This window comes from Anopheles arabiensis, chromosome 3 (genome assembly GCF_016920715.1).
Source record: "Anopheles arabiensis isolate DONGOLA chromosome 3, AaraD3, whole genome shotgun sequence".
NCBI lineage: Eukaryota > Metazoa > Arthropoda > Insecta > Diptera > Culicidae > Anopheles > Anopheles arabiensis.
The window spans coordinates 89,928,984-90,157,664 of NC_053518.1; the positions used below are offsets into that span (position 1 = coordinate 89,928,984).

Genomic DNA, 228,681 nt, shown 5'->3' on the forward strand with positions numbered 1-228,681 from the left:
GGAAATGATGAGTGGCGGGTGAGTTGCCACTCGCGTGAGTGGCAATCATAGAAAAATTATAAATAGGGCAACATAATGAATACACTTTCTCTTGCACTTTGGAAATTCAACACACAGCGGTAAATATTCAGCCCACGCAAAATCATCCGAAACGTTCGCGATTGTTCAAAAGGTGATAGTTTAGATTTGGTTCATAGCGGTCACATGAGGCCTTTCTGAAGTGTCGATCTGAAAATTGTACTAGGGAATTTAACCCAACAAATGATTGGGACGCTCTGGCAGCAATTGAACGCGACATCAAACATGAAAAATGTATGGGATTTTACATGTTCGATGTGATAACCCACAAATCGAACATGTGAAGTCCTATACATTTTTCATGTTCGATGTCGTGTTCTATTGCTGCTAGAGCGCCGGGTTATATTATCTGTCAAATTGCATATAAAATTTTATCAGCGCGTTCTACTTCATGAAGTGCAGACACGGACCTTAGTTGTCTCTGTTGAACTTCTGGTTCTGGTTGCCAGTGATTTCCATATAGAGTTTTATACATTAAGTGATTTGGGAAATGGTTATATGACTTTTTGGTTAGTATTACGAAAAAATCTGTAATTTTCGGTAGGATAAATGGAAAATCGGTAGTTTTAGAGCGGTCATCTGTGAATCGATAGGCATATAAAAAATCGGTAGGAATACAGATAAATCGGTATTTCTGGTCACTCTGCTGACATGACAGTTTTGGACGCGTTGACAGCGTCGCACTGTCTCGCTCTCTTGGCCAGCCTTTCTCGCTCTTGGCTTTTATTTGGATTTAATTGCGTAGTTTTCGCAGAAATTCTACTATCGTGCTCAGTGATGTTACAAAATGCAAGGAATCACACGATATTTCCATTTTTTCTTAAATTTTGATTCTCTTTTTCCGTTATTTTGCTTCCTTTCAAATCATTCCGCCCAACGGACCAAAGGGGATATTTTTGAGCTGTCAAAACCCATCAACAAAAAATATCCCAAATAGCTCCAGCTCGGATGGAGGTGCGGCGAAACACGCACGATTAATGGAAAAGTTTACGAGTTTTCGTGCATAAATTATTGTGTGCGAATGTTTTACATACTGGTGGAAGTGTGTGCATTGTAGTTCAAGCCCTATTTGCTGTAATAAATTCGATTGAACCTCATCGGAACAGAAGACATGAGGTTTATGTAACGTCGGTAGCGGCAAAACAACGAGGTGAGTTATCGTTTGTTGAAGCTGTCTAATTAGCTTGTTTGACCAATTTTGTGTTAAATTACATTAACTGCTCTCATTTTAAATAGTTTCATCATATTTCTTATGCCACACTTGCTTTTAACAGCGTAAGGAAGGCTCTTCCTCCTTCCAAAAATAACCCAAAACAAACCATCCACAGGGTGTCTCGGAACGCATCCCAAGAACCGTCCCATTTTGCTCTGTTTGCTGCAATGTGCATTAAAATTTCATTTCCATAAATTCCAATTCCAGCTCCCTGCACCAGTACGATGACGTCTATGACATTTGGCCAGAAAAAGTTTATCCCGACCGCACCGGAAAAGGGTAGCTTCCCGCTAGACCACGGCGGCCAGTGCCGGAAGCTGATGCTGTTCTATATGCGCTGCCTGCGAGAGAACGCCGACGATAATTCTGCCTGCCGGGAGGAATCGAAAGCCTACCTGCAGTGCCGCATGGATCACGATCTGATGGCACGGGAAGACTTCTCCAAGCTAGGCTACAGCAGTGAGAAAAGCAGTGAAAACAAACCGGAACAATCTTAACATCCCCAAACACCAAATACCAGAAATAGAGTTTAAGCACCGGGTCTCGTGTAGTGCATTTTGTCATTGAAAGTTGTTAGAAGAAGCTCTGTGAATAATACCCTCGATAATAGTAAACCAATAGCATTGAATTCGAAATGAAGGTGAAGAAAAACATCCTCGTCGGCTGTACCGGAAGTGTGGCCACGATCAAGCTTCCCCTGCTGGTGGAAAAACTGCTCCAGCTGACCGAGTTTGAGGTGGAAGTACACGTCATCGTAACCGAGCATGCCCGGCATTTCTTCTCGCCGCAGGATCTGCCGGCCGCGGTCACACTCCACACAGACGCGGAAGAGTGGACGAGCTGGCAGAAGCGGGGCGACCCGGTCCTGCACATCGAGCTGGGCAAGTGGGCCGACCTGCTCGTGATTGCACCACTAGACGCTAACAGCCTCGCCAAGATGGCCAACGGGCTGTGCGATAATTTGCTGCTCTGTACGACACGCGCCTGGGATCCGACGAAACCGTTGCTCTTCTGTCCCGCGATGAACACGCGCATGTGGGAACATCCGATTACGGCGGCACAGATCGGTACGCTCAAGTCCTGGGGCCACCGGGAGGTGCCGTGCATTGCGAAAACGCTCATGTGTGGCGATACGGGGCTGGGTGCGATGGCCGAAGTGGATACGATCGTCAGCACGATCAGGGACACGCTGTCGATGGAGCAGAGTTGAGATTTAATGGAATAAATGGTTATGTTTCTTTTTTTTCTGAATTATGTCTCGTTCTTTCTTTTTGAATTAACAACAACGATCAACGGGGTTTCTTTTTTACATAATTTCTTTGTCAATCTCGTTCTTTATTGCTACCACAAATGTAGCATCACACTCGTTTTCTCTGTGTTTTTTTTTTGCTCTTTTTTTCTCTTTCTTTTTGCTTGTGTTAGAGGTTCACTGAGTCACAATTCATCCTCCTCTTTTCTGTACCAGTTACCAGCAGGAGTGTTTTCTTCCTACGCAAACACCCTTTTTTATTGTGTCGGTTGGTTTGCTGTTTTGCTTGTGTTTGTTTGCTTCTGTTTTGTTGCGTTGAACCGTTTAGTGTTTAGTGATAATAAATTACATTACTTGTTTACTTAACCCATTTGCATTCAAGCACTTCCTTCCTTCCTTCCTTTCGCTTTGTGTCTTTAATGCCATTTCTAGTTCTTTGTGCACAGTGCGAGCTCAATTCTTTTTTGTTTTTTTTTTCTGTTCATACACAACTTCTCTTTTTGTCAACTACTGTGTAACACAGCTGTTCTTTTTTTTTTGTTACCTTTTCTTTATTTTCTCCCCGGCCTTTGCTTCTTCATGTTGCTTCTGTCTTTCTGTGGATCTTCGCACCACAATAATCGTAGCCTTAATTTTATGCTAAACAAACGCTTTATCGCCCGCAAACGTACCTCGACCCTTTTCTCACCAACTCGAAAGATTCATGATGTGAGAGTGTAGTTTGTTTGTTTGTTTGTGTGTGTTGCTCAATCGAGATATAAATGTACATGGAAACACAATTTTCCTACTATCATACAAGTGTGGGGGGTGATGGATGGGAGTGGTGGTAGGTTGGTTGTTTGTGGGAGAAGGGGGACAAGTTTGGTGGTGGAGGGTGCATTAACTTTGCAAAAAACAGTAACTGAGAGATTTATCAACGACTATCATAGTGTATCATCTTCCCCTTCCCCCACCCCTTCACGTGCGGGGCGCGTTTCCCTGTTAGATCACATTATCAGCCAGTCAAAAAGTGCCAGTTTTCTGTAGAAAAGTTACGCTACACATTACGATAAAATGCGTTTTTCCCTACGCGAACAAACGACCATAACTAAATGTACACAATACAAGGTAGAACAATAAATACATTACGAAAGAATTAAACACAACGCAAGTCCCTCTTTGAATTAGCTTCGTATAATCTTTGAAATTCATACATGCATCCGTTGCGCCCGTACGCGTACAGCACACGTACGTACTCGCGCCGAAAACTAAACCCTCTAGTGAGAAGAAATGTACAAGAACCGCGCGCATTGCAGCGAAATCTTTGCTTGCTTTCGTGACTGGGAATGTTAATTATCATCTGACGGACACGACGTTAGCCTAAATATGTGTATTCCATAAATGTTTTCTAGTCCAATTTCCGAACCGTCGGCAGTCCAATTTCTCTGCACTCTTCACACCCTGGTACGATCTATTAACCGTGTACAAAAAAAAAAAGATTCATAGTTCATTCCAAATCAAATGTTGGAAAACGACAAATTTCATTCAATTCATTGCATAATTTGTAAAAAAAAAAGTACGAGCTGTTTCGACCACACAAAATTTGTTTTGGTGCCGTCACGACCCCGTTTGTACGGAAGCAGTAAAATTAAATAAAACTTATGGTAAGAAAACTTGCACCAAATTTCAATTGTCTGTACCAAAAACAAAACTCTGCCTATACACAGATTCAAATTAGAAACGCACGTTAAAGTGAAAAAAGTCCAAACGGAGAACGAAAAAATCGAACCATAATAATACGTCTTTCCTGCCTCGGAAGACGGCATCCAATCCAACCATGCCACGAAGACAAAATGGTGCAAAAAAGAAAGAAGAGGAAATGGTTCCCTAGCGTACTACACACGATACACATAGCTTCGTTGCACTGACGCAGTCATCGTGGCAGAAGGCACCACACTGCTGACAGATCACCATCGCATTGAGAGAACAGGAACAGTCCTCCCCGGCCCCGTCGTTCCGTTCCCCCATACCGTCCCGATCTTCACCGCCGCCATTGTCAGCTGCGTTGCCACCGCCACCATCCGCGAGCGCTGTCGGCGGGGAACAGCAGTTCAGTGTGTCGATATCGTGTTCCGTGCTGGAAATCGACTCTTGTTGCTGCTGCTGCTGTTGCTGCGGTTCGATTGCTTCGACATGATTACCTGCATCGTTGTTGATGTATCCACTGTCCAGCAGCTCCATATGACCGGCGACGATCATTTGATTGTTGAAGTGAGGCGAAATGTCCGACGGAGACACTAGCATACCTGCCGCCGCCCCATCGCTGGCTGATGAGTGGGAAGCATCCATCATTTCATTTACACCAGCCGGTGGCTCCATTGTATCTCCACCGTTCATGACGACAATGCTATTTGCCCCTCCGGGACCATTGCCGCAACCGTCCAGAAACGCTTGTTCCTGCTGCTGCTGCTGCTGATGTTGCAATCCACCGATCAATGCGTTCGGGCTATCCATGTAGACGATCGCATTATTCGTGCCCGTTGCGTCTTCGGCTTCGATGCCGCCGCTGTCATCCTGACCGTAGGTGATCACTGTACAGGAGGGGGGATATTAGAGGAAGGACCACAGCCTGATATGCTTGATCAAATAAGACCGACAAAACGACCAGCGAACGATCGGTATGCAGAGTAGGATCGATTTGCGCAGACTTGTTTTTTTTTTTTCGTTCACCCCCTCGCGCATGCACACACGGCCCACCCACACACGCATCGTTCACGCTCACCGAAGTACACCACCTCCCGGCGGATAATACTCACCGTGGGTGGACGGTATTCGGCGGGTGATCGCCGCCTGTAGGCTGGCGGGTGTCACGGCATTCGCGCCGGCCGCTATCTGTTGCAGTTGCCCCTGCTGCTGCTGGAACTGGTGTTGCTGCTGTTGCTGCAGTTGATGTTGCACCACTTGCTGTGATAGCTGTTGCTGCTGCACAGCGGACATTTGCTGGTGCAATTGCTGCTGCTGCTGCTGCTGCTGTTGATGTGCATGTGGTGATACAGGAACATGGTGAATTTGTATCTGTAAAAGAATAAGAAGAGACATACATGAAATGTTTTGTATGTATTATTATCAGTGCTGCTAAATGTCACTGTCTATGTCATAAAACATTGTGACTGAAACAAAATCCATGTCAGAGTCATGTACTCTATAGTGATACTCAGATGTGATGCTCAGATAGTTGGTGTGAACAATACATGCATGGTGACATGTTAGCAACCAACGCTAGGTCAATCACTTTGTCATGACTTTTTTATGACTGACATGACAAACTCCAACAAAAACAAAATAATGTCATCGTCACGAGCTCCACCGTGATGATCAGGGATGACACTCAAACAATTGATACGACCATCACATGCTTGGTGACATTTCGTGTAGTTGGTTGGTCACTTGGTCGCAACATTTTCTGTCGGTGATCATCACGATAGTCATGGCAGATGTGGGAGTAGTCTCAAGCATCAAAATGAGCATGTTTACTCACTCTGTTTGACCCGAAATATCATCAAAGCAAACATAGCGAGAGAGAGCATGCTCATTTTGTTCCTTGGGACCATACGCCAAGTATATTCCAGGAATGTTGTGATTATCACCGACAGAGAATGTCATGACCAAGTGAGTGACCAAGATTTGGGTGCTATAAAAAATGCCACCAAGCATGTGATTGGTCCACCAAATTGCTTGATTTACAAATTGACAAATTACAATCCTGAATTAGCCTTACCTGATTGTGTGTCGGTGGTGCGCTAGCCGCCCGCGGCGTTACGATGTCCCCGATGTGTGCCGCACGCTGTACTAGCACATACTTGCCACCAAAGGTTCCCGCAGCTGCTGCTGCACCGGTAGGGGTCGCGCCAGCTGCTGCAGTTACACCAACATTTACGTTGCCACCAACCGTTCCATTATTGTTGCTCGCAGCAGCAGTTGCGTGCACGATCGTCGGTGCAGCGCTCACGCTAATGATCTGTTGACCGTGCGGCTCACCGATCGTATGGAGTTGCTGTTGCTGCTGCTGCGATTGTGGGGTTGCGATAATACTGATTGGATTTGACTGATTTGCGGGGCCGGCTGCGGCAGAAGCATTCACCACTGACGGTGGTGTGGCAGCACCGGCGGCTCCACCCGCATACGCCTGACGCACTACGATGGGCGACGGCTGCCGGGCTCCTGCCGATACGGTACGCTTTGAGTTGACCAGACGCGAGACCTGCGGAAAACGAAACACAAATTATTGACTCCATTCGATCCCGCGACGCTCATCCGCTATTACAAAACACACCTTTACCTTGTTTCCTCCAAAGCCCAGCACACCACCAAAGGCACTGTTACTGCCGCCACCGCTGCTGTTGCTGCCGCTGTTAGCATCCTCTTTGGTATTGTTGCCGATAATACTGCTCGCAGACACGCCACTGCTGCTGCTGCTGCTACTGCTGCTGCTGCTGCTGCCCGTACTACCGATGCTGCTGATGCTGCTGTTCGAGTTGGAGTTCGACGCGGCCAGGAACGCCTGCGGTGACTTGAGCTGTGCCTTCAGCTGATGCCTGTTCGGGCTGTTCTGTATCACCGCCTGGCAGATCTGGTAGCTTCGTTCGAGATTTACCGCACCGGGCGGCAACCGGGAGCTGCTCGACCGTCCACCACGCTTGCTGCCGCCAGACGATGATCCGCCAGAACTACCGCTGCTACCACTGCTTGCGCTCCCATTGCCCGTGGCAGTGCCATTGCCGGCAGCAGCAGCTCCACTGACGGAGCCGGCTTCAGTCGTCCGCTTGCTTCGACTGCTGTTGCCCGTTGCACCAACGATCACATTCGCGCCGACAGTGGCTGCTGCTGCTACTGCCACCTGTTGCTGCTGCTGCTGTTGTTGTAGGTGATGCACATTGTTCATGAGAAACGCGTTCTGGCCACGGATCAGTTGGTTGGTGACGTACTTTTGCTGAAAGCGCTGCTGCGACTGTGTTGGTGCGATTTGTTGCGGTGCTTTCGGTGCTGCTTGTTGCTGCTGCTGTTGGAACTGCTGTGAGGGCGGCTGTTGTTGCTGCTGCTGCTGCTGCTGTTGCGGTTGAATTGCTTGCACACCAAACTGTGTACGCTGCAGGGGCAATCGAGGCCTCGGTTGCGCTTGTTGCTGCTGGCCAATCGCCGGCGTGGCCATGATGATTTTCTGCAGCTGGATCGGTTTCTGTAGCGTCGGCACGGTGGGCTGACTGGTCGCCAGCTGCAGCTGCTGGTCCTGGGTTTGGATGAACTGAGGATTCTGCATGTGCGGTATCACGTTGGCCGCTTGTACGGTTAAGGGCAGCTTTGCACCAGCGGCTGTCGTGCCCAGTGGCCGCGAAGTTATGATGAACTTTGGCTGCTGCTGCTGCTGCTGTGCTATCAGGTGCTGCTGTTGGGGCGGTGTCGTGGCTTGCTGCTGCTGGATGACCGTCGGATCCATCTCGTACCGTATCTGGTGTCCGGAGGCGGTTTGAACATGCTGAATCAATTGCTGTGGCTGCTGTTGCTGGTGCTGCACGAGCTGCTGTTGCTGCTGCTGACCACCCACAGCGACGGTAGTGGAGTAGTTGCCGGCAACACTTTCTATCACGCGTGCCAGATTGTCTGGACCGTCGGGACCAAGGGAAATGAGCGGCGACGATGTTACCACGTTCACTTTGGGCAGCTGCTGCTGCTGCTGCGTTTGAAACGTCGGCTGTGGAGACTGCTGCTGTTGGAGCTGCTGTTGCTGAAGCTGTCCATCGTCGTTTTCCAGCTTGATGCGCGTCAGAAGCTGATTGCCTTGCCGGATCGTGGTGTAGCTTACGCCCGGTTCTGCCTTTATCATACTGTTGCGTATACCGTCCTTAATCTGTAATTGAAGACAATGCAATACATTCATTAGTACAAAATTTACAACACGTGCACTACAAGGCTCAAAATGAAACGGTAGTCTCAAAATGTTGACGCAAAGTTTACACTTAAAAATAAATAAAGTCTTATGACCGGACTCGCCTCTGACGTAAGCTGGATCGTACTGTTGCCGCATCCTAGCACCGACTGCGGGCTGTGGTGTTGCTGCTGCTGCTGCTGAGGATTTAGCTGAAATATGCTCAACCCTTGCGGTGTTGTCGCTGCTGCTGGATGTTGCGGTGAGCTTAGCACGGCCGCTGTCGACACCGGTGTCATGGTTTGTACGGCGGGCTGCTGCGGGGCATGATGAGCTAAAAAACTGATACCGGTCGGGTTGGTACTGCTGACGGGAGAGTGCAACTGTTGCTGCTGACGTTGTTGATGCTGCTGCTGCTGCTGCTGTGCGTGCTGAAGAGCATTATGGCTGGCAAGCTGTTGCACGATCGTTGCAGTCGTTGCCATCGAGATCGGTGTAGGGGATTGTTGAGATATGATGTGTTGCTGTGATGCTGCTAGCTGCTGCTGCTGATGCTGATGAATGGCCTGGGTGGTATGGAGCTGCTGTTGCTGCTGCTGTAATGCTGCTGCACCGGGCGAGGACACCATCGTGGTCGTTCCGGGCGTACCCATCGGCGAAATGATAATACTGTTATTGCCATCGACGAGCTGGTGATGATCTACCACCATCATTTTCGTTGAATCCATCATCTTCATTTTGAACTGCGGCCAATCTAAAAGTAAAATACAGATAAACAGAAAGGATAAAGTTTGGTATCACAAAAAAAGGAACTCAAACTATAATGAACATTTTTGAACGAATGAACTAAAAAAGCGGCATTGTATTCCCACAAAAAAGCATGTCTTTGATGCATTCATTTGGACGCATAAATTTTCGCAACATTTTCGCACAGCATGCACCACCCTACCCTGGAGATTGAACAATCGAAAAAGCGAAACTGATCACAAAATAATACAACCACAAATGGCGCAAATCAGGCACAAATACACAGACCATCATCCTCTTGCAGAGCTGACCGAACGTAAAGAGAAAAGGAAATTAAACGAGACACTTGGACGACCTCAAATATCATTCCGAAAACTGGCAAACGGCCTGCCAACATTTAGATAAAAACTAATAAAAAAAAAAAACAAATAAAACAACGATAAACATCCGGACATGGCACGAACAACAGTGAAGAGATAATGCTCAGAGAATAAGGAGAGAAGATACCGTTTGAAGCGATTGCTCGCTTGCTGGCAACTTCCCAACCAAACTTACCACCACCGGCGGCGGATGAGGGTGCTACTGTAAGCACTTCCTCGACGCGATCAGTGTGACTGCCACCACCAGCCTTCTGTTCATTGCCAGCGTGCTGATCCTTTACTGCTGGTATGTAAGAGCTTCCACCGAGAAACAGTTCGTTGCCACACCGTTTCCCTAACGAGGGTGACAGCACACTCTCTACACCGTTCAGTGAGCGTCTCCGGGAGAATCGTGCCGGCTCGTACGACGCATGCAGCCCATTCGTTGCGATACAGTCTTCCACCACCAGAATGGTGGTCCGTTTCGCCGCCAGCACGGGCATGTTGGTGATCGAGGGTGAAAATGAGCTAACGATCGGCGCCGGTGTCGTTACATTCAAAGCGCCAGATACCGTTGCCACCAACGCACCCATATCGTGCTGATAAACGTTGGTTCGTTGTTTGGAGACACCCTCGTGGTCGCCGCCCTCGCCGCCTTCATCGTCGTTCTCGTCTAAGCTCTCGTTCGCCAGATCCATTGTTTGCCGTTCTCGTTCATCGCTACTCACTGCTTTGCCATCGTCATCAGATTCGTCCACTCGTTGCTGAGCAGCATCCTCCCCGACTTCGACGATCGGACCGAGCTCGTGGACACACTGGTTTTCGTCGTCTTCAACTAACATGGATGACGTTTCGCCACCCTCGAATAAGCCATCCTGTTGTTCATCTCGCATTTGTTCCAACGTCATCGCTGCTTGATCGTGATTGTGTTCCACAACTACGCATGTTTTACGACCAAAAAAGGGGGAGGAGGTTGATGGACGTGTGTAGTCGGTGGCCAAATTTCACACAAGGCCGGGGATACACAAATTACATTGTGCCGAGGGGTTGGATGAGTAAAAGCAAGTGTGCAGTGAATAAATGAGGAGGGGGTGTTGAATTAGTACAGGAAATAGCGTTGTTTTGGAAGAAAAGATTCGTCACCATCATATCATTATTATTTTGACTTTTCATCTCGAGCATTTACTCTAAAAATTCTAGATGATGGAGAGAATGAGGAAAGGAGACCTAACATGGCAATACTAATCTCTTAAAATCCATTTTTGGCCTAAAATCAACCACGGTTCAATACTAGATTTGAACCCCAAATGGACAAACATATCTAGGACCGTGCATTTGACGTCTTTACCACGAGGCCATTATCCAATGGAGCCGTTACGATCCCTATAAAAGTGGCCTAGTTCTCAACAAATTTAGGCATTTCTAGCAAAAGGCATATGCTATCCATTAGAAACTCAAAAAAAATGGAATCTAGAGCTTAGATAAACAATAATGTTTACCGTTATTATGTCTACTCCACCATATTCCTGATAGATATTGTTTTGAGCTCTTTTTCCATGTCCATGCTCCGTAACCCGGTGGAACACACCTTACTCTACACTACTACTTAACCGGATTTATACTCACTTTCTGTTCTGATCACTTCGCCACTGCTCGGATCGAGAACGTATGCACCAGCAGAACCGGCAGCGTCATTCGCACCACCGTCCATCTCGTCGATATACTTGTCCATCAGCTGATTATGTTGACTGTTCGTATACTGCTGCTGATGCTGAATGTGGTGCTGCCCATCGGATGATACTTGCTGGTGATGCAGATGCTGCTGTTGCTGCAACTGCTGATCATCTTCCATCTTCTCCTCCTTCAACAACAGTTGCTGCTGCTGGTAGTGATGTGGCTGATCTTCTTCCACACCTTCACAGCTAGCGCCGCCATCCAGTCCATCACCGTCCAGCAGCATGCCTCCCGCACCGGGATACAGATGCACCTGCGTTCCATCGGAAGACGTCACCAACTGCTGGTGGTTCTGCAGTAGTCCCTGGTGGTGATGGTGCTGTTGCTGCGGATGTTGGTTCTGAAACTGTTGCTGCAGCTGCTGCATCTGATCGAGAACGAAGCTGGCTTCCTCTACATCCTCCTCCTCCTCCTCCTCCCCTTCCGACCCTTGCTGAAGGTGATGGTGCATAACGCCGTCGTCATGGTGATTCAGATGGTTCATGCCCGACGGATGCAATTGATTGCCGTACTGATCTACGATCGTATCGATTGCTTGCTCCTCCAATCCAGCGTCATCGCCCACAGCCAGCAACATACGATCATGGCCATCCCGCTGCTGCCCGTACTGTTCCTCCTCTTCTTCCTCCTCATCCTCGCCGTCAGCTTCATCGGCGGCAGACAGATTATCACAGTAGTTGTTCGCCATCACCATTACATCGCCGCTGTTTGAGGATGGACCACCGTCGCCAGCTTCATCGCCGGCACTCGTCGTCACCATCATCATCAGCCCCTGGTCCGACGAAGCTGAAGGTGAGCTGGTGATGGTGCCGGCCGTCGCATTTCGCAACTGCTGCAACTGCTGCTGTTGCTGCTGATGCAGCAGCTCGTGATCGTGATGAAAGCCCGTCAGATTCATGTTCATGTTCATGACACCAGCAGCCATCGCTGCCTGCCGATGGTGCGACGCATGAAGATGATTATTGGGATGGTGCTGCTGCTGCTGCTGCTGCTGTTGCTGCAGGTGCAGATGTTGAAGATTCGGTTGACCGTAACTACTTAACTTATTGCCGGAAGTGGCGGTGCTGGTGCTGGTCCTAATCAGTTCACCATTGAAACACCCGGTGGGAGCGTTGTTTTCTTCATCCTCGTAACTCTCCTCCAAGCCTCCGTGCATTTGCTGCAACCCTTGCCGGAGCATCATCGCATCCGGGTCCTCCTCCTCGTCCTGCTCCTCCACCTCAGCCTCTACTTCCTCCACTTCGTCCACATCCTCTTCCTCCTCCTCCTCGTCCTCTTCCTCCTCTTCGTCGGCAGTGTTCGTGGTTGTGGTGGTGGTGTGAACCAGCTCCCCATCACCTTCATCGTCCTCTTCTTCCTCATCTTCCTCCTCGTCGTCCCCTTCAGTCCGTCCGATGTCTCCCCTTGCAGCCATCACTGCACCAACGTCATCCAGCTCTTCTGACACTTTCAACTCGACATTGGACATCATATTGCTCGGATTAACGATCAGCAGGTCAGAGTCGACATTTCCACCCTGCCCCACGTGGTGGCGCAGTACGTTCTCGAACGTACTGATGCCCGTAACGGAGGTGGCCGTCGTTCCCGGCCCTCCTGCACCTCCGCCGCCATCCAGATGATTGTCACTCGCTGCCATCATGGCGGTGGTCGAGACGCTGCTACTATTACTGCTATCGTTCGAAATGGACAGTTGCGGTTGCTGAGATGGATGGTGTGGCTGCTGCTGCTGTTGTTGCTGCTGCGGTAAAGCCGTTACAGTCAACGAGGAGGGCAGGGAGCGAAGATTTAGTGCACTACCTCCGAGGGCAGAATTTGTCGGCTGCGGTAAGCACATCACACTGTACACCTGGCCCGTGTTTTGATCGTAAATCATCTGTGTCGTGCCGCCGCCACCGCTAGCGTTGAGCGAGGCGAGATGATTCATATCCATCAACCGCTCGCGATTCGCCTGCTCGATCGTTTCCTGCAAGATCGGTGAGGTGGTGTTCGTCTCCACTAGCTCTTCGCCGCCATGATCCGATCTTTTCAACCGTCCCCCACCAATATGCCGGGTACTGCCCGGCATTCCGCCACCATCGCCAACATCTCCACAGTCGATCGCTTCCTCGAGAATGATGTCCGAAGAGGGAACGAGCGGCGGTGAGGAAGCAGCGCCAGCGCGTCCTATTCGAGCTCCCTCACCGAAGTCGCCATTTACCATCGGTCCTACGATGCGTCTTCGTAGCACCTCGCGATTCTCGTCACTCTCGTCCACCTCGTGGCTTTCCTCTCCTTCCGGCTCTGAGCGACCGACCAGCAGCGAAGGGGAACCAACGCTGCCGCCATCCGCCTCCTCATCGTCCACTATCGTGATCGTTGTGGTCGGTGGAGCCGTTGTCCCCCGGGCAGCTAGCAACCCCTCGCTGTGCCGGCCTCTGTTCGCACGGTTGCCTTGCCGCGGTGCTCTTCGCTTGGCCGAGCCGATGACGGTCGCCACCGGCGGTTCGGTTAGCAGCCCTCGGCGGCGCTTCTCGCTCGCGCCGCCCTCAATCAGCACCATTCGCCGTTGATCGATCGGTGCGGTCGCCATCGAGGCCACCGTTCGCGTATCACATTCTACTTGTCTTCGAGCCTTCGCACCGGCCTGTAGCAAGATCCCGGGCCCGGCCGTGGTTGTGGTGGCAATGGAGGTCGGGTTGATCATTACTAATCCCTCCGAGTTAATGGTGCTACTACAGCTAACATTTATCCTACTACTATTGCTATTGCTATTGCCACCGACAATGCTACTGCTGGTGCTTCTCTTGCCGCTGCTGCTGCTGCTGCTGCTGCTGCTGCTACTCCTTACGCCGTCAGTGGAAGTGGCCGGCATAGTTGTGCTGCTGGTGGCGGTGATAAGGCGATTCATACTACTATTATTACTGCTTATATACATTGCAGCATTGCTGCTGCTGTTGCTACTGCTACTGCTGCTACTGCTGATGTTGCTACCGTCCGCCATGGCGCTACTCGCCGTCACGACAGCCACCATTCGACGCGGATTGCCGTGCTGCAACAAGCTGCCGGCGGTAAAGCTTCCGGTGCTACTGTTGATCTGCTGCTGCAAACCACCACCCTCATCGTCTGTTTTCCGCTTCGTCATCTTACTGCTGCTTAGCTCGGGCGTCAACGCGCGATTGCTGCTACTGCTGCTGCTGTGGGTTCGCTTTAGGTTGGAGCTTGCTCCTCCGCTAGCGATCACCGGTTCAACCGGCACCGCACGCACCATCGCAGACGGACGGTACGGTTCAACCACCTTCACGACGACCGGCCGAGAACCGAGCGTAATGGTCGACCCGGCAGCCGCCATACCCGTGGTGGTTGTTGGGAGTGGATTGTGCTGCGCTGGCGGCAGCTGCTGTGTGCCCGTTCCGGCCAAAGCCGACCGTGTCACGGCACCGACCGTTCGCAGCCGCTTCGGAGACATCGGCAAGGATGAGCCGGCGGGACTGCTGCTTTGTGGCTTCATGGCGGCTGACGCACCGGCCAAATTCACGGCATTGGTGCTACTACTGATTGTGGTACTGCCGCTGCTACTGCTCACGCTCATAGCCGTGGGCAGCAGGCGCTTAGTGCCGCCTGCCCCTCCGACCATGACCGACGCGGCGTTCGGCGCTGAACCGACGACGGAGTACGGTGGATGGTTGTGTTTGCTTTCCTTGCCAGCTGTTGGTACCGCGGCCGCCGCCGCCGTTGTGCTCGTGGCGATGGCTGTCGTGGGACGCAACTTTATCGTTGTCTTTAGTGCGGGTCGGGCTGTATTTACAGTGTTACTGCTACTACTACTACTGCTACTACTACTGCACGTAAGGACATTGATCGGAACCACCGAGAGCCCGCTCGCTCCGGCGGCTGAACCTCCACCGCCGGTGCTTCCACCTCTTGGAATGCTGCCGCCACTGCCGCTGCCTTTAGACGCGCTGCCGGAAGTGACTGTTATTGTCGTCCGCGAGGGTAGAATGATGGTGCCGGTGGAGGATGTGATGATTGTGTTACTGCTAATGCTGCTGCACGTACCGCTGGCCGCGTTCGTCGGCCTAACAACGCTCGCTGCCGTGGAGAATGTGATCGGCTGCATCTTGGACAGCGATCGCGCGCTCGGATCGATCTTGGCCGTGACGGGATGCACCCGGGGCGTTAGTTGCGGTGCAATCGCTACCGTTGGTGGTTGGACCGTTTGCCTTGCCGCGACGTTCACGATCGTAGCATGCCCACTGACCACTCCCTTCGACACCGGGAGGATAGAAACGGACGGTGGTAGGGTGCTGCTACTACTACTATTCGCACCGATCAACGGAGTATGTGCCGTCGCCGGAATGGATTGTGTCGCGGGTGCAACCACCTGCACTGCCGGTGGTGATTGTAGCGCGGGCGACAGGACGACCGGTGCGACGGAGACAGCCATCGCTGTTGTGACGGCTATCGCCGGCTCCGGTGGTGGTGGTGGAGTCGGTGGCGTTGGATTAGCCACCGTGCCTGCCGCCCCAAAGAACGACCCGGCGTACTTCCGGTCGCCCCACATCGGCTCGAAGTGTTTCAGCTTCCACGGATCGAGCTTGCTCTTCTCGCGCTCCGCCTCCGAGCGCATCTTCAGCTGTGCCTCGGGCGTAAACTCGCCCTCCGCCAGCCGGTCGCGCCACTCGTGGCAGGCGCGCGCAAAGAACTCGTTGTTCAGCCCGGACGGGTTCAGCCGGATGCCGTTCTGCTCGCACTGCGTCGCCTCCGGCAGTGGTGGCCGGTCGACCGGCGGTAGCAGCTGCACCAGCTTGTACTGGTACAGCGGCGGAAGGAGCTGAAACGTGTCCCGGTTTAGCAGGGCGCGCAGGTTCGTGTGCACCAGTATCGAGTCGGGCGTCTCCAGATCCACGCAGCCCTCGCGCGTCTGCTCGAGCTGGGCAGCGGTCGACAGCTTTTTGTTCGTGCGCCTTCGCGGCTTGATGCTGAACCCCGGTATCGAGGCGAGCACCTCGCGCATCGTCGATGCCGCACCGCCACTGTTACGGCCTGCGTCCTGCGCTGCCGCCTGCCGTAGCTGTCGCTTTTCCGTCGCCACACCGCCCCGACTGCCCGGGCCGGATTGGGGCAGCTGCTTGACGGCGTTCGCCTGCTGCTGCTGCTGCCGGCTCGTCGCCAGCCTCGGAAGATTCCGCCGCAGATGATGATTGTGCTTCGGGGTGCTGGTGGTACTGGCGGTGCCTGTAGTGCTGGTACTGACACTCGCATTGCCTACCGGCGTCCCTATCCTCCCCTGCCGGGGGGAACTCAACTCCGCCCCAGCAAACACTGGCGTACTGCAATGCGGCGAAGAGGGTAACATCATGTCGATCGAACCGACGGACACGTTCAGCGGATCGTCTTCGCGCAGCGGAAGCGACGAGTCGTACTCGTCCGACAGCACCACGCAGGCCGTTTCCGTGTCGACGCACGACACCAGCTCCGGGTAGCTGATGTCGTCCGCCATACTCTGGTCGCTGATTTCGATCACTGCCACCGGATCCGGGGGAAGTAGTAGCGGCCTGCCGCCCGCCGTCTCACTGCCGGCAATGTTGAGGCTTTTGTTGCTGCTATTATTGTTACTGTTATTGCTGCTGATACTTTGCTTGACGCTCGAGTCGCCACCTTCCGGCGCCCCGACACCCGCCGCCATCGATGAGGAAGGTGTCGCGTCATCGTCGTCTTCCACCGTCGTCGCCGGCGCCGTCGCCATCGTCGTCGTCGGTTCCATGGCGGAGGGCTCTTCTGCCATCGCTTCATCGACGGTGGAGGCGACTGTGTCACTGCTCCCCGCCGCTGTACCCGTACTGGTAGTGGTGGTGCTGGGGGTGATGAGAGTAGCTGACGATGCGGTACTACTGCTGCTGCTGCTGTTACTACTGCTGCCATTGTTAGTGGCGCTGCTTTTTGCTGCTACCGGTCCAGCCGTTACTAGCACCGTCGCCGTGGCAATGTGTTGGGGCTGCTGCTTCGCCGTACGGTTCGCCTGTACCGATGGAACGGGCGACACATCGCATTCCATTGTGGGATGCACTTTTCTACAATGAGAAAGAGATCAGGAGAATGGTATTAGAAAGGAGAAAATACAATTCTAAACGTCTTGAAAACAGTACACAAAATTCAGCTTTTTCGCTTACACTTTTTGCTAATGTTCTTTCTAGCAATTGACATGGTCCGCCGCCAGCAAACACAACCGAACGAACGAACCCGTCATTTGCCGGCTTTTCTCGACAGCAAACACACACGGACAGCGCCAACTGTCAAACCTGCGTGTAACACCAGCAAGATTGGCCACACGCATACCAATGCAAACACGTTTATTTTGCACGCCGAGTGCGCACAACGACCCTGTTCTTCTCGCACACCCTTTTCGTGTTCGCTCTCTCGCTCTCTGCTTGGTGTGTGTATGTGTGTGTGGCGAGAAGTTGAGGAGCAAATCCTTTTGCAATACGCGCAGCAGCAGCAGTAGCAGCATGCGGAAATGCCCGCTGGGATTGTGTGCGAAAGAAGCGAAACGCACACCAATCAAGTAAAATGACGTTGATTGCTGATAAAGGATAAACGACTGCTTGCTTGATGCTTATTAGAAATGGGACAATTGATGAGGCAAATCATCTCTTTTACCTAATTTGAAGAACCAACACAAATGTCCTAATGTGCTGCACAAAACTGTGAACTACGTTTTTCGGTCGCACTGCTGCTTTCGATCGCGCCTATTCCCTACCAAAAGAAGAACGAGACCAGAGCGTAGAAGCACTTTTGCCCGAGATTCATCGCAGTTGCCCATGCACAAACACTGTTCTAAATTCCCCGACAATTTGCGGGAAAGAACCAACGGCAGCAACTGCTCTGTACAGTGCTTTTGCTCCCACAAATACCACATTTCTTTGACTTTTGTCTCTTTCTCGCTTGTACGCCCTTCTGCGTAATGTGCCCTTTAATTGCAGATTGCAGCACACAAACGCGGATGCAACTTTTTCGCAAACCCAACACAGTGAGTATGTGTGTATGTGTGGAACGCAAGGGAATTGCATTTGCACACATCTAATATTTGGCTCTCTCATTCTTCCTTTCTCTCGCACGATAGGAAGGGATGAGGAATCTTACAGGGTTTGCTTATCGAATTGTTGACAGTTTGGTATTGATGTTTATCGCTTGCGAACAAATTTTACAAGCGATTTATTTAATTATTCATGATACTGTCCTGCGTTTTTCTGCTACGACATCTCATTAAACTATCTTATAATTAACGTTCGAACTAATCCCTAAATAAACGACCATTATCCCCGAAATTGAAAAGTAATAATAGGTTCGTGTAATGCGAAGCAGTCAAGAGATTAAAATAAAAAATATCAATCCAGTCGTTATATTGCCATGCCATTTCTTAACCACACTTGAAATTGAAATCTAAATTAACATGTAATGATTACGTTTTGTTTTGTCTGATATTTCTTCTCCCAAACCCCCAACATGCCACGTTCTTTTTACTATAACTGTACTCCAGGCTGTAGATTGGGGTTAAGTGCTGATTTACACATTGTACACAAAACAAAACTGCCAGCAAATTGTAACAAACTCTGTTTTCCACTACTTTAAGTGAGATTAAAAAGTATTCAACCACTTTCTTTAGCAGTCATTAGACAAACCGTGAAGCAAAAGCTCGCCCTGAGCGCCTTACATCCTGTTACAATCGTGTAAGTTTGCCTTTTTTGTAGACAGAACGCACACACACACATGCAATTCGGTAGCAGAAAATCAAATATGCACACCTGCATAATGTGCACCAAACCAACCAAACATACACACACACACACACACTACTCCAAAATCGGCACATTTTTCATGAGGTTTCCCATTTCCCACCATCATCCCCCACCATTACCCAATTCGTTTGTATGTGCTCCATTTCATTCTCTGTTTTTATTCCCGCCTCCCTTTTCCACACTCACTCGCACATACACATTGCTATCGTGATGGTGATGGTGGTAGTGTAGTATGGCCCTTTTTGTCCTCCCTTGCAATTTGCTTTCATTCCCTCTCTTTCTCTCGCTCGCTCTCTCTCTTTCTATCACTCTCAGTGTTGTAGTTCATTTTTCAATGCATACTTCTTTATTGGAGCATCGTGCACAAACCAGCAGCAGCAGCAGGCCACCCGTCGATGCCTTTTCTTCTGGGGTCGTCTTTGAGCGAAAAGGTAGCAAATAGTAATGATGATGGGTGGAAGAAAAAAAAATCCTTATTTGCAACAGAGGTTCTTGAATCTCTCTCCTTCTCTCTCTCTTACGTGCGAGCACACGGGTGGGGAGGAGTACACATCTTTGCACATGCACGTTCAATGCACTTTCTGTCCCACCAATCCCCTCCTCCCCCAGACGGCAATCAGCGCCCAGACGGAAAGAAGATGATGTTTTACCATCCAATATCCAATTCGTTCTAATTGGATCAGCAATAAAAAGAGAGATTAATATGATTAGGGAACAATTTCACACAAAAAAGGAACTCGAATCTGAGAAATTGCTCTGGCGAAGGCAAAATGCAACGTTCTGCCAAATCACGTGTTTTTTTTCTTTTCAGACAGATGGTGGTGGAGAAGGTAGAACGAAAAGCGGCTACTCCATTCACAGACAATAAATGCAACGAACGAACTGAATTTGTGCTAGCGATTCGATCCAATTCTCGGTACATAGAACACTACAGAGAAGGACAAGCAAGGAGGTTGTGGGAAGGATAAATAAATTTAAACATCAGAAGAAAGGGAAAAAACGGCCAAGGTATGAGTGCGCGCGCGCGCGCACACACATTTTATTACCGTCTTAAGATCCATCGGTGTATGCAGTTTTTTGCAGGAGAAAAGGAAAGCGTACGCCATTAATTTAATGGAACGAAACAAAAAGAAGTGCTTGTGGTGCATGTGTATCCAGTTCCGAGGAATACAAAATCAATAATTCAGATTAGATTTTACGAAATGATAAATACGAGAGTACCAGTAACAGCATGAATAACTTTGAATTTTAAAATGGCACGATCGTGTACAACCAATGGACACAGTGAGCGAATAAATTACATGCATGTTGTAATGTGCATGCCGTAAAATAAGGGAAAAAAGAAAGATGGATAAATTCTATGTTAAAAAAATACAGAAAAAAGATAAAAGAAAGAGCATCAGAGAAAAACGTATCCCTTTGGCCTTCTTTAAGGTCATTGCTTGTCCTTTCCACACACAGAGCGCACACAGAGAGTGCTTCTGGTCTAACTGTGGCTGATAATTTTTTTTTTCTCCCTTTTATCAAACCCAAAAAGAAATGGTAAAGTGCCCCAGAACACCTGCCAGCATGGGATGCAAACTGCAAACGCACACGTGTGTACACACGCATCCCTTCGTTTTGTTGCTTGGTGCGTGGCCTCGAGAAGGACCCATGCCATAAACAAGTCGATTTCTCACGTAATGCCAAGCGCACCAGGCAAAGGACTACAAGGCCGCACACCGCACACGTGGATATTGTACACGGATGGACTGTGACCGATGTTTCCTTGAAACGCTCCCTCTTTTAGGAATGATTTTCCTCTTAAGTAAAGGGGTTTAAACAGCAGAATCAACCTTTGCACAGCACACAAAATGGAGAATTTCTTTGTTAAATATTGAAATGTACAGTCCATTGAAATTATCTTGCTCATCATGATGAGCGTAGCCTAAAATGTACCCCCCTTAACTAACCCTCTCTATTTGTCGCGGGGAGAAAAACTAATACGCAAATTAGCGAATAAAAAAACACGCAATAACGCTATTAGAAAATGTGCGCGCCACATGTGTGAGTATGCGTGTAGTTTTGATTATTTTTTACGCGTTACATTTTTTTCCCTTTTACAGGCAAACTTAGAAGATTCATGTCAGATATACAAATTCAAATGAGAAAATGGTCGTCAGGAAAATAAATTCCTTAATTTTTATTCGTTGCAGAAGGTCAGGTTTTATAGATTCTATCAATTTACATATATGTAAAAATTATGTTTAAAATCTTAATGGTTAACTAAAATAAATATTAATTTACATCAATGCCTTTAATTGCAAATTGCCTGATTAGTTATCTACTTGCCACGACTAAACCCAGTGGAAAAGCATGTCAAACTAGTCAGACTCTTGCCGACCGAAGTAAAAGCAATTAAGTACAAATATAGAAAACTGTCACAATAAAACAAAAGAATCTCAACTTGAAACGAACTAAAATAGCAATCCCCCTAAACACTAGAGGCAGTTCCTCTCTTCGCTGTTCAAAATTAAATGCAACGCCCCATGAAAGAGCTTCAGAAAAGCACTCCCTCTTCCACCCTACTACTCCAGCATACTTTGTCGAAGAAATTTGTAACACAAAGTAATTCCAAAAAACAGCGAAGGAATCAAAGAAACCATCGTCCCTCCTTCTATGATGTTCGCCGTGGCAACACGCCAATGGTTCTCCCGTTTGAACCCCCCCCCCCTCCAACACAACATAGCGCATAGAGTGTGGGGAGGCGAGTAGTGGTGGGGGGGGGGGGAGTGGGAAACATATGCACAAGAAATGACGCGGCAACAAAGTGACAACAACACAACAGCAGCAACACACTTACCAGCGAAGTAGCTATCTTGGTGGTGGTGGTGGTAGTGGTGATGATGGTGTTGGTGGTAGTAGTGAGACACCGTCGACGGCGACCGCAGAACATTTGCCCAGTGCTGTTTCGCGTTGGAGACGGGACCGACAGAAAAGAAAGAAAATTGTGCAGCAGGCGGGTGGAGGGGAAGGTGTCCTCCTGCTCCAGGCCACACAGCACAGCACACACACAGGCAAACGATCACTCCGCTCCGCTCCCTTCCAGGTGGGCGTCTGCTCCAAAAGGGTATGTGCTTCGGCGGTGCTGCCTTTGGGTTGGGCTTTCCCGTGACTTTGTTTTTCACCAGTGGGTGGCGCGGACGGATGGGGGGAAGAAAACCCCCAAACTAGAACGCGGAAATGAGCCGCGGAATCGCCGCCATCGACACACACACACACAGGCGCGAGTGCGCTCTCACTGTTTATTTCTTTTTCTATTGCCGCCGCTACCGAACAATTGAAAGCGCTTGTGCTTGGGGGGGGGACCCCACGCTCCTCTTCCCTTTGTTTCACACACACACACTCACTCTCGCTCTACCGTTTCATGACGGTGCACACAGAGAGGACACACATTGCTAAACACTGGTTTTGGGTGAATTCGTTTCCGGCAAATCTTGAGCCAATCTTCACTACCGCAGCGACCGCTCTCTTCCCACAACTTGGAGCGCTTTTCACAAATTTTAGTTCAATTTCCTTATCGAGCAGAGAAGAATTCTGCCACTTTCCTTCCACTGCCACTCACACACACACACATGCTCAAATCATTCACTTTCATCTATTCTCTTCTCGCATTAGTTGCTGCTGCTTCTGCTGGCTTTTGCTAGCGCTTGTACACGACGCTTTCTTTTCTTTTGTTTCAAACAATTTATTCCACCACTTCGCTTGCTTCCGCTGCTCTCCGCTTTCCTCCCCCTGCGTTCACACTATACGAGACCTGTGCATGACACCAGCAAGAACAAGAGAACAACAACAAACGAATGAAACTTTTCAATTATTTCTTCTTTCCACCGTCCGGAGAGAGCGCGCACGAGAATGAAAACACGCGCACACACTTCGAAACGGTGGGAAACAAATTGCACACACTGACGCACTGGCTAACGGGCGACGCGTTCCCTCACACACACGCACACACACAACCTTAGCGACTGTCTGTGATGATGGCATAACGTTGCGCGACGAGCGTGAACACGTCGTCATCGTAGCACACCACTACACAAAACGCTAAATAACGCTAGCTCGCTCTTCTTTTCGCTCTATCTCTCTCTAATAATCCCTTTTTGTTTTACAATGCTACAAACATTTTAAGCATTTCGCACAATAACGTTATAATATGTCAATTATTTTAAAATACAAAAACTACCTCTTTTTAAAGGTGTAGTACTAAAAATAATAATAAACAATAAGCACTAAAGCCAACACACATAACTCCCAAAAACGCCTTTAGCATAGAGAGAGAGCGAGCGAACGAGAGCACAAGCAGGAAAACCTATTGTTCCAAATCGAACGCATACACACACATCGCAACATCGCGTACCCTATCCCCATGCAGGGAACAGAGAGAGAGACGAATGTTCTATCTCAACTGCCACATTTTCCGCTAACAAAACACGCGTACCTACACGCACACTACAATACAATGGCCCTTACTTTTTTTCTCACCACGACTGCCTTCACATACCAATACACTCTCAGAAAAAAAAACACACGCACACACACTATTATGCTCTCTTTCGCGCGCGCGCACGCTCCCGCTCGTTCTCCACGATTCCTTTCTCGCTCTCTCTCTCTCGTTCTCATTCTTCTGCTGTCTTGCTTGCGTGTTTCTTTTTCTTTTCCTTCCCATTACTAGCAGTGCCTCTAAAAACATTACCAGCCGCCAATTGATTTTCCAAAAGCAACATGGAATGTCCTTAACTTCGAGCGAACAGATTTACGACGCTTTATTGCTTTACGACCATAATTAGAGGACGGGGCGCGGGCTTTGCTAATTTGAAGATTGCCCTCCTCCAGGATCCTACGCACCCTGCCTACTTCCTAGGCCCTTTTCTCTACCCTCTGCTGCTGGCACGCGCATCGATCCGTTTTGCACCCGTTTCCTCCATCCCCCCCTACACACACACACAAGGCGCTGGATGCCCCTTTCGACCGATTTCTTCCTTTTCTTTACTCTCTTCTACATTGAAGCAATTTTTTCCTTCTTTGGGCAATCTTTTCACACCATCTTCAAGGGGCGTTTAATTTCGGGAAGACGCAAAAAAATCGTAAATCTTTCACAAATTATTCCATCCCTCCACCGAGCATTCTAACATACGTCGTCAGAAAAGTCGCCCTACAAAAAAAAAAACTTTGCTCCCGCCCTGTGTGTGCGCTCGCCAAAGCCACCATAATGTGCAAGCGCTACCGACGCGCTCCCGCTTCCCTTTGTCACACAGCCAGCAACACGAATTCACAATTGATCGTAAAACGCACGCACTTCTCCATCATTCTGCACGACCAACACACAAAACACATTCGCACTTTACGCACCGTTCCGATGAAACTTACTGGCAACAAAACCGAACCGCAGCACGCAGTAGAAAATGCAAATTTTTACCCAGCGATATGTGCACACACACTCGCTTCGCTGCAGAACACCTTCACTTTTCTGCGTGTTTTTTGTTCCCCCTACTCTCACTTCGGATTCTTTTTCTCGCACGAATTTTCGTTTGACAGCATCGCGGTGTCAAAATTGTGACGGGCGAGGGTTTTGACAGCTGCGCAGCAGAAAATGCACGAGAATCCGAGAACGAGAAAACGGAGAGCAATTTTGGGGTGGAAATTGGCTTCTAAATTTAGGGATGGTGATTCTGAAGCAGCTTGCGGTGAAAAGAAAATTATGATATTACGCAGATAACGTATCGGAAGCGAATTTCCTTGCGCTTGAACACGACGAAACATTACGAGCTGAAGCACTGTTTACACGTTTTCAACACTCAAAGAGAACATTAACGAGTGCATTGTGCATATTGTACACTTTATAAGATTTCTCCCTCACTTAACATAAAATACTTTATCCATCAGAGGTACTAAAACATCATTTTACACAGAAATTGCATAGAAATACACAACCAAAATACAACCGTACTCTGTGAGCGTGCTCCCACATCGATGACAACACCCCAATAAACACAATTTTCTCCACTGCCTGTACACCGTGTACCTTTGCCCACCGTTCTTCGCATACTACACACTAGTGATGGGCGTTTCGGAGCGCACCAACGGCTCCGGACTAACAGCTCTGCACTCACGGCTCCGGAGCCGACTTCGGGCCCACTGTTCCGGAGCCGGCGACGAATCAACGGCTCCGGACCAACGGCTCCGGACTAAAGGTGCGATAGAGACAGTACCGTATGATATCGTTATAAAAAACGAATATATCTTCTCGCACGTGTGGAAGCTAACACACGATGTGATTGCAGTATTGATATGCATGACGTTGTGTAGCATTCGTTGGTCTCGCCTTTCTTAACAATATTCAAAACTCATCGATTTTTTTTGATAAATTCCTTTAAACATGACCTACTCCACTATTTACGGATTTCCTTGATTGCAGCTTCATTGTAAAAGTTTGTTTGGTTAATGCCTTGTGTTAAAACCGGCTCCGGAGCCGTTGGTGCAGATCCGGAGCCGGCTCCGGAGCCGTCGGAGCGGAGCCGGCTCCGAAATTGTCTGGCTTCGAAGCCGTTTTGCCCATCACTACTACACACACCTTTCCCGTTCGCAATCTTCTCAGCACAGACATACGTTCTTTCGCAAACAGACCGTTTTGACAACTGGTGGCCGTACGCGAGAGGGCTCCGGCAGGATTGACGTGGTTGTGACGGTCATCACTTTTTCGTCATTCCAAGAACAAATCGCCAAAATACCGTGCATTTCGCCAAAATATTTCACCCACGCGCCCCGAATCACACCAGCAATCTCGCCGCGGGTGGTGAAAATAGCAACAACCCCGGTGTATCCGTGACCCGTGACACCGGTTGCAGCAGAGGGATCATCCCGTCGGGCTTCGGGGCTGGAAAGGCAAAACAAGTGCTGGTGCTGCTGAACTGTGTGTGTGTGTGTGCTCCACACCACAGTACGCTATGTAACAGCTCCGGCCGTGATTGATACGAGCAGGAAGGCACCTGGGGGTATGGGCGAATATTAATGCGTGTGCTTCCCCACCCACCCGCACTTGGCTAATCAGTTTTGGGTACGCTTTAACGTTTTCCAATTTGCTTGTGTTTCGAGTTAAACTTTGTGCCACCGTACTCCGATAGAGACAGGTTCATACGGTTCTCTGTTGGATGCTCTCGCCCTTACAGACTTGTTATTGATCGTGCCGTGTGTGTTTTCATTTTCGATTAAAGTTTTAGGTTTCTCCACTATCTCACGTCTGGCCTAAGGATTGTTGAGTTTCAAAGCAAAGTAAGTTTAGATCGGAATTTGGACAGCGTTTCATTCTCACTCACGGCCCCCTTCCTGCTATTTTCAGGTTACTTCTGCGTGATACAGGGCACCCTTCTCGAAACGTCACCAGCCAGCCAACACGCACATAATTGGATTACATTGTCGCAGCTAGGGGGGGGGAGCGAGCAAACTGCCTGCAAATTGAGCAAGCAGTGGCCACACTGCACCTCTAGCAACTCCGTTCGGAGCGACTTTGATTGTCGGGGAGAGGAGCGGAACGTCACGGATAGCAACGGAAGCGCAACATTGGCTTCAACACTAACGGCAACGCGACGGTGCATCATTCAAGATGATGAACGAGGAAACTTCATCGCCGGCTAGCAGTAATGTGGTGGCACTATTCTTTAAGCGACTAGGACAGGTAAAGCGACAGCCCCCGGCCGACGGTCGTTAATTGTATTTTAATCGCCCTTTAAGGGCAGTCCAACGGTGGCAAGCAACGGCTGTTGTATCACCACAATCGGCAGACGCATTTAAAACAGCCGTTTTTCTTCCGCGCTCTCTTTTTCTCGTTGTGTAGCTTTATCAACTGCAGCTGGACAAATGGACACCGCACACGAAGGTGCGGTGGGCGGCTGCGCTGGGGTTGGTAGGTTTATTTCTCCTGCGAGTATTCACCAAACAGGGCTGGTACATCGTCACGTACGCGCTCGGCATTTATCATCTAAATCTGTTCATCGCGTTCCTGACGCCGAAAATCGATCCGGCACTCGATCTGGACGGTAAGGCACTGCTGCTTGTTTGTTTAAATTGGCATTACTGCTGTTGCTACAACATACTGCTTACTCTTATCTTGTTGCAGATGACCAAGGTCCAGAGCTGCCCACGAAGTCGAACGAAGAGTTCCGACCCTTCATACGGCGGTTACCGGAGTTCAAGTTCTGGTACGCCATCAGCAAAAGCACGGTGATCGGTATCGTGTGCACCTTTTTCGATATGTTTAACGTGCCGGTCTTTTGGCCAATTTTGGTGCTATACTTTATCACCCTGTTCTGCATTACGATGAAGCGGCAAATTAGGGTAATTACGCTCCGTGCGCGTGTGTATACCAACAAACCTATCTCTCTAATCGCTATCTTTGCTTTCTTTCCCCTCCCCTCGCTTGCAGCATATGATCAAGTACCGATACCTGCCGTTCACCCACAGTAAGCCGCGCTATCAGCCGGTGGCGCAGGAAAAGTGACAATTAAAAGCACAAACTCTACCAGCATCATCTTCGTCGTTGTCCTCGTCCTCCTCGTCGTCGATCGGCGGTAGTGTCGGGCCGGTGGCTGCAGCATCAGGCGCTGCTGCTCCATTCCCGGCCACCGCCGCCACGTCCCCGGTCCTTGCCGGTGTCCACCCGTCCGCGGTCGGAGGAATGCCTTCTTCATCGGTGACAACCGTCTAAAAAAGAGAAGGACACAGATAACCAGTGCAGGGGGAATGAAAAACAGCTGAAAAGTACTCCGATCCGTAACCGCCCGATCCCTTCAATCATTGAGAAGCAAACAAGAAACACACCCGGGAAGCCCTGTCTCCATATCTGGCAAAGGCCGATCATCATGCGCCGTTGTGGGAATGATTTTTGAGAGAAAGGTTCCTTTTTCCTTCCCTCCCCAACAAAAATTGTGGCCTATTTTTCATCTCTCTCTGTTTTTTTACCACTGATTCGTGTAGCTTTCTTTCAATCATCAGGGATATGTCCTCTCTGCTTTCTTTTTACAACTTTCGTCCCTATTTTCTCGCTCCTTAATGTCCCGTTTTAATGCGTAGTGCAACATTTTATCTGTTTCCCCTTCCCACCCGTCAGTAGAGCGATGGTAGCACGATGGCGGCAAGCCGTTTCTTGGTTCGGTTCGGTTTAGTTCTTTTCCCCCCCAACAAACACATTTTTTCCCACGTGTGCGCGAGTGTGAGCACAGGTATAGGTGTATTTGTACCACGCCTGTAGCCAACCCGCACCGAGCAGATCCTGCTGGTATTGATTTTGTGCTTACGTCGTAGCAAAAGAAAACATAATAATTTGAATTGAAGTTTTGTTTCCTTTTTTAAACAAAAAATCGTAAACAATCCTCCGTTTTCCGTTTCTCGTTTGAACTTTCCCGCTTTTTTTAAAAAATTGCCAGTTGTGTAAAATAACTAATAGGAATAACTAGGCTCTTCGGAATGAGTCTGCTAAATGAACCAATTCCCCCCTTTGGCTCTTTTTACACACCACACGGAAGAGCAAGCAACACAGTGTGTGAATTTGTAAATTTAGAAGAACATTTAGAAGTTTCGGTCCCCCCGAAAAGCGAAGGGGTAACATCAGCTTTTGTGAAGAAGCAAAGAACCAAAAAAAAAGAAGAGGAACATCATTTATAAAATGGCAAGCGAAGCGAATAAGATCACGCTATTAAGTTAGTTGAATTCTACCACATATTACTAGCGATGGGTTTAGAAATGTTATCTGTAATTATATTGCGTTTCATATACTAGGTTCATTATTATTATCGGTACCGTATTTGCGTGTAAGTAGCGTTGTGAAGTATTTTCCCCTCTCCTTTATTGTTTCTCTATATCCAACACACCACCACACCACCTTTTCGCTTGGTTATTGTATTTTTATTTTACCGTTTTTTTTCTTTCAAGAAATAGTTCTAATTATATCCCGCCAATGGTATTTTGTGTTCTTCCGTTTTCAATGCTATTTACCCCCCAAAAACGAGGACATATTTCAAGAAATCTAGCTATTTTTTTCCATAATTTTAAGTTTCTATCCAACACACAGTGCGCGCCCCCACGATATTTAGTTGATCCGGGTCGAATGAATGGGGATCCCAACTCCCAAAACCAAGCCGAAATAGATCAGAAATATAGGATCTTTTTACTGATGTCACGCCAGTGGGGTAGAGGACAGATTAACGCAGCGTGTGTGTGTGTGTGTGTACACACTATCCTAACACAACATGATCCAAATAATACAGTGAATCATTTAAACGTAGCCAACAGCACGAAGCCATTTCACTGATTAGATGAATGAGAAATTGATGCGGTTTTTTGGTTTTTTTTTCTTATGTTTTTTTATGTCGCTAGTTCTTTCTTCGGTTCAAGTTCCTGAGAAAAGGGCCTTTGTGTGAGTTATCTTCTTATCGTGAAAGGGCTCCTATACAAGGTCTGATAAATGCATGTCTCAGCTGAAAGATAGCAGACCGCAATTCGCACTTGATGCATCTGACAAATGAATTACATTTTCAACATAATCGTCATCTAGTAGCCCGTTTTTTGTAATGATGGCAATAGAAGATCATCTAGCGGTCACGCACCGCGATAAGAAGAGATAGTAGGGCGCGTGCTTTGTACAACAAACACTGGTTTGCGGTTAGGGGACAGGAAAGAGTTGTATTTCCCCTCAATTATTCATCTTGCTTCTTCTGTTCCCAAAATGGAAACGTTTTCAATCAACGGTCGGTCACTAGCGGGTGGAATATTTTGGAACGGAAGAAAAAGGCCACAGGTGTGTATAATCAAACAATAAACGTAAATTCAACCGGAATGCAGTTTTATTGCCGTTCGCCCTTTCCGTCGCCAAAAAACTGTCTCACTTTCGTGACGATCTCCTCCAGCGCCACCACCGCCGGGCTGGTCGGGAACTCGGTGATGAAATCTTTCCCCTCATCGCAGCACTTCGTGAGGCGCGGATCGAGCGGCAGCTGGCCCAGGTACGGTACCTCCATCTCGATGCACATCTGTTCGGCGCCGCCGCCATCAGTCCGGGCCGGGAAGATGCGCGTCTCGGTCGTGCACTTGGGGCACACGAACGCGCTCATGTTCTCGATCACGCCCACCACCGGGATGGCAAGCTTCTTGCAGAACGATATCTCCTTGCGCACGTCGAGCAGCGCGACCTCCTGCGGCGTCGTCACCAGCACTGCGCCCCACGAACCGTCCGTCCCCTTGAGGAAGGTCGTCGCGGACAGATGCTCGTCGGACGTGCCGGGCGGCGTATCCAGCACCAGATAGTCCAGCTGTCCCCAGTCGACCTCGGTCAGGAACTGGCGAATCATGCCGTTCTTCTTCGGCCCCCGCCAGATGATTGCATCGTCCGGGCTGCCGAGCAGGAAGCCGATCGACATCAGGCTGAGATTGTCCTCGATGTACACCGGCGACCAGCCCGAACCGCTCTGGTGCACCTGCTCACCGAGCACACCGAGCACGCGTGGCTGCGACGGACCGCAGATGTCGATATCGAGCACGCCAAAGTTCTCGTCCGGGTTGCGGTGGGCCATGGCACGGGAGAGGAGCGCCGTCACTGTGCTCTTACCCACGCCACCCTTGCCGGACAGCACCAGCAGCTTGTTGCGCACGTCGGCCAGCTTCTGCCGGACCAGTGCGATTGCCGGATCGGGCCCTTTCGGACCGGTCGCACACAGCTGCTGATTGGGGCAGCCGGCACACGCGGACGCTTTGCCCGCATCGTCGCTCTGTGTGCCGGGGCAGTGGGCTGGAGCATCGCTTGGAACGTCGGCACCACTGCTCATTGTGTGAAGAAAGTAAAAGCGCGGAAAACAACACAAAACAGGGAAAATTCGGTTTTCGCAGCTCGCTGCGTATCGCTGCGTACGGCACGGCAGGATGTAAACAAACTGTGCCTGAAGATGAAACAGCTGACGGCAGCTGTCAAATGCAGGCGTGTCAAAGCATAGTCTTTTTCAGGCGGAAAGCTGATTTTGGTCAGCCGGAAAGCTTGATGGCGAAAGGACGAAAGCTTTGCTAAAGTTTATCGACGAAACAGGGACATGCAGCTGGGGAGGATGTTTGGAAACAACAATACATACGCACACTCAAATTGGGGTGATTAATTTTATTTAGAATGAAATCTCCTTCTTTTTTGTCATTCGAGTTTGAATTATTCGTGCTGATAAGATGCTGAGTAGGTGTTGATGATAGATCAGATCTTTGAAACGGTATTTTACTCCAAATCATTCTAACAACCACTGTTTTTGGATAATCTTGAACATTGCAATGAGTTTGCAATTATTGATTTATAACAAACTGATTATGACATCTCCATCTAATCATCTCCCATATGGTCTAGTGGCTAGGATATCTGGCTTTCACCCAGAAGGCCCGGGTTCGATTCCCGGTATGGGAACATACCCTTTTTTATTTAGGTATGGTATAGTAGATATGAAGAAGGAGTAAAGGGTATAATTAGCGTCATTTTGAGGCTTCATTGAGCTTCCCCTATGGCAGGGGTTTCCAAACTACGGCCCGCGGCCCTCGAGAGCCTATTATGCGGCCCGTGGCATCTTTGTGAAGGTTAAAATAAATAGTTAATTATTGTGACTATTTAAAAGAAAATGTAAGTGCTGCTTTTCAGAGGCGTAGTTCAAGCCTAAATAATAGAAAGCCATAGAAGTTTTGTATATTATGTTAGTATTTTCTTATAAAGACAAAACTTTAACTTTTGCATTAGATACAGGCAACTGAAAAATGGCCCTCAACACCATTATATGTAAAGCAATGCGGCCCGCGAACAGAAAAGTTTGGAGACCCCTGCCATATGGTAGCATTAGATTGTGGTGAGATACCCTTAAATATGGATCAAATGGAATGAAAATGCTTCATATATAAGGACTCTCTTTGATACGAAAGAATTACAGATGGAGTACTTCGGAACAAAAAAGAAATAAATATTTTAGTATTATATGTCGTTTTTTCGCGTGATTCAGTTTAATGACAATTGCTTCTCCTCAATGCGAACTATCCTATTATTGGCCACGCACTATTTTGTTACGCATCGATCAACTAGCATTTCCCACGCCCTGCTACCAAACAAAGTGCCATCCAAATCGATTTCCATTATAGTTTTTGATTGTCTTTCCCTAAAGAACAACCCAGACTACCACCATACCACCGTAGAATGGTGAACAATTTGTAGCTCGTAAAACAAGTCAATATTTACCATCCCACGGCTCACGGATAAAGCATAAAATCACCTACCAAACAAGCCATCAAACAGGCCCATTCTTTTCATCCCTAGTTGCCGCTTTCTATCGCAATTTGATCGTGATCAAACAAGGACGCGCTACGACGCGCGACCACGATGTATGCGATGCTGTTAAAACAAACCAATATTCCTAATGCAGGCAAGCAAAACACACGACAACAAAAAAGTTGTTTATTTTTTCCCATTGCCATCATATTGAGAGGTCAATGGAAGACGACTTTTGACCATTTTTTTGGGAAAGTCATAAGTTGTTGGGTATGAGAACAGTGAGTGAAACCTCCGAAAGGTCGGGTCAAACAAGTGTGGGAGGTTGATTGTGTCACAAAACAAACACCCGACCACGTGCTAACCCCCGCTTAAAATGGTAGATAAAAAGAGCGAAAACATGAGTGTGCAATCTGCATGACGCCACGCCACCGCGAAGGAACACCGTTTATATGAACATGTTATTACGGATGACCGGATGATGTGACCGAATGAATTGAGTGGGGGAGGGGGGGGGGTAACAGGAGTGGTCAGGGAAGGACAAGGCTATGACAACCGGAAAAGTGTGTCGAACGAGCACAGATCGGGAGCAACTGTTTGTACAGAACCTTCCCCGTGAGGCTTTATGGGTGGCACGCGTCACTTTCTTTACTTTTCACCTCGTTTTTTTATACAAAAAGATTCGTGGGACGGATTTAGACAGTCAGAAAATTACAACAGAAAAGATATTTGCTTCATTTGTTGTGCATATTGTTTCAATAATTTGCTTCTATCATTTCATTTTCATTTCATTTTCATTTCATTTATCATTTTTTTTTTTTATAGAAAATCATAAAAATATATAGTTTTCCAGATTTTAGGAATTTTCTTTGAATCCTTAAACATGTTTGTTACAAATGTAGGTTGTGATTCTTGAATTTTTGAATATTTATTAAGTCGTATAATTTTAATTCTTGCTTTGCACTAATTGCGTAGGTTTGTTACTAGTTTTGTTCCACTTTATATGTATCGATTTTACTATACTCTCTATCTTTTTTTTTTCAATTTTCTGATCCTTTTGTCTATTTTTGTACTACAACTAAGTATTTTCATCTTTACTTCAGCCTTCTCTAGTTTCAAATCTATTTATATGATAGAGTACAATGATGGTCCGGTTTTTTCCCAGTAACATCTTCATTTGGATATCTTTTAGCATTCTTCGTTTATTTCCTTCAATTGTTTCTTTTAACTCCCATCTGCCATCTGTATCGTTCCTTCTACAAAGGCATACACGATACGAATCCAACCATTGCGCAATAATCGTTTTCAGCAGTAGACAAGCACATCCCAAACAATGCTTATACCGCGTAATATTGTGATAGCAACAACAAAAAAATGCATCACCACCCATCTCTCACAGCCTTTACAACGCTAAAAAAAACAAGACAGCACACGAACGACAATCAAACGACCGGCCGAGCAGAACCGCTGGCCAAGCAGCGCCGGTACACGCCGGTAGAATCGCTCACATGATTAGACCGTCAATGAAAGGGATCGTAATTTATGTGCCATCACCGCCGAGGACAGATACCGACACCGACCAACACATCTCGCCTAAAGTGCCTTTGTCAGCGGCAGCGGCCAAGGGAGGACCGAAATTGTTGTCGTTCTGGTGGACCGGAATTTATTGTTGCTCGGCACTACTGACTTGTTCTGTTCACGTGCCCAGAACGATTGAAGCACTGCACGGGGGACACACAGTGGTCCCGGGGTGGGGGGGGGGAGGGTGAAGGCCCATATAGACATGGGATATAAAAACGCACGCCTGAAGACGCTGATCACACGCGTATGGGGCGTAACAGTAACGGTAACGATGAAGCAGAAATCACTTTTTCCGGTCTATTTGGTCAGAGCCGTCAGAGACATTTTGGGTGCACAGTCTGGACAGCTCTGTTCCGGTGTATGTGTGTTTTTTTCTTTCTTTTTTTATACCACTGTATCTTCTAGGGACATTTCGGAAGTTAAGGCTGCCCACAGGGCGACTCATCGAAACGACGATGTACAGTAATGATAGCCGGGGATGATGAATACCTCCATATCTCTCGTAACGATGTGGTCGTATTAAGCAGATAAGAAACAAGCATACATGAAGAGCATTAATGATAAAAGGAGCAATGAGTAATATGTGAGAAATTTGTTGAATTTCCAGAGCACCAGCAAAATAAAAAAAAATGATGTACACTTCTCGCCTAAAGGTATGCAATTGCACATTTAGTTTCGGAAGATATGCAATGCGCATTTCTTAAAACTCTACTTCCAACAACACTTTGCATAGTTTCAGGCGCATTCGTTTTGCTTTTTCCGAGAAACAACACAAACACACTGTCTCCTTTGACCCACTTCAGCTATTTATCTTCTCTCAACCCCTGCCTGCAAATACTTGACCCTTAGTAGTTGGTCACCCTCAGTCAGTCAAAAAAAAACAGTGCTGCAGGGAACAGAGGAGAAAAAAAAATCAATTGAGTGAATTGATTTTGGGTAAGTTTTTTTATTTTACCCAAGCGCCCTAAATTTTACCCAACCCTTTATTTTACCCAACCCTAAATCGCAAAAAATGGTCCAAACCACTCCGGTTTTCGCAATGGAACGGGGACATTTTTCCCAAACAAATAGTGTGTCCCTTTTTTATTCATTATTCTGCTTCGCAACCAACTCTGCAGTGTTGTGACAAGACGTGTGCGCAATGCTCATTAGCCATTTATTTCATTCAGTGTTGACAGTGGGCATATTTCACTGATTTGCTTGATTTGCTGCTGGTTAATCTCTTTAGGCTTTCTGGTATTTGAGGATGTTTTTTTCTGTGGGTGGATGAGAGGGAGTGAGAATGTCGTTTTATTCATTTGCCGTGAGTTTTTCTTCGTCTGCTTACTGGCAAGTTGTCTGAGCACTGAAACGGACTAGTGCCAGGGAACAGGGATGAATACATAATTTATGGTACATTTAGTTTTCGGTGATACGCATGAATGATAATAAAATTGTAGCCGTTAGTGTAGCGGTGCAGAAAGTCGGTGCACTTGGGGGCTTTCCTTTCTGTCCCTTGCTGTAGTGCGCTTTGGGTGGACATTCTTGTCAATTGTTAGTTGCTCCGAAGAACGGCTTGTATTGTACTGCAAAAGGACAATACGGTTTTATGGTGTGTGGGCTATTTTGATGTTTTTGTGATACCATTTATATGATAAGATAAGTTGGTGACGGTTTATTGATAGTTGTAATACTTTTTGTTAAGCATATGACCATGTAGTATATGATATGAAAGATAATATAAACATTATTGAATTAAATATTTTATAAGACTTCAAATCAGTAAGAATGCAATTAGTCCTTACATTGAAGATGTCAAGTTACAATAATAGTTGAAAATGAAAGTAAAGTTAAATAAAAGTCAAATAAGTATCTTTCAATATTAAAGTCCTTCTTCCATAGCTTTTCCACTTTTACACACAAAACAATTCCCCCCAAATTTGCTCTCCTTTTTTGCCGGAACGTACCCAACCGAAAACGAAAGCGAAACCTCCAAAATGGCTGACTTCCTTCCGGGGTGCTTGTGCGTCGTCGTGAAGGCTGGTTCACCTTCCCTCCGAGTGGTTTTGTGGAGCTCATTCTCGCTCTCTCTCACTCTCGATCTCTCTCTCTACTGCTCTTTACCCGGGGAAAAAGGGCATACACCAGACGCCATTTTCTTCGCCTGTTCGGTGCTCTAAGCAGGCCTTGCCCGTTTTGCTCCATATTCCCTCCCGGCTACCCACAACGCTACTTGGAGTGCTCACCTTTCAAATGCTCAAGCATCCTTTCACTCACTTATCGAGCTGGCCATAGCTCCGTTGCCGTTGCTCCCTCACTCGCCATCCCACTTATACCGTTCTGCCGTTTCTGCCACAAAAGTTTCCACTTCGAAAGCGGAGCGAAAAGTGAAGGAAACAACCCACGCCGGCCATCCCGGCCACGGGACTTTGTCGGTGGTACGCGTGTCTCTATATCGTCCCCGTTCCGGCGGGGGATTATTTATATATTCATTTTGTGGTTTGATGAAAATACACCTCGCTGCCCTGTATCCGCCTTCGCCTTCGCCTTATGGGTGTGTATTCCCCTTGGCTGGGCTAGGGAAAAGGAGCGATGGTGCCGGTACGAAGGGATTTGGTACAAATTTAATAAAGTTGTTTCACTTCCAAGGTGCGAGGGGGGGGGGAAGGGAACGGGCGTCAGAAGGCTAATGGTAAGGACGGGAAAACCCGTCGGCCTACGCACACCCCTCGCCACCAGACCTTTTGCGCACAATCTGAGGGGAGGGTGAACAAGCAAGACATTCTGTAATGCTGAGATTGGAGTAAAAGGAAGAGGATTGGAGGGTTCGGAAATGGTCGGGAACGGTGTACAGTAAGTGCTTTATAGTTTGGTTTGATGCAAAGAAAAGAATAATGCAATAAGGGCCTTAATAAACCATTCAAGCTACTGATCAAATCATATCGTGTCAATATGTTGCATACCTTTAGGCGACATTCATAGAGCTTTTAGTGAACAAGACTTGCTACTAAAATACTTTGTCGTACATTTACACTCACCACTGTAAGTACATTCTTCTAGCTTTAGATACACTGCTCCCCCTCCCGTTAACCAGAGGCCATTTGTATTCCTTCCAGTGACGAAGAACCCTGCCAGAAAGTGAAACGGAGGTTTCTCTTGCGCGCACGATATTTGGCCAGTGTGTAGCAGCAACGGCAGCGGTGGTTGGTGTCAATTAATTATCAACAAGCAGATCATTTACACGTGTTAACGTGTTAATTAAGTGATAAACTGGTGCAAGATAAATCTTGTGCACCAAACTCGTGCGAGAACCACGGGGGAAGGGCACAAAGCTATTCATTTGCCCGCCGAGCGAACGCTTTTGCATGGCAAAATGGGGGAAAATCTGGACTGGCGGGTTTTTGTAGGGATTTATTTAGTTTGTTCTGTATTTTTTTGTGTATTGTGGTCTCGCTGCGCATTTATATCATTACATTCTGCGTAAAAAGAACCTTATTGTGGGTGAGATTGCATCGTAGCTCGCTTGCCAGCGGTTCGATGAGAACGGTAAGCGCTATTACTGCAAATGGAAGGAAAGAGACTCATAAGCATTATGATTCAGGTCATCTTTGACATGATGTTGATCAATGAAGCAACTACTCGTTCCCACACACACACACCGACGAACGAAGGAGAGCAGGTAGAACGACAGAGGGCAATGGGAATGAGGGAAATCCAATTGTAGATCCTTCCAAGGTGAAAGCTGCTGAGGTGAGAAAATCCCATTCTTTGGTGCAGCTAAGCCATCACTTTCATTGAATTGCAGCCTTGCGAGACCTGTCGGGTTGTGTGTTATAATACTTTGGATTATAAGCAGTTTGATGCTATGATGAGTTTCGGTGTTATGGAGTTTATTCAGTAAAAAGAGCCGAATTAAATAGAAACAAAAATTAATAGATCGATGCTAAAAATATGGAAGATTAAAAAGAAGTTTAAAAAAGTTTTTGTTTGCAAAAAACCTCTATCGATCAACTCTCCTTCGAACCGGATTTGAACCAGTGACCTATGGATTACTTCTACCGATGATGCGCGCACGCTATCGCTGTCTACAGTCCACCGCTCTACCAACTGAGCTATCGAAGGCACGTGATGGAAGGTCATACGCTTGCAAAGTGTAGACAAGCACGAGCATCAACAGTGTCTATTATCTTAAGACCTTTTTAATGCCTTAATTTAATTGCTCTTTTTTACGTTATTATTGTGTTTACCCAAAAAAAAACATGTAAAATTGAAGCTTATTGTTTAATGATTTTGCCCATTACACAACTGTTTCCTTTGATTGTTTTCTGTACCCCTCCCAGACATGCCAATCCAGCAAGAACAAGCAAGTGTCCGAAACAATCTGATTGAAAACCCCAATCTTTGAATAGGATCAATCTTCGGCTTATCTTCCTATTTGTTTGCGGTAGTTTGTTCAAACTTCATGTTCCATTGACGGCCATGTTTCTCTCTTTTTCTTGTTTGAACAGAGATCAATGGCGTGTAAAAAAACACTGGAACAGAACAGAGCATAAACGGGCGAAGAAAGGTAAACGGAGTAGAAGGAAAAACCAATCAACTGTGTCTATAGTTTCTGTGTGAAACGCAAGGAGAAGAGAACAAAACGGTTTCCTCGTGGCCAAAACAAAGGCAATAGATATGCCCCATCAAACGCTGGTACTGGTTGCTTCTGTTTCTGCCATACTTCGGATATTCTTGCGCTCTTTTCCCCCTCTTTTTACCTGCCCATATCCGTTAAGACACCGGGCTGCGGTCAGCGGCGTTGTTTGCGTTACGGAAATTCAATCCGATAATTGCAAGGCCTGCTCGGTTTTTCCTTTCTAGGGCGTAAACCGCACACGCACGCACAATTCAAACTAATCGTTGCGAGACGAGCAGTCGAAGGTGTTTGCTGCCCTCACCCAAGGGTCATGTGTAATAAAGGATCAGCGGCTTCTTAGCAGCCGGATTTGCAGCCGACGGCGGCTTTGGATGGACGAAATCAATCTCCCCCAATGGCAGAAATCGGTGGCATTTGCAGACTTGGCCGAGCATGTGAGCTTTTTGTTTTATTGTGTTGTCCTGTGTTGTTTGCCCGAAATAAGTCGCCGTGAGAAACCGCACCCGAGGTCTCAGCCAAAAATGGAAGCAATCGGACCCTGGAGTTTTTGTTTTGTTGTTTGCCATAATTTCAGTACTACACAAATCTATTACCGTAAGCTGCTATAATCGTTGATAATGCGTGGTATGGTGGGGGTTTTTAAAACTATTTTTCAGTTAATTATTTTACGATTTGCTTTGCCGGAGGTCCGCCTTGAGGTGAGATAATTTGCTTATCGTTGGTGCGTGGCCTAGGGAGCCGTTAGTCAGAAAGTCCCTCGGAAGGTTGGGTATTGGATAAGGCTCAGTGAATTTGTATAGTTTGTTGGTGCTGACGGTAATTTGCTTTCGGAGAAGCTTAAACTTTTAAATAATAACTTCCGTTTCATGTAAAATAAACTTTAACATTGAATCGATTGAATCGTGCTACCAACAACTTTTTCAACACATTTTTGTTTATGGACTCAAATTACGATCGAATTCAGCTCAATTGCTCACTCCCTGATCTCCTCCCTCAAGCACATTTTTATATGACATTTCCGTTACAATCTCGACTAAAACCCAATCTCATCTCAACCTAATACTTCCGTCCACCAACGTCAAGTGCAGCTTCAGTCAACAGACATAGAGACGAACGAAAAGCTCCTCCATTGCCAGCTTATATATACTATACGCCTTCGCCCTGTCAACGCTCTGTTCATTTGATGAAGGAAACAAATCTAATAAAAATCATCTTCCTAAACCCCCGGTTTCCAACACAGCGCTTAAACCTCGTTTGGTTTCGTCCGCTTTATTGAATCGTTTCCGTTGACTTCTCCAAACACCAATGAAAAGGAGGAAACAATTTTTGTTGAAGAACGTCAGGGAAAAGTTTTTTGTTTTCCTCACTTACTCGCTTCCCTCCTCCGGTTTGTTTGTGACGAGTTTTCGTGTGATGATATTGGATTTCCATCTTTTTCTTGTCGTTTCTATGCTTTTCTTCTGTTCAATATTAATTTAAAACATTCAATTGATAAAGTTTTATGATAGGATTATCTTAGATGATGATTTGTGGAATAAATATTACATTTCATCAGCTTTTTTCTCAAAAGGACTTGTTTTTTAGCTATTTTTAGTATTATGAGCTTAAACGATCTATTATCCTTTCTGCATTGCTCGTCTCTCTCTCGTAAACCGCCTATTTTTTGCTTATTATTCTCCCCTTTATCAAAAAGACACAAACAGCACAAGCCATCGCAATTGATTGTGGGCTGTGATAAATTGTTTTGAAATTAAAATAAATTTCATTACAACACACCCTTCTTTTCCTTCCCCCAATTCCTTCAGTGGGCGTTAACTGGTGGTTCCTGGTGGCAACCGCAATCACCGTACACGATCGTGTTGATTGTTGCTTCCTTTAGCAATAATCGCCCACCCTTGCACAAACTAGCGTTCGCTAACGTGGTGTGTGTGTGTGAAATCTGTCCCGACCAAACCCACCACCCACCCACAACCAACCACCCCGGCCCAGCCCATCCACACGCGACAAGAAACATATTGTTTGTGCGGGGTTTTCCCCCATTTTCTCCCGTGTTTGTGTGTGAAACGCATTGTGTAAATACCGAAAATCTCCTAGTGAAGGGGAAGGTTTAGTTCACACTGTTTACGCGTGTGCCCGTGCCGACGACTTTTCACGACCATTAAGGTGCGTGGTTGGGGAGAAAGGAACAAAAAAAACGCGTATGCGCGTCCCAAAAGAACAATTCACACCGCACACAAATATCCCGTCCATCCTCCCTAGGGGTGGGAGTGGGTTTTGTGCTGTTGTTCTAGTGTAAAGGGAAACCGTTTAATAGCATCATTAAACGATGTTATGAATTTTTGATCGACTTTCCCTCTTTCCAGGTTAGGTGGGTTCGATAGAGAGAGAGGGAATTAGATCAACACGATCAAATGCGGTGATATAGTGTGCTACAAATTTCTATTTACAATGTCACGCTGTTGTTTGTACAATGAAGCGATACATTTGCAAGCAAAAGAAGATAAATCCCTAATCAATCCTTGATTATTTCGTCCATAAAAAATTACTATTACAATTACTAGACTTATTTAAATCCAAACAGAAGTAGATAGGATTTGCAACATTGGTGAACATTATTGAATCGAATGTTCGTTGAATAGAAGAGATGTTTGAACAAATAAATAACATTTAAAATATGAAAATGTATGCTCGAATATGTAAAAATATATATTACATGCAGTTAATATAAATTGAAGACAAACAATAGAAAAAAAAACAAAACCTGTAAAGAGAAATGAACAAAAAAGTTATAAATGGTACAGCTTTTTGTTACTACTGTTGTTTTATAATAAAAAAACACATGCAAAAACATTTCACAACGTATTACCACACTTCGAAATAGATCACACACATACGGATGATCGTAACTAATCTCCGTTTGGGAAAACAACGCAAAAATGAAATGAAAAAACAAAACAGACACAAAAGGTACGAAAGTTTTGACACAAATGTACGACACAAACACACCAAACAGACAATCAATGTGAAAGAAAATTCAATTAACCCAACACAATACCGATACGGAAGGATGTTGGAAATCTTGTGTTTGTTTTTTCTTGTTCCCACCCCATCCAAGTCGGTCGCAGCAAAGCGAAATGGGAAAGGAAAGTTTTCCAAACTCATCCAAGAAAGTTGTTTCATCCAGCGCGCTGGACAAGGGATAAACGTGATGTGACACAACATACCATACGTGGATGGTTGGATGGACACCAACGGCATCGGTTGTGTCGCCCGCAAACTCTAATCTAATAGCAAATTTACCAAACTGTTATAAGCTATTAGTGAGGCGGGAAAAAGGTTGTCAATTGCATAGGTGTTTTTTGGGTGATGATTGCTTTTCTCTCCCAAACCATTGCTTCACTGGCACTTCTGGGGAGTTTCTTTCAGCATGAAGGATTGTTTGTTTGCTGCTTCATGCTTTTTTTGTTCAAAGTATGGAACGATTGGTTTGGGTTCAATGAAGAAACTGTCTGCAATCCGATTAACCACCAACAAACAATGTGGTTGTGGTGCAATTTCTTTCTGTGCCTGAAAAATGAACCTTTTTCTGGGGATTTTTATTCCACGTATTAAAGATGATGTAATTCTTTCTAATACTAACATACAGAGGCAATCAACCCAAAATATACGAATCGGAATACTGTCTTGGCATATCGATGATGTTACACACAAGCACTACTGATAGAGTTTAGTTGTACACAAAGTGATGACTAATAACTATGAAATTCTTCTCTTCTTCTTGGCCTGCTCATATATGAGCACGTCTCGTAGACATGGCTAGGTCGCCAATCCGTTTTCAGGAAATTCGGTCCTGGGCTGCAGTCCTCCAACCACAGCTGCATCTGATCTCTGACAGATTCCACCTGATCCAGCCAACGAGCTCGCTGTGCTCCTCTACGCCTCGTGCCGAACGGGTCGCTGACGAGCACCTTCCTGGTGGGGCATGAGTCCGGCATCTTCATCACGTGCCCCAGCCATCGTATCCTTCCGGCTTTGATGACCGTCAGGATATCTGCACCGCCAAACAGCTCAGCTAGCTCGTGGTTCATCCTCCTTCTCCACACGCCCTGCTCGCACACACCGCCAAAGATAGTCCTTAGCACCCGCGAGTTCGTTCGAAAATGGCAAGTGCAATGGCGTCCTCCGTTAGCATAGCCCAATACTCGTACCCCTAGAGGACTACCGGACGAATCAGTGTGCGATATATAGTATGGCGCTTTTCGTGTGGTGCTGGAGTCTTCTGGATTGCAGGAGTTTGTGGAGCCCATAGTAGGCACGACTTCCCTGAACAATGCGCCTTCGGATTTCGCTGCTTACGTTGTTGTCCGAAGCTACGATCGTATCAAGGTACCAGAACTCAAGGTAGTTGAACAGACAACATTAGAGTTCGTCTCCTTGCCTCAGACCCCGGTGAGATTCGAACGATTCCGAAAGCATGTTCGTCACTCTCATCTTGCACTGCAACCCGTCCATAGTGGCCCTCAACAGCTGTATCAGCTTCCCAGGGAATCCGTACTGCTGCATGGTGTTCCATAGCTCATTCCGATCTATGGTATCGTAGGCCGCCTTGAAGTCGATGAATAGGTGGTGCGTAGGTATATGGTGCTCTCGGCATTTCTGGAGGATCTGCCGTAGAGTAAATATTTGGTTGGGGGTCGATTTGCGTCCAAAACATCCAGCTTAGTAGCTGCCGAACTATGAAATTATCCAATTTAATCTAATTAACCACATTGGCCATTATTGGCTACATGACCGGTTTGTTGAGACTAATAGTGACGGTTCGACGTCCAGTGGACTTCAATAATGTTTGTAACACATAGGATACCAAGATTGTTTTAAAATATTGGACTTAGCAGGAGCTTAGCTAAAGTGTATCCTTAACGATCTCTGAAAACAGTATTCTAAAACATGGCTAAAACAAATGTCCAGAAAGTCCCAAAGTCACGCCCAAAAAATGATACACATCTTTGATAATGATATCCATCTTCATCTATCAAGAATACCTTGTTAAATATCCACATTACATATAAGCATTCTTTCCGTAAACAGAAACATTTCGATATACTTCCTATAATTATTACCATCAGATGTGATTTTATCTTGACGATCAACATAACTCACCCTCAACTGATATCATCTTTGCTTGCTCTCCATTACAATTATAGAGAATTTGTTGATTGCCTTATCATGATATCAAACACGCAATTACAAACCCATTATACCCACCCAAACCGCAAACACTCTGTCAACTCCAAGAAAAACCGAGCAGTTAGTGATCCGTTACGCTATCACATCCTGAAAGCGAATCGTTCCCGTTCGTATCTAGATTGAAACCGTGTTTACAAGGGCCGGGCTGTTGTACGTGGACTTGCTTGGAGTTTCTGCAAGACATGTTCCTGTTACTACCCTTAATCCTAGCTGTCGGGCTATGTCGGGCGTTCTTGTGAAGGTGAAACATAATAGGACATCAAGCAGTAACGTATTCAAATGATGTCGCTTCTGTTACGCTGCCATTTCCCCCCTACACAGCTTGTTTTGTGCCCTTATTCAATCACTTGGCATTCTGGCAGCTTCCGGCTTGTTTGGTATGTCCTTTCCTTAGTGCTGTCCTTCTGTCAATCGTTATCGTTGCCGGAGTTTATTTCCCCTTGCAGGGGACACTTAATTTAAATATATTGGCTTACGCAATGGAGCCTCTTTCTCCAAGTCTCGAGTTTAGTTCGATAAGATCGTTCTACCGTCCTTCAACTGAAAAGCAATGATTTGAATACTCAAAGAAAGAACTCAACTTCCCTTTTACAGACGAAAACAGGAACCCTTCGCATAGGGCAACAATCAAAAGTCAAAGTGAAAGTGTTTGTATCACAATTTCTTCCGATTTCGGGCGAGGTCTTTCCCCCTTCGGTTTGGTGATTGGTCGGCAGACCAGGAGGTTGTTGGAAGGTTGATTGAATCTTTTTTGTGAAAGAAAGACAGCTTGAAATAGAGCAATCGAGCAAAAAAGGATCGGCTACTAAGAGGCAAACGAGTGAGATGGAAAAACGAGGACGAGAAACATAACATTGGAAAGTGTGCGTCGTCACACACGCGAGTGCGCTGTGTCCGCGCTGTGTCCATTGGCGCGATGGATCCGACCCATTTCGGATATGACAGGCTGGAGAATGGAGCCGGAGAACCGGAACCGGATATGAGCCAATCCTAGACCGGGAAGCGAAAATAAAGTTATCATCATCATTATCCCCGCACCACAGCGGCGGCGTTCGTTCGTGTGCGCAAAAAGGACAACCCTGGGCTAGGACGTGCCTAAGCGTTCAGGGGTTTTTTTTTGCTTCCATGAATTTAAGCAGCAGCAGCAGCATGGGGGAAAAGGCATTAAGCACCCACGTACGCCAGGCAGATGGTGATGTTTGGCTTTGTCTTTTTTGTTCCCTGTGTGTTATTCATTCATTCATTTGGAAACCCTCCAGCTGAAGAAGGGAGAGAGCGAGAGCGAGGCGATGGAACGTAGCGGTGTTAACGAACGTGATTAGTGAAATAACTAATGATGAACAATAGATATCGATAGCAAAAAAGGAAGTGGGCTTTTTGGAGTCGGGCGGTATCGGGGAGGGCGAAGGGCGAGAACATGACAAAGCGATTGCCGATTGTAAACGTATCTATTGACGGGATTGATGGGCGATAAAAAGGTGAGCCTGAGTGTGTCATAAAAGGTTTGGTGAGAGTTTCATTATGCAGAATTGGGAGGTGGAGACGGGTTTGGCCTCTAAACAGGCGATGTAGATGTTAATTTACATTTGCGTTTACTTTATTATTCAATTTTTAATATCATACAATATATTTGTATGCTTTTTAACGCTGTTGACCAGTCTTGAAGTAAATTAATAATATATGAATTACTGAAAATAAGTGAAAAAATAAATATAAATTATAAAACAGGGAACAGACTAAAACTTATATAAAAAATAAAGAAGCAAAAATGAAATGAAAAACCAAATCAATAAAATAAGAAACAAACAAGAGAAGTAAAACGGAAATAAGTAAAAAAATAAATATAAAACGTAAAACTTGGAACAGATTAAAACTTACATAAACAATAAAGAAGCAGAATTGAAATGAAAGACCAAAACAACAAAATAAAAAGCAAACAAGAAGAGATATGAAAACTTCATTTATAAAACATCTAATAAGATGGAAAAAGCGTCAAAAACTCAGAAAAAAGCTACGCAATGTGTAAACTACAAGTAAACAGTAGAAAAGCAAACAAACAGTCCGATTTAATAGTTTTCCACTAGACTTCATTTCGTTTCTTCTTTCCGCATTTTTCCGCTCCCAAACGGTAGCTCTAATCATTTACGCTTTAATTACTTTCTTTACCAACTACACTAGCCAAAAGAAAGCAAATCGTATTACAAAAAGCCACTTCCGATCCGACAGCTACAATTGAATACAATGACCATTCGTGCCCCTTTTATAATGTGCAAATTGATATTTGCTTTAAGCCGTAAGGCCAATTGTCGCTTGAGGCCACCGCCAAACGAGCATAATTGCTTTGAGCGTACGCTTTACTCGGGGAAAAGCTATGCAAATTTTTGGTCCTTTCCAAAACCGCTTCCAGCTTCCAAAGCGGATGTCCGGAAAGGAGCACCAAACGGTGCATTATTTGCTCGTATAGGTGAAAGCTCAATGTGTGATCAACACCAGAAGCTAGCGGATTAGGATAATTTGGTTTTGGCATTGTGTACCCGTACGCTTGGGTTGATATTTGGCAGGCAGGTGGGCAGAAGTGGGAATGGAATGGCGTGCTGCTTGGGGAACTTGTTGGCAAATGGTACGAAATTTAGCTGCCGAATCGTAACGAATGTGGAATGTTGAGATTATGAACGTGATCGAGTGTCCTAATGAGTGCATAAAGACCTCCTGCGTGTATTGGAGTGATGGTAAGTGGTTCGATCGATCGATCCTCACCATAGCTTCCAACGATTTAGTCCTTCGAACCGGATTTTTTATGTTGGAAACTCTTTTTAATGCTACCGTAGCACGCAATCTCAAATGCATCGTGAGAACCTCACTTTACAAAACTGACCTATTGAACCTGAGATTTTTTGTTATTGTCCTACCTTAGTTCCCTTTTTGCTAAGTTGGCATCACACAACACTCACCACTTACATAATTATTCATCGCTAGAAATACATTTTAATGACGAACTAAATAGCCCCGAAACATGCAAATGTACATCGAAATGATGCCTTTTTTCTCTCTCTCTCTCTCTACGGCCCTCCCCTGTTTTAGCGCATCGTCGTGGGATCGTGTGCACTGGGAAACACTGGACAACCCATCCCTTGAAGGGCACGTGCCATACCGAGGGTGTTGAAGCACTTCCTGTGTGCGCGTCTTGCGCGATAATGCACCGTTCTTTTGATATCAACGTGTAATGATGACGTTACGGAATTGAGGTTTTTGGGTTCGCATTCAGAGCTCTACTTAGCGGGTGGCGGCATCGCTGTCAGGACGCGACGACACGTCAAACAGCATATATGCATATACACAGACAATAAGGGCACACGGTGGTTTACGGGGCTGATGTCAATTAGGCGTACCGGCGAAGGGACTGCACCCATCGCATTGCTGGACTTCCGGGAAGGGAATGATTCAACGATCGATGAGTTGAGTTTTTTCTTTATCGCAAGACACAAGGGAAGTTGAGGGGCTTATGATAATGGATACTTTGTGAAGGGGGTTTGAGGATCGAACCTTTTTCCCCTTTTGAGGACTTCATTTGTGCTGTTTCGAAAGCAGCTGAAAAGCCAACAAAACTAACACCTACTTGTTAAATTCAAGGTCGTTCCTACAACACCTGAACGTATCCTTCGGACGGCTAAACGCATTTGGATGAGTCCAGGTGTGGCACGAACCTTAATTTATTGTGCTCTTAGTAGTTTTTCTGCTCCTCTTGTTCTAAATACGAGTCGTATTGGTGGATTTGGCCCAAAAATTACTTCTTTTGATACATCGAAATTAAAATCCACTTCCTTTCTCATGCCCTTTCCAGGTTCTAATTAACTTCCAACCATAGAATTCCCACCCACATTAACCGCACGCTTCGGTTGGCTGTATTTCAATTAAACCCACCAGCACAAATCACGTTCGACGTTAGGTTTGAAACTTCACCAAGCGGCATCTTCTCTTTCACAGGAATATCAACACACCCGGACGTGCTCATATTAGTCAGCAATCGGGTCACGTGCCGCACACGGGTACAATCAATTCAAAAATCAACTTTAAAACTCAATTACGCATAGTTTATGGGCCTCCCCGCTGGTTGGACATGGAGGGTGCTGTTGCTTCCGGTGAGCATGCTGGACAGTAGGGGAGAATGCGTGCATGGAGCAGTGATTTCTGAGCAGAAACAGAAGTCATCCCTTTTTTTGTTTTGGTGCGTGATACAGATAGGGTGACGTCACGAGGGAAAGGACGGCTGTTTTATGACCCTACTTCCGGTAGCATGTCGGGGATGAACAGTGTGTGATGTCCAGTGAGAGAGAGAGAAAGGCAAATTAAAAAGAATAAAATTTCTCAGAACCTAAATAAAAAGAAAAATTGCCTTTATTTATACAATTTTTCAGGACACTTTTACTTCGAAATGGTTAGGCAACGGGACGCACCATCATTTTGGTGCTTTTGAGCGAGTAGTACGATCCTCGGAAGCGAAGCCACATAATGCCCTCCTGTTTGTCGATCTTTCCTCTCAAATATTCACCATTTAAATGACTGTAAAATATAAAAAAGAATATTATCTATTAAAGTGATTCAATAATCAATAAATTTTGCTTCGATTATACTACCTCTGATGACACTTGTAAAACCACCACGCACCACGAACCCACTCGGCACAGTTGGTCTTATGCTTGTCGTTATCTTGATCGTGCGTGGAAAACGCTTCGTCCTTGTGCGGCGAGAACGAATCACCCGCCGTACCGGAGTACTGGCCAACCGATTTAATCACATACTTTTCACTCTCATTGCCAATCTTAAAATCATCGTAGTGAGCGTACGCAACCACCCCATCAAAGTCCTCCAGCACGATCAGCAGCTCGTGCTGGCGGGTGCTTACGATCGCGTGCAGCTTATCCAAACCCAGCCAGTGTTCACCGTGTAGCTCACCAAAGCCTTGCCTGTACTCGGTCCAATTGCGGTAGAAATTGACCGATCCATTAAAACGACGCTGGAATACGATCCAATTACCACCGAAGCCGTGATTGTTCGTCCAGTCTCGCAACACCTCGAAGGATGCGTTTTTAGCCGGGTCTGGTTGCATGAAGTACACACCGGACTGTTCAGGCAGTTGGTCTAGTAGCCGATGCTCCAGATCGGTCAGCCGTTGCTCGGTGGATTTTGATGCAGTTTGTAGCTGTTGCGATAGCTTTTCCATCAGCTGTTGTGTTGTGTTGAACATGATGTTAGTTTCTTGTATTGATTGGGTATCGCGCTTTAACTGATCAATTTTTTCATTAATTGTTTTCGCTTCCTCGCCGAAAGTTCTTGACAGTTTTTCTAGTTGCTCTAAAATCCTTGACTCCACTAAAGTCATGGTTAGCTCGAAAGGTATGTCTAAATTGTTCTCAATGCTATCGTTTGCTATCAATCCTCCCATCACCATGGGAAGAATGACTACGCACCAGAATATCATTTTACGCACAACACACTACTTATCGTAAAAGCAACAAAACCATACTGAAGTGTGTATTAGATGAGATGAAGCTACTTATAATCTCGTTTCTGGGGCTTCATAGATGTGTTCCTTTGTTATCGCTGGAACGTCCTAACCGCAATTGATAAAACAAATAAAAACAATCGTAAGCTAGAACGCTATTCAAATGATGCGAATGTGACCCCATAATGACTGTTGATAAGTGCTGTGGAGAAAGATCGTTCTGAGTCTCCGTGAAGTAAACAAATTAAACAATGAAACTTAAACCATGCTTTGCCGATATGCTGCCGGCGCCAACATTGCATACGCAGCAAGACGCAGCACGCGACCGCAGCTGTTCGCGCACTGTTTGCTGCGCTGCATTGCGTCAGTGTTTTGCGGCTTCGCGCTGGGGAAAAAATGCTGACCAGATAAATCTGAGCCGTATGGATTATGACGTTGGAGCATTACGTAAATTAAGTTAGTCCACATTCGAATCTCTGGTGTGATGGTTTTGATTTGTATTGTCGTATGTCGGTGTGATTTGTGTCTGTGGCAATGTTGTGTACATAAAATTATAAATAAATACTCCTAGAAATATACTTTTTAGATTTTACGCTCTAAATGTATTACGTTATAACCGTTTATTTTAAATTTGATTGATCGTTTCCCCAATTAACAAAAAAAGGGGAGCCAAAGCAATTTGACAGTTAGACTCGACCACTGTGATTGTTCGGTTCACAGTGTTGTTTACCTTCCTTGGCAAAGGATCATTGCACGGGAGAGGTTACGTAACGAAAAGCGCGTGGCTGTAATCGCGACGATCGACTTTTTTTTACAAGTGTTGTGGTCACGAAGTGGAAGGCTCCCTTTATTCGGCGTTAAGAACGTATGCAGCCACTGAGTGACTGATGAGCGGTTAGCAGACGAGAGAGCGCCAGACGCTCGTGGGACACCGTCGGGAACACAAGGGCTGATCGTGTAATAAAGTATTGTGTATTGTTTATTACGTGTTCGGTGTAAATATAAACTGTGTATACTCTCGGCCATCCGAACACAACAGTGGCGACGAGGAAAACAAAATAGACTTTTGGGAGTTTTTTCGAGTAAAGTTTACGTGTTATGCGTGTGTCAGTCATTGCTATAACTCTCGTGCTAGCGTCGCGCGTGTGTATGTGCGTCGCGTGATCGTACCGCGTCTCGGGTCGTATTTAATTTGTTTTATCGGGTGTTCTGTGCGTACTGCAACAATTCCTTCGTTACGGAAGCGGAGAAGAATGAACAGCCCAGGAGATCAGCCCCCATCGGAAGAGCAGCGTCGAGCATCGCAAAATTGGTACAGCGTTCCCGGTGCAGCAAGTATGCCGCAGCAGCCGCAGCAGCCATCATTAGTAGCAGTGCCACCAAATCTACAAAGTGCAATGCCCTCAGCATACCAGAATCCAGCGCCATCGCAGAATTTTGTTGAAGGGTCATCGCACCAAGCAGCGTCATCGCACCAAGCAACGTCATCGCACCAAGCAGCGTCATCGGAGCAAATGATGCAACTGATCATTTTAATGCAGAAACAGATAAGCCAACTCACATTAATGCAAAACAATTCGGCAACTGCCAAGCCCCCAGAAAATGTATTAACTTCCGCACCTTTTGCAGAGCAAGTACTCGATTCTTTATCGCACCACATAAAGGAGTTCCACTACGAGGAGGAAGCAAAAATGACCTTTGCTTCGTGGTTTGCTCGATATGAGGATTTGTTTGAACGAGATGCTTCAAGGCTGGATGATAGCGCAAAAGTGCGGCTCCTCATAAGAAAACTGGGCGCAGCAGAATATGAAAGATATGCCAATTTCATATTGCCAAAGAGTTGTCGTGATTTTTCGTTCAGCGAAACGATAAAAAAGCTGTCATCGTTATTCGGAGTGAAAGAGTCATTGTTGCATAGGCGTTATAAATGCTTGAACCTAATGAAACGACGTAGCGAAGATTATCTGGCATATTCTTGTCGTGTGAATCGAGCCTGTGTAGATTTTGAAATTGGAAAATTAACTGAAGAACAGTTCAAGTGTCTGATATACGTATGCGGACTGCGGGACGAAGAAGACGTCGAGATTCGAACACGTCTACTTGGAAAGATCGACGACCGAAACGACACAACACTGGAAAGTTTAACAGCAGACTGCCAGCGTATTTTGAACTTAAAAAAAGACAGTGCTATGATCGAGAAAGCAGCAACCGAGCAAGTTTTCGCCGTGCAAAAGAAAACTGACGAACCAAAGTTTTCTGAGCGCCAAAATTTCCAGAGCAGAAAGCACGAATATAAGCGTCCTCAAACCCTACCTGGAAGAAATTGCTGGCTTTGTGGAAAAAATCATTGGGCGCGTGATTGTCCTTTTAAGTCGAATGTGTGTCGTGTCTGTAAGAAAAAGGGTCATAGAGACGGTTACTGTCCAAAACCGAAACGTTATTCAGATAGCCCAACATACAGAAACAAGTTTTCATCACGAGTGGTTTCGGTGAATACAACTAATGTTCAGCAAAGGCGAAAATATATCAATATTTTTATAAATAATGTAAGCACTCGATTGCAGTTCGACACAGGATCTGATATAACGATCATTAATCGAAACGTATGGCAACGTCTTGGAAAGCCTGAACTAAAACGAACAGTTAGCGCAAGAACAGCATCAGGAAGCGGACTCTTTCTGTTAGGAGAGTTTGAAGCGAATGTTACCATCGGAAGCGTAACTCATGTGGCTACTTTAAGAGTAGCACAGGCAGACATACTATTGCTCGGAACAGACTTAATAGACCTGTTCGCACTTGGTTCTACCCCCATGGATGCTTTTTGTAGGCATATTTCATCTGAGGATTACTCTAAGACGGTTGAGCGGAGATTTCAAGAGGTCTTCAACGGCATGGGTCTGTGCACAAAGGCTAGTGTAAAACTGCAGCTGAAGGAAAACGTTCGTCCAGTATTTTGCCCAAAGCGACCGGTAGCTTATGCAGTACAGGAGTTAGTCGACAAGGAACTCGATCGACTAGAGCAGATGAGCATAATATCTCCAACGGATTACTCTGAATGGGCAGCACCTATCGTCGTCGTCCGCAAGGCAAACGGCAGCATTCGGCTTTGCGGGGACTACTCAACTGGACTAAACGACGCGTTGCAGCAACATGAGTATCCTTTACCATTACCTGAAGATATCTTCGCTAGACTATCGCAATGCAAAATATTTAGCAAAATTGATCTATCCGATGCTTTCTTACAGGTAGAAATCGACCCTGCCTACCGATCTTTACTCACCATCAATACGCATCGAGGTTTATTCACCTACAATAGATTGCCGCCTGGTATTAAGATTGCTCCAGCAGCGTTCCAGCAGCTTATCGACACAATGCTGGCTGGTGTAAAAGGAGTGTCATGTTACATGGACGACATCATTGTCGGAGGAGCCACTGAACAAGAGCATGAAGCGAATTTAATGGCAGTTTTGAAAAGAATTCAAGAGTATGGATTCAGCATTCGATCGGAAAAATGCGCTTTTAAGGTTCAGCAACTAAGATATTTGGGTTACATCATCGACACCCACGGATTGCGCCCCGATCCAGCGAAGATCGATGTCATAAAAAGGCTTCCTGAACCAACAGATGTGAGCGGCGTCCGATCCTTTCTAGGAGCCATAAATTATTATGCCAGATTTGTCCCAAACATGAGAGAGTTGCGATATCCACTGGATAACTTATTGAAAACAAATGCACAGTTTCGATGGACCGCCGATTGTAAAAGAGCGTTTGAAAGATTTAAATCCCTGCTATCATCGAACTTGTTGTTAACGCATTATGATCCAAGGCATAAAATAATAGTATCGGCAGATGCATCATCAATAGGTATTGGTGCCACTATTAGCCACATGTTTCCCAATGGTACCATACGTGTGGTTCAACATGCCTCTAGAGCACTTACAAAAACAGAAGAAGGATATAGTCAAATAGATCGTGAAGGACTGGCAATCATCTTCGCGGTAACGAAATTCCACAAGATGATATTTGGAAGGCGTTTCCAGCTTCAGACAGATCATCGTCCACTACTGCGGATCTTTGGGTCGAAAAAAGGGATCCCAGTCTACACTGCCAACCGCTTGCAGCGTTTTGCGCTCACGCTATTGTCATACGATTTCGGCATTGAATATGTACGCACCGAATCATTCGGAAATGCCGATGTACTCTCCAGGCTAATTAACAAGCATGATAAACCGGATGAGGATTGTGTAATCGCTTCTGTTGCACTAGAGATGGATGTAAAGTCTATTGCAACAAGCGCTTTAGTTACGTTTCCCTTGAGTTTTAGAGAGGTCGCTCGAGAAACGAATCGTGATCCTATAGCAAGGAAGTTGCATTACTACATAAAAAACGGTTGGCCACGTAACATTGCCCTTGGCGCAGATTCATCTCGTTATCACAGCAGGAAGGAAGACTATTCAACGGTGGAAGGATGTATTTTGGTCGGAGAGAGAGTGTTAATACCAGAGAAACTACGCAAGCAATGTCTGTCCCAGCTTCATCGAGGACATCCTGGTATCCAGCGCATGAAGGCGATTGCGCGTAGCTATGTGTTTTGGCCGTCGTTAAATGAAGACATCATTGATCTCGTCAGTAATTGCCATTCATGTGCTCTGGCAGCAAAATCTCCTGCTCATGCTGATCCTTTGCCGTGGCCGAAGACAACAACGCCATGGGAGCGTGTCCATGTGGACTACGCGGGCCCAATAGATGGAGACTATTTTTTGGTAGTAGTCGATGCGCATACTAAGTGGCCAGAGATCATCCGGACGGCTAGTATCACAGCCCGTATAACCGTTAGCATCTTGAGAGGGTTGTTCGCGCGTTTCGGTATGCCAACGACACTGGTGAGCGACAATGGCACACAATTCACCAGCGGTGAGTTTTCAGAGTTCTGTTTGAGTAATGGTGTGCATCACATTACGTCTGCCCCGTTTCATCCGCAATCGAACGGGCAGGCAGAAAGATTCGTAGATACGTTTAAGCGCTCGTTAACCAAGATAAGAGTAGGAGGAGCACCGCTGCAGGAAGCACTGGACCTATTCCTACAGACATATCGAACCACGCCAAACCCTCAGTTAGAGCAAAACAAAACACCTGCTGAAGTTATGTTTGGACGACCTATACGAACGTGTTTTGATTTACTCCGTCCCCCAAGGAAAATTCAACATGACTTTAGAGAAGGGAATGAAAGATCGTTCGAGCGTGATGACCTTGTCTATGCTAAGGCGTATAGTAGGAACAATTGGCATTGGGTTCCAGGAAGAGTGATTCGGAAACGTGGAAATGTTACCTACGAGGTACTGACTGGTCATCGCAGCGTCATTAGACACATTAATCAACTGAAAAGGCGTGGACCATTCAGCAGCCCGGGTCCCATGACGGAACGTTTCAATCCATTACCGTTGGATGTATTATTGGATTCCTGGAGCATACCCGTTACACCATCAGTGCTCCCAGATGTGTATCCAACACAACTTGCACCGCCAGTGGCGACTCCAACTGAGCCGCCATCTCTTCCCCCACATCGATCCATTCCTCAGCATCAACGTTCACCACGTCGCTCTTCTCGGTCTAGAAGAGCTCCACGTCGGTTCGATCCGTACTTACGCTATTAAAAAGGGGGAGATGTTGTGGTCACGAAGTGGAAGGCTCCCTTTATTCGGCGTTAAGAACGTATGCAGCCACTGAGTGACTGATGAGCGGTTAGCAGACGAGAGAGCGCCAGACGCTCGTGGGACACCGTCGGGAACACAAGGGCTGATCGTGTAATAAAGTATTGTGTATTGTTTATTACGTGTTCGGTGTAAATATAAACTGTGTATACTCTCGGCCATCCGAACACAACAACAAGTTTAAGTAGCTCAAGTGAAAGCAAATAAAAGGATTATTGGTTGAAAAGTTGTCGCCTTCAAGCATTTGCCTTCTGGACAAGAAATTACATTGCAGTAAGAGTAAACTGTTCAGGTAAATCAGCCACAGCCTAAGTGAAGCGACACACGGCAAGAAAGTGCTTACCCACAGGCGTCTCTTTTCCTTGCAGTAACCAGTAACAACACCGTCACAATGGCAAGCAGAATACCCTCCCCTGCCGATGAAACGCCAAAGCTCACCGAGTACAACCTATCCGCCCGACAGGCCGGCATGGGCAAGCTGCCCAAGTTTTCCGGCACACCCGAAGATTGGCCCCTGTTCTACGGACTGTTCCGCTACTCGACCAAAGCGTGTGGCTTTACCGACTGCGAGAATATGCTGCGCCTGCACGAACACCTTACCGGCGAGGCGAAACAGTCGGTGCGAGAACTGCTCATCTTTCCGGCCACCCTGGAGGAGGCGATCAAAGCGCTGAAGCAACGGTTCGGCCGACCGGAGCTGCTCGTGGGCAGTTTGCTGGAGCGACTACGCCAGCTGCCCGCCCCGAAGGAAGACCAGCCGCGGACGGTTATGAACTTTGGCTTTGCCGTGTCGGACACTTGTCGTGCGATAAAGTCGCTCGGGCGCCGTGAATATCTGAACGACTATCAGCTGAAGCAGGATCTGGTCCGGAAGCTGCCGCCCACGAACCAGCTGCAGTGGTTCCGGTTTGTGGGAGCGAGAACGCTGTTTCACGCGACGCTGGATCATCTGAGCGAGTTTCTGCGGCTGATCGCGTTAGATATTAGTGAGCTGGAGCCGTACCGACCGAAACCTAGCAAGCGCAATGGAGGAGGGAAAAAGAAGTCTAATCGAAATGGTAATGGCGATTAGAAGGAAAAGCGGGACATTTGATTGAAATCACGCCGTAAGGTAACATGTTATGAGGTTTTGAGGTGGTTTTAAGCCGCATTTTTACGATCACGAGAAGGAATTGAAACGAACGGTTTGTTATCGTTTGCCAGCTAGTTGAACTTAATTTTATATGCATTCCCACATACTGTGAATTGAGTTTACGCGGATGTGTGTAAACCCCGTATGAGAATAAAACGAAGTATACGAACTCATACACATCTTTTTTGCTACTTTTCTCAAGCATCATTGTTACAATGTATTTAATATCGTTTCACTATTTTTTACAGCACTCACACAAACAACGCCTTACAGTGCGTCACAGCAAGTGTGAAGCTATGCCCGTGGAATGACCATGAACCGTGTCTGCCACCCGGCCACTGCTGCTACCGCACCACCGCGTCACGCACAACTGGCAAGATAAGAGCAGACCGTCGGTCGGTCGTGTCGGTCGCCAGCCGAGCCGGGCCGGGAAAAAAGAAATTATCTCCTTTAGGAGTGCGAAAAAACAGGACATCCCCTTGGCACACACCACCACTAACACGGACAGTGTGTGTTGTGATGTTTCGACCAACTGGAAACAAATCGCAAAACCATCCGCACGTACGTGTCGGTGCGCAATGATACCCCCGCGCGCGGACACGCGCGGAAGGTGGATGAGTAAACCCACGAGTGGGACAACAGGGGGACGGAAAAGCATATTTTTCCGATCATTTTTCATTGTTAGAAAAACGGTGAGCACACACACACACCGACCCGGGGAAATGGATAAGAAGGAGCCGTGGAGAAGACGAATAACGGCAGCGGCTGAGGATGATAGTAAAAATAATAGTCCTAATGGAATGGAAGGTCATAAGTCATAAAAACCAACCGAAGCGTAGAGTGTGAGAGATAGCGTGCTGGTGGTGTGTGGACAGACGGGGAAGGTTGATGGTCTTTTGTTGTCCACCCGAAAACAACGCAGCCCTTGCTCCGAGCGAGCGAGCGAGCTTCCTTTCCGGCTTCCGGCTGTGACCGGTGGAACCGCTGGAAGGAATAAAGGGGAGGACGCACTGTAAAAGGACCGACGGCGCGTATCATAAACATAATGTGAATTTATGCGACCAGCTACACCAGAGCGAAGAACCTGAACACCGAAAAAATGAGGCTAGATTAACCGTTTTATCCTCCGTCCCTGTTTGACGATGTCCGGGAGTTGTTTGCATAACTGTTTGGGAGTTTCATATTTACACCAAAAGTGTTGGTGCTGAATGTTGCTAAATTGTTTAACCCGGTTTTGTTTTCGTCCTTTTTTCAGGTCCTTTTCATGTAATTTTCAGTAATGGTCAATTCGATCGATGTACATGATATGGAAGGTCTTCGGTGAAAGTGAATGTCATGGATTAGGGGCAAAGTGTTCTTATCTGAAGTGTCCAGTAGGATGGACATTGCTGAAGCGTTGATAAGAACTCTTCTCAAGGATGACCAACATTTTGACGTACCGTACCGAATGATGGAGCCATTCCCTCTGATTTTCAAAACTATTCTCTCTATTTCAGGGCCAATTTTCACACGATTCATGCGATTCACTCGCATAAAGCTCAACCGAAAATCATTCCATTTCGACGCATTTTCCCACAATCTCTACACCGAATGCCGAATGACTGATCGATTTTCGGGCTACTTCCGGTCGGCCGGTTTGAACGGTGGTGAACCTGTTTTGCTGTGTGCGGGAATGTGCAGCAGCCCAATTTCAAGTGTCGAGATACAGCACACGTACTCGTGCAACCCCCGATTGACCCGGTTTTATGACACACCTTTTGAAGCGTGTTTTTGACAGCACAAAAAGCGCAAGTGGATGGGACAGTTTTTGGCCGGAACCGAACCGAAAAGCGGAGATCCCTGCAAGCATCGTGCATCGTGTGAGAGAGGTTTCGGGTCACGCTGTGCCATTGTTCTCGCACGGGAACATTATGTCCTTCAAGACGCTTTAGTGTTGTACCTTTTGAAGGATTTGTTCTTTTCTATTTAAAGAATTTAAAGGAGTTTCAATCACTTTTGGAGTAAAAGTTAATGCTTATAATTTGGAACGAAAACACACACACACACTCGACTCGTTTGCGTAAAGTGCGCTTCACTTGCAGCTTCTTTTCTGCAGTTTCCCTTTCTTTTTATTGATCGACAATGTGATATCCGGTTTATCGTGACTTTTTGACTTTCGGACACTGTTTCAATTCATCCCAATACCCAATACTCCGCAGGGCACACAATAGTGAGATCCTTTTTTTCAAGAGAGAAAGAGCAAGAGCCAAGCCTAGGATCGTTGTTCCGTTTCCGGCCATTTGTCCAGCCAGGTCCAGGCCATTGTTTGTCGTCCGTGCTCGTCTTTGCTTCTCGCTTTTTTTCCGCCATCCCTCTTTTTATGGCTGATTTTGCCCGTGACACGAACGGAAGGACTTTGTGTCCAACGCTTTCCGATCACAAAATCCCATTGATTTCCGGCTCAAACTTGAAGCGGTTCTCCAGGCCGAAGCGAATTGGTGGAAGAAGAGAAAAAAAGGGGAAGTTTATATGTGGGACGATAAATCAAGCAATTGTTGCAGCAAACCTGCAAGGATCTTGAGATGGAGTTTTGGTGCGTCGTCCCAGGAGAGAAGGGCAGACAAGTGGACTTTGTGTTTGAATGTTGCACTTGAAAAAAGCGATCCTTTGCGGAGATTGCAGAAAGAGTGCAGAAAACACCGGAAATATTTTGATTAATTATTTTATTTTTCTTTACCTTTCCTTTCTTTGCCAGTGTTTGTGAGGAGTGGCTGGGAAAACTAGGATTTACATAAATTAGCTATAACCGTATTTAAATACAATAGACTTTTCCTTCCTCCTTCATTACCTAAGACGCTACTAGACTTCAGGAACCATACAACGCCACTAAATCCCTGTCCTTCTTTGCCTTCTTTTTACACACTCAAACACACACACACACGCATACATATTGCCTCGAAGCTAAACATCATCCCATGGTCACTAATTCCCCCCGAAATTCCCTGCTATGTACAATTTGTGCAACAATCGCCCCAATCTACGACCACCAGCGGCCAGCTGCGGCCGCGGCATGATGCAGCAGACTGGCGTGCTGGAAGCCGGGCGGCAGCTGAAGATGGGCCGCCGCCGGGACCGCCGTCAGCAGGTCGTGCGGTTGCTTACTACCACCCAGGCACGGTTTCCCATCCCGCACCAGTACCGGCACGGCAACGCGCCTAGGCGAAGGTAACCCTCCCGTCCCATTGCCACCGCCATGCCCACCGTGATGATGGTCCAGAGCACCCTTCTCATGGGCCGCTCGCTTCGTCTTGTAGCGATGGTTCTGGAACCAAATCTTCACCTGCGTTGGGGTGAGCCGTATCAACGATGCCAGATGCTCCCGCTCCGGTGCGGACAGGTAGCGCTGCTGGCGAAACCGACGCTCCAGCTCGTACGTTTGCGCCTTGGAGAAGAGGACGCGCCGCTTGCGCTTCTTGTGGCCGCCGAGCCCGTTCGGGTGGCTGCCGCGCTCCGTCGTCGGCAGACTGCCATCGTCCGTGTCGTCGATCATGTCGATCTCATCATCGCAGCCCTCCTCGATGTCGACGTCGTCCGAGTTTTCCGTGTGTGTGTCGCCGCCGCCGCCGCCGTGCAGCAGATGGTGATGGTGTGAATCGCCCCGCTCCGAGTCGGATGGGCTGGGCGTACGCATACCGGAACCGATCCGTCCACCGCCCAGCTGGTGGTCACCGGCCGGGCCTGCCAGTGTTGCGAGGCCACCGCCGCCGGCACTTCCGAGGTACGATCGTTCCGAGTGCACCGGCGAGGTACTGTCCGCCGGGCTGACCTGCTGCGCGAACAGCCGCTGGTGGGCTTGCTGGGCCGCTTGCTGATGGCATGCTGCAAATGGGACAAAACAAAGCAAATTGTCAATTAGAGACCGTGTGTGTGTGTGTTACTTCCTAGTTCCCCTCCAACCATTTGCATCCCTTGTTTTCCTTTTTTTTCGATTGTTGGTGTCCTGCTGAGCGCCTGCAAGGTGTGCAACACCGCACTGCACGACCTCCGGCCGGAGTAGGCGAGAAAGCAAGCCACAGGCAGCGGCGGCGGAACACAATAGGAAATAGATACCGGAAATGGAAACTCTTCGCTTCGTGTGCCCGGTCGTGGAGTGTGGTCGAGGCCACAGCCAGCCCCGGGCTGGAGGATAATTTATGACAGCACTTCCCCATTCTTCGTGCGGAGGTTTGCCCTTGCCTGTCACCTTGACACTGTTCTCTCTCTCCCACTCTCGCTCTCCGATTAATCCGCCATTGCCTGTTCTGCTGGCTTCTAATCATCAAACAAAAGCCCGAAAGAAGCGGGAAGGAAGTAAGCAAAAGGATGGGGAAAATCCTCTTTGTTGATAAATGACATTCGAGTTTATTATTAATGTACTCTCTGGCGGAAGCGGAATTACTTCGATCGGCTTGCTTTCACCGCATTGTACCCTCCCCCCTCTGCTCCTCGTCGTTTTCGGCTTAACTCTTTGTCGAGGATTTGTGACACTAAACGGGAGGAGTAGAGGGAACAAAACGACTCGAAAAACAACAATCCTGGCAGAGCAAATAAATTGATCGCGCGCATCGCATCCGGAAACACTTTTTCATCGAGCATTTCTACTTTCCACTTCGCCGTGGAAAACGGGAAAAAGGAATCCTCTAATGATGATGACGACGACACAACACATACACGCGCACAAAAAGTGTACCCCCGGACCTGGCAAAGATCACGCCCTTTTTTCTGCTCCGCCTTATCTACTCTCGTTGTGTGCTTTCTGTGTGTGTCTCTCTCACCCTCTCTCGCTCGCTCGCTTGCTCGCTGTTTCAATGAGCACTCAGCTGAGTGGCTATCCTTTTGAGTGGATAACTCCATAGCAGGGATGAGTGTCTGCTGCATGAAACAGTAGGAAGGACACTCTTGAAAGGGTGGGATTAAACCATGCTTGCAGTTCGAGAGCTCTCGGTAGAGTGATTCGAGCAGTTTTTTCAATGGAGTATTTAGAGTGCGTCTGGTACTGATATAACTACTGACAATGATATATGTGTCATTTTGTAGTTAAAATATTAAAAAAAAAGTTGTATTTAATCAGGTCAACATTTGCTTCATTTTTCAAGTATTTTACAGTTTTCCTTTCACGGATACGGACTTTAATTTCAGTTAACCGTTTCTGCTAACAAGATCCTCACTTAGTGCCCCTCTTTGAATAACTAATTCAATTGCATGAAATATCCTTTCTTGCTAACATTTTATAGCCATAACAAATGCTCAAAATAGATAAAACGTCATCAACTGAGGTCGTTGAGACCTCTCTTTCATTACCTCCTTCCCTCCCCGGACAGCACCAAACATGTTAATCTACGGTTACAAAAACGAACCTCTGATAGCAACTGATTTGCCAAGTAACGATTGTACCCCATCCCCTACATCCATCGTGCCATCATAAATTTTCAAACTTGAAAGAGGCATTAAAAAGAACGCTTGAACTGATGCCAACGCGAAACAGCGATCGCTCGTCACGGTAGCACAGACAGGGAGATGCCCGGGAGGGCATTCTCATTCTAGCTAGCTAGAGCTAGAAGTAGCATAATCACAGCAACAAAACTGTCCTCTTCAGCCGAGAAGGGTTGCCGCATCTGCGCCCCGAAAGATTGCAACAAACATTTGCATTCAAAATGGCCGACAATGCACTCTGGCACGACTCTCCCCCCAGGACTTGTGTGCTTGAGTCTAGAGTCTCACTAGATCCCGATCCCCTAAACAAACAAGCACTTCGGAGTGTAGTACGACGGTAGGTAATGCTTTGCCCATCGAAAACAGAGTGCCGACTGCCACTTACCCTATGCCAGAGAGCTGTTTTTCCAACGCTTTTTTTCTGTGTCCCGACAAACAATACCACTCATGCCCTGCATTTTGTAGAACAAAAATATATCCCTTTTTTCGAAATAGGGAAAAAAGCGTATGTGTGATGGTTGTACGTTGTTTCCTGGTGAAATAAAAACGTTATGTTAACACCATTGGCTTTAGCTGGATGTAGATTTGTTGTTTTCAAGCCTTTTTTTTTGTTCGAATCCCTACAACCAAGCAGAGGGAAACAACAGAGAGAGAGTCGTCCTTCTGGTGCAGCTGCTGCGTTCAGATGTGGCTAAATTACGTTTATGTTTCGCTCACCGTCCCCGTCCTCTTTCCCTCAGGCTCTCTTTCTAGGGTTGTCACACTAACCCAAAACTAGCGAATAATGGGCCACAAAGCGGCAACGATCACACCTCAATTTAACTGTCATTTTCCCTTTTTTTCGTTCCATTCCGTTTTGGAAAACAAGGGAACACAAGCAGAGAAAGGCGAAAATCAGGACCTTCAACTGCCTACCATACACACGCACACAAAATGGATGTTTGTCACGGGGCAAAGGGAAAACAGGGACCCTTCTGAGCGTAGCAGCATTTCGTTTCGCTTGGCAGAGTTCCGGTTCCGGATTGGATGGGCACGCAGCAATCGATATTCGGCAAAGGTAATGGTAAACCCTGGGACACCTTTGTGTGTGTGTGTCTCTCTCTCTCTAACGGAGGTTATATCATGTCGAAGTGCCCATCTTCTTCATTGTCATTTGTGCGGTGATTGATATCTAATTGATATTGTTCTTGGCCTGGGCCCTGCTCGTCCTCTTCCGGAAGTTGTAAATCAAACCCACACCCAGTTGGTTTCTCGTCCTTTCCGTGTTCTGCTTTTTATTGGAACGATCGTCGATGTAACGTTGAACGGCGTTGCGAGAACGATTACGAATCGATTTTGCGCGTGTGAGTAATATTGTTCGGTGGCGTGCCTGGCGGCTAATTGTGCCTAACACCGATCGGCATGTGGCCGTTTGTCGTTTTGTCAGTTAGAGAGGCGGCGATAGAGAGCCACAGCTGGTCAAGCCAGCTGCTGCTGGTTGTGGTCAAACCATTTATTGATCTCCAATCAAGGCGTGAGGGAAGTCACTCGGTACCGTGTGTGTAAACAGGGACTACATTAATAATTACTTTGAGACTCATCAAGCGCTTGTTAGGAAAGGTTAATCCCACAAGGCTTTTCGGGTAATCTTGGTTTAATGTAGTTCATAATATTCATGTTTTGAAATCGAGCTGGAATGGAAGATTAGCTGGAAAACAAACGATCTTTCCTAAACTGTTTATAAATCCCAGAAGATCCTGGGAAATAAAATTCTTGACTATTACGGGCTTATTGCATGTACTAACTCGATTCGAGTAGATGCATAGAGTTCGATGGTTCTTTGAATTTCGTTGTTTGGGTTTTAAGCGAGATTCAGTAGCGAATAACAATCGAATTTACCCGCAAAACATCAGACACAGATTTTCATTCATCTCATTTCACTCTGGTCTTGCGACTCCCACTTTCTGGTATCATAATTTCCTCTCCAAAATGCTCCCACGTCTCTCCAAAAATCCACTTACCATTGAGTGTATTGCAGCTTTCGTACGGCCAGGTTCGTCCACCAAACAGCGCGTGACTCGCCGGCGGTGGCGTATGATGCGCATGATGCAGATGCGTCCCGTGATGCAGATGATGCGCATGATGGTGCGCAGGATGGTGGGCAGGTAGGTGCGATAGATGAGCGCCCGGATGAAGCGCCGGATAGCCGAACCGGGCGTGCAAATCTTCCGCCAGACTTTGTGTCGCTCGTAACCCGAACGTTGGCGGTTTACCCTCATCACTACTCGCCGCCGAGGGACTGGTTCGATCGGTACCACCACCTCCGATCGTCCGTCTACCTTCTGGTCGTCCGGGTTCGAGTGTGCTGTCATCGTCACTGTTTACCACACTACAGCCACCGTGCAGATCCGGATTGCTGCTAGTGTCCTCCTGCGAGAGCGTGGTCCCACTGCGTCGCGAACCATCCCCAGGGCAGGGGCCAGAATCGGCCGCTCGCGAATCGTCCTCATCGTCCGCCTCGTCCGCATCGTGATCGCGCGATCGATGATCATCGATCGAGCTGGAGCTTTTCCGTTTTTTGCCGTGCTGTTGTTGTTGTTGCTGCTGCTTTTTGTCGCTGTCCAGTTCGAGCAGATTGCAGATACGAAAGCCAGCTCCGGCACTGGCCGTGGTGCGCTGGGACTGGGGCAGCTTCATGCTGTCAAGGAACCTGTGTGCGGGTTCATCAGATCAGAAAAGAAAACATCAGTACAAAAGGGCAGCAATAAAGGAGGTGAGTTTGTGTAATAACGAAACCCCAACACGACCCACGTCAGGGCTTATACGACAGAGACTCTGCGTGAATGGATTTAATGCGCCAGCGAAAGTAAGACTGCTTGCCATACAATTCAATTTTTTCCTTCCTTACCCTTTTCCCAAATATCCGTCAAAATGTCAATCAATAAACTTCGAACTCCTCCAATAATAATAACAGCAAAGAGAGAGAGAGAGAGAGAGAGAGAGAGAGAAAGAAACCAATTTCATCACTTTCGATTAATCAGCTCAAAAACGATCGAATGGCACTCGTCGGATGGGGTTTGTTACTTTTTAATCAAAATCTCATCCCGCTTCCAGTGTCCTCCGGATGCCACGATTAATACCTTATGCCCCCTTTTAACACGAAGGGCTGATCTAAAACCCTGAACGCTTGCCCAATCATAAAATCGCTCCAATAGGGAATAAAAGAAACCCCGGAATTATGATTTATTAACCGTTGTCAAACCGTTCCTCGTTAGAGATGGTGCATGTTAGTTCTTTGCGTTGCGATAGTTTTAATTCCATCCTCCAACATAACCTCTCCCCCCTGCGGCAATCCGGCGGCTTTGTGTGGCTTTGTTGGGAACCAGCGAGGACAACATAATCTCTGACCCAATCTCGCCTTTGGATGATTCTTTTATTGTAACCTCCAAAGCGCGATTACGGCGGCGATGAAAGATGGCGGATGGAAAAAAAAGCCAGCGAGAGAGAGAGAGAGAAAGAGAAAGTAACTTCCTATGATGAAAGACGAACGGGTGGAACGCTGGATTGAACGAACAGAAAAGAATCCCTTTTTTCCACCTTTTGGTGGGCGTAATTCTTCTTCCGGGGCCGGGGCGACCGGTAGCTTGATTGGATTTTAATTTAAGCTTTTATCCCCCGACAACACGACACAATGGTTGTCATGACAGCGTTCAGTGTGGAGGTTGATGCTTTGAACGGCAGAGTCGGCAGAGCTTCTGGGGGAGGGGTACGAGATGAGTTTGATTTAGAATTATTCAGGCGATTTATAGCTGATAGGTCGTAAATTGATATCAAACGATGAGATGTAATGAATTTCCAACAAGATGGTGGGATTTGATAACTGATCAGCCTCGTTAATATCATCCTTTTGTAGGATTTTACGATTTAAACTAATTTTTTTTTTATATGGAGTTTGACATTTGAGTCCCTGTAATGTAAGAAATAAAGGTTCAAATGGGTTTAACACAATTTAAGTCTATTTGACGCCATATTGGATTAAGACAACTGTATCAATCAATCCGAAATAAACTAAAAATGTAAGTTTTCCAATATAATACATCTAACACCCGTCGTGTTGGTTTTAATCAACGGCTGTAGATCGCACCAACTATCATCGGTATAGATATACAAACACAAACAATTTTGTCCCTCTTTGGTCATCAGAAGCTAATATAAAATTAAAACAATCCTAAGGCTTCAAAGTGTTGGCCAATAGAACTGCTTCATGTACGTACCCCTGACGCTTGCTGAAGAGTGCTTGAGTACCTTCAGAAGATATCTTTGTGTGTTGGAATTTCCCAAAACACACCGACACAGAGGAGTTAGACGTCATAAAAGGTCGGATGGCCGTGCAAGAAGGTGGAGAAAAACCGCCTCAAAACCCATTCCCACTGCTCTGGAGTACTTCTTGAACATTCCTTCCAGGAAAGCGATCAGGTTCTTTTTATCAGCGGTCGTCCTCCCTGTACGCGCCAGTAAAACACTGTTGGTTTTTCTGTGCATTAAAGAGTGACCGCGCTGTACATTTTCTCGATTAGAATGCTGTACCTACAGGAACATCAACTTTACTACCTCCGCGTATGTCCTTACCGACTCGAGTGTTTCGCGTTCATTCAATTTATCTAGGCCGGTATACAAATGCGATTGTTACCGAAGACTACGCACTCCTCACTTTTACAACCCAAAATCCTAGACACACACACACACGCACACACACGATGTACTTTTTGGGAAATTCCGGCATTTCCGGAGTTCCCCCGGAGAGAGGTGAGCTAGCTAGCCGCTTCTTCCCCGGGGGTAGGAGACTGGAGGACGTGTTTTCCAAGCGTCCCAAAACGGCACAGGCAGGCACAGAGGCATCTCTTTCCAGCGCCATCTGACGACACACACCTACACGAAACAACACTACAATTTTTGAGCTACACAGAAGAGAATTTATGTTAATTTTTTGTCTTCCCACCTTCTACTACTTCATGTTGTGTACTTTGGCCGAGGTCCTTTCCAGCAAGGCAACCTGCACCAAACACCAGCACCAGTACCGGGCACACCATGGGATCAAAACGTGATCCGCAACAAAAGGGCGTAATAACGATGGCGGCGTAAAGTGTCGGAATTTCCGATAGTAAACTCCCAAACAACAGTTGCTGGTTACTGTGAGGGATGCTTCTGCTTCTTCGACACCGCTGCTGCTTTCCACTGCCTTGAGCATGTCCTTCCCATTATGCGGGAGGCATCTTCTCTAGCAATCTGAAGCTCCGCTCCGTAAAACATGCTCCGATCACTGACGGCTAATTTGCATTTATAATGATCATGGCGGGCTGGCTTCGCATAAATTATCGTCCGTTCGTTGTATGATCAAGTACGGTTCAGGTCAGGTGATGTTGGTGCAGCTTCAAACAGGTGATATGGTGTGTATCTTGCAGCATTCCCACTACCGCACATTGATTGGAATATTTGATCTTTCGGCAAAGGACAAACAACACAAGTGTGTAGGACAAGTTGCATGGTAGGATTTTTGGGAAATTCCCTCCAATCGCATAGCGATCCTTTACCGGAGGGAGCGAAAGAGATACATTTATCCTAACGCTCTCATCATTCAAAGATTGAGCACACATGTAAAGTAACACTAAAACAACACTTTAAGACGGCTAAGGAGCCAAATATTATTATTTCAAGCGTCACTGATCTCTTAACCTTATGTGAGGATCATCACACCACACCGTCCGTGGCCGTGTCCGAGGATCGTTCTCTGTTGCGATTGCGATCGATCCGGTGTATGATCCGGATATTGACGGACTGGTACGGGTGCGAAGGGGCACCGTTGAAGAGCTTTACAGAATATTATCTGTTCCTTCGGGGCGAAGCGGCGAAACAAAATCCCCGAAGAAGGAAGTGTCAAAAATCATCGATTAAGGGACACAAATGCAAAAGCGTGAAAATCACTCCGAAAGCTGATTATGCTAATTTTGATTTTGAGGGAAAAAGGTAAAAGTCGTTCCCGAGTATTTAGTTTGCTTGCGTCCGAGCAAGGAAGTGATCGTGATCGTTCGAGGTGAATGCATTAAAGTTGCAATGTTTCTATTAAATTCAAACAGCGTTAAAAGCGATCAGATTCTTCTTAAGATTTGACATTGTTTGCCACCAAAAAGTAAATTCAATTCTTTGAGCCAGTTTGACAATTCCCTTGCTACATTTAAGAAGAAAATTAATCCCAATTTATGGTGGCAATTTGTCCAGATTTCGTTTCAAGATGTTTCCGACCAAATGCCATCTCGGAAGTGTCCTATCAAAAAGTCAAACCAATAGCATCTGCTTCGACTAAACGCATCTCCCAGCTGGGAAATAAAAAACATAAAAAGTAGAATCGAATTTTGCAGAACGAATAAAACAGCCATCCCTTCCGATAGTCAAACTCCGGAGGACCTCCTACTGTGTGAAAATAACCCCCGAATTAAGGACACGAGGGGGACGGACATGGCACTCACGTGAGGCCGTTCAAATAAAAAAAGGCGACGTGCATCAAAACCGGATGCACGGACACGAGGACAATTTCTCGCATCATCCGTTCTTCGATCGGCGTTCTTTCAATAATCGGCGGATGCAGTAAATAATGAGATTATACAGCGTCACGGGGTAACTTTCTGTGTGTGTGTGTGTGTGTGTTGAAACAGTTTTATAGAAATCGAAAATAACCGAAATGGACCCGGAAGGATGCCTTCGGATAATGCCCATTAACGATGTTTATGATACTTCCGGTCAGTTTGTCACCCGCCAGCTAGTTGCCGTTGAACCGTTTAGCCAGTTAGTGCGTTGGATGATGCGCGCGGTATGATTTATGGCGTTTTAATTGTGTATCACGTTTGATTGAGAAAATGAATCAAAAGCCAGTGCGAGCACAATGAGAGCGGATGGCCTCAATAGAAGAAGGCATTTTCTTTGTTGTAATGAAATTGAATTAGATTTTTAGAAATGATGAATAAGATTTGCATAAAGAAACGAATTTGTTAGCTTTTAATTGAGTGCTTAATTTTGTTTTACAACTGAACTATTAGTAAGTTGCCTCAATTTTACAGTTTAAGTAACCTTTTTTTAACTATTTTGTAGAATATCGTACCTTATCTTATTGTAAAAGAAAATAAATTATTCAAGATTTCTGCTACAAGTCAAGTTGGAAATTGAAATAACTTCACCAAGGATATTGTTTTGTAATTATATATATTTTGAATAATTATATCCTTGTCCAATTTTGTCCAATAGAATAAACAATATTTGTTTTACAAGAAACACAAACCCACAATTGTTGTACAGTGTAATAATATATTACCTAACTGACTTATTGACTGTATCTCTACTGTAACTACTAAACAAATTCACTTTTACATGAGTTTTGATACAATAAAGTCCCCAAAAACGACAAACTAAAACCTACCCTGGCAGTGATCGTAGTGCCGCGACGGGATAGAACGCGGCCGGCAGCAGGGCCGTATTCCACGGCGGAAACAGCAGCGGCGACCAGGTCAGCACCGGTGCGGTAGCCGTCGGACCCGCCATCACTGTTGGACGATCGTCGGGCACCACCGTCTGGCTGGGACTAGAGGCCGTCTCACTGGGGCTGGCCGGCGGTACACCACCGTTTGCAGCGACCGATCGTACCGGCGGTGACTGTGGCGGCGCTGGCTCTACGGTCCCCGTCGACGATGGAGAACGACTGGCCGCTCGTCCACCGGTGGCGTTTGCCACGGGTTCGTTCTTTTCGGTGGCCACTTTGGCAGATGATTGCTTACACGTCAAAACAAGTTTCTTTGCGATCGCGTTGCAACACACTTGAGTGAACACACACACACACGGGAAAGTGTAAATTTATAACTTTATACAACACTTGTAGCACTTGTGAAAAATCCTTTTATTGAAATGGATTCATCAGAATATGTGCACAACACACTTGTACAGCATTCGAGCAGTATGGATCGTTCCACTGTAAGTTTTATTTCAACATAAATTCAACATTATTCATAAAATGCACAAAACTCTTCACAAGTGTTTTTCTATTTTCCCCAACATTTGATCCTCAGTTTCCCCACGCAAGTACACACAAGCACACACACACAATTAGCCACTGGTGTCCACTACCAAAAATCAACAACAACGTCCGAACGCGTTCGCCCGCAGTACGCTCTTCTTCAACAGCAATGACGTCCGTCTCGGGCTGAAGCTGTGCTTGACTGTAACTAAATTATGTTTTCACTTGAGAAGGTAAGTGCCCACTCGTTGCACGGCACTCGAAAACCTCCGAAAGCCTGGGACAGCCAAGGAAGAGAAGCAGAGCAACACAACTAGGAACGGTCGTTCTCACTCTCTCTTTCTTACTCCGATCTCGCGCTCCGTTTCTCTCACACACTCACTTTATTGCTCGATTTTTCCAACACCCTACACGTTTTCCCTTCCTCCTACCCCCCACCCCCTTGCCCGAGAAGGGCATTAAGTCCATCCGCCGCACACTATACGCACACGCACACTTCACCACCGATGCAGGCCGAGAGCGCGCATCCGCTTTTCAAGCACGGTGAGAGCCGCTCGACCGCTCATCGAGCACGAGGGTACTGAAACAACAACAAAAAAACTACACGAAAATCTCTAAACAAACGTAGGCAGAGAGGTCCTTTTGAGCTTGCTGTTATCCCTCTGTGTGTGTGTGTGCACACCAAAGCCGTCGTTTTCATGCGCTCTCGAGTGGCTCGAGAACGGACGAGGGCGTGGCCTAAAGCTTAGCTAAGGCGAAGCCATTTTGTATCATTCGCTCACGCTCTCGCGTTTGCGTTTTCCCCGTTCGCGCTCTCTCTCTCTCTCGCACACATGCAACGCCGCGTTGCGCCACTCGCATGCGTCATATCAAGAGGATCCACAGCGAGAAGAGGTTTTTACAAGGATCATCATCCGTGTAAAAAGTCCTTCTCGCTTTTGGAGCTCTCGAGCGTGGTGAGAAGCGTGCGACCACTCGACCGGGACAGAGGGGGGAGTAATGCCAAAAGGGAGGACCTCTTTTTCCGTCGTTTTTTTTGTGTGCTGTATATTGAAAGCATGCGTGTCTGTGTGTTGGGTTTGAGATCCTTTGCACGAAAGCTCCCAGCACGCATGACCTACTCGAGATTGGAAACTTCTGCCAGAAGAGTGGTTTGGTTCGTTTTTCTTCTTTTTATTATTAGGGTTGGAAATCGAAATGACTCCCCACACTTTGTACGGAGGGTTTGGAGCGTTACGGTACAACAATGTACACTTTTAAGCATGTAGAGTAGTAGTCCTGCCCTCCCCTTGGGCTCCCTTCCCTTCGCTCGAGAAGGTATTTTTGTAGCAAAGTACTTTAGATTAAGCACGCCACATTGCATGCGACTGCGTGGAACACCCGGCAAGAGTGGAAGAGTACAGTGGGATCACGCTGAAAATCACTATACTGAAACTCAATTAAGCGTGGTACCCCACATTCCCCCAAAGCAGGATCCTTTGTGTGTAACAAAAAGACCAATTCCCCCGAACCCGTATCAGCAAGTGGAGTGTAGTGGACTGACTGGGGGTTTTGCTCTCTCTCTTCTACGCCATGAAGCGACGGCTGTGGCGTGTTTTGGCGTGTCATTTCGATCGATTTTTCTATCGCTGCAAACCGAAAGGCTCCAATCTCGCAGAAACAGCAAACGAACACACAAATAAGTATATTGCGTTTACTTTACTCAACCCACCCAGAATAGGTCCCGGGGCGCACGATCGATAATGGCGCTCGCTGGAGACAGTATAATGGTGGTTATTTACGTGTCTCTCGTGCCTAACTGAACTCACTGATTTCAACCCCTACTACCCTCCGTTAGATTGCTCGCCTAGTGGAAGAGATATATTGGAAAATGAGAGGTGGGTAGTAACGAGGACGGGAAGCAAAATTGACAAACGCGCAAGTTAATGAGAAATGAACCGGAAAAAGGAGGGAGTAGGGCCCAACTACAACCACATGCCCGGGTCCTGTCACTAACGACACGGAACACTATCCAGCGCACAATACAGGCCTGTGGACAGGCGGGTTTTGGTTGTTAACAGCCTAATGAAGAATTCCATTTTGCTCGATCGATGCGGGGCGGACACACCTCTAGCCGTCCTTGGGGCATGGAGGACAACTCCAGCTCCAATCAGCTCCACTCTATCTAGCCATAAAGGACATCAATTTAAGGGGGGAGGAACGATAGTGGCACGATAGTAGAGATTATCGTCGTCCCATGTTGGGTCACTCTTGATGAAGAGGACGGCTTTTGTTACTTGTGCGCTTGGTTGTTGATTAATGTACGCAGATAGTGATGACCTTTTAGTGAGGCAAATGTTTGCACAGCGATATATTGTAGAGCTAGAATTACGGTTATTGATTAACAGCAGGCACTAGAATCCAGTTTGGTTGACGTGTAATCAATACAGCTGTGTTGGTAGATAGCGTGGACTATTTCTTCTTATAATAACATACAAAACCATCAAGATGGCAAGGAGGGAACATTTTAAGCAATATTTATTACCTTCTTCTACGCCCATTTACATTCCCAGCCACCCTTTATTTGACAAAGATTCGGTGTGTTGATTTAAGAAGCTAATTTTTTTTGCATGCCACATTACAACCCCAAAGAAGCTTTGCAACAAGACCATCCCTTTTGAAAGCGTCAAGACAACCGATCGGTTTGATTCTTGTGCCTTGTTCCGACACCCATCGGAACCAGAAGTCTATTTGTCACACACAGACACACAGCCACCTCCTTACCATATAATCCCTCGGGGGTTTCTGTCCGAAACAAGCATCTGCCCGTGTGTGTGTAAGGAAACGACACCGTGCCCGTTGTTGTGTAATTGATTGCACCCGGTGATCAGCAATTTTACGCCCAAAAAGCGGAGGACTTTGTGATGGTGGCCGCAGACACGGTATCTCCGGAGGACGGTATGCCCATGACCCGCAAAGGTAACGCCTCAAAAGGTCAATCCGAGTGTCTTTACCTTGTCATTCGTTTGCCGGTATCTTCCCTCGGTACGACCACAAAGATCCCCTCTCGTTCAGCCGGTTTCGTTAAGGTACCTACGCCCTCCCCAATGTCTGCCGAATGACACTGAATGATCTTCAAAGTCTGTCGTACCGAAACGTGTAATGGTTGCATGCATACGTTTTCCACAGTCGGAAGTATCTTCTGGACTGTACATTCTCTATGTCCGGTTCGGTGCCCATCAATTACATCACCTTTAGAGGGCTCGGATCGTACAAGGTACAACCCATGTAAAATCCAACAATACGATCGCTACACGAACAAAAACCCACAACCAGGGAAAAAGGAAAAGCTGTCCAAAAGACAGTTTTTGGAGCAGCCTCCTGAAGCAACTAGAAGGAACTTGAGAAAGAGTTCCGAAGTTCCTGCCTCGGACGACAGGAAGTTGAAAGTCTTGCCTCATCTCGGCTTCGTCCTCTCGGCCCATTCAACACTATCTCCCGTTGTCTGGTGGTAACAATCGAACAAAACAGCAGGAATCTTTACGACTTTACACTGCATTCGGTGTTGCAGCATGGCTAGAGACAGTTTTTTTTTCGGTGTTAAATTTATTACATCGCCATCCAGATCCAGAGCGATTTGTTCCGTTCCTTTCGGAGTTCTTCTACTCAGTCTGATTGTTAAAAAAAAAATCCACTGGATTTGATGACAATGGACAACACCGGTCGGTAGTAATTGGAAAGCCATCCACCACCACCACCACCCGGTCGGGCGTTTGAAGCCGAACCGGAAGGAAGCACATTAGAAATGGTAGAGCTTTTGAAGCGGTGTAAGAAATGGAAAAAATGTAAAGGAAGAGTAAGAGTCAAGCCCGAGAAGTTATCCAATCGACCGTGGTTCCGTTGCTATGGGAAAGGGTCGCACAAAAGCGGGTGTTGAAGCGTGGTCCAAGCAAGCAGCCAGAGCTAGAGAGCTCGAATCGATCGATCGAGTATTATTAGAAGGAAATGATCATTTATCGTTACGGTTCGGTGAGTTTTTATTGAAAACGGAGGTGACAAAATCGGATACATGAAAGGTGGTGTGCCGCGCGTGATCTATCGGTAGGTTTTTTTTCATAAATAGGACTCTTTGTATTAGAGAAATTCCATTTCATTCGCTTCCGAAACAGGATGTTTTGTGTTGAATTTTCCTTTTTCAATAATGTGCCGATTTTTAAGCTTTGTTCAGAAAAAAGGCGAAACAATTAGTACAAAGTCATGTTGGCAAACAAGCGGTAGAGATATTGCAAGGAATTTTGGAGATTTTGAAAGACATTGTATATGTCGAAGAACGTATAATATCAAGAAAAACATCCTCTGGGCTCGTGTAGTTCTATTTCCCGACAGAATCTTCTAACACATATAATCGTTACGCCGTTTCCAGCTCACCCCACATTCCTCAGCCGGAATTTCCATGGTTGATCTTTTTCGATCTGCCGAGCTCCTGATCGAGGACGATCGATCCCGCCGCCGGCACCGACGGGAACTTCCCCACTAATCTGTGCCGTTCGGTTCGGATCGCACGGGACGCCACTTACGCACGTCCTCCTACCCTGAAGCTTTCGCCAGTTCGGAGCGGACCGTTTGAAAGAAATCTGCATCAACTGAACCGGCCTTAACGTCGCACCTCGCCAAACTCGCCCAGAAAAGGGGTACAGAGCCTGGGAAAGTACCAAACCAAAGGTGGGAAGGCAAGCGTTAGACAGCGTTAGAAACACGCCCGAAAGCCCGTAGCCCGTTAATGAGCGAAAGTAAACAAAGCATAAACTTCTTAAGTTTTCGCTTTCAGGTGCTTGTGTGTGCGTGTGTGTGTGTGTGTGTGACCTCGGACTCCTGGAAGAGGCTGCGTTTGCGATCCCTTTTTTTCCTCTCTTCGTCCAGGTGCTTAGCCGAACCTGGGCTGGATCCGGGGTCCCTAAAGGCGAAGGCGGATTTTTACACCTTTTTACTGCATAATGAGTGGTCGGTGTCGTCCCATGGGCCGAAAGGTAGATTGCGAAAGGTGCAATGGTGCGGCGACAGGATGTCTGGCCCGGCCAGACAGCTTGTCGTCAGTCTGATCGGACGCAGAAGGATCACTTCTAACGGAAACCCCAAAAAGCAACGGAAAAAGACAAACAAATACTGATCGTAGAATTGTCTTTGGCGAAACAATTGGAAGAAATAGCACAGCAAGACAGCGGGGAAAACGGAATGGAGATCATGTCCATCTGCAGGAACTACCCGAGTTCAATGGCTCGGAAGACCTGTACAAACATGCAAGGGGCGCTGCAACCTTTTTGAAGGAGTTGCACGTTGGTTGTTTTCATAAATTCCACACACACACGTGACAAATTTGCCACCAAAGCCGACGGGATTTTTGCGTAGCGCGGCGAGAGATGTTGGACTAGCCACCCAAATATCCCTTTATACGAAGTTTTGTTAATGCTTTCTGAAGAGTGGAATTTCCCCCGAATATCCCTCGGACACTCGTTCGGGGAACACTGGGAGAGATCAGTGAATTAGAACACGAATAAATTAACCAAATGGACAGATTTCTTCCACGGCACGGAACTTCCCGTGTGGCAGCTCATCCAGAAAGCAGTTTGTCGGACATTCTGGACTGAAGAAACGGTTGTGGTTGTGGGGAAAACCGCTTCAATCCCTTGGCCTGTTCTTCCTCCACCAGCATCGAATGACGGATGATAACCCTTTCGTTAGCGTTTGGTGCCTTGCGGGCGGTTTTTGTTTGGCCGTCGGACCGATTCAATTTCGTTGAGTGCCTGCACGTGACCACGGTTCGTTGGAGTTTTATTTGTCGTATCGTGTCCACCGTGGCTACCACGTTACAGTACATTAAACATTCTGCAACGGAGTGTGTTTTGTGTGTGTGTGTGTGTGTTGTTTTTGTTTTGCCAAAATATGTCAATTTTCGACTCTTCTGTTTTTTCTTGCTTCTTTGATTTGTGGAAGTAATTTATTTCTGGACTTACTTGATATCAACATTTTTGTTATTTTATACTTACTTTTAATGCATATTCTAGCATTTATCATTCAAGCTGAACCGTTTCGGGTATGTCGAAGTAATTTACAGAATATGTGTTACCTTTTCAGTACTTATGCCATGTAACAACTACCCACAAACAAAATTGAAAGGCGTTGCCACAACTTCCCTCTGTCCCTACCATGGTCAGGGTTTACTTCCGCAAAAACATACAAAAACACCGAAATCATGTTTTCTTTTTCCGCATCATTCGAACCGCTCGAATGACAAATTGGTTTGCTTCTGTTGACCATTGTTGCAGTGTGGCTGTTTGCAAGGGGATTGATCCACTGGGAAACATACGAACGCAGCGGCATGACAAGCTGGACAAACAACAGAAGTCTTGCCAAAAAGGTGTCGACCGTTCTGGGGACCGTTGCCCGCTTACATGACGTAACCGAAACGCGCCAAAACACGGTGTCCTTAGGTGTTGGGAAAGGGGCTTTCTTCCACAATGCCTTTCGCTTGGTCTTTATTGTTAGCTATTGTGGCAATTACACCGGAGAAAACAAGATTCCTCAGTTCCAGGGGACATTTAAAGTCCCCATGCGAGAGCCGTCAAGCTGAAAGAGCAGCTAAGAGCTCTGTTAAAGAACTCCGCAGGCTTTCTAAAGCCAAACAGTTTTGTCAGCCCAAAATTAGGCGTGTAATGCGAATAATGACCGAAGGCTTACAATTTTTCGTTCCGACAGTAGTAATGACATTCGTGTGGACTTCTTCAACCGTCTTACAGGCCTTAATATACCTTTTTATGGTACAAAAAAGGTACAAAACGTCTCTACGGTCTTATCGAACTTCATTTGTAACCAAGTTGATCAAATTGATAGAGTGTAAATTTAAACAGCTAATTGTTTCATTTATTGGATTTATCTCCCAATCTCCCAACACACAAAGACACAGACACATACATACTAAGCCAATCCTCATCTCGATTGATGATGTGTGTCGAATCGCCGTCAATGGTCGTAAAAACAAACAAACTTCTTTCCAAACACCCAGCACCCTCCCAACGACACATGTCACAGCTCACGGGCAGCAGCAACAGCAGCAGCAGCAACACGATGATGCTAATAGCAGCACGCGCGCCCACCGTCGCCTTGACAACCGGAAGCATACCCCGCACACCACGTGGGCAGTTTGCTTTATTAGCTTGTCACCACGTTCGATGTGCCGTCGCAATGCTTACAGGATTACAAGCTCCCTGCAACCTTCCCCTTTACGCTTATCTTATTGCTTGTTCCTGCAAGATTGTTGCCTCCCCCCTCCCCGTGTGTGTGTTTATTGTATTTCGATATCAATTTTGATACTGCTGCACCCGCTGAGTGTGTCGCCCATTAACTCCTACAAGTGTGCTGTGTAGGTTTTGTAGGCTGAAAAGTCCCTCCTTTCGCTTGCTGTTTTGTGTAATCCCATGAAAATTGAAATCGGGATACATACACATCGTTGACGGCTTCACACCCACCCTGGCTTAAAGGCTGGGAGTTTTGGTGTTAGGGCCAAACCAAGGATTCCTTTCCCTTGCAAGCTAAATCTTTTTATCGTCTCAATCTATTTTAGGGATGGCCTCTCTCTCTCTCCTGCAAGCGTTAGCGCGCGCATAAACCGCACGGCCGCTCAATCACTCGACTCGTTATTTAAACCCACATTCCAGATTGAAAAACCGTACATTACTACCCCTTTTTGCCTCCTCTCTTTCTCTCTCTCTTGGAAGTGATGACTTTAGGGTTTTTGATTTGAACTCCTGCCCCCGCACCCCGCTGCCCTAGTGCAATGTGTCCGGGCATGAGCCGTTTTATGAGCCTTACTACCACCACCATCGACCCCACCCGTGTTCCGGTTTCCGACTCGCGAAGACATAATGAAGATTAATTGCGTTCAAAATTAAACCACCTCCAGTGGGAGGGATGGGGGGAAAAAAGGGAACGAAAAATGAAGGCCTCCTTTCTGCCACGCGATCCTGCCCGGTGGAGGAGGGAAAAGCCAGTGACGGTGGTAACAGAAAAAAGTGAAAGTGCAGTTTTATGAAGTTGTTGGTGTTGTTGTTTTTGGGCAGTTTCCCCCTTAAGGACGATTTTTATATAAATTCAGCAAAAAACAAAACCGTTTCTTGGCTTCTTTTTATGTGGCAATTTTAAAACGCCCACCATAAAACCCATTTTCCGCTGGGTCCCCTTACCCCTTATCGCACGCTGTTAACTGTGATTTAGCATAACCAACCAAGATGCGTTGGGTTGGGCGGGGTTAATGCTATTCTGTTGGATTATCCGCTTTTGATTGATTCCCAAGCCCGCGAGACGCAGGGACATGGACGAGAAATGCTGCTCGTTCCAGCCAACGAGCTGGTAACGAACGATTCATCATCTTTAATTTGTTATTACCCCATTTTATATTTTGCTTTTCCAGTGTCACACGGCGTTTGCTAGATATGGTTATTGTCTCGGTTTGTGTCGTTCTTCTGTGGTTGAACTAAGAAGATGACAACTAGTTTAGATTGATTGCTCTCTCTCTCTCTCTCTGTGTAATTGTAATTAATATATTTATTTCCTAACCTGTTCATGATGTTGTCGCACCTTTTCTCTTATAGGACTTTGAAAGTTTGAAGTAATCGCTGACCATGTCCTAAATTTGAGTCCAATTTCTGTCAAAATCCTTGCTAAAGGTTCGTCGCTATCCTTCTTTTATTGGTATTAGTGTTTATTTATGACCCTTGGTCCTACTTCCAATAAATTGGTTGTTTGAACATGGCATCAAACACACATCCGCCAAACAAACACGTGAAAACGCTCACCTATTGCGCAAAGTTCATTACCATTGGCAACGCGCGTTCCCTTGCGCGGTAGTCAAGGGCGACGCTGAAGGTTGTTTGATAGCAAACAGTCGTTTCGATTCAGTCATCTCGAAACAGTTTAATTCTACCTACACTGTTAGCAGTTTCTCCGCACTAAAGTAACCGGAACTTCCACTAACCTTTCCCCTTTTCCAGCTATGAACATCACCACCAAGACGGGGCTGATCGCTTCCCCCCGGAAGCGGATCGTGCGCCCGAAGAAGGAGTTCGATCCGGCGGTGCTGGCACCGTGCGCCATCACGCGCCAGGTACCGCTGGCGCTGCGACCCTTCGGCGGCCTGTACAACCCCTACTCGAAGGGTTGCTCGGTGCTGTGCAATCATCCGGCGGCGCAGGAGGTGAAAAATGTGGTCCGGCTGGCAAAGGACGCCTGGATCACCGAGGCCAAGGTGGCCAATTTGCACGGGCACGGAGCGGGTGGCGGCGGCGGCGGCCCAACCACCATGGCGGCAGTGGATGGTGGTGGTACCCGGGCCGAGGCGGACGGCAGGACGCGGCCGCCGGGCGCGGACGGTACCGAGCTGCCGGACCACGTGCCGGAGGAGTTCTTTCGGCGCTACACGGACACGGATTCGCGACCGCTGACGCCGACACCGACGGTGGCCAGCGGCCGAACGCGTGCCAGTGTGGGCGGGTCGCATCTGGCGCGCCGGTGCGTCACGCCGGAACCGCAGACGGCCAACGGGCAGGAGCGGAAGCAGCTGATACTGGACCTGCGCCGCAGCCACAGCCAGGAGACGCTCTACTGGAACGCGTCTTCCGAGCTGAGCCCGAGCCAGCTGCATGATGGTGGTGGTGGCGTTGGAGGCAGCTTGGCACTCGGGTACGGTGGCGAGCGGGGCGAGCGAGGACCGGCCGGCAGCAGCAGTGCGGGGGGAGCAGGTGGTGGGCCCAATGCCCAGTCGGCCGTCGCGGACGATACCGGACGCAGTGCGGGCGTCGGCGGCCCGGACGAGATGAGGCTGCGGGGCGAGTCGGACACCGAGCGGGGGCCGCCACAACCGATGACCTGTATCAACGCGATGGACGATGGGGAGGAGGACCCACCGAGGCGGCGCGGCAAGCGGCGCAAAAAGTCCAAGCAGCTCACGCAAACGATCAGCTTCGTGCCGAACCAGGACCCGGAGACGCAGATCGCCAAAATGGATCCGGACTCGCCGAACTACTCGGCCCGGCCGTCGCTGGTGCCGACCGGCAAGTGTCTGCTCAGCCTCGCGCAGGACCTCACACCTCCGGCCGGCTTCGGTGCGGGTGGCACTCATCAGGGCGGGGTGGGGCAGCCGGCCGAGGAGGACTGCTTTCTGGACGACGAGTCGCTCGGGTTGCTGCGCCGCGGTCTCAACATCGACATCGTCGAGATGATCTTCGAGCGTTATGTTAGTGCAGGATTTACCCGTAATGCTTTCCCAGATAATGCCTGGACGTCTTGGTTTCTTGCAGAAAGGACGCGCCATCAGAGAAGCCTTCCGCACGGCAACGATGGACAAGCTGAACTTTCAAACGGATGCCGTCCGAACGCTGCAACGTTCGGCGAAGCAGCTCAGTGACGTCGACTACGAGAAGTGGATCGATCTGCCCCGGAAGTACTCGAGATCTTCGGCCCGGTTCGAGCTGCCCATCGATACCCGCAAGCTAACCCGTATTGTATCTTGCACTCTGTCTAGATTCTTCATGATCCCCACGATTCTTCATGCCCTATAATGCAAAATCCTAGCGCGCAATACAACACCCTTTTACTTGCAGGTATGACCCCGATCGAGTATCTGCACGATCACGTCGTACTGAGCAACGACCGCAAGCAGCTGTACCATCGCATCTTCGCGCGCAATCTACCCCGGGAGGAACCGAAGGCGTCCGGCGCACTGGAGAGCGTCGACAGTGACTCCCTGCCCGAGACGGAGACGGGCCCGCTCGAGGTAGATAGTACGCGGAACCTGCTGGCGGACGTGACCCGGTACATCCCGATGAACTGCTTCGACAAGGCGTTGCACGAGGCGCTCGGGTTTCACGGGACGCCCGAGCGGATCGCTGCCATCCGGGAGCTGCTGGAACTGAACTACGATCCGTTCAATGAGCTGCAGATCGATTTTCGGACGTGGTGTGGGATAGTGGCGTTCTCGGAGCGCTTCATTAACTCGCTCGACCGGGAGCAGGACCCTTGTGATGAGGTATTGGACACATTCTGTTTGTTAAGATGTTGCCTACAGTTCCGTTTTTTCCCTCATTTCAGCTGGAAATGGTTGACTTTGAATCGCTCGAGCGACGTGTCCGGTGGGCTCGACCGTCAGAAAACCTGTGTCAAGTCCTGCAAATCATCAAATACCATTAAAACAGGCACCAGAGGGTTGGAAGACGTGTTGATTTCAACGCCAGTTGTGTTTGCACAATCGATTAAAGGATGGGCAGAGGCGACCCGAACAAGTGTATGTGCCGTAGGGAGTAGTCATGCATTGACTGAAGGGATTAGCATACCTTCTCACCCTCATCGCTCGAAGCGGATAGCGATCCCGTGTGGTTTAATGATTGATAAGGTTGCGATTTTCCACTGCTGGGCCTGTGGTGTACGGCCCAGAGCGGATCAACGGCGTTCAACCCGTTCAATGGGACTCTTAATTAACCGGAAGCCAAGAGAGTAAGGAAGGTTAAAGCCTGCCCCGTAGGTGTGTTTGTGCATATGGAGATATTTCACAATCCCTTTTCCTTATTAAGCACGTGGTTTTTGGGGTGTGTGACAAGTTGAGTGTATTCATTATAATGTAATAGGTGTGGTTTTAACAGTTTATCGTATAAAATAGTCAAAATCACTAAGCAACAGGACATATTAAGGAATACATGTTCATAATTAAGGTCGGATACGACTACATTGTGTTAGGAACATTTGAATATCGAATAGAATTAACGATAAGTTCATCAAAGATCTTATCAATCTTTTAACAGTAAGCTATTGTGTGGATTTATGTACATTATAAGGAAATATTTCACATCAGTTTAAAGATGCTTATTGAATTAAACTATAAAAAGACGAATAACTATAAAAATTCATTGAAAATTGTGTCATTTCGTTCATAATCATAAGGTCCATGCCATATTTTATTCATTTATTTAATATTGTCCACCAAAGTGGCTTAACAAAGTGTGTACTTAATGCTGGTTGTCGAGAGAAAATAAGGTTGATGGGTACAGATTACATGGACTGGAGAGAGGAAAGATCACGAAGACGTGAACGGAAACAGGACACTGGGACATTGAAGTCAAACAAGTGGTAGAAGTTGTTGAAAGCCGATAGAGCTCGGAGAAAAGGATCGTTCGAACCGTAGCGGGTCTGGCGGGATGGGATAGATAGGGGAGGTCTATCACGAATACGACGCGATGGGGACATATAGAGGAATGGCGGATAGGAGGAATAGGACATCAAGTTCATTTAACAGGAGAGCTGAGATGATACTGATGAAATGAGTCCCAATGACTTGTTGGCGTTGTGGATGACATGGTCAACATGTGTATTAAAGGACAGCTTCTCGTCCAACCACACACCTAGATCCTTTACCGACGATACTCGACGTATGACAGTATCACATAGGGAGTAGCTGAACGGTATCAACGCGAACCTGATAAACGATTAATCTTATAATTCTTATACTAAAATACAATACAATTTCTTTCAAATTTCAAAACATAAATGAAATAACCATAAAAATGTACTTACATGTCCTTTCTTACATGTCTATACTCATTTGCTTTTCATTAGATCACCATCTTCACCGTCTGAGTTTCTTCGGCCAATCCAGATCGATTGCCATCACATCCAGCGCATGGATGTCAATCTCGGCCCCGATTATGCTGCGAAAGCTCGGCCCCGTCCGACCAAAGTCACTGTGCACCAGCTCCTTGATGTACGTGCCGGCCTGCGAAACGATATCGACCACCATCGCGTGCGCATTCTCGCGGCAAGCGAACGCCTTCACACTGTACACCGTGCGGGGCCGGGCCAGTAGCGTTCTCCGATGCAGCACCCTCAGCGGTGTCACCTGTTGCATCACGAACGGTTCATCGATGCGCAGCTTCCGCACCATCTCCTCCGTAACTGGTTCGGCGGTAACGCAAAGTGCCCGGTAAAACTTTCGCTTGTCCTCTTCACCGTGCCGTATGTGTACGAGATCTTCCCGCTTCACCAGCTGAATGTCCCGTATGGCAACCGTTTGCGATGTGCCGACCTCTTGCTCCATCCGGATTGCCACATCCTCCGGCAGTTGGTCCGTCTTGGCATCGACAATCTCCAGCACGAAGGGCCGCCCTTCGCCGAGACAGCGCACATCGACATCCTCCCGGCCGCTGGAGGAAAAGATCAGCTGTTCGTCGGAGACGCCAAAATGTGGCGCAACGCTCGCACCGATCGTTTCCTGCACACTCCCCGCCATCTTTCGCTTGCCATCAATCATCCAGGGCGTTTGGCTAAGCTCGCGGGAAAACTTGTTGTATCGGCCGGCGAGGAAAATGGTTGGCCCGGTAAATGAAAGCTCGCCCCTTATCAATCCTACCTCTTCCGATGACACCGGTGGTACCGCGTAGTGTTTCCTGAACCGATCGCTATTGATCATGCTCGGTGTAAAGTGTTTTTCAAAAGCGTTTCTGGAGATAAATTCCTTCTTCGTGTGTTTGTTAGCTTTCCTATTGGCAAACACACCCGGGCTTACTTGTTCCAGTGTGCGCAGCTCTTCCTCTTCGTTTGCGTAGGTGTACGGTACATTCACCATTACACCGTCCACAGAAAAAGGTTTCTCGAGGGTTCGTTCGAGCTGGTGGATGATAATCATTTTGAGCGCATCCTTCACCGCAATGTCGGGTGGCGTTCCGGGGAAGAATGATTGCGGAAACCGGTCCACCACATCGAACCACAGGGCAAGCTGTCGAAGGTGTAGCACGATCGGTAACGAGATGGAGGTAAGAAATCCGGCCTCACACCGGTACTGTTTGTAGGCCGCGTGTTCCTTCACCTCACAGGCAAGCGTCGCAATGCGGTCGAGATCGAACAGGCCCAGACAGGCGATGCATACATTTTCCTTAAGCTTTTTCGCTTTGTGCTCCCCATTTTCTTGATCCGCCGGTTCTAGATCTCGCTAGCAGGAGGAAAAACAGTTTAGAAGAGTGAACAATTCGTTCCGCCGGAAAACTCTTTCCGCTACCAACCTTCTTCAATGCGGCATCAATGTCGACAAACTCTTCCTTGGTACCTTTAAGGAATCGCAAGCAGCACACTCTGCAGCAGTCCACGGAACGAAGATAATCGTAAATTCCCTTTTGTTGAGCCATTGCTTTGGGAAAACTCGCTAGCCGGCTTTCTAGCACACGCACACGTTGTTTTTTTGGCATCAAATTTCAATGAAACGTCATCGCGCGCGAGTTGTAAACAATATCAAGGTGAGCATAAAAAGGTACGCATCATGTAAAAATTTATGAAAAATGCGATGAAAATAAGCAAATCATAAAATTTGAGTGTTTTTCAATGCGTTAAGCAATAAATTTGAAAATGTATGCTTAAAAACGTTTTAAACTTATAAAAATAGAAATTTTATCCGTATGTCGACTCGATTTGTCGACTCGGTTTGACAGCCAGCTGTCATGCAACAAACGTACACAAACATTAGTCGGTTGTTTACGTTCCTAGCGCTTGGTTGCGCGCTTTCGAGTTTCTTTTGTGAAAAATTATAGATATAGTAAAATATCACGAATACCATGTCATCTAAACATGATGTATGTGAAGCTACATATATCCGTTATAATAAATAATGTAACTATGCAACCATATTAACTCCTCCTTTACAGTTAAACATCGAAGACCTGCTGTCCGGCTTTGACTCGATGAAGCTTTCCGCCCTGAGGAATGCTGCCAAACTGTCGCCACTAATCAAGGAACGCACAATCGGGCCGGACTGTGCCGATCTTTCGAGGAGGGAAGTTTCCATTACGATCCTTCCGGCGGCCGTGGATAGCAATGATACAACCAAAGAGAACGACCCGAACGCCTCGAACGAAGGTCCAAGCTCGATCCATGGTACACCCAAATCGGAGGAGAAAAAGAAGAATGCCCCCGTCACACCACAGTTCACCGCCATAAAGCATTCCGATCCGACGGATTGTACCGCGGTTCAGTCCAAGCTGCACCAGCAGGAGCTCGAGCGGCAACGGTTGGCCAGCGTCCAGAAGGCGCTCGCCGAGCGGCACAACAAAATCCGCCTTGCCGACGAGCAGCGGGAAGCACAGCTTGCCAAAAGCCTGCACGAGGCCAGCCTCAATGTCGCCCGCAAGGTGCAAGACTCGGAGCAGCGGCTGTTGCACGCGGTCCGGGAGCAGGAAAAGTTGGCGCAGGCAGCGGCTGCCCAACGGCAGGCCCAGATGGAGGAGGAAAACAAAAGACTGAACGACATCCAGGCACAGCTGAAGCGGCGACAGGAGGAGATGCGAAGAAAGGCGCAGCTCATCGAGACGGTACGCCAGTCGATCGGGCAGTTCCGCGTGGGCACGGAAACGTTCACCAAAGCGCTGACGGTTATCGGTGTGCAGCATGCGACCAAGTTTACGAACCAGAAAAAGGCGATCCGTACACTGCAGAAGGATTTCGAGCAGCTGCTGCAGGGCATCAATGCCAACCAGGAGGTCAGTCAGGTGGAGGTCGATCAGGCGGCCGATTACTGCAGGCAGCTCGATCAGGTGAACGTAGAGGTGACGGAAATACTGGCCCAAATCGAAGCAAGCCAAAAGCAGCAGCAAGAGCAACTGCAGCAGCAACAACTACAGCAGCAACAGCAGCAGCAACAGCAGCAGCAACAAGAGCAGGAACAGGCAAAGGTGGCAGAAGCACCTGCTCCAGCCGCTCAGCAGGCAGACTCAAAACCAACCGACAGCACGGACGGGTCCAGTGCGGCAGCACCAGCAGATCCAACCGCACAGGCAGTAGACAACGAACCTTTCTTCCAGCCGGTCTCGCCCGAATGTTTACAGTTCTACAACGAAATCAAGAGTTTCTACGAGCAGCACCAGACGGCAGTGAAGCAGCTGATGGACGATCCGTCCATGAAAACGTACCGGTTCAACTGCCAGAAAGCGATCAACGTGCCGGTCAATGCGATATCGGCCGTCAACCGGGAACACTTTATCGACAAGTACAGCAAGCTGGCGGCTCTGCTGAGTGGACAAAACGTAAAGGCGGGCGACGGAATGGTGTCGATAAATGGGCACCCGCTCGGGCGGACGTACTGTACGATGCTACTGGCCAAGAAGTTTGTGGTAAGATGCTTTTAAAGGTGTTTGATTACCAAAAGACCCTTTTAAATATCTTTCTCCTTTCCCCTTTCAGAGCCAAGCGGACACGAGCATCTCGAGCAACGCGAGTGCCGCCTTCCCGGTGGCAGCCATTGCCGTCGCGCTCTGGCAACGGTTCCCCGACTTTGGTCGGTTCTTCCTCGCCTACCTGCACCGCGAATGTCCGTACCTGGTGCCGTACTATCTGCCCCAGCATGAGGGCCAAAGTCAGGAAGAGTTCCTGAAAACGCTTGGCTACCGGTTCGCCGACGGTGGCGTGCTGGAAAAGCAAGACCAGTACCTGAAGCGCATGTCCGGTCTGGCCCGGCTGTATGCCGCCGTCATCGTGACCGTACCGCGCAAGGACGATCCGACGCCCCATCCGCACGGGCTCGAGTACGGGTGGCGCTGGCTGACCAACATACTGAACCGCTTCCCCCAGCCCGACATCTGCGCCACGCTGATAGCGGAATTCCTGCAGACGGCCGGTTCGGAGCTGCATGCCGCGTACGGGAAGCAGTTCCTCAAGGTGCTGCGCGTGCTGCAGGGTGATTACATGAGTGCGCTGAACCGTATCGATACCGGAGGGCCGAAGGCACGGTTGGAGGGACTGATAGCGAAAATTTTAACCGAAGGCCGCATTGAACGGCCGGAGGGTATAATGAGCGTAAATTTTTGGTAAAACCTGAATCGCAAAATGGTCGGCTGGTTTCTTTCGGCCTTTTTTATGATTTTAGGTAGAAAAGATCGTTTTAATTTCTTCTGTTATTATAAACCATTTTGTATTACGCTTTTCGATTCCGCTTTTTTTGATCTAGTATATGCATTAGCGTTTCCCTTGCCCCATTTTGTAGCACTTTATGTGTTTTCTCCCCGCTTGCTCCCCGCTTGCACGATACCAAGGGTAGGCCGATCGGGTAGTAAACTAGGTGGTAGGGAATTTACTAAACAAAACGAAACAAGAAAAAACCTTCTGTCTGCTAACCCGTGACCCTTTCGCTATGCAAATCGGAAATCACGGGTCATGCTTTCATCTGATTTTGCTTTAGTACGAACAGAAACATAGCGAGACTTATTATTGCGACGTAGGTAGGTTGGGAGATGGTAGGTCCAGTTTGAGGGGGTTTTAGTCGTATTAGCAGGAGAACATTACGCAGCCAACGCTTCCAGCTCGCGCTCCACAATCTTCCGGTACTCGTCGAATCCGCCCTCGATACTCTTGACCGTACCGCCGCCACAAACCCACAGCTCCTTGCAAATCATGCGAATCAGCCGTTCGTCGTGAGACACGAGTATAACTCCACCCTGCGAAAAAGAAAACCGAAACCGCGTGCGTGAATGTGTGTGTGTGTTGTAAAAAAGAACATTGTAATTATTCTTAAAGCGCAAAGCGAAATAAAAATAGCACATTAATATGCAAACAGGGCCATCCCCCCCCCACTTACGGTGTACTTGTTGATTGCTTTGCCGAGCGCCTCGATCGTTTCGATGTCGAGATGGTTGGTCGGTTCGTCCAGCACGAGGAAGTTCGGCCGGCCCATGCACATCTTGGCGAACGCGACGCGCGACTTTTGCCCTCCGGACAGGCTGGCGACGACTTGCAGCGCAAGATCGCCCGACACGCCGAAGCTGCCGAGCACGCGCCGATACTCTTCGATCGGTTTGCCCGGGTACGCGTTCTGCAGCAGCTCCACGCTGTTCACCGTCATGTCGAGCTGGTCGACGTGGTGCTGGGAGAAGTAGCCGAGCCGAAGGCCACGATGCATTTGCACCAGCCCGCCGGTCGGTTGCAGCAGGCCGACCACGATTTTCAGCAGCGTCGTCTTACCGGCACCGTTTTCACCGACCTAAGAAATTACGGAATTATTGGCTTTTTGTTACCTTTCCCTGGATGATCCGTTCTACTCACGATACATATCCTCGAGTCGAGATTAGCACCCAAATTGACGCTGGTAAATATCACCTTGTCTGCGCTGTACTTAAACTGCACCTCGTTCAGCGTCATCACCGGCGGATTGAGCGGTTCCACCTCGGGGAACTTCAGCGTCACCTCGATCTCCTTCTCGACCGGTTTCAGCTCGGGCCTAAAACGCAAAAGAACAGTGTCCGTAAAATAAACAATGTCAACACGCCTTACAAACTCCAACTTACAGCTTTTCCAGCATCTTAATCTTCGATTGTACGCTCGCCGCTCGGTTCGCATTGTAGCGGAACCGGTCGATAAACTCCTGCACGTGGTTCCGGTGGGCTAGCTGTGCCTCGTACTCGCGCCGCTGCGCCTTGTGCCGCTCGGTGCGCGTCTTGTCGAACTGCTCGTAGTTACCCTTGAACGTTTCGATGCGCATCGAGTGCAGGTACAGGATGTCGGTCGGCACGGTGTCGAGGAAGTTCCGGTCGTGCGACACGACCAGCAGCGTCGTGGGCCAGTTCTGCAGATAGTTCTCCAGCCAGATGATTGCCTTGATGTCCAACATGTTCGTCGGTTCGTCGAGCAGCAGCAGCTCGGGCTTGGAGAAGAGGGCCCGGGCGAGCGCGAGTCGCATACGCCAGCCGCCCGAGAAGGTACGGGTCGCACGGGCCTGCATCTCCTTCGTGAAGCCCAACCCGTTCAGGATGATGGAGGCACGGGCCGGCGCTTTGTCCGCCTCGATCGTCTGCAGTTGATTGTACACCTCGGACAGCTCGTTGCCAAGGTTGGCATCGGTCGAGCCGGCCGCTATCTGCGCGTTCAGGTCCCGCTCGCGCTGCAACAGCTCCGTCCGCACCGTGTCGACCTCGAGCACGCTGTCCAGGGCAGTCGTATCGTCGCCCACCACCTCCTGCTCGACGTGCAGCACCGAGATGTGGCTGGGGATTTGCAGCTGCTTGCCGGAAATCATCTTCAGCAGCGTCGTCTTGCCCAGCCCGTTCCGCCCGACGAACCCGTACCGCCGGCCGGAAGCCAGCAGCAAATCAGCGTTCTGCAGCAGCGTCTTGTCGCCGAACGACACGTCGAAGTTGTCGATCCGTATGTCCATCGACCGGTTCGTGCCCTTCGATTCCATTTTGTTGTCCTTCTTGCTGATCACCTGCGAGGCGGTGGCCGTCTGCAGGACCGGCGCAGTCGCTGCGGTGGCCGCCGCCGCCGCCTTCACTTCCTGCCGCTTCTCCAGCTTTTGCTGGCGCTTCGCTTCCGCCTTTTCCAGCTTTTTGCTGTCCACCTTCAGGCTGTCGTCCCGCTGCACCACCCAGATGCTCTGTATGTCGTCGTTCGCGATCTCCTGCGTGGCCGCCATCTCGCCCAGATTGATCGGGGCGGACAGAATCTTCTTGTGCTTGGGACCACCGCCGCCACCGCCACCGCCTCCTCCACCGCCACCATCGCCCTCCCCGTCCCCATTCTCACCGAGCGAGCCGTTCGAGGGCTTTAGCAGCCGCAGAAATTTGTCGCAAATCTCGCGCACATCGTCCTCGGACTTGTCCTGTGCCACCTCGTGCAGTATCTCGCCGACCGCTTCGTACACTTCCTCGCCGTTCTCGAACTCGTCCGCGCTGCTCTGCAGGACGGTTTCCACGTACGACAGCAGCTCGCCATCGATCGACGGGAACTCTCGCTTCAGCACGGCCGTACACGCTGCTGCCGACATCGCGCTTGGCTGGTGATGGCGTGTGCTTCGTTGGCAGGCACTGACCACCAGGAGAAAGTGTGCCGGAGGGTGTCGTGGGACGTCGGACGGATCACACGGGGGCAACCAGCGGACAGCTCTCTCTGTCCGAGGACGATGGCGGAGAGCTGGGAGACGCTTCTGTTCGCCGGCTAGATGCGGTATCGCGATGGAATGCACCACTCGTGGAAGGATTTGGTGAAAAGTGCTTTGTTTTTCCCTGTCGGGTGATTCCTCCTGCGCCGATGACAGCCGCACCAATCACGGTCCCGTAACAATTGTTTTCCGGACTACGTGCGCGCTGAGCAGTGTGGCCAGATTATTTTGGCGGTTTTCGGTAGGCGCATCAAAATTTTATCGGTAGTTTTCGGTAGGTTAAAACTCGAAACTTAACTCGAATTAAAATAAAGTGAAAGCGAAAGAAGTGTTAAGCGGGATGGGGGGGGGGGGGGGTTCTAATGTGCAAAATGAAAGTTCCATATCACGAGAATATGCATCCTTTATCTAGGATATGGATTAGATTTGGTTCAGCGGTTACACAAATGAAGGTCTATCTGAAATGTCGATCTGAAAATTGTACTAGGAATTCTAAGCCAAAGAAGGACTAAGATGCACATTTTCTTCTCAATGGTGGCTAGTTCTTTTTCTCGGGGCTCCACGCGACCGGTTAGAGCCGCAGCAATTCTCCATTGGATACGATTTTATCGTACGTGCAGTCATTTGATTTTCGCTGGATTATTTAGACTGATTTGATTGTTTGGCTGAGTTTTATAGTTCAATGATTAAAAAATTGATATTTTTGCCTTCAAACCCTAGATATATATACAGTCTGTTCCCGAGTTACACGGTTCTCGACCAGTGGCGGATTTAGGGTGTTGGGGGCCCTAAGCGTTAAAAGCAGTGGAGGCCCCACGGTTGGTGTCGAGCGGGGGGGGGGGGGGGGAGTGCATATTGCTGCATTAAGTTTTGAATCAAACACACGTTAATGGTTTGCTGGCGGGGGGGGAGGGAGGGTGCTCAGAATCCCTGTACTGGGTCCCTATAGTTTATGAGTCCCTTCATCCATGGGGCCCCAATCTAGCACAGAAGTGCTCTCAGTGAGATTACTGTACACACTCTTCTATATGCTGGAATTACCATACACGGGGCCCCTACATTGACGGGGCCCCCGGCGGCCGCTCAGTCCGCGCACCGTTAAATCCGCCACTGTTCTCGACTTACGCGGATTCGGAGATACGCAGTTTTCTAAATTTAACAGATTAAATGTCAAATCAGTACAATTTGCTTCAAGTTCGGTATAAATTGCATTTTTGCTAACAAATTGAAACCGCTTAAAAGCCAGAAATATTAGAATTTTCTGCACAAATCATATCAAATAAATGATAAAGTGTATAGAAGTATTAATTTTAATCAAAAACTGCAAGTAATAAATAGTATTTTAGTCGAAAAAACGTGAAATTCGACTTACGCGTATATTCGAGTTACGTGGATTCGTCGGGTACGCAGAAACCGCGTGACTGAGGAACAAACTGTAGCGTTTTTCAAGTGCCAGACAAACAAACGTGCATCAGCGCGATAAGTAACAAAGGATAGCGATCCTTGAAACAGCATCCCAAGCGCCACAGATTAAGCTTAAACGACTGAAAAATCAAATACCTGTGATTTTCGGTAGGATAAATGGAAAATCGGTAGTTTTAGGTCATCTGTGAATCGGTAGGCATATAAAATATCGGTAGGAATTCAGATAAATCGGTATTTCTGGTCACTCTGGCGCTGAGCGTGTGTGTGCGTGTTTTGCAATTTTTGACGTTGACGGTTTGGCAGCCGGAGGCCACGGTTGATAGATATATTTCAAAATCGTGCGATGGTGGCGGTTTCACGGAGGAAATCAGATAGATATTTAGAAGAAATGAATGAAATAGTGGCCAAAAAAGTGTCATAAATTATAAAGGATTTTTTTGCAATATTTCACCCCAAACACAGCAATATAACGTACTTTGAGCAACGCCAAACCGATCAAATGTCGATCAACCCTGCCGAAGCAATGCGAAACCGTCTCCCTCCACCAAATCCGCTTTATCCGTGTATGATCGAGAGGGGCTCAGATTGTTCCGTGTTGTTGTGCTCGCTGGTTGTGGCTGGCGTCGAAGAAACTAACAAGTGTTTTCAGTCAAAAAAAAAAGCAACAGTAAAGCTGACCATCCCCCTGGCCCCGTTATCAGCGTTAGTACGAGTGATCAATCAATTGCGGGTGCGAAAATAGTACGTGACGGTACCGATATCGCACAGATTCGTTTCCCACCTCGCTCTCTATCTCTCATTCAACCCACGTAAATAGCCAAAACGATAAGATAAAACCGGAGTGCTTTTCGGTGCACAAAACGGGAAGAGCTCCAGCACGAGTCACCGGTAGGAAATGTCAGCAAGGGTCTGTTGTTTCGTGATGTTTAGTTTACGCGTTTAGGAAGTTTTGCAGTTCTGGCAAGGGGAGGGCTTAAAAGTGAAGTGCGCTGCGCGAAGAAACGACCGAGAAGAATAAAACCTCACGAGAGAGACGGTGAGACAGTGTCGGGCTGTGCGCCGCTGGCTTGGCTGCAGCACCACCGAGTAAAGTGAAAGGTCAATGCAAGTAAAGGGAGCCTTTCTGTGCCTTCTGTGGGCCCGTGGGCCTTAGCTACTTTACGACCACCACCATCACCGATCACATTCATGCTACCCTTACATTAAACCTTTTCAGTTCTAACTCTAAGTCGGCACAAAAGCCTTTACGGGATCGTAAAAGCGTCAAGCGTCTCCCTGTGCGTGCGCGGAATTTGGCCCACGGTATGGCGCAGCGTTGTTTGCGGGCTGTGGCTTTGTTTTTGTGCGGAATTTCCCCGTGGTTACTTGTTTATGTGTTTATGTCTTTTACCCCCCAGTCGCGGTTCGTTTTGTGTTTAACCCTTTAAGTCTTTTGGGACCAGAAGCGCAAAACAACCAGCGCCCCTTTCCCAAATGCTTCCCTCCCCCTTGTTGCTATTGCTTGTCGTCGTCGGTTACCAGGGCAACGGAAAAAGCGCGTGAAGAATGTGTGAAGAAAGCAGCCCGGTTGCGACACAGCAACACCACAGCCGTATTGCGTTGAGTTTGCTGCATTCCGCCCGTTAGTGTAAAGGTTCGGTTCTCGGTTTCGGACGGAAAAGGTGTGGAATTTGTTACTTACCACGGAGAGCAGTGTGTGGCCGTGTCCCGCTTGTTTGTGTGTGTGTGTGTTTTTGTGTGATGAGTATGCTAGAGTAAAACCCCCGGTGTGTGAGACCTCCCGAGCCCAAACGATTTGAAGGGCGTGAATAATAAATTACAGAAGAATTCAGCCGCAAGGAAAGACTCCTCGGTTGCAATGTGTGTGTGTGTGTGTCTTAACAGTTAAATCGCGATAAAAATTCAGCCCTACTTTAAAATGATTCCCATGTGTGTGTCTTGTGTGTTCGGCTATGTAATTAAATTATCGAGCGAGATTGATGATCTTTCCCCACCAGCAGCAGCACCACCTGGTGGAAGCTGCAAAAGGGGAAAGGGAAGGGTGCGGTGAGACAGTTTTCTGTTCAAATCTGGTTGAAGGTGGGTACCGTTAGCAACCATAATCCGAACATGGCAGGCATGGCTGATTGTGTGTGTGTGTGTGTGTGTGGTTTTGTTTGGAGAAACCCCTGAAGCAAAGGTCGCACCGATCTCGATAAAGAAGTCATCCGAAGATCGAGCTCGACACTCTCTAATAAGGTATGTAAAAAAATGCTCTGTTATAGTTAAATCATTTTTCATGTCTTGTCGAGTTCATCTGTGCTTCATTACTCTACCGAATGTCAGCAAATAAACAAAAAAAGGTCAAAAATCACTGATCGTCATTTAACAACAAAAGACACATTTCTAGCCATCTTAAGGGTCAATCTTTCTTTCCTTCCTCCCGCGTCGTAAACTTTCCGCGCTGGAGAAGAAGAAGTGGCGGAATTTGTTATGTTTATTCCCCTTCTCCATCCTGTGGGGCACGAGATGATGCTGGTTTCCGTTTTCCGTTGTCAGCTCGCCTGTTTTCTCACCCGCGCCTCTCCCATGTGGGAAAACATTAATTCGTCAACTTGTGGCGGTCTGTTGAAAGCATTGCCCCGCCCTCCCCTAAAACATGACAATAACCCCAAGGGGAAGGGGGAGTGCCAAGCTTTTTGTTGTTGTTGTTGGAGTGTCGTTTGATGAAATATAAAACAAAAATTAAGACACCAAATTAAGCCAAACGCGGGTGAAAGGTATTTTATGAATCATTAATTTTGAAGCAGCCAGGAAAAGAGCTGTAGAATGGCCGAAAGGTAACACACAAACACACACACACACACCCAAGATTTGTGCAAAACAATTCCAGCTCATCCCTCGGGTGACCCACTTAGCATTAATCTGGATCTTGATTTTGTATGTCTAGAGCGCGCGTTTTTTTTGCGCACGTTTTCTGTGTGACCGTTGCAATGTTGAGCTTTCGGCGCTAAGCTGCTGATAGTATCATCATATTTGTCATCAGCAAAGTCATCGAGCTATGGATATACGGAAAGAGATAAGCGCATTCTTAGAACGATAGTTATCTATTAGCTATCTATTAATCCGAACCAATGTTATCTATTTCTTTGATGAGCAACAAATTGTAACAGCAATCACTGCAAATTCAAGCTCAAATATCGGAGTTCAAAGAAATGTCCTCATTAGTTAATGGAACAATTTGTTTTGGTATAAAAAAGTGCTTCACACACACACACACACACACACGCTGGAGGAGTAATCAATTTGCCATCAAATTTAGATTAAAATATTTTCCTTCGCCTTTCTCTGTTCGCTTTTCAATTCGATATTTCACATCGTGCTCGGTTAAATGTAATATCCATTTCCGCTTGGCGCAGAAGTAGTAGCTCATTTGCTTTACCTTGCTTACCTTCCAGCCATTAAGCTGCGTGATTACACATGTTTATGCAGAATTCATTTGCCTACCGGCACGATGGGCAATATGAGCAAAGGGGGGGTAAACAGAGTAAAGAAAATCGAGCAAAATAGAGCAATCACATGAAAGTAGATTAATCAAAATTGGTTCCAGTGTGTGCCCTCGGTACCAAGATGATGGGTGTATGCTGCACGGACTCATAGGCACCATAATGAGGGAGAGAAGGAATTTCATTTGAATGTTCATAAAAGAATTTGGAAGGTTTTACTTTCTACCGGTACACAGGGGGGGGCGGGGGGGGTGCCCTTAACGTAGTTTCTGTAACGAGTGTGGCAGTCATTTTCAAATTTAATTTTAATTACACCCCTTCAGTTCAATGTTAGCTAGCGTAGTAGAGGATGCCCACTGCTGCTTTGGTTACGGCTGGCTTGCAAGCGAGAGAGGGTCCAGTTACAGGTTCCGAACAGCCATGCGTGTGTGTGTGTGTGTTCTTGCGCAAAAAGGTGAAGCGGCGGGGTCGCACATGGGAAGATGCATCCGTCGGATGGGCAAGCAGGTGGTGGGCGATGGTTTCATGCTTCGCAAAGCGCATCGCCGTTGCCCGCTGCTGCATCATACATTGAGAGAGGGTGGACAGGTGAGGTGGGCCGATGTTTCGAGTGCTCCCTCAAAACGAGAAGAGGAATTGTTTTCGTTCGTCCGGTCGCTCCCGGTGGTGTTTCCCTTTTGGGTAAGTCTCGGTTGGTCAAGTCCCGAGGGACTACTCTCGTGATGGTCAAATCAGCTTCATTTACTGTCCCCTCGTTGGAATGTGACTCGGGGAGCCATTATGTGTGAAGATGTGCGTGTTTGTTTTTTTATTTTTATTCTGTTTTTCTTCACACCCGTGAATAGGGGGCAATGGAACGGACTCTGTTTCCTTTGGGGAAACATGCTTCGCAATGAAAGGGTCTTAATTTAAATGTATGTGTTGTGTGTTGTAAATGTTGCATAATGACTCTAGAGTTTTTACATCGTTGATTTAAATGGTGTGAGTTTATGTACATATCAACGTACATCTTAAATTATTAAGAGCTGTATGTTACTAATTCGAGTTGGAATGAGATTTGAACTGTGATCAAGTGTGATGTGTAGCCTCGCGTTGACAATTAAACTATGGAGTCGTATGGTCACTATTGGGAAAAATCCGGCTTTTATTCTCTTGTCTTATTACGTTTTGCTGAGACCTGAATGAGATGGTTTATTCCACATTAGCACTTTAAGGGTTAATCAATAATGCATTCCTGCTCTCTCTCTCCCTATCAAAACAAGACCATTCAATGCTACACTAAAAAAAAGCTTTCCTTTTGCTCGATTCCTTTCCCGGTTTTGACTACTGCCGCTAAGTGACTGCGTACTGGGCCGTTCCCGCTGCACACATGCAGAAAGGAAAAAGGGAACCAGAAAGTGGAAATAAGAGCACATTCAGCAAAAACAGTCTGCTGGCGAGACGCCGACCGCCTTGCCCTAGTGCAGTGAAAAGAAAGCAAATCGAGTCTGGCTGAATGTCTGAACCGATGGTAAGCGGCGTTTCATATGCTCTCCTGGGCTGCCGTGTGTTTTTCCTAGATGTTGAGAGAAACAACCTTTTCCGGAGACATGTGGAGGGGGAATCGTGCTAGGAATTTTAAACCAGCACACTAATGTTATCGTTACAGCCTGCGAATCTGTCTGCGAACGGAACAGTAATAAACGAATTAACTCTTCGTGATCAGGAGCTCAGACAACCTCAGACAAGGCTTAGATCCAATGGAACTAAGCTTGAAAGTTTGACGTGAATCGGCCACATTCAGTTTAGTTTCTAACTCGATAATTCAAACATGCTCTCAAGCCGGTGGTGGTTGGATTCCCCAACCGGTAACATACACTAACACACCTTGAACCGCGGTCACTTCAAACCAGCCGTGTGTGGTGGTGTTGCGTGTGTGATGATGTTATTCGTACAATGATCCGGATTCGTTTGTGCAAGCCGCACTGCGCGCACGTTGGCTTCAATGTAGCGTCCCGAAGGGTTGCTGTTGTTGCAGAACACAAAAAAACCACAAAAACATGTTTCAAACACACACACACACACACTTACGCATACCAGCATAAAACAAGACTGACCAGACGGTGGCCCCAGAGCATGCATACATTGGCCGTGCTCATTCGCCCCGACAAGACAAGGTACAGTGGGGGTAACAGGCAAAACATGTGGAACGGGAGGGGTGGCATTAAAAATGGTAAAAAATTCGCGAATTTGCGCAACAACGCTCGGGTCTTGTCTCCGGGCGGGTCTCTTCCCTCCGTTCGGTTGGGTTCAAAACAGCTCCGAACAAAAACACGTTTTGCCACCTCGTGCTTTTGAATCTCTCGCGCTGTGTTCACAAACAGCCATCATCGTCATCATCATCGTCGTGCTATCGTGATCCTTCTGCTCTTGATCACATCTAGGTTTTATGACCTTGTGTCTGTGTCTATCGCCGTGGAGTTGGGTGTATTGCAATGAGCGAAAAAAAAACCGCTCCACCACCGTCGAGCCACACCAACCGTAACGGAACTGGCTTGTTGGCGAAATTCAAAACTAGCCTACCACGCCCCGTCCCAGACCCCGTCCGACCTCGTGGCAGAGCGGAGGGGGTGGTGGTCATGGCCTCTCATCATGCATGCATGTTCCCGCTTTTGCAAACAAGCCTCCCGAGATGCGCGCACATAAAAATCGTCATCAGCCCAGTCTCTGCGCTCGCTGATCCGGCTTGCCTGCTTTTCCCTTCGGTTGCAGAGCGTTCTGCTTCTTCTTCTTGGTTTCGGATGTTTCGCAGCGCTTGTTTTACCGGTTCGTTCCGGAGATGCGATCGTGGTGTCCCAGTTTTTTTCATGCCCTTACTCTCTGCTCCTCTATCCGCTTCTCTGTCCGGTGAAAAGATATACCAGTTACAGTGCGTTTCCCTTTTTCAAGGGTTTTTGTTCTTTGCCAAGTTTGGTTAGTGTTTTATCTGTTATGCAAAGCTTATATACTTTTTATGATTTATATAGAGATTGATTGGTTGTTATCTTGATTGATAAATTTGGTAATTTTTACATAGATTTGTTTTTTATAACGCACTGTACATTCCACAGTTACATACACATGTTGGTCAGCCAGGGGCTTGGTTCTTTATTTCCCGAAACGACCACAATACTCTCGATCATGATGATGATACTTCTCTGCTACGGCAGCTCGCTCACGAGACTTGCTTGCGGTCAAGTATTCTTTTCTGCCCTTTTTACACTTTGAACCTCTCATTCCCATGGTTTAATTTTTGGGAAATTTCACTCAATTTATCATTCTGCTTTACTTCTCCCATTTTCACGTCCGCATTGTCCACTTTTTTTGCTTTGAAATGTGTTCTTAACGCTCTTTTGGAATATATGATGTACGAGGATTTTAGGATTTTTAGTTTAGCATACTTTTGATGTTATTCTTCGTTTCTTCTACTTTTTTATTGATTGATGCTGTTTAACAAATCTCGTTGCAATCGCCATGTTATTTAACAATAACTGTAGGACCAAAACGTAACGATTTGTTTGTTAAACCTTTGATCCAAATCAGCATTTGTTCCAAGCGAGAATCCAATCCCATCCGGCTGTGCAGCAGTTTGTGCATCTAAACATACCACCATCGAGCTGCCACGACGGTATCACATTAATCCTCCTATGGTATATCCATCTTTCCAATTAAAAGCAAACCGCATGGTAGAGAAATTTAAACAAACCTCTAGCGATTGTTTCAATTAACATTCTCGCACAAATAATCCACACTCCCACCTCTTACCACTAACGAAGAAAGTTTTCTATCCGTTATATCCATCGCATCTCCCTACTCTCTCCCCCACAGCACATCCGATCACACGCTGTATTTACACTGTGCACGAGGTGCCATAATTCATTCCATTCATTAAATCGCTGTTCGAATTGGTTTCGTGTTGGGATGGGGGTGTGTTTGGTGCTTTGGGCAGTTACTTTGTTGGTGTGTACCTGCCGCACCTTCTCGATTTGCCAAGGTTGCCCGGGAATAGATCACGCGCGCGAGCGCCACCAGCGAGTCAGCAAATCATTTCGCGATTGGTATGGGATTCTTTCGTGCCGTTATGGTTCTATGGGCAGAAAGCAGCGCAAAGTTTAGACGATAACGAAATTCGTGTTTTATAGGAATTTGAAACACTTTCTATGAGTAGCTCGGTTTGGGATAATATTTTTTTTCTGCAACACACAAATTGCACCCCACCGGCTATAGCGTCGTACACTGATTGAAGCTGGTAATGGAAAACGGATCGTTTGTTTTAATTAACGAGTGTGCTTTATTGCTTTGGTGCGTTATTGTACATGCTTTTCGCATACGATATTCGGTATGAATTTTCAAAACGCAGTATTTCCATCGCTTTTCCCTTGCATGATGCTTCGAAGACGCTCAATCAATAAATTAAGCACTAGAGTGCTAAGCGAAACATGAAAGGGTTTTCTCAAAAAAACATTAACGAATTAGTTTTCTATCTTGATACTCCATTCCACGTCAATTGTATTAATGTGGCATAATAACTGAACAAATCTACGCCATCCGATCCATCAGGCTCGTTAAAATTGTTTTTGCTACTTGATAGAATCTAACCATTCGAGTGGTGATTGCTATCTATTCTCTTTTAACACTTTGCACACTAAGCTTGGTTGAATTGCCCAAGAGGGCTAGACAAAGTGAAAAACACTTAGAACAGATCATAACCACCGATCTGATGCGTAGAGAAGGTGTGTAAGCGGTACCACTTCAGCACTAAACGGGAAACTCTTGAAAGTCCCGAAAAGGAGGAGCATCACTTACAGAGCAAGATCTCTCTTAGCGTGAAGTAGATCAACACTAAACTACGCATTCATCATTCAGCCCGCGCCTATCAGGTGCGGTTCACAATTTGTGCGCTTGCTTTGCTTCTATTTTCACCAAAAACCACAGTTGATCGTACCGTTGTTTTGCCTCTTTGTTATTGCGTTCTGTTATCGTACCCCCGGGGGACCCCCATCAACACCAGCTGGGTGGGAAAAGGGGTTAGTGCTTTTTAATGATGAACGGCAAGTAGTTTACCTGCGTTTTGGGCTGGATTCATACCACCGACCCGGAATGAGCTGCCAAATTAGGCTGCCATTCCCTGTCCGCCCCTTGGGGAGGGGAAAACTATTCGCTAACGGACGCTTTTCAACCTTCGCATTTGTTGTTCATTAGCCCCGAAAAAAAGAAGAAGGAAGGCATCCCGCGGTAATACGCTTGGCGCTTAGGAAGTCAAACCCCGAATATGGGAGCCTGGGGCTGTGCCGGGAGATGAGTTTGTGCGGAGCTCTAAAGCAAATTAAAACGGTGTTTGCTTTCTTTGTTAATCGTTCTGTTTTTTTTGTTGTGTGGTTTGCTGTTCATTTTGGGATAAAGTTGGCGCATCTGCTCTTTTTTTTTGGGAACGCAATTTTGATGCTTTATGCACGCTCATTACGCAATTGAACCGTTTTCTCTTCTTCTTTTGGGAGTTTACGCATTTTTGGCGTCGGTTAAAGTTTAAGGTCAAATGGCAGTGTAGCTAGGTTAGTAAGGTGAGCTCAATTGCGGATCTATTAAGCCCATCTAGGTGTGGTTCCGCGTGCGCATTTCATTTGTTTGTAATTTTGTTTAAATTTAGCGTGGATGGAATGTTTAACCCCATTTTCTGCAATTTCCAGGAAAGCTAGAGCATTTGTTTGAAGTTAGGAAAAGGCTACACGACCTACAAGATAGATCAAATAAATAGAATTGCGTTTGTTTGGCATCAAGAGATGACTAATTTAAAATCCTCAGAATTCGATAGTATTTTTGAAATAATATTAAAGTACTAATGTAATAAAAAAATCATTTCGCGCATCTACACGATCATCCAAATATTGGTTTTACATCGTTTATGTCTTCTTTATTTAGCTAAATATCTGCCTACACTATTCTGGGGTATGCGTAGAATATAAATAAACCTTTAGGGGCGCCACAAAAGTGGTCCCTAATTTTTTATGTCGCGAACGCGTTGGGTTTCGTGAGTAGGTAATAAGGAACTTTATTTTACACTATATTATGAACGGTTGCGCACGTTCGTCCGAGAGGGTTTCACGTTGAGGAATTTTCGGGCGCGGAGCGAAGGAAGAGGTCTGTTCGCTTTCGAGGTTGGGTCGCAAGAGAGAGAATGTGCTCGCTGACAGCAGGAAGTGTAGCGCTGGACACGCGGCGCACGTCACTTTGACACATTCGTGTGCCTGGTGAGTGCGCTCCATGGAGATCCGTGTCTTTGTCCCTGGATGTCACGATCGCTCACGATTCTCACGCCAGATGGCGGTCTGGTCGCTACAGTACTCCCCTCCTAGAGCGGTGTCACCGGTAACGTAGAGGTATGATGACCTTCCGCTGAGACCTGGTGACGCCGGTCGATACTGTCTGGTCGTTGCGGCGTAGGATGGAGGGTGGTGGGGCGTCGACGGCGGCTCGGTCGGTTTGTCTCGATGTCGTCGGGTGCGATGGTGGTGCGGGTGTCGTCTGATTACGCACTGGTTGTTCGCGCGACGTCGGTTTGGAGGCTGCGGTGGCGTCTCTGCGGTCCGAATTTGCCTGGACGTCCGGTAACGGCAGAGTTTCCGAGTGGTCGGTTGTTGGCGGCAGCAGGTTTGTCGTTAGCCCTTCCCACGAGCACTGCGGGGCCGGGGTGGCTTCCTCTTCTGCGCCATACGCTGGTTTTAAGCGGTCGATCGAAACCAGCGTTGGCTGTCCACGTAGGAGTATCTGAAAAGACTTAGGATTGCGTGTAAGAACCTTATATGGACCGTGGTAAGGTGTAGTTAGTGCAGGTCGGACGGTGTCGTCGCGTATGAACACGTGAGTACACTTGTTCAGATCGGAATGCACGAACGGTGTGCGGTTGGTATGCCAAGCGGTGCTCTGTGGTCGAATGCTGCTCATCGTCTCCTCTAACGTTTTGGCGAAGTCGGATTGGTCGGCGAGGGCATTTTGCGGTTTCGCGATGAAGAATTCTGCCGGGATGGTCAACGTCGTTCCATACACAAGTTCGGCTGGCGAGGCGTTGATGTCATTTTTGAACGTGGTTCGTAGCCCAAGCAGTATTAGCGGTAGGTGTTCGCTCCATCTTGCGGTGTCTTTGCAGGTGATTGCTGCTTTAAGAGTGCGGTGCCACCTCTCGATTATTCCATTTGCCTGCGGGTGATAGGCTGTCGTACGGATGTGTTTCGTTCCTAGGGCTTTCGTCAACTCTTTGAACAAGGAGGATTCGAATTGTCTCCCTTGGTCCGTTGTTACGTGCGCCGGAACTCCGAATCGGGCGATCCAGTGGAATAGTAGTGCTGATACGACGGTAGATGCGGTGATATCTGAGATCGGTATTGCTTCTGGCCAGCGAGTAAATCGGTCGATTATCGTAAGGCAGTATCGGTTACCGTTACTGATGGGAAATGGTCCAATGATGTCTACGTTGATATGACTGAACCTCGCTGTTGTTGCAGGGTACGGTATCAAGGGGCTTTTGACGTGCCTTCCTACCTTAGCGCGCTGGCAGGCTAAGCAGTTCCGAGCGAAGTCCTGGGATTCCTTCCTTGCATTGAGCCACACGAAACGCTCTGTTATTAGTCTAGCTGTGGCGCGGGCTCCGGGATGACTGAGATCATGTACGGCGTGGAGAAGTTGTGTTCGAAACGATCGGGTGATGTACGGTCTGATGATACCTCCAGGGCAGTCGGCGTAGAGTGACTTGGGGCTTCCCGGTATTGGTGTCTTCTGCAGGAACAAGTCCGTCTGAATTTTCCCACTGAGAATGTCGGAAAGTTCAGGGTCGCGCTCTTGTTCTTCTGCTAATCGCTCATAATCGATGGTCGGTGTCGCGTGCACTGTCTCTATGCGGGAGAGCAGATCGGCTGTAACGTTGTCTTTTCCGGCGATGTGACGGATGTCGGTGGAAAACTGGCCAATGAAGTCTAACTGCCGGGCTCGTCGAGGTGAGGCATTGTCGTGCGTTTGTCGGAAGGCGAAGGTTAGAGGCTTGTGGTCTGTATAAATACAGAATTCCCGACCCTCTAGCTGGTATCGGAAGTGTCGTATGGCGAGATAGATGGCGGTAAGTTCTCGGTCATAGGTCGAGTACTTTTGCTGTGCCTTTTCGAGACGTTTCGAGAAGAAGCCTAGTGGTTGCAGGTCTTCGTTGGTGCGTTGGTGAAGTACGGCTCCGGCTGCGAAATCTGAAGCGTCGGTCCATAGAGAAAGTTCGGCGTTCTTCACGGGATGTGCCAATAACGTTGCACGTTTCAGTTGCTCTTTGCATTGGGCGAATGCTTCGGAAGCTTCTAGCGACCAGGTTAATGGCGTTCTGTCCTTCTTTTTGTTACCTGGAGTCATCTCGAGAAGTATACCTTGCGTTTCCAGGGCGTGCGGCAGAAAACGTCGGTAGTAATTTATCATGGCGAGGAACTTCTTCAACTCCATAATCGTCGTTGGCTGTGGCAGCTCGCTGATGGCTTGGACTCGATCGGGGAGAGGACGAATACCAGAAGCGTTGACCAGATGGCCCAGAAAGGAAATCTCGTTCCGGTAGAACTCGCACTTGGCTGGATTGATGGCTAGTTGGTGCTTCTCCAATCGTTCGAAAAGTTGGCGTAAGTGTTCGTGGTGTTCTGCCTCGGACGTTGATGCTACGATCATATCGTCGATATACGGGAAAACAAACTCGAGTCCTCGTAGGACATCATGGATAAGGCGTTGGAATGTTTGCGCTGCGTTCCTCAATCCGAAAGGCATGGTAGTGAACTCGTAAAGTCCAAAGGGTGTCGTGATGGCTATCTTCGCTATATCATCCGGATGAATTGGTATCTGGTGGTATGCTTTGTGCAAATCGACCTTGGAAAATATGATCTTGTCTTGCAAATGCATCGAGAAGTCCTGTAAAAACGGTAGTGGATAACGGTCGGGTACGGTTTTTGCATTTAGGGCGCGGTAATCACCACAAGGGCGCCAGGTGCCGTCGGCCTTTTTTGTCATATGTAGCGGGCTGGCCCAGCTGCTATTCGAGGGGCGGCACACTCCGAGCTGGACGAGTGATTCGAACTCTTTGCGGGCAGCTGCGTACTTTTCGGGTGGTAATCGGCGAGGTCTTGCGAATGTTGGTTGCCCCGTCGTTTCGATTCGGTGTGTCACTTCGGACTGCAGTAAGGTGCCAGGAGTGGATAGTGCAGTTAACCCGGGAAATTCCTTTAGGAGAGTGGCGATCGGTGAGGTGGAATCACATACTTTTACGGTTGGTTCCGACGGGTTTTGGCTCGGCACTCCGGTAGAACGTACGTTCGTCAAGGCGTCGACAAGACATTTTTTGCGCAAGTCCACGAGCAGATGGAAATGTTGGAGAAAATCGGCTCCAATAATCGCTGTCCCCACGTCTGCGATGATGAAGTTCCAAAGGAAAGATCGGCGAAGTCCCAAATCGAGAGTATAGAGCGACTCTCCGTAAACCTGGATTGGTGTAGAATTAGCGGCGAACAGCTTCATGGTGGAGGGTTTACTCGGGACGGAACTGTGTTGTCGAGGGATTACTGAAACGTCTGCACCAGTATCGATTAAGAATTTGATGTTAGTTTTTGGATCGGTTATTACGAGACGATAGCTATGGGTCGAAAGTACGTGTATCTGTTGAGGTTGGCCTCTGGTTAAGCGTCAATCGGAAACAGTGGCCGAGTTACTACCCTGCCGCCGATTGTTGAAGGAGCAGGGGGGACGACAGTTCCGCGCCGCTTGCCCGTATTGCGTGTGATAATAGCAGTGTCCGCTGGGTGTTACCGCCTCCTGGTTCAGTTGACGTTGTCGGGTACGTGAGCGTGGTCGCTCGCGCTCTCGTTCGTTGAGCCTGCTCAGTACGGCGTCCAAGCGCTGACCTAATTCCGTTACTTGCCGAGAAAGACGTTCGAAGTCCTCGTTGCGTACTTCGTGGATGGTTTGGTACGGGCCCGTTCGGTGGTATAACGCGAACGAATCCATAACAGAGTCTGCTACTTTAGCTCGATCGTTGGTATCCGTGTTAGTGGCAATAACGGCGGACTGGACGTATGGCGGGAGACGGCCGATCCACAAATCTACCAGCATAGAGTCCGTCATTGCTCCATTTGCGGCGCGGCGCATCTCCGCTAATAGCTGCGATGGTTTTCGGTCCCCGAGGTTCATTTCGGCAAGCAGACGATGCAAGCGGCTTCGTTGCGACTCTTCAAAGTGCTCAATTATTGCACGCTTTGCTACCTCGTAACGGTCCGTAGCGTACTGTCGAATGTTCTCCAACAGGGGGCGAAGCTCAGGAAGGACACGAAGCGGTATACGCGTTCTAAGAATGTTAAAACGGCGAATATGTTGGTTCGTGGTGATATTCCACGCATCGAACCAGTTTTCCAATGCGAAGAAAAAGGTTTGAATGTCAGTGGTGTCCATCTCCGGTGGTTTCAGCTGCATGGCATTCAAAGTGTCAATCTGCGATTCGGGCGGCATAAACATGGCGTCGCAGGCGGACGGCCCTGGTACGCGCGGGGTATTCGGAACGGGCGGTGTTGGTACGTGAGGCGATTTGGATCCACTCGCGGCTGGATCGGCACTCGGGGTTACGCCATCGGGAGTCGATACGTCGCGGACCGGCGGACTGTGCAACATCCTTACGACTAAGGTTAGTTAAAAAAGGGTGGATCTTACCTTAGTGGCGGGGGCGCAAGCAAGTCCAGCTGAGGTTGGCTAGGTCGATCCTTCGGCGAAGAAAAATCCGCACACGCGGTCGATCGTGTTAGGATTAGTCGCTCGTTGGCTGCGTTCGTCGATGACGCCGGTGGTGTGAGAAACGAGGGGCGATGATCTTCGGTAGCGTTCGGTCGGTGGTGTCGGCGAGAAGAGAACGATGGCTGCGTGCGCTGACGACGTCTTCGGTGCACGGTCGAAAAAAATGACGAACGTAGCTCGAGCAAAATTCTGACGCAATCCGCTCGGTGTCGGCCTGCGCACATTCACCCACACACTCACACACACGGTGCACACACAAAAACCGCGTGGGTCTGGAGCGCGCTCGGCGGTACGTGTGAGGTTATGATCGGCGGGTGCGCAAACACGTACGGGTACCAAAATGCTCGGCGGGTGTGCGACACGGCGCGGGGTGCGTCAGCAAAATGTTCGGCGATCGCTCAGCACCGAGAGGAAACTTTTCCGCTAGAATCGGTCGCTCCGTCGGGTAAAAATGTTCCAGAACCGTGTTCTTCACTGTCGGCCACCTTTGGTGTCGATTTGCACTCACGTGGGTTCGGGGTTTGTGCACGGGGGTTTTTTCGCTGGCTGCGCTTGCGTGGTGCCTCCTTCGTGGTCGGCAGCTCCTCGATGATGGGGGGGAACGTTGCCGTCGGTCCGGACCGTGGAACAATGGAAACACGTTTTTTCCGGCTGGATACGGTGTTCGTCAGGTTACCACTCACTCACTCGCGCACGCGATCACGTCGGGGTCACCAGTTTTAGGGGCGCCACAAAAGTGGTCCCTAATTTTTTATGTCGCGAACGCGTTGGGTTTCGTGAGTAGGTAATAAGGAACTTTATTTTACACTATATTATGAACGGTTGCGCACGTTCGTCCGAGAGGGTTTCACGTTGAGGAATTTTCGGGCGCGGAGCGAAGGAAGAGGTCTGTTCGCTTTCGAGGTTGGGTCGCAAGAGAGAGAATGTGCTCGCTGACAGCAGGAAGTGTAGCGCTGGACACGCGGCGCACGTCACTTTGACACATTCGTGTGCCTGGTGAGTGCGCTCCATGGAGATCCGTGTCTTTGTCCCTGGATGTCACGATCGCTCACGATTCTCACGCCAGATGGCGGTCTGGTCGCTACAAACCTAATAGCTCCCTTAACATCCGCCCCTTCTGTCGAAAATGGGAATCAGCTGTTTGTTTTCGAACCGTTGCTGTGTGTCTGTGTACCACAACTGATCACACGCCCGACGACAACAACAACAAAATCGCGCATCTAAACGTGTCATGCGTGCGACACTAAAAACCGATAGCCCGCAGGTCGAACGGAACACGCGTCGTCGCTCTACAGTGGCAAAGAATGCGCCAAACGATGCCGCTGCCAAAGGGAGAGGCGCAAGCACAAAAAGAAAGTGGCAGCCCTTTTCCTTTGGCGGATGATGGCGTTGATGACGACACGAAGCGACGCACCACTAACTGCTACGGTGGCGGCGGAATGTTGTCTGCGGCATGTGTATGAGCCGGTCTGCGTAGATAGTCGGGGTGTTTTTGTTGCGTTTTTTTCTTCTTCTCATTCCGCCCCGCATACAGTTTCTTCAGAGAGCTATCTATATGCCCGCCGGCTGCGTACTTGAATTCATTGATGAAGTCCCTTCGGCACGCACTCTACGCAAGCGGGAAGCGGGGAGCATTAAAGGGAGCCACATGAGAATGAATATATAAGGAAAGAGAGAGAGAGAGTGAGAGAAGGTAGAAAGGTGTTTGAAAGTTTGTGGCAGAATGGCAGCAAAAAAGGGAAAGAAAATCGACCAGCTGTGTCTGTGTTTGAGGTATTTTGGGTTTGATTTTATTTTGATTGTAACGAACAGACGAGTGAGGCATGGGAAGAGAGATGCCGCTTAGAAGTGGCCACCAAAGAGAGCGTTGCTTAAATAACGCACATGCTTCTTCACACATTTGTTTGTGGGAAAATTCAGCTGGTCAGATCAAACGAATTTTCCGAAGCTAGAGATGTTTGGGAAAAACTCGGCAAAGTCAGAGCGAGCATAAGAATGTGGCCAGCTTCGGCAATTGGATTCCAGAGCATAGCACAAAGAGCGAAACGTACACCGAAGAACCACGAACCGAACCAGAAAAAACATCGCAAAACATCGCCTCGGTTTACCTTCTCTCTCGCTCGCTCATTCTATGCTGTTTCTCCCGGCTTTTATTTCCCGCCGGCATGCTTCAGTGTTTTTGCGCACGAAGAGAAGGGAGAAAAGGGCAAAAACTCACCGCCAATGCCCCGCTTCCTCCCCCTTCTTAAAGTGATTGGGGAGTATCATTGCACCAGCTCCTCCGCCGCATCCACCCTCCACTCTCTCTCTCTCTCTCCATCCTGTGCTACACACACAAACATCGTCTCGCGCGCGCCCCGTCGGGGTGAATGGTTTGCCGAACGGTCGACGCTGTTTAGTGCCGGGCAGTGTTTTTAGTTGTGAATGAGAATTCAGCGCGTTCGCATGCACCACACGTGGTGGGCACACGGTTTTGGTTTTGAAATCAACGCGCAACGTCAGAAGAAGTTGGCCGGCGCCTGGCGGCCTACTCCTCCCCGCCCTTCGAGCACACAGGTTCGCGCAAGTGGGTTGCGCGATTTTGTAACCGTTTTTCGGGATCGAGAGTGTGTGTGTGTGTGTGGTTTTGTTTTTGGGTCTTATTTTATTTGCGCGCTCCGGTAGGTCGTTTCGCTGCGAGGGTGCAGAAGGTGTTGGTTTTCGTTTCGGATGCAGTTTTAAGTGCAGCAGTTTATTTTAAAGAGGGCAACGATTGTGTAAGTTGTAATGAGTAGTGTGTCGCATTCCAAGACGCGTGAGTGGATGAAAGTGGTTCATTTTGTGCATTTAACGTTTTGAACAAAACGACCAGAAAGTTCAATCAATGCAAATGTGTTTTTGAAGGGCGATGGATGTGAAAGTTTGATTGTAGTAGCAACTGTGGTTCTTGAGCGAAAAATGTGTTATTAAGAGTTGTTGCAAACTTCCAAATGGTTCTACTGGAGCAATTAATGGTATCTATCAATCCAGCACAGTTATGAAATGCAGCACACAAATCCTCCCCCATTAAACTGCGACAAGCTTAAGGCAATCAATTTTAAGGGGCCGCGCGAATCCGCTGCTGACATTTACATGCCGACGATGTAAATTAATTCCTACCGCGCGGAGAAGATATAAATTCCTACCGAAATATTCAAGGCTGTCAATTTGCTTCGTGACATCGTGACACCTTCACAGTGAAAACCCCCCATTCGTTTTCCCTCCCATCCCAGCGCCACGTGCTCCCAATTTATCCTAAAACCATCGCATGTGTGTTTGTGTCTGCCTGCAGTGATTCTAAATCGGTGACAACGGTTTGTGATCGTGTGTGTGTGTGGCTGCTCTGTCTCCGTTAACCCCGCGCTTGCGACCCAATGAATTTGTGTACCACCATTGGGGATGAACGGTGATGATCATCTCCACCCCCCCCCCTCTCCGTGTTAATGTGGTCTCTAAGCCCGCGCTGAGTGTAGTGGTTTCGTGGTGAATGAGTTTGGCATCGGAAGCGTACACAAAAACACATCGTGCGCCGGGGCTGCTCCGCACCTATCTACCTTCTCTGAATTTCGGCCAATAGGTGGATCGGGGGGGGGGGGCCGCTTGACCTTGATGGTTATGTTGCAACAGCCCCAGTGCCGGATGTACTCGGAGTTGGAGTTGGAGGCAAGGCAAGGCAGCGCGTGCAGGTTGCATCGCTTGCACAAATTTCAATCTGTGGCGGCGGCGGCGGCTGCTGTTGACGCTTGTTTTTGTGTCATCCGAAAGACTGTCACCGTCTAAATGGGTAGTCATCGAACACAACAGGGTAAGTTTGAATTAACGCGCCAAGGTGTGTACGTGTTTGTGTCGGTGTCGGTGACACGTGTTGATGATAAACCAGAGTTCAAACGATTTGCCGTACAGCTTAAAATGCGTTGCATATTTCGTGTGAAATACCATAATGCTATTGTGCATTTAATGAAGGGGAGGGAGATTTCTTTTGAAACGATTGGATGTTCTTTTGTTCTCGTGGAATACGTGTGACACCTCGGTAGAACGACGACGAATTAAAAATTGACAAAAGAAAGCAAACGGTGCAGCAATTCCCACCCGCTTTTGATCGAAAGCTTTTACGTGGACCATTTTATCCATTTTTCTGCGTGATTCGTTTCATCTTTCCCTTACCGCATCCGCTCCACTTCCACCCCTACCAGATACGACGTAACAGTATGGCAATAACTTTCCCTTTCTCTTCGGCGCTATGTTTGTAGTAATAACAAGCGAGCAAGCAAAAAAAAAGTACAACACAGGTTCAACCCTTTGCCCGTATGCCCTCCGCTCCACAGAGGGAAAGAGAGAGGGAGGGAGAGAGAAAAAACCCCGAGACATGCCTTTTCCATTTTGCAACGCGTGAGGCGTGGGCGTGCGAGTGTGTATTACATATTTCACCATGTAACCTGCCGGCTCTCCTTCGGGTGTCGTGTCCAGCATTTTTTGTTGTTTTGATGTCCCGGGTCCGGTAGAGGTCGGGCCCAAGCACACTGGAGCGATTGTACGTAGTGTTTACCTCACGCAGAGAAAATTGCTGGATTTGTAGCTCCCCCCCCTTTCCACACCATTTTCAATTGCGCCCACAGCTTCAGCTCGATGAAGAAGACATCGTGGGAAAATGGTGCACATGGTAGCCGGAATGCCCACCGGACCCTCACTTCTCATCCACGGCTGCATGTAATCGTGTATGCGTGTGTGTAATTAGTAATTTCCACTCCTTCTGACCTGTTGTTTCTCATCACATTACACATACCACTCACATGATACGTGGTGGTCTTGCAAGCAACAGCAGTCCGTGGCTTTAAAGTTCAATCACTGGGCTTAAAATCGATGTTCAACAGTGAAATGGCTAATGTGGATCGATTTGTTGGCAGCGTTGGGTTGCACCTAACCATGCTTGGGTAGCATCGGTTTGCATAAGAAAGCACTATTTACTCTGCAGGTCGGTGGTCGAATCGGCAGCGCTCAATCGAACCATTTGAACGGTGTGATTAATTATTCACGAAGGGTAAATCAAACACGGGAGCGAGCTATCCTAGATGTATACCAACTGTAAAGTGGGTTTCGATAGTGTAGAGGCACATGTGCGCCTGTGTGTGTGTGAAAAATCGATTCATTCATGCTCAGTATATTTTTGAACTTGGAAATTACTACACTTTTCATGGAAGAAATCTCTTGATTTTCTCGGAAAAAAAATAACAAGATGTAACCTATCACGGTGTCATGTCTTGAGGTGCTGATTCTTCGCGTCTACTACATCTTTTTTTATTGTTGAAACTCTATACTTCGTTCTTAACATGGGTGCCGACAGATCTGTCCGCAACCCGTTTCTTGGAAAAATTGATTTTCCCATACAGCATCCAACAGCAGCACGTAGCACGAGCATCCGTTCCGTTACTGGTGGATCATCGTTACCATTTACTGGAAGAATGACACGTACAGATACACTTCATGATGGAATCAATCCGTCAATTCAATGGTATATTGGCGTGAGAGAAACTTTGCTTGAACTCTTCCTTGTCGTGTGTACTGTGTATGTCCTTTTTGGCGGATTTATTCCTTGCATGACTCTAAATCGTGTTGCTAACTTAACCCTAAATCGTGCAGATGGGGTTGAAGTGTGTATGTCGCAAAGTGACGGGTAGGTACGAATCGTAGAATAATTTCAATCTCTGGTAACAAAAAGTGTTCTTGAAGTGTTCCTGAAAATGTCACTGATGTTATAACTCAGAAGCTAATATTAAAATGCATTATTAACGTATGTTGCTGTAGAGAGGACTGATGGTGCCTTGGTAAAGTCCTCGGTTCTATGCTCGGAAGGTTGTGAGTTCAAGTCTTGTCTTTGACCATACCTAGAACTTACAAAGTGAAATTTTGAATACTGTAATACTGTTAATCCACAAGAAATAAAAACTCAGATCACTTGAACCAATGGATGTTTCAGATAACAAAAAGGAGGCTCACAAGCATTTGCCGCAGGTATTTCAATTGTAAACGACCACGCTTCACACTCAAAACTTTGAGGTTTGTTGTCAATTTTAATGACATTCTTGTTAGCCATGTCCTGCCATTTCCTGGAACAACTCTCTTGCATCTGCTAGTCTTTCAGTACTTCCCGTTTTCCTTGCAAGATCTCCCCATGATGCCGCTGGTATTTTGGCAAACCAATCTCGCCGCTGTATAACGTCCATAACACCGGTTTGGCAGATCGGGGCTGTCTTAACCATATGCGTGCACATGTCCAAACTGGCGGTTCACGTGCCCTTCAAAACCTTCGTTAACCACATTCAACCACTGGCTCTGTGACTCGGCTCGTCACAAATCCTCTCGCAAATCCTGCCTTTTGCATCGATTTCCGAATCCATCCATCGCATGGGTGACTACATTTCTGTTTCGCTCCAATTCGCATTTGACCTCTGCTCATATTTTCATGTGCCGCGCGCGTGTTTGTGTGTATTTTTGTACATTTCTAAGTAGCCCTCCAAACCTCGGTTCGATGCCAAAACTTTTCGAAACAAATTGCCCTTGCGTCGAGGCCAGTAGCATGACTGAGAGCGAGAAAAGAACGGGAAAAGGCATGTCCGGCATGTTTGGAATAGTTTGTTTAAATTTTTGCTTGCTCTGCTTATTTTAACCCGACATTTTGCCGGACGATTTGGCCATTGGAACGAGGCGATCCCATGAATACCATGGCAATCATCTCCCTAACATCGACTCTGTCCAAATCAATCAGTTCATTTGTATTGCACCCTAAATTCGGTGCCAACGTTCAACGAGTGGCATTAATTGGTCACATTAATTGGTGTCAGATTTATTGCGGGTTTTCCTCCTTCAAAAAAAAAAATCCTTTGGCCCGTCAAATCCGTAACGATTGAAACTGAAGAACGGAAAACGATGGGGATGTGTGCGAATACTAATTTGGGTCTATTTGTTCGATTCAATTCGATTAAATTGGGACAGTTGGTCGGCGCGTTTGCGACAGGACAAGTAAAATAAATGGTTGATTAGATAGGACAACCAGCAAAACATTTCAGACTTTCGTATTCACTAGTGAGCATTTATTTTGAAGCGTGAAATTGTGTGACAGGATATCTGAGTTCAAATATCAATTTAAAAGTAATTTTAATATAAATTTTTAAACCAATTTTGTTTCATACCTCTCAACTATTTCTGTGGGAAATAAAGCATGGTTCATCCTATTTATGAAAACAAAAATGACCTTCGCGATGGAATCTAGAGCTTTGTGTTTCGATTTATTTACAATCGTTGAGCCCTTTGTCGCCAATCGCGATACTAAAACAAATCATTCCACTAATCCCATGTTTTCAACGCGTCACATTCGCGTGTCAATCACTGGTTCACAAAGCCGACACTTTGCCTCTAGGATAAAGCGGATGTGTGTTAAATGCCTCTAGGTCTCTTTCCCCCGTTGTGTGTCATGTTTACCTAACCTCATTAGCGGGCTGTGAAAATTAGCCTTTGGCACCGGCATTGCGATGCACGAGACGCGTGATAGACTTGCGAATTGTGACACGGGCAAGTGATAATGTAGGGAATGCGGCGGACAGCTACGTATCGATCAGCAGCGCGCACTAAAGGGTGTGAATGGATTTCTACAATAATTGTACGGTCTAATCAGCGCTTACCCTGGCTGGCGGCTGGTTGTTATTTGTTATGAAGAGAGATATGTGACATCGCTTCTCTATTTGCGGTGTAGTATTGAGGCGCAAATGATGTGCTGTTTTGTGTCGGTAAATTGTGAAAGTCAAACGTTTGATGTGTGCAATCGTAAAACCATTAGTTGTGTTTATTGTTGCATCAGGCCAATTGTAGGGGTATTAGCATGTTGTGTAGATTTCGTTTCAAATAAAATTAAGTTGCTCCTCTGTCCCTCATGACATGGCTGATTCAACTGACATTGCTATATGACTGTTTTGTCTTAGTGTACTTCCTGACATTGCTACTTGTACAGGGACTTAACATTGGTACTTAATACAGCCTGTCAAGTGGGTGGTAGATTGTCCGTCAAGTGCTGCAACCTATAAACCCTTACACGATCCTCGTTTGCAGAGATGAAAAATGCCGCTACGAACATTCTTTTTTTGTGTGTGGCGCTGCACCGTTTTGTCGCACGGGGTAGTAACACACTCGTGTTTGCTGTTCGACTCGTTGTTTGGTTTATAAAAAGATTTCCGTTTGCAGGGAGATGCAAAAGCCGTAAACTTGAATTTTTCCCCGTGGTGTGTGTGTGTGTTTGTGTGGGTGTGGAGAAGTAGTATTACCGATGTATTGAGGTTAGTCGGTCGATTTGGGGCGGAATGGAAATCAAACGATCCGCGAACGGACGCTTTTTTGCTCGTGCTTCGGCAAATGATAAATCATTTCGCGTATCCTCTGCATGCGGCGGTGCGTTATGGTAATGTGTTGCTGCTGATCAGCACCGAAGGAGAAGGTTATCTTTGTTTGAGCGAGCGATCATCTTTCACCGTCCTAATGGGATAGTAAATGGGGGTTAGTATTGTGAGCGTGGTGCAAAGTATTAGCAAAGTGATAAACACCACAACCGCAGCGAGTGTTTACTTCAAAGGAGTCGAAGGAGATGAGCATTTTTTAACTGATCGGTAATGAGAAATATTGAAATAATATATTATAAATCAACCATCCAAGAGGTTCAATCCGGGTCGAAGGACCAATATTAGTTTTATGTATTCTAATTGATTAATTGGTTAAGTGTTTATGTCAGGAGTGTCGATGGGGATGAGACATTTTAACCATTACATCTTTAAAAAAACCGAATCAAACACGTAAAGGTTGAAATCCGCCTCGAAGGACTATTGTTAGTTTTATATGTTCCATTTACCAAATATACTAATGCAAATATAAATACAAATTTTCCATTCCTGGTGTCGATCGCTTTGCTTCATTGTTACTTTTCACCACAATTGATCATTGCCTTCGCCATACACATCAAGCAAACACACTCAGACCGGTGTGGGATGTTGCATGGTTTCGTTTTACTACTCTGAATATAATGTTTATGCACGTGGTGCGTGGAGTGAGTTGTTGTACACACTGGCCGTATGTTGCTAGCACACTTTGCACTTTCTCAAACCAAGCATCAAGTGTCAAGTTTAAACTGTCCGCATACTTGTCTCCCTATCGCCCCTGCTTCGTCTGCCATGGCCATATCGGTTCTGCTCCCCGTAGCACACTATCTGTTTGTTTATTTTTTATCTTTATGACGCTGTATGTGCGTTAGGCCCCAGGCCTCGACCTTGGCTCGAAATTTGTAGTGCTTTAATTGTTTGCTAACCCACATGGCGGCAGGTGCATGGTTGTGTTGGTTGTTTCGGTTTATTATCAGCGTATCGACTGGTCCACTCTTCACTCAGTAATCAATAAGGTTATTGTGTCTTTGTGCTTTGGTGCCCTGATTTATAACATGTGTTGATAGTTCTTGTTTTATGAAATATTTCCTTTTTTTCATAACATATTTCATTTTTTTGTCCTTGCATGTTCGTTTTATTCCTTATACTTATATGTTATTATTAAACTGTTGATTCCCTTATGCCAACTGAGACTGGCTCGTTTCGCTCCCTCCACTTGTCTGTCAACGCCGGAGTTTTGTGAGCATATTCTCGAAGCGACGATGTGACGACAGGTGACTTGCAGACAGTTTGTCTGCGCCGCACAAGTAACCCGATGACAAATCTCGCGTCACTCACACGATTCGAAAATGGTGTATGTGTGTATATATGTTGTTTTGCTTTTGGCAAAGGCAAACACACCAATCAAGCGGTGGTTCTGCTTAGTTGAACATTCGTCTCTAGCCCGACATTAGTCTGGCGAAATGAAGGTCAAAAATCGGTCAGCAGAAAAACGGCCCACTTATGCGCGAAGACTTAACCGTAGCAGAAACCTGACCATGACACCGTACCACTGAAATGCGAAGATACCAAACAAGAGCAACGCAGCGTGTCCGTATTTGTCCGAAAAAAATCCCCATACCGCACCAAACGATGTGCGTTGCAACATCACTTCCGTTTTGTGTTTAGTTTCATGTGTTTTTTTTTTTTTGGTTCGTTGTTCGTCTATTGCGCTCTTCATTCACCTCTTCTTCTTCTGCTGCTTGCCTTTGTTGCAGTACCACCTACGCAAGAGTACGTGCGTTGGCCTTTTCCATTTGACCGAGCAGCAGCAGCAGCAGCAATATTTCTGTGGCGTTTTGCCCGTTTTGGCTGATGTTTCCAATATCGACCCTGAGCGTGGACACATATGGAAGGGCCACCCAGAGGTGTTCATATTCCACGTTTGCCTGATTTGTGTGCAGAAATTCGACACCCCTGTATGGATCGTATGGGCAAAACGGGGAATTACCTTCTTAACGCGTGCACCTAACGCGTGTGTGGTTAATTCTGTTGTCGTAGAATTAGTCCCATTTCCGGGTGCCACGGGCGCTTACGTGTTGGATTACGTAAGTCTATTCACAGCCATATCATCCACCGGGAATACTGTGTATGTGTGTTTGTGTGGGATTAGCGCGTGGTACAAAATTTGTTCCTCGCTTCCTATGGCTTCGCTGTTGTGGATTGGCGCTGCTTTCGGAGATTTTGCACTCGCGCCAGGGTGCAGTGCGGTTCGCCCCCATATGGCGCAGCACAAGCAGAACGGCGTCCCTATTCCCCACAATGTGTGGATGTCGTGGGAGGTCAACCCCGTACTGCTCAAACCTCAAGGGAGAGACACTCAGACAGCGCCGGCACTCAAGACGCCCGGCATAAGGCGCGAAATTATAACACAATCCCCTATGGTAGAGAAGGGTGGAGGGTTGTTTCTTTAAATTTTTACATTACTCTTTTTGCACACGTTTGTCAACTGCCCTCCCACGTCCACCCGCTGCCAGTACATGCCACGCCAAAAAGCGAAAGTGAAACGGAAACGGTGGTGCCCCTTGCGCACCCGACCGGTCGGTCGCCGCCGCCGCCCGTTTGTGTTTGTGTGAAAGAGGAAAAGTTTACACCGAGCAAAGCGAGTTCAATGATTCATTGACGGGTATGCGTGTCGCTTTTTTGTGCGCAAAAAAACCGGAATTTAAGGTTTCGAAATTGCGTAAGTGCAGCCCTCGGTGGGGGCGTGAAGGAGGTGTCTTGTGCTGTGTGCTGCGCGTTACAATTTCAAAGTTTGCCCTTATGGCTTGAAGAGTCTGCTGCTGCTGCTGATGATGATGATGGGCGTTTTGGGAAGCGCCGGCATTTTTTGTCGTTTTTTTTCGCCTTTTCCTCTCCAGTCTTTATCTCCCGCTTTGTATGATTTCCGCATTTTTGTTTGTGTTGTTTGCAAAAGCGTAAGCTCTTCCATCGAATTGGCAAACCGAACCCATGACAGCCATAGAGGCAAACGCGTGGGATGCGAAAAGGCAACGCAAAAGCGCTGGGTTGGGTGCACTCCACCGTAACCTGGCGTGTAACCTGTTTGATCTTAATCCGATGCGAATCCGGTACGATTTAGCTTGATATGCTGCCGGGGCGGCGTAGCCTTTCTGTGTCGCTTTCGCCTTTTGCGTACGCAGCCGTGTTCTTTTGCGCGTTCCCCGAATGCACTGGCGTTTGATCCGATTTGTTCCGTGCGGGGTTGGTGCCGTTCCCGGTGCAATGGATTTTGCCTCTCCTTCGGGTCGGGTGGCTGAGAAGGCGATTTTTCGCTCCCGGTCTGTCACATAATTGCGTGCGTCGTGGCAATGTTTCTTCGGGAGGTTATGTAAAAGTTGGTGCGTGCGTGCTGGCCATGTTGGAGGTTGCTTTCAACACCTGAAAATTATGTTCTGAGGCTAGATGTCGTGTTTTTAATGTTCACTTTTAATTTTGCATAACGAATAATTTACGCAAAGAGTAAAGAGAACGATTTTTTGCTCTCCGTATGTTTTGTGCAAGGAATTGCTTTCGTTCGGAATAAGTTTCTATTTACTCTGTTGGCAAAGGTATCAAAACATTCGCAGCATATTTTTCAATGTCATTCTACGAACGTATTCACATGATAAAAGTAAGAGTTACCTTTCAATTTCCCCATATCTTTTTTCAAATAAGAAAAGAATAGAAAAGGGCTTACCCTTTCAAAATGAAAATGTTAAAAAAAAATGTCAAAATGAAAATGTTGTGAGTGTGAAAAGCTAATGTATTTATCTTCCCTCCTTTTTTGTACTCTACTTCCAGGTATGGCTGAAGGATGATAAAGAGGAAAAAGGCTTTTCCCGTGCGAGCTCGCTACCGCTCTATCTATTCGCAAATGCTAATCTTCTAAAGGATTCGTTTGGCTGTGCTTTTCGTTTTCCCCTTTGACACGAAGCGGTGAACGATGAAGCCAACATAAAGAGCTGCCTCGTATATGTTGGGCGTTATTTGCACCGTCAGTGAAGAGGAGGGCAAAACAAAAAATGCGAACAGGAAAGCAATATGGTAATGCGTGTAAATTCGTTGCCTTGTTTTAAATTTGTGCGCTTTAATAGCTTTCGACCACATGCTGACTGAGCAGATATCAGCAGCTTGGCTCGGTACGGATGCTGTGTCAGGTTAAAGCTTTGCTTCTGGATGAAGGCACCACCATTTGGCAAGCGTTTTTACCACCACACATCCCACAATTTACAGATAAAATGGGAATTAAAGCATGTTGAAGTGTGCTAAAGCGTGTCACCTTCCTTAATGTGATGAAAAATTTGCTTTTAAAAATGATGAAAGTAAAATGGAAAATGAGCATAAGCTGTATTCGAAAACTTCAAAAGCAAAGCTAAACTTATCACATGAGATTTTCGTTTCCATGCAACACGTCAATAAGAATTAAAGCTGTCATGACACAACTGAACGCCAATTAAAGCCTCAAATGACGCAACAGATCATCTTGACATCAAATATACCCGTCCTTGTATGTTCTGTGTCTTTGTTTATCGTGTATTTATTGTTCATCTCAATTGCGTTTTATGCTTTCTAGAAGGAGCAGGGCATTAAATGCGTTCATCAATATTCATTGCCTACATACAATTGATCCGATCTGTATTCGCTTGAAAACAATTTGACCAATTTATGATACGTTCGACTGTGGTGTCCACTGTAGCTCCGTTATGGTCACGTTACGGTCAAGTGATTTTGGTGTTACATTTCAATGTGAATCGTTGAATCGCCAAGAATCTCGCCTCAGTGTGTTGGTGGAGGCACTTTGAAGTGTTGTGTGTTCCCTTATCATCGCCGATATGATACGCCATCCGATACGGCACTGCTACAGTGGGAAGTTATTTATTATCGTTCATTCGATGAGCCGCCACTCCGACATGCCTCTAGTTTGTTTCTGCCGTAACAGACCTTGCGTTGCGGGTGCTCATTGCCTGTCATTGAGAGTTAGACGAGCTTCAATGGAATCTGTTGGCCGCCTTCACAATGAAACCTGATTCCTTAAGAAGAAGTTCGTTTGTTATTAAGTGAATTACCGCAAGGATATATTTATTAAGTTGTGATCTTTGGATAATGTCAGAATTACTGTTTCCAACTTTTCGCATCCGAAGTTCATTCATTGATGGATGTCCAACAAACACTGCCCACGGTCGAGTCATGTTGAGCGCTATCTTATCACGAGCCTTCGATACTTTCCCTCACAGACAGCCACATACCTCGAGGACTCCTCCCTTTACACACCCCCTTGCACCGTCGATCGCGCTCGTCACACGCAAACGTCCGGTTTTTTGGCGTGCGAAGGCTACTCACCCGTCTGTGGGTCGCTCCCGGGTCTGCTGCCACCCCGCCACACCATTGCGCTAGTAACTGTAGTAGCCCGCAACATGATACAACATTCCACACCGATAAGGACCGGGCGCCGCGGGGGTTGCGGGCGGGGGGACTGATCGGGTTAGGTTACTGCTCCGTGCAATGCCAACTGCGCGCTGTGCACTGTGGCAGCTGGATTTCATTTGACTTTGGCACACGCTCCCTTCCCGCCTTCCGTCAGGTGTGGTGGTGACGTTTGTAAGTTTTCCTCGCACCGTTGCACTGGCTGCCAGGGCACTGTGAACTCCTGTGGCAGCACATACGCGACGCTAGAAGTCATTGACACGGTTGGATGCTAGCCTTTTTGCGCATTTTGCGCCAGCGAGACTTTGGTAGGCTTCAGCCTGGCGGTTTGTGGGAGAACAAATTTGCTGCCAGCACACACAGACACACCTGGGGTGAGAACAACTTTAACCAACCCATACACTGTGTTAGGGGGAGAAAAGTTAGCGGCACAAACAACTACAGAAAGTGTTTTTTTGAGTGTTTGAATTCCGAAAGCACTGGCAGCTGGCGTTGGCGGTCGGGTGGATTATCAGCGGCTGGGAGGAGAGCAAAGCAATATGTATATATATACGAACAACACAAACAACGGAATGAGGGTAATAAGTCTTATCGACACCTCTTCTGCGTACGTTATTGCGCGTGTAATTTGTGGATGTCGAGTGGAAGGAAGTGGTGGAAACAACGCTCTTTAGCCGCCGTTCCCGTTGACTGGGAATTGAGTTTGCGCTACCTCGTCGGGATAATGCTGGTTGATGGAGTTTATTGGTGGCCATGTGTTGACGGTGTGTGCTCGAAACCAATCACAATTGACCGTCTGTTTGTTTTCGCCCGGCGTCGAGTCTCCTCCACAACTGGCTTACAATAACCACAGCCAGCCAGGTTTGGTGTAATGTTACTAGGTTAATTCTTTACGCGAAAAGTCCCTAACGAGCATCGCTCGAAACAGATTCCAGCATCATTGCAGCAGCCCCTCTTAAAAGCAGAAGGCTCCACAAATACACAAACTTGTTCGAGGCGAGGTCGCAAAGTTTTTCAGCATCCAGCTCCAACGGTGACGCATCCCGGGATAATTAAATTGGACTTAATTTCGTTGGAGTTTATTTCTACGTTTCGCTGAAATGGAGGAATGTGACCACAATGCGCAAAAAGTTGCTCTGAGAGCCAAAGCTCCTCCTGTATGTGTGATATAGCTAGCGGAACCAACTCCCGCATCTATCTGTATCCGTTGTCCGGAGGTTCTGTGTTGTCGGATGTTTTGCTTCACACGACCACCAGCACGTAGCGGGTTATTAACGTCGATGGGGCGTCCGCCGTGCAACGGTACGGTACGGGAAAAGCATATGTTGCCCTCCCCGGTACTGGTTAGATGTTCACGGCAGAAGAGGCCCCGCCGAAAAGAGCGGAAGAGCGGTATCAATCGGTGTGTATCGGTGTAACATTTTTATCAGCAGGTTGTTATCGCTGATGCTTTTCTGAAGTGCCGGCTCGAAAAGGAACGGGAACCTGAAAACTGGAACATCTTGGCCGTTGTTGGCTTGCCTCAACGGGATAAGAGGCTGGAATAGACGACGGAGAAGTAGGCACTTGTTGGAGGCGGCCCGAAACCGTTAGCGATAAAGACTACCTTTCGACTATCACTGCTTACGGCATGTAGTGTTTGTGATGTACTGGAACATGCTCCGGGATGGGCGGGATCTGTCTGCATGCAAAATTAAAAGTATCTACTTTGCTGACTGTTCCTCTGCAACTCTTTTTACTTCCCCGATTAGTACTCATTTCCCTACAGGAACTACCTCTACAAGCTAGTTTTGATCTGCTCAAACGAGTAACTGGGTTTCTAGTGCCAGAGGTTTGATGGAGAGGTTTTTTTTCTTGTTGTAGATTTATTGTACAGTGCCTTCCCACTATTTCTGTGTGTGTGTGTGTTCCATAACCACCTTCATCATCTTGGGCGCTTCATCACTGTGCTGCCAGGCTTTGCAATTGATGGAGTCCTCACTTGATTGGAATGTAAATGAATGCCCCGAGTACGTGTACCGCAGTCCCGCACATACATATATCTATGCGCCGGAGTGTGTGGTGCCAGCTGCCTAGCGAAACCGCTGGATTAGCTATGCGGAAAGTGAAGTTGAGTGTAAAACCACCGTACGAAGCCGGCTACTGTTACCTTCTCTTTACCTTACCCCCCTTCTTCTAGTGGGTTGGGCGTTCGGTAGAGAGCGAACGTTCAAGTCTCCGCTGCTTCTATTTCTCACTTGTCTGCTTCTTAATGCAATCGAAAGTGCATCCGTCCGTACGATTCTCGTGGCGCTGTGGAAGCTGACATTTGCGTGTAAGTTTGTGTTTGTGCATGTGTGCAAATGTACGGGTTCTGGTTGGTTGATTAAATAGATGATGGAGAAACAGTCAGTCGGTTTCCCAGCTAATGCTACAGTTTCAATTTAATATGACTCAATCCGCTCGGTTCGGTTCGAGCCACGGTAACTTGGGGGAAGCCATGTTCCGTGGAGGTCGATTACTGGAGTCGCTTCTCCGCGAGGGCTTATGAAAGGCAACATCTGTCAAACTCGAACATCGATGGTATGTTTGGTTTTTTTGTGTGGATCGTTCGATTGGACTATACAGCTATTTTTGCCGCGATTTCTTGGCCTAAAGGCCATACAAATAGGCACTGTACGCGCCAATAAGTGTTGAAATGAGAGAGGAAGAGGTGTTTTGGGGGACCTATGATTGATTGGACGTTAAGACGCTGGATATCTGGCACATTATCGCATTAAGCATTTCTGGCATTATAAAGGATTCAGGGTGTGCAATGACGTATCGAGCAATGGATATAAGAAATCTTGTACCTGTTACCACTAATTGATGGCACGATTTTACTCCCTTCAGCCGCTTGCTTAGGAAAGGAAATGATATGATAGAATTAGATGCCTAATCTTATAAATGCAATCGGATATTGAAGCTTTTAGCTGGTTTTCAAGATATCGATATTCATTTTCAAAGTCGTCCCTCATCTGGACTGGAGCTATATTTCAACCATTTTCCTATATGCGTTTGTGAGCCTTTGATGCCTTTAAAGAGATAGATTTAGTTCTCTTTAAGCCGTTTTTTTAATCGTGCGTTTGATTTGTACGATCAACTTTCACGTCCCATTTTGTGCCAAGGGACAGTAAAGTATTGCCATGTGTTGCCACAAACTTTACACTCTCACTCCTGCAGCTGCAGCGGCGAATTTTATTGCGAACCAACTTTGGTCAATAAATCTAGAGCACAAACGCGTCCCTCACCAGTCTCCCACCATCCCCTCTATTCGGTGACCAAATGGGGCTAGGAGTAAATTTGTTGTCATAAGTTTTCGTTTACGAATCTCACAATCCCATTCTCGATCATTTTAAATTCGCACAGTTGCAAAGAAAATAAAAGATTTTGAAGTAGGATCTTTGAAGGATAAAAGAAGTGGACAGGATCTGGAAGATTCTGTTTTGGGTGGATGAAGCAAAAACAAAATCCAACAGGCTAAATATCCTTATGAGGCAAATTCTGGGAGTTGCGAGAGATTTCGATAAAAATGAAAAACGGTCACATTTCATTGTTTTTAATGATTGTTTTCATTGCTTTGAAATCTTGTCGGAATGAGGAATAACTTTATGATATGAAATCATGGAAAGACATATTAAAAGCTCATAAAGTCTTAAGAGCACCTGAAACGTTTGTGGCTTTATAATGATGCTTTTATTATGACTTGTTTCAATTGATGATGATAAAGATAAACAGCTTGTTTAATAAAGATAACTAGATTCTTTATGATACTTGAAACGAACTCATGCATGCATTGCAAAAAAACACATCGTTTATGCAAACCATGAGTCCTATGAGCATTGTTATTAGAAATTGAAACTCATCTGCAGCTGCATTTTATAGACCTCATTAAAACAACCTTTAATCCATCTTTCTAATGCGTTCAAGATGGCGGCATTATGCAGAATGGCTGCCCACGCGCGCCCGCATGTTCGCCATTCGCCGCAAAATAAATGATCATAAAATATCTTCCATAAACGCAGCTTACCCTGCGTAAATGAGGAGAGAGTGTGAAAGAAACGCACTAAAAAACCGGTGCGCAAATTTGAAAACGCGTTCCTATAAACCATTTTCGCACGTGCCTCTGAAATAATTTTCCACCTTTTCACGCACCGGTAGCACACCCGCTCTCGTCGCGCCGGTCTAAAAGGGGCCGTTCAAATATTGAACGACCCCCGAAGGGAGGGAGAAGGTAGAAGATGGCAGAGCACATTTATAGAATTGAAAATTGGCAATCAATTGGCGGACGATTTCTCCCCCTCTTCGCTTACAGCAAGAAGCGAAGAGAGAGAAGGAAAACTGCACCACTGAGCATGATGGGTATCGTTAATCGCATCAATCGCATAACTGAGCGCATAAATGCAATGAGTTTTGGGGTAGATGGGGAGGCTCTCGTTTTCGATTTCGTCGATCAAATTTATATCGCTTTCGAGCAATCGGTGCATATCGAACGAACATTGCGGCACGTCACGCCACCGTACACGTAAGCGCGTATTGCTGGTGCGTTTGTGAGTTGCTTGCTGCGTATGATTTTGCAGAACGCCGCGCCATAGCTACGCGTGCTCGCCCGTTCGGTTTGAAAGCTTCGTTCGATCGCATGTACGATTAATTAATGAACACCTAATCGAGAGTGCTAGTTGCTTGTGCTTTGGCTTGTGTCGTGTTTACGGTGCGCGGGGAAGAAATGTAGCAAGCGGGGTTGGTGGGGTGTACCATCTAGTTATGATCGAGGTGGTGTTGCTTATGGCTTGCCCTATAGCACACAACATACCACGCCGTTGGGAGAGATGATGGCATATTATTTTCCAATCATTGGTCGTAATGATAATTGAGTGTGCAGTTAAGTGAAACGAAATTGTCTTGTGGTGTGTGTGTGTATCTATGCGAAGAATATGCGTACCAGCGATATGCATTTGATTGCCTCTTTTTGCCTTTGGTTGGCGATTCAAAAGACTTCTTTCATTTTTTTTTCAAAACGTTTTGTTGACAATATTTTTTAGTTTTTTTTTTGTGAGTTGGATTTATTGCCTTCAGTCCCGGTCTGAAAAAGTTCTTCAAAGCTCAACGAGACATTCTATCTCTGGATTTTTAAGGATTCGAAACTCAGCCCTGGAGAATTATCGTTTTACAGCATGTGCTGCCGATTGTACTATCTAGTGTAACGAGAATATCAACGTTAAATATTAATTTCAAACACAGTTCAACGTGGCTCCAAATGAAATTACTTTGTGTAACCATTCGCTTAACAAATGTTTACTCCAGTGGTATTTTTGTTTTGATTGTCAACTCCAAAAATGAAAACGACGTGGGAAAACTACGAGAAATCAAAATTAAACTGAAATGGAAAAAAGGGTAAAAGAACGGGAGAAAACAACACCGAATTTGTTCCACGTTACACATCGAGTTACAATTCGTTTCAATTGTGGTTTCTTGCCGCCACGGTAGACCCACGGGATGAAGCATTGTGCAATTCGTACACTGAAATCAGTTTCCTAGGAAACAATTTCACTTTTGACATCGCACCAACGTTTGTCGTTCGCTCGAATCGGCGGATGATGATACAACAGCGTACAGCAAGCCAGTGTGCACAGTTGGCCTTTGTTGTGCACTGTAATTCATGTATATTTTAGCAGCAGTGTCATAGCTTGGCTTATGTAACTATGAGCAAAAATAAAATTTAGTCTCTTTATTAACAGGTCTGGTGGATTTGGCTTGATATGATGCCAAGGGTTTCGCTTTTGGTGGGTGTCATAAACGACGCTGGTGTTTGGGGCTGTATAAAAATGCTATTGCATGAATAATAAACTTACTTTTTTGCAAGTTTCGGCCACTGTCGAGCGATGAACTTCTCTACGCAAAGCTCCTATCGTATTTGTCAAGAGTACCATCACGCAAACGTCTTGTACGCACAGTACAAAATTCATCAATCTCGAGCAAATCGCACCCAGTGCGCGACACATGTGTGAGCATCACACGGGAGCCACACCACGCCTTACGGGTGCGTCTTCGCTTGCCTCTATGCGATTTGTCTTTCCATTCAAGCAAAAGAATGGCACCGGCAAACAAAAAATATGCTTCGCAATAGTCAATTTGTCGAACCTGCGAGTAGAGTATAGCTGCGCAGAAAGTAAGCTCCGCAAAAAGCGTACGCAACAAAGATCGCCATAACAAAGTTAGCAAACTTTCTTCACGGGCTGAAAGGGCGAATCCTCATAAATATCTGCAGTGAAGAATAAATCCTCATCAGGCGTCAGGGCCAAGCGGATGTCGTTGTGCCCTAAGTAGCTGGGTCGTCGTGTGGTGTTTGCCGGCAGAAACCATGCGTCATGCTGGATTTCTTGCATTACGGCTAAGAAAAGCCCTAGATGAAGGAGCAGATTTATAACACGAGATAAGCTTAGGACGTAGCTTGTTTTTTTTTTGTTGTTGTTGTTGCCCAAAATGCTGTATGAGTTCCATTGCTGCTTGGGATTTACGAAGATTGTTTTATTATAATTTAATAGTGATGAACGTGGGTAGGAATAAATTGCTTCGAGTATTAAGTTCAAATTCCAGCTACTGTCTTGTATGGTTAGTTATGTTTGTATTCGTTTACTACACGGTGCATTATATTCGTTTGTATACTTTCAACTACACACAATTGTACAAACATGGTACGTATCGAAGCATAAAGCAATTTATAAAATAAATTGTCCACTTGGAGTGATCGATGCCGCTCAGCGGAAAAGAAGTAATCGATTTTTGGATCCATGATTTGTTTCCGCTTCGAGCAAACAGAGCTCAGTCAACGCTGCTCTACGTGCGATTTCCATTCGAAATGGATCTCGATATGGCATTGAACAAAAAAACGATATGTCCGAATGGCGAATGGTTGGTTGCAGCAGGACGAAATCCGATTTATTAAAAATGCATTTATTGCCCCTCTTTCTTTATCTGAATGTTGCAGCGAGCTTTTGACGTGCTTCAGTTTCCACTTGTCATGATGGAACACGTGTCGTGTCGTGGCAAGAACTTTCAGCTCCGTGGGTTCGAAAACAAATGTTGCAATGTTTTATTGCCGTTTTGCAACAGCTTTGCTTTTCGGGTGCTTCTCGGCAATCAATCGTGCCATTTTCAGATCGGTTCGTACGTACATGTACTGTTTTTATTTTAAGGTTATTTTCTATTGCGATTGACAAATTTGAATGTTCCATTTGATAAATTCTGCTTTTAACCTTCATTTGCGTGTCACTATTGTTTCGATTGTTAAAATTCATCGACAAAAGAGAGCCAGTTTGCGTGTACTTCGGTGAAAGAATGCGTTTTTAGCGTTTTCACAAAATCCTGTTCTCATCTTCCTCCAGTATCCCGTACAATCAGACAAACCCAATGTTTCCCTTTTTCCCCTATTTTCGCCTGTCAAATAACAATCGTGAAAAAACACACACACACATACATTTTGTAAAAAAAAATCACTTCAGCTAGCATCTAAGCGGCACGGTACCATTTTGCCAATTTATTTTAACCCATAGCGTTGGTGCTATTTTTGGCTTTTCACATCCTTTATTTTCCGGTGCCTTTTGTTCGATCGCCACGCCGCCCTCCGGTGTACATAAATCGGAATGATTTATGGGATATTTGCATAAATCGATCAACGATTGAAAGCAGATTTAGACTCCGCAGCGTTGTGCTCGCGCGCGCGCGCCCCCGTTTATGATCCTTTGCCCGCTTCCGTTGACGGGTGGTGGGCGGAGTGCAGTGATGAGAAAGGATCATGAATGTGTGTTGACTGGGGACCAGCATAACGCCTGGCGAACCCGTGTGTGGAATGCTACTAGCGTAAGCGTATGGTCGGTGTCGTGTGTGTGCGAATGACAGTATGAAATAGACGCGAGATAAATCATTCTGCGAGATCGACGCATCGTAATAGAGTTGCGATGCTGTGAACATTGGCTTTAATTTAACTTTTTGTGTAGTGCACTACTGGAAATGATTGTTTTGCTACAGTGGATTATGCGCTTGAAATGCAAAACAAGAAGTGATTCAATTCTTGTTTATGTCCTTACGACGCTTCTCGAGACTAGAGTTAGAAACAAGGCTAGCAAACATTATTGGCTAGTCGATAAGTGATGCAATATTAGTGATTGATTGATGATTCTTTGATAATCTGCAGTGTAATCTTGTTGTTGATGATTAAGTGGAAACAATGTTTACCGATTGATTTGACAAAACAATCAGGATTTAAGACAAATAGCACTACTATGTCATATTGAAGACAGCTTCCCTTCTTTATAGTAAGTCTTCCCTTTAAAGTGAAATTGAAATGTTTATATAGCTCGGTACTTACAATATATTACTGTAACACTCAATGTGGAAAATATCTCCTCGCTACGCTATCTATGTCTTTCATCGGAACACTTGTAATGATTCCAACATACCTGCCGGCATTATGTCAATGCACACCGTTTGAGCACGAGTTAAATGTGTGTTAGCTACGGTTTGAGTAAAAGCAGTAGAGAGAAAAATACATATAAATCACTATTTTGCATTGCACACCCTCCACATTGCTCAGCCCGCCAAGGACGCTAAGGAATGCTCTGAAAACAGGACGCTGTGAAAAACACCGTTCAACCGTCCCAAGCAAAACTAACCGAGGTAGAAAATCGTTGCTTTAAGGGTACCCTCCAGCGTAAAATCGGGAGCAGTCGACGCAAGCAGGAGCTGCAACTGCTGCCTGCTCGAAGCGTAACGACAGCGGTTTTACATGGAGAAAATCACTGAATCATAGGATTTTATCTGTTCCCTTTACCCTGCGGAAGCAAGGTTTGCCTCCACCAGCGGTTTGTCGGTTGCCTTTTTTTTGCAGCGAATCGAACTGGAAACTGTTCTGCTAAGCGAACCAACAGAAGTGGGAGAGCGACAGTCAGACACTCTGCTAATAATGTTTCATAGTGCCGTTTCTAAGATGCTGTGCCGTCTTTCTTCTGCACTGCTTTCCACCGCATTCACTTGCCGGGATGTACTTTTGCGTTATTTCCCACCCACCTTCCGCCGGCACACGCTTTCGGTGAATTGATCGGCACTAAGACAGCCGATAAAACACCGTCAAAACCCATATCTAACGACCGTCTCGTGCCGTCTCGCCCGATCGTCTCCGACGTTTGTACCGATGTTTGTCGCATGAATAAATTGTTTGTTTTTATTTTTATGCTTCAACGTTTTTTTATGCCGCTGTTCCCCCCTATCCGTGGGAGTCTTTCCCGTTAAAAAAAATGCACGGGTTCCGGGTTTCTTTCACTTGGGCAGTATTGTTTTCCCCTGTACTTCTTTTTCTTCTTTCCCTTATTCAACCCTCCTTGTCGAACTTGTCCGAAATGCGAACTCTGGTAATGGTATCGTTGTCATCTCGTCGTCTTCTAGCCCGCCGACGACGACATCATCAGCATCATCATCGTCATGACCCCGGCGGTGGCGGGAAAGTCCAATTTTCTTTTACCACGCGTACGGCGCACTTCCGCACTCCGGTGGGCGAAGGGAAAGGAGAGTGGTGGAAAGGAAAGGGAAAGGAGAGTTTGGGGGATGGAACGGGTCGCGATATCACCCCACGCAACAATCGACGTCTTCGGCGCCGCTTTCGCACAAGCGTCCCGGGCCTGTGTTACCGGCTGCCGTTTGTAATCGTTAGAAAAGACAACATTATGTTGTAAGTTAAGCGTGTAGACTGTGTTCGGTTGCTGTTGTTGTTATTATTCTTTGCTTTGTTTTTCCTTCATCGTACAACCTTTGAGTAATGGAGCGACGAACCATGAAAAGCGATAGAAAAGGGGAAATGAAGAAAACATCGGGTGGAACTCGAACAAAGTAACGAAGAATAGTTGCCACGGATTGGTTGACGGTTTGCCGGTAGATGTGAGCCCCCCTCCACTTTGCTCCACAGTCAATTGTCACATGCCAAAATGAAAAGTGCAAAGGTTAAGAGTTTTCTAGTACCGGGGGCAGCCGGGAATGTGGAGCTTATAACGCGCGCGCCAAGTTTGGTGACATCCAAGGTCCAGTTCCAGATGAGTGAATTAAAAGGTTTTCCAGCTGGACAAGCTTGAGTGGAAATATATTTGAGGAAGCTACGGGGTTTGTTCCCTGAGGCGTAATGTTCTTATTTGGTGCGACGTTTTTGTTTAAGCAAGGTCGGCAAATCATAAGGCATAGGATGGGAGAGTTGCTTGTAACATGACGGTAAGCAACGTCCATCCGCCGTAAGATTTAAGATATGCCCGGGGAAGCGTGTAAGTTTATTATGAGATCAGGCGGATTATGTGGCGGAACTGTGAGAGAAAACTGTGTCGTGACCCATTGTACAGATGGTTACGAACGACAGTGGCAACAAAGTGTAAGACAGAGGTCTAATTTTGATTTGAACTCTTGTAATCTCAAGTTACAATCGAACAGAATAATGAAGACATTTTCGAGCATAGAGCTGCAAATGACATAAGTTACTGATACTGATTTTTACACTCAAATCTCGAATCTGCTAACTTCCGAATGACGTCAAATATCACTGGAAGTTTTGAAACTTATTTTGCTGTAAGCAACTTTAACAGGTAACATTGTGTAGAAGTGATAACCATCAAAACGGCACTTTATTCAATACTTCATCATCCAGAGATGAGTAGACGCATAACAAGACCGAAAGTTGATTAAAGAATTGCTCACGCACAGGTTTTAAGACTTTATATTCTATCGGAAAGTTATCTAGGCTCAGTGCTAGTGGTTTGAACTTCCAAAAATGATGACAAATTCTGCGTGACATTACAAACATTACAACTCAAACAACCAACAGCGCTCAAAATTCTAACCCAACATGCTGTTCCTTTCTTCGCTGTAACGTTTTTCATTCGGCTGCTGATGTTTACACATTTTGTTATTTTCTCATTTACACGATGACCATACGCGTCCATCATCCATTTACTGGAGCTACCAGCGAGCCATTGCCTGGAGCTGGGAACGAGATTGCTGGATCGTTTATCGCTATCACGTATGAATATTTATTAATTTATGGACCTGCGGCATTATCGGATGGGTTCTCGCTAATGGAGCAGGATTCCGATTGGTCCACAGCGATAATGTCGATAAAAGGCCCAGTGGTGAAGGATTTTAATGCGCCTGCGAGTGACATGGGGTGTGAGGAGAGGGAGGTGCAACGTGTACCGTATGGTGCAGAGATATAAATTTCGAACTTTGACAGATGTTGTGATTGAAGTGTTTTGAGTGCCATAAATTGCTACGTAAGCTTGTAAACATGGAAAACCAAATTCATCCATAAAAAAAAAAACATTGAAAGCATTCTCCAAAAGCACTTTCAGGCATTTACTCTAAATGTAATAGCTTCCTAGAAACGAGCAACCGTATATTGGTGGTTATTGCACCAGCAGAGCTGGGAAGTATCCATTTGTTGTGGTTAACCAAGCTCCCCCTAAAGCTAAATTTCCATTCCCTAGCGCTTCCACCACCAAATCCATCACAGACCGAGCACTTGATGATACGAGCTTGATATGAACTGTGGCTAAAGCGGCGAAAGAGGCACCCGGGTATGCGTAGTCAGCCATTGGCTTTCCGATGGCGACACCAAAGATGGCTGTAGGGATGCGATGAGATCGTACTGCAGCGCAGTACAGCATGACGGACGAGCTGGTTGTGTAATTATTATCCTGCCAAAAGCGGGTGGTGTCTAAATCATCGGCACCGGATGCTGTGTGTCGGTACTTGCCTTTATTACTCGACTCAGTCTCATGGATGCAGCTCCGCAGAGCGATGGAGTGCATTTTCCAACGCCACAACCGCAACATGCACCACACGAGTCCTTTATTTTTCGATGGAATAATACGAGGTGCCTTTTTGGTCGCCTTTGCCGGGAGCAGGGAGTGTGGATGCTGTATATGAATGAGAGCAAAATAAGATTAAAGAACGATATTTCATACATGGTTACTCTAAAAAGACCCTTCTTATTATATTGTTTAAAATGCTTTAGTTTGAAATGCCTGAAAATATGTAAAGACGAATAGTGTTTTCATGTTTCCAGAATATGAACTCAAAACGCTTCTGCTCTTTCGCTCCAACAGTGGAAGTAATTGCGAACTAATTTGATTTAACTACAACATAGAGAACAGCTTCCATAATTCTGCATTTGCATCCTGTGCGCAGAGTTGTGCCGCCTGTCGTATTACCAACCACACTGAACGTTACCCATTGGACGTGCGCCGGATCCTGCGGTACGAGACTAGCACGAGAACTAGCACTGTTACCGAGAAGAAAGGCGAGCAAATAATTAAATGAACGTATCATTCCCACATGTCGTGACGGGGCAACGTGGCAAGCATCCGAGGCACGGCGTATATTGCGCTGTTTTTCGTATAAAGTGCGAAAAATGGCTCGTGTGGTTTGTCAATGTTGTGGGAAAATGTGTTGTTCCCTTTTCCATAGCAGTAGTGAAATAATATAAAATAAATCATTTACTATTTTTCGAACCATATTCCTTCAAAGTGACCTAAACGTTGTGCTACGGAGTGTTGGTTGTCTAACCAGAAGAAGAAGCAATTGAAACTGTGCACATTAGTGTGCACCTCTTTCCTTGTGTGTATCCCTTTTAGCAAGCGTCAATAATGTGATGAATGCGCTGCGCAAACATATGCCCGGAAGGCGCACACTCGCGATGAACGGCATAAAGCGGGAAAAGCTAGCGCATAGATTTCCGAATCCGCCATAAAGCATATCACACTCACACCAAGCTGGGCGGACAGTGCTAGTGCGCGAAGAAACAGTAGCGAATGGCACAAACGAAACCTTTTCGGCTGTGTTGGTTTGTGTTTGTAGTTTAGTTTGGTTGTTGCTGTTTGCCTAGCTTTGCTTTCTCGTTTTTCTTTTTTCCTGTAGCAAAACCGGGAGCCTCGAATGGGAGCTATTGTGCATTTGGCGATGGTTTTTGTGCTTCTTCTTCTGTTTGTTCCCTTCGCTCAGGACTTAGGGACGGAAATTGAACGCCAACAAGTGTACATATTTAAACAGTGCGAACGGGGAGTTTGGGAAAGGATGGATCTTTTGCCTTTTTCCGGTGACATCCGGTTGCTTTAACCTGGAGGCACGAAAACACAGCGCGTTGGACGTTTTGTTTCGAGAACTAAAAAGATGTTTTAGGCATTTCCGTTTGTCAGAAGATGTTTTGATTGAGACGCATAATGATATGGAACCCAAGAGCAAAGGGCATTTAGTGTGTTATAAAATAATATCGAAATCGTTGGCTTGTGATTTTGGGTTTTGATTGACAGAATAGTGTGCAACAAGATTGAATTTGATATTTGCATTGTTGTTTGAGATTAATTTTATCCCAGAGGTCTTTTCACATTAAAACCACGAAAACAACAATCTGGCAAAGTTGATCTGCCATTCATTTTCTTGTATTTGTTTTATGATTTTGTTGAGTTTAATGACATTTCTTGTTATATTTTCTTTTCTTTACGTACATTTCCACACCCCAGTTTGAGGAACCTTCTTAGAAGTACAATGCTCAGCACGGCATTGGGCGTACATAGCAGGGAAAAAAACATGCTGCTTTTCAGTGACAACATTGTTGGGGTGAAATCCGGTCCACCAATGGGGCGGTAAAAAAACATGCAAATACAAACATAATTTACCATGCCGGAAATTTGACTTTGAATTCCCGTTTTGGGTATCTCATTCATTGTAGACGTTTTTCTGTAATGCTTCATTACACTGATGGATGGTTGGTGTTGGTAGAATATAATGAATTTTTATGATAAATTTAAAACATTGCTACGGCTCATGTCATAAATGATGGACAAAAGAATCTCTAGTTTGAATCTAGTTTGTGTGACAATTGAATTTAAATGCATATTGTTGCATTTGATAAAAATGCAGTATTAAATTTATACTTTTCCAAAACCAACAACTAGTTCGCATAAGGACCTTCCGTTAGCCTAGGGCTTAGCCGAAAGGAGCGAAACATAATCCATCGTTTTGCTGCTAGCTACGCCCTGCACAACCTCAACTGCATACACTCATCATAACTGCAAACAATCAAGGACATATGCACATAAGTTGTAAACAACTACTACTACTGCTACTACTCCCTGTACATTAATCCCACTCACAGACGTGCACACCTACACAGAAATACCCCGAAATGCTTAACTCACCTTAGCCGCGGGTTCGCCGATACACTCGCGTGTTTCGCTTCCGGTGTGCGCTACCATTTTATTACCTGCTTCCGGTGCAATCGCTTACCCCCAAGGTTGTGGGAACCACCACTGGCCAGCCATAGACGTCTGCACCGACTGCTGTGCATTCCAGGACACCACCAGCACCAGCACCGGAAGCGAAACAAAAAGGTTCCGCATAAACCTGTGGCCTCATTTCCTCGGTATTGTTTGCTCCTTTCATTTGCTGGCAGGTTTCTGTGTTTTATTGCAGGTTCCCCCTGGCTGTGGAATTGTTCTGCGTGTATGTGTGTTAAACATCCCAGCTACCAAATCCGCCGCGCGGAGCTGCACTTTATCGCGTGTGCTACGTCCATTAACCTAGATGGGCGATGGATGCAATATTCGAACACATGTCGGGCGCTTGGGGTGGGGGTACGGGGTGTCTATCCCGAAGATGGCTGGGCTGGGCTGTTGCAATCGTAAGATTAGCGCCCGTTACATTGAACACGGGACCGTATGGAGCCGCTTGCGTGTGTCGTTTACGCCTAGAACGCGGCTAAAGCGGAATGAAAGAAAGCAAGCTGAACGCAGCTGTGGCAGGTTCAATGCATTCCTGTAACCTTGCCTCTTCTCTCTGTGGTTTGTTTACAAAGCGAGCTTTTTATGTTTGTAAAAGTTTTACTTCCCCTTATCCCTGTTGCCCTTGTGAGTGTGTTCTTCATTTTTTTCACAAACAACCCAGGAAGCTTAACCTCATTTCGGGGCGTTCTGGAACACACATTTTGTGGACGGGAAGCTAGCAGCAAGGATACGTCGCTCCGGGTTGCAGCAGTGTGTTTGATTGAAGCAAGGATAAAAATAATCTTCCGGGGTGGGCGGGAGAAGGCCTATTTTTGGGTCACGGCGATAGCCAAGGACGCTCTGGAATGGCCGGATTCCACTAGGGCGATTCCCTAACTACTGGTGTCTGGGTTTGAGGTAATTGTCTTGCGTGATCGATTCAAAAACGGAGTTTAAACGACTGTGTTTGTAAATAAAGTGCCTCCAATTTGGAAGCGATTACATAAAAACCTTTTGTAGACACAGAATTGTTACCGATTATTACAATAAGTTGTTCACTCTTTCGCAGTTTTTTTTAAGGATAGTTGGCATTCATTTACAAAATTTGATCTGATTTATTTACGTTGCAGTTGAACGAATAATTAGTATCAAAAATAGTATTGATGAGAAATGTTACACACTGTTTATCTTTTGAAATTTCCCTCCCGTAAAGGAAATAAACACAGTAATGCGTGTGCTCATTTGGTAGCGGCACATTCACAAAAGGGATTTATAATTACCAATCACCGGTTGTTAGTTTGCAGAGCGTTCAGTTCAAGCATATTAATGAAGGTTTGATATGCTCCATACGCATTCTACCGTCCAGAGGACACACGATAATTGCGCTGCAACTCTATTGCCCTCTATTACGCTGGCACGTGAAAATGGACAATGGATTGTGCAATTGCATTGCCAACTCGAAGTGTAGAACTTCTGTCCGCTGCATTCTAATCAAGCGCAGCACGGTATTGGTTCTGCTCCATATTGAACCAAAGCACACCAAATCCATTCGCTTTACACATTTACGACGACAGGACGGCGTACGAGAGTTAGATTATATTTACCCGATTTGCAAATACGCGTTCCACAGAATCGATCGTAATTAACACTTCTCCCGGTGGGGGTTTTCCCACCAGACGTCGTTTCGTATAGCTCTGGTGGTGCTGCGTTTCGGACGTGAAAATTTTGCTCATCCATTTTCAGCGCAAACGAGCTCAGACCTCCTTCGGGGGCGGATGGACCACGTATAGTAGAGGCAAGGTATTTGCAAGCGTTTTAGGATCATCTAATGGGATTGAAAGTCGATGTGTCAGCCGTCGGCAATTAATCTCTCTGCTGCCCGTGCGCTCCTCCGTTCATCCGATCAACAAAAGCGCGCCGATTCATTGATTGAGAGCAGATGGGATGCTCGGTTGTGCCACCGGGGAAAAGCTGCCATGCTGTTTGCTACCGAATGTGGTCGAATTATTTGAATGAATAGACGATGCGACCGGGGAAGATGGGAAGATGGGAAGATGGACAAGTCAGTTTTCTGCAGAAAACCGATCCCAATAAGCTCGCTTGATGGACAGGCCGGGCAGGGGCTCATTGTCAAGCATCTTGTTCGGATACTTAGCAACCCGTCAGTGCCATTGACAGTGGAGAGACGAGAATGATGTTAATTTATTAATGCTCTTCATTTTGTGCCGCACTTGAAGCAGCGTCAGAATTCGGGTTTGCCTCCGACGTGTGTGTGTGTCTGCTAATGACGGTTTAATGAAACCCAAGCAATAGTGTTTGATGGGTGATGGTGAACCCGATAATTGCTTGTTTTGTTGGAAAAGTTAAGGAATGGAACCGGGTTTTGCAAACTAATTGGTAGAAGCGATAAAAAGCAGATGTAACAATATTCGATGGAGCCGCATGGTACCTCACGCCTTGCAACTGGCTGCGTACTTTCAATAAGACAGTAAAGGCTCAGCCTAAGGAATGGTAAGCAAATTCGTGTCGCAATTAAAATCTTTGAAAATGATTTTACGGTTTCTGGTGACACTTGCCTACGGTTCGAGTAAAAAATACACTCGTAGGACACGCACATCGTAACACTTCCACAAAGTGTGGGCGCCCATCAATAGATGTTTGCCCTCTCTTTTACGCTGTCCATGGGACCGTACCAATTAAAAACCGTCCAACCTTCGCTCCTTTCCCTTCGCCGGACCTTGAACGCCATGGCCCGTGAACTTGTCACTAAATGCGGACTGACAAACACCTGATCCTTTGCCCGTTCCGTTTTATGTACCGTCGCTCGGGTTTAATGTATCGTCGCTCGTAAATCGGCGCGCACTCATTATACTTGCCTCGGTGAACGGTGCCAACAGTACCGTGCGGCTGGATCGTTAAAGATGATTGATTTTGTAAAATAAATCCAATTTATCAAAGCCGTGGTAGGGTTTTTTCTCTCTCTTTTGTAGGTTGGCCGGGAGACGGGAGAGCAACAAAGTTTTATTGAACTCATCAAAGTGAAATGCTGAAAGTGCCAGGAGATATACCTGTGTGTGTGTTTTCCGCGAAAAATATTGGCCATTCATCATCGTTGTGCTTTAAGTGATTGAATATTTCCATCACGTACATACCGTAAATCGTACAACGTATTGACGTAGCTTATTAATACCGTTTCCTCCATGCCTTTGCTTTGATTTTTATTTGGCAAACACGAATTCAGGAATTCAGTGTCCTCAAGGTGTGTGTACCGTTGGGCCCGATTTCCCAAAGTGATATTTAAATCAAGCAAACGCTTCAGTGCTGCGCGTATTTTCCGCCATCGCACCAGCTCCTGGGGGAGGTAAATATGACCGAGTGTGATTAATATTCCATGACAGTGCCGGGTGAATTTTTTGCGTGTTTCGCTCATCGCTTGAATGTGTGGCATGAATTTTTGATACCACGCCCGGGTGAGTGAGTAGGTGAAAATCAATCGGAAACAACTAAATCACAGTGTGGCGTGGTAGGGCAAAAGCGCGTCGGTACGGCTATGTGGTACAGTCGGTGAAGCTTAGCGTGTGCCTGGTGTTTGATCTGCATTACGAATTCAGAATGTGCGGTTGCGATGTGTTTGTGTGTGTGTGTGTGTAAATTCGAGCAAACATTCGCTTCGTTTTTCGGTTGACTTAGCGATGGGAGAATATGTTATATGACGATTGCAGAAACCATCCATATCCCAGCAGATAACACGCGTTATATGATTCGCAGAATCTTCTTGATCAGAATTTCGATCGTTCGGTGGTCGTTCTTTGGTCAAAGAAATAAACAGAAATGTCTGAATCTACATAAGGTAGTATTTGCAGTAGCTCTAGCTGGCCTTCAGATTCGTTCGATGGTCAATCAGCTTGCCTACCATCATTCGTTAATCTTACACTTTAGCATCCCTCCATCACAATTACAATGTTCGACTGAACTCATAGATTCGGATCTCACTCATTGCAACCAATCAACTCGTTCCGATAACCCAAATGGTCAACGAAGTTTTAAGAGGAACGGCTATGACCTCATACGCACCATTATAAACTATCCCGCTGTGCGATTCGGTCCCAGTGCCGGTGCAGGGAAAGTATTTAATTGGGTTGTGCAAATAGTTACCCGTTGCTATCGGCTTCCTTGAAGATTACACACTTTGAACACACATCGAACCATGTTAGGGATGGGGAGGTAATGTTTACTTCAGTATTGGGCTAAATGGAAGTGAGGAAGCCGATTGCGATTGGAAGCAGATATCCGACTGGTAGGAAATAAATCGTTAAAGGAATGTGCAAAATGTCTGGCAAAATGTAAAAAAGTGAAATATAAATTTGCAAACCAATAAACAACCTCGGGACATGGCAATTAATATGCCAATGGGCATGATCGAGTTAGCTTAATAGCTGACTTAAGCACACGTTTCTTGCATCATTCTCGATGGAGTTAAAATATGAAGAGTCAGATGCTGTCACCTCCTTACACAGAATTAAATTTGATTACAAGTTAGTCATTTTGCTTCTGTCCATTTCATGAAAACAGTTTAATATTCCCTAGGCAGCTAAGAACGCTAAGATTTTGTGCATACCCGTAGCAAGAGACTAATGAAAAGTGTGTTCGCTTAATGTTAATTTGATTCCAATACTATCACTTTATCGGTAGCGTGTTCCTTTCTTTTCTACAGAATCACCTGTGTCTGGTATGAAGAATTGTGCTCACTCTATATGAAATATCCACGTTTCTCCAGCACTAAACAAAATTGTTTCCCGCTAGTCCGTTTTCCACTACACTGGTAACACATTTTTGTTCTTCCCCAGGGTCAAGTGTGCTGTTTATTTCACCCGCGCACCACACGCATATACACACTAATTGGCTTCCTCTCTCTTTGATTCACCGTTTCCTTGAAATTCGATTCGATTTCGGTACCTATCCGCTGATTTGGCCTTTAATGTAATACACCTTAATCACGTATCACACACTGCCTTACCCTGCTTGAGATTTGTGTGTTCCGTTAAGCACGGTGCTCCTCCAATCCGTCCAACTGCCGTCAACGTTATGGTCGTGCGTCTGCCGTGTACGACCGTCCGTGTGCGAAGATTGAGGGTTATGTTTTTCCAAAGTTTGTTGTTCTTCTAAAGTTTCTCCACCATTTGTTTGTGTATACTTACACCTTCGCAAGAGTGATAAAGATGCCCCCGCCCACAATTGTCGGTGTCTCTTTCTCCACCGGAGTGGGACGGAAAGGAAGTAAACAAGTAAACGAAATAATCGCAATCGCTCGTTAGTAATCGGTAGACACCTTTGCCAATAGGAGGGGGAAGAAAGCGAAGGATTTGTTCAAAAAAAATCACCCTCACATACACAGTTGACTGTGCAACAAAGATCGGGATGGTATGGTAGGGGGGTTCGTAGAAATATCGACTATTTGCTACAACAGCAACCATTCACACTAGCTTCGAATCGGTTTGCGTACACGTGTGCAGAAATTCGCAAACCGTGGGATCTTTCACCGCAACACATATTATTTTCCCTGCAGGTGGCAGGGTGGGCAGCGTGGAAATTCGTTTATGCGTGAACGCTGCATATACCTCCCTCGTACATACTATAACCTAGGGGAGAGAGAGAAGGAAAAACTAGAGAGATGATTGATCGCACTTATCGGTTAGATGGTGGTGGTGCCCACGTTTTACCCCGTTACCTCGTTTCTTTTTTCTGTTTTCGACGTTTTAACGACCGATACATTTTATATAGGAAACCTGGGCCCTGGGCTAGTTGGCAGCTTTCGGTGCGTGTTCGATGCTTCTTCTTCGCCACTGGGGCGGCATCTCTTTGCGTCGGCATTTGGGGAAGCAATTGCTTTGATAAAAATTGAAGCTGAGAATTAAATTACCATCGCCGACGATGAGGCGTGTGCGTGTGGTGCACGCGATGTTCGCTGGAAGCGTCCATTAGAAAAAAATGGGCAAGTAAATTGGACTTTAAAATGCTGTTTACGGTGAAACTCTAAATTAAGACGTGAGATAGGGGATAGCTATTGCTGTTTAGGTGTTGAAAATCACAATTAGCAATTACTTTAATGAATGCTTTTTTTTAGTAATATTGCAAAAAATTGAAGTAAAATTTAATATTGCTAAAAATTTGTTTTGGAAATTTCTGACTGTATGTTTTTTTCTTCTCTTTTTTACTTTCAGATCGATAATAAAGTTTGTTTGGTGAAATGTGTGTAACGTAGAATTGACACAAACTGAAGCAAAAAAAGGCACCAATTGATTTGAATATGGAGGTCAAACTACGTGGTGCAATCCGAACCGGTCACATGGTGTCAAGTGAGCGACACGGCCCGTCGCACAACGCATGATGCGTTCAAATCCGATTTGAGCTAAAGTTTTCGCTCGCGCTTCAATGGTGGAAGCTTTTGTTATACACTTCGTCGTATAGATTGTGTTAACAAAAGTCCAATGCATGTGACTAAATCGATCGCAATGTCACAAAAAGGTGAAGAAAAATTACGTCGTGCGGGGGGCCAGCCTGCAACTCTTCCCAAAAAAAATAGTGTTTATTCTAATACGTGGTGTGAATTGATTGCATGATCGCAAACGCGCGTCACGCTGTGCGGGGTGTGTAGTTGTGACGTGAACATAAACATATATAGCAGTGAAATACACACTCGTAAGCTTCTCTCTCAAGTTCAAGATCGTGTCTACTCTATCTAAGTGTTGTGCATCTTTCTCCTCCTTGGTCCCAAAGTAACTGCCGCGCGCGAGTGAGTTAAATAATTATCACATTATCCACGCTTCAATGCGTATGTGTCTGTGTGTCTGTACAGGTGTAATACTTATTCACAATGTGTGGTACCACGAGACGAAGTGTTTACCTTTTATCAACCAAATTTGGTTGCAAATAGTTAGCGCATGCAAAAAGAGAACAACAACAAGATAACAGCAGCCATTGCAGAAGGAAAATATTTACACAACAAAGCACATAGCACGATACCGATGCAATTTACCTCACCGACAGCTTCTTCATTTGTCTTTTTATCGTTTTTGCAGCACTGAAAATAACCTCTCCCTCATACACAGATCCTCTCCGTCCTCTTGTACGTCGCCCGAAAGCCAGTGAGTGAGACCAGTGTTATCTACATGTGTCGGAATAAGTGTCGGAAGATGTGTTAAAGTGTACCAAGCGCGTGTGTCTGTGTGTGTGTGTCTATATCCACGTTCGTGCATATGTGTGTGTCGATGTGTAGTGTCCGGTAGATCACTGGTTCCGGGGTGTGTGTGTGTGTGTGTGTGTGAGTTTGTAGGCGAGAGCGGCGGTTCCAGCAACGGCGGCGAACATCATCGTAACCGCAACAGCGGCAGCCCCGGGCAGCCGCTACCACCACCATCCACCGCCGAGCGGCGGCACGAGCGCCCCCGGTGGCGGGAGCCGCAAGCTGAGCTTCAACATCGGCAAGATGGAGCACGCCGATTTAGTCGCCGAGATGGCTCAGGTCGAGCATCTCTCCACGCAGGACCGGCTGCATCTCGCGCGCATGTAAGTAGTGTGGCGTGTGGATTTTTCGGAAGCCGGATTTTCCGTTCTTTTTTTCTCCTTTTACTAAAAAGTGGCGTGTTTCGCGTGTGTGTGGGAGGGAGTGTTGTTTTTTTGGTTTTTGTTTCTCAACTAGTGGGTCATACCAAGCTCCACATGCAAGCGGAGGAGGTCTCGCTAAGTGGTGTCATTAATTCGTTTAGTGAGTGAAGCGCGTAGTTTCGTGTGCTCGTGCTGTGTGCAGAGCTGTGCCGTCCCGAACAGCAGCAATACAAGGGACAGCATTTTGGGGCTCAGCAAATCGTGCCGTGCAGCTTTCGTTGTTTGCTGTTTGCGGTGCAGTTCGTGCTTTGGTTTTTATCATCCGCTTGTGTTTTTCTTTTCGCCTCGCTTGGCCTCCGCCTAACTTACGCGCTTCGTTTACTGATTTACTATTCGTTGTGGTGTGTCTGTGTATGTGTGTACTTTTTCTTGCAGTCAATCCAAGTGCAGCGGCAAAGGCTTATGATGATCTCATCCCTCTCTTTCTCTTTGCATTGATTTCTCTCTTTTCTTCTATATTTCTTTCTTTTACCCACCTCAAACCCTGCTCAGCGTTGCATGCTTTCGTTAGTTTCGCTTCGTATTCCGTTTTGATTTTCCTCTTGTGTGTTTTTACTCGTTGCCGATCTGCTTCTCTCCTCGATCTTTTACCACACACACACACACCGATCAATCCATCGTGTCGTGTTGCTTATGTGGTGCGCAAGGAAACTTTCTTCCGTCATCCGACGCACCACGTGCGCTCATCCATGCATTCATGTGAGCGTGTGCGTGCGTGTGTGTTAGTGTTTTCCACCCTCAATCTGCTCTGCCCTGCTGTGGCTTATCATGTTGTGCAGTTGGTTTTGTGCCTATTATTTCTCCTCTTCCTCTTTCAATTTGTTTGTCTTTTTTCTCCTTTTCCTCAAGCTTTCATATTTTTTTCTCTGTGTTTTCGTTTGTTGCGGTTGCTTTTTTTATCACAACCGGAGAGGAAAAGGTGAAGCGAAAAAGTGTGTGTTAGTGTGTGGTTCCATCTTTTTTTTATGTACCGTGTATCCACGTACGCGATGAAGATGTTAGTTTGGGGGTTTTCTAAAAAAAAACGGCACCCTAAAATACACCCTCCGGAGTGTGGCTACTTTCCACGCTGTCAGGGTTGTTTTTTTTTGCTGCCTCTCTGTGTGTGCCTGTGCGATGGGTCGAACACCAAAGCACTGGTTCAAGCCCCCATGAAGTCGTGCGTTGCGTAGTTCGGGCACCCCACCGCGGTCATATGGCCGCGGTAAATCGTGAAAATTGACGCATTACGATTAAGTCGCTCCTTTTTGGTCAGGTTCGTCTGGCGGTCTCGGCCCTCGACCGCTGCATCCGGCTTCAGTGCAGTACGATCCGGGTCCGGGTTCGGTAGGCTCAAACGCGAACATTTGTGTACTGGAAGGTTTCGGCGTGAAGCCTTTTGAACGAGCGGCGATTGTGCCAGTGCAGTTGAAAAAGCGATTACTGTGCCTTGCTGGTCTAATTTGTTAAAATTATTATATTGCCAACATCGTAAATCTCTCCCAGTGCAACTTTCCGCGTTGCATTCGTTGGTGAAGGTTTTGTTTTTATTGCTGTTTAAAGTGGTTATTGTGTGTGTACGTGTGTGTGTTGTTGTTCTCACTCGAACGGCTTCACAATCCGAATACAAAAAAGCATACAAATCGGTTTAATCCCCGAAATGGCGCTATAATTGTGGCATCATATTAACTCAATCGACTCAAAACTGTCGATGAGACAAGCAATGTGATAAGCTAATTAAATCCAAAAGTGCTAAAGAAGAAAAAGAAAAAAAAGGTTGTTGCAACTGGAATCTTGCTTCGTGGAAGAAAATTCTGGTTCACTACGAATCAACCAAAAACCAAAACAAAAGGGGAAAACATGCAGTACCGAGTTCCGGAAGTGCAGAAAGATGCTGGCGCTGCAGTGGGTGGTGGTACCGTGGTTGCCAGTACCGGTCGCAGTCGCTCCAAACATCAACGTGGCAAAACCTGCCAGCGATACAAGTAAAGCAAAAAATGGCATCCTTCTTCCGTCGTGTGTGTGTGTGCACTCTAATTAAACTACGCTTATTAAGCTCTCCCGCACAGGGCGAGTGCTGTTGTGGTGTGTCCTCATCACTCGGTGGCCACGAAAATGTCACTGCATGCCGTGATTTCTTCTCCGTGTCTCTGAGTGATGATGTATACAAGGTGGTGGCATTTCCGTTGATAGCAGAAGCAGCAGCAGCAGCAGCAGCAGCAGTATTTAATTTAACGACCACAAACACTCACGATGCTAGTCGCTCGAGTCCCATTGGATCTTCCTCGAAATATGAAGCATAATTATGCTAATTCGTCCCACCGCTCATTATCGTGCCCTTTTGCACCCCCGCGAGTGTGTGCACGCGTGGGTGTTCATTAGACCTATGTACTAGTGTATGTGTGTGCGAGTGAAACACAACACGATGAAACATAGCACATGAAATAATCTACATTGAATCGTTAATGACTTAAATTCCTTTCTGTGAGGCTTCCGTTTAAGTCCTTTGCAAGGTTTGACTGGGCGTTAAATAACAACTGCGAGGGAAAGGACGTAAAAATAAAGGAAAAGTAGAAGGTTCTTTCTTGCAATTTTCCAACCTGTTTACTTTTCAGTTCAGTTACAAAGGAAGAGGCTTTGTGTATATTTTGTGAGTAACAACGTTATGCCGCGCCAGAACGTTGTCATTTTGTGCTATGAATTTTTAATTATGTACCAAATTGAATATCACCACACGCATGCATGTAGGTGTTGGTGCAGGGTTAACCGTGCGGAAAAGATGGCACTTTTCAGAGTGTGTGCGCTATTATTTACACACGCAAGATGCATGCAAACCATCTGCCCCGCTGTGTGTTAAATAAAAGAGCGCAACTTAATTAATGAATTAATTAATCCCCGAGGGAGATGATGGCGTTTAGCTGTTTTTGAGTACGCTTGTGCGAGTGTACTGAATGTGCGACCTAATTATGCTAAATGGTTGGTTGAATGGTTGAGTTTTTATGTTCGCTTTGGTCCCAGCGAGAGTGTTTTGTAATATTATTTCGGAAAAAGTGATTTTTTTAGCATAACACCGCATTTGATGCTTTTTAGAGATATGATTGTTAGGCCGCTTAAGACGCATCGGGAGTTTATCACTTATTGGTTTGATCACACATTCAACACGTCTATTTCACAGTTAAATCTTGCAGCTGGCTACGTGTATCATGTCCCGAAAGAATGTGTTTTGCATGTTTAAATCTTCTTGTAACAAGAAGTCGCAACGTCAAAACGTAGCGATGTGTCGATCGAGGGCAATTAGCATCAGCTTGTTAGAGCCAAAAATATATCTGTCCCTCGAACCCGGTCCCAGCTACACAGCTTCAATCCCAAAACTTATCATATAAATAACGAAACTCTCTTCATCGGTCGGTCAACTGTCACGTGCTCGTTAGGTCGGGATTTGATTTGTAGGGAAAAAAAGACGTGCCTTTCCCCTCAATGTCATCCCAGGGGTGGGGAAACAGTGAAGGTCATAAATCATACAGAGTGACTGTCACGTTCTGTCACATCTCTGTGATCTTTACCTTGGTTTTGAAATGAGAAGAATGAAGATAAATATTAATGTGATTTTATTTTGCAATTTGTGTTAATACAAATTGAAATTAAACCTGGGTTGGATACTATAAACACAATGTTCACCAGCTACTGACCTTCCGTTGCTTGCTTTAACCGTGTGTTTTCAATATTTAAACATTGATGTGCTTAATATTTAATGCCCCAGTGGGGCGTGCAGTGTAAATGGACCCGAGCATAACTTATGAAGCTAAATTTAACAGCTCGTAAAATCATTATAATAGCATCCATCATGTAGTCTAGCATAGCATAGCATCCAACAGACGGACACGAGAGCACGAAGGAAACACACCATACACGTCCCTCCCGTAAACCCGTTCCTTCACACAGGACATGCGAAACTGTAATAAAAATCGGCGAAACTACACCCCGCCAGCAGTCTTGTGTGGCGTTGTGAGATGTTCCGGAACGGGCAGGACGAAAGTTTATTCTTTTGTTGGTTTAGTACTAGTTTTCTCTGTTGTGAACCACTCGTCGTACCACACGGTACATGGGAGAAACATTTGCGGCTATCAAGCGGCAAACCCGTATGTCCCGTGTGCCTGTTTATGTGTGTGCTTGCTGTGGAATTGGATAGTTCTGATCGAAGAAGCAACTAGAAGAAGTGTTTTTTTTTGTCTGTGGTCATAGTTACGAACCTTTATATCGTTCTCTTCCGATGCCCTGCATCCTGTTCGAGGTTTTGAAACCATCAAAACAAGCTTGTCTGCTCACACCATGACAAGTCGAGATCGTGCTTTCTACTACACACACTGTTGGGGTAGTGGCGGATGTTGAACATCTTCCTTTTTCGCCACAAAAATCACCTCCCCGGAGTGTATTTCCGGGGTTCGTTACGGATCAATGTCGCACGGTTTGGAGCTGGAGGATGGAGCTTTTTTTTCTCTCCTTTCACTCCCTATCCCTTAAGCTTCCGTTGCTGTAAAGTATCACCGGCTCCGAGTGCTCTCACCTGCTCCGATGGCAAGCAAACGTGTAATAACTTTTATTGCAAAAGCTCTCTCTCTCCATCTAGTGTGCTGCATCTCTTTTAGAAATTTATTTTTACACACATGCTATCTTCCCCCGCGGTGTACAGAGCGAGACAAGAAGATATATTGTGTGGTGAAAGAAGAAATGACAGTAACATGGTGTCCGGTAGATGGGTGTGGAAGGGAAGCTATAAAGCAATTGTTAAAATGTTGTATTTATTGCCATTACTGTGCACTGCAGCCTGTGCGCTGTGCCGGGGTGTTGTAATGCTGCCCAGCGCTAGTGGTGGTGGGAGATAACATTTTACGTGCGAAACCGTAATGTTGATTGGAAAACTTATTGATGCAGATAAGAGTGTGTCGGAGAAGACTTATTGCTTTGCATTTGTAGGTATGTATTTGCTTCTTTCGATGGTTTATGATCAAAACCTCTTCACGAAATAGAAATGGCATGATAATTTTTCACAACCAATCGTCACCTCAAGTCATCAGTGCTTCGTTTATGGATTTCGCAAGTTGATCGATTGGACGGATTGATCTCATGATAATCTTCAACTACAGTGACAGTTATTTAACACAAGAAAATGTCTTTAAAAGGTTAAAATCAACAATTTTGAACTAACTGCAAAATCCCATCAGATCGCTCTCCAAAAGCAATTCAAGTACGTGTTTTTGGTTCACTTTCTCGCAAACACGTTTCACGTTGTGATGCATTTATCGTAGTAGATAATGACCCATCAAAACAATACAAAACAAAACAACGAACGAAATAGCACATGTCTGTCTGTCTGGGCGTGCTCTCTACTGCAGCAAGCTGCTGTCGTGCCGTGGTCGTCGGTGTCATCGGAGAAGAAACCGTCCACCACTCGTAATTTGCAATCGTCGCTAGTTGTGTCGGACATGACAGCTCAAGGACTGGTGTCTGGCTGCGTGGTTTGAGAGCTTCGTTCGTTGCTAAATGTTCTAAATTTCGCGATCATTAGCGAGATGAAAAATTCCCGGAAGCGGGTTTGTACTCCCACGAAGTTTGGCTCAATTTTGCTCAAACTTGGTGTGTCGTCGTCCATCGGTGCTTCTTTTTTGGTGTGTTGTGTGATGCTTTTTGGTTCTGCTCAAAATGACCACATCCTGAAGCCATTTGGCGTGGCTGTGGTGAAGGTTCTGCATGTGTTGTGTTGCTTATCAGCGATGCAATTAATTTTGCTCCACAGTTGCACTTTCCCCTAACACACGCACACTTGCAAACGGGCACAATTTACGTGATATCTAGGCTTCTGTAATGGAATGTAGTAATGCTCGACGATATCAAACACACACTCTCATGCGTTTGGCGACGATATTAGAGCGACTCTATTAGGGTGACAGCTATCCGATGGGGCAGACCGGTAGACCGTCACGATGTTATCGGGGCCTGGGGTTTTGTTTGATGAATGTTTGCTACGTGCTTTTATCTCACATGTGTATCTTTCTTTATTGGCTGAACAATTGTTAGCGATCTACGCTTATCAATTGGCGCTGTTGGTTTTAACGTCTCCAGTAAACGGGGCAATTGAAGAGCTATCCAAGTACATGGGAAAACGTTGGGGCATATATCATCATTTCTAGAATAAGTTACCTTTTTTACGCTGAAACAATCAGCATGTATCATGTATTATGAATGCAACATTGATGAATTGCGTGGCAGAATTGTATCGACGAACAATTAAAGAACATCCACCTGATAATACCCCCTATGCACAAAACTCAGGGCGTCCACCAGACACTGGTTTGGGAAAGCATTTACGTGAGCAGAAGTGACGAACGTTCAAGACTTAATGGAACAGTTTTTTTTGTTTCGTATCCATTTTGTTTGTTTTCCTTTCACCCTACGCTTTCCTATGCGATGCTCTACGATACGCGCAATAGAATATGATCGCTTTCTCTGAGTGTGAATCGTCGATTATGGAAGCATTTACGTGGGATGAAAGCGTTCGAAACGCCTAACACCTTTCCGTGTTACGAAATGCACGCCCACTGCCTCCATCATCGCCACCACACGCAATCGGTTTGATCGGCTAAAGGGCGTTGAAAATGTTATGAACCCCCATCTGCAGCAGCCAGCAAACTGTCAGTTATGATCAGCAATTTTGATCAATCAGCGGGGTAAAAATGTTGTATGAATCTAATAAAAAAAGTCTTCATGGAACGGCTCGCAGTCAGCCAGCCTGGTGGATGATGATTGAAGGTGTTACATGCTCATTTTCCAACAGCAAACGATACAGTTGATTTATGATTGATTTTGATGTCATCGAATTGCCCTTGCGCCGAGATTGCCGAGGGTGCGCAACGAAGTAGGCTGCAGTGTTGTTTCCTTCCGTCAGTGCAAAGTTCTCGCCAGCATCTTGGGAACTAAGTTTATGTTATTCAGCTTGATATGCCCTAGGGAAGAGGGATGGGCAAGAAGAACATCCCATTTCTGCAGTGGTTCTTGCTCGCTCTCGGGAACGTGAAAAGCTTGTTGATGAAGTTTGAGATTATAAACAAACTATGCGTTCCAAGTTGGATAACCTCCCTGCGGGTGTATTGGGTGGTAGATGGCGCATTCTCAGCAGCTCACATTGCCCTGAGTATTATAAGGTCATCTTACGCGATGCTCGGCAGAAGTTAAACAAGTCATCAGCATCTACTTTATCTTGACTGGATTAAGAATCCAGCATGAACGCATCGTTCCATCGTGCCAGCCATTGGGTGTGGTCCGGAGCGCTGGCTCCCTGGGTAGCTGACATTGAGAAATCAGAGAATCTCTTGACTCGCCGTGGCATAGCGCTGGAAGCAATCAATTTAGCTTAATGTGGTTGATGCTTTCAGATTGTATGCTGTTTATGTTTATGTGCTGCTGAACGTTGAGTGAATCTTTCGCTCCGTGAATGTGAGCGAGGGCAAGGGATGTTCCCTGTGTCAAATTGTTAACCTTTGACACTGCACATTACATTACATTTTACGAAGCAATCAAATGAAGCTGTAAGAAAAACATCACATTATGCTTTTCTCTATTACAGAAATGTGAAAAACAAAATCTGCGCGCACCTGCGATTGTTTTATTTGCCACCGCTTTCTCTGCCCACCGGTGGGCACCTTCCTCCCCCTAGCACAGGTGTGTGTGTGCCGTTCATCTTTTTGTGTGTAAACGGCCCCGTTACGGTTCGATTCGTTTCATTACGCTTCCGTTCCGTTTCATTTCTAATAAATATAGAAAAGTAAAACGCACTGCCTGCCGTGCAGTCGTTGGACAGTAAATCGTTTCAGCTGGTCGGATGGGGGGGGATAAGAGAGAAAGAGAAAAGGTCCGACCCGAAAGCGTCACTTTGTTGTTTATTTGGTGAACTGTTTTGTTTGCTTTTGGTGGTGGTGGTGTTGTGTGTGTGTGTCGCTTTACCCGGTTTGCTCGGTTGCTGGTTGAATTGATTTTCCTCTCCGGCTGACCCGGCAGGAGTGTCAAGGTATGGATACCGATACACGCTCATACACACAATTGGATCAAACCGCATTCCGCGCCGGAGAAGAGACGGCGGGCATTGTTGATTGTGTTTTGCTTCGAGTACAGCTGTATGGTATCGATAATAGTAAAACTAGGACACGTGCATTCCGCGGCCACAGGTTGGAAGATTAGTTTGTTTGTTTGTTTTTTATTGCTTTTTTGCTATTGGTAGTTGATAATTACAATAGAATGGAGATGCTAAACCCACACAGTTCTCGGGATTGGTTTCGGTGTAACGCTCTGTCCCGTTCCCGCAATGCTAACCGCTTTTGCCGCCTGCCGAACGGTTTATGATTGTAATTAGTGTTGCTTCGGTGCATTCGGCCACAGTCACAGCCAGGTGTGGTGGTTTGGAAAATTGAATTGTGTCCTAATGTGGTGCTCTACACCCTCAAAAGCGTTCACGGCGGGTCCGAGCGGTCGGATGTGCGATTGTTTTTCGCGAGTCGGCCACGGCCATACGGTTTGCAGCATCCATTGTGTCTGGTGGAGATGGATGATGGAGGCACGTTCGTGGCAAATAACGCAGTTTCCAAATATTGTTGCTAAAACAGACTTAACTAGATTTCAAACACAGTAACTAACGTTTGAAGTAAATAGAAATAAATTACTTTTAAAGAGCTATTTTTCTACTTATGTAATCATGTTCGATGACTATATTCACTGTACTGTGGATCCGTTGCCATTCAATCGAATATATTTGTTTGCGTGTTTCTTATGATTTAATTATTTATTTGAATTTCTGGTTTATTTCATTTTTATATTGTTAATTTATTATGTATGCCTTTAACGTCGTACTTTTGTATTGTTTATTCATCATTCGAGGATAAACTTAAAGTGTTCCAGTAAAACTTAAAGTTTTCTAATCCTTTTGCTTATGATTAATGAACATTGAAGAGGTTTAAAACCCTGAATAATTACATTTAACGCTTCTTTGACGTCGTGATCGATTCTGCTGGTGAATTAAACTAGTTGAAAATGCATCCAATCCGTCCATTCGCCCTTTCCCGCAAGGTTGATGAAAGCTTTTCCAGCACAAACGTGTAGCGTGAAAGCGTTTGCCAGCCGCCAGCTCCCCCCAAAACCTGCCTTGTGGGATGGGGAACATAATTCCACAGTGGGCGCTCGAAAACTTCAAATGAAATTCAATCAAGTGTGCGGTGCACTTCTCGCGCACTTTGCCTCCTCCCTCAAGAGACCCGCAGACCCGGTAGGCGATCGATAAAATGCACCACGGTTCTGGGATGCAAGATGCAAGGCTGAAGCTTCATGTCGAGCATAGCAAGCGTATGAAAGGGATAAGTGCTAGAATCCGAGAACGAGAGACAAGAACGAGGAACTACTTAGCAAAGCGAGCGAACGAAATTATGGAAAATCTGTCACCGAACGCGTCGTGTTCCACCGGGCCGGGAGAGCTATGTGGTCCGGGAACTCTGTGTGGTTCACTCGCAGGAACGCTCGCCGGAACGTGTTAAATGATGAATTTGTCCATTCCATTATTGTGCGGCTTGCTAATGCCCCGAGATAGCGCGGCTGTGTGAGGCTGTTGAGTCGCGCTCTACTGTGATTTGCGGAAACACGCACCGTGTAGTGCGCCTGATTGTCATTGCCCTTTTCCGCCCCTCAACGGAATGGAATGAAAATGAAAATCGTTGGCATTCAATGGATATTGTCACTCACACTGCTTAAGCGTCAGTGTGTTTGTGCGTATCTCATGATTCTGATAGAATTCTTGCTTGAATGATCTTACCAACCAGCAGCTCACCGCAGCGCAGTGTTGCACGATTCGCGTTGTGTAGTGAAATATTTATCCATTTGCTCTTTATCGCACACAGCGGCACCCCAGCATCCACGCTAATGGTGGGGCGGCGTGCATTTGACGCGCAATCAATCATCGCACTGGCGGGCCACACGGGTTGGTGACAATGTGCAATGGAGCTTTGAAGCGATTAAATAATGCCAGAGTCGGCTTCATAAGTGGTGTACCATTTTCCCTTTTTGTGCTGGTGCTTTGTTCGGACGCTTTCGAGGGGTGTTGCTTGACGATTTTAAAACATTTCCGCGTGGCTGCGACCAGATAAATTATCCAAGATGAGATGAAGAAGGGAAGTGAATGACACTGATTAGAGGAAGGAGTAAGAACATTGAATTAAATCGCATGGCAATATTAAGCTGGACAGGCAAAACAAAACACTTACAATGCAATTTATTTGCTCTTTCATTTAAAATCATCCGTAAAGCGCAATGTATTTTACGGTCAACAATTAAGCCACATAATTACACCAATTATTAACACCGAATGCATCACAAAGCGAAGTTCATTACTATGCAGGCTTAAATTGTCCTACCGTGAATAACCGCCGCTCATGAGATACAGTTCAGGTGGTGCATATGGTTCCTTTTTTGCGATCATTATCGCAATGTTTTGCAAAATTGAATAATTAATTGTGCCTGCCGCACACGCAAAGGTAAATTTATTAAAGCGATCCTACCGACAACGAGCCCAAACTTATTTAAAGACCGTTTGGAAGCGTGCAAATGGGGCGTACACTTGCCTTTTGTAAAATTTACCGACATGCCAAACCTACGGTACTGGCTCTTGGCTGCAGCACGCTTGTCGCTTCACTAACTAATAGGTTTGGAAATTAATTTTTGCTACATCTAGACGGAACTATAAACGAATAGAAATTGTATTATAAAGCTCATTTCGTGTTCTTGTGCTTTTGTTTTCCTTTTAACATCTATGGGACCTCCAAAATGAAGCTATAATGTATCTTGTATGAAAAGTGAAGAGCAAGCGGCGAACCCCTGTGACAGTGGCTACGGTTCGTTTGACTCTCGAAAAGATAAGATTAGTTTGATTCGCAAAGTGCCAACCATACCCTTCTCTAGTGTGACAGGAAACGAATCGTCTCGAGTCGGAAAAGCCACAAGGACGACACGGGTTCGTTTTCTTCTCAGTAGACCGTAGAAAAAAAGGGAAAACTGCAGAAAGACGAGAGTGTGCTAATGACCACCATACCAGCTTCATTAATACGAAACACTACTGCTTTCTTGTGTGTGTATGTTTGTAAACAACCCTCTACGCCAACAGCGAGAAAATGAAGCACAACACGAAGAAGGACCTCACGAAATTCTTGACCGCACGAAAACCTTGGCCTCCTGCCAGCGGGCGTAAATGGAGCCTTGCTTTATTTTTAGCTCCCCCTCGCTCGTTTGTGCTTACCCGAACGAACGCCTTTGAAGCAGTTTCGTGGTGCAACTAATTCACTCCCTCGGCCGATTATCTGTCGATGTGGGCCCGCGGAAAATGGGAAACCAGCACGAAAAGCAGGAGTTCAGTACGCTATGAATGGAGTTGCATGTTGGTGTTGCTGCCGTGTGCCGGTGGTCAAGGCTCTGAACGGTCAAGCGCCGGTTCGCCTTCGGGCTTGCCTCAAAGGTTGAACGCGCAATTAACCCGCTCTGACCGTCACCTCTGTCAAGCCGGTCAGCCTGAATGGTTCAACGCCCAAGTGGTGGTGAAAATTCGCTCCTTTTCTTGCTGGATGAATGGAATCTTTTTGTATTCGGGGTAGGAAACTCTGCGTATCATCTCTTCGGCTTATTATTTAGTAGTTTAAAAATTGTATTATGTATCACGCACATTCACAAACGCTCTTATCCTCTAATATTCTCTCTCGTTCGTGTTTGGTTTTCTTTCGATACAGGCGCCGAGCACAGCAGCTAAAGGTAGCGAAACAGAAGGAAAAAGAATGGCTGAAAGCGCAGCGCAGCCGGGACCGGATGGGGACACAGACGTCCTCCTACAAGCGACACATCACGTTCGAGGACAGCGTCGTACTGCTGGAGGCCGCGGCACGGAATGACATTGCGGAGGTTAGTATTTGCTATGCTCTATGGACTGTTGAGCAACGCGAAAAAGCAGTTAACCATTGCCATAATGCAGCGGAGGGTGAAAATATGTAGAGTATTAACACAGAATCTAAATCTGTTTGTCCTAGGACTTAATTGAAAAAGAAGTGCCGTTTGGGATTTCCATTCAACTCTTTCCTAACTAATTTTTCACAAAGCGACGAACAGAATTGGCGAAACTTTGTCTACCGTCAATGTTTTCTCTGACATTTTCAAAACTAGTTTTCTATACCATGAGACCAATTGCTAGAGAAGGTTTTCGCCCAAACGAATCCTTTTTTAAAGTTTTGTCTAGTGCGATCATTTCCTTATCCCATGAAGATTTCGTTCCCGTTATTATAACTCCTCTTTATTTGAAAACTTTGCCAAGAGCTTTAGACGAAATTGCATCCATAAAAAACAATCTTCTCCGCGGTGGTTGTATTACTTTTTCGTATGAGATGCCTCTCTCTGCAATCGCTTTTGGATGGGCAAACTTTTTTCCTATCCCTATATTTGCGCATGTTTTGGATGGGTTCTGGAGAATCAGAAACATCTTACAAATAAAAACGACTACAGACGAATACAAACAACGCGCTGGGCTCGATTATTCAATTTTCGTTGAATTAATGCCGCTCCAAGAAACGCGTGTGTGCTAAAAGCCTACCACCATTAGAAACAGACTCTTTGCGTCTATGGCCATAACGTGAGCTTGCAGTTTCACCATAAGCTCGTAAGTGACTTCTTCTGTAGTAATGTCTTATGCTGACAACTCGAATTCGTACGTAGCGAAAGCTTGGCCTTTCAGTTGCATTCGCGAAGCAGGAAATGTTTGAGAATTGGCTGTGGATCCTTTAAGAATGAGGTCACTGAATCACTTCGGCTTGGTTGGCGTGTGTGTGTGTGTCTCCCTGGACTCTATCCAGTACCATTCCGGGTCACATCCGGTTGCTATTAGTCAGGACACCGTTGGCCGTAGATTTGTAGTTCGTATTGCGCTCCAAAATGCACCACATGCAATGTGTGACATGTTCCACATTCGGTGACCTGAACCATGCTGCCCCAAATCGCTTGAACGTGTCCAGCACGCCGGTACGTTTACTAGGTTAGGTTGAGTTTGGCGCTCTGCAAATCATGTATCATCCGCTGGTCGTTTGCGCCGGGCTCTGTCGGTAGGTGCTGCAGTTGTGTGGAAAAATGACCTTTTCCGGTTTGCCTGCCAGGACCATGTGTACACCCCAAATCGAGTACACGATTTTTTGGTCAGTTGTCACGCGAAGTTACAGCTCATGACGTAATGTTGTAATTCGGTTTGCATACCTTACAGGCGCATCACATTCTTTCCGTTACGTTCTGCATTATTAATGATGGCAAATGGACAGCAATCGTTGCCACTTAAGCCTTGCCGAAAAGGTTTCATTTTCCGCCGTGTCCTTTAGACTTTCAGACAGTATCTTTTGTTCTCGGTGTCATTTAATCATGAAGTGTCAAATGAGGCCAACCACTGTGTACATGCGATACTTAAGTGAATCAACCCGTCTATTTGCATATGGAAACTAGCAAACGAAAGACAGGAATCTAAAAAAGAAACTCATCCTGACGGACAACTCGCTACGTATCTGAACCTTTTCTTTCCGACCGCAGAAGGACCTCATTTGAATACGATTCGCAATGCTAATCGACCGTTAAGGCTACTCGGTTATTCGGTAACGGGGTAGAAGTACGTGCCGTACTTACTAAAACGGCGCGCGTGTACCACAACCAAACTGCTTAATTTCCAGCCACATTCGTTTGCGGTCGTTTTTACAGCCAGCGCTTGCAAGAGCGCAAGATGCAAGGCGATGTTTGTCAAATAGACATACCGGCAAGCACCACGAACCCGTACCGCACACCGAACCGAAGGTCGAACTGCTTCTCCTCTCCTGCCACAAATGAAGTAGTTTATTTTGCTAAATTTTACTACCCAGTATCACCACAACCATTTACTGCAGGCCGGAGAGTCAGCGGTGCTATAAAACTGCAAAGTAATGGGGCAGTAAATAGTGTAGAATCTACGCTAGAAAGGGCTAGAGCGGCTTAGAGAGGATGTATGTTAGTGGTGTTGTTACAGTAAATGTTTCACTCAGCGCTAGCGCGAGATGGTTAGGTTTCAATGTACTTAAAATTAAGTAGCTTTAAGAAGATAGACTGATATGTAAAGCTTATGCAATGCAATTGAAATTCTGATATATTACGTGGAATTGTAACGAACAGTAATGAAACCATTGTCAGTATGCCAGCAACCCTTCTAACCTTGAAATATCATCCACCTTGACCAGCCGCAATACGTAACCACTAGCAAAAAATATAAAACACTCTTTTGCCTCGTATTTCACCCCATGAACTTAACCCTGATACCCATATTCGTTAGCGAGAAATCAATAAACCCACAAACAACACTTCAAACCCACAATACGTCACCGAACGCCAACCCAAGCACAGTCTCCGGGGACACAATACAGCTCACCATAATTCGTGCAAGTGCCGTTAAAAAGATGATACTGAATCCTCCCCTCTCGGCATGCGGAAAGCATAGTGTATATTTTTCACTACCATCCTGCAAGCCGCAAGCACTCGGAGGACTCTGCGAGCGGAAGTGAAAGCTGTGGCCCGCAGGGAACGGTTTAAATTTACAGGATGGGAAATAAATTACTTTCGCTTCGTTTCATCAACTCCCGCTGGGATCAATTCTGTCCCGACTATTGGGACGGGAGGGACAGGAGAAGAGGAGTAGCACCGGGATGAAGATCACACCGCCACCACAACTGACAATCTCCGGTTGATGCCGGATCTGAAATAGCTCTTCATATGGATGGGTCAAGCTCAAGGGAGATGAGGTTTGCAATTTTGCAGACTTCCTATTAAATCGTTCGAATGTGTGAGGCTACTCCACTGCGTCCGTGCCACTGCCTAGGACGGATGGACGTTTAATCGGATAAGCCTGGGATGAGTGTGAGACTCTACTATTAATTATCGCATTCGATGAGATTTAGTCGTTGTTTTGTGGAGCGCAAGCAACGCTAGAAAAAGCATGGCAGCCGATTGACGTCTGATATGGACATTAAGTACCTCGTCCATGGGGGCGGCATTGGACATAAAAGATGTAGAGCTTCTGCCATAATTAACCCTCCATTCTTTTCCTACGATTGTAAGCATTTCGTTGGAAATTATTAAATTCTGACAACCACTTGCTTTTAACTCGTCGTCCCTTAAGTGTTGAATGTAGTCGTATAAAGCAAGACTTTAAGAAACTTATTCCGGGAAGCCAGCGCTACCGAGAATTGCCAAGTTTTGTCACACTGTGACCGAGTGGGATAAAACTGTATCCCATGACCAAAAGGGAAAAACTTCTTTCGATTGCACCACAGCAAAACTCCAATTTCCAGTACGCGCTCGCATGAAATATAACCCGTCTGACAGTAACAATCTGGGCAACGTTCCGGTTTCGAGTTTTTTGTTACTATTCTGGTGCTGCTTCCCGATGGACTTCGCAGAAATGAACAAACACTTCAGCGAAGAAGAACAAACACTACTCCCCACCAGCTGCTTGGTTCCGGTTTCGGTTCCGGCCAGCGTTAACTTGAGCTTTTGCAGTTCTCATATGTGCTTGGCTGTCTTTCCTCGCTGCTCTGTGCACAGATGGACTCGGTGCGCTTGTTTAGTGTGCTGCTGATGGCAAAGGATAGTAAAGCTAACATTCTTGACTTTGGAAAGTAACTCTGCTCGTCCAGTTCTCCCCCGGTGTGACCTTCGCTGAAGGGTTAGAACGTCCTTGGACACAAACAGAAAGGGATAAAGTAATACAGCAGAGAGCAGCAGCATGTGTATATCGTTGCAGTTCATGAACATCAAATCCAAGTGAATGCCAACGAACTATAATAGTGTTGATGATGATGATGATGATGGTGATGATGATGTAATGTTGGTTAGTATGGGAATATTTCTTTGCAAAGGAACAGGACCATTGAAACTTGAGTACCTGATGAGTGGTCATTATCGAGTATGGGAAATGATACTTGCATCCGTTTCCGTTCCCCTCCGGCCAGTCATGATTACTTCCGGCCAAAGGGCGATAGAGTTGAGCTTGGTACGAACTAGAACGATGCCTTGCTGAATCCTTTTTTCATTCTCTCTCTCTCTCGCTCCCTCTCTCCTTTTCGTCACTTATAATAACGCTCTTCCTCTCCTTCTTTGCTAGGTGGCAAAACTGCTCCAGAAGGGTGTCACACCGGATGCAACGAACATGGACGGACTGACGGCACTGCATCAGTGCTGCATCGACGACAACGCCGAGATGCTGAACCTCCTGCTCGACTACGGTGCGAACGTGAACGCGCAGGACAGCGAGCGGTGGACGCCGCTGCATGCTGCCGCCACCTGCGGCCACCTAAATCTGGTCAAGATACTGATAGCACGCGGCGCGAACCTGCTGGCGGTAAACGCGGACGGCAACATGCCGTACGACATCTGCGACGATGAGGAGGCGCTCGATTACATCGAGGCGGAAATGTCCAAGCGGGGCGTCACGCAGGAGCTGATCGACGAGACGCGGGCGGCCACCGAAACGCAGATGCTGCACGACCTGCAAGACATCGCCCTGCAGGGTGGCGATTTGGAAATACCCGATCCGCAGGGTGCCACGCCGGTAAGTGTACAGGGCGGATAATCTGTGCAAATGGCGTAGAATATTAGATGAACAACGAGGCTTTTTTGTGTCTTCTCTCTCCACAGCTTCACATAGCATCCGCCAACGGGTACACACGGGTCGTCGAGTTCCTACTGGAGCATCACACATCGACTGATGCTGTCGATAACGATCTCTGGACACCGGTACATGCCGCTGCCTGCTGGGGTCACGTAAGTTTCTCTCCATCCTTTCCTGGCCCTTGTCTGAACAGGCGAAATAATGTCATCCTATTCGTATCATTGTAGCTGGAAGTACTTGAAATGCTTGCCCAAAGTGGAGCCGATTTGAATGCCAAAAATAAGAACGACGAAACTCCTTCCGGTGAGTTTGGGAAGACGCAACTCAATTACCCGCCCCGAATGCCCCCCAACTAACCCTTTTGCGTTTGGTATCCTTTTTTTTAGATATTTGCGAAGATCCAGAAATACGAGAGCGAATAGAGCAGCTAAAGACGGAACAGGAGAGCAAGCGGTTAGCGGAAGCGCAACGCAAACGTGTCCGGCGGTCGCAGAGCAACAACACGAGGTCAGTTTTGTGCGCACACGTGTTCCGAAACTCGTTTCGAAGTTGTATTGCTCAACTCCCTGTGGAGAGTGCATACTTGAACGGCGGAGAATTAGACAAACCAGTGCCTATTCCCTAGTGATAATTTGAAGTAGAATTAAGATTACAACAGCTGCATTGCTTACTATAAACCCCCCCTACGGGTAGATAATCCGATTAGAACGTAAGCAAATTGTTTGGACAAAGTTTTGCCTTTAGCTAGCTGTGCAGGATACCAACTACCGTTTGCAGAGTGATGATAGATCCCTTGAGAATTCAACCGCCGGGAAGTAAAGTTAAGATATCATGTTCACACCGCTCTCTGATGTCGGTAGTGGTTCCGTCTCCCTCCCCTCAAAAACATGCCATAAAGTTAGTTGTAATCCTTTCGCCGTTGAAAACCACAAAACTAAATTGGAAAACGCTAGCAGCGTGTGTCGTGCGCTCTGCCAACTACACAGAAACGACGTACTAATGCGTTTTGCTGTTTCCCGCAGGGCACAATCCGTGAGACGAACATCGTTGCGTGATAAGGGACTAACGACCAAAAAGGATGCGGTGGAGGAGGCTCGCTTCCGACTACAAGCGCAAGAGGTAAGTTTCGTTGCGGTAAACTTGTATGTAAGCTGCACACTCACACACAAAAACCGGCCGGCACACACAGAGCCTAAGAAGCTGCAGCAGATCAGTAATGTAGCGTAGCAGTTGAAGTAGAAGAGGAAGAACAGTTCACGAAACAATCTATGGCGTAAAACTCAGAAATTTGGCTCTTGGCAAGGCGTTGCAAGGCGTTTGGGGCATTCGGGTATTTTCCCCTCCGAGCAGAAGTAATTAAATTTTAATTTTCTGCACAAAAATTCCCTCGTCTTTCGGCAACACGAATGAGCCATTGTTGAGGGCTACAGAGGAACGATGCCAGTACGATCCGAAGGGGGAACGCAAATTGTGCTACAGCTTAAAAGTTCGTAAGCCCTCAACCCAGCACAAAGTTTGCAAAGTCAGCAATGCTGATTCAATTCGTGCTGCGTGTAACCGTTCCTGCCCGGTGTCGTCGGCCAAGGATGAAATCGAGGAAAACTTTGGTTGTCTGTAATAAAAGCGCTCTCCGGCGTGTAAACCAGCAGTCAGCCCCAGTTTAAAGGCACATTAAACAGCGGAAAGCGCAAAGCAAACGTTTACTTGTTGTAGTGTCGATCGTTAAGATAGGACTGAGAGATGGTTGTGAAGTTTGGTTACCCTGATTGTGTGCACGGAATTTGAATGAATGTAATCCTACCATTTTTGTAGCAAAATGCTGTTCACGTATACTCAATGAATCTGAATGAATGAATTTAAACATTGAAATTGGATATCTCTAGAAGAAAAAATGAGATGAAAATAGCTTTTCCAGCACTGACACAAATCCGATTGATCTGATTTGTTGATAAATCCTCATATTGATAATCCCAAAGCTTTCATTCAAATGCCAAAAACATCGTTATGTTGTCACAAATGCGACACATGCGCTTACTCAGCTGAAAATGACTCGTACCCTCGTATGATCAAAAATTCAATTTACACTGCTGCATGTGACATAAACGGATTAGTGAAGCAATGACCATTCTCACGAAACAAAAGCCACTGCACGACACACGGGTGTGGGGAACTGCATTTTACGATTTGAGTCAGGGATAGGAAAAAGCTGTTCAATTTCGAAATTGAACTTTTTTGAACCCATTCACAGTGAAAGGGTCCACTTCTATAAACTTCGATACCAGTCGATAGCTGATGCTTCAATAGCTAAGCCCTCCAGCTAGAGCACATTCAATATGGATGGTAGTGATTAGTGTACTGACGAGTGCCAGCCAAGGGGACAGTGTGATACAGGGACGCTAGTTTTTGCAGCTGTGCTAGAAATCAACCAATTCCGACCTGATCTCCGGTGCATCGGAAATAGAAACGGGACCGAATAGGTGCCGACAGTCAAAAGCCAGCATCAAAAGCACCTTGCCATTGCTTCCAGCGTTAGCGTACGTACCGACCGGCACTGCCATTCGGCTCAAGAAGATATGCACTTAAATCCTCTGACCAACGGTGAGAGCTTTTCACCTTTTTTGCTGTGGGAAGTTTGCTCTAGGAAATCATGCTTCACCCTGCACCTTCAATCTCTTTACTCCGCGTAGTGCTCTCTCTCTTTTTTTTTGTTTTTAAATAGAATTTGAGTACACCATTAGAACCACTTCCCACTGCTTTGTTGCCGTTAGTTTGCATAACTTTTTGATTGCTGTACTGTCGACGCCCAGGTTTGTGTGTGTGTGTATGTGTGTGTGTTGGTGGCTTGGAGGTGGAAAATTGAAATCGTTTGCCGCTTTATCGCACTGGACGCGGCCAAAAGCGCTGGGTTAAAAAACGTGTTCGGCTAAATTTTCCCTTCGGGGCAACGCGCTCCGTACGACTTAAATGCAAAAAGCAATCAAAAGTTTTTGAATTATGATACAACGCAAGGCTAGGGGGTGCCATTTTTTGGAATGGGGATAGGAAAATATGCTCTATTATTGGTGAGGTTGCAGCAGCGTACATATACTTCCGCCCAGAATCAGTAAACCGGCGAAGCTCTGTTTCGGGAGAGAGCAAAATGTATCGGAAAAATGCTGAATAATGAAACAGTACGCAATTAACAATACGCAGCAATGGTGGTAAAATGGTAATGCTCGAAAAGTATAGAATAAAAACTTTATCCATAGCAGTGGGGTTCGGAGTGGAAGGAAAATGGCGAACGAAACGTACTATGCGCCCTTTCGCAATGTGGTCTAATTAATTTATCACTTTCAATCGAGCGACGTTCGCTTTTTGTTGGCGTTCCGATCTGGCCGAAAACTTCCTCCTTTTTTGTAATTTACAGTAGCAATCTGTTTCGCATTTGCTATGGAAGTTTTGACGAACAAATTGAACTTTAATTTGTCAAAACAATAGACGCGTTTTTTATTATCGTCCACGTGGATGGCGTTCACTGTCAATTGCAGACACGGTTTGATTGGAATAGCAATGTTTCTGCTGCTGACAAGTGGTGGTTGTTTCTGACTGTTGCTGCTTACTGTTACGCGTCATTGAAAGCGTTTGAATGAAAAAAGACCTAAAGCAATGGATATTAAAATCATTTACACAATCGCTGAAACTGTTTTACAATTTACTTTATCGAAACTTATCAATATGCTCTATATAAATGTTCAATTGCAACTATTTCTAAGCGAAGGGGAATGTGGTAACGCTAGCTGAGCACCGCCTAAAGGGCAATCCACCCCCTCTCGTCGCAAGCTTTGGTTCCAGTTCAGTAGACTTTTGTGAACTTTGACGCGGAACCCTATGCCGGTGTGTTGGGTACGCTTCAATGCATTCCAACCTCCTCCACCCAAATGGTGAATGCATGATTGATGATGACCATTTTTTTTTTCGCGTAGTACTGATCGATTCAATCAGTAGCAGCTTGGCACAACAGGCGGCGGTAAATGTAACATGCGCGGGCAATGTTGGTTTTGTTTTGTTTGCCGATTTCCGCCTGAAAGTAGGAAATGAAATGATTCGCGAAGGGGACAGGTTCTTCTGTGTAGCCAGTGCCTCTTCTGCATATGTGAAGGGCCGGGTGCCCAAGCGTTCCGAAGCTTTTTAATTATCACAACGTGCCCCGATCGGTGTTAATAGTTGGTCTGCGTTGCTTTCGCGAGTGCGCGTTATCATATGGGTATGGTTTAGTGTAGGGGCTGCTATTAATCTATGGACGCAGTCGAGATATTCCGTTCGCATTAACATTGTTGCACGCTCTTACCGCTTGTATGGTTTTTAGCGCACGTTGTAAAACATTCAGCTGAACCTGAATTTGATTGGACCGCCGTGTACAGCGTGTTTTGAAGCGGGAATGCATTTTTTAAAAACAACCTATGTCTCTTTAACTGCATTCAACAATGTTGCACTTATTCCATTGCTTCGATGGTATAGCAATGACCTTCAATTCACAATTCACTTTCCTTTTCAGTTTATTGCCATCGAGCTTTTATATACCTTACTTTCATTAGTGGGTCTAGTTTTTTTCATACGAACTGTTCATTATCAAGTGACTACAATCAAATTGCTGGCGACAATTTACCCTATTGCTTGAATTCTTTGTAATATTAGATGCACCCGGCTGGTAATTTTCAAAGCGATTTATAATTATTTGTGCTTACAAATTGGAATCTTTTTTTAAGCTATGTCCTTCTTACCACTGACGAATTTCCTGCCATTAGCAGCTTCAACCAAATTGCAACGCAACAACTGGTGGGCACAAATGCGTCACTTTTCCCACGAGCCGGATTGTGCAAAGTTTTCCACTTAGTTCGCCAACCTAGAACCTTCTCGCTGCCAAAACTTTCTCGCTCTGCTTTACAGCTCTTTCAACAGCGTCCGAGGCTCAACGGTTTCAACAGCGTCCGAGGCGTACGCGCGCACGCATGGCACTTCCGGTGCAGCGGCCGTTGGTGTCCCAAATTTCTCTCCGCGTCGTCGTTCATTGCACTACCCGTGTGTGCGCGCGCCAAGGAAACATCTTCGATCGATAGCTTGCGCCCGCAATTAAAGCCATTTGTGTTGTGTTCGGTGCGTGACAGGAAGGAAATTGCAATTGCAAAATGCAAAAAGTTTCACGCTGCTGTTTGTTTCTAATTGGATTGCATTAGGGGGGGGAGGCTGATAGGTTATGGTCGAGATTAGTGCGTGGTGCTGGCTGGCTGGCTGGGCTGATGATTAGGATGTGCCATTGAATATCGCACTCACACACAGACACACACATTGCATAATGGCGTTATGTCAGAGCGGGGCGGCATGAAGGCGTAATGAAAATGCACATGAAAAAATAAGACACCAAAACAACTGGCGCTTATCGTGCTTTACGTGCCATTACATACACGATTTAATTAATAAATTTACAACAACAAAAACAGTCCATCATCACCCACATGGGCCTCAAAAAGGGAAACGTGCCCCTCTAAAGGGTCTACGTCCGGCTTTTCCCTCCCCATGCTGCGTCTCTGTCGCTTCCGAATGCAACTTGTGTTCGGAGCGGACGGACGCAAGTGCAACACGCACCCACACTTGTTGAGGCGTGTCGAGAAAAGGGGAAAAACACACACACACACAACAACCCCCACCACACCCTTAAACACGGCCATCGTGCGCACATCGAACTTGCGTCGCGTTTTTTTTTCTATTCGACGCGTTCGCTGTTGGTGTTTTTCGGTGATCGGTGCGCACCAACACGATCGCAGGGTGGCTTGAACAACAACGCCTTAACTTTTTGCATCACATTATCAGCCAGACCCAACCCGCACCCGCACAGCCAAGAAAAGGAAATCTCTAGTCTCCGCACACACACACATATGTGCATAAATTCGCCCCTAGATTTAGGTGGGGAAGGATGCGCAAAACTAGCAGCACAGAGTAACGACGCGGTGCGGCTCACCGGAACGCCCGCCCTCCCCACTGGTTTGAAGCCAAAAATTTCCATCGCCACCGAAAATCGGCTGCAAGCGCGCACGGCTCCGGCAGTGGCGAGTCCGGGGCGTTGCGTTCAGTTCACAGCCAACGCAGTGGTCCGTCGCACGTGCGTGATCCGCGATTTGGAGCGTCGCGTTTAGGGATTTCGCCCCTCATTTGGGTGTTCGTGTGCGCGTGTTTTTGTTTTTGGCGCGCTCTTTAACTCGTCTATAACAAACAACAAACACCAGCAACAGAAGAAAACAATATCCGTTCCCCGTTTCACTTCATTCGACGAGTGACTTTGACGAAAGTGGTAAAGTGTGTTAGAAACGGCCCTAGAAAGATGGGCAAAATAGGTTGCGATTTGCAAGATTTTGTGCCTGTGTATGTGTGCGTGTGGTGTGTTTTTTGAGAGTAACCCGGATCTGATAATGCCATGATAAAATTGACCAAAAAAGAGATCCACCCAGCGACACAAAGTTACTTTTAAGTGTTGTGAAATAGTTAGCAAAACCTATGAAAACAAAAACAAGGCATTCATAATTCTGTTATATGACGGTGATTACGTGTGATTAAATGTGTTTGTTTGTAGCGCAAAATTTTTTATACAAAATCGGGTGAAACCAAATAACAATAATAACAGCAAGCGACGAACCGCTCGAGTGCGAAGAATTGCAATTTTCTGATAACATAAAGGTCGGCAGCCGTTGAACCGGTGCAAAATAATTGCAATTTTTGTAACTTCCATTGCGCCTGTGAAGTAGCACGCGTGTTCATCTGTTGCTAATGAAATTACAGTCGCGAAAAGCTTCTTTTTTTCTATTTCTGTGAAGTAAAAATGCCCTTCAAGCTGCTGGTTGGGTTTTGTGTTCGGTCTTCCATTTCCACCCATTTCTCGACTGTGCTTCATCAAGCGAAATTATATTACGCTGCGAATCGTAGCCTAAAACTGCTCGAAACCACCCATCGCACCAAAAGATCAATGTCAATTGAATTGTATTGTTTGGCGGCGCATTTTCGCCCACCATCCGGCCCCGAAGCGTTTTGGATCATTGATTCGATTCATTTGCGTTAGAATGCTGCCCATTTTTTTGCCCTCCACAGGGCACGAGAAGTATTGATTTACAGAATTGTGTGATCAAGCGAACGTTTAATGATGGCACCCCGAGCGTAGGAAAATCTTTGCATTCGATTAATAAGATTATGCGCACGGTGTCGTCGCCGCTTCTATTAATCAGCGCGATCGAAACATTATTAAATCAAACACTCCAATGAAAAGGGAAAGATTATTCGATTATTTGATTCTCGTTGCGATGAAATCATCTTCTTTCGAACGAAACTGCAACACACAAGGGCAGCCGGAGGTAGTCACAAAACACCTCCCTTTTTCCTACATCCAGCTCAAACCTTAATTGCGAACACAAAGCTTCATCTGTCAACACGCGCTGGCGCTGGCTTTATGTTAGCAATCCTAAAAGACCCCCCAAAAGCACTTTTCATATACGTTTGTCCCCAAAAAAGGAACGAGCAAAACATAACATTTTAAGACCGACGTTTGATGCGTTTTTCCTGCGGCGTTTTCGTGCTGGGGCAGCCTTCTTTGAAGTGTCCTCTTCACCGACACCACCACCGCGTCAAGTGTGATGAAGGTTTTCGGTGCTGTTTGAAATGGAGGTAGTGGTTTCCTCTGTGATGTAGCTGTCGCTTAAAGCTAATGTAGCTTTTTTTTTTAAACGGAATCCATCTACGGTTACGAACAGGAGATTCCAATGGATATTCAGCAGAAGACAGGCAAAGCGCATGCAAACGAACCAAACTGGTTCCGTTAAAGTTTAGAAAAATGACAAACAAAAGGGAGGCATTGTATGAATATGTTGCTGCTGCTTGTTCATATAAAGTTAACAAACAGCGCAACGAATTTCACAACGACCCCGCCCAAAGCACATTGACCCTTTGCGGTGCGTCCGCGGGGAAAATCAATCACCTGCAATTGTTCCGCTCCTTTCCCTGTCTCTCTCTCTATGAAAAGCGGCTTGCGATCGTTTGCTTTAACGGACAGCGTTGAACGAACCAATAACACGTACCTTAATCGAGCCTTTATTGCAAAACATACCCGCCTACACCGCGCTGGAGGCTTTTAATTGTGTTTCAACGCACTCACTCACACATCGAACGTACTGCAGGGGAAGCATTTTAGTGCAAAAAACTGCAAGCATAGTGTTCCATTCTCTCCCCTACAGGGGCTGGCTTTTATCGTGTGGCTTATTCACGGTCAATTATCACATTAAGCTTATGCAGTGGACACTTTATGCTCCACTACTAGCTTACGAGTTTTTCATTTTACACTTCCAACCCAAACTTTACACGCTTTAAAGTCCAAAAAAAGTACCTTTATTTCTTTGGTCGATGTTTCATGAACAACAACAATACGATCGCGATCACCCTTAGCGTGATCACACTTAGCCTACACACCCAGTCACGCACCATGCCTGCGTAGATTTCACTTTCTGCTCGACGTGTGCGGCCTGACGGGGGTGTTGTTTGGGTGCGTTATGTTATGTTTAGGGCGTACTTTTTTTCTCTCTCTCTCTCTCTCTCTCTCTCTCTCTCTCTCTCTCTCTCTCTCAATAATGTGCAGTTTTTATGTGCAGCATTTATAAATAATTTTTCCTCTTCACGCACGTTTGCCGACCGAAACTGTCGATAAACGCTGCTTGAACGCAATCGAACGAAGGTTGATGTTGTAGAGGAAGTGTCTTTTCATTTCATTTTTGAAATGTCTGTATGATTCTTGTTTTAAAGCTTATTTCATTCCTACAATTTTATAACATACTGGAAGTGATTGGTTTATTATTAAATAAAATGACACCTCAACCCATCACCGAATATATTGCCCCAATTAAATAATATATTTAATTGCAAAAAAACGCCTCTAAGCGAAGGTCATGGAAGGTACTATTTCTTCCTTATTTGTACCAAAGCTCATACACTCTTCCCGCGACGCCACTAACACGACACAAACACCTTCTAGAGGACGTCCGTTAGCCAAACGTACGTGTTAGGTTGTTAAGTGCCTCCACACACATACCCACATTCCAATGGCGGTGATGATGATGATTATTATTTTAAATTCCATTCCATTTTCGACACCCACTAATATACGCCCTCCAATTCTAGAAGGTCAGATCATACGTTTTTTTGGATGGACACGGTTAGGCAGCTTACGACCCACTTCCGGGCGACGATTGGCGATGCTTTCGACCGTAAACGACCACGAAACCCTCTGCGTTGTGCTGTGCGTTGTGGGTGAAGCCTTTTTCCTTTCCTTTGCGGAACTGTTATCCATGTTTCCAAGGGTTTCCTGTGCTGTAATCAGCTCTGCTACACTTGAGCAGTGGATCGTCATTTCCTTCATTTTTGAGGGGGTTTTGTGTTGATTACTGGTTGACCAGTTAACGCCAAAAGCACGTTCATTTCCCTTTTTTTGCAAACAAAAACGTATGTGATTCGATCGACAAGACGTGCATTAAAATACAATTTTGCAGAGGAAATGTGTTGTGCTTTAGTTGTAGCCTGTTTGTTGCCAATTCATTTATATTTCATTGTATATTGTTTTTCTTTGTAATGTTTTCCTTAAATTACAATAATAAAAACCTTGGACAGTAATGGGAAAAAACATAAAAGCACGTTGTTTAACGTTCCTCGTCGAAGAATGTTTATCAAATTTCATTAAGTTACTCTCAAGTATCATCCGCTTTGTCGTCATTTTGTTCCCAGGAGGAACGAGTGTCGCTCTTTTACGGGGAAGGCAGCAAAAAAAAAGAACTGCGGGCAAAAGACAATCTTCCTTCATTATAACTCCAGGCCAAAAGGCGTTGTGAAGCGTCATTGTGAGCGTTAAACAAAGATTACCGCCCGCGTTCCCCGCATTTATTATTAACACACACACACATACAGAGACACTCACCTAAAGCCCCAATTACGTGCCCTTGGCATTCCTTCTTCCATTGACTGGCCTCGGTGGCCTTTGTTCTCCTGCTCCGACGCCCAGAAGGTATAAAAGGCGAAGTTCGTATTATGCAAGAGACAAAAAAAAGATGAGTAGAGGCGAAAAACAACAACTTATTATCCTGCATTTTGTCACCCCCTTTTTGGTTTCGTGTGCACACAAATGTTCAAGCTCGATATGTGGTCAATAACTTGTGACCTCCCCCCGTAGCAGCCAAAATCACCAAAGTATGTAAAAATCGTCCCAGAAAAACGCACACCCGCCAGCGACGCAGAATCATTTCCAAACAATCTCTCAATCGTCTTACGAGGGAATGAAGCAAAAAAGCACACAAACACACACACACATGCTCATACATAATCCATAATACGTGCATAAAGTTTTGCAAATCCGCATTGTTCGCATCTCCCGCCGGTTGAGGAGATGCGACCAGCGCGAACACACGATGGGGATATTGGTTTTTCAACCCAAAGAAAGTTCGTCGTCTCTCCGGCACAAGAGTGTAAAAGTTCCTTCAGAATATATTCCGTTAACAGAACGTTTCTCGGTGTGTTTTTTTATTTATTATTTGTGCATTCAAATCAGTAGCTTTTACATAAAAACACAGCTTTTTGGAACGTTCGAACGAGCGAGTGCACCATTGAGTGTTGAGCAGTTTCCAGCGAACAGTGTGTGACAAAGTGTTACAGCAATAAGAAAGCGAATCAAAACAAGTCACATTCCAAAGGGTGACACACAAGCAAAAGTCGCAAAAGCAGCGGGAAAGAGAGGGATTGTGTAGTTACGGCGTGTGGTAAGGAGAGCCAGCTTTAAAATTAAGTCCAAAATGAGGCGCGTCTTCTATCTGGAGCGGGACAAGAAGCGAGACTCCACGCTGGACGATAGCATTATCGGGCTACGGTATCGGGTAGGTAGCAAATGGAGCAGCAGCAGCAGCAGTGGGCGCAACCAGTGCTGGTGGATGGTGTTCTAAAAATAATTAATTACCTTTTTCTCAAATTATCCCTTTTTGCTGTCTCGTGTGTTCACTTTCGTCCTTTTTCCTACAAAAAGAGTTAATGAATTTATCAACATTTTGTTGTTGGATGTGCATAGAGGGGCAGCATTGCAGTGGCATAACAATAGATAACAAGCGTCCGTCATTTAATAATAGATCACCGGTTTTTTCATTGTTGGGTTGGCTATTTTATCGTTCTTTCAAGCGGGGAGCGTCACTTTTTTTGTTCGCTGTCGTTGGACGACGGGTTGAAGTTTAGAAGAGTTTATAAGTAGTAGTGCTGCAAGCCAATGCACACGAATTGTGGCAAGGAATGCATTGAAGCTTAACAATTTCAACAAACAATGCTCTCTTATACACTGAAACACTCAATCTCCGTCTTAAAATGGCAATATTTCTAACAATTTTTGTTTTTTTCTCTCTCTCTTTCTCTCTCTCTCTCTCTCTCTCTCTTTTCTCTCCCCATGTTCTCTTCCTTCCAGGGCTACACAACGCCGGACGGTGTGGCGGCCGCGACGGCCACGGCGACGACGGTCGCAACCGCAGCCGCGACAGCAAACGGTGACAATAACAATCAGTCATCGTCCTCCTCCGCCTCGGTTTCATCCACCTCCGTGCGCACTAACGCATCCTCCACCTCCTCCCAGCATGCCACCAACGCCACCATCTCCTCCACTGCTACTCCACCCTCCTCCTCCACTACCACGACCACCACGAGCACGACCGGTAGTAGCAGCAGCAACAGCACGAACAGCACGACCACCACCACCATCATCAGTAACGGCATCAGTAGCAATAACAATCATCTTCCCCCTCACCTGCATCACCACCATCACAATGGCAATGGCAGCCTGAACGGGTCCGCCGCCCATCTGATGAACAGTGTAAATAACAACAGTCTGCCGAATGGAGCCACGATCATCAATGGCGGTGGCGGTGGAGCCAACAACAGCAACCAGAGTGTGCGCCACATGAACAGCATCAACAACAACCAAAGCAGCAGCCTGCAGCGGCACCGGGCCGCCGCCGGCAAGGGTTCCCCGGTGGGCGGTGGGTCACCGACCCTCAACCAGTACGATCGGCGATCGCCGGACGGTAAGGATAACGATGAGACGTACCTGATCGAGACGAAGGGGGGTGGTGCGTCATCATCCCCCGCTGGTGGTGGGGTGGGTCTAGTCAGCAATCATCATCCTCCTACTGCTACTGGCAATCATCACGCGGGTGGCCATCATCATCTGCACCATCACGGTTCGGTTAACATTCCAGCGTCGGCGGCAGCGGCAAACGGGGGCAGCGGGGGTGGTGGAGTTGCCACCGTTGCCGCGGCCACCAGCACCACCACGGCCGCCGAGGTGTACTCCACGTCCAACAGCGAGAATGGCAAGATCAACGTCCAGGTGACGGTCCTAGTCGGTACGTATGCGCGCTCTGCTCTCTCGGTTTCATGCTTTTCCCCATCATCATCATCATCAGCATCATTTTCATACCCATTGCCTGCATTTTCCCTTTCCTCTTGCACGTCATCGATGTGTGTGTGTTTGTGTTTGTGTGAGTGTGTTTGTGTGTGCTTTTCAATTCTATGTTCTACTACCTCTCTTAATCTCATCTTCTCGCCATCGTTGTGCTGCTTCCACATCCTTTCCCTCATTGCATGATCATGTTCATTCCTCACAAAAGCACAGCGAACAGATGAACGGAGTGCCTAGCACTGATTTTGATTGTGTTTGATCTTGTCATGGCTGAGAATCATGCTACAGGGTTACTCAACCATTATGATACGGCTTCATTGAGAAAATTTAAGGCTTTTATGGAAGCTTACTTTCTTTTGAAGGTTAACAAATCATTAAGAAAAGAAACACAATCTTTATGAAATGCTTTTTTACTAGACTCTCGTTAAAAACTGTCGATAAATTAGAGGAAGTTCCTTTGAAGTGTTTGAAGCGCAAAAAAGGAAACAACAAGACAACTCAATGCTTACGAACCCTTCTCGTGTAACACAGCTCGTTATAATCGTACGCTCACACGAAAAAGAAAGTCCTAACCAGCAGCACCACCACGACAAGAATGTAGCGCGTCCTTTTGGGGGGGGGGGAATTCCTTTCTTCCTTCTTTTTTTCTATTCGCCATGTTTTTAGACCAAAGACTGGGCGTCTCCATCGTACTGCAGCAAAAGGGAAGTTGAAGGTTTGGGTCAAATTTAAAGCGCTTTTATCATTGTTCTGCTTCGTTAACAGACGTTCAATTGAATGTTTTATTCTTTTTTTATTTTTTGCTGGTTTTTTCCTTGGAAAACTTCTAATTTTAAATGTATTTATAACTTGTACGGAAATGTGTGTGTTATGTGACTTTCATTTCCTTTTATTTATTTATCCTTCCCGTTGTAAAAAAAAAACAAGGTTTCAAACAGTTTTTTCCCCTAAAATTATCTTGACTTGATTTTTACGCAATTGTGTTAACACGGGCACTACGTTTGAATCGTCCGTTAAATTGAGTTTGTGCAAAGTTTACACTACACAAAACAAACCTTTGGTCCGATTTTTTGTTTTTCCCGGGAAAAACATTAACAAAACTTTTATTTGCCGCATCCCTTCTTTTTCCGGCAAAAGGAACAGGGAAAAAGGGTTGCATTTGTTATAAGGGATTTATTTTGTTTTGTTTTTTTGTTTTTGCTTCAGCTCTCCTTCATCAACATTCCCGTGACGAACCGTTGTAGAGCAAAAGATTGCTGTAAAAGAATGGCATTTAATTAAGTGGACGCAAACAAATTAGGTGCACACTTTTTTTGATGTTTTTTTTTCGCGTTGATGTCATTGATTTTTTGAGCTTTTGTAAAGGAGAGCGAAATGAAGTGGAATAATTTGCATAGAATTTAAAAGGAGGAATCTTTGATTGCGCTTTGATTTAACGTTCGTTTGTTTCGCTGGCTCATTCATCCATTCCATGTTGCCTTCCCCTAAGGGTCCCAAGTGCGTACGCGATTTCTTATTAAACTCGTTCGTTCACCCACCCATTCCTTTGATAATAAGAACTTGGTCGTCATGCACACACTTATTTCTTAACCTTTTTCACTTTTCTTTCTCTCTTTCTCTCCCTTTCAACTGCCTCTCTCTCTCTTTCCTTGTTGGAACACACATACACACAAACTATTTTTTTCTTTATTGCACTCCACTTTCCTATTTTGCACCAAAACTCCTTTCTTTCCGCTTCCTAATATGTTGTTGTTATATCGACGTTAACCCAAAACAAAAAAAAAACAAACAACGACAAATCTGGACATAAAATACAAATCCCCTCCCTACAATGTTCCCGATCCCTATATCCCCCGTCCCTTTCGCTCAAAAACCTGTACCAAAAAATAACACCAAAGATCCGTCTGTCGCAGGAACGCTGGCCGATCTGAAGAAGCACCGGTCGCAGAACCGCTCGAGCGTCAGCCCGGAAAATGGTTCCCTGCTGAGCGGTACGGCCCCGAGCCTGGCCGGCAGCATCGGTAACGGGGGCAGCACCACCCCGAACGGTGCGAACGGTGCGACGCCCGTGGAACTGTCGCTCGTATCGAACGAGCTGCAGCAGCAGCAGCATCACCATCACCATCTGCACCATCCGCAGCACGCATCGCCCCATCTCAACAGCCGGCAGCAGCAACACTATTACGGTGATGGCAGTGTTAACGGAACCGGAAACGGATCCCTGCACGGTTCGGTGGCGGTCGGGGAAAGCGAAGCGGGCACACCCGGCGGCACGCTGTCCAAGTTTAGCGGCAACACCAGTGACGTGGTGAGTGACAGCACCCGCTCGAGGCGCTGTTGTGTGGTAATGTAAACGGGAAGGAGCGAAGAGGAAGAAGGTGGCAACCAGCAGAAGGAGAAGCAGGCACACACACGCATTCGGTTTGTGAAACTGTGCGCTTAAAGCGAGGATAACGGAGCGAGTAACGCTTAGCGGAATGAGTAACGCTTGGCGCCATCTATGAAGCGCTAGGAGAAGCTGTCACTGTGTGCTGTGAGTTTCAGACAGCATGTAGTGGTGCGTGTCCGTGCTGTCTATTCAGCTTGCTGGTTCGAAGCTTCGCTAAAGATCAAATGCAATGCGTTTTCTTAGTAACGCCGTACGTTACTGCACTTAGCAAAAAACAAAAAGAAAACTTCCCCCGTGACTGAGAATTAAAAGCAATGCCGTACTTACACATCACACTGAAGAAAGATAGAGAGAGAGAGAGGATAGGATGAAGTGAAAATTAAAGAAGACGAATCGTTCTATTATATTTGTAAGAAAATTCCACTTATGAAATCAAAGCGAAGAGAAACCAAACACGAAGAAAAAAGCAAATAAAAACAAATAGAAAAGGCAAAGGTTTGAAGTGAAATATAGTGTAAAACTATCTACGGCGGAAATCAAAATGTGAACATGAAATGTAAACGAAAGAACTGAACCAGAAGCAACAGAATAGCTAGCGGCGAGGGAACTGTGTGAGCAGAAAACGGGAGGAACGAACGAAAGAATGGTGGTTGAGCAATTAGATAAAGACGAAGAAAAGAAAAGAAAAAAAAAAACCTAGGCGTCTAGCAATTATTTTGCTTTGCGAAACATTCGTCCGTTGTGAAATGTGATGGCGCCCGCGTAAGGGCGGGTTGTCCAGAAACTATACGCGCTAAACCCCACACCCCGTCGGCCGGAGGTCCTTGTGTGTGTGAGAGTTTTGTACATAGGATTATTGTTATTTACACTATTATTGTAATAATAATTATTATTATATTACTATCACGGTTGTTCGGCAGCAAACTCTCTATCCATTGCGATTGTGTTTTCTCCCTCCTCGGTACGCCGATAATCCACCGCGGCCACGCGACTTAAGCCACAGAGACAAGGATAGAAAGGATGAGTGTGGAAAGAATGAAATGAAATGCAACTGTGTTCCTCTACCCCCAGTGTTAGCAGAAGGATAGTGCAACTGAAACCGATCCACGCGTTATTAGTGCGATCCACGCGAACTGTAGTACATCACATCACACATTAAGGTTTTTTGTTAGTTCACACATAATTTTGGTTTTTTGTTTTGTGTTCGATTTTTTTTCTTCTGGTTTAATACAACATACCCATACACATGCAATCATTGCTCAGTCATAGGTGAATATCATGTCCATCATCTCTTAGCATCAATTAAAAAGGGCGTCAGAAACGAGCGCGAAACAATTAATTGTGTCGGTAGATCGGTAAAAGAGAGAGAGAGAGAGAGAGAGAGAGAGAGAGAAGAAAAAAGCAATTAGCGAAACAATAACACATGTTATTGTTGTTCAGATATAAAATGAGAGATTCCTTCCTATACATAAATGCAACGCAAAAAGCGGGTCCGTTTGCAAACAACACCCTTTAAAATCACAAAACCCCTATTCGTGAGAGAAGGAGTGATGTGTATTCATATTATATATATAAATAAATCAATAGCCGTTAGAAAGATATCGTGCAGAAGAGTGTGCGTGTGTGTGTTCCACAGAAAAGCAATGTGAAAAACAGGCTTAATATGCAGCAGTCTAGCGACGACGAGGAGGGAGATAGAGTGAGAGAGAATGTGCAAGGAAAAGAAAATATATTCTATGTTGAGATAAAAATGATAAAACTAAAAGCAATCCCCAGAGTAAAAGACAAAACATCCGAAAATTCGTTGTGATTGAACGCAGTAGTGTATTTGCTTTCACTGCGTAGGGTTATATTTGTTTACATACTTCTAATTCGCAACAACGCTTAAGCGAGAAGGACTAAATTACATCTTAAACGGCGCTTCAATACTTGTGTTACCTTATCAGTATTACGCCTTTTCTACATTGTTCTATACACAGGCGAGTAGTGCGCTTTCTTGTATAGCGCACCAAAAGGAACCATTTTTTGGTGGTGGTGGTGGTGAGTTGAGTAGTATCGATATCAAAATATTTAAAAACAAAACAGTAATCTTTACATTTTAACTCTCAAAACCCATATGCAGAGTAACGTGTTTTGCCATAACTCTAATTCTCGGTTTAAAAAAAGGAGGTATTTCCTAATTTTATTCTGAATTCTCGTTATTCAAACCTCAGTCAAAGCTCATAAATCAAATTCTTTTTAAAAACTAGCCTTAAAAAAACATTAATTCTCGATACTTTTCATCATTTCTTGAGTATTTCTGTGTGTTGGAAGATAAATACTAAAACAAAGTGTCTAGCACCATGGCTATCTTCTCTCTAACTCCTAGCTAAGTTTATATGGCACACCCACCACATCGCACCCTTTTTGTTTTGCCTTTCTAAGTCTAAGTACATCGTCCCGCTGGCTGTTGCTGCGGTTGTGGCAAGCCACCAGCGCGCGTTGCACCCGTCTGGTCCGCGTTCATCAGCCGGCAGGTTTGCTTCTGCAGGTGCAGCGTGTAGTTCTGCTGATAGCGGAACCCTTTCTTGCACCAGCCGCACCGATAAGCGCTCGGTGTGTCGTTCTGGTGCGATTTCTGATGCTCCCGTAGAAGATCCTCCCGGGGGAAGGTGTGCCGGCACAGATGGCACCGGTGGACTGAAGACGAGGTGGAGGAGCTCGAGGTGGAGCTCGGTTTTGGTTGGGAAGAGGAAGCTGTTGGTTGGGCGGCGTACTTCAGCTTGGACGAGAGCGGGCCGGGCGGAATGGAGCTACGCTTCGGGGCGGACGTTTCCTTCTTTTGGCTGCTCTTGCTCTTGCTGCTCGGTGTGGGACTGGGTGTGGTGGTGGCCACGACCGCTTTCTCCACCACAACGTCGTCCTCCTCCTCCTCCGGCACAACCACAACGTCCTCATCGTCATCGTTTACTTGCGCCTTTTCACTCTCATTGTCCTCCGCCCCGATCTCAACGATCGCCAGCGCGGACGGATCCGGTCGCAGTTCCGATTCCAGCGAGCTGCTGCCCCCCTTCAGACTGCCCTCCTCCTCGTCAAACCCGTCGTCCAGCTCGTCGTTTGCGCTGTACGGTGCTGCTGCAATTATCTGCTTGCTGTCCGCAATCTCCACCTCATCGTCATCGGACAGCTGTATAATATCGCCGGCCTCCACGCTGCTGCTGGTCGTGTTGCGCGAACGCTCCACCACCTCCGAGGAAACGGCCGACGAGGATCGCTCTCGCACCGGATGGTGCTGCTGCTGCTGCTTCTGCTGCTCGATCGCACGCATCAGCTCGGACTGGTCGTACTCGATCTGGCGGTGCGACTTCCGGTGCACCGCCAGATGGGCCGGCATTTTGAAGCTGCGCGGGCAAACCTCACACTGGTACGGGCCCACGATCGGTGGATCGGTGCTTTTGCGCTTCTTCTTTGCCGGCGGTCGTGCCATGTCCGTCCCGGAGGTAGCAGCAGCAGCAATCGGTTGCTCTAAACTCACACGCCCGCCCATCCGATCAAACCCGTACGCTTCCGGCGGTGGGCTTTCGCCCTCTAACACCTCGTCCGCGTGCAAGGACTTGATGTGGCGGCGCATGTTGTTCCGATTGTTGAACATACGGCGACAGATTTTGCACTTGAACGGCTTTGCACCATTTACCACCATGATTAGGTTGTTGATGCGCGCACAGTACTCCTTCGACCAGCTGGCCTGCTCGAGCAGCAGATTGTCCGTGGAGGATGACAGTGAGCCGACACCGTTCGTGTCCTGGTACGGTTGCTCCTGACCACCACTGCCACTGCCACCACCAAGCAGTTCAGCGATCGTTGGAATGTGAGACGGTTGCTGTGGTTGCCGCTGTTCACCGCACACGCCAAGCACCTCGACCGTTATCTTCTGGCCGGTCGAGTTTCCCTTGCCATCGCTTACCGGCCACTCGAAGGTGCTCTGCCGTCGCTTTGCCAGTGACAATCGCGACGAGGAGGAGGCGGAGGATAGTGTCGGTGGTGGCGTTTTCGAAGTCACTCGGCGTACCGGGGCCGTTTCCAGCGCTGACGCCGCACTGTCCAGGATGGAGGGGGCAGTTTTGTTGAGATTGCTGGCGACCGACGGTGGCATGGTGACAGTGGTGGAGGAGCCGGTGCTGTTTGCCGGCGGAGGCGATGACGTTTGCTGGCCCTCGTCCGGGTAGAAGGCGTGGCGCAGCGTCACGCGCAGATACTCGTCCGACCCGATGCACTGCTCGCGGAAGGCATGCCAGTCCTCTAGCCGGACGCTGCACAGCTCGCATATGGTGGCCGGTACGCCTTCCGTTTGTTCAAGCTAAAACGGTAACGAAAAAGGGAGGGGAAATTATTAGAATGATTCCATCGCAGAGCTGTGTAAATATTTTAATTTATTTAAAAGCAAATGATCCTCAATAGCGTCCAACAACACGAAAAATTTTATTTCATTTACCACTCATCCACTGTCTCCGTCATTGTGCCAATGCTCACTGACATTTCACGAAACCCATCACCGTCCTACTTCAATATGCCAGCGGCGAACGAACATCAAGTTGACATTGGATCCGAACGAACGAGCATATTGCCGTATCATGGGTTTTTGTACTGCACGTCTTGGTTGCTAAACGACCGATTTATGTTTTTTCCTGGCCAAGGGGCTTTATCAAGTAAACCCCTGCAGGAGGAATGGGTCAGTTGAATCTGACGCTTGGTAACGCGTGGACGTACGGGGCAGTAATTCGGGAGCAATACAACACACTTCGACGTAACAATCATCATGAAACTCAAAATCGAAGCAGTTCGAAGCGTTCAGTTAAATTAAAAATGAATTAAAAACGGACTTTCCTTGCAGGAGTTAGTTTCGGACGTGAAATAAACGTTGTTAACTAGTCAAATGCCAATTGCTGAATGAATTATGTTATTGTTTCACCAACAAATGTTTGGGTAGATGAGGAAAAGGGAAGGCGTTGAGGGGAAGTGTATCGGACTGCACCGTCGTCCGAATTGTGTCATGTTGTCATTTTTGTCTACTTGCGATTTTGTTGCTAGCCGGTTTACTGCTAACGGTGCGTATCGATGGTCGCTAAGCGATCGGGACCATCGATGTTGTTGCAACAATCATTGATATTGCTGACTCTTAACTCAGGCAAGCCTGATGTGGTCGGTATTGTAAGCGTCAAATGGGACTTCAAATCGTGTTAGGAATAACAAAAAAAAGAAAAAAATAGAGAACATAGAAGCTCAAATACTGGTCCCGTGGTCTATTCGATGCGTTGGTACGAACAAAGCCGAAAGGAATCGATTCCCCGCCAGGACTGACTAATGTTTGTGGTTTTGATTTTAATCAAAGAGATCAAAGAAAAGATTCCAAAGTGTCACATTAAAGTAACCATCGTTTCCTTACTTTCAGAACGATTAAATAGACATCCAACCATTTTCGACTTGTTTCAAAAACAAGTCCAATCAAGCGCCCACTAATTTGGTAATCAAAATCACATTGCAATACATACGAAAGGGAAACGAAAGAATCTTCACATAGGATTAAACCCTCCACTACAAGCCATCAAATATCATCATCATTGTCATTTCGATACAGGTGGCTCTTGCCTATGCTAAGTAGGACACAGAAAGGAAAGGGGGGAGAGATTCTACCCCTCCAAAGGGTACTTCGCCGTCGTCGTGTTGCATTATTATGAACGGCTGTTCCAAACTTTCAAGGCGAACAAGACTTCCACAGAGCGGTCGTGGGTCATGTTTGGCTATACCACAGCACTTGGTTTGTATCCTATGTTTCGATGAAACAAGGTCAATTCAGCGATTCTTGCTTTGCGGTATTCAATCGGGTGATAAAGAGTATGTAGAGAGCATGGAATTCAATTCTTGAACATTCTAGAAATCGTCCATAACATAATAAGCAGTGAAAATATGAAAAAGTTGCTACACACATCAACCAACTGCAATGCACACATCCGGGGGTGGATCTACTTCAAAGTAAAACAACGTAAAGAAGCATCAACAACAACTAAGAGCACTGTGCCGTACCTAAAGATCACTCGAAACCCATAAAATAAAAACATAAATCTATCATGCTAACGGCCTTCTATGCGTTGGTGTGTGCAACAACCCTGGCAAGGAAGTTACAACTCTCTTCACAAATACAGACAAAAATGCCTCAGAGTTCATGCCTTAGATGTTCACGGGCAAAGGAAATGCGTCCTTTTTCGAATCCCTTTTCGCTTCTCATTGCATGCGCACAACGAGATCATGCTTGCTCTTACGTTTCTGCTGCTTGTACCATCATCCTCCCTTGCTGCCTGGGTTGATCCTAAACATACACTCGCACAAACACACACAGACATGTGACATTTTATTGCGCCATACATTTGCTGCGCCCGATACTACATGCTGTCGTCGGGTTCGTGCTGCATTCCGTAGGACCTCCACTAAGGAGGGTTGTGATTCGAGCAAAATTATCCCACATCAAACGCGTCACAGTGAGATATGGAATGAAAGTAAAAAAAAAAGATTTTAGCTATGTACTTGAGTTCTTCTCTAGGACCTGGAGCAAAACCGCACTTGAAAAAGGCCAGTTTTCAAGCATACTTGGCATTGTTCTTCCCTCAATTGTACCTTCCTAGATATTTTAAGGCTGTCACAGGACAGTGAGAGCCTGAACATCTTTTTCTTCTTTTTGGATTATGCGGTAATGTCAAGCTATAATACAATATAGACACTCACTGCCCAAGGACTTATTAGTTTAGTATCATGTAGCCGACGATACCGATTGAGACAAGATGCGGTTTGGGAATCGATTTCGTTCGGCCTTGTAGAAGCCGACGCATCAATTGAATCCACTAATGATCACATTGGTCATCATTACGACAAATAAATATAAAAGGACACTCGCGATAGTCATGAGAATTGAGAACCCAAACATAAAATGGACATATTAAACCGCAAATGTGACTTCAGCAGTATCTGTAATGGTGGAATAGTAGTATGAAACCAACAAAAACCCACTATTATATTAAATACCCGTTATACAGCTCATAATAAACCCATCGCTTTTCACAAAACGAAACCCAATAATGTCTCCTTCTCGTATATCCCCACCATAATGCCATACAAAACAGAAAGAATTTCATTGAATTACTTTTCTCGCTACAATAAAGCCACAGAACAAAAGGACTGGAAGCCTCTGCTCTGCTCGGTACAAAAATCAATAAAAAGAAGGCATCATCCGACGCCCGACTAGTGCTAGAGTTATCTCTCCCAGCACACAGAGGATAGGTTTGGCAAAGCTTCAACAACCCCATAGAAGATGACCCAGCTTCCGATAGCAATCGATAACCCGAAACCTGCCACAGTCAGTTAGGTGAGTTCTACGAAACATAGCTCGATAGGCGAACCCAAAACCACCACCTTCCCCTTCTTTTTTCCAGAAGCTAGTCCAGTGATAACAACAGCGATTCATCACAGCAAACGGCCCCAACAAAAAGACCCCTTGTGCTAGAGATTAAGCTCGCGTAGAGCGAAGCTTTCGAGACATAGGAGAGAGAAAGAGAGAATAAGCTTAGCTTGTGTCCCCGTCGTACGAAGATCTCTGTACACATACGTACTCTGTACCCCATTCTCAAAACCTCGAGGGCCTCCGCGCCACATGCAGCACGTGGTGCTGGCAAAAAGCCACAAGCAGCAAGGGCCGGGACGGCAAAGTACGCTACTCGTCTGCGCATGCTCGACAAATTTGCCATCGATGGAAACTTCTCTTCCCGAGCTGCAACGGGGATCGACGAGAGAACAGGTGCTGCTGCGACGAGGTGGTTCGACCGTTAGTCCCAATGTAGGCGCGCGTCATGGTAGAGGGCACAACACACCATGTTCAAGGGGCTACGAATCAGCATCATCACTCACCCACTCGCAACCATCTCGGGCTGGCTGCTGCTAGAGGGTTGGTTGCTTCGGTTTGACAAGTGAAGAGCGAGTTTATGCGCTCGCGGGCTCTGTCCGAGCTCATGTTGAAGAAGCGGAACTGCGGTGATGATGATGATGAGCGTTTTAGCGCTTACTCTCTCCGCTTTTTCGCTGCTCGTTATGATAATGAAATCAAAACAATAGCTATAGGTGACACGACGATCGAATTGATGATTGACTGTAGCTTATTACCGAGTACGTGATCAGTTTAATAAGTTAAAAAATAAATTTCCCTATTTTCTACATAGACACGATTCCAATCGGAAAAGTCATCTAATGTTATTGAAGTACATTAAACATGTCTTAATAAGAAAACGATCCCAAAGTGATGATATCATCTAAAACCTTACTAAAACATACATTCTTGTACTAATTTTAAAGCAAGCAAAATGTTAAGCGTAATCCCAAGAAAAAGACAAAACGTACAAAAATAACAATAATGACCCGGTATTTCATTGGAATTAGACACTCCTCCGGGCACAGTTGTCATGACATCATGACCGTCGTATACCTGACTAAAAGCATCCGCAAATTATTCACCTTATTCAAACCCATCCACAAATCTATCCGGGCGCATATTCCAGTTGCCGAATTCTGCTCTACCATCATTATAATCATCCCCCAAATCATCATCATCATCGTCATTGACAAGCGAAAGAAGAGAGTTTTGCTCTTTGTATCCCCTGCAGCATTGGATTTCGAGCACGCTTAACAGATCTTTACGCCAAGGAACAAGTCCTTTTTATTGCTCTTCTCGTCTCCCCATTCCAAGTAGTCAACTTCACCCGCAAAATCCACTCCATCTGTGCCGTTTCGTTGGCAAACTGTTCACTCACACACGGTAGAGAAAACCTTTTCAAAGTCGGACTGTAGAGTTTGTAATACTTGCAGCTAGTAGAGCTAGCTTGTTCATCACAGCAAAGGACTATGGATCCGATTTCTATGCTTCTTTTTCTTATGTTTTTTGCCACTTTATCCCACCCTATTTCTGCTGTCCGATTTCCTAGTAGAAGAGAGCAAAATTACCCCGAAACACGCTCGGAGGGAAAACGACAAGGCCGGTCGAGCGAACGTGGAGTGTGTCGTGTTCTTTTAGGACTTTCGGACACATTTCCAGCGCAAATGGAATTTCATTCCGAGAGGAGCCGTTGTACATACGCGGGAGGGTTGTCGGAGAATTTCCGTGATCCCTATTTGCAGAGAGCATTGGTCGGGATGGATGGGCGGGCGAGAAACTCGGTGCGAGATCGCAGAATAATCCGACCCGCTTTTGGACGGTCCCTTTGGCAAGAGATGTGATATTACCCGGTACTGGTACTGGGTCGAGAAGGGGGAGTTGGGATTTCGCCGTTCGCCGTGATTATAATCGATTGCGAAGGGAGATTTAACACTGGTATGTTGCCGTGGTGAACGATATTCAAGCACGATAACGTGTCCTCTTCGTTCGCTCTACAGCAGTTGAACAAAAAGCAGTTGAAATCTCTTGCTGTGGTGGATTCCTTTTTTTGTTTTTCAAAGATTAAAACTATATCTTAAAATAGAAGATGTTAGTAAGAAGATTTGCCGAAATACAATCTCACCATGCTTATTGGAAGAATGCGGAATAGAAGGAAGGGTTTAATAGATAGCTTCATCTACTATAGGGCATCCTGGGATTGAAAACATGCCCGACTAAAAGTTATTCCTATGGGGTTGACCAGTAGCACTATGGAACAATTTCCGTGAATGATATGTAAAATTTATGTCCAATATTTTCATAACAAAATTAACAGAAGAAATTTATAAACTTTAATACTTATAGATATAGTACAATTATTGTTAAGACATTAAATTTCTTAATATATAATATAATAATAATCTTAAGATAATAATTATAATAATAATAATAATTATTATTATTATTATTTTTATTATTATTATTCTTATTATTATTATTATTATTATTATTATTATTTTTAGTATTATTATTATTATTATTATTATTACTCTTTTATTATTAAGTAAATGTATATAAAAAACTGTTCCATACTAATGGTCTTATTTAACAAACTTATTACTCGACCTCAACAGTGCAACAGTACAGTGCTCACGACTCGCAGTGAAATCGATAAACTCGATCGCTGTCTGGTGCGGTAGAACAGAGCTCACAATGCTCTCACCTACTGTACATAGCTAAGGCAAGTCATCTGTTTCTACAGGGCAGCAGAGTAGCCTCTAACCTTAAAACTTAACGCTCAGCCAAAAATAGAACCCTTTTACCAATACTACACCCAGCAGTGTAGAGCTATACCCAAAGGGAATGGGAAGCGTCAACGTTGACTGGCTGCTATAACCACCCCACACAAACTACAATCTGCGCTCTGGTGCCTGCCATACACCGTAGCGCGTACAAACGTCCTGCAGAGACGTCGACCTCGTTCAACCAGACACGAAGCGAGAGCGTCGTCCATCAATATGCCCCCTACTGCACACACACATACCGAAGGTGACGAGCTAACCACCAGCAAGCAGCAGAAGCAAAGCACGCAAAGCAACCGGCAGACACCGTGCGGAGCGAAACTTTAACCACTGCCCAGTGTGGTAGCGTTGCCCTCGAGTTATCGATTATTTTCGTACATGCTGTTGGTGCTGCTGCTGCTGCTGTGTTTCTCGGTAGTTATTTTTTTCTTCTCCGTCCAGAGCATCAGCTCCACAGCCGTGAGAGAACACCATGAACGGAGAGCAAAATCATTCGCACAGCATCAACCAAAGCGAACGGTGCTGATGCGAGACCGTGTGCGATGGGAGATTGTGGCTGTGTGCATTCTCTGAGAGGACGAGGGGACGCTTCTCGAATAGGGGTGACGGGTTTGATGATTATACTTTATGTGAATGGGTACTGTACTGTATCTGCCATCTTCTGGGGTAACGAGGCTATGTTCGTGTTAATGGCTCTATAGTATAACATAGTTTAACCACAAACAAAGCACACTGGGCTCGGGTAAAAAAGATCCTCTTTGTGAGAAAGGACAAAATTCTCCACGAAAAGTTGCATCATCTTGACTGTCCTCGTTATATACCCGACGCCTCTGTATACAATTTAAATCCAAGATCATATAGCTCTCGGTCTGCGTGTGTCAGTGTATTGGTGTGCCGCTGTCTTCCTTTATTCAAGGGTAAATAATGCCTTCCAGCTTCAATAGCTCGTCTGCCAGAGCCCGGCACAATATTCCATTCCATCGAGCTGTTTCGAGTACCATAGTAGACAACATGTTCAGGGCCCTCTGTATGCACGATCTCACCCGATAAGGATGTCGACATTCGCCTGCCAGCGGACGGGGGAGAGTAGATTGAACCAGCACCGAGACCCGCTCATCGCAGCAGCAACAGCGGCAGCAACAGCGGCAGCAACAGCGCAGCAGTAGGCACTCCCCGAAAAGGCAACGTTGCCGTTATTTTACCGCAGCAAAAGCGAAGCACACGGAGCGCATAGGCAACGACGCATGAAATAAACAACTCTAGCGCAGGCCCTCTTTCGACCCTCCGCATCCATCATCAAGCTCTCTCGAGTGAACACACTACTAAACACAGTGTTTCTCTCTGCCGTTGCTTCGAGTGTGGTTGAATACACCACCGTCGTTGCTAGTAGCGCGCTTTACTATGCATGTTCGCACAGGCCATGAGAGATGGTTGGTACTTGAGATTGGCTTCAGGGATTTTGAGATTGAGGTCATACGATTTTAGACACCGTACTGATGTCATCGAAACTCGGAACGAATAATGCTGCTGCTGATGATGATGATGATGACGATGACGGTGTCTTTCTATGCGTACTAAGAGTGAGTAAGCGAATCCAGTGTGAGTTGGAAGCGATTCGAAAATGTTACTGATGTTGCCATCATTCTCCGGACATTCCGTACAGCAAATGGAAGTCTGTCTTTATACCCATTCCTATGCGAATCTTCCACCACGCATCGACAAACGGGCATCGTACGGAAACGTCTACTTCCTTTCCAGCGCAAAAGATCCAATGCGTGGATATCGTCGACTGCAAGTTGTCATGGCATTTTGCAGATCCTACACCACCACCTCGTTGACCTCCTTCGGCATTCCGTTTGCCGGAATATCGGAAAGCACATCATCGCGCGCATCGTGGGCAATGCAACCCACAGTAGACGGCCACACTACGACGACGACGGCGACGACGACGACGATGGGCGGTAAAACAGTTTCTCCCCATATTTCCGTCCGCCCGTAAACGGGAAAGGGAGAAAAACACGTTCGCAACTTTGGTTCGCCGTGGTTGGCTTCGAATTACGTGCCTGCAAACGTGTTCAGCAGCACCGGCAGCAGTAGCATAGGAGGCATAAGCGCACCGAACATTGTACCGAGCGTACCTTCTGCATATACCCACTCAGCCCATGTTCGAGCATCGAGCGAGAGATCGAGCGGCGAGTCTGCCTCTAGCACACTTAGCGAGCGGTTCCCAACCAAGGCAGGCAACAGCGGGGTTCGCCCATCTGCCACGGGGGCCTGAGTGCTGCTTTGTACGCAAGCTGACGAAGCCGTGGAGTGAGAAACGTTGAGAAGCGTACAACGAAACCACACAGTTCGAAGCATTTGGGGAAGTTGTGAATCGCTTGCTAGTAGCGCCTCTTGGCGGCCGTCGTTGCATGGTATCGGCCGAAACGGTCACGACGGATTTTTCGAGAGCACATGATGCGATGAGTACAACGAGAGGAACCGGTCCTACGTGCAGCTGGGAGCGAAAGCGAGAGAACAACCTCACCGCAGCGCGACAGCACTGGTACCGCAATCCCCCCGCTCTCGGTATGAAACAAAACGGACGGGCAAAGAAACATCAGACGGCGGTCTTTGTTCTGCTTCTTCTCTCTTTCTCTCACTCGTCCCACTTTTTCGTCCGTCGCTAGGATCCTTCGTCAACAGAACAATCCCAAGCACACAGGTATCTTTTCTCTCGTCGCTCGTAGCAGCACCAGCACACCAGCTGCCATGCTATCGTTTGCGTGCGTACTCTCGCCGTCTATCAAGATTGGATTGGATGATGGACTCTGTAGCAGCAGCAGCAGCAGTAACCACCATCATCATATCCGTTGGATTCGTGCGATTCTACCTGCAGCTGTGTCTGATACGTTGCTACGCTTTGCGGGAGAATTTCTGCAGTCACAAGGACGGCAACAACGGCCGACGGTTAACGGCATCTGCTATGGCTATGTGTGCATAGCAAGGCAGACGAATGAGAGCCAAGTTTTCGAACTCCCGTGCATTGGACGGCAATAGCTGTCGGGCGTCTAAGCTTCATTGGATTTCTAATTTTTTAAAGTCTCCTACATTTTCCGGTTATTATGACATTCGGAGTTAAGCTTGTGGAGAGCCAGGAGTATTTTATAGCCAGCTTCTGAAGTTCCTTAAGTTTAGTTTATGGTAACAACATTCTTATTTAGAGAATTACAAACTCATTATAACTAATTAACTATTAAAACTAAGATAACTAATTAACTATTCTATCTGCATATATTATACATGTGTATATGATTGTAATGTTATAATAATTTATACTTAAATAAAGCTAACTAACTATGGTAAAAATAATGTTGTGACTTATGGGTTACAAGTACCTCTTGCCATATATTATTCCTATTATGTATTTCTCCTGATCCAGTTTTTCTTTCATAACACAATTTCACTTTTCAAAACACTTACAAAGATCATGCCAACCTTTAAAGGCTGATTAAGACCAAGCATCTGGAAAGTCTGTCATTCTACAGAAGAACAGTCTAGATGAGAATCGATCATGGGAAGGAACGATCAATACCCATTCTGTCAGTTCACTGACTTGCATACTACTCCAGAAATAACACCACGTGACCTTCTATGCGAATGCTGTGTTCCTCGAATCGTTTTCTAATTTTCCTGCGGTATAGATGCAGAACAACCATGACCATACAACATGCAAAATTGATTTCAATAGCATTTTATACCAATAAGGTACGGTACGGTATGAAATGCACCATGAAAAAGCATTTTTCGGTCGCCTAAGACAATTCATGTTATAGACACATCTGGGTATCGTCTTACACGCAAGTAGGGCAGTGGCTATACCAATACATAATCAAATATTTTATGGCGCATGACATGCAATACACCTACAGATAGAACGGTGCTAGGAGGAAGGTAATGTTTCATTCCAAGCATTCAAGGGATCGTAACCATATGAAGCATTTTTTCTAGCTTTCCAGGCATCTCGAGTTCAAAACCCATATGAACGGAGGCCCATGCCCGTCTTGAGTTCAAGTCTAGAACAGACCGTCCTCCCATAGCAAGGATGGAATATCCGGCTGCGTGGTAATGAACTAAGTGTCGCAAGCTTGTATAGCCCGGCATGTCCACGTAGGACGATACGCCATATAGAAGAAGAAGATGAGCAGAGGCTCATATATATATTAGGCAAACTACTTTCCTGGTATGTTCTGGTGGCCTGGTGAATTAGAGTGTTGTCGAGATTATTTCTCCCCTCTCGACTTTTCTGGCCAAAGGATACTCCAGAAGGTGTATACAATGGTAGATATATCTTGTGACTATGTATCTCAATGTGTCAATTTGAATGTGAATCATTTGGTATTCCCTCTGCATCAGACCATCCAAATATATACGTTGGGGTTCTTACGCAGCTTACGAAGAGCAGCAGGAATTGTAGGTCCAAAGGCCGATGATGCTGAACCATGTCCTGGCACTACTCTGCATTTGGCCAACACCTGATAAGGTTTTACAGGTTTGTCTCGCTTGTTATTGCTGACAAGACAAGGCAAACCAACCATACTGGCCGATATCTAGTACTTCGACAACATACTTCACTCTCTTCTCTCTGTTGAACTGTTTATTTGTAACTCCAAATTTTGACTCTTTCAGACTTCTTTGTCTTCATGTTTGCACCTTAAGAAATCTTTCCAATGATTGGTATAATCTCGATAGTTGGGTTGTTTGAAAGACCGCGAATGTCATACGACACAGAAAAACTAGTACAGACCTCACAAGGTGTATGCGTCATAGTTGCAAGACAATCATGAAAGTGTTTCTTTCAGCAACAGCTATCTCATTGGTTAGACACAACGAACTATTCCAACTATTGAGATGTCAACTATTCACCAACCCATTCAGTGAGAAACAGTGAAATCTCTCTAAAATGAGGTCTCTTCAAGGTGTATTATTTCTTTAATGTGAACATTTTGACGGTCCCGTCATATTCCATACATTTTATGTCTCTTCAAGATGATCATTTCTCTTGGGTGAACATTCTCTAAGCTGCATTTGCGATTTGGCAGTAGAACAGTACCGTAGTACTGTTTCAACTAATAAACCTGATTTCTCTTTCTAACCAACAAACCCGTAAACCTGAAAGAGCGAGAAAGCATGTTGATTGTCACACGACCCAGTCGACAAGTCACACGATCTAACAACATGCACGTCATGGATTCAAGACTCCAATGGCATTCCGCAGTATGCCACAAACAGACCTGACTGCTACGGATAAATCAATAACCTTGGACAGACTAAGGTTTTTGTGCCTCTTCCCAAAATATAACGCTTCATAATACAGTATGACTTAACTGGTTGGGATGCGCTTGCGTGTCAACTGGTAGATCCGCACTGGATAGTCGGGTTGTTGTTTGAAAGATGTCGAATGTGATGATTAAAAAAGGACACAGAAAAAGATTATTCGGACATTACGTCGGGTTCATCGGAAGGGATGAAATTTAAAGTTTCTTCGCGTCAATGCTATCTCGTTGGTTGGATGACAACCCAACTAGTGAGGTGCCAAGTAGCGCAAAACCCTACTAAAATAGACCCAACCAGTGAGGTTATTCTGTACAGTGTCGGACAAATCAATAGGACCACTTAATAATGTTTTATTCACTTATCACATTTCATTACCTAAAGTCAATCAATATTTACCAAATTTTCATGAAAGCACTTTTCGGATGTTGGCTTAAAGTCTGTTTTGAAAGTTTGTTGATAAGTTAACAAACAAAAAAGTTATGATAAGAAATGTGAAAAACCCCCAAAAATCATGCGACAAAATAATAGGACCAGTATAGAAAATTTTATTATTTTAACCATTTATCATTATTAAATAACAGCTCCGGCTTTTAATTCGCAATGTGGCCAGCCCGTACATTTGAAAAACTAAAGAAAATAACAAAACAGCCTTATCCTGGGCTAACTTGGTAGCATTTAATATTTGGTAGCATGCCCATTGTTCCGGATGACAACTCGCATCCTTTTAGGCATGGATTCCACCAAACTTTTGCAAGTCGATGGCGGAATGCTGTACCAAGCATTCTCTATTTGCTTCCACAGTTTCTCTTTAGTTCGAGAACCTGCCGGTGGAAGCTTAGCTTTAACAATCTTCCACAGGTTCTCGATCGGATTCAGGTCAGGCGATTGTGCAGGCCAATTCATGACGTCAATTTTTTGATCAACAAACCATTTTTTAACCGCTTTTGCGGTATGTTTTGGATTGTTGTCATGCATGAATTGCCATTTCAATGACATCTCCCACTCTGCATGAGGCAGCATGACAGTTTGGATGATGTTAAACTGATCCAAAAGATAGGACCGACACCGTACCAAGAGAAACATGCCCAAACCATTATGTTGCTTCCGCCGTGCTTCACGGTTTTTAAAGTGTATTGTGGCCGGTAGGCGGTATTCTTTGGACGACGCACAAAGCGTTTCCCATCCGAACCTACCAAGTTCACTTTGGACTCGTCCGACCACAGTACATTTCGCCACTTGTTCAGGTTTTCACCTGCCCAGTCATAGTGCTCTTGAGCAAACTGCAACCGGGCTTGAACGTGGCACCGTCGAAGCAACGGAACTTTGCGGGGATTCCGGCCGACCAGGTTGTTTTCAAATAGGCGACGCTGCACTGTCCGATCACTTACGGAAAGTTGCAGCTCGTCCCTAATTGCCCTGGCCGACTTGAAAGAATCAGCCTTGCACAATCGCGTCATCCGAGCATCATCTCTAGCGGATGTCTTGCGTGGCCGACCCGTTGGTATTTTCGTGCCCGTGCTATGCAGCGCGTTATACACGAATGTTTTGGATCGGCCAAGTATTTCCGCGATTTTACGCTGGGAGTCAATCAAGCGCTTGAAGTAGTGCACCCAAAAATACACGAGCTAATGGATCGTGTGAAGTGTTCTAGGCAACGGCTTAGAACACAGTGTAAGCGATCCAGCGCTGTGACGCGCTTTTATACCCGTAGACGAAGGTACTCACCACTATTTCGTCTCTCAGTGCAAAGGGAGCTCAAAACCCTTAAGCGAGTGCCGTAATATTCTTGCATTAGTAAATTAGAGCATGTTAATTAAAGACACAGCGAATTGCCACTGCGCTAAGCGTTTCTACAAAAAAAATGAATACGCATTAGTTCACTAATTTAAGTTAAGTTATCCGACAACTCAATAACATCAAAAACTGTGTTTTAACAATAATAAATGATAATTATTTTAAAATTTTCTGAACTGGTCCTATTATTTTGGCGCATGATTTTTGGGTTATTTTTACATTTCTTATCATAACTTTTTTGTTTCTTAACTTTTCACCAAACTTTAAAAATATTCTTAAAGTAAACATTCTACTAAAGCTTTCATGAAAGTTTGGTAAAGATTGATTGACTTTAAAACATGAAATATGATAAGTGAATAATAGATTGATAAGTGGTCCTATCGATTTGTCCGACACTGTATATACAATTTTCATTAGATGCTCCCGTGATTGTCAGCTTGCACGACTTAACAACATGCCCGTCGTGAGTTCAAGCCTCATATGGACTGTCCCTAGAAATAAGTCTCGAAAACCTGTATAGTCTGGCGTGACCGTGCTACGCCAAATAGAAGAAGAAGAAGAATATTAGATGTGAACAATCCCTTACTTGTTTCCATCCGTTACGCATTATTACGAACTCTCCAAACGATCATCAAAATAAAAGAGATCCGGCGAGTACTAACACAAAACTTTCACCACACCCGTTGACCTAACACCACTCGAAAACTCAATACCACGTCATGCTACAGAGAGAGGATCTAGTTCACATTGGTTGTAGGCAACTTCAGGGCGTCCACAGCAAACTCTCAATATATAACGCTAACGACTTCGCCCGGCGAGTAGTACATAGAAGGCAGTCACGCCAACGCTCTTCATCTACCTTCGCAACACCCTGGGACCAAAGCAACCGGATCACCTCTGTATATCCTCATACTCATGACCCTCCTGCTCCTTGATGAATTAACTCAAGAGAGCGCGAGCGAGAGAGGAATAGAAAGACCGGAACTGCTCAGGTACAGACACTGCGGTCTATATGGAAAGAATGGCGAACCCACATACAGCCCTACAGAGTTGTTGGTTCCTTGAACCCTTCTCCATCTTCTTTTCATACCCATATCTACCGAAAAAATAGATTACACTTCCCCCTAAAACTACTGCACAAAGCAACCTTATTTTTCCGCACTGGATCACGATTCTCAACCCCCGCAGCAAACGGTGCTACCTACCCGTAGTGATGTACACTGCAGAATTCGATTGACCACGGACGTTGGGCTGTTTGGGTTTCCTCCGCGCACTGGAAAGATCGGCAACATGTCTCCGGCCTCGGAGGCATCCGTCAGGCAGAGGCGACAAACGTTTTCGAGATGCATGTTCTCCTGCCCGCCCGACATCACCTAGGGCGCAACCGTTTCCCTTCTGGTCGGGGTGCTCTGTCCAGGTTCTACAGATTTGCCCTGAATTCAGCTTCAGACACACACACGCAAAACCCCCACAACTTCGATTCTGTCGAAATTCTGCAAACGCTAGCACGTTTGTTCACGTTTACACGGCTACTTTGATCTACTTCGCGGAAAGCCCACCAAACAACGCGGCTGAAGAGACGGAAAACACACGGGAAGAAACCCAACCGAACGGCGCGAAGGCATAAACAACAATAGCATCGCACGAACACACCAACACCAATCAGACCGTCCCGGTTGCTTTGCTAGCGCGCGCACACACAAAAAAACATCGAACATCGAATCAGAATTCAAATGTCAAACGGTTCAATGCAATATCGTATTTAATTCCTTTTTTCATCAAAAAAGGGAAGATGCGATTAATAAATTGTATATTTTAACGACTGTATAGCTCGTACCAATTGCAAAAATGTGCGAGATATTGAAAAAGTTATTAAAAACTCGTTGTCATCCATGCGATCAACAAAACACGACATCGAAAGCGCATCTATCATTCACAGAGCAGGCAACTGTCAACGTGCTAGATTTGTTTGTAAACAATCACATTCCTACGCGCAGTCGCCCAGAACAGGTGGAAAAAATCCCCTCAGAAGATGGATAAATCCTACAGACGCGTCAACAAAAGAACATAAAAATGTGTCCACCAGAGATCGCTTCTACTGCACATCCCGCAACAGCGCGTTAATCGCCGAATAACGACCACAAAGCAGAGGACGATGGTGTGAACCTCAAACGTGTCGATCATGTGAGTCACGTCCATTTCACACCATAAAAAACGGAGTAAACAAGGAACTAAATCTGTCTGTGTGCAGGTAAATAAAACATTTCTAGTCTCAACACTCAACAAATGTTTGCCATTTCAGTATGCCGCCAGTCCTCGTCGAACCGTAGCCACTGGTTGGTGGCAGGATGTGTGCCGCCGGTCCGTGTTTCGATTGGTACGCCGATGCGGAGGGCGATGTGTGTGATATGTTGCCGCTGATCACGGTCAACGATAATAGCGTTATCGCCACGGAGGTCACCTTTGATGCGGGTGAGTTTCTACCGCCTGCCGGCGAGGAATTACCGTACGCGACGGACTTTGCCCTGTACGGCGATCATCGTCAGCTGTTTGCGGAGATTAGCGAAGAAAGCGGCGAGCCCCAATCGCACGAAGAAACGGCAGTTTCGTTGGAAAGTGTTTTAACTTGCAACGGGTGTAACGTGCGGTTTCAATGCAAAACACACCACACAAGGCATCAGCTTTTGCATCACGGGGATGCGTTAGCTAGCACCAAGCAGTTCGCCAAATGCCGGATTCGATGTCGGCAGTGTGGGGAACAATTCCCATTGGCACGGCAGCTCGCAGATCATCTTGCAGCCCAACATCCTCAGTGCAGCGTGTGCGAATTGTGTTTAGCAACATTCCGTGATCGTGCCTCACTCGAATGGCATCGGAACTACCATCGCTCGAAGAACCAGCCTCCGAAAGTACGCTACATCTGCGACGTCTGTCGAAAAGAATGCAACAGTTCGAGTCATCTGCATCTACATCGGAAGATTCATCTGGAGCACAAACCGTACCCCTGTACGTATGGCTGTAATCGTAGCTTCTCCTCGTCCGGCAACCGGCAGAAACATGTCGCACGCATGCATACGCACGAAAAGAAGTTCCACTGCGCACAATGCGGTGAATCGTTTATCTACGCACGACAGCTACACACCCATCGGGAGCGGAAACACGCAGAACATACCAAGAATACCAACGGTCTTTTCAGATGCGCTCGTTGCAAGGATACTTTTGATACGGAGGATGCTTTTCGGCAGCATCTAAAGACGAGTGGCTGCCTAGAGCTTCGTGCGTTTGAGTGTGTACTGTGCGCAAAACGCTTCAAGCAAAGCACCCATCTGCGCAACCATCTGCTCACTCACACGAACGGTGTACGGGCACACGGTTGTGAGCACTGTTCGAAGCGATTTACACTTCTCGGCGATCTAAAGGTACATCGCCGCACGCACACTAAAGAGAAGCCGTTCCGATGTAATCTCTGCCCGGCTGGGTTCATTGTGGGCAAGCAATTAAATAAGCATCGTGCAAAGGTTCACGGAATAGAGAGCACGCGTAAGGGATGAGGATAAGCCAGGGATCTGGTCATAAACAGAAGACAATAAAACTGAACCTCACGTGTAGCATGCTAAGCAGGAATAGAATGACCCATAATCGTACTGGAATTGGATCAGGCAGTTACAAACGCGCCGTCAATTAAATTCAAAGCAATATGACAATAAATCATGAATGTAGTTGAGCCACGTGATTGTATGATCACAATGTACATCAAACGACAGTTTTGAATGTCTACAGCATGATGACTGTGTTTCCCATTCACGTTTGAACTGCTGCCAAGCAGTGGAAGAGACACATCGGCACCAAATAAGCATCAACAGTGTTGCATCACATGATTTTTGGCAATTGTCGCTATACATAGATGGGTTTCCCATTACCGAAAATGAAACAAGCCAAGGTGCAGCTAGAGAGGGAACGTAAGAACATGGCTTGGGGGTTGATGACCCACATCTGGTCGGGTCAAAAACAATCGCCAATGTTAAAATGTAATTCAATTACTCTTCTGTATTATTTCCTTTTCCTTCTCACCTGTCCGAAATATTGACCCATCCAAACGCTCGCCATCAGAGTTAGTTTCTGGGATTCAATTTAAATTCTCTCTCTCTCTTTCTAAACAGTAAATGCGCGAGGAACGGTATGATTGACCATCACGAACGGTTTTCGAAGTCGGCCAGTCGCCAGCCGCTAATTGTACTAACCGCACCGCTTCCGGTTGTGAAGGGTCACGCCGTTGACGGTGCGACGGCGAGAAAGATCGCCGCCTAATTAAATCACCACCTCGCCACCTCCGAATTGATTCGCCTCATCCGCGCGCGCGCGCGACTCAAACGCAGGCGAGATGGCGTAAGCGTAAGAAAAGCGGAATATGTAATATGGATCTAGCCAGTGGCATAAGGCCACAGTCAAATTAAAGCCACCAACCACCAAACGATTGGCGGGCAAGTGAAACCGAACCTAAAGCGAGAGGTAAGGGGCAAGCGAGTGCAATCTTCCATGAGTTTAATGAGCCCCAATATTTATCTCACACCTATGCTTGATCTTTGCTCCAAACGAGTCTCTCTCTCAACCCTCTCTTCCTAAAAAACCAAGCGCGAAGAATAATTTTCAAATAATCTTCCATAAACGATCGACATAAATCAGTGAGCTTTTTCTCTCTATCTCTCGTTTCTCCACATCGTTTACAACCCGGTAGAGTTTACCCCTTTTTCGATTACTTCATACTTTTTTGGCGGTAATGAAGCCCTGTTTTTTTTGGCATGATCACGCAACGATCATTAGAGAGAGAGAGAGAGCAAGAGAGAGATCGTCGGAAAGGTGGTTAGGTTTGGGAACTTTCTTTGTTTAGCACAGGTTTTTTTGGAGTGTTATTTTCCCTCGGTGCAAAGTAATCGTCACTTGTGAATGTTAATTGGCATTGTTTAAACTTCAACATTGCTTTGTTGGCTTTAAAAAAAGTAAAATAATTAATAAATTTGAATTTATAGAACAACTTGTTTGAAGCTAATTTAACAGTAATTAGGTCAGTTTAAAATATGTCTTATATTAAATAAAATTTCCTTACTCTACCAAACTAACAATAAGCTCACAAGCACGTGGACCCATCGACCATCTGAACGGTCATAACGCTGGATAGACAATACCATCCGCCGGTGCAATCGAACGTGGGCGACATGGCAATACGATGGAACAACATTCACTTGACGCTCAACAATCGAGCACAACTCTGCCCCACTCCCCCCGCACATCCGCTTTCAAATACGCGCCCAACAAGTGACAAAACAATCCTATTCACACCGGAAGTGGGACCGTTTTGTACTCTCGGTTCCCATTTTCCCCCTCCGAGCTCACGTTGGGGCAGGAATTGCCTGTCCGGTAACCGATCTGTCCGAATAATGGGAAGCCATTGGATCCGGTGACACCGTGAACACGCGGCAATGTATCGGATTGCCATCTGCTGGAACGGTGGATCACCCGGCAGCAAACTCGATTTTCAGAATATTCCGTTTTTTATTGAAAAAAAAAAATCTCAGCTATCATGCAATCTAACGTTATCGTTAGCAATCGGTAATCCGAAAATAAAAACCATAAATACACCATAAAGCACGTGCGCCGCCGGGCGGGATTTATGCGCAAGCGTCCACGTGGCCTTTTCAAGGCCACCGCGATGACAGCAGAATGCACATGCATGTGTTGCGCATTTTTATTGCACCATCCCGCCCTCCCGAGTCCCAAATGTGTGTGTGTGTGTGCGTGTATGATCACCCCCACGCAAGGGAGTAAACACGTGCGTCGATGTCACCCACCAGTGTGCAGTGTTTGTAGAATTAATTTTTAAACGCTTTTTAAACCATCCCACACAACGGAGCACACGGTTGCTGCTACCGGTTTTTGTGGTGGAAATTTATCATCACCCAGCTGATGATTCCGTCGGTGATAGCTTTTTTTTTTCGTTGCAATCAAAACCCTAGGATTAATGATAAATGATCGGTCATTTGAATGTTTTCCTCCGCCATTCGATTTCACCATTGTTTGCTGGGACGACCACGACGACACCGGGAAACACGCACCGGGAGCGTCATCACCAAGCCAGAGAGTCACGATAGATTATCATGCATTCGCAGCGTCTCCTGCCGCTTTTGTAATGGTTGGCGTCGTTTTGCACATCTTGCTACGTCAGCAAACACACAATACGCCACCGTCGCCGCCGCCGCCGCCGCACCTGTCAAACGTGAAGTGAATCGCGCGTTGCGCACCATGGCAACACGTGTTTCCATTGTGCGCCGGCGATCTTCATGAGCACGCGAGCATGGGGTGTTGGTTGGGTTTTTATTCTTCTTAACATATATTTTGCACAGGTAATTCACGTGCGATTTGCAATCGTCCAACCAACCCTGAAACTGAACGCTCCCTTGTCGCGCACACAATGACCATCACACGGGCTACGGGAGATGTTACCTACCCCCCCATCCTCGATCATTCCCTTTTCCGATCACGTTTTGGCCATCATCTCTTGTGCACTATCCGACTGTCTGATACCGCTTTTATTTGTAACGTATTTGTATTTGTGGGGAAGAGGATGAGGCCAATAACACCATATCGGGGCATCGGGTTTACAGACGGAAGGGATGGCATTCTTGAAGGATTTTCTGGTAACGGATATATTACCGCTTATTGGCATTGTTTCAGTTCATTCACCAAGGATAATGATTCCCATACTTACCATTTAAAAATGACTTTTTCCTACCATTTGTTTCTTTCCCTTTTCTTCACAAAACAGAGACAGCAGCTTCTTCTTACGTCATAAATACTTTATTCTACAACTTATTACACTTTTTTGCATACGTGTTGTGCAAAATCTCTCTCGCAGTATGGTCTTTTTTCTCGCTCTTTATCGACCACCTTCCGTTTTTTTTTTCTTCTACCGCTCTTTCGTGTCTCTTACAACTAAAACATTACCACTACACGGCTTCGGCCACACTCTGTGATGACGGGATAGGGGATGCATTTTTCATTTCTTCAAGAGGGCTCTTTCTCTCTCTCTCTCGCTCTCTCTATATGGCTACAAACTACAAACATTATCAATACAAACTAACCTGTAAACCCTCTAGAAGGTGGAAGCAAACTGATAAAATGCATCTAACAAACTGCAAACTGTTGTTTTTCTTCTTTTTGTGAGAGCGTAAGCTTCCTCTCTGAAATGCTTGCCACATGGGAACGGAGGGTAATGGGGATGGGGAAGGTGAGGAACAAATTTTGGCACACGGTGTTCTCCTCGGATTCTGTTTTGCTCGGTGTGTTTGTCTCTTTTTTGCTGTGTTGCTTTTGCTTCAATACGCGCATAAACGTTGCTTACATTGTTTTGTTTTTTTTTTCTACATTGATGTAATATGCTTAACTCTATCAATTACGTTTTACAACAGTAGTAGTATCTTTTTCCTCAATTTTGAACGCTTGGTCAACCGAACGGTGGAATAGATCGCGGTGTGATAACCACACACCAGCCCCCCAATCAATGGAATGTGCAAATTGTTTGTGTTGTTACGCTGTTCTGCGACAACATTAAGAAAATCAATTAATTTGCTCCCATATAGGGGTGCTTCCCCTTTCTGCAATGACTGCTGTCCGGCCCCACAAGTGTGTCATGTCACAGAATTCCGCGTCAGTTTGTGCGTGTGTGTGAGCTGTGTGGAGCTTATCTATCGATCCGATCACAAAGGAAGGCACTGATAGCGTTATGGAAGAGACCATTTTTGTGGTCCCAGTGCCAGTGTGTTATCAGACGATGGAACGATGGCCAAGAACAAGGAGAGAAAACAAAAAAACACAACCCCCTGAACGTAATGCGTGAGTGATATGGTGCTTCGTTTAACTGCGCGTTGCAAAATCAAATTCATTTTCATCGCGTGCTCTCTGTCACCGATTGGACGCAGACGATAGCAGAGACGGTGACACGCACACCTTATCGTTGATACGTTTCTGAACGTACGACGGCGATTGGGGGTCTTGGAAAAACATTCCATCCTAGGTGGTTTTGGGGGTGGAATTCACAAAGGTCAATCAGAAAGCTATAAATTAGAACACACTATTGCGCGCGCTATAAGAAGAAGCAGACCGCAATAAAAATGGTACAGAATCAACCTTCACTTCCGGAATTCCACACCAGATGACGTCTCACGTAAGCAAGCAAATCGTGCTTTTTTGTATCACAACCTCTGCTACGGTTGGCAACGGTTGTTTTGATTACTATTTGCCCACTGCTTCCGCTACTGGATCCGTATTCCAATATCCTAATGCGCACACACACACACACAAAACGTTTGAGACGTGTAAACACTGTCACCCTTGATATGATCGTGCAAACGGCTCCGGAGCTTTAGAATAAATACACACACACACAGCTAAGCTTGTGTGTAAATAAAACAGCCACTACCGGCACGCTCAGATGCCTCGCAACAGCTTCCTTCTACAAGTCACTACTTCCGGTGCAACTTTATGTGTGGGAGAGAGAGAGTGTGAGATAAGCGACTTTCACTTTCCTCCCTCTGGGGCACGGCGATGATCTCTCCCGTGAATCCTGTGACCCACCTTCACTATTCTCCTCTCTGTCTGTTTGGGTGCATACACGATCTAACACATAAACATCTAACACAATGGACTGTCCAGCAAGACCGCGTAAGGCCTTACATTTTCTGTATGATTTCGTACTTTTTGCGCAGATCGCACACCTCGCTCTTGGGATCGTACTTCTTGCGCGCGGCCAGCTGTGCCCGCATCTCGGCCGCCGTCATCGGCAGGTTCAGCTTTTTGCCCTCGGCCGGTTTGGACGGTTCCGTCGTACCGTTCTGCGTGGTGGTGACCGGTGCCGCCGGACCAGTACCATTCAGTGCCATCTTCCCGACGGCAGCACCGTCCGTCACGGTCAGCACCTTTTTCGTGTCGTCGATGATCTTCTCCATCAGCTTCGGGTTGGTGTCCGGGGCGGCGGCCGTTCCATTGCCATTGCTGTGGCTGTGATTGTTATTGTTGTTATTGTTATTTACAGCCGTCATGCCATTGGGGGATGCCACTTTCGGTGCCTTTTCCATCTCCACCTTACCACCACCGTTTACCAGCTCCTTCGAGTCCTTTTTCACTCCATTCTCTTTGCCGTTCACACCGCCGTTCTCGTGATGCCCGTTGGTCGTACCGTTGGTAATGTTGTTGTTGTTGTTGATGGACGTCCCGTTCGTAACTGGACCGGCGGCGGCCGCTTTCGCCAGGGCCGCCTTCAGGTCGTTCGCATCGGCCCGCGGATCGATCACCAGCAGGCGCGTCTCGTTCGGCACCGTCTTGATCAGCTCGACCACCTTCTTGTGCGTCTCGGTCGTGATGTTCTGCCCGTTCACCTCGATGATGCGGTCGCCCTGGCGCAGGCCGGCCGATTCCGCCGGCGACCCATCGTCCACCTTGCCGATGTACTGGCCCGGGCGGCCCTTTTCCGCGTGCAGGTTAAACCCGTACCCGTCAAAGTCGGCCCGCTTCACCACGTGGCAGAGGCGCGCCTCGTACTTCGGGGTGGTCGTCGCACTGTTGTTGTTCTTGGACGACATACTGTGTTTTTCGGGGTGGTCCAATCGATCGAGGCTTATCAAGCGGTGTGGAATGGATGGAGCCGATTGTCACGCAACAACTGCACACGCGCACGAGTCACTCAGTTCTGGCAGACTGCCGGCTCGCTACTAAAACCCCTTTAGACACGATCCGCGCCACTATCTTCTCTTGGCGGGGGTCTCTCACGCTCACTGATGGTGTGTCTCTCTCGCTCTCTCTCTCTCTTTATCGCGGTCCGGATGTTCCGTTATCTGTGAATGAAATCGAAATCGAAGCGGGGAGAAAAAACGGAAATTTGTTAGTACCATTCCGTGACTGTCGTACGTAAAAATGCACAATTAATCGGCGTACATCGATCGAAGCGCTTCCTCCCTCATTGGTATTCTACCCGAAATGGCAAACAAAAACAGTTGCTCCATTGCTGATCGTCCGGGACGTGGAGGAGTTCGTCGTGTTTTGCAATACGTGAAAGATTTACATGTGTTCTTGAAAGGCTGCTTCCCCCAACCGGAGGCATTCCCCTTCAACAGACAGAGTTAATCGTGCAATAATTGATTCTAAACATAGGCGTGATGAATGAATAAGCGCAACAAATTGGAGGAAAAGTGACTCATCATTTGCATTAAACGATCCTTTGCGCCAAGAGCAAGTGCAACCAAGAGAGCAGCTCGCTGATTGGTCGCTCAGTGAGGCCACCCAGTGATGTAGTAATTGCACTAAGCAACTGTCATAAAGTACGGCACTTTACGAGCATGGCGGCGGCCACTCCAGATCTAAACACGACCACCACCCTTACCTCTCGTCGTCTATAAATATTTCACATTGCAGAGTGGGACTATTTATTCCATTATTTAATCCCACTTGCCAGTTTAGAGACACTTGAGGAATGTTGTTAGTCACAATTGTCGTTTATGGATTGTCTTATTGAATCGTTAAATTAGCTTTAAATATTATATCAATTTTTTGCTCTATTTTTTCCCCTTCACTGATCCTTCAGAAATATATTTGGAAATGTTGGATTTCTTCTATTGAAGAGTTTCTATCGGAATCTGCCTCTCGCTCATGACACTCTCCTCCATGGAAGGGTTTGCTCGTCTCGCGCGTTAAATAATTCACTATCGCGTGTAATTGATTTACGACCATTTCGGAAGGTCTCACACCAATAAGCGATGACACAGTGCAATGGGTCGATGGGAAGGAGAGCCCCGTGTGCCCGTGAAGCACACAAATTGTGCTCAAACAAGAAGAAGAAGAAGAAGGAGAGCAAAAGGAAACACACCATAACTGGTTCACTTTTGGCCAAACCGATTACAGTACAGTGCTGTAGTTGTACTGCGCAGAGCAGCTTCTGTTGCAATCACGTAAGAAATAAATGCCCCGATATGTTATTATGGTGCGATTGGAGGTTAGGCACAGGTTGCAGCTACTTGGTTGGCTCCCTTTTACCACTACCAACACTGTCACGCTTTGGAGAGCCTTGGACAACGGGGTGCAGGCAGGGATTCCTTTCGCGACTTTGAAAGCTCGGCCTTATGCGCGCGCGGGTCATTGCACGCCGCCGCACAGTGATGATGCAGGGGGAGGGTGAATGCAGAATGCATCCGAGCGCGCGTTTCTGATCTATTTCTATGATCAAACCTGCCCACTGCCACCTCCACAGCGAGGCCCTAAAGACACGTTGCCTTTCAAACTTCCGGCGCTGCTGCTCCGTTGGGCTGGTGTGCACACGACGGGCTGCAATATAGTGAGATTAGAGCCATTGATAGTACAGTATGCGCACTAAACCCTCCGAACGCCGAAGTAAAGTGGTCCACAGGAAACGCTGATTAGAAGCGGGGCCAGCTCCTCCCCGAGGCCGAAGTGGGCGATGCACAAAAAAGTCTTCACGCAATCAGGCCTCGCTCCTCCACACCTAATCAAGGGGCGAATAAAATGCGCCTAGGTGTTTGAAGCAAAACTAACTGGCGGTTGGTGATCGGAAAGGGAGCAGCCATAGCGTCGTCGTCGTAGTTGACGCAGGTGGTAGGGTACACTGTACGCGCTATGTCATGGTCGCCATTCGAGTGTGGGGAATATCCAATACCAATAGAGAGAGAGGTGAGGGAGCGTAACAACATTGCTGAAGATTAATTGCCAGGCTCCTTATATTGAGCAACCCGACCAGAAGCCGCAACTTTGCGAAACTTTTGGGGGCTTTGGAAGAAAATCGATTTCTTGCCACCACACCAAACGGGACAAGGTTGTGAGCATTTGCAAACGGGTTTTTGTTTCTACTTCTGCTGCTGCTACTGCTGCTGCTGCTGTGTATTAGAAATAACCGCTTATAAATGCAACGATCGTATGCGCTTGCCGTGTACCCCCTCTTGGGGGTGGATGTTTTATGTTCGATTAATATTAATTCTTTATGGAAAGCAACTATTGCAAAAATGTTCATAGTTTATGTCTTTCCATAGGCCGACAGACCTCGCCTTAACACTTGTGGCTGTATTTTATCTCTAAATGTGCTGTTATTCCCATTCTCCCAAAGTGTTACAACGATACTGCACTTGAACTTTTCCGATAAGCGAAACGCACACACAATGACTTATGGTGCGTAGTAGTACAAGCAGCACACCCACCCATACCCACTCGTCTTCAAATTCAATCTGTTTATTTTCCAATCTATCAGACCGTGGCAAATTATGAGATAATGTTTTTGAGCGTGCCGTTACTACTGCGCACAACGAAATAGAATAAATTACGCGTGCATGTGCTTACGCGCAGGAAAATTGAAAACGTGCCTCCGGGATGGAGGGCCGAGCACGGAACAGGTAATTAACATTTTTTGGAATTAATTTGTACATCTTACTAATAATAAATGAGTAGTCCCGCCAGGAAGGCGAGTTTTTTTTTTGTGCGAGGGCTAGTAGTATTCCATTTCAACTTCCGAATGTTTTTTTTTTCTGCTGAAGTTGGTTCCATCTACAAGACCATTTGTACTGTCATTATTGAGCTAGATCAGCAATACCACACTAGACTGGAAAGTGATAGTAAGAGCACATGTTCGTCGGTAACGAGCAAGCGACTATCGGAGTTGTCCTAACCAATTGCCGTTCCAGGTAAGGTGAAAGGTTACTGGGAGATACATCGGAGGTACGGGAAGTTGTCATGGAAAGTGTTGCTGTAGGGCCAGGCGATCAAGATACGCAATGAGCGGGCTCTGCCCTCGTTACCGAACAAATGGAGCAACACTTGGCAATTAGCAAAGGAAAGCTGCCGGAGCTGCACTGAACTGGAGGAGTGCCTGAGTGCGATCAAGTGCTGTGATTTAAGGATCAGTACAACTGAAGTAGAAGGTCGCTTTTACCCAAAACGATGCAGGATGTAATGGAATTGGAGTTAAGAATTGGTCCAGAAACTGCAAAACTCATAATTTGATCGTTTTGAGCAGAGTCTTTGTAGCATCAACTCCAGGCTTTTTAATGGTTGTTTTGATAGGAGTTGGTGGCCTGTAAAACCCAATGGTGTACACCAAGTGCAACATGATATAGAATTTCTTAATCAAGATGTTCAAGATATAGATATAAACTCTATGAGAAATACGGATGCCTTGAGCATGTCATTGAAATTGACACAGGAGAACCTTTTCTCTCTCGTCTGCAACAAGCTTATCTTGCAAAGAAATTGAATTTAAAAAGGTAACTCAACATTCCCACACCTGCCAAAGGGAATACAAAAGAGCGTGTTCTGGCACATCCAAAATCCCCAATTAATAATTCCACCCGTCGTTTGAAGTACTCGTTATCTTGCGTATGCGTGCGCACTAATATCATGCGTGTGCGTGCCCCATCATGTTGACCTGCAAAAATGTGCCATAGCTCAAGGTCTTGTTGCACTGCTGCTTCTGCTGCTGCTGCTGGTTTAGGAATATGCATGAAGCTTTATTTGTTTGCTCCGAAACTAAACCATCCCCGGTTTTTCTACCAACCCCCCACAGAAGCATCAGCAGGAGAGAAGCCACCCCATTCGGGTGTGATCGATGGCGGTGGTGGTGGATACTACCACTACCCCCTCACTCAGTGCTGCATTCTATTATTTATTCGCAACAAAACAAAAAAGAAAAAACTAATTGCTCACATGCGCACGTTCGCCGACACGTTCGTCGGCAGTAGGGTGAAGGGTGGCCCAACCCGATCATGATGAATGTACACGCCAGGCCCGGCCAGCACACGACGCCCCCTTACACAAAAAGCAGCGGTGATGTGGGTATTGCATCGCCCACCCACAGGGAGGCCAAAGAGAAGATGGTTCATGGATCCAGGTGGGAATTGTAAAATAGAAGGCAAATGCAAACAAAAAGTGCACCTTCCATCCACCTGCCTGCAGCCCGTGGGGCGGATGCACTTTCTCGGCATGGCGTGCCGACTGCAACGTTTGAAGCAGCGAACTGAAAACAATGTGATATGCCGGTTATTTGGGAGGTAAGCAGGCAGGCAGCATAGGTCATGAACGAATCATCTCTCTCGCGCTCCCCATGTTTGCAGCAAGTGGGGCGCTATTGTTTTGCCGTTTTTTTTAGCCGCGCTGCGACCTTACATAAAATTGGTGAGCAAGCAATTCTTCTCTGCTGGTCGACTTCTTGATGTATGTACGGGACACCCAAGAGGCTTGATGGAAGTGAGCAGAGGGAAGATTAATGAGTTTTGTTGATGCTGGGTGGATAATAGATTCGTGAGAAACGTTGGAGGGGGAAAAAAGGCCACAAATTCATACGCTACCGGAGGGGTAGCTTTTTAAGGTGAGCTTGTGAGCGATTGCGAGTGAACTTACTTGCTCACCATGAGGCTTCAACAAACACCAAGAACATCTCACAAACGGGATGATCATATCTTACGGTAGCGCCCTTCTAAGCGGTAGATCTGACACTAATTTGAACACTACATTTGTTTTTTACTGCTTAGAGTACACTAATTGCAAGTGCACCCTCAAAGTGCATCTTCACGATAGACGACGAACCTCGCGTTTTGCTGGAAGTTTCTCACAATCTGCAAGCAACCCAAACGGGCACTGAAAAGAGCCACTGCTAGACTCCGCTCTTTCCACACCCGGGAACTAAAAACGGCCACTCCAAATACCTCATTTTGGTGGTGCGCGTTGCACACTGAGCACACGTCAAGATTTTATCCGATTCGCATGCACGCGCGTGCTGTGGCCACCCGGCATGGTTCGAGGAATAGGATTAACATCGTCGCCATCGTTGGAGCTTTCCCGCTCCACATCAAAATCCTTATCTCCAGTTCACCTTGCCTGGCGATGCGAATCGTGGTCTCTGGTCGGGGTGTGTGTAATCGTGCGGTTGATTTTACAACTATTCGTTCAGTTTGTTCGCGGCACTCGGATTAGGAAAAAGCAAACACAACATGCCGCCGTTCAAGGGGACTTTCCTCTCGCGTTCGACCTATGCTTATAGATACATTATTGCATTTACTAATTTAATCTCACTCCCACCTGTGCTCGGGGCGAGGCGGGGAGCTTAATAATTGCTACCATTGGTGGTGTTTGCCTTGTGCGAGATGTCTTTAATGTTCTCTCCCCGTTTGTTTGCTTTTGGCAGGTGAAGAAGTAGGAGGTTTGTTAAATATTTTGTCACTGAGATGGTTGGCACGTTTGTCGGTTAGATAATGCCACCCCACCTGGCGACCCCCCCTGGCGAGCCCGCACCGATTGCAGTGCGAATGTTTGTACAATATCTGGTGGTGGCTCTTTCCCCTTCGCGCTGGTGGAGTTTGTTTTAATTTTGCAATGTGTCGAGACTTTTACTTTTTCCACCATCGGGTGCTAGGCTTGCTCATGAAAGGAGAGCCTTTATTCGGTCCAATAACTCGATAAGTGAAGCGTTATCGGAGCGGTTTATTTTTGGCAAGATCTTTGCGACGTATTTATGTCCCACATGCAGACCCTGAGGAGAGGCCAGTAACATTGACTCACTTCGTAACCCGTCCCCCGGCGCACAATATGAATTACCTCATCAATCATTAAAGGGCAAAAATATTCCAATCAATTACCATTCCATAAACATACACACACACGGAGTGCTAATCGCAAATATTGCCAACACGTACATGAGATCATCATCATCCGCTTGCCAGAGGCACAATAATACAACAAGACGGATGTATCTAGCACCTCCTCACAAACGCGAAGGCTTTGTGAAGGTCACGATCATCTTCTTCGTGCGTTCGCCACACGAAAGGAAATGGACGTTTATGTATAAATCAAATAAAAACACACACAACAAACCTTCCAAATCAATCGACAGGAAGAAACGTTTAGAACAAAATAAAAGGTTCGTCGCTTGCGTCGTTGATCGGTTGTTGAAACAGATTGAATTTAAAAGTGGATGTGAAGCATTAATCTTGCTTGTAAAGAGTCGTCTTTTCCACATGCAACCGCGATTGTCACAACACGATAACAAAAAGGTAGCGAGAGATATGGTGAGAACAACCGTGAAAAGAGGAAAGAATAGGAAAATAAATCTTAACACAGCGTAAAATGGAAAATTCTCACCCGTTTCTCATCCATTTCCGATACACGATCGTAACGAATAATAATAATAAATGACCGGAAACGGTTGTCACCACTTGAGTGTGTGTATAACCGACCGTCAGGATGTAAATGCGCTTGGTATGTGTTCATACCCTGTCCGCGCTGTTTCGAAAGTCCGACAGTTGGTCAGGTTGGTCTTATCGAATCGAGCAAGCAGCAGCAGCAGCAATACAAGCAACATTTTAATAAACACGTCCAGGTAAACAACATCGCTCAATATGGCGAAGGCGGAAAAAACCGGCATCATACACACACAGACACACACACACACACGAAGCGATAAAAATTTTACGCCACTTTTGCACTTTTTTGCGCGTGTCAACTTCACCGCCGGGCTGTCGATTAACCGAACTACCGGATGGTGGTGGTGGGGAGGAGCAAGAAATCGGAAATATGTTCTTTTTTTACTCTACTCCTCTACTACACACCATGCCGGTGTTGCTAGTTTGCCGATAAGCGTTTAAGACGATCATGTACAGTGAGCGGCAGTGCAACACGGGGCAGATGAAAACAGCGGGTAGATTTGTTATTTGTTTGTCATTATATCAGTGAGTGGTTTACTCTCTCTCTCTCTCTCTCTTTCTCTCTCTGTGTCGTGTCGGTTTCCGTACGCGGATGTTGTCGAAGGAAGTACTAGTTAAGACGTAATGGTTTGCATTGCACCGAATCTCACATCTTACGATCGTCATGCGATGCGTGTTATATGGCGTTATTACTTATCAACGTGGAGACAACCGCGTAGTGTAGTGTGACAAGCGATCAGCCTTTTCCCCACTACACACACAGGTCACAGGTTCAAGTCTACTTTCGCGGGAACACTGGAGCGCGCGCGTGCATTCCTCAGTTAATATGTGTGATTGTGTTCTGCTTAATTCATCGCAATTAATCCACGCATACGATCTTCACAAACAGGAAAAAACATTCGACTTAAAACAATGACACAAGCACATCTTTTTCGCACCTCACATATGACTCACTCAGCTATTTCGTGCAGGGGCATCTCTCTCTATCTCTATATTCGCTAAGCAAGTCTCTCTCTATATTTAAATCCACCAATGCCGCTCCAATTTCCTTTTACCACCACCACCCAACTGTGTTTTATTGCACTTGCACCAGAGCACACACAGCAGCCGGAACCTGTGTGCTCTTGCGATGTCGCATTTGCTGCCACCGCCACCGCCGCTCTGGTGCAATAAGTGTGTGATATAATTAGCAAGCCCATGTGGGAAGCAAATAAGCGTACTACCGGCGCGTTGTGACTAATGATTTGCCTGGATTAAGAGGTGAAAGTGGCTTCACGAAGACATACCGCGCGATCGCACGCACAGGGCACCGAAGCTGAAGCCCCGCAAGACTTGCACTAGTTTTAGCGCAAATGATTGGAAGAATGCTGCCGGTTGAGTGTCGAAATTAGCTTGCCTCGCTGTCTCGATCGATCACACACACATCTCGCCTGGTGGGGAAAAACCAACGTGCTAGGGGAGAGCTGCTGCAGCTGAACAAACTGAACTATTTACGAGCACACAAAAGGTTGAGCGCTGTATTTCAATCAACTACTGCTTGCTACTGTTCCCAAACAGGGCGAGAGCTTTAAAGATGCTATGGAATGAATAAAAATAGTCTTTTACATTCAAGATATTTAATTTTAGACCCTCTCTTTTCCATATTTGATTCTATTACATAAGATCTCATTACTTCATTGCACACGGCAACAACAAAAGCCTTTCCCTTCGTCTTTTAAGATGCACTCCAAAAATTGCATCTCTCCACCTTTAGCCACAACATTCCATCGTTCGGCCAGGCCAACAGGTTTAGTTTCTCCCCTATATCTCTCTCCTTCTCTCACAGGTTCCTTCACTTCCCATTCCAATCGTTCGGACCCCGTTGTCAGGCAAAAATTATCGTCATAGCACGAATTCCTGCGATGCATTGTTGTGGTGGTGGTAGTAGTAGTAGTAGTAGCAAGATATGATCACCGCCAAGAGAGTGACGTGATCTTCGTCGCCAGAGCACGTAATCGAATCCCTCCCTACCCAGCGCGTCTTGGAAGATGCGCCACAAAACGGAACTCCCGAGATTGTGCGGAGCCGCGACCGTTCCAAGGTTACGCTGTGCGGGCTAACGATCATCAGCAGCCGCGTGATGGGTTTTTGCCCATCATCCACTCTTCCTTCTCCTCCGGGATGCCGATACGAGATCTTGACGGCGATTAAAATGCGCGCCACATTTTGACGATGACCTAACGCTAAAAAGCTCGCTGTGTCATCCCCGAAGGTTAGGCCAATATTAGGACCCTCGCCGTTCAATCACACAACCGTCCATCAGACCCAACGATGACGAAGCATCGGAAAGGCGGGGGAAATGATGGAAATGTTGGCTGAAGGTGGCTAATCAGTGACATGCGACAGAAAAATGCGCAAGAAAAGTACACAGTCGTCCACCAGTGTGCCCAATTGCCGGAGCTTTTCTTTGTCTTCTCCCTTCAACCAGGCGGCTAATTAGTCGTCCAGAGTGGAAGGGTTGCTTCTGGTTTCAGAAGGCGAGCTGTAGATGTGACGTGCCGTGTAATCACACCGATCGGACCAGAGGAGCGGAGGTTGTGATTTTTCTGCACCAACACTCGCAGCATGTGTACCACCGCCGGGTGTACTACACCAAAGCGAACGGTTTTGTTCAGCAGCAAACAAATTGAAAGCAATTGGGAGCAACAGAAGAACCGGGATCGAAGTGACGCCGTGAGCGCCATCAACCATGGCCGGCGTGCGGACACCGTCGCTCCAAGCGTGACGCGCGTTCCAGTGTTCCTGCCTGGGTCACACAAAGGCGACGGACTGTAGCGGTCAGCAGAAGCAGAGAGCAAGAATCGAGGAGGATTGATGTAATTCTTTCCGATTTTCTCTGCAACGAAAAGCAAAACGGAGTACGCAACAAGTCTTTTCCTTACATCCGTTCTTCTTGGCGGAGTTGCAAGCGCCCTGTTGGGTTGGATGTGTGTGAGTAGGATGCCCACATGAGTCTACCCACCACGATCCTCTCAAACCCTCTCAAATCCTCCAACCCGGTGGTAGGCGTGACGCATCAAGAAAGAAAAAACGATGAGACTTCTCCCCGATTGGAGTCGGAGCTAGAGAGACTTGAAGACTTCGCTTTCGTCGGTCACAAACCGGTTCCTTCGCACCGGAGAAGGGACGTAAGAGTGTAGGGTTTGTGGATGTTTATTGCCATCATATACCTCACACATACGTGTAGGTCGTCCGATGCCATAACCAAACACACACACACACGCACACATAAGCAATGTTCCTTGGGGACAGAACGGAAAACAAGATGCAGCATGGCATGGTATTCTCGCTTCTCGTACCTATATGGTTCTCGATCGCCTCGAGGGTACGGGGGTACGGCGAATCAGGTCCTGAACTTTGTGTGCTGATCTTCATACTCTGGACACGTTGAGGATGCGCCGGATACACGAACCGTGTCATTGGCTCTCAGGCCCTGGGCGCGCGGTGTTGTTCGTGACTGCGCGATGCGCACAGATATAGAAAAAACAGAACCGTAATTCCTCTACGGAGGATTATTGCCGGCCAAAACACTCTGCTGCAATTTGTACCCCGTCGGGAGAGTCGCGTTCGCAGCTTAGAAAATCTCGTCCGAGGTCAATAGCTCTTGGCTAGGAGGAACATCTTGAGGGCGAACATAAGATGGAAAGACTTCAACGAGCGTTAAGAGGAAAGCTTCGTTCTGAAGGTTCTATTCCCTTGTCGGTTCTAACGATGCGGTGTGTCATAAACAGTTTAAAATGCCTCTTTTTATTGAACATTCAGCATAATCTATTGAACCCGTAGCAGATGAGAGGTTCGGGTATTAATATTGAAGAAAATGGAAGAATTCTGAATAACCCATTTGAATGTCTGATTCTGTTTTATTGTTTGGGACAGCTCTGGGAGGAAAACAAGTTATCGAGCTTCGGAAATATCTTCACAGTAAATTAGGATGTCGCACACGCTGTACTGGAGAGATCATGGATTAAAGAGGTCTTTTGTTGAGCTCTTCTTCTTCTAACCTTAATTCTCCACAATCACAACCAGGTTCGAATGCTACAAGATCCCTTGGAAATCTTAATCCCCCTATTCATTTTCTCGCACTACACCTAGTTCACGTTAATTGCTTCCCATTTTTACTTTCACTTTTAAAACTCCCCGGCTAATCCATTACCGTGGGTCTACCCCTTTCGGCTTTGTTTACCCTTATGCAGGTTGAAAAGCTGAGAGTTTCGCCCGCCGTTTTTAACCACCTGACTCTGACTGATCTCTTGATCAGCTGATCTCCGAAGCGCGAGCGCACACCTGCTAATGAATTTGATCATTTAGCCTCATCATTACGTCGGACCGAATGAACGGAACGGTGAATTTTATCGCCTGCGTCACAAATTCGAAACCAAACCGAATTCAAAACGACCTTCCAAAGCGGTTGATGCCGAAAATGCACTCCTTCCTCCCTCACCCCGCCTTCAAGTCCATAATGTATCATAATCGCACATTAGGCAGAGCAGAGGGTGAGCTAATAGGATTATCCAAGCAGGCAATATCTATGTGTGTGTGCCTAGCAACCAAGAACCTCGAGGGTAGTACAATTCGGAGCACCATTTAATCAAGGCTGCACTGAAGCATGAGACACTTTGCCCATAATGTGCGTGGCTGTTTGCTTCCGTGCCGGAATCTCGCGGCCTGATTCGCTGTGGTGAGTAAAGTTATTCAAACCGAAAGAATTAACTTGTCCGCGGCTGTTTAGTTTGCGAGCGTGCCTTTTTATTTCTTCTTCGCTAAACCCACAAGACCAAGCGTGCATTTTGTGTGAACTTGAAACAAAATAAAATGGACCGGCGGGGCTGGTTCGGAGGGAGAGTATTGGTTCCGTAATATTTAGTCGCAGCAAGGTGGTGGTGATGGTTTTCGAAGGGCAGGAGGGCGCATTTGCCTTTGGTCACGTCTCTGTTTCGTTTCCGCCACACGCTGATGGTGATGGCCGTGGTCCCGGTTCGCGTTTTCAATTCATCTAGCGTCGATCTTGGACAACAGAGTAGCAGATGAGACTGTGGAAGGCAAAAAAACACACAAACGCTCTAAACAAATAAAGGCCCCGATCAGCGCGGCATGACTTTTTAATTTGATCGTTTTTATTCAGCGAACGAAATCGAACCGTTAAATATCCGGACTCTGGGGAGGGGGGACAAAAAAAGACCCCAGTTCGGAAGTAGTCGATACCGCAGATTGGGTGACCTTAATTTTGCCTACCGTCCCGGTCAGAACATGACGCGGATGACAGTTTGATGGACGGCACCCTCTGGGAGGTTCGTCGTTTGTTGGTGGTGGGCGATTTGCGTGCCGGAATTCGCTATCACATGGATAGTAGTCGTGGGATTACGGGGGTGGAAGAAGGGATATATTTTGGCAGCTAAATTGGTTGACATTGAATGATTGAGCGGGTGCGATCACCTCTCCGGAAACCTCCCAGAATGGTTATAATACATTGTTTACACGGCAGTAGCATGCCGTCCGATGTCAATCGATCTGCCCCGACAACAATCAACACATGACTCATCGGGGTGGCGGAAACCGCGGGACCGCATCGCTAGAATGCCCTTTAACACAAGTAGCGAGAAGAATACTAATGAACGTGCCGTTGCTGTAAATATGTTGTGCTAGAGAATCGTATAAACCCTATCCATATGCCCTGCTTCCTGTTGTCGTCTCATTTTGAAATTTGCTTTAATAATTCGAGTTCGATTTTATTACACTTTTTTCATGGAATTTCCTGCCTTTTTCATCCCCCCAAAAGTAGAACCGCCAGACGATCGATGACCGATTGCGGACCAACTAAAACCCAGGCCCGGATGACGTAATTTGATCATCAAGCTGTTCCCTCATGCATTGGCGCAGTGTGGAAGACGCCGAGGGACCAAAATAACGCAAAAAAAACCAGCGTCACTCGCCAACGTGAAAGAAAAACATACACATTCTCCCCATCATATGTCCGGTTCAAAGCGCCTTTCGAGCGCTGAAGTTATTGCGACGTATTTCTCCGGCCGACTACGATCGATCTTCGTATGGAGATGTTTATTGGGAGTCTCTGTTTTATCAGCGTCACCGTTGGCTGCCACCGTAGTATGTCATGGGACGACGAAAACAGTTTAAAGTTTGCTACTGGAAAGCCGTCATGGGAAACGGGCCAATCAACGGGGACGAAGACATTGAACGTGTATGTAGACGAAACTGCCAAAAACAACGATCCAAAATAATATGTGTCTGTACACCAGATGTCCGGGAGGGACAACTCATTGGATGGGAAAGTCCAACCAGTCCCCCGAGAGGACTAACTAGTTTCGGTGTTTTCTTTACATTTTTTTTAGCTGAACTTTGACTGATAACTTCGATCGATCGATACACGATCAATTTCGTATGACCGCGACACATTATAATATCGCCTGGCCTATGTCATTCAGGTGCTGTCGAAGTTGTGTTTGCACTTTCATCCGCTCTGGAATTGACGGGGATCTTCGAAGAAGACCGAAAAGAAGCGGTGCTTGTAAGAAACTTACCCACACTTTCGGACAAACGTTGGTCCCACTCCCTCGTGAAGGGGGCCATTATTTGGACCTGTAGCTTTCCTCTTACCTCACGCGCTTTCAAATAAGTTGCAATCCAAAAAACACAGACCCAGCATTCGGAGACATCAAGCCACGGCGCGAGCTCGCGCGCTCGCGGAAAACCTGCCCCGAAAGCAACCTGTGCAACCACCAGGGGGAAATCATTACATGATCAAGCATTTCCCTGTACCACTCACTACCCAGTGCCTCCCAGCAGCAGCAGCATGCCAATTTCTATTGCTCAGCAAACCTGAAGCTTTGCGTAAAAAAGCCCCGAAACGTTGCGCATTTTACGTCTGTCGCTCTTCTCGGGGCGAATTTCAACAGACAGGGCGAGTAGTGGTGTAGTTGGAGACCGCAGCACAACCTGTCACAACGCAGTACTACTACCACGAGAACGGGTTAGCACTCACAGCAGCAGCAACAGCAGCTTCATAGCCGACCGACTGGGGAGGTTGCTGCTGCTTACGAGATTTGAAGGAAACGAACAGTTTCACGCGCGACGACCGTGCTTCCAGAAAGATCTTGCGCCCCCGAAACACGTGACGCGTGTGATCATGACTAGAATTAAAGGCATTGGACGATGATACCAGCATCTTCCCGACACTCCACTGTGTGTGACAAATATGTTTATTTTTTTTTCTATCTTTAATTTCTATCTTCAGTTTCTAGTTCCTTCTGTCTGTTGTTGTTGCTGCTGCTGCCTACGGCCCCCGTTGGTGAGACATTATCGTGTTTCGATTGCGAAGTTTCGCGTATCGCTGATAAATATGGATGAAAACACATTCGCTCCGCCTATCTACACGGTGGTGCTGCCTCAACAACAACCTTCCCGCCCTTCGGGGGCAGGCGTCAGGGGGAAGGTGTTCCCAGGCCCTCACACCCAATCTGTGTTCTTATCGAGCAAAATTTGCACTTTGTTTGGTCCCTTGGGGCGCTCTGTCGAGATCGAAATCATTTTCGGGGACACAACAGCAGCAACAATACAAGCACACCGGTTGTTGTTGTGGTGGCTGCCTGTGAAGGTGGACGACACGTGACAAGCGGGACAGACAGGAAAATCCAGTTCCAAAACAGCAGGTGTGATGACCTTGCTTGATGGTGCGAAGGAGCGGTCAGGTTAACAAAAATGTCAGGCTTTCTAGCCCAGTTTGCTGAACGTATGCTGGCGCGGGTGGGGACTTGTGTTAAGCGTCCAAAAGCTGATGCGATAAAGCACAGCTCATGATGATAAAAAATTCTGCACCTTTCGTAAGTTGCAAATTGGAAGTGACATTCCGTGTGATGCACACGGTCACCATATTCATTGGTCGAAAAACCTGTGAAATGAGCCTAATGATGCTTAATTTGATAAGCTCGCGCAGCACTCGGGAATGTTTAATCGAGCTGTTAGCACTCCAACAGCAAGGCCTGAATCATTATTGAACAATGGACGCGCAGGGTGTTGTTGTATGTCGTCTTACTGGGTGTACAGTTTTCCTCAAAAATTCCACAGATTTGTTAGCGGAACGGAATGCGCAAAAAGCTGCATCGGTGGCGCGCTTGCTCGCGTAACAGTTTTGCCCTACGGTCACGTTCAACGCGCAAGGCTTAGAGATGGCGCACGAGACTACACAACCGAAGGGCTGGTCGCGACCAGCACCATCAGAGGCCTCAATCGGGCAAACAAGTGTCATTTGTTCTGCGTTGTCCCGGACCTCACCGGGCACGTACGCATTGTGCCGGCGTTGTGCATGTGTTGGGCGGCCCAACAACGAGCGCTTTTGCAACTGGAGCCGAACATTCTTGCCACTCTCAAGGTCTTGGTGGTCCGTCTCGGCAGGGGGGCGACCAGCAACCGAAAAGTGTTCCTGTTTTGAGACGGGAAAACTTGTTTACCTTTTTTTCGCGGATGACCTTGATCATTCCAATCCCCAAATCGTTCGACTTTGCATATAGATGGCGAATTTGCTTCTAAAATTAGAAATTATATTAAGGTTGATTTCTTACCTCTGTATTCTTTATATTAATGCGATGACTTTTGTGTTGTCGTTCACTTCGAGGTCACTTTATCACCGAATTAATTGTAACTGCAAGATAAAATTGATAAATCGTGGTAATTAAACTGCACTGGTACTACACTGATCGCTGTAGATCGTTAGGAAATAGTGAATAGGATCTACTACAAACAAGTTTTATAAAACGCTCACTTCGAACAAGATCATATAAACCATCTGAAAATCACTCTTTCACACCCTAGGATCACTTCGCAAAAAGCAAAAATACCGTCAACATGGAACGACGCTCACTCTTGTAAATCACACCGAAAACTGCCAATATTCTGTGATTACAGGTTAAATTAACATCTTCTTCCTTCGTTTTGTTGGTGTTTCTTTTCTCTCGCCTCTGAACTCGTTTCCTGCAAGCTTCAAACTGAGGCTGCTCCAGAAGGATGGCAGGTGAAAAAGGAAGCCCAAGAGCACGATAGCACGGGAAGAGAAAGAAACCTCTCGCCTTAAGCGGCCCTGCTTGGTAGACCTTTTATACACTTCAGTATACAACTAACACAATTATTACCAACAATTTATGTAATTTTGTCACATTTGCACCTCTTTTATAAAGAGTAGATATAAATCTGCTTCAAACACAATGGGGAAACCGCACTCACCGTCTAGGAGAACTACCTGGATTATACAACCGTACCGTAGGGAAGCAACAAGTTCAACTGACTCCCTTCGCTGTGGGACCGTTCGTCTTCAAACGTAGAAAAACATGCTGCTAGGGATGGGCGTGCTGTATTCCCAACGATCAGTTCGTGCTTGTTGCTCGAAATCGTGGATTATTTATCCAATATGTTCGAGCAGTTATTTACCTCGATTATCGACACTGCGGCTTATCAGGGTAAAGAAAGTTGGAAGTTTAATGCAGCAACCAAAACACACAAAAAATGTCTAGGATAGTAGTGACGAGATAATAAAGATAAATGTCAATCACTAGTACAAACAACTGCCCAGAGATAATAGTATAATACATGAAAGAAGAAAATACTCTAGGAAAGCAAAATGACGGAGTGTTTGAGTTGAAATTTTCGCTTGATTTCATTAAAAAAACTACCTCAACTAAAACAACAACCTTGCAATTCCAACGAGTGAAGGTATAAAAACGAGTGATTTTTTACAGCTTACCACAGATATTTAGTGGGATATGATAAACGAATATGACACTGATCTCTCTCTAAACCAGCGGTCGGCAAAGTCCGGCCCGCGGGCCAAATGCGGCCCGCCGCAACATTCAATCCGGCCCGCGAAAGGATTAGAGTGATTTTGAAAGATGAGAAGAAACGATTCGTACACAAATTACTGAAGATCTTTTAGTATACCATATTGAAACATCGTACTTTTTTCAATTTTTAATTAAAGGCACTGGTACTGGCATTCCATAGTGCTTTAATAAAAAGTAACTTAAACATTAAAATTAGTCTTAAATTAAAAGTAGTAAAAAAGTACGATGGTTCTAACTTGAGGTCAATATGTCCGTAACTTTTGCATGAAAAAATATGCCATTTTCGGCTGGCTGTAGAAAAAACTAGGAAAGATTATTTCTTTTTATTTACGTCTGTCGAAAGGGAATTATTTCAGATAACTTGCACAAATAAGCTCAAGACTTTGCGAATTGACTTTTCAACAGTTATTAGGGATTTTCACCATGGTGGACGAAGACATGCATGATTTAAGTTCTACCTTCAGTTTTCATAAATTCTTCCTAAGTTATCGCTACAAACTTGTTAGAGTGGAGTTTTTGCATCACGTTGGTGTAGAAAAAATGATGGGACACAGGTGACGGATGGATGTTGGACCAGTTTGCGGACTAGGGTGTTATATCGAAATTCTGTCGAAATTCACCTGAAATGATTGCATCGAGTTTTCACGTGATTGTTTGCTACTGCGAAACCAGAGGATGCGATTTCTATTTCCAGATCTGTTTCTTCATGTTTCCCAGGTATTATTTTACTGTTTGGTGGGTTGCATCGATCTCCCCATGTAGCGACTTGTAATGCTAACGCAGTAATGTAGTCACTTGTCCCTCTGTCTTCATTTCAACTTCTTTTGAAACCTCAAAAATGAACCTGGGCTTTCTTTCCATTATTTGATTGTTGCCTAATAGTACCAAGATGTTGGCGACCAAAATGCCAAAACGGGTATTACTTATTATATACGACGTCCACAAACTTCCGCACGGAGTCCATTTTGGACGCTACGGGGTGCCATTCTTTGATCGCGCACGCTTTTGATTAACTTTTTTGGCCATCATGGTTAGAGTTCGACTGATAGAAGTGTCAAATTTTGTCTGCTAACTAATGGGATACTACTACTCAAAGAACAATTAACGTTTTGTTAGTGCGGGTCAAGATAAATCCATGCAAAATCGGCAATTGTTGTCCATTTTTTAATGTAATCGTTATGTAATATTAACATTATTTAAACACCACAATAAGACTATCGGAATGATGAAGGTCGCATACAAAATTTTATGATTTTAAAATTTGTCTATAAATTTTTTAAGTATTATCAATTTTGAACCATTCTTGGATGACACAATTATAGGAAAACAGAAATAATACCAATAGCAATGCTAGATATCATTAGCCAATTATTATGTTTCTGAAATTATTTAATGTAATAATTAAATCATAATAATAGAAAACCCGCTTTCTCCTGGCCCGCGGCTTTAGATTACTTACTAAATTTGGCCCTTTGCCGCAAAAGTTTGCCGACCGCTGCTCTAAACTATCTACCGAATGAAAAAGTCGAAAAAGAAGTAGAAGAAGAAGAAGAAGAAGAAGAAAAAGAAGAAGAGGAAGAAGAAGAAGAAGAAGAAGAAGAAGAAGAAGAAGAAGAAGAAGAAGAAGAAGAAGAAGAAGAAGAAGAAGAAGAAGAAGAAGAAGAAGAAGAAGAAGAAGAAGGGGCTGAAGAGGAGGAGAGAATAGACTGCACTACAATCACTGTGACTACTTTGTGCTATGTTCTCTACCTCATTCTTTTACAGAACCCAGTCATTCAAATAATTATTTATATTTTCAAAGAAACATTATAAGTGAGAAAAATATAATTCTTATAATTCTCAAACCACATCGATACTTTTTTTAGCATGGTTCATTTAGCTCGAGTACTTCCCTTTTCAAACAACTGCTCGAATCACTTTTGCTCATTGGGTACGTACATGTTCCGTTCCGGAGCTATAGCGTTTCCTATCCGGTGATGAATGCAAACGATTCCAAACCATAGAACAAAGACAAATCAATGTTTCAGATGCTTGGAAAACATCCAAAAATTGTTACAAATACTCTGCTATCCTCAGCAGTAGTTATTCACTCTTTAAAATGCTTCTTACGCTACAAAAACAAAACCATCGCTTCAATGCCATGGCATGCAAGGGTTGATATCGTCCCGCGTGTTTACAATTCGTAAACAGTGCCGGCTAACAACTGTCAAAAAGTGTCAATTGCCGAAACCATGTGCACGTTTTCAAATCGGGCAAGATCTTTTCGTGAACTTTTGTCGTGAATTAACTGGCTGAAACGTAGTTTTTGTTTATTTCGTACAAAACTTACACAAACCGGTTACCGCTGTTGCTGTTGTTTCGGTGAAGGCAATCGTGGAAAGGCCACACAATGACGATCGTGAACCTTGATCCAACCAACCTCGAGTTCTCCGTCTTTACGACGGAGGACGTGCGGAAGATCAGCGTGATGAAGGTGGAATCGTACCGGTCGTTCGATGACATGGGCAACCCGGTCAAGTCCGGGCTGTACGATCCGGCGATGGGTCCGTGCGGGTTCGGTGAAATCTGTGCGACGTGCACCCGTGACGTCAGCACGTGCGAGGGCCACTTCGGGCTGATCGAGCTGGACCTGGTCGTGTACAATCCGTTCTTCATGCGCACGGTTAGCAGTCTGCTGCGCATTACCTGCATGTCGTGCGCCCGGGTGCAGCTGCAGGACGGAGCGAAATCGTTGCTCGAGCTGCAGCTACGGCTGGCCGACGCCGGCTACATCGTCGAGGCGGAAGAGATCGACGTGTACAAGACGAAACTGCAGGCCAATCCGCACGATGCCATACCAGAGGAGATAACGTACTACGAGGACCTGCTGCGCAAGGAGCCGTACAACAAGCTCGGCAACACGAAGCTCTCCAGCACGATCCGGACCGCGATCGTGAACAGCACGCTCAGGCAGGAATCGAAACGTTGCATCCACTGTACGAAAATGCTGCAGCGTGTTCGCATTACCGATAAAAAACTAACGATACGGTGGACGCAAGCGGACAAGAAGGCGTTTCTGTAAGTACACAAACACAAACACAAGCACTTAGAGGGCGAAGGCGCTCATGTATTTTCTTTTGTCCACTTTGCAGCGAGGAGAAGGGAAACAAGAACCCAACCGACGAGGAGGTAAAATCGTCCACGGAGGTGGTGCTCGCCCGCGAAAGCCAAATGTTTCTGCGCAAGCTGTACGAGCAGGAAGGCACGCTGCTGTCGCTGCTCTTTCCCGTACTGAACTCGGCCAAGCACGAGACGACCCAATATCCGACGGACATTTTCTTCATGGAGGTGGTACCGGTGCCGCCGTGCAAGATGCGTCCCGTTCGCCGAGCGAACCGCGTACCCGGCCGCTCCTCGGTAATGGAGCACGCGCAGTCGGTGCTGCTGCGCAACATCTTCGTCGCGAACGCAACCGTGCGGGCCATTCTGCTCGGCAGCGAGGGAAAGGAGAAACCGGAAGGCATGAGCGATGCGACGTTCGGCCAGCTGAAATCGATCCACCAGCAGGCGAAGGGCGCCACCGTGACGGAGAAGCTGTTTCACGCCTGGTGCGATCTGCAGTCGAACGTCGACCAGCTGCTGGACGTGGAGAAGCTGTCCGGCGGCAAGCAGGTGGTCACGTTCGGGCTGAAGCAGCTGATCGAGAAGAAGGCCGGCCTGATCCGGATGCACATGATGGGCAAGCGGGTGAACCATGCGGCCCGCACGGTCATCACGCCCGATCCGAACATCGGGGTGGAGGAGATCGGCATACCGACGCGGTTCGCGAAGAAGCTCACCTACCCGGTCCCCGTGACGCCCTGGAATGTGGCCGAGCTGCGCCAGTGGGTGATGAACGGGCCGGACGTCTATCCGGGCGCGAACATGATCGAAGATGCGAACGGGCGGGTAAGCAAAATATCGTCCACGAACGTGACGCAGCGCCAATCGCTGGCCAAAACGCTGTTAACGCCGCACGGTGCTGGCGCGGAGTCGAGCGGCGACGATACGATCAAGATCGTCCATCGGCATCTGCAGAACGGGGATATACTGCTGCTCAACCGGCAGCCCACACTGCATCGACCGAGTATAATGGCGCACCGGGCGAAGATTCTCGGTGGGGAGAAGATTTTCCGCCTGCACTACTCGAACTGCAAGTCGTACAATGCGGACTTTGATGGGGATGAAATGAATGCTCATCTGCCGCAGAACGAGGTGGCCCGGGCGGAGGCGTACGGGTTGGTGGCGGTGCCGTACCAATACCTCGTGCCGAAAGACGGCACACCGCTGGGTGGTTTGATTCAGGATCACATCGTATCGGCGGTGAAGCTTTTCATACGCGGCAAGTTTTTCAATCGGTAAGTGGGTGAAGGACTGAGACGCTTGACTCTCTAACCGAATCCTCATCAAACCCCTTACTGCCTTGCAGGGAGGACTACCAGCAGCTAGTGTTTCAGGCGCTGAGCAACAAGAAGGGCAATATTGAGCTGCTGCCACCGTCCATCCTGAAGCCGGTGAGACTGTGGTCCGGCAAGCAAATCATCTCGACCATCATCAAGAACAGCACACCGAAGGGCATGCCGTACATCAACTTGGTGGGAAAGTCGAAGCTAAACAACAAGGTAAGGGCGCTTGGTGGTAATAAATCACTCGCAAAAAGCACTTATAATCGCTCCCCCTCTCTACGCAGCATTGGTGTGTGCTTGCCGCCCGTCCCTGGGAGTACGGCGGCACACCGCTCCGCGAGAACGAGCTGTCCGAATCGGAGGTGTTCATCCGGCAGGGTGAGCTGCTGAGCGGCATCCTCGACAAGAACCACTTCGGCGCCACACCGTACGGTCTGATCCACTGCATGTACGAGCTGTACGGGGGCGTCTGCTCCACCGCTCTCCTTTCGTCCCTGTCGCGGCTCTTCACCTACTACCTGCAGTGGGAAGGGTTCACGCTGGGCGTACGGGACATTCTGGTGCAGAGCAAGGCGGATCGGAAGCGGTCCAGAATTATACGCGAGTGTCGCGCGGTGGCCGGGCACGAAGCGGCCACCTCAGCCCTCGAGCTGCCGGCGAGCGTTTCGCGCGACGAGCTGGCCCAGCGCATGCGGGAAGCGTACGCGAAGAATCCAAAGTTTCGCGCCATACTCGACCGGAAGTATAAGACCGTGCTCGATACGTACACCAACAGGATTAACAAGTAAGTGAGGAAAAAAATGGGAATCCAATTTGATGTGTTATTAATTATACTTCGCCTTTTTTTAACAGCGCATGCCTGCCGGAAGGCTTGATCAGCAAGTTCCCGGAGAACAATTTGCAGCTGATGGTACAGTCGGGTGCGAAGGGTTCGACCGTTAACACGATGCAAATCTCGTGCCTGCTCGGGCAGATCGAGCTGGAGGGCAAACGACCCCCGCTCATGATTTCCGGCCGTTCGCTGCCGAGCTTTGCCGATTTTGATACGTCACCGAAGTCGGGCGGCTTTATTGACGGCCGGTTTATGACGGGCATACAGCCGCAGGAGTTCTTCTTCCACTGTATGGCGGGTCGGGAGGGTCTGATCGATACGGCGGTGAAAACTAGCCGCTCCGGCTACCTGCAGCGCTGTCTGGTGAAGCATCTCGAGGGCCTGTCGGTGCACTACGACATGACGGTGCGGGACAGCGACGGCAGCGTGATCCAGTACATGTTCGGCGAGGACGGTATGGACATTGCGAAGACGCAGTTCATCGGCAACGAGAAGCAGACGCGCTTTCTCGACATGAACCGGGACGTGATCGTGCAGCCGGAGGTGCTGAAGCGGCTGCAGACGTCCCGCGACGAGGATCCGCTGAACGAGGCGCTGAAGAAGCACGTCAAAAAGATGAAACGCTGGACGAAGCAGAATGGCGGAGGGCCGACGGAGGTGCAGCGCGTTCGCACGTCCGCTTTTGCTCTGTTTTCGGCCGACCATGCGGAAGCGTTGCGGGCGGAGCTCCCGAACCCGGACAAGATGAAAAAGTCGGGCCGTACGAAGCTGACGGAGAAGCTGCTCAAGCGGTGGGCAAAGCTGGAGCCGGCAGCCCGGCGCGAGTACGTGAGAAGGGCGGCCCACTGTCCCGATCCGGTCGGTGCCGTCTTTCCGCCCGATTCGCACTACGGCGTGCTGTCGGAGAAGCTGGAGGCGATGGTGCGTAAGTACAAGCGCACCGAGCAGCCGCTCCACAACATCGACGAGCTGATGCAGGTGAAGGGCAGTGCGTCGCTGGCGGCGCCGGGCGAACCGGTCGGCGTGCTGGCGGCCCAATCGATCGGCGAACCGTCTACGCAGATGACGCTCAACACGTTCCACTTCGCGGGGCGCGGTGAGATGAACGTGACGCTCGGTATTCCGCGTCTGCGCGAGATTCTGATGTGTGCGGCGGCCGAGATCAAGACACCGTCGATGGAGATACCGTTCCTGCCGCACCGCAAACCGGAGCGGCTGAAGGCGGTGGCCGAGAAGCTGCGCAAATCGCTCAACCGTGTCACGGTGGCGGATGTGCTGGAAAGTGAGTGCAACCGTCATGTGTGTTGGCTCTTTTCTTTTATTTAATACGTTGTATCTTGCTTTCCGTAGCTATTAATATCAAGTCGAAGCTGGTGGTGCATCCTTCGCGCGGCATGCAGCACACCATACGCTTCAACTTCCTTCCGCAGGACGCGTACGATCACGACTACTGCGTTACGCCGAGCGGCATCCTTCGGCACATGTCGCGCAAATTTTTCAAAGCAATGTTTGCCGCCATTCGGCGAGCGGAATCGGCGAAGAATGTGCTGTAAGTATGAAACCATCCTTTGGCGTGTCGAGGGCCTTTTCTTACATACGCTGATGTGCTATTCCATTCCATTCTACAGAATCGACACTGAAATGCAGGAAGGTAAATCGAAAAAGCATAAGAAGGGGGCTGACACTGAAGAGGACGACGAGATCGATCGCCAGGAGCCGGAGAAAGTTGATAAGAGCGAGAAGGCTGTGTATTCGGATAGCGACAGTGACTCGGACGATGGTGGCACGCCGGCTGTTGATGGGGATGCATCGGATGCGAAGAACCGGGGTAAGACCAAGGACGAGCACGATTACGACGAGGATGACGAGAACGATGCGGATGCGGATGCTGCGGGGGCCAGCTCCGACGACTCGGGCGTTAGCGAGGACGAGCAAGAGGATGAGAAGGAGGCGCAAAAGCAGCCAGCAGCGGGGGGAAAGCAAAAGAAAAAGCTTCCGTCCGCCAAGGCATCGAGGAGTCGCTGCATCGAGGAGGCGCTGATTGAGGAGTACGAAAAGGAGCAGGACGAGCTGGGGCAGGAGCTGGCAGCGATGCCCGGCGCCGAGGAAACGCTGAATGAAGCGGAAGAGACCATGTTTTTGGCGCAGGTGAACGCGCAGGTCAGCAAGTTCCAGCACGATCGGGTCGCCAAACGGTGGTGCCAGATCGTGCTGCACATGCCGCTCAAGCTGAAGGAGATCGACTTCACCAAGGTGCTGCGGGATGTGGCCGCCAAATCGGTAATCTGGGAGGTGCCCCGGATCAAGCGCGCCATCACGTACATGCAAAACGATCAGCTGTACCTACGAACGGACGGTACGAACATGTCGGCGATGACGGCGCACGCGAAGGTGCTGGACCTGAACCGGCTGTACACGAACGACATCCACGCGATGGCCAACCGGTACGGCATCGAGGCGGCGTCGCGCGTGATCGTGAAGGAAATACAGAACGTGTTCAGCGTGTACGGCATCACGATCGATCCGCGCCATCTGCTGCTGGTGGCGGACTACATGACGGCGAGCGGCCGGTACCAGGCGATGAACCGCATGGCGATGGAGTCTTCGGTCTCGCCGCTGCAGCAGATTTCGTTCGAATCGTCGCTCAAGTTCCTGAAGGAGGCGCTGCTGAAGGGCACGAACGATCGGCTGGAGTCACCCTCGTCCAGGCTGATCGTGGGCCAGCCGTGCAAGGTGGGCACGGGCTCGTTTACGCTCTACTCGTCCGCCCTGAAGGACTATGCCGAGGCGTCAATGGCATAAGGGAGCATGGTAGCTTACAAACCCATTTTTGCATATAGCCTTTGAATAAAGTTCTTTAACAATATTCTTGTGAAATGCTGAGTAGTGAGTAAAATTTATGACAAAGAAGATCGATAAGAATGGCTGGGGAAATGGTAAAATGTTTGAAAAAATGGAGCTTTATCCTCTACACCGTCGTGTGGTATTATTCCTTGCTTACTAACATCAGTGCAAATGAGCTTTGAGATCGTAAACATCACTCTGAAACGAGTTAATGCATTTGAAAAACATAATTTTTGGCATGCATTTGGAAAAGAACGAAACATAAGCTGATCAAGTTTTTGTAACTGTCGTTTTAAACCAAAATCCCTTTGCAGGACCATCCCTAGCTTTCGTTAAAAAATAAAACGTAGATTCAAGTGAAATCGTTTCCATTTTACATTTATGACTGTAACAAGCAATGAAATAGAGTCATTTTCGCAGCTAAATACAACAATTTATCAATTAAAATAACAAAAAACTGAAATTAATTCGATAACCAAAAGTCAAATTTGACAGCTATTGGTTTTCGCTTGTCAAGATGATGGCATTTGGATCCACAGTAGAGTACCAGCTTCCCGTTCAGTTGGATATTAACTATTATTGACGACATTTTAAGCTTATACTGGTTTATTTTGCATTCAATTTTGTTGATAAATTCTATTGACCTTCATAAATATTTTTACAATCCCCTTAGTACTATTCAAAATGAAATAGACAACATCCTTACAGCCTGGATAAAACAACCGGCCCGAGCTCGACTGTATGTAAACCTTGCGTCGCCGTTTGTTTTTGTCGCCGTACACAAGCGTTCGCGCGTTGCTCGCTTCAGCCCACGCCGCCATCTTGGAATCGCTTTGTGTGCGTGTGTGCTGGCTCGGACGGTCGGCTCCCAGAAAGTGTCCTGTTTTTTCACCACCGTTTTCCGGCACCAAACGGCGCGTGTTCCGGTCCGAAGGCAAGCGCCAAGTGTGCCCCACACGCAGGGCAAAAGGGTGTGTAGAGTGTGAAGTGTGCTAGCGCGCGGCAAAACCGGCCAACCGACGATGGCATCCGATGAGGAAATTGATGAATCCATTGCCGGTAAGTGGAGTGGAGGGGTGGGTGCTGACGGGAATGGTAAGAAGGGCTGGCTAGGGAGCCACCATTGTTCGTACTAGAGGGGGGGCAGCACGAAAAGGTGGTAGAACTATGAAAATCTTATTTTCCAGCGGTGAAACACACCGTTGCCGGTAAAATAACGCAACATTGCAAACACAAATGCATTGTTTGTGTTTTTTTCTCTCTAACGTGCTGCAACGGTTAGGAACACGGAAGATCGGCCCGCTTTTTGCCCTCTGTTGGGTGCGCAATGGCGGAGGGAAGGGGTGGTAGCAAATCTTTTCTACAGTCATGTAGAATTTTTACCCTCCCAAACCACTACCATTTATTGTGAAGGTCACTGTAACTGCACGAGTGTCCTTTGATTGAATCTGCAAGCCTCAGGAAAGGTGTGGAAAGGAAGGATTGGTGACAGGATGAGTGGTGGTAGGGGTGGGAAGACTACGCCGCACACCATTGCGGAGCGCTAGCGTTCCGCAATGAGGTCATGAAGCGTGCGGGCAGGGTAGGTGGTAGCCGAAGGTAGAGGAGGGTTGTGCTTTCTTGCGCTTTTTTTACTCTTCTTACTCTTCCACCAGTTCTTGCCATTCGCTTTGACTACGCAGAGAGAGGTGATCATGTCTTTCTCTCTCAGCTCTCTGTTTCTCTTTCACTCACTCTCTCTCGCTCTCCCTCTCTCTCCTGCGCTTTTTTTCAACCCTCGCCCGCTTGGGAATGGATTTTCCATTTTCCCTCGTTCCGGGCTTCGCTTTGCTTCCTTCGTTTCCTGCCCCTTCCCTTCCACCTTCAACTATACAAACCGATTGTTGGTGAGGGAGGATTGGAAAGGAGGGAGTATGAAAGAGCCACTAACATTGAAATGATTTCGAATATGAACCGTTAGACTTATTCCGTTCATTTCTGTAACATTTTTTGTTTGTTTGAAATATTTAAAAATTATTGAAGTGAAAGTTTTAAGACAATTTGAAGATTCTGATTATTTTAAAATGATTCTGTATGGTAAAAATACATTATTGGTAGAATATTCCCAAAATGATTATAAAGGATTTTGGGCAGAATTTGTACATCTGATTTTTACCAAACAATCGGATTAAAACAATCCCAAACAAACCAATTCATCTCCTCATTTTCATCTTTGAAGATCACATAACGATGTATCAAATGCTAAAATTTCCGATTGAATCGCTTTCCCTTCCAGAGGAGGAGAGCGGCATGTTGGATGAGGGAGCGGACGCATCCCTAGCGGCCGACGCCGACGACGGTTCGGACGAGGAGACCAACACGAAGGGCAACGCGCAGCAGGACGAAGACGACGATTACGAGCCAGAGGACAACCGCAAGAAGAAGAAGGGCAAAAAGCGCAAAGCGCGCAGCAGCGACGAAAAGCGCGGCCGCAAGAAGAAAAAGCGCAAGAAGAACGACAGCGGCGACGAGAGCGACCAGAAGCAGAGCGATGACGGGGGAAGCAGTGCGGCGGCGGCGGCAGCGGCTGCAGCTGCAGCGGCCGCCGCTGCGGCCGCCGAGTCCGACTACGAGTCACGCCCGAAGCGTGGCCGAGATCGGAAGAAGGGCAGCAGCAGTCGTTCGGGTGCGGCGGCGGCGGCTGCCAGCGAGGTGGAGAAGAAGTCGGAGGAGAAGGAAAAGATGCCCACGATCCAGGAGGTGTGCAGCTCGTTCGATCTGACCGACGTGAAGATCGAGTACACGGAGGAGGATTTCGAGAATCTGGTCACGTTCAAGATGTTCCAGACGCACGTGCGGCCGATCCTGACGAAGGAGAATCCGCGCGTCCCGATGGCGAAGCTGATGATGCTGGTCGCGGCCAAGTGGCGCGAGTTCTGCACCCTCAACCCGAACATCTCGAGCGAGGACGCGACATCGGGCGAGACGGGCGGGCGGGAGGAGGAGACGGCGGCGGCGGCGCCGCCCACGCCCGAGTACGTGCCGAAGTCGAGCCGGTCGCGCAGCAAGACGGAAAACAAGCACGACGACATGGTGTACGACGACGAGGACGAGGAGGAAGAGGAGGAGGTGGAGCGGGAGCGAACGCGCAAGAGCAAGAAGGGTAAGAGCGGAGGCGGCGGCGGCGGTGGAGGTAGCAGCAGCAGCAACAAGAAGGGCGGCGGCGGAGGAAACAGCCGCAAGCAGAAGGTGCCGACGCTGAAGATCAAGTTTGGCAAGCGCAAGAACGCCAGCTCGGACGAGGAGCAGGACGCGAGCGGCGGCTCGGAGCGCGAGTCGGACGCCGAGTTCGAGAAGATGCTGCAGCAGTCCGAGCCCGACACGCCGGAACGGGCGAAATCGGCCATCGGGGGCAGTGGTGGGGCCGATGGGGGCGCCGCGGACGAAGCGTCCGATCAGCCGGCGGTGCGCAAGAAGGCCAAAACCAAGATTGGCAACAAGTCGAAGAAGAAGAACAAGTCGAAGAAGAGCAAATTCCCGGACGGTGGGGAGGAGGGCGAGCACGAGCACCAGGACTACTGCGAGGTGTGTCAGCAGGGCGGCGAGATCATCCTGTGCGACACGTGCCCCAAGGCGTACCATCTGGTGTGTCTCGATCCGGAGCTGGAGGACACGCCCGAGGGCAAGTGGTCGTGTCCGACGTGCGAGGCGGAGGGGCCGGCCGACGAGGACGACGACGAGCATCAGGAGTTTTGCCGGGTGTGCAAGGACGGCGGCGAGCTGCTGTGCTGCGACAATTGTCCCTCGGCGTACCACACGTTCTGTCTGAACCCGCCGCTCGACGACATTCCCGACGGGGAGTGGCGCTGTCCGCGCTGCAGCTGCCCGCCGCTCGCGGACAAGGTGCAGAAGATACTGACCTGGCGCTGGACCGACAAACCGATCAACCCGGACGAACCGTCCACGTCGAAGGGTGCGGCGGCGGCGGCCGGCGGATCGACCCGGCGCCGCGAGTACTTCGTCAAGTGGCACGAGAAGTCGTACTGGCACTGCGACTGGATCACCGAGCTGCAGCTGGACGTGCACCATCCGCTCATGTTCCGGTACTACACGCGCAAGAACGACATGGAGGAGCCGCCCAAGCTGGAGGAGGCGCTGGACGAGGAGGACAACCGGTACAAGCGCATCCAGCGCATGCGCGAAACGAACTGCCAGCTGAACGAGACGGAGCTGGAGGAGAAGTACTACCGGTACGGCGTCAAGCCGGAATGGTTGATGGTGCACCGCGTGATCAACCACCGGACGATGCGCGACGGCCGCACGCTCTATCTGGTCAAGTGGCGCGAGCTGTCGTACGATCAGGCCACGTGGGAGGACGAGGAGGACGACAT

General features: G+C 46.7%; 21 protein-coding genes and 2 non-coding genes across 48 annotated transcripts in view; 13 read left to right on the plus strand and 10 right to left on the minus strand.

The window, feature by feature from the left end:
- Window positions 1-981: 981 nt before the first annotated feature.
- LOC120905046 (cytochrome c oxidase assembly protein COX19) lies at window positions 982-1,819 on the plus strand. Its single transcript, XM_040315693.1, has 2 exons — window positions 982-1,228; window positions 1,499-1,819. Exon 2 carries the CDS (start codon window positions 1,516-1,518, stop codon window positions 1,786-1,788), a length of 273 nt encoding a protein of 90 aa, XP_040171627.1. The 5' UTR covers window positions 982-1,228; window positions 1,499-1,515; the 3' UTR covers window positions 1,789-1,819.
- A 76-nt stretch (window positions 1,820-1,895) lies between these two features.
- LOC120905045 (phosphopantothenoylcysteine decarboxylase) lies at window positions 1,896-2,542 on the plus strand. Its single transcript, XM_040315692.1, has one exon. It carries the CDS (start codon window positions 1,926-1,928, stop codon window positions 2,499-2,501), a length of 576 nt encoding a protein of 191 aa, XP_040171626.1. The 5' UTR covers window positions 1,896-1,925; the 3' UTR covers window positions 2,502-2,542.
- A 47-nt stretch (window positions 2,543-2,589) lies between these two features.
- LOC120905044 lies at window positions 2,590-24,618 on the minus strand. 7 transcript variants are annotated; one of them, XM_040315688.1, is made up of 9 exons: window positions 24,464-24,616; window positions 21,900-22,853; window positions 11,175-17,332; window positions 9,745-10,485; window positions 8,568-9,196; window positions 6,859-8,424; window positions 6,298-6,780; window positions 5,336-5,594; window positions 2,590-5,110 (listed from the first exon to the last, which is right to left on the minus strand). In XM_040315688.1, exons 3-9 carry the CDS (start codon window positions 17,314-17,316, stop codon window positions 4,407-4,409), a joined length of 10,524 nt encoding a protein of 3,507 aa, XP_040171622.1. In that variant the 5' UTR covers window positions 17,317-17,332; window positions 21,900-22,853; window positions 24,464-24,616; the 3' UTR covers window positions 2,590-4,406. The 7 variants fall into 7 exon arrangements, with proteins under 7 accessions (XP_040171622.1, XP_040171618.1, XP_040171619.1 ...); XM_040315684.1 differs by having other exon boundaries at window positions 6,853-8,424; XM_040315685.1 differs by having other exon boundaries at window positions 6,853-8,424; window positions 24,446-24,616.
- Window positions 24,619-25,723: 1,105 nt separating this feature from the next.
- On the plus strand, window positions 25,724-29,372 carry LOC120901484 (protein RER1). 2 transcript variants are annotated; one of them, XM_040309465.1, is made up of 6 exons: window positions 25,724-26,150; window positions 26,314-26,365; window positions 26,433-26,768; window positions 26,928-27,129; window positions 27,210-27,427; window positions 27,516-27,632. In XM_040309465.1, the coding sequence occupies exons 3-6, from the start codon at window positions 26,697-26,699 to the stop codon at window positions 27,588-27,590; spliced, it is 567 nt and encodes a 188-aa protein (XP_040165399.1). In that variant the 5' UTR covers window positions 25,724-26,150; window positions 26,314-26,365; window positions 26,433-26,696; the 3' UTR covers window positions 27,591-27,632. The 2 variants fall into 2 exon arrangements, with proteins under 2 accessions (XP_040165399.1, XP_040165397.1); XM_040309463.1 differs by having other exon boundaries at window positions 25,725-26,150; window positions 26,308-26,365; window positions 27,516-29,372.
- A 518-nt stretch (window positions 29,373-29,890) lies between these two features.
- Window positions 29,891-31,027, minus strand: LOC120901483 (cytosolic Fe-S cluster assembly factor NUBP1 homolog). The gene has a single exon (XM_040309462.1). The coding sequence runs from the start codon at window positions 30,907-30,909 to the stop codon at window positions 29,932-29,934; it is 978 nt and encodes a 325-aa protein (XP_040165396.1). The 5' UTR covers window positions 30,910-31,027; the 3' UTR covers window positions 29,891-29,931.
- Window positions 31,028-31,451: 424 nt separating this feature from the next.
- On the plus strand, window positions 31,452-31,523 carry Trnae-uuc. The gene has a single exon. It is a non-coding gene; the product is annotated as a tRNA-Glu (tRNA).
- A 6,417-nt stretch (window positions 31,524-37,940) lies between these two features.
- On the minus strand, window positions 37,941-38,048 carry Trnay-gua. The gene is made up of 2 exons: window positions 38,012-38,048; window positions 37,941-37,976 (listed from the first exon to the last, which is right to left on the minus strand). It is a non-coding gene; the product is annotated as a tRNA-Tyr (tRNA).
- A 10,125-nt stretch (window positions 38,049-48,173) lies between these two features.
- Window positions 48,174-49,326, minus strand: LOC120901614 (microfibril-associated glycoprotein 4-like). Its single transcript, XM_040309690.1, has 2 exons — window positions 48,447-49,326; window positions 48,174-48,372 (listed from the first exon to the last, which is right to left on the minus strand). Exons 1-2 carry the CDS (start codon window positions 49,289-49,291, stop codon window positions 48,249-48,251), a joined length of 969 nt encoding a protein of 322 aa, XP_040165624.1. The 5' UTR covers window positions 49,292-49,326; the 3' UTR covers window positions 48,174-48,248.
- An 805-nt stretch (window positions 49,327-50,131) lies between these two features.
- LOC120903308 (uncharacterized protein K02A2.6-like) lies at window positions 50,132-55,147 on the plus strand. Its single transcript, XM_040312650.1, has one exon. It carries the CDS (start codon window positions 50,569-50,571, stop codon window positions 54,967-54,969), a length of 4,401 nt encoding a protein of 1,466 aa, XP_040168584.1. The 5' UTR covers window positions 50,132-50,568; the 3' UTR covers window positions 54,970-55,147.
- A 72-nt stretch (window positions 55,148-55,219) lies between these two features.
- On the plus strand, window positions 55,220-56,333 carry LOC120903309. Its single transcript, XM_040312651.1, has 2 exons — window positions 55,220-55,318; window positions 55,395-56,333. Exon 2 carries the CDS (start codon window positions 55,418-55,420, stop codon window positions 56,096-56,098), a length of 681 nt encoding a protein of 226 aa, XP_040168585.1. The 5' UTR covers window positions 55,220-55,318; window positions 55,395-55,417; the 3' UTR covers window positions 56,099-56,333.
- Window positions 56,334-58,893: 2,560 nt separating this feature from the next.
- LOC120902358 (homeobox protein vnd-like) lies at window positions 58,894-69,521 on the minus strand. Its single transcript, XM_040311053.1, has 3 exons — window positions 69,057-69,521; window positions 63,610-64,298; window positions 58,894-60,016 (listed from the first exon to the last, which is right to left on the minus strand). The coding sequence occupies exons 1-3, from the start codon at window positions 69,176-69,178 to the stop codon at window positions 59,175-59,177; spliced, it is 1,653 nt and encodes a 550-aa protein (XP_040166987.1). The 5' UTR covers window positions 69,179-69,521; the 3' UTR covers window positions 58,894-59,174.
- A 9,049-nt stretch (window positions 69,522-78,570) lies between these two features.
- Window positions 78,571-82,157, plus strand: LOC120903735. The gene is made up of 4 exons (XM_040313333.1): window positions 78,571-79,911; window positions 79,976-80,174; window positions 80,279-80,703; window positions 80,766-82,157. Exons 1-4 carry the CDS (start codon window positions 78,673-78,675, stop codon window positions 80,862-80,864), a joined length of 1,962 nt encoding a protein of 653 aa, XP_040169267.1. The 5' UTR covers window positions 78,571-78,672; the 3' UTR covers window positions 80,865-82,157.
- A 75-nt stretch (window positions 82,158-82,232) lies between these two features.
- LOC120903736 (putative tRNA pseudouridine synthase Pus10) lies at window positions 82,233-83,895 on the minus strand. The gene is made up of 2 exons (XM_040313334.1): window positions 83,723-83,895; window positions 82,233-83,652 (listed from the first exon to the last, which is right to left on the minus strand). The coding sequence occupies exons 1-2, from the start codon at window positions 83,843-83,845 to the stop codon at window positions 82,294-82,296; spliced, it is 1,482 nt and encodes a 493-aa protein (XP_040169268.1). The 5' UTR covers window positions 83,846-83,895; the 3' UTR covers window positions 82,233-82,293.
- A 275-nt stretch (window positions 83,896-84,170) lies between these two features.
- On the plus strand, window positions 84,171-86,580 carry LOC120901823 (nucleoporin Gle1). The gene is made up of 3 exons (XM_040310116.1): window positions 84,171-84,286; window positions 84,359-85,819; window positions 85,890-86,580. Exons 1-3 carry the CDS (start codon window positions 84,269-84,271, stop codon window positions 86,514-86,516), a joined length of 2,106 nt encoding a protein of 701 aa, XP_040166050.1. The 5' UTR covers window positions 84,171-84,268; the 3' UTR covers window positions 86,517-86,580.
- Window positions 86,581-86,594: 14 nt separating this feature from the next.
- On the minus strand, window positions 86,595-89,754 carry LOC120901822 (ATP-binding cassette sub-family F member 3). Its single transcript, XM_040310114.1, has 4 exons — window positions 87,986-89,754; window positions 87,744-87,918; window positions 87,280-87,681; window positions 86,595-87,139 (listed from the first exon to the last, which is right to left on the minus strand). Exons 1-4 carry the CDS (start codon window positions 89,458-89,460, stop codon window positions 86,984-86,986), a joined length of 2,208 nt encoding a protein of 735 aa, XP_040166048.1. The 5' UTR covers window positions 89,461-89,754; the 3' UTR covers window positions 86,595-86,983.
- Window positions 89,755-91,582: 1,828 nt separating this feature from the next.
- Window positions 91,583-174,144, plus strand: LOC120904619 (protein phosphatase 1 regulatory subunit 16A). Of its 14 annotated transcripts, none has more exons than XM_040314770.1 (10): window positions 91,583-91,701; window positions 140,562-141,048; window positions 152,937-153,105; window positions 157,358-157,804; window positions 157,891-158,016; window positions 158,092-158,167; window positions 158,251-158,371; window positions 158,887-158,983; window positions 169,365-170,298; window positions 172,253-174,144. In XM_040314770.1, the coding sequence occupies exons 2-10, from the start codon at window positions 140,969-140,971 to the stop codon at window positions 172,705-172,707; spliced, it is 2,505 nt and encodes an 834-aa protein (XP_040170704.1). In that variant the 5' UTR covers window positions 91,583-91,701; window positions 140,562-140,968; the 3' UTR covers window positions 172,708-174,144. The 14 variants fall into 14 exon arrangements, with proteins under 14 accessions (XP_040170704.1, XP_040170703.1, XP_040170708.1 ...); XM_040314769.1 differs by having other exon boundaries at window positions 91,588-91,740; XM_040314774.1 differs by having other exon boundaries at window positions 91,588-91,740; window positions 140,592-141,048.
- Window positions 104,196-105,173, minus strand: LOC120901235. The gene has a single exon (XM_040308937.1). It carries the CDS (start codon window positions 105,171-105,173, stop codon window positions 104,196-104,198), a length of 978 nt encoding a protein of 325 aa, XP_040164871.1.
- Window positions 174,145-174,550: 406 nt separating the features above from the next.
- LOC120904621 (zinc finger protein egl-43-like) lies at window positions 174,551-191,703 on the minus strand. 2 transcript variants are annotated; one of them, XM_040314780.1, is made up of 2 exons: window positions 191,292-191,703; window positions 174,551-177,079 (listed from the first exon to the last, which is right to left on the minus strand). In XM_040314780.1, exons 1-2 carry the CDS (start codon window positions 191,454-191,456, stop codon window positions 175,169-175,171), a joined length of 2,076 nt encoding a protein of 691 aa, XP_040170714.1. In that variant the 5' UTR covers window positions 191,457-191,703; the 3' UTR covers window positions 174,551-175,168. The 2 variants fall into 2 exon arrangements, with proteins under 2 accessions (XP_040170714.1, XP_040170715.1); XM_040314781.1 differs by lacking the exon at window positions 191,292-191,703 and adding an exon at window positions 177,215-177,565.
- LOC120904623 lies at window positions 184,224-186,287 on the plus strand. Its single transcript, XM_040314783.1, has 2 exons — window positions 184,224-185,544; window positions 185,646-186,287. The coding sequence occupies exons 1-2, from the start codon at window positions 185,388-185,390 to the stop codon at window positions 185,957-185,959; spliced, it is 471 nt and encodes a 156-aa protein (XP_040170717.1). The 5' UTR covers window positions 184,224-185,387; the 3' UTR covers window positions 185,960-186,287.
- A 365-nt stretch (window positions 191,704-192,068) lies between the features above and the next one.
- Window positions 192,069-193,844, plus strand: LOC120904622 (zinc finger protein 585B-like). Its single transcript, XM_040314782.1, has 2 exons — window positions 192,069-192,270; window positions 192,389-193,844. Exon 2 carries the CDS (start codon window positions 192,435-192,437, stop codon window positions 193,635-193,637), a length of 1,203 nt encoding a protein of 400 aa, XP_040170716.1. The 5' UTR covers window positions 192,069-192,270; window positions 192,389-192,434; the 3' UTR covers window positions 193,638-193,844.
- Window positions 193,845-196,916: 3,072 nt separating this feature from the next.
- On the minus strand, window positions 196,917-215,709 carry LOC120901506 (Na(+)/H(+) exchange regulatory cofactor-like protein nrfl-1). Of its 5 annotated transcripts, none has more exons than XM_040309506.1 (3): window positions 215,598-215,709; window positions 214,940-215,019; window positions 196,917-199,970 (listed from the first exon to the last, which is right to left on the minus strand). In XM_040309506.1, the coding sequence occupies exon 3, from the start codon at window positions 199,716-199,718 to the stop codon at window positions 198,810-198,812; it is 909 nt and encodes a 302-aa protein (XP_040165440.1). In that variant the 5' UTR covers window positions 199,719-199,970; window positions 214,940-215,019; window positions 215,598-215,709; the 3' UTR covers window positions 196,917-198,809. The 5 variants fall into 5 exon arrangements, with proteins under 5 accessions (XP_040165440.1, XP_040165442.1, XP_040165441.1 ...); XM_040309508.1 differs by having other exon boundaries at window positions 215,614-215,632; XM_040309507.1 differs by lacking the exon at window positions 215,598-215,709 and adding an exon at window positions 215,507-215,525.
- A 2,705-nt stretch (window positions 215,710-218,414) lies between these two features.
- On the plus strand, window positions 218,415-224,348 carry LOC120902668 (DNA-directed RNA polymerase I subunit RPA1). Its single transcript, XM_040311625.1, has 7 exons — window positions 218,415-219,268; window positions 219,343-220,587; window positions 220,659-220,851; window positions 220,920-221,419; window positions 221,488-222,749; window positions 222,818-223,016; window positions 223,096-224,348. Exons 1-7 carry the CDS (start codon window positions 218,601-218,603, stop codon window positions 224,267-224,269), a joined length of 5,241 nt encoding a protein of 1,746 aa, XP_040167559.1. The 5' UTR covers window positions 218,415-218,600; the 3' UTR covers window positions 224,270-224,348.
- Window positions 224,349-225,068: 720 nt separating this feature from the next.
- The window catches only part of LOC120900237 (chromodomain-helicase-DNA-binding protein Mi-2 homolog), an 8,808-nt gene continuing 5,195 nt past the window's right edge, over window positions 225,069-228,681 (plus strand). Inside the window, exons 1-2 of the mRNA XM_040306979.1 lie at window positions 225,069-225,370; window positions 226,587-228,681. The exon at window positions 226,587-228,681 is cut by the window's right edge and continues 4,163 nt beyond it. Of these exons, the coding sequence (XP_040162913.1) occupies window positions 225,334-225,370; window positions 226,587-228,681 (2,132 nt within the window). The 5' untranslated portion in view covers window positions 225,069-225,333. The remainder of the gene's footprint in view (window positions 225,371-226,586) is intronic.

What these genes read in the sequence shown, in the direction of transcription:
- LOC120901483 (XM_040309462.1), bottom strand. Translation starts at nt 30,909, where the DNA reads ATGAGCAGTGGTGCCGACGTTCCAAGCGATGCTCCAGCCCACTGCCCC.
- LOC120905045 (XM_040315692.1), top strand. Translation starts at nt 1,926, where the DNA reads ATGAAGGTGAAGAAAAACATCCTCGTCGGCTGTACCGGAAGTGTGGCC.
- LOC120903735 (XM_040313333.1), top strand. Translation starts at nt 78,673, where the DNA reads ATGAACATCACCACCAAGACGGGGCTGATCGCTTCCCCCCGGAAGCGG. An exon ending in CGATACCCGCAAGCTAACCC is followed by an intron (nt 80,175 to 80,278) that starts GTATTGTATCTT and finishes TTTTACTTGCAG; the next exon opens with GTATGACCCCGATCGAGTAT. An exon ending in AGCAGGACCCTTGTGATGAG is followed by an intron (nt 80,704 to 80,765) that starts GTATTGGACACA and finishes CCCTCATTTCAG; the next exon opens with CTGGAAATGGTTGACTTTGA.
- LOC120904622 (XM_040314782.1), top strand. Translation starts at nt 192,435, where the DNA reads ATGTGTGCCGCCGGTCCGTGTTTCGATTGGTACGCCGATGCGGAGGGC.
- LOC120901822 (XM_040310114.1), bottom strand. Translation starts at nt 89,460, where the DNA reads ATGTCGGCAGCAGCGTGTACGGCCGTGCTGAAGCGAGAGTTCCCGTCG. An exon ending in TCGACTCGAGGATATGTATC is followed by an intron (nt 87,682 to 87,743) that starts GTGAGTAGAACG and finishes GTAATTTCTTAG; the next exon opens with GTCGGTGAAAACGGTGCCGG. An exon ending in AAGCAATCAACAAGTACACC is followed by an intron (nt 87,140 to 87,279) that starts GTAAGTGGGGGG and finishes TCTTTTTCGCAG; the next exon opens with GGTGGAGTTATACTCGTGTC.
- LOC120901235 (XM_040308937.1), bottom strand. Translation starts at nt 105,173, where the DNA reads ATGTTGCACAGTCCGCCGGTCCGCGACGTATCGACTCCCGATGGCGTA.
- LOC120902358 (XM_040311053.1), bottom strand. Translation starts at nt 69,178, where the DNA reads ATGGCGGGTCCGACGGCTACCGCACCGGTGCTGACCTGGTCGCCGCTG. An exon ending in GCACTACGATCACTGCCAGG is followed by an intron (nt 64,299 to 69,056) that starts GTAGGTTTTAGT and finishes ACCCGCACACAG; the next exon opens with GTTCCTTGACAGCATGAAGC. An exon ending in AAGCTGCAATACACTCAATG is followed by an intron (nt 60,017 to 63,609) that starts GTAAGTGGATTT and finishes TCCCATTTGCAG; the next exon opens with CATGCCATCAGCAAGCGGCC.
- LOC120904619 (XM_040314770.1), top strand. Translation starts at nt 140,969, where the DNA reads ATGGAGCACGCCGATTTAGTCGCCGAGATGGCTCAGGTCGAGCATCTC. An exon ending in CCGCTGCCTGCTGGGGTCAC is followed by an intron (nt 158,017 to 158,091) that starts GTAAGTTTCTCT and finishes GTATCATTGTAG; the next exon opens with CTGGAAGTACTTGAAATGCT. An exon ending in CCAGGTGACGGTCCTAGTCG is followed by an intron (nt 170,299 to 172,252) that starts GTACGTATGCGC and finishes ATAACACCAAAG; the next exon opens with ATCCGTCTGTCGCAGGAACG.
- LOC120901614 (XM_040309690.1), bottom strand. Translation starts at nt 49,291, where the DNA reads ATGATATTCTGGTGCGTAGTCATTCTTCCCATGGTGATGGGAGGATTG. An exon ending in TTTTACAAGTGTCATCAGAG is followed by an intron (nt 48,373 to 48,446) that starts GTAGTATAATCG and finishes TATATTTTACAG; the next exon opens with TCATTTAAATGGTGAATATT.
- LOC120901484 (XM_040309465.1), top strand. Translation starts at nt 26,697, where the DNA reads ATGATGAACGAGGAAACTTCATCGCCGGCTAGCAGTAATGTGGTGGCA. An exon ending in TCCGGCACTCGATCTGGACG is followed by an intron (nt 27,130 to 27,209) that starts GTAAGGCACTGC and finishes ATCTTGTTGCAG; the next exon opens with ATGACCAAGGTCCAGAGCTG. An exon ending in CGATGAAGCGGCAAATTAGG is followed by an intron (nt 27,428 to 27,515) that starts GTAATTACGCTC and finishes CCTCGCTTGCAG; the next exon opens with CATATGATCAAGTACCGATA.
- LOC120905046 (XM_040315693.1), top strand. Translation starts at nt 1,516, where the DNA reads ATGACGTCTATGACATTTGGCCAGAAAAAGTTTATCCCGACCGCACCG.
- LOC120904621 (XM_040314780.1), bottom strand. Translation starts at nt 191,456, where the DNA reads ATGTCGGGCGGGCAGGAGAACATGCATCTCGAAAACGTTTGTCGCCTC. An exon ending in TGCAGTGTACATCACTACGG is followed by an intron (nt 177,080 to 191,291) that starts GTAGGTAGCACC and finishes TTACCGTTTTAG; the next exon opens with CTTGAACAAACGGAAGGCGT.
- LOC120902668 (XM_040311625.1), top strand. Translation starts at nt 218,601, where the DNA reads ATGACGATCGTGAACCTTGATCCAACCAACCTCGAGTTCTCCGTCTTT. An exon ending in TACACCAACAGGATTAACAA is followed by an intron (nt 221,420 to 221,487) that starts GTAAGTGAGGAA and finishes TTTTTTTAACAG; the next exon opens with CGCATGCCTGCCGGAAGGCT. An exon ending in GGTGGCGGATGTGCTGGAAA is followed by an intron (nt 222,750 to 222,817) that starts GTGAGTGCAACC and finishes TGCTTTCCGTAG; the next exon opens with CTATTAATATCAAGTCGAAG.
- LOC120903736 (XM_040313334.1), bottom strand. Translation starts at nt 83,845, where the DNA reads ATGGCTCAACAAAAGGGAATTTACGATTATCTTCGTTCCGTGGACTGC. An exon ending in TTGATGCCGCATTGAAGAAG is followed by an intron (nt 83,653 to 83,722) that starts GTTGGTAGCGGA and finishes TCCTCCTGCTAG; the next exon opens with CGAGATCTAGAACCGGCGGA.
- LOC120903309 (XM_040312651.1), top strand. Translation starts at nt 55,418, where the DNA reads ATGGCAAGCAGAATACCCTCCCCTGCCGATGAAACGCCAAAGCTCACC.
- LOC120904623 (XM_040314783.1), top strand. Translation starts at nt 185,388, where the DNA reads ATGGTATCGGCCGAAACGGTCACGACGGATTTTTCGAGAGCACATGAT. An exon ending in CCGCAATCCCCCCGCTCTCG is followed by an intron (nt 185,545 to 185,645) that starts GTATGAAACAAA and finishes GTCCGTCGCTAG; the next exon opens with GATCCTTCGTCAACAGAACA.
- LOC120905044 (XM_040315684.1), bottom strand. Translation starts at nt 17,316, where the DNA reads ATGGAATGCGATGTGTCGCCCGTTCCATCGGTACAGGCGAACCGTACG. An exon ending in CGATCCAGCTTACGTCAGAG is followed by an intron (nt 8,425 to 8,567) that starts GCGAGTCCGGTC and finishes CTTCAATTACAG; the next exon opens with ATTAAGGACGGTATACGCAA. An exon ending in CCGAATACCGTCCACCCACG is followed by an intron (nt 5,111 to 5,335) that starts GTGAGTATTATC and finishes CCTCCTGTACAG; the next exon opens with TGATCACCTACGGTCAGGAT.
- LOC120903308 (XM_040312650.1), top strand. Translation starts at nt 50,569, where the DNA reads ATGAACAGCCCAGGAGATCAGCCCCCATCGGAAGAGCAGCGTCGAGCA.
- LOC120901506 (XM_040309506.1), bottom strand. Translation starts at nt 199,718, where the DNA reads ATGTCGTCCAAGAACAACAACAGTGCGACGACCACCCCGAAGTACGAG.
- LOC120901823 (XM_040310116.1), top strand. An exon ending in TACTGGCCAAGAAGTTTGTG is followed by an intron (nt 85,820 to 85,889) that starts GTAAGATGCTTT and finishes TTCCCCTTTCAG; the next exon opens with AGCCAAGCGGACACGAGCAT.